Consider the following 267582-nt stretch of genomic DNA (forward strand, 5'->3'; position numbering starts at 1 on the left):
GATCAAAATGGGCAACTTTACATAACGGCAGTAAAGCATCCTAAAACCACAAATGTTTAGAATCCGAGAAACATTTCTCACAGTGGAGGTTCATGAAACTGGACGTTTCATCATGTGTTTAAACACTGAAACAGTAGTTTGGGAATACAGAGGACATGGGGATGTGTGTTCAAGGCCAGCTGCACACAAAATGAGCATTGGCCTGTTTTGGTCCTGATTTTGCCCCTTTCCGAATAAGGATGTTTATGAGGCAATTTTATGTCATTTCGTAATGACCTAAAAGAGTATCTTACAAGGTGCGGTAGGACTGGATTAGTCCCGCTAATATGGTCTGTCGCAGGTCGGCCCGACGATCTTCGATCCAAAATCTTCACGTGGGTGGACAAAGATGATTATTTGCAAATCATTTGATACTCTGAACGCAATTTAGCCAATCAAAGGTGCGCCCTGAATGACCAACAAGGAAGCGGTGGTAAAAGAAACAAAGTATGTTCAACCTGATGTTGTCGTTTGATATAAAACTGGGTTCCTGAGACACAAGTGTATTCCAAATCAATTCCTCTCGAGCCGACATCGCCATGTGACAAAGCTACTGCCTCAGGTCCTCTTCGGAAACACTCGGCAACAATCGCGCATACCAGGAAGTGTCTGCTTGGCTTCGTGTTTGTGAGATCACGTGTAATGATGCGGGCGATTTGCCCCTGAGGACTGGATTACAGACTGGTGTTGGTGCAGAATCAGCAGTGTGTGTGTGTGGTGGTCTTTGGTGAGATTATAGAAGCAGGCGACACACAATACTACTAAAATTTTTTAATGCTTGATTTTCTGTCTTCATGTGTGGAGTCTGTCACAGATAAAAAAAAAAATCTAAGATTTAAAAAAATCCTTATGTGTGTACCAGGCCAAATTAATGGCAATATGTATCCATGTAATGGTGGTTTGGAGCCCACTCCACCACAATGTCTTCACTGGCTTGGAAGCAGAGTATGCTGACTGCTGAGGTATAAACCCAAGCCACCATCTCCGCGGCCAGCACTCTCTTTTCTCCACCAAATGTGCAAGTGTCCATTGCTCATGTTTAGCCAAGTTGCTTTTACTTCACATGTCACATTCAAGGCTCCAAATATTAGTTTTATTTGTGGAGCAGTTTTGCGAATCACTACAGAGTGAGTCGCATTAGCGCAACTTTTTGCACCTTCACCGGCCCGTGAAGTTTTTCTACTAAATGTTTCTTCAGCTTCCTCGTGTGACCCTGGCGACTTCCTGTATGGCAATTCTTGCTATCATTTCGAGGGGATCAGAAAATCTTGGCAGGCAGCCGAGGATCACTGCAAGACATGGGGAGGTCACCTGGCCAGCGTCCACTCCAAGGAAGAGGGCAAATGGATGTATAGTGAGTACCGAGATGAACTGATGCCAGCCAGCCAGCAACGATCCCGCAATGCGTCCCAACATCTGTCTTCTTGTACCAAAGCTCTTTTTCTCCTTCTCAAGTGCACACACGAATCACGGGATTTCTGCCTTGGGTGGGAGTCGACAAGATGCAAAAGCCGTTTGTGTTCACTGACAAAACCGCTGTAGTAAGTAAAACACTCACGGCAGTCTAAATGAGTTTTTATTTGGCAAGAATTTCACTTCAAAAGTTAAAACGGAGACCGTTTTACTCAATATTTTATTCATTTGTCAGATAAAGTCATGCTTTTATGAAATTTGTTACAAGAAATGAAATGTGTTTTTCATAGGAATAATATATCTGTAACATGACAAGAACAAAGTTTGAATCTTGGGACAATAATATTGCAATTCACTTTAAAAAGGAGCGCAAAATGTTAACAAAAAGGTCTTCACTTTCCAGGGAAAAAAGTTGTATATTTGACAAATGTAAAAATAAGAATACTAATCATTGTTTAAAAGTTTCACTTTGAGTAGATACCCTAAAAATATTTTTTCATTAATTCATTTTTAAAGCCGTCAGGTGTGGTGCACCGTACACATATTCTGCCGTATATGCCAGCAGCAGGTAGAGCAACATCAACAACCTAGTCACTCTCACACACGCACACTGACAAAACTCCAGTAAGTAAAAAGTTCAGATGTTGCAAGAATGACTATGGAAAACGGAGAACAAAAGTGTAATTTTCTTCATCATGCAAATAACAACAACTAGCAAAAAAAAAGATGTCTTTTGAAGCAATAATAGAGCAGTAACATGACGAGGATGAAGCCGGATGTGGCAGTTCACTAAAAAAAAAGGGGATTTCTCGTAATCTTTTTTTATGAGAAAAAGCTTCATTTTACAGGCAAAAGTTGTACATTTGCAAGAAAATGTCAAAATAAAGAAACTGGTTTAAAAGTTTACATTGGAGAATAAACTTTTCATTATTCTGGAACAAGTTGAAATGAAAAAGACTGACAATGTCAACTTGTGTGCATGAAAATTCAAATGCAATGAATCATTGAGGAGATTCCGGAGAAAATGCGGTGGGTAGCCGACCTGACCGAGCACCAACACGCAACACGCTAACTGCACGTCACCAATGTCACCCGCAGGACGAACTCTTGTGGCAGTCAGGCCATCCCCGCAGCTCAAGCGACCACGCCTATCTGACATCCTCGGGACAGATCAATGGAAAATACGATGATCACCTTTTGCCATTCACCTGTAAAAAAGGTCTGCATGTCACTAGTGCTCACTGTGCACTTGATCTCTCCACGTGCTCTCTCATTTGATCCCCCTTGAATCCCTGCAGCCAAGCGTCAGGTGTGGCCGCCTCCTCAGCATCGGCCAGGTGGGCGTCACAAACTGCGGGCAACATGTCTGTCGTGCATGCATGACTTTGCTCTGCCGTCAAGTGACCGACACCTTGCTTGCAGGCTGGAGTGAAAAATGTGGCTGGCTGTGGTTGGACAACCCCGCCAACGACTTCTGCTACCTGATCAAAGTCACCTCCCCGAAAAACTGGAAGAATGCACGAGATGACTGCATCCAACTTGGATCTGACTTGCTCAGCATCACTGATCTTATTGAACAGGCCTTCATAGTTGGTAGGCCCGATTTCTCCTTCTCTGTGTATTAGGCACATGCTAGTTCACACATGCTAGCTCGCCACCCAGGAAAGATATTTCAGAAAGGCCAAATTATGTTGGCCACATGACATTAGCACACCCATCGGTGCTAAAGCGGCTTTTGTGACAACACAGCCAGACATTGGTTGGACCCATTAATATTAACAGAGTTATATCATCAATGTCAGGGAAGGGATGTCACTTGTCACCACACTCCTTACAGTCACGGTTTTAAATCAAAACCAAAACTCTTACCAAACATCCACTGAACACCATACAAGTAAACAACAAAACAAAGAAACACAAACACAAAACATGCATCTCATGCCATTCATATCCCCCAAAAATAACACAACAAGTACTGCAAAGCATTCTGGGAGTCTCGCAGCCTCAGCCAATCAGATGGCTGGTTCAAGAGATGTCGTGAGTACTGTGCTTGGTTTATTTTTTTGGAGTTTCTTGTTTGCAATAACATGAATGATAAGACAGACTACGACATTGTGGACACTGATCAAAATTGGTTTCATGAAATTAGAATATTGTGAGTAATAAATATGCAAAAAACCACAGAAATCACCAAGGGGGCAAATACTTTTTCACAGCACACGAAGTAAATGGGGCTATGACATTGACGGTCAAGCTTGTTTTTGTAAGATGTTTTCAACTTTAATCCAAAGGTTACAGCAAGGCTCTGCCAACCAGTCTCTCCCTCTGGTTGGGTGCCAATGCATCCATCGCAGAGGATGGCGGCAAGTGGGCTGATGGATCCGCATTCAGTTATATTCACTTAAACGGAGGTTCGTCTCAAACCTCGCTGTTTGTTTTTTAGTGTTGAAAAATGGAGTACGTATGATCTGTTGTCCCGTCGAAGGTAACCCTAATGACAACTCTGGTGGACGCTGTCTTACCTTTCTCCCTGGCAACGGCTTCTGGAAATTTGACATGTGCGAGATGGAAAGAGGCTACATCTGCAAGAGAAGAGGTATGACATGATGCTCCACTTGATCACGGGGCGTCTTGACATCCATATTTGGTCTTGCAGGAATGACAGCAAAACCTCTAATGCCTCATGACGGTAAGTCTCCTCTCTTCTCATGTGTGAGTTGAAAAGATGGAAGAACCAAATGACCGATATGCTCGTGCTCTGGCAGGCTTTGTGAAGCAGGATATATGCATGAATACAGTCAAGAGCATCAAGTGTCCTACGGAGAGCGTCATCCGCATCCAGTCAGCTTTCTATGGATGGAGGAGAGGCGACATCTGTCCATCTTATAAAGGATCACATGGTAAGACGCGAGCCGCAAACCCTCAAGTCACGTCTTGGAGTCTTGCTTAATTGCCATGGCCATCGGTGACAACGACACATAAACTTTGACAGCCCCGTGTATGTCTCTTGCAGAGAGATGTACGGTGGAAGGCGCCCTCTCTCACTACAGGAATGCATGCATCAACCGTCATGAGTGCCTCATTCACCGTATGGAAAAGGACACTTGCCCTGCTGTCTCCAAATACCTCCAGATGGTTTATAGCTGTGAACAAAAAGGTGAGTTTTTGTCGTCTTGGAATGTAATGTTGCTCAATTGCAAGAGAATCACATAATGATTCTCTGAAACATCGTGAGAAGTCTCAATAAAGAGCGGAAAGTCCTTTGAACACAATTTTTTGGATGACCCAAGAGTGTCTTCAAAGTCTGGGCTACAAGAACAAGAAAGTGAGCTTCACAGAGTTGAAATTGTCAGCCTCCTCCTCACAAAGCAGCTCCACCCCTGACGAATCGAGCCTGAACTGGTCAAGTTGCTGGATACCAACTGGAAACCGTATGTAGAAAATTCACAGCTACCTGGCTCTGCACGTTGGTAGTATAGTGTCTTGAACATTGAGTGTTCCCTTTCAGCAATTGGCAGCTGGATCCAGTTGGACCTCGGTGAGATGAGAAAGGTGACGGGGATAGTGATACAGTCATGTCCTAGCTCTGACTATCGGTACTCGATTAAACTTGAGATGCAGCATAGTGTGGACGAATTGTCCTGGACTAAACACCCTGAGAAAGTGAGTGGGCGGCCGCTCAACTGGACTTTAACCTCATCATCCAGGTGGTTACAAATGCAAACATGGTAATGTGTTATTTACAGCTTTTAACTTGGGGGACTCAGCTGCTGGGAATGCCTCTCTCTGCTCGATACATCCGCATCATGCAGCTGGACTATCTGAACTTTGGTCTGCGCTTTCACGTCTTAGGATGCACGCCTGACAGTGAGCAAGACATTCTGCTACAGTGGCTGAAAAAAAAAATGTACGAAAAAATGCCCTTACTTTCACCTTGTATGCGACAGATGTGATCAGCTGTGGTGACAGGCCCGCCAGCATCAGGTTCAATGGTGATCCCAAGACGTGAGTCACACTCAATAGTAGGTTTCCCATCATCAACTCATAACAGCTGTGTCCTCTGTAGGGTCTACTGTCCAGCAGGTTGCGCCGAATCTGTTTACCACATCTTGGGAACCTTGGTGTATGAAGCGGTACGTGATGACATGACTTGCCAGTTGAATTCTTGTCTTTGACTACGACTTTCTATGGGCGCAGGACTCCAACATCTGCGCAGCTGCGCTGCATGCGGGCGTCATTCAGAACGAGATTGGAGGGGAGTGTACTTTGCTAATAGCTCCGCCACAGAAAGTCTTTGCAAGCTCTACCAGAAACAGAATCACTTCCGCACAGTGAGTGGCAAGTTTTCACTACAAAGTCCCGTTAAGGAGCCGAGCTGATGATCACTATTAATACCCACAGATATGACGGCAAATCAGCTTTTGCTTACACCTTTGCAGATGGAGGTGAGTTTTTCAACCATTTCTTCATGCTATTAATTTGGATGACATGGGATCTCATTGGCAGAGCTGAAATGTTTGGCATCTGACTGGGAGGAGTTTGCGGGGTCTTGCTACAAAACATTTGAAGGCAAAAGGACGTGGGTTGGGGCTCAACGTACATGCAGGAGGTTTGGAGCTGAACTCGTGTCCATCCTCTCCAAGCCTGAGCAGGACTGGTTGAAAAAAGCCTTGTACTTTGGTGCGTATCCCAACGCGTAAACGTTCTGTAGAACGACTAGACTGACACTTGAGCGATGTTACCATCTATCCTTTGCAGACACCAGCGACATGTGGACTGGACTAAATGACCAGGCAGTTCCAGGCTTGTTTTTGTGGTCGGACGGCCAACGTGTGACATTCACCTTCTGGGACTCTGGAGAACCCAACAACCATGTCAACTTGAATGAGAACTGCGTGGTGGCAGTGAGCCAGGTATGTTCCAAAATGAGCATTGGTCAACAGATGCACAATCTGAAGTCCCATTTGTGTTTCAGACTGGAAGATGGAAGCAGATGTCCTGCACACAGCTCAATAGCTTCATGTGTAAAATGCCCACAGCTTATTATGCACTTGCAAGTGAAGTGAAGCCGCAGGTGGAGCAGAAGTGTCCGTTTGGTAACATCACATCCTCAGGCTTGCGCGACATATCAGAAAGGACGGTGAGTCCAATGCAAATTGCTTTGGCAGTTCTTAATTCTATCAGGGATGTGTGAATATGGATATGATTGTGTGTTTGTTCGGAAGGATGGGTTCATAGTCCAACTAAGAGAAGGTCTCCATGTGAACAGCACCATCACAATCAGAGGACAAGGCAAACCGATGGTGGAGAGGTAAGAGACGGACACAGACACACACACACACACACCCGCACACCCCCGCCCATCACACAGACACACACAAAGAAGACAAATACTATGATAACGCTATAACCAGACAGCCAGAACAATCTAGTTACGATCAATTTGGTGCCCTGAAAACCCTGACGACATATGTGTGCATTTGTGTTCCAGCCTCCAGGTGAGCCTGCTGAATGATGACAACACGCAAATCGCATTGCAGCTGAAGTTGATCCTCAAAACCAACACGGTTATGCTGATCTCCAAACTTTCAAATGAATGGGGCGTCAAGCAGCAAAGGCAGCTGCGCAAAAAAATCTTTCCCATAAGACCTGGAATTGATTTCAAGGTGACGTCATTTCACACACAAGCACACGCACGTGTGTGCGCACACTCACATGTACTTCCATTGCAATGATAGAGCTTTAGTAGTCCGCTTAAGTGTTTATCAAAAACGATAGGTTTTATAAAAATCCATGTTTACTGAAATCCATGTTTACAAACAGTTGCAAGTGTATTGGTGGAAATTCTATACCCGTCCTCCGTCCGCGACCTGGGCATCATTACGTCATTATGTTTTCATACTTATTCCAAAAAATAAGCGCTCTCCATTACTATGTCTTTGTCTTTTTTAAAGTGCTTCTGTCCTTACCATTCAGCATGTGTCCAATTAGTTTGTGGCTCCTTTTAAACTCTTCAAATGGCTCTTTAGTTCACTGACATGTATATGTCCATCCCCACTTGCGTACAGTGACGCAGCATAACCGGCTGAAAGCCTTAATGTAGGAAACTAAACGTCGCCTAATGTGCAAAAACTGCAAACATAGTCACCAAAATTTATATTTACATTTCAAGTTATACTCACGCCAACTTAAACTGTAGAATTATCACAAAAATATGGTTTTGGGGCGTTTTCCAATGTTGTTGTCACTTTGAGAGGAATGTGTCGTCCATGCTGCTGGCCTTCTACCACTCCTCTATTGAGAGCCTGCTGACTTACTGAGTCTCTACCTGGTACAGCGGCTGCACTGAGGCAGAGTGAGGCTCCAGAGGACAGTAAAGACAGCGCAGAGGATTATTGGCTGCCCTCTCCCCTCCCTGTCAGACATTTACACCACCCGGAACCTCAGCAGAGCTCACAAGATATTTAAAAACAATATTCACGCAAGCTCACGCCTGTTTGACCTGTTGCCCTCTGGTAGGCGCTACAGGTTCATCAAAACAAAGACTAACAGACTGAAAAACAGTTTCTTTCCGAGAGCCATCTCCATGCTGAACTCTCACACACACACCTACCCTTACCCTTCTTGGTGGGTTGACTCTGGCACCTATGGACCGGCGCACTGAGATAGTTCACGTTTGGTCTTAAGTAGCATATTGGCAGATTGCATATGCAAGATGGGCTGGGTGTGCTTCTGTCTGTGAGATGGGTGTCCGTGGGTACTTCACCCGGTTCAGGACGATTATAGGGATGTTTTAATCTTCCATCCCTGCTTAGTCCGTCCTTTTTTTTAAAAAGAAAAAAAATGTCCTCAAAAAATGGGGACCGTTGCATCCCTGGGAGGGAATGCCTATCTCTGTATTAAATGCAATGTCGTTGAATATTCGAATAAGTCAGCGCATCATTGTGAACAGTGTCCTGCTGTCGTTCAGATTGTCATCCAGTGTGGCGAGGACAGTTTCCACGTACTCATCGACGACATCCATGCGATGGACTACACGTACCAAACGCATGACCTGCGACGCATCACGCAGCTGGAAGTGGTTGGTGAAGTGTCGCTGAAGGAGGTCAAGCTGGAGTTGGCGGCGGCTTGAGCAAAATGGCAATGGCCACTTCCTGCGGTCCGGACGGAATCACGGGAAGCTCCAATCACGCCTGCCATGCACCTTTTGTTATTGGCGAGAAATTTCAGTTTGATTTCACACGCAACAATAGTACATGCTTAAGAGGACATTTAAAACATTTAAAAACAAAGTATAAAATAAACCGTGTGTAGTGTAGTGCTATGTAATTTAAATAAGCAAAAAAAAAAGTCTTGAATCTGAATATCCTGAAAAAGCATTTACAAACAAAACAATGTCATTCAGGAGCAAAGCAGAGGAAACAGAAGAATACAATCACATTTAAAACCCATTAATACATTTGAACGATTTAGAAGTAAAGGTTTTGAAAAAGATTAAAAGGAAAAAAAAAGATTTAATCGGGGCTGACTTGACTGCTGTTGGCAGTGTGTTCCAATGTAATTAACGTGATTTTCAAATACGGAATCCCATCAGGTATCAAGACATTCAAATTTCCAGGCTTGGTTGATCAGAAAACAATCAAATTCATTTTGCTTCAACAGTTGTTGCTTCAAACACTTTTAAGCTTAATATTCCAAAAAGCAGCCCATCTCTTGCTTTATTGTTCTTTTTGTACTTGTTTATTGGCCGAAGAATTATTTTTGTGCAACCTGTAAAATCAGCAGTGTTTTTGTTTGTCTTGTTGCTCTGAATCGTAAAGAATCATGTCTTGAATTAAATGCCGCCACTTTAGCCAGATCGCCCTGGGAAAAGAGACCTCAGTCTCAATGGCTTTTTATTTTATTCCCCTTAAATTGAGATTTGGCTCGATTGTCCGATGATAATTTGAAACTTTTGGCTGCACAGTATATGACTTATTCCTTATCTCTTTTGATCATGGTGTAGCCTACAGTATTTTTCCTTATGTATTCCAATGTTTTGATGTTCAATAAACTTGCAAAGACAAATCCTTGGCTGAATGAGATTCCCTTGGCAACATAGCGGCAAAAGAGGCATGGTGGGAGAAGTCCATGTCGAGTACCGTGATGACTGACATTAAATAAGCATAATATTGAGCATTAAAGGTTGGTAAGAATTGAACACAAATTTATAAGATGAAATGCAAATGCTCGCTTTCCCAAGGATGTCAAAATCGTATTGTTTATAAGATTGTCTTAAAAGACAAAAAGCAGGTTTCAAAAGCGGTCAGGGCCATGAATCAATAAATATGACCAAAAATCTTGGTGTGCAGGGGAAGCCAAGGTCTCCTGAGGAGGTTCTTTCAACATGGCGTACAGTGCGCCAGAGTGTTGGGCAACACTCTGGTTACTTTGGCTTTTTCTTATTTCGGTGTTTGGCGCTTTATTCACAAACTCTTCTTGTGCATGATTGCCAGTCTTTTTTGGACTTAAAGTGTGGGTTCGAGCATGGGTGGGAGAAGACGTTGCCTGCTGACGTCCCAGCAGACCTCTTAGTGTTGGATGCTCGCATCACTGCGGCAAGCCAGCTAATGAATTGAAAAAGGGAGCCAAAGCACGCTTCGTCCACTGCTCGTTCCCAAACACACAGATTTTGGCCGTCTCTCTCTCTAATATATATATATATATATATATATATATATATATATATATACATACATACAGTGGAACCTCGGTTCTCGACCATAATCCGTTCCAGAACCCTGTTCGAAAAGCGATTTGTTCGAACACCGAAACCATTCCTTTGCTGCTTGCACTGACTTTCTTTGGAGGCATGATTAGGGGCTAAAACACTTCGTACACCTATATAAAACGCGAGAGCAAAACGCAGCACATCCGCACGCGACAACAGTTGGTCATAAAGAGAGCGATCTACACCCGTACGGCGCACAGCATCCCACCTCACGCGTCATACCGGCGTTCGAACTCCGATGTTTGTTCGAACTGCGAAGCAAGAATTTCTCTATTTTTTTGTTCGGACTCCGATTTGTTCGAACTCAGAGTCGTTCGAGAACTGAGGTTCCACTGTATATATATATATATATAGGGCTGTCAAAATTAAAGCATTAACTGAGGTGATTCATTCAGTAAAATATTTTAACTCTTTTAGATTTACTTAAAAAATAATTTGCATACTTTGCAAATATTGTGCCATATTAGCTGTCTTTAACACGTCTCAGAACAAAACACTGTTTAAGTTACCACTGGGCTTTGCAAACCAACACTGCTGGAGTGTGGCGCTTGTCGGCAGTTTTGAGAAAAGTTTTGAAAAAAATAAATGCCTGTTAAGATGTCTCCATTCAGATCGTATTCAAGAATCAAAAAAAGCTATTCGAACAGTCTTTGAATTAAATATACTTCATATTTGGTAATTTTGCATCAATTCCAAGATATTATTCAAGTAAATATCTGTTATCAGCTTCGCAAACAAATAATAGTTGGAAAATTTGATTAATCAGGGAATCTTTTGTGATTAATACAAAAAATGAATCACTTGACAGCACTAATATATATATATATATATATATATATACACACATTCATACATACACACACACACACCATAACTACCCCACACCCACAAGGTGGCTAAAGAAACCATAGCCACTTTTTGAACACATTATGCCATTTTCTCCACAGCGGTAGCAATGTGTGGATGTCGCGATGTGTGACATTGCCTCAAAGACATCTTGTTCCCAATGTGCAGTGGCGATTCATAATGGTGTTTTTAGTGTCCCTCTCTCCTTTTTGCAGAGCTTGCTTCTCTCCTTCCTCTGCAATGTCTGTATAAGTAGGACAAGGACATAGAGAGACAAAGTAGTGATTATTAGCATCCTCCACAGAACCTACAGACAGTCACATAAAGGCACATACATAGTTGTCAACAGAAGGTGAGTCTAAGGACCATGTAGGGATCGGGCAAAGAGACCTAATTGAAGCTCTGAGTGTGGAATGTTTATGTCCTAAAAAAAAAGGAAAAAAAAGAATAAAAATAAAGCCATTATGTTTCCAGGAAACAATAATTTTAATGTTTTAATGTACAGTAATCCCTCATTTACCAAAGTTAAGAACCCCCCGTGTAAGGTGGAAAAACCGCGACATAGAGGTTTACGTTTTTTTACTAATATTATTACTATTTTCTCTTTCATTTTTATTTTGGGGTATTTACGCCATTGTGACCACCCCCTTAACATGATTCCCAACATAAAAACTTACACAATAAATTTAACTTTAAAAATGCAAAAGAAGAATGAATACCAAGTTGAAGGCTGAGAGGAATGAGAACTGCAAGACCGGCCATGGGCAATTACGACAGATCGTTGGCTAATAACTTTGTTATCGTTTTAATTTTTAGTCTAAAATTGTCTGACCTTATCTAGAATACAGCGGCACATTTTAGTCAAAGGTACAATCCTGGTTGATTAATGCACTGCTTTGTTGCATTTTTCTTTGTTGTCATCTGCTTCTCTCTTCCCTCCTCTTTTAAAACCACGACGAAGAAGCGCTGTTGTCGCAGGCAAACTGTCATGGTCTGTCTTTGTTGTTTTAGGTTTGAGACTTTAGTTTCATGCTTTTCATTGTGTTCTCGTTAAACATATTGTGTATACCTGTGCTTGTTGTCCCACCCTCCTAGTGGTAGCCAATCAGCTCCCTCCAACCCTTTGAGTCTTGTCCAGGTGTTCCCAATTTTCTCATCAATTTGTTCGTATTTACTTCCCTGGTTCCTTTTCCTTGTCCATCCATTATCTGCGCCGCTTCTCCTCACAAGGGTCACAGGCATGCTGGAGCGTATCCCAGCTGTTTTTGGGCTGTAGGCGGGTTTACACCCTGAACTGGTTGTCAGCCAATTGCAGGGCACACAAAGACGAACAACCATTCGCACTCACACCTAGGGACAATTTAGAGTGTCCCCTTAACCTACCATGCATCTTTTTGGTACATAAGAGGAAACCAGAAAACCCAGAGAAAACCCATGCAGGAACAAGGAGAACATGCAAGCTCCATACAGGAAGGCCAGAATTGAACACTGGAGAGTAATCTCTATCGGAAATGTAACAGAAGAAGTAGCGGCAGCAGCATTAGTGCGCCAACTGTTTTTTTTTTTTCCTTCTAAAATTTTTTTTTATCTGATTCAAGCTCTCTCCCTCATTCTTGCCTTGAATTTTCTGCTCCACAGTTTGACCGCACGCTGACCCAGAAAAACTTTGCAACAACTGTGAAGCATTGGCTTCGTTTCGCTCATGAGCGTAAAGGACGCATCTCATGTCAATCTTAGTGTACCCTGATATTGTTCTGTATTGGATGTATTGGTGTTACGTTCAAAGACCAAAATGTTTACAGCGATGTGGAGTGTTATTCTTACAGTCGTTCAAATTAGATTTTGTTGATTTAAATCATATGGTCAATGGTTGACAAATGAAAACATTTCAGATTACTGAAATGCGACTAAAACTAAATAACTTATTTGAAACACTGACTGTAATTAAATAAACGTACGGCCAAATCAACAGACAAAATAGAGATGCTGGGGTTTGCTAAAAGTATTTTGAGCTCTTCTAATACATTTTTGAATATTAAACATGTTTTGTGTTGTAGGTTTTTCATATATTTGGGGAAGTAAAGGAAATAATTTTGAACAAGCTAATAAAATGTAACTTTTTGTAGTGGACTAACCGAATATTTTTCCGACCGTGTTTTAAAATGTTTTCAATTAATGTGAAATTTACAAAGAAATTCCAATGTATATGATGGTTGGATCAATGTTGTTTCATTGATTCAATAAAAAAAGTAAAATAAAATAAAATAAAACGTGCATGTAAATTGTAGTTTGGATGATGGTTGAATCAATGTTGATTATGTGTCATACGTGGTTGAAAAGCAAACGTTGACTCAACATTTTATCAACTTTGCGCTTTTTGGATCATTTCTACTTTAGATCTCAACATGTTTCAAGATTGATTCACCTATATTTTTCAATTTTGGTTGGCACACTATAACCATGCCATTGGAATAATTGAAATTCACACGTGGCAAGAGCTGTACTCATTCTGTATGTAAACTGTATAAGTGGTAGGTGCCTTACTATTTTGATTTAATTTTTTTTTATTAAGACTGTGTGCCTTTTGTATTATGTTCCATATTTAACCCTTCATAGTACAAATCAAGTTAGAAAAATCAGACTTCTGTCAGGGATTTCTGAGGATTGAAAAAGCTTTCAGCTCCAATGCAGAATAGCCAGCCAAATGAATAAATGTATGTTAATGAAGCAACATTTGACTGATGGATCTCATTCAACAGTTTAACCACCGAGGGAGTACAGTCATCTGCTTTTCCCCAGGGGCCTGAGTTAACCATTGCTGTCAGTGGAAGACAGCTGTTACACATGAATCACATCCAACAGCTACACTGTGATGTTGTATGCATGTGCATGTGTGTGTGTTATTAAGAGTGATGCTGTCACATCAATTAGTGCTTCCGCTTCCAGTCAAGGATCATCCAAAACAAATGTCTAACCCTGAAATTAACTTGCTTTTGTGAACATCAATGACTTCAGAAACTTCGAGCTTTCCATTCACCCCAATTTCATCCCTTCTGTTTTCTCCTTCCTTGCAACCTTCTTGCAACATTTAAATCGCTCCACACCTCATTTCATTCGATTGCCCTGACTCTTTACATTCCACCTTGCACATGCACACTTTCTCTATCAATGTCACACATAATTAATGCCTTCAGCTTTAGCCAGACAGGCTCATTAAATTGAACTGCAGGATCAACCGTTTTTTTGACAATCTGTCTGGAAGCGAAACAGAAGAATTTGCTTCATTTATCAAATTGCTAGTTGGTTTCTCAGGTCTGAATATACTAAATTAGATGGTCGATGTGGTCTGTTGAAAAGAACAAAAACAAAAGGTTTGGCCCATGGTCCTCACTAGTGCAGTCCAACTTTGAAATTTCGCCAATGCAAGACAACGGGGGATTGTCGTGAAGCTCGGTATTCAACACTGACGCTTCCAAAACGGCCTATAACCACCATGACGTGGAACATTTAAAAAAACAAAACAAAAAAAGCAACACCGTCAGGCCTTGTCCATGAGGCATTTATCCGAAATAGACACCCTCTCATACCGCAACGATGACGGCTGCAAACGGTGGCGGATGAGACTTAAAACTTTAGTGGGGCTCGTGTGTGCATTCATGCTCTTTCTATGCATCAGCCTGTGTATGTGGAGGAGCGGCTTGCACAGATTTTTTTTATTTTTGTGGAGATGAACATATGTCTTTGCTCATCTGAGCTCACGTTTGTGTAGAACACATATTTGCACTGATTGAAGTGGACGAGAGTAGTAATGTGCATTTGCATTTTGGTGGCGATCGGTTGCCATTTCAGACAACAGCTGCATCAAGTGTCCCTTTCATGATGAAATTTCAAGATATTGACGGCCTAAACGCAAAATCTCCCATTTGAAAATGTATGGATTATCTTGCATACAGAATGAATATGAGGCAATCATCCCTGTTCGCACCATCTAAAATGAAATCCAAAAAACATTGCAAATAGAAAGTTTTGCCCAGCAATATGCAAAAAGATTATTTCAATTTCAAATGGGATAAACATACAGAATGTATGTCACTAATGGTGAAGTGGTACAGCCTGACTTGTGTGCGGACAGCCACTCGGTGACGGTGTCTATGTCTACCCTGTGATTGGCTGGTCACCTGTTCAGTGTGTGGCGCGCCTTTCGCCCGTAGTCTGCTGGGAAAGGCTCCAGCACCCTCCCGCGACCCTGTACAGGATCAGCAGTGTGAATGAGGACATGACATAAATATACAGAATATTAAAATTCTTCTACTATCATTTCTATGCCGCGGGTTGATCTTTGAGGCACCACCAAATTGAACACACCAATTTCATCTATGGAACGAAAGCATTTTTTTTTTCAAACCCTAACCTGGTGCAACATTAATTTCTGGACACATCACGGTCATATGCTGGTATTTCAACAATAATATGGGTTGTCGTTGCTTATGATTCATTGCCTTTTTTTCTTTCCAAGAAAAACTCAATTGACACAGCACATGTGCACATACGAAGACACAAACAGGTTTCATTTCTCATGAACGTTGGTTCTTCTTGTATATACCATTGTGTTACTGTCCATCTCTATGAGTCATGTTCAAGGTAATTGTTGCCTACAAGGCAAAACCGTGTCGAAAGACATCTAATTCATCATTCTATAACCAATCAAGCATGCACTATTGTTATAGATGGCCTATGAGCCTATTACATCTGTGTATTTGCGACTCATTTGACGACTGAAGTTCCATTGTGTTGCCATGTTTCTCGTTGCTCATAATGCACAATGTCCTGATGATTGATGGGAAACCTGCTGTGGCACACATTACCCAGGGGAAGAGAAGTTTCCACTGCATACAGTTCAAACAGTGATGTGTCACAAGAGAGCCATTTGATGTCTGTGTGCATGGGTGTAAAAAAAAATAATAATAAAAAAAAAGAAAAAGAAAAGGCCTTGGTCTCACTCAAGATAGATGGAACCCACACGACCACAGAAAGGAAGTATGGAAAAACTCAGGGAAGAATACAACTTTTCAATCAATATTTGCACTACTCTCTTCTTTCTTTCTCTCTCTCTTATACAAAAATAGATTATACAAACTGACAGAGAGAGAAAGGTCACCCAGTCAACACCGAATTCACAAGACGTAATGACAAAGCAGACTCACACCTGAGCAGGTCAGAATCTAGAGATCACACTGTCACAATGGGTAATAATCATTGAGAGACATCCAAGATGCTGCATTCATGTGCAACATCAAGCTGAAGCAGAGTGACTTCAGAAAGTCAAACATGTCCCCAAAGAGATGACGGGTTAGCATGGAAATGTTAATAATGCAGCATTCAGCATAATGAATAGTTGAGTAGTTTGTCAACCCTGAGGCTCTTGATCACCAAGGATCATAGGCATTGCAACATCACGGACGGTGATTCTGTGGCACATCATATTCTGTACGCTAATGGAATGAGTATAGCATGGACTGAATGAACTGTCGCGTGCATGGATGTGTCAATCATGGTCTTAATGTGATTGTGACTGATGTGTTTTTAGTTCACAGAAAGAACATACTGGGATAGCCTCTTACCCGGACTGTGCATGTTTGTGTTGTTTTGTCAAATATAGATCATGTCAAAAGTAAAATGTCCAAAATCATCGGGATCCTGTACAAAACCAGTGGTGTACTGAACAAGAAGTCTTTCTACACATTATAATGTTCATTATTATTACCACACCTGACTTATTGTGTGGAAATACCTGTAAAACAAAGACTTTACCAGTTTTCAAACTACAAAAAAGCAATCTGAATTATTAATTAATCAAAATATACTGAACCAACAAATCCATTTTTTTAATCAAATTAAACACCATGGAATTTTATGATCTGGTTGAGTTTAAAATTGTGTAAATTATGTACAAAGTACATAATAAAATGCTCTGCCACAATACTCAGAAGCTGTTCGGGATGAGAGAAAGTTGCTATAACTCAGTGCTTCTCAAATATTTCCTGTCACGTCCCCCCCTACCAAGAAGAAAACAATGCGCCACCCCCCCACCACCACCAATATTTTTTACATTTCGTACTAATGTACATGTTCTTTGTATATTGATGTTAGATTGCCAATAAAATATCCCTTAAACAAAGCTAAATTGATAAAAAAAAATATCATTTTGAGAACGACTATTGTGAGGACCTTGAAAATCAGTACTGTTGTGAGAATAATGATGAGATGATAAATATTTACTATATGTTTTTGTTGTTGTTTTTTTTAACTTTATTAACATGAACAAACCAACAGTTATTAATACGTAAATAATATAGAAAAGACAAAAATAGCCAGTTTTAATATATTTACTATAGGTGTATTTCCGTAAGAAATGTTATTTTGTGGAACAACTTTGAAATTGACCTGAAAAGATGTAACGCTTGTTGTGTTCAAAAACATTTCATTTCTGTAATCTGTTCAATAAAAAAAAATAATTATTCCCCCCCCCCCATCCATCGGAGGATCCCTCCTCTTCTCTGCTGGAAGCAACCTCCGTGTAGTTGCACGGTGAACAAAAGCAAACGATACACATGGTGCTACCTGACATTGCGTGTGCAATCTAAATTTAACATAATTGTACGATTATCAGCTAAACTAAACACTACAATTTGAAGTATTTAATATACAATGCTTCACAAAGACAATGTGCCTTATGCATAAAAAATGTTTTAAAATCCAGTGCAGCTAATGATCCGCAAGTTACGATATTTTCCAAAAGAGGAAAAGGGAGGCATTAGATCTGAATTCAAAGATAAATGTAATCCTGCTCTGCGAAGGATAGAAGAAAGACATTTCTAAACACTAATCTGATTTATACGTCATGCATGTCCAAATGACCATATACTGTAGATTGTGGACTTTGTATTACTATAACCATAACGACTGCTTTTGATGGACAATAAATTGTATCCATATTCTTGCCATGTGCTGGTACCTTAAAAGGCAAAACACACACCGAGACATTTCTCATTAAAATATCTGTTGACAGACTATTGATGTTTCACATCTTCCCTGGCAGAACACACAGGAGGTTGGGTCATTATCTGACCAGCCTTCAGCATCACACGGCTGTAAAACATGACAGCTATGGAGTCTGAATGGCACCTCCAAATCGATTTAGTGTCTCATGAAAAGAGGCCCACTGTCAACGATAGAGCCCATGAATTGGAGAGTAAAATGAAATCAAGGAACAAGTGAGAAAAATGACGACAACAAATAGGTCTCACCATGCAGAAGGAGGGCCGAGGCAAAGAGAAAGGCACTGTATGAAACTTGGGTGAATACTTAATCAGAGGTAATAGAAAAACTTTGATAATTTCTATATTATATCATCAGTGTCGGATGGAAAGCTCCAAATTTTGTTGAGTTCCTACTTTTTCACAACTCAATACCTCAATACCGTTGGTGAGTCCCCACGAGTCTGTATCTCCGAATGCCACTTAAGCAATCCCTCTCAGTCCGCCGTGTTCAACTGTGTGAATCGAGCGCCAGGATGGCCGAGTGGTCTAAGGCGCCGCGTTCCGGACGCAGTCTCCCCAGGAGGCCTGGGTTCGAATCTCGTGGCTGCCAGGATGGCCGAGTGGTCTAAGGCGCCGCGTTCAGGACCCAGTCTCCCCAGGAGGCCTGGGTTCGAATCTCGAATTTCCCTATTGTGGGACTAATAAAGGCATTATTATTTTTCGCTCTCCACAAAACCAGGGGTGCTCAAGTGTGGTCCTCAAGAGCCCCTATCGAACCTGTTTTATTAGTCTCCTCTTCCAACACACCTGATTTAAATGATCAGGATCGTTGAGCCTAAATGTCCATCTTTGATAGGTACTTTACGCAGCTGCCCCAAGAAGTTAAATGAAACAGCATTACCAGTGTACATTTTTTTATTTAATTTAAAAAAAATTCATCCTTCAACTTTGAGAGCCCTGTATACAGTGTGTGTGTGTCTGAATATATATATATATATATATATATATATATATATATATATATATATACACAAGTGATTAATTTTTGGAACTAATTAATCCCCCAAAATTGCATGATTAATCGCGATTAATCACATTTCTCAACTACAATTTTTGCGAAGCTTGTAACTGATATTTGCTTGAATAATATCTTGGACTTGATGCAAAACATTTCAAATAGCTTTATTTTTTTTATTCTTGTATACGATCTAAATGGAGACATTTTTACAGGCATTTCTCAAAAGCGCCACACTCCAGCAGTGTTGGTTTGCAAGGTGCTATGTTCTGAGAAAGATGTACAGCTAATGTGGCGCAATATTCGCAAAGTATGCAAATTATTTCCAAACTGAGTTAATTGGTTTTAAATATTTTACTGAGTTAAAAATTTTTTGATTCGTCACCTGAGTTAACGCTTTAATTTTGACAGCCCATCCAACTAAAATCAAGTGTAAGGCTGTTTTTTTTGTTCTCCACTTCAATGTCGCGTAAATGTGTCCATATCTCAAGGCTTCTCTTTATCCCTGGCCCCGTGCAAAGAATGACCATTCACGTTTCACTTCTATGCATGTTAATTTGCCATGACCGGCAACTCACCACCTATTGACCTAGCCCTACTGGTGTTATTCTGCTAGAACTTGGTCAAGAGAGCGGTCATCGACTCCAAGAAATCATGTTTTAATTTTCATCTCGTCTTTGCTCATGAACTAAAATGTCCAAAGATTTTCTTTATTTAATGAACTACATTTTCGTCTCATCTACATGAGTCTGCAAAAATGCATTTTGATTTAGTCCCAGTTATTGTTTATTAATGGAAGTTATAGTCTTGTCTACGGTGGTTTCTGTATGGTGAAAAATGTTCATTAACGTAATTTTTTTCTAGTTTTTGTAAACAAAATTAACACGAGCTCCAGCTTCTGACACCAAGCGTGCAGAGGTAGGAGGTGTGTCGCTTTTTTGTCTTTCAATGTCAGCTCTTCCTATAATTTTGAAGCAGAATTCACCAAGTGGTGTATTGTTTACACACTGTTGGGAACTGTGTTTAAACTGTTGTGAGACATGTTTGTTTTACCCTACTGATGATGTGTTGGGTTAGGGTTAGACATTTGCTGAATTTTCTTGGCTTCTGTGGGGTTATGACTGAACGCCACCCGTCTAAATACGGTGATACCATAGCACCGCGACCCTCTGGGTGGCCAACGTGCCGGGCTGTGCCCGGACAAATTGCGCACTCTCTCCGAAACCCTCCACCGCACGTTTGAGGAGAGCCTGGTGCTTAATGAACACCAATTACCAAGGCGGGTTTCCAAGCCGGGGACAAGGTGCCTCCCTCGTGCTGGAGGCAGCAGGACCCCAGGTAATAAATCAACAACTGGTAGCACAGACAAACATGTGTAAAAGCGCACAAGGCACCTCCCTCTGGGTTGAGGTCAAGGCGTGCTGGCCTTAGACTAGTTTCTAAGTGCACCTCCGTGCAATCGCCAGCACCTGAGTCACTGTGAGCCTTCAACTCATTGGAAGTTCAACTCCGTCCACACAATGCTTGCAATGACTGTGTGTGTGTGCTTCTGTGTGTACGCGTGTGGCTTGCAAACGGATGTGCATGTGATCAAGTGATAAAGTGAGGATACATGAGGTTAATTCTGTACAGCCGGATTGTCAGGTTACCGGGGTTAGACAATAAATTAACTGTAATTAACTTAAGGCTTGACACTCTGTCATTTGTTATCTCCCTACAAACACAAACCCTCATAGAGACACGCAAGCACAAGCTGAGTGCATTTCTAAAACAATACATATACATAAAATCTCTTCATAGAAAGAAATGATGTATGTGCACCACACCGTGACCTGCATTCACCGATTTTCAAGACAAGGAAGAATGGATGTATTGTAGGTCAAGCAGAAGTGAAATAAATGTGTTTTAGCAGTGGAGATGGTTATTTGGTTCTTGTTTGGATCTAGAAGTCAGAAAAAATCTGTGCCAAAAAGGGAAGATTTTATTAGACCCTCACCTACCATGGTCTGTGTCCCTATACATTTGACCATTTGATACCTAATTAAGGAAATACAATTTGTGCTTGTGTGATGTTGTCCTTTCATTCTGAGGAATATTAGCCTACCAATATGTGCGATCAAGATTATGAATAAAATTCATATTTTAACCCACCTTGAAAACGGAAAGTGCAGTGTTTTTAGTGGTAAATGACTAACTTGGCTGCACCTCACGCCCTAAACCAGAAGTTATCAATTCCTGTTCCTCGAGGGCCGACGTCCTGCATGTTTTCCAACTCTCCATGCTGCAACACACCCGATTCAAATGATCAGAAAATCAGCAAGGCCTGCAGAAGCCAGATAACGATCCTGATTATTGTTATAGTTGGAAAACACGAGGAACACGATTGAGGACCCCTGCCCTAAACTGCACATTGGGGGCCACAAATATATTTTCTGACATTCTTCATTATGGATGATGGGAAATGATCACCTGGAATCAAATGGGACTGGGAGTAACATTAGGGTTCTACCGGAATCCTTCCAATTTTTAAATGTTGGTGCTAAATTTCGACTAAATGTGCAATTTTATACATGTGCTGGTATGAATTTGTGATGTGCGATGAGATCTGATGGCTAAACTGCGGCAGTTTGTGGATTCTCAATTCTAAAGTATTTTGTACTTTGGTTTGAATAAACAATTGAAATTATTAATCTTCACTTTCTGTAAAGAGGATGAGACCTGGTTATGGAAGATACAGAATGATGATTGAGAAAGGACTTACAATGGACATCTGCCAACTCTATGCGTGGTCAACGGATTTATGGTGTCGGTTTGTCTTAAATTGCGCCTCTTATTTTTTTTACGCACTGGTCTAATACACTATCAGATTTCGCCACCCAAGTGGGGTCGAAGATCAGATTGAATATCGGATACCGCTTGTGATCACAAAGTACAACGACAGCATTAAATTATCTGTTCGATGATTCAAGCGCTTATCCACTACTCACAGTCTGTGCGTGAGGATACTTGAGGTTAATTCTGTAAAGCCGAATTCCCACATTGCAGAGGGTAGATAAGGTAATAAGAGTTTGCAAAAAAAACACACAATGTGACTTTAATACTCCACCCATGAAGTGTTGATTTGTTTAAACATCAGGTTATGTTGTCCAGCATTCCATCTTTGTGAATACATGATCAAGGTCTCTTTTTCTAAATTCATGACTTAATTTTTGCAAAAGCTCAGTTTATGGAGAAATAGATAGACATTTGTGAAAACAAAACAAAACATTTTTAATGACACATTTGTTGAGGCGTTAACTTTGGACAAAAATGTAAAACAATACTGCTAGGTGTTACATGTGCTTTGATTATTTTTAAAGTACCCGTTAGAGGTTGCCTCTTAATGTCAGCTGGGACAAGCTATTGCTCAACCGTGGCAAAATCAGGTCAAGCACTGTTGAAAATGGATAAGAGGAAATACCAATAATTATAAAAGCAATTGTAAAAATAAACTTTAATGTCATGTGGAATGCAAACATACACTACACGAGCAGAACATACATACAAGTTATGAATTATTGACCTCAGAACAAAAGGTAGACTTCTTGCATTTCATTTGGCGACACTTGACATGTTCTTACCTTTACCTTCAGTCAGATTAGGTAAAAGATTTGACCTTTAATGCTCTTAATTACTCCAGGGCATGGGAAAGTGCAGCCACCCATCATGCCTCATGTCTGGTATCCTGTGTGTGTGTGTGTGTGTGTGTGTTTGAGTGTTTCCCTTCAATCCCACAGCTCCTTAAGAGGTCAACTCTGACTAAACCGCCCTGTCTAAGGATTTGAAAGATACTCATCTTAAGCGCGTGCGTCTGTGTGTGCAAAGGTGGTAATTTTAGATTGCGTGTTCTTAAGACCACAGCACACTGTCAAGTAGGGTTTGTTTTAGGATTTATGATTAGTCGACTGTCGGTCACTGGTTTTGCTTCAATTCACCTTTTAATCACAGGTGGATGGAACAGACAATCAAAAGCACAGCACAAGAAATAGAGTTTCGTGTTTTAAGCCTTAGTGCCGTCAGCCGGCCGATACTTCACCTCATATCTATTAGAGGATGACATTTTTTTATCCCACAGGATTCCTTTGGGATGTAAATCAACCTTACCTCAAATCACTAGATTGGGACGGTAAAGGATTAAAAGTCCGAGGGAGCAGATGGGAGCGGGAGTCCAAGACAAAGAGGGCAAGCCCGGTGGCATGGGCGGTCATGAGGGGTCCGTGTCTGCCCTGGATAGGAACATTTTCAGAGAGAGCTAAGACGGTAGGGAGGGAGGGAGGGGGGTTACTCCACAGAGTCATTCTTCGAACATGATTGTCTGCGGAAATCGGGAGGTCCTTTGTTGCTAATTTAGCATGGACATTTGAAATTTTTCAATAAAAACAGAGCAACAATAAGCTGTGACGACGGCATGAATGAGAGTGAGCAAGAAATACACTTTTTTTGTAGAATAATTATTTTAAGACCCCCCAACATCCCATCACCACGATCCCTCCCAACCACCACGAACACACACACACGAATGCTGTTTTTCAATAAATACGCATTACCTTAGCTTGCAAACATCATTTCTTTGAATTCATGGAAAACACAAAAACAACAAACATAACTCCAATAATCACTGCAGTGGTCACTTTTACAGTTAAAAATACTGCGAGAGGGGCACTTCACACATCACCAGACGATGTTTGTGTTGACTGTTTAATGCTGTATTGGTTGACAGTTAAACAGTTACAAGCAATTCAGTGCGCTCACAAGATACTCGAGTAAAGGAAGCGGGCTGTTTTGTATGCCTGTCGGTCTTTGAGACCGACAGGCATACAAAACAGAATGCTATTGTTGTCCCACAGTGTTTTTATTTCACCACACACATAGTGTGCACACATGTGCTTAAAATAACAAACTTACAAAAACTGGCTTGTTTGCAGGCATAGCAGTGACTTAGTAAGTACGTTCCGTTCTCTACCCTGATTGGCTGTCACCGATGCGACGGGGCCAAAAGTTCACTTCATCCTACCCAGGTATAATAGATGAAGGAGCAGAATATTTTATGCTTCAAACGAGCTGCTGCTTATGTAACCGCACCAACCGCATTGACTATATGAACGCACCGCCGGGAATGCTGGACATGGCTTCGATCTGTAGGTAGCATAACTGAATGAATATGTTGTTGTTGTTGTTGTTTTTTTATGTAGCTGACCTTCAAAATGGGTACAGAGCGGGAGTCAGTGTGAATAGGAGTAGGAAGGAATGTTAATCGTTTTCACAGCATTATTATTATTATATTTATTTATTTTTTTCCGATGATACTCTCTTAAGGCAGGTGATCAGATCCTGGCCAAAGTGGAGGCATTCGTGTCCTGTACAAGTGGTACCGCCAGAACCTGTCATTCTCCAGTCATTCTGCAAATGTACTCATGTGGGTGTGTTGATTTTGGGTGTTGATACAAATCATTACTGGGAGAAAAATGGCTTTCTTTTCAAGCCCATTAGTCACCACTTGTATGTGGTACACTCATAATTATTGAACAATCTGTCTAATTTTTAAATTCCTAGGTTTTGTACCTTCTCCACGACAGTTAAACTATCAAACCTATTTTGTTGCTTGCTCTAAATTTTAACCGCATCTTTGTTTGTCCAAAGGTTGCCGTCTCAACCTCATGGAGTATCATACTGTATGTAGAATATAATGCTATCATTTTTAGCAAGCTGATTTAATGATGCTGATGATGAAAAAAAATAATCTAAATATTGTGCATCTATCCATTATTTGAAACGCTTGTCCTCACGAGGGAGCCTGTCCCAGCTGACTCCAGGCAGTAGGCGGCGTACACCCTGAATTGGTCGCCAGCCAATCGCAGAGCACACAGAGACAAACAACCACTCATGCTCACACTCACATTGTAGACACAATTTAGAGCGTCCAATCAACCTGCAATGCTTGTTTTTGGAATGTGGGCGGAAAACGGAGTACATGGAGGACCAGATTTGACAATTTTTTTGAAACATAAAATCAAGAGGTTTTGCATGTATTTCACTTGAGGAGCCAATTCAATCCTGCGTGAAGGAGTTTGGTCATGAGAAAAGTCTGCACAACGGATACACAGGACGACTTCAAAATGGTTGTGCTTGGGCAAACATGTTTTCCTTTGTTTTGTCTTGTTGGTGAAACTGGCTGCAGTTTGGTCCTTGTTCTTTCCTCAAAGGATTTTTTCCCCCGCTCACATGATAGACAATAGAGAAATTGCTTCCAAGGAAGGTTCCCACCAAGGACACTTCAATGCTGCAAATTGAAAATGTTATTTTCCCCGGCCCTTGTAAATCTTGGGCCCTTCGAATCATCATCAACTTGACAGCGACCATGCGTTGAGCAATCAGTACAGCTGAACATTTGCTGTTTAAAGTCCCTGAGAAAATCGCTTTTAATTGAAATGAATGTTCCTCTGGTAGTTTGACAAAGTGCAGGCTCAGATAGGCATGTTTCATTCCCGCCTGATTCAGCCTGCAATTAGCCAGTGCGCAGCGTCCTTTCTGAGTCAGTGGGGCTCCTCCATCCTCAGAATTTAGTCATGATACCTTAATCTCCAATGGAAGAGCTAATTACATCCAGTGCTCAAAATGACTTGTGGAGGTCATTACGCTCCTCTTTTGTCCAAAGTATGTCTGCCATGTTTTAGGTATAGAAATTCTAAGTATCACCATTATGACATATGGCAAGTACCAAATGTTACCTTTTTTGATGGTCAGTGTCCTCAGTTCCATCCCGTTTTTTTTTTTTTTTTTTTTCCCCGGAACTAGTCTACTTCTTACACAAGTCATAGGTCCCATTTTTCCTGATAGCGTTCTCAGGCTACACTAGTAACAAAAAGGTACAATGTTCAAATGAAGTAAATGTAATTTATATTGTATGCTTATGCATTGATGTTTGTATCGGGCATTGTCGGCACATACCGACTGCTACGTCATCACCATAACACATGCAGACAGGTCAGTACAGAGTGTTTATGTGTGGACGCAACATATCCATTCTGGTCACTTGCAAATGACATACAGGCAGTTGAGCTTTTCAGATTCAATGCCATTAACTTTAGATTTACCCAAAATGTTGTGTTCTTTATAAATCTTTTTTTTTTATGCATTCTGATGTTAAAACTGTCGCTTGTCCAATTGATTAGATAAGCTGGTCACACAAATGAAAATGTGTCTGGTCTCTTTCATTTAAAAAAAACAAACAATTGCAATCAGGCAATAGTTGCACCAGTATCTTATAATCATGATAGAGCATTTCCCAACCAGCATTTGCCTGGTAATCATGTTTCACTAATAAAAAAAAAATCCCCCATGAGGCTCATCAAACAGAACCTGCAGCTAACATCACCAGCAGCTGCCACAAGCTGCAGGCTAGTCGACCCAGTGGAAGATTAGGGGCTCCATGAATAATGAAACAGCAACATCTATTAATTTCACTTGCAACACTGTCATGACACTTGTCTTGTAACTGCTTCTTCATATGGCTTTTTTTTTTTTCTTACGAATAATTTAAAGTACAAAAAAATGCACCATGTTTTCAAGTGTTCATGAGAGTACATGTGAAGATTAGAGGTGAGCACTCCATCAGTACTCATAGAAGGTCCCGTAATTCGTTACTGATGGACGCCTGTTTTGCTGACTAAGGACGATCTAAGCACTAGATCTGACACGATGTCCAAATCCTCAATTCAATTTGATTTTCAAATTTTAGAGTAATGATTCAATTCTTGATTTTATTTTTGTGACTTATTTATTTTTATAAAGCATAGAGGCCCATATATATATATATATATATATATATATATATATATATATTTTATGCATTTTCCATCATTCTTGTTTAATTCACTGCACTAATGGCCAAGATGTCATTCACAGTCACGGTGTCTCATCAAAACTAAAATTATGACAAAACAGCAAATTGAATAGCATAAAATAATAAAATATGAAAATAAGGACTAAAGAAATGTAATTGACACAAAACATGTAATTTAAATACAATTATTTACATCCTAAGTGCGGCAAAGCATCTTGGTCGGGAACGTGATTAGACTTGTTGTCTCCTGGGGCATATTCTTATATGAGCTTGGATCGGGGACGTATTGTTGAGATGGCTCCATATTTGCACTTTGTCCCTTTGCTCAAATGAAACTTGACTTAAGATGCTTATTTTGGCTCTCGATTGCTTCTCGTATCGCTTGGTTAGGGACTATGAAAGGGAGGATCCCAAACACACAACATCCAACAGCGTGCAATATGGTTGGGCGGTATTAAAATTTTGACACCTTTTCACCGTTTCCTTGTTACACCGGTGTGAAACCGTAACACCATCACTCATGTGAGACTACTATTGTAGCTTTTGTAGTAACCACCGTGAATTTGTATAGTGACGTAATTTAGTAAATGTGAAATTAAGTGCACTTTTATAGTGCTTTATCAACACCATATATTGTCGAAAGCGCTTCGCCAAGCAGCAAATTAAATTGTCAAAACATACCGATGAACTAATGGCAACACAGCAACTTACTTTAAACTCCAGGATGCCTCGCCAGACACCGTCCAACCATCCATTCATCCATTTTCTGAACCGCTCATTACTTATCTGTGACCGGCAATTCTCCTTCTAACGTTACTTTGCTCTGCTTGTTCAGTTGCTGAAGCGAGGAATTCATGGCCAGTCGTTAATCAGCTATTTTACTATGATTACAGTAGGTTGGCCGAGAATGTATTATTTCAACATGATGTAGAGGCTGGCATGATACGGTTCAACTGGATTCCACATTATCTGGCTCCTGATTCCAGCTGTGGCTATTAAGGGAATGTCAGTCAAGTAATTTTGTGTTCCTGCCTGGAGATTTGTCACAAGCTATAAACACGTGAAACAAAACAAGTTGTTTACAACTTCCAACTGGCTGTAATAAATTATGAATAAATTAAGTAAAATGATCGTAATATTATTATTATTATTATTATTATTAATGTTTCAAGCACCTTCCAGGTCAGCGCTTTATGCCACTAGCTGGCACAATTTTACCGGCACAGAATTTGTATTTTCAGGTCTCGTGCGATTCACGGCATAATGCTACGTGGCGAGTTTTCAGTCATGACAAAATAACCACTCAATCATCCTTCTTTGCTCTCAACTCGTTGAATTCTTTAGCAATTTTTTGGCAGATTGATTTGTCATAAACATCAGCCATGCAGCCATGATACAAGCTACATGTGTCATTTTACGACGCATCATTTCAACACGGCAACCACTCGGAGTGACGGCTCTATCCATCAATATCTGTATTGGGTAATACCATTCTATTCAAAGGTCTACTCTAATATTTAACTCTCGCTATTATCTACACCGCTTATGCACAGAAATTAATTTATTTTATATGATAAGAAAAGACAATTCTGCGCCTGACTTTGATTAAAACTCCGTATTGTGTGGGAGTAATTGGCAAAGAGAAGGATTGAGGCGTTCAGGCGAACTGTGCCTCATTTACCTTAACGATTACAGCCATGCATAGTAAATAAAAAGGGAGGGAGTGGAAGAAGGATTGGGGAATAAAGATACGCACATCGTTCTACTTTGGTCTCGTTATGAATAGATACCCCCCCTTTTTCCTTGAAATAATTAAATTATTAGTGTATGAGGAGTAGTAATAGATGATGAGATGGGGAGAGAAACAATTACAGCAGAGAAGAGCAGGCTGAGAGAGAAAGGAGGAAGTCTTGTGCGGTGACCTCAGGTGGTGTATTGCGGATGACACACTTAATGGACCCTCATTTTCTGCGCACTGTTCACCTCGCTGCACCTGTCTGGACCTTAACACCTCTCTTTCTATCTGCACTATCGCCCTCATTCTCTAGGTACTATAGTAATTATGTATGCTTGAAGGAGACTGATCAGTCTGCCCAGCCACTGTGTTATTGTTAATAAAACAGGCTTTGGAAACTATCGCGCTCTCTCTTTTCCTCCCCTCTTGCCAGCGCTGCTCTTAATATACTGCCATTACAGCGAAACAATCTAAATGGAAAGGGGGGATTGAGCGCAGGTAATTTAGACCGTGATCAATGCAGATTTAAAGCAATCAGAGCAAGAGCTCCGTAATTGGTGGATGTTTACAAACGTTTCCAACTGGTGGAACAGAGAGGAAGCAGTTGAGAACAATGATATCTGATGTTTATAGGGCAGTAGGCGGGGTATACCCTGAACTGGTGGCCAGCCAATCGGTCCCTGCACCTCAGCGCTGAGAGGCCATCGTGCTGACCTGTCGGCCACCTTGCCACCCCACTTGATCCATCCATGATCTGTTCCGATTCTCCTCACAAGGGTCGCGGGCATGCTGGAGCCTATCCCAACTGTCTGTGGGCAAGAGGCGGGCGACACCCTGAACTGGTTGCCAGCCAATTAGAGGATACACAAAAACAATTAAACATACGCACTCACAAACACACCTAGGGACAATTCAGGGTGTCCAGTCAACCTATTTGTTTTTGAAATGTGGGAGGAAACTGGAGGACCCAGAGGAAAAAGGCACAGGGACAACATGTATATTCTACACAGGAATCTCTGCTCTGTGAGGCCATCGTGCGAATCCGTCGACCACCGTGCCGGCCTTGTCCGCTTTAATCTGTGAAAAAAAAAAACATGCTTCTGGCTTTGCAGTTAGCAAACATAGCTCCATATACTTTCCAATATTCCCTCCCTACTGTCAGTTCCTTTTTTCACCATTTTTATTGTTTGTATGTGCGCACCACATCCAGTCTCTCTAATTAGGAGGGCAGCGTCTTCCTATTGGTCAATGCCATGGAGCCAATCAAAAGGCGACGTAGGACAAATGTCAAACGATGCGGCAAGACGTACAAAATTTCTGACATGCCAGACATTTGTCAGGAAGTGTCCCAGATGCCAAACAAGTATACGGGCGACGATGCGTCAGGACAAATCATAATCGGCTACGAGACACTACGTTTGTCTGCGACACGACACATATGCTGGCCTAAAATCGGCCCCACGCATTGTGACATCACTAGTAGAGGCATCAAATTCAAGGAGTCGCCACCGCCACCGTTACACAAATTGCAAACTCACATGAAAATAGCATTATAAAAACTATAGGGTTACACGGCACAATGAACATTTGTGAATTACACTACGTATCATGTCGTAATATGACCACTAAATTGGCACAGGACGAAGTCACAGGTGACTTTCGTGCACGATGAAGCGGTGGCGTGAAATGGCTCTCTCATTGTGAACATGCATCTTAAACAAAGAGATTTATTTCATTTTTAGTTATAAACGACAGAGGTAGAAGGTGCAAAATAACGTTCACATAACCTAAATTAATGAAAAATTAATTTGAGTAATTTTTCCAAGACTGTTAACTGAACCGTTCGGGGGGGAGCTCATCGATACTGCAGTTTTTTTTTTTATTTAAACGATTCTCTAATAATTAAATAAACCAATAAACCACAAATGAACACTCTTGAGTTCAGTTGCAGCATGTTTAATTGTCTTGATAAATATGTAGCAAAAACTGCGATGATAAATCAAGTCAATATCTGCACTTACAGCACTGTAGCACTATTGCAAACAAAAAATTGCACCGGGTTTGATAAATACACTAACAAAGTAGACAATGTCCACACTGACATGTACAAACTGAAAAATAATCAATCCGGCGGCATTCCTGCCTGATAATTCAACATTGATGGAATTGGATAACGACGCTGCTTTGTGCATACAGGCATTTGGTTTTAAACCGTAGATACCAGAACTACGTCAACAGAAACCATACGTACATTTTAGCAATAATATTTTCCTTTATATTTAAACGCAATTGTTAATTAACCATGCAAACAACTAAGAATCAATTTTAACAGCATGGACCTATTTTTTAGATCGTTTCAACCCATGACTTTATTTACATTTTAAAAAGCCTTAAAGTCAACACAGGAGGACTGCGTTAACAAAAATGTCAGATGTTCAGACGTAGAATTTTCTCATAGAGACAAACTTGTGTAGTTTGTATTGTGTTGAGCAATAACACATTGGAGCAAATTTAGGCAGTCGGCAGGATCTCTTGGGTACACTTTATGAAAACCTACTTCGGTTAGTCACATGCACACTTTCTCACAGACACACAAGATTGATTAGGATATTGGACATAATGCACACTTGATCCGATTCATTAATTACTTCCCCTTTCTCCACTTCAGCCTTGCCCCCCGAGTAATGTATGACAGAGACGTGGATGCTGGGGTTGAAATGTCACCTTCATTAAACTGATACATAATCAATATGTGGAAACTGATAAAGTCCCACAGTGGCTAATCATGCTGCAGAGGTCAGAGCGGGTGAGAATGTACCGCAGGATTTGTTACTGTATCTCGCTTAACATGGGTTTTGCAGTAACAAAATTTGACGAAACCCCCAAAATAACCCGAAAAATGTAATTATTGCCTGCTAAGTGCGTGTGTGTGTATACACACAGTATGTCTGCATCAAGTGACACCAATCAATTTCATATAATGTACTTCTGCACATGCACTCCTATGCAATTGCTTTTCACCAGGACTACTCCTGCTTTTGATACTTTGGATGTTTTGTTCATCCTTTTATCTGATTATAACATTTTCATAAAAATAAAGGGAAAGGGGGTGGAGGAGAACATGCTTCTTTTGAGGCAGAGGGTCAGCTCTCCACCACCCTCAGCTCCCCCCTTGTGAAGATTTGGTAAAATTTCAGTTTTATTAAACATTATTTGCGGCAAAAACGGTCTCCCTAAATTTGGAGGAGGCCTTATGGTAAAATCCAATTTATATTCTCACTTGTTGTCTTTTGTCCTTTACATATGAAAAGTACAATAAATACACTCTGCATGTAATTATGTCCCTTACCTCATGTCTTTGAGTGATATTTTATGATGTCAAAAGGTCTGGGGCGTAAGGTTAATTTCAGCATTTATCCACAGTGTGCAAACTGCTGGATAAGTGTGTAACGGCAAAATGCATTATGGCCACATATTGTAATAATATAATTAAGACACATTCAACATAGTTGACTGTATGATGAAGAGAATAGGAATGCAGAAAAAGTGTTCATTATGATATTGCGTAATAAGCAAGAATTATGCAGCTGATCAAGTATTCTTTCAGGAATTTGGCTCCATAATGTGTGAGGGTGGCTCTAAAAAGAGTTTTTTTTTTAAGTGTAGTACTATAACCCAAAAGTGACATTCAAAAGACTGCCTTTTTCATGTTCATGTGATCAAGCATCATTTTACATCATCATTGTTTTACTTATAAAATAACATTGGAATAAGTGATACATCACTCTACATATACTTTACGTGTTTATGTGATGGGCCATTAAATATTGTGTTCTTCTAAAATACTCTACTTGGGCTTAATTCATGTCATAGTCGGTGGTACATTACACATTACATTGCCCGTTTCTCTCTCATGCTAACACGAGGCGCTGATGCATGCTTTTATTTCCTGTTGTTTAGATGATTATAATGTCCTGCTCGCTGGTCCTCCGAAAAGAGTATTACCGGTTGACAATGACTTCAGATTTCAACCGCATGGGTGCTGACAAGGACCAGAGGGCGGGCACATATTACACCAGTTTTAAAATTGCTGCAATGGCTGTCTCTCTGTGTGTTTCAGGATTGATTTTAAGGTGCTTATATTAGTTTTTAAGTGCCATATCGGTCTTAGGGCATCTTATTTATCCGACCTGCTTTTATTATATCAACCCTTGCACACTCTGAGGTCCTCTGGCACCGGCCTTTTTATTATTCCGAGGGTGAGGATCAGAAGACATAGGGAGGCTGCAATTCAGCCATTGGTGTCCAAAGCTTTGGAATAGCCTGCCAGACGACATCAGGTCTGGAGAGACTGTAGATATTTTTAAGAGGAGGCTCAAGACACACCTTTTTGGATTTTAAATGATTTCTTTTAATTTAGGACTGTTGTTTTGTCAACTAATATTGTCTTTTAATTCTTTGCTTCTTTCTTTTGTCTTTTTTGCATCATTGTGGGAGGCCTCCGCGCTGGGAGGTATGGCTGGCCTTCTCACGAGGAGCGTCATCCTGGAGGCTACTTAGGACCGGGGGCCTCCGGACCATGTGTTGGGTCTACCCCGGTTTCTGTGATGGGGGCATTTCTTGTGGCCATTGGCTGTCATTCCTGGATAACCTTCCTTGGGTTTTTTTTCCCTCATATGGTTTGTGAGTTGGTGCCTCTAAGGACAACCAAATCTCCTAACCTTTATGCCATCTCTAATCTCATTGCACACTTGAGTACAATGACAATAAAGGGATTTCTGATTCCGATTCTGATCTTTCCTTCACCTTTGTTGTTTGTTGTGATGCCGTAAGGTTAAGGAGAGATGGAAATATTCCTCCTTCCCAGCATAGGAAAGGAGGTACTATTTCAAGTGAATACGACTCCACTTTTGCTAACTGAAATCATCGCGGGGCGGCAAGTATTCCTGATGTATGCCGTTAGGGTGAAACCACTGTTTTACAATTATAGAATAGCGTGTCTGGATCCATTTGCACTTGTATGTTTACAATCAGGTCGTCGCGTGTAGTCAATGAGAATAATTTATTTAATTTTACGTCGACGAGGAGGTCCACTGCTCCCCAAATTTCCGATGGGATAAATGGATAATTTTGCTAATTCTGGTTCACCCGTCTCAAGTGTTTTTGATGTGCCAGACACCACCACATTTGACACAAAAAGGATTATTGATGACATCCTCCTGCACAATGGAATGGAAATGAAGTTTTACACTGGCACAATCCAGTGAGGTTGGCAAGGGATTTATCTCAACATCTGGCCAAAAGCCCAGTGTTCTGCAATGGAGTTGGAGCTATTGATGGATCATGATTTTAATTGCAAATCTTATTTTCCTTTGCAAATGCAGGCAATTTGTGAGTTTTTTGTGTATCTCTGGTTCATACCCACCACAAGAGTTTTTTTTATTGTTGGGTCAATGGGTGCTGGGTATGTATGCCTTCAAGCTCCAATCACCCTCCTTTTTAGGGAACCTGTTCAGGGGCAACAGGAGCCCATCATGCCAAAGGCAAAATCAAATATCGAGAGGGCCTTTGGAATTATGAAGTGTGTGAAGATGTGCTCTAAAGCCCTGGAGGTCAGCCACCTTTTCAGCCCGAAGGTCATCCGTGCTCCACATCTATATAACTGCTGGGGATGTCCTTGATCCAGATGGGGATGAAGATCCTGAGCCTGAGTTGCCATCGCTTTTGCAGACTCTTGAGCTAAGAGGGGAACTTGGAGGTCAGTGTGTGAGAGCAAGAGACAGACTGGCAGTTTACACATCTGCTTGAACAGAATACACTCCACACCTGCAGGATCATTGCTATTTTACAATGAAAGTGTTGGTAATGTTTATACACTCTGTCTAGTAGGTTCATTTAAGACACAGGTGTCAAACTCAAGGCCCGGGGGCCAGATCTGGCCCGCAACCTCATTTTATGTGGCCCGCAAAGGGCAAATCATGTGCGTCAACTTCCTGTTTCTAGCACATTTTCTTCACTTTTAACAACATTGAGATATCCGATATTGCCAATTTAAGAATTGTTGAACAAACAAATGACTGACTGGCTTTGTTGTGTGCATGTGATAACGTAAGGTGCTCGTACGTTGATATGGGTTCACAGTCATAATGGCCCTCTGAGGGAAAGCAGAACTATGATGTGGCTCGTCCACAAAAATGAGTTTGACACCCCTGATTTAAGAGGTGATATTATTTAAAACAAAAATAAGGTACACAAGATATACGTAATCTCACCATGACGCCCACCAAATTGTATATATGACTTATCGTTTTCCATTTGAATCTTACAGCCTTTAGGAAACGCGAGGTGCACATAGAAGATTTAGTTTTGATTGATTAAATTATTTATAATATTGATTAAATTCCTAAATTGTCTACCACTGATGCGTGCCACCACCAAGACCATCGAGGCCATCATTTCCAGATTGCATATTGCACATACACAGCAAGTGACACCCTGCCCAATGAGAACTTTTATTTATGTATACAGTGAAACCCCGCTACTTCGCGGTTCACCTTTCGCGGGTTCAGTGCTTCGCGGGTCTAAAAAATATTCGGGGGCATTGTAGTTTCGCCGAGCGGCACAAGGGGGCGCTGAAGCGGTTAGACGGCCGGCGTGCGCCGAAGAGGAGAGTGGACGAAGAAGAGAGTAGACGAAGAAGAGCAGGTTCCCCCGGACACGATTGGTGGCGACGTTTTGCGCGGTTCGGACCGTATCAGAGCTCCGGCCGGCGTGCATGGCAGTTAAGCCCGGGCACGGGCGGTGCCAAGCGGCCCCTAAGTTTAACCGAATGGAAGCTCCCGAGGAGGAGGGCATGCTCGCGTCACAGTAAGCCGAAGAGGAGCACCTTCCGCCCGGGCACCGGCGGAGCGCGAGGCTGTCAGTTATGAATGAATAAATAAATAAATGAAGAATGCCACCTTTCATTTCACAGTCATGATCCGTGCCTGTCATGATCCGTGCCTGTCATGCCGCGTGTGTTTTTGTTTTTTCAGCTGTGTGGGCGTTCCTCCAGCGATCGTCTCGTCAGCTGCTGCGAGACGCGCTGATTACACTGACTATATTGTGATTATAATAAATATCTTTGTATCACCACCTTTTTTCCCGTGTCTGCGTTTGGAGAGTCCTGTTCAAGATCATAACATTCACAGGGCACACCGGACGGCGTACCAGCAGGTAAAAGTCGAAGTAATTAAATAAATACAAAAAGAAGTAATTGAATAAATACAAAAATAATGGCTGGGGAATAAAAAAATAAGTTTTAATAATAATTTTTTTTTGTTATAACATGAATTTCACTCTCTCTCTCTCTACCAGTATATATATATATATATATATATATATGTATATATATATATATATATATATATATACATATATATATATATTATTTTTTTTTAAGCATTTTTGAAGGTGTGCCGCTACTTCGCACCTATATATATTTATATATATATATATATATATATATATATAGGTGCGAAGTATATATATACACGGTGTTTTTTTTTGTCTTTTTTTTTTTTTTTTTTTTTTGAAGGTGCGACGCTACTTCGCGGATTTTCAGTTTTCGCGGGTGGTCTCGGTCCCCACTAACCGCGATAACCGGGGGTTCACTGTACTGAAGAACAGGCATCACCAAATGGACCCATGGCCAATCTATGATGAATTTTTTTCAGGGCGCATTCGCAAACGTTGATGCTGCAATTCTATTAAATACGGAAAAGGCGTCACTGATTTGAGCCAATCAAATCTTTTGTTTACGATCCATTGCTAATTGCGCAGCAGACCGGAAGAGAGTGCTGCTGACAGTATGCCTTGCTAAAATGTTAGCGAGGTCGATGCGTCTTGTTTTAAATGAATGGACGGAGAAATTTAGTTTTGTTCTGGCTGCAGCCGATTCAAAACCAGTGTGCATCATATGCTCCGAAACCGTCGCAACATTGCGAAGCGCCACAACGAATCAAAGCACCGCCCTTTTGTGCACAGTTATCCGCTGACGTTTGAGGTGAGCGCAGGCAAAAACATCGAACTTCGAGTGCAGTACAACAGATTTGTACATTTTCGTTTACATCCCAGCGGCATGCAAACGAATATTCAGTAAAAGTATCATGGATTTTGGGGAAACATAAAAAAACGTTCAAGTGATGGGGAAGTTGTGAAGGAGTGCTTAAATGTGGTTGCACAAACATTATTTAAAGGAAAACACAAAGCCCAGATGTGTGAAATAATCTACCAAATCCCAATGGCCCTGACTCTGTTCCAACCCAGATTTAAGTCACTGGCAGGGCAGTCACAAATTCATTTTTCTCATTAAGAGAAGTTGAAAAAATATTCAAAAGAAAAGGTGGTGTCAAAGCTCATTTTGAATTCGTTTTTCATGAGGACAGCCATTTTTATTGATTGTGGACTGAACATGTTGACCTGGTTTACTTGGATAATTAGGCTTTCCGTTTTTTTTAGGCTGATAACTTTGATTTAAAAAAAAAAAAAAGGTAAAAGATGTTAACTCAATGCTTAGCACTTGATATATTTCTACAGGAGATATTTCACTGTTTTATTCTGGAAGTGGCAAACTTAAGTTCCTGGAGCCACATTTTCTTGAATGTGAAATACACGCCTTATATTTGTTTGACTGGCAAAGGTGTTTAATGGGAACATTGCTAAATATTTAATATATAAGTGCGCTCTGTTGAAAATGACTAAATATTGAAACTATATAAAAATGTGAACATAGGCTAAACATTTCGGGAAGTTGGACTTTGGTTCGGACCTTTTAATTGGAAGAAATTTTCGTCGTGGACCTCTGTGACTTTTAATTGAATACCTCTGCCGTAGAACAATGTCGGGGGCGAAGAGACTCAGTGATGCATAACAAAAATCTGTCATGTGCTTTTACAGAAATCCAATATCATTGAACATAATTGAATCAAGATGAGGGGAGAAATGTTTAAAATAATGTCTCGATTAAATGCACTCATATTTTTATTTATTTTTATTTTTTTAATAGCTCTGAAAATAAATCTAAAACACGCTCATTCTGAGTAATGAGAGCCGCATCTCAGGCTTCTTCTTTGGCTGCTTAGCTTTTTAGAAAAGCCAACATGCCTCCCCTCCTCCATCCTCTTCCCATCCCTATTTTTTTATGGTGGTGGCACCTGACATTCATCAGGAGCATCCTCCTGCAAGGATGAGCCCATAGCATTGTGAGACCCATCCTGTGTAGAGCAACCTGGATCTTCCTCTGGCTCCAAGGACCCAATTAGTATAGGGGTTTTTATGGCTGGACTCTCCCATAACAGCATACCAAGACCATGATGCAGCTGTTGCTTCTCCCCCATCAGTCGGGTCCCAGTTGGGGGAATTTCTTAATTCCTGAATAACGTACCAAAAGCTAGCATAGCAAACTGCGCAAGAACGAGCACCAAGAGTGTGTATCTTATATTTAGTTTTCAGGTGATCCCTTTTTTATTTAATGTCTGGTGTGGTGCAACCTGGCCCTCCAGCCCAGCTTCTTTCACCATCATTTTGTGGATCAGCATATGCATGAGTAAATGGCAGAGCGGTGTATCAAAATTCAATATCAGTATTTTACAAGGCTGCCTCAACAACTAATGATCACTTGGTTCAAAGATACATGAGTATGAACAGTATGTACTAAAAGTTCAAATTTGAAGCCGCATATGCCGAACAATAAGTTGGGTTTGTCCAGATGTGACTCACTCCCCGGCGTCCTTCGGCTACTGAACACATCTTTCAACGGCACTCTTGCCTTTATGATGGCGTGGGTGTCCTCATCTGAAACTGTAATTAAGTGAGGAGAGCATGAACACTGCGGTATTCATATGTACCTACAGCACAAAGCGGAGTATTCAATGCATTAGCATTCATACTGTCATGCAAGATTGTATTCAAATAATTTGAGCCTAGAATAGCTTGTTGACTTGATATTAGGCAAAGTACATGTCCATGTTAGACAGCTAAAACTCCTATTGTCAGATAGCTTATCGTTGTCTATCTTGATAATGTCTCGGTTGAACAATCATCACAAGTTGATATTTCATGAAATTAGGGTAACTTGCTGAAGTTTCGCCACATTGTTACCATGACTCGTAAGCTAGGCTAAATAAATTTATCGGGAGCCGGTCACTTAATGCTGCCGTTAGGAATTCTTGGTAATATGCTTAGGTAAGGCCTGCACGGTGGCCCGACTGGTTGGTTAGCACGATGGCCTCACAATGCGGAGGTCGTGGGTTCGATTTCGGCTCCGACCTTCCTGTGTGGAGTTTGCATGTTCTCCCACTGCCTCCGGGTACTCCGGTTTCCTCCCACATTCAAGAAGCCCATGATACAGTTTAGTTGATATAGAGAGGTGGACGTGTCAGTAATTTTTGCTGGTCCGTCATTTGTCATTCCCCACCGGTCGGGCCACCCGTTCGTCATTCTCAATCTTGCATTATTTCAGTTGGTCATTCCGTTATCGTTATTCTAACTGTGCTTCCGCCATTGCTAAATTACAGTTCATCACCACTATTTTAAGACCAACAGCCAGTCTGTTATCATCATCCCGTCACTCTGTCATTGTTATTTTAACCATGTCTCCGTCATTTGCTGAATTTTAGTTTGTCACCAATGTTTTAGGAACTACTTTTTATTCTTCTGCGGCATCGCATTGGTGACAAGAACGTACTACTCACAATATCACACACAGGCACAGCACCATCAGACACAACCAAGAAAATAAACAGACACACACCCACACAGCCTGGTGAAATACAAACAATACGAGACAATGTCATTACAGTCTGTGGGACAGAAAGATATACAACACATGCAGTTTTCTTTCGTGGCCAGGATGACTTACAAAAGGAGGACTATTGGAGAATTGGAATTGAGATTGAGTTAGCAGCCAACACAACCACAGGTTACCAGATTGACTAGTGATGTTCAAGCTTTTTGTTTTTTTCTGTCGAAGGACTTGAGCCCGGTGTATTTACCCAGGTGAACAAACACAAGCGACACATAGGGCGCGTTTTTTTCCATAACGCATGAGCCAAATTGGAGTCCGTCACTGGTGGACTGAAAAGGGATGTCGGTGCCGACCCAATTAGTGACGATTCAGGTGACGGACAAAAACCCGCTTCTGTCTGCGTTCAGTTCGTCAGTGTTTTCAAAGTTCCCGTCATGCCAGCAAAACTGGATTCCAACAGTGACTGAATGATGGGCCTTCCGTCAGTACCCCTATATATTCGGTTCTATTTAAATTAAAATAAATCTTTTTTTAAACTTTTGAACTCTCTATTGTGACACTATGGAGCATTTTCGCGTTGTCTGTAAAGTTTGTCAGTGGCCTGTTGCATTAAATACGGCCATGAAAGACTGTGGGTCTCATTTCCTTTCATAAAGGTTGGTGAGAAGTAACTTTTGCGAAAGATAGCTTGTTACCAGGCACTATTCCTAAGCATTTTTAGAATACGAAGGACCTATCGTCCAAGTACTTTCGGATCACTTTGCTCATCTTGCTCGGATAGGATCGGAAAGGAAAGTTTGTCGCCAAAAACGAGCACCGAAAGAGGTCTTTGGCTTGGCTATCATTACCTGCTAACAAGAGGATGGTACTTCTCTACATTCGTTAGAAATTGTTGCATATCAAATAATTGCTCACTCATCTGTACCTTGTAGAATTCAGTCCCATTGTTATCCATAATGTTTTATAGGATATTGCATTATCTCTCTTGCTTTTGGTAATCATATTCTGCTTGTGCTTGTGTCCTTGCATAAAGCGGCCGTGTTTGTACCAATACATGCAACAATGACTCATTTGTTTCAAATGTCGCAGGGTACCCTAAGGTTAATACATGTCATATTTGGTCTAATTTATTTATCGAATTAAGATTTTTTTTTTTTTTTTTGGCGAGGGGAAGCGAGTTTTTTACTTATCTAAAATGCACCATAAATAGCTTGAAATGTCTGAGGCTGCTTAAGGGCAACACAATTTAGATCATCTTCCACCTGCCTAAATTCCAATTGCAAAAAAACATCTTAAATGAATAATTAATCAATTATTTCTCTAAATAATTGATGTGTATTATGCATTCATTATCTGTATATATATATTGCATTATATGTGAAACCTTAATGGTTTAACATAATTATAAAATCCAGTTCAAATATAACTGGATGAAGCCCCAATGCTGGATGTCCCTTAAATTTATCCCCGCTTTACGTTCACAATAAAAGAGTATGATTCACAGTTAATAATATTAAAAAGAACTGCATGTAAGGGGAGAACTCTGCAGTAGGACACAAAACCACTACGAAAAATACAGCCAACGGACCCACAGTGCCAACCAACCACACTTTGCACCGTGAATAAATAATCCAAGAAATACACACTACTTGCACATCTAATAAATAGGTAAGAAGTTAAATACATGACAAAATTGTTAAGCTAAAAGTATTTCAAAACAAACGCACAACAACCATAATCAGTGAATCACACTGGAAAAAAGTAAATTGTAAATTGGCACCAGTAATAGCGGTACATGAACACAGAGTTATGCTTGGAGTCTCAATAATCAGCATCAAAGGGTTCTCTGCTGGTGCAGACTATGGTCTTGTGGTGTGACTCATCAAGCTTAACTGGGACTTTCAGACCTCCATCGGTCTCAACAGGGTGCCACAGGGCAAAAACAAACGTGTGTTTGAGAATTCTCAATTGTTTTTAACAGGGATAGGCTGCCTTCTTTCTGCTACCTGTGGTGGCCGCTCGGTCCTAGTGCCCCACAAGTTATATATTTTTTTTCATTAATGGAGTAATCTAATTATTTTTAATCCATTAAATGTTTGCCTTTCGTTGAAACACAGTTATTGTTATTGTACGTTGAATGTATAAACACACGCCACAAGCCTACACAAAAAGGGCTTATCTCATGTCTCTTAAAGCGACACTTGATTGAGCTCAACATTGGCACTCAAATTTCCTCATTGTGGGACTAGTAAAGGACATCTTTATCTTTATCTATAATAGGTCTGTGCGTAAAAATTATATCCGTACTAACACGCCTGTGTACAAATCATTACCGTTTTTAGCTCTTGGAGATAAGAGTGGCCATCAATCAAGCAAAAATGACACGTTTCTTTATTTGTTTTCTGCCTTTCCTGTCATGATCTATTTTGGGTTTGGTTTAGAATTTAATTTCACGTGTTCCACGTGTTCCTTTGTATGTTCGTCTCATTATCTTCTTGTTTCCATCTGTGCTTGTTGTCCCACTCCATAGTCTTAGAAATCACCACTATTGCCCTTCGTCCAAGCCACATCCAATTCCTTTTTCTAATGTTTGCTTGGTTACTTTGATCTGTGTTTGTTTTGAACTTTAGTATTTTTATCCTTGTTCCTTGTCTGCCTTTTAGTGTTCTTTTGGAAAAGAAACACTCCTCCACCACAAGAACCTGACACCATCTTTTATCAAAAACTTCTCATCCTCCGGCCACCTTCCAAAAAATGGGCATGTGTCCGGATGCCCATCCCTGGAATTTACTAGTCACGGACAGCACAAAACTGCTGAAAAAGGACTAACATTAAGTGCAAGAAATAAGTTTGTATTTTTTAAAACTACAGTCGATCCCTGCATTTTCAAAGTTTGGCACCCCCAGATTTGCATATTTGCACATCTGAGCCCTATTCCCTTTTTTTTTCGTTTCAATATTTTTTGAATGGATTATTCCTTTTTTTTTACAGTTAATTTTCCCACTGCAGTAAAGATCCCATGGAATCCTCAGGATGCCCCACCACTCAAGTCCATGCTGACTTCAGTGCAAGAGACTCCACAGCAATACATTTTTTAAATTTGTTTTTATATTTACTTCATGTTACGACCGGCTCTGCTAGGGAAGGAGAGAAGTAACATAGACCATGTTGAAAAATGGTTTGGAGAGAGTTTACAATTTATTTTTAGTGAAGAAAAGAGGTAGGTTGTGAACAAAGGAGCTTAACCAAAAGGTATTAACCGACTTCACAAAAGTGTACAAGTAAACGCTAACAAGTGCACCCAAAATTTACAAAAGTCCATACAAGAGGCACAAAATAGCGCAAGCGAGGCGTACTGAACTCTTAAGTCCCAGCCGCCCTGAGCAGCAGAACCGAGGTCCTTTTATTGGTCCCAGCTGCACAGGTGGAGCTCGTTGATTGGGACGTCCATGAGTAACGAGCAGGAAAGCAGTCCACCAACGGGGAACGAGCGGGAAAGCAGTCCACCAGTGAAGAACGAGCAGAAAACCAGGCCAACGATGAGGTACAAGTCCATTGACTTTACTACGAAAGGGTGGAAGAGTTAACACAAGACAAAGGGCGTGGCCTTGTAGGTGGGCCTTAGCCAAGGGCTGTAACACTTCATATTTAATAAATTATCCATATGTTGTAGAAAATAATATTGGCTTTTTCGACATTGAAACTCCCTCGTTACCATGGTCAGTTTGCCGACTGCAAAAAACACAAACAAAAAAAACAACACTCAATTCAGTAAACTTGACATTTTTTTTATAGTCCTTTTTTGTGTTTTGTATGTCTTCTCCGTGTACATAACGCATCCTTGGGTTCCATGAAAAGGTGCTACATACTGTGAATCCAAATTCTTCTTCTTATTATTATGATTGTTATTATTAAATTTCAATATTCTGTCATCTGTATTAATCTACAGAATTGGGCTTCTGCCATCAAGACAAAAGTAGATGTAGAGTATTTGGAGAGCTTTTTTGGACTACAATATAGAGAACTACCTCGGTGAGGCTATTAGATGCAGACGATGTTGTGTTCTACATCATTCCTCTGATTCCCAAATGCCAACATGCTGTATTTAATCACACTCAATTCTACCCTGGCTTTCCATATGGTGGTTGCTGCCAGGAGGATGGACAGGCAAGATACTTGGGGTCTGTTGTTTCCATGACAACTACAGTTTATCGTGCCAGAGCCCATGATCGCTATGTGCTGGTCCCCTACTTATTTATTTCAACATTTTTCCACCATGCACACCAAACATTAAAACCGTTCCTTTAATAAAAATGTCCGGTATGACATCTTTTACAGTAGACAGCCACACTTATTGAATCAGTTGAGGATTAAAGACTACTTGGAACATTTGATATACTTTATAAAACCATACTCCGATCAGAAGCAATGTTCATGTGCACAATTATGGTATGAAATAGCTAACATACCATACCATTTTCAGACAATAAGACAATTTTGAGTACCCTAAGTTACAACGGTCAAAAAAATGAATCATACCGAAGAAAATAAATACAAGACACTCCAGAGTATAGATCGCATTTTTGGGGGAGGTCTTTTTTTTTTAATCCCGAAAATGCTGAAAACATATTTCACTGGAACATCACTGAGAAAAGGTTGAGAACCACTGAGCTATATAATTTCCATCTTCAGCCATGGAGGTTAATAAAATTTGAAAATCTGTGAAAAGAAAATAGAGAATTTCATCGACTCTGATGTAGAAACGCAAAAGATAAGGACAGTTCTAAATTAAAAGAACATTGTGTGCAGTGCTTCTTTGGGCTGCTGCATGTTCCTACATACTCTGACTCTCTGGAAAAAAAAAATGCGACTGGTATAATAAGAACTTTTCTTAATGTGACGGTGTGTAGAATGTTTACATGCGATCAAAGTTCATTAATTTACAAAATATATTATTGTCGATAATGTGCAAACAAGTATGTTCTGTCAGATAGAGAAAAAGTCAGAAAGTAACCTGGGTTGGAGAAATAACTGAATCTTTGATGCAATACAATCTTAATGCTAGCCATTTGAAATCACCTGATGCACTTTAACAACATATTAAAATAGCGTAATAAAGACGGAACAAAATCGTGGAGTTCAGAAATGTATAGCACCAGTGCCGTACATGAACACAGTGCAGTAGTTCAAGTACAGACATAACACTGCTAATTTTTAAACAATAAAACAACGACAAAAATATGTAATATTCAGAGATGAGCACTTTAGCCTATTTTGGGGGTCACCCGGGAACCTTCGTTATTCATAAGAATAACCCCCTCTCCATCCTCGTTATTTAAAATGCTGCCATTCTTGCATTTCACCCATAAATAATAAAAAAAAAAAAAAACGTTAAAGTGTCAACCAAGATAGACTTTACCGCCGTCAGTCACAAGACTGACTAGTGGTGACTGTTTTTTTTTTTTTTTTTTTTTTTTTTAACTGAGGACAAAGTAAAGTCACTCGCTCCTGCCCAGGTCATTTAATCAATTCAAAATTTAAAAAAAAAGGAAAATAAAAAAGAAAAGAAAAATGATCTTCATTGTAGATGTCCAAAGAGGTTATGTCTCCCGTGCAATCTTTTATGAAACGATTCAAATGGCCAGGGGCGCTGCCAGGGATTTTGGGCCCCATGAAAAGAAATCTTACTCCCCCCCCACCCCCAGCTTTTTTTTTACATGTCTCGCTACGTTACACAATACCACACTCTAAAATTGTGTCACATTGTGTGTCAATTACATTTCTTCAGTCCTTGCTTTAGTTGTTTCATAATTTGCTAGTATGCTAGTCAGTTTGCTGTCATGTGATAATTTTTTATTTTGATGTGTGTTTGGTTGTGATCGTATGTGACGTTTTGACAGATGACTTACGTACACGGCATTGTGTGAGAGTAAGTGACTGTAAACTCGTTGCTGCTCACAAAAATTGAAGCACAACTGTCCCTCACCACCTCGTGAGCATCACAATTTTAAAAAGATTATTTTTAGAAGTCCTTGTCTCAAGCATCTTGGTGGCTGGTTTGTCCATCTCTGGTAAATACAGCTTTATGAGGCAAAAAACAGGTCCAGGGATCCAGTTCTAGAGACTGCATTCAAACTAAAGGTGCCTACGCATTGCACCTGAATTCTTTACTTTGACACTTTGTGCTGTTTTCCATAAAATTGTCATCCAGCTGTCTGTATCTGATCTATTTCGCAAATAAAAATGTTAGGTACCACATTAAAATTATAATGCTTGATTTTCTGATTACAGAGATTTTTTTTTTTTAACGACCAGCCTCTTCCCGGCTTTCTTGCTGTCTCTGCCTACTATAATCCGTCTCCATCTCATCCCTTATTGCCCACTTATTCCCCCTCATTTAATTCTGATTAAATTGTGTTCAATGATCCCTTTCGTCTTTTAATCCAGCCCAGCCTTATTTTTTTGTCTCTTCTCCCTCTATATTTGGTGAGCCGTTCACTTTGTTTAATCCCATCGACTCACAGTTCACCATTACTTCTTACTGTCACAGCTCCACTCTGGAAACTTTTTTTATGCCACATTTTGTGGGTTCAGCATTATTATGTTCAGAATCAGAATAAGAATGTCATTTTACTCAGTGTACAACGAGATTGGAGAGCTCCCCTCTCCAGTGCAAATATAATAAATAATTAAATAAGATAACAATTCAATCAATTAATGGTTAAATAATAAATACATATAATATAAAATAAAATAAATTCAAGTAAAAAAAAACTACATTATGTTGCAGTTTCACAAGGAAAAGGTAGTTGTGTGCAAGAGTTCAACATGGAGATTGCTCTCTGGAAGAAACTGTTTTTCAGTTTGTTAGTCTGTGTTTTGATGCATCTATAGCACCTGTGGAGCGAGCTCGGTAAGTATTGTCCTCTTCAGAGTTCTGCTGAGGTGCCGGATGGTGTAGTCGTCCGACAGGCAGGGGGGAGGGCAGCCAATAATCCTCTGCGCTGTTTTGACTGTTCTCTGGAGCCTCACTCTGTCTGCCTCAGTGCAGCTGCCGTACCAGGTAGAGACACAGTAAGCCAGCAGGCTCTCGATGAACGAGCGGTAGAAGGCCAGCAGCAGCTTGCTGTCCAGGTTGAATTTCCTGAGGACCCTCAGGAAGTGGCGTTACAGTCTTGTTCCTCCTGAAGTCGATGATGATCTCTTTGGTTTTTGCAGTGTTCAGCTGTAGTTTGTTGTCCTCACACCGAGCCGTTAGTCTCTAGACGTCCTTCCTGTAAACTGTCTCATCTCCTTTTGAGATCAGACCGACTACTGTCGTATCGTCAGCAAATTTGACAATGGTGTTGTTTCCGTGGGCCGGGTTGCAGTCTTACGTATAGAGAGCATACAGAAAAGGGCTCAGCACGCATCCCTGAGAGGAACCGGTGCTCAGCGTACGGGTGGAGGATGTTTCGGGGCCGGGTGTCACAGCCTGGGGTCTGTTGGTCACAAAATACTTAATCAGCAGTGTGTGAGGGCGGGGAGGCAGAGAATGTCCAATTTGGTGATGAGGATGTCTGGGATGATCGTGTTGAATGCCGAGCTGTCGTCCACAAAGAGCATCCTGGCATAGCTCTCTTGTTGTTCCAGGTGGCCCAGCACAACATGCAGAGCAGTGTCGATGGCGTCCTCATGAATCTGTTAGCTCGGTATGCAAACTGGTAGGGGTCCAGTGTGGGAGGAAGACAGCCTATGATGTGCTGGAGAACCAGTCTCCCAAAGCACTTTATGATGACTGGTGTGAAAGCAGCGGGACGGTAGTCATTCAGGTGGGATGTGGGTGACTTTTTGGGGTCAGGAATGATGGTGGAAGTTTTCAAGCAGGAGGAGATGACTGCTTGAACCAGGGAGAGGTTGAAGATCCTGCAAAAAACATGTGACAACTGGTGGGCACACGCTTTGAGGACTTTGCCTGGTCCCAGCCTGCTGACGTTCTGTGTCTCTACCTGGTACGGTGGCTGCACTGAGGCAGACAGAATGAGGTTCTAGAGCACAGTCAAAACAGCGCAGAGGATTATTGGCTGCCCTCTCCCCTTCCCTGTCGGACATCTACTCCACCCGGTGCCTCAGCAGAGCTCTCAATATCATTAAAGACAATACTCCCCCGAGCTCACACCTGTTCTACCTGTTGCCCTCTGGCAGGTGCTACAGGTTCATCAAAACAAAGACGAACAGACTGAAAAACAGTGCTTGATGTTTGAATACTCATGACAAAGAGTGTTTTCACCCCTCGTTGGGCACTTAATATGCTGGTGGAACTTTGGGAGTACAGTCTTTTGCATGATTTGAATATACAGTACATAGGTAAAGAGTCAACCTTGCAAAATGTTGTTAAAAAACATGTAAACAGACAAGAGCAAAGTATTCCAGATACGCTAGAAATGTCTGAATAAAAAGCAATGTATTTTTAAATCAAACTAATTTGGTAAAAAGTAGAATTAAATCTAATATTAAAACTATGAGCAACAAAGCACTGACTCCAATACCAGTGGAGCTTTAAGAGCACAGTACTAAAAAAAAAAATGTATTTCTTCCCCTGATTTTCATTCAAATTGGTTCTATGGGCTGTGCATGCTGCAAATCAGAATGACAGAATACAAATTTGAGGTCTTTGGATAGGTGGACGACCAGAATTTATTCCACTTGTATTTTCCACATTTACCTGTTCAGTTTTCAGTCTACTATTCTTCAACTTGTCTTCAGCATGAGATTATGTTCTTAGTCACTTCACTTAGACAAAATGCATTTGTGAATTTGCTGTGAACGCAGTTGTAAGTAGCTTGGATTAATGCGTCTACTAAATGAAGAAATGTCGCTGGTGTGCTTGTTAAAGTATCCGGAGCCTCATAAATGCAGGTGTGCTTTGTCAGATATAGAAAAGACGATATAGTGCCCCAGTTGAGACAACAAACCCACAAGAGGCCTCAGTGAATACCAACATCCAAAGAGCAACCAAACCAACAGGCAATCTGTGCTTATAGGTAGAGTTTTCTTTCATTGGGTATTTTCATAGATTATACGGCATTTGTGCTGTTGTGTGAGTGAAATGAAATCAACGTAAGCATCTCCACTCATTCCCTTTAAATTCAACACAGGAGAGACATGTACTTTTAAAGACTGTGGAACAAGAAATAGACTCGCAGAAAATCAACGCGTGCAAAGTATGTTTATGAGGAAATGCAAGCAGACGTCCATAGGTGGATGATCTGAAGTTGGCCGAGGCAATCACAGATCACCGCTTTTAGGTGCCTTCCACTTTGTTGGTTGGTGTCCGTGTGTAACACCGATCCCTGCACCCCACTCACTGCATAGCTGCGCCGCGGCAGAGCGGATTGTTTTAAAAAATATAATGATCTTAATAATGCATTAAATGAATTTAATTTCTCCATGGAATCAGAGGGTCTGATGCATGGTCATATTTATGAATGAAACACGATGATGCACCACACATATCAAATGCAGCTGAGCCTGGGAGCTCCATGCACTTTTTGTTAGACTTTTAAAATGAAGTTATCTATTTCCCAAGATATAAAAAAGCTGTTAAAAATCACTGAAGTTGTTGACTAAACATAAATGTGTGCTTGTGTGACACCATATATATATATAGATATATATATAATTCATATCAACTTAGGGGACCATCATTTTTGTCAATAATAATAGTAATGCAATGCCTGTTTTTCATTGGTGTCCATTCAGTATTTATTTTTTTAATTCAGTATTACTTTTCAATGTATATTAATGATCATTTTAGTTTTTTTATTATTTTAACAGAGGAGCAATATTTTTTTCACTTCTCATCAGGAACATAACCTCAGTGTTTTGGTGGTTTTGTACTTCATATGGCTCTGTCCTTTTGATTTTTCAAACCTTTCATCTTCTTTTACTTTGTTAATTTAGTTTTGTTCCCCTTCTTCTGATTCTTGTTTGTGTTGTTATTTTGGTTGTGCTCCAAGCCTGCATTGACCTTTGTAAAGATATAATCCGCTAAATCGCTCATCATGTTATGAGTTTTATTTATTTATTTTTTTTATTTACTGCACAGTGCCTCCGGGCATTTCAAAGTTGCCATGATCCTCCCACTGTTTTCGTCCTTCCCTTTCAAGCTGCATCTTTTCCCTGCCTCCACTTGCTGCCACCTCACACAATTGCAACGTGAGTCAAGCGTATTGAGACAAAGAGTTATAACACAAGCAGGAACTTAAAATGAAGAAACTATCGATATTGTCAGCCAGTTGAAGCTATAACAGCTTCTAATCTAAAACTTTCCAATTTATTTGTTTATGGTGTGTGTATTAATGGGTGTTTCTTTGTGAATACTCGTCCTTTTATGAAGAAGAGCATGTGAGGTCGGAGGGCGCTGATGCTGGCTCAGAGGGCTTTCAGAAGTTACTCACGGGTCTTGCATATAGCCTTTTGGCATGCTTCCAGTTTAACCTCAGCTTGGTGAGGAGTCATTTTAGGCTTGCATGAACATAGAGTAATGAACCGGCAATACAACAATATATTTTGTTTGATTATCATCGCAAAGTGAGACTTTTTGCATAATCAAGCAAAATGTTATGTTATGATCTGTTTTCATGAATATTTGCAACATCATTCATCATGTTAAAGTGGATATATTATAGTATATGAACTTTTTTAATGTTTGTATACAAATTGCTGGGTCTCTGGAGTTCTTTCCCACCCTTCAAGTGTGAAATTAAACTACTGAGTGTCTATAAATCTTTAGTGCTGTTCTGCCCTTAACAATATTATTAGGATGATAAATACGCCTACAGTTTCTTAGCCCATGACATGATCAGCTAGGCTGTCTAATGTTCCACAGCCGAAGAACCACTTTGATGAGAATGCTGAAGCGCTCTCATTTTAAAACTAAAAGGCAAGCAGAGCTGCAGTATTTGCAAGGCCCGGAGTGAGTGAACTGGACTTTCTGGTGATTTCCCAGTGGGCCGCGATTCTGTTTTGAAATCAACAAATATGGTGCATCCACGATACTTGAATTCCCCCAAAAAATCACCTCATCGAAATACACACCATGTTACATCATCTATAGCACTGACAGCACATATTTTGTGTGTTACTAAGTGCCAATCATTTCATACCAAAGTAACAATCATTTAACGACTAGAAGCAACAACAAGAGCAACAAATATATATATATATATATATATATCGTTAGAGTAATAGTAAGATATTTTAGATTGATACAGGGGTAAAATTGTATAAGTTCTTTCAAATGTTGCCAAATGAGTGGTTTTCCGTCAGTGTAATCGTCACTAACTGGGTCAAGTTCAAATGGATGCCCGTTTTGCTGACGATTGACGAAAACACGCTCCCCCTTGTCGCGTGTCTGATCGCAAGATTGAATGCAAGCGGGCTTGCTTCCATTGACGAAACATGGAAACGTTTTGCGCTTCCTGTACAGTACATGGCGGTATGTAAGTTAGGCAGAAACGCGCTATACCCATCACAGCCCATTTACCATTACATGAAACAGACCCCAACAACAAGCATTTAGAGACAGGAGTCGGAGAACAAGCCACTTGGTGTTGACTTTACCCTTGGCCACAATGCCGAGCAGGATTATGGTTAATTTAAGACATTTTAAGCTTTTGGGAATTTTAGGAAATAAACAAAAAAGCTAAAAACTAAACAAATACCTTTGATAAGCATTTTTCAAATTAAATTCCTATAGGGACTTTTATTTCTTTCCTTTGCTTATAAATTTGACATTTTGTAAATGTACATTTTCGAAGAAATTTTAGTAAACTACTTGTATTCTTGTTCCTTTGCGGATGCATTTAGATGTTCGGTTGTAATTCCTTTCAGGGGCGGTGTTTTTGGCTGTGTGAAGCACATTGATAGAATTTGTGTATAAACTGTGCTGTATAAATAGTTACTTTTCCTTGTATTGACCATATTTTCAGTTATGGTTTCTAAAGCCTTGGAATACAATGAATTGATTAAATGCAATGGGATTTTTTTGTCACATTTTAAATCTTGTGACTATGATACAAGTGAAAAAGAAAGTGTGTTCATTTGACTTTGTTAACATGTCCGTGCACAGTTAATTTTTGGAAGCTTGCTGAAATGAGTCCATAATCAGTCATTTGAAAGCCATGAATTGCAAAAAGGAAAAAAAATCGTTTTGGTCTACAACTTACCAATATCGAATTGAAAAAACATATTTAACATAACATTGAGGGAGGCGATGGCGTTTTAAAATCCGCGGCGACAATGATTTTTAGATGAAGATACTGCTTTTTCTCCCCAACAGCCTTGCTTGGGGTCATTCACTGACAAACTCAGGAAGAAATATATCCCAAATGACGCAAACACCTATTTGAGGTCTGCAGCCGGGCGGCTTTGAGTCTTGTACTATGCTCGGAAAAGCTTTAGATGTCAAGAAGGTGCATTGGGTTGCCTCTGTGAACCAGCAGTGTGCAGTAATTTGCCAGAGCAATGTGACACAAAAATCCCATTTTACGCTCCTCAGTGACTAACAGGATGCAAGGCGCTCTCTTGCTTTCTCTGTGTGCCTTGTCTTTGCTTCATGCCCTCCTCTATCATTTACTCTGCAAGACAATTTGCTTGGAATTGCATTGCAACCATTTCCCCCTCAATTATATGTTTTTATATGCCTTAGAAAAGATGTCATGTTTCTACTTTGCATACCACCTTTGGAGTCTTGTAGCTTTGTTCTTCAGTCTGCCTTGCTATTTAACGTGGACTCTTTGTCGGAATGAGCTTCTTCCCCTGTGCTCAGCCTTCACTGTCCTCTCTTCACCTCACACCCACCTCCATTTATTGAGTCACAGAGGCAGCTGTCTGGGAGAAATGTATAACCACACTGCCACACACACGCAAAAAAAAATCATCAATATTTCGACTTCCTTTTTGAATCAGAGAAATTTAACTTAGAAAGACGGGTTTGAGTTGAAACATTTTGTCTTCATCTCTCCTCAGAAATAGATTTACCCTGCAAAGCTGAGGTGAGTGATGTCGTTCTGGTGGGCGTGTATGCATGTGTATTTCCTGCCCCTCCTCGCTGTCTTGTGCTCACCTGCTTCCAATTGCGCCTTCCTCACCTGTGCCTTGTTAGCCTCGATTACCTCATGCACTTAACCTCAGGTCTCATGACCAGTTTATTGTTCCTTGTTGTCATGTCCTAGCGTTCCGTGATCTAGAAATCAGAAATCCCTTTATTGTCATTGTACTCAAGAGTGCAACGAGATTAGAGAGCTCCCCTCTCCAGTGCAATACAACAATAATTCAGATAAATATATAAATTAGATAAATAAGAGAATAGTTAGTGCAATGGAAAATAATACTAAATAGGGTATATAAAAACACATCACGTCGCTGTTCTGCAAGGTAAGGGTGGTCGTGTGTGTGTGTGTGAGAGTTTAGAATGGAGATGGCTCTTGGAAAGAAACTGTTTCTCAGTCTATTGGTCCTCGATCTGATGCACCTGTAGCGCCTGCCAGAGGGCATCAGGTCGAACAGGTGTGGGTTTGGGTGGGTATTGTCTTTGACGATGTTGAGAGCCCTTCTGAGGCACCGGGCGCTGTAGATGTCCGACAGTGAGGGGAGAGGGCAGCCAATAATCCTTTGCGCTGTTTTGACCGTCCTCTGGAGCCTCACTCCGTCCGCCTCAGTGCAGCCGCTGTACCAGGTGGAGACATAGTACGTCAGCAGGCTCTCGATGGACGAGTGGTAGAAGGCCAGCAGCAGCCTCCTGTCCAGGTTGAATTTCCTGAGGACTCTCAGGAAGTGCAGACGCTGGTGGACCTTCTTTACCTACCTACCTTACTAGCAATTGACTGCTCCTCAGTGCACTTTAAAAATATATATATTTTGCTTCTGTCATGACCTGTGTCGGTCATGTCAGGTTTTTGTTATCATTTGTCACCTTCCATGCCATGTCCTTGTTTTGTTTGTTTGGTCAGCTGAGAGGGGTGTTTTCTTCAGCGCTCGTTCCCCACCAGCCACACACCGGTTCCCCATTAGCCTTCACACCTGACTCCCATTTGCTCCCCTAATGAACCCGCTAATTAAACACTCCGTGCCGGCGACTCAGTGTCGGTGCATTGCTCCATTTCGGACTGTCACGGCCGCTCCCTGATCTCGTTCTTGCTCTCGTTCACGGTCATAGTAATTTGTCACTGTCCCTGTTTCCCCGTCAAGTTTAGTTCTGTTAGTCACGTTTTGTTCATCGTCATTGTGTTGGCCCTTCTTTATGTTTGTTCCCCCTAGTTCATTGTTTGATTTAATAAATTCCCTTTAAATTACCCTTTTCCCTGCTTCCTTGCATTTTGGGTCCTTCCCCACCTCGCCGACCGGCGAAACCTGACAGCTTCTAAGTCTACCATATTTGTGTGGACGCACGCACACACACACACGCACACGACTGTATGCATACTTGCATCGGACAAGGGCAGTTTATCCTAGGGGTGACTGACTCACATGACTACTTAAGGCCACATATGTAAACAACTACAATGCAATTTCTAAATTGAGTATTTAGCTAAATTGTGCGAGAGGACCATCAGTTATCACATTTTCCACTTGTGCGTTGCCATTTCAACTTGTATGTTTTTTAAAGACAATGTCCAAATCTTATTCTTGATGCAATTGTTTCACATCTTCGATTAGTATAGTCACCTCTCATTCCTCTACCCTTCTGGCTTAATCTATAAAACCAAATCCCCTCCCTTTCTTCTTCCCATTGCTTTTGCCACCTTTCTTTTAGTCTCCTTTTCACAATTGCCTTCATCTCCATTCCACAGCAACCCCACTGCCATGTCAACTTGAATGCGTTTGCTAGCCTTCTTTCTCTCCTTGCCTGCCTGCTCGTTTCCTTTTATTCAAATATGTGCTAGTAACGATAAAAATATCACTGTAATTCCCATTGTTTTATTTCCATTCATAATTCCGGTCAGCTGTCTGAATGATTATGTTTTAAGCTGATTAGTGATTAACTTGTCAAATTCTTGTGTTGGAGGGGGACCCAAATGCAGGGAAGTGAGGCAGGGAGTGGTTTAAAAAAAACAAAAAACGGGTAATTAAACAAGAGATAGAGCTGATCGCTGATTGGCTACTACTAGGGAGTGGAATGACAAGCACAGGTAGACACAAGAAGATAATGAGACTACCTTGGAAAACACATGGAAAACAATAAACTAAATTCTAAACCAAGTACAACAGACAGATCATGACAGAACGGATCTCATTGGTCTGATTTCATGTATCCACTGTATTGCTAAGACGATTGCAACCATTCCCCTGTGGAAAGCAAAACACACCATGTTGTGGGTTTTGGTCTGCTGGTAATGTTTTTCTCTCTACCAAGTCTGCCTTGCGGAATTGGTGGGCTGAGTCCCCTAGCCGCGCCTGCCGAAAATTAGCCAGCTGCAACTTGTGGTAATCAGCCTTTGCTGGTATTATAGAACACATAATAGGTGTGGCTTCTAATGCGGCTTCTCACTTTTCAAAGAGTGCGTCGGATTCAAACTAAAAGTGTAGGTATGAAATCCAAAAGCAGCGCATGAAAATAATCTGACCTATCAAATCGAGCGAAATTACACGCACCTGTAGCAACAACCTCAGCAACCACCACCAGCATGCGGCCCCTAAAGGATACGTGCTTTCTTGCACAAAGCAAAGCAACGGTGGCATACAGTGTGTGCGCATCCAAACAAAAATGCAGTTATTCAGAGGTAATGTTTGCCTTCATTTTCAGTCAAACGCATACACACAAATCACACACACTCGATTTAAAGTGACACAAAGTCAAGCGCATATGAAAGTCATTCTGCAAGACAATTGAATCCATCATTTTGCTGAGCAGTCATATTTTGTTGGCGGAATCATCAAAGACACTAAAGAGGGCTCGTCTTGCTGCGTTTTTGTGGACAGATAACGGTTGTCAATACATTTTTTTTTATCACACAAAATGGGGCCTTTAATTACAAAAAAGTGCATGGCTATGAACCACGGCACCAACATAAAAAGCCCGTCTAGGTAAATAAATCTTATATGCATTCCTGATGTATGTAGAATTACAAAGTGCTGCAACTAACGTTTAGCGGCAAGTCATTCCAAAGAGTTTATGTTGTCACTTGATCATGTCTTGGTGTGCAACCGTGGTACACGCAGTTTCTCTCGATCACATTGATGTTGAATTAAGTCATTCAATATAAACCAGCTCAACTCCAATTATCTATTGCTTATGTTCTGGTGTTTGGACGCTCTGTGGCTGTAAAGAAGGTGTCCACTTTACTGTCAATTGATCACACAGTTTAATCATTCTCAAATCCAAGTAAACCGTTGGGGTCCATTTATGCATTTGGCCAAAAGCAGTCTTTTTAAACACATGCACATCTGTTACATTTGAACCTTATTGACACACATTGATAATTAACTTGAGCAACGCTGTTAGATTACTCTGACCTTTATTCTTGCTTTGGCCATGTGTTTTCCTATCTGCACTCTTGGCTGGTTATGCAACACATGCGCGGTACTCCTTTCCACTGATAAGAATATAATAAATATAGCAAGTGTTGGATCATTGCTTGTTTGTTTTTTTGTTTGTTTTCCCGCCGAAATGCAGTTGTACACACAGTTGTTTCGACTTGACGGACACGCTTGCAATCAAGCATTCCCTGGACAGTCATTCAGTCAATGAACGTTGCAAGATGTCTGCGGACAGCCAAAGCCTCTTGCATTGACGCGACCAGGTGCGAAGATTTTTGGCCATTCGACCTTGTCCCAGCGGCAGAAAAACTTTGATTTGCTAAACACACACGTATACACACTATGGACACAATCGGGAACATTTGTAAGAATATTTTGAAATTAGGATTGCTCGATTCATTTCCAATATTAGGGGTGACAACTGGTGGGTCAGGGCATTCGATAAAGGTGTCAACTGCCACCCTGTAAAAGTGCGTGCGGCTTAGAGATTTCACACACAAACTCAACTCCACACATTCCATACACAAACCATCTCCATTATTGAGTTACGCGTCATTTTTCATACTCTGTCTTATGCGTATTGTCATCATCCCTCATGTATTCTTTATATTTTTCACTGGTGACTAATGGTGCCAAGCTGTGACACTTTATTTCTCTTTCTCTGTTTCTTTCTCAAGAGACGTCTGTGAATTGGTGCTATAAAAATAAAATACACTTGACTGAAAGCCTTTGTTGAATAACAACAAAGGCTTTCAGATTGGTTTTTGTGAGAATCTGATTTTTCATTTTGCTGGGTTTTTGCTCACAGCCCAGCTCTGTGCAGCCAAGTTGAAATTTGCCAGAGCACATCAAATTAAGAAGAATCGCTCTGGGTCCCATTTTCGTATTCAGAACCATGATAGACTCCTTCCATCCCGCAGATTTTTTCGGAGTGCATACAAGCACAAGTGGCTGATATACGCCAGTGTTTCCCAATACGTGAGCACATTGCAGGAGGTACGTGGAAGCATGCATGTCAATCTATTAACAAGATCAATCACCGGTGACACAGCTGTGACAGCAAGTGGCAAAATGCCAAAAATTAAAAAGAGGTGGATTTTGCCACTTAATTCATATTCTAACAACCCAATACAGTATCAATCAGAAGACCATGTTGAGAAGAGGGGTCTCAATGATCATATTGTAAAAAAAAATAAATAAATAAATACTTATCTTTCACTTTAATGATTTATTTTTTCCCCATTGTTCTCAATTTTAGCATCAATAAATATTTTGAATGTGTATGTTTCATTTAGCTCAGTTCAGAGGTTCTCAGTTGAAATCCGGGACTTCGGTACTCTAGTTTCCTCCCATCTTCCAAAAACATGCATAGCAGGTTAATTGAAGACTCTAAATTATTCTTGGGTATGACTGGTTGTATGTCCATGTGCCCTGCCATTGGGCGGTAACCAGTTGAGGGTTCACCCCAACACTCACCCAAAGTGAGTTGTGATAGGCTGCAGAACATCAGAGTGAGGCGAACAGAACAGAGAATGAATGGATTGATGGAAGGTGGCTTTAACCAGATCTGGATTGTGTGATTTAAGTGGTACTTTAATCTTCTTAAGCAGCGCATATGATAGAAATTCTGACATGTAAAAGTTTGAGTTTGAGGGGATGGGGTTGGTTTGTTTGCTGGATTCCATTACTCAATATTGCATAAATTGCCTGTGCATATGGAGGATAATCCTTGACAGTCCTTTTTGTGTCAGGAGTCCATTTTGGCATTTTGTTTGAATTGCTTCCAGGACCACCCCCCAAAAAATAAAATACACCAGAAAATACAATAAAGGCCATTGTTTGCCATCCACTAGCACATTACCAGTATGTAGAAAAACATGTTCGCTACAATGGCAGATTACAATTTTTCAAACTGTTTTGATGAGAAGTACAGTATTTGGTTGAGAGAGGGCTGGGTTTGAAGAGATTTTTTACTCATTGCGACTGAAACAATTCCAATTGAAGATGTTTGCGCAAATGTTGACATGTTACTTGTTCCGATCTACAGCAGTGTGATTAATAAAGGTCAGTCATCTGTTTTCTGAAACTGTGCCATGATTAGTCGTAATCTGAGCCCTGAGCAACTGCAATGTCATTTTCAGTCGACAGAGGTGACAAAAATGTGTGGATTTTACTGCTTAACTCATATTCCAACAACCCAATATTCATCAGAAGGCCATTTTTAGACTAATGAAGGTGCATACATTTTATTTTTTAGGGTGTACTTCCCTTTTTGGAGCAATCTCAAAATTGGAAATTTAAACCAAAACATTACATTTAACATTGCAATGATATGATATGATATGAAATACATGTCTGCCACTGTCTGTGTAGTACATACTAAAATTACATCCCAATTACAAGATCTTTCCAGTATAGAAAATCTGGTGCAACTTCGGCATTCAATTCGTTTTCGACACAAAATGTCAGTGTTCATGACTTGAAGTTTGGCTTCCTTAACAAGTCTGCTGATGCAAAAGCAGCAAATTCAAAGCGCGCTTGATGTGTCTTTAATGGTGTTCCTTTTAAAGCTGCTCTTTGCAACATCAAATGTGTTCTGCAATAAATTCATTGTCTGCACATGTTCTGATCTCTTTGCACATTTCCCTTCTTCCAATTGTGTGCTATCAGTGCATCATGTCTCTTTCTTTCTCTTCTGTCATGATCTGACTGACAAGCGTGATGGTGTTTGTCTCTCCTTTCCCTGACCTTCAACTCGCAGTAATGCATGCACAAACATAAATGTCTTGCACAAGACAGGACTGATCATGGTTTTTATCTTTGTAGAGAATTACAGTGACATCCAGAAAAAAATACAGTGACAAAATGTTCAATATTATTATTATCAGTGTCAATCCATTCTGGGAAGATGAAATAAAGTAAATAGAAAAATCAGTTGCAGGATAAAAGTGTTGCCATCATTCATCCATTCTCTCTACTCAGCCTGGTCGAGCCTGAACTGGCCCCGAGTCAGTAGCAGGGCATCAACAGTCCAACAACCGTTCACACTCACATTCACACCTTTTTGCACAATTTAGAGCAGGTGTTCACAAATATGCTAGCCCGTGGACGACATGAGTGTAGACTCAGGGCTTGTTCTAATAGTAGTTCAGCAGTGTTGGGACATGATAATTTTCTTGAACTCATGCGATCATTTGAAAATGTAAATGCAAGCAAAGATTTTTAGGAAATTTTTTTCATATTGATATTTAACTGTTTCAAGGAATGTGCAGTCACAGCATACGCATGTGACGATTTTAAATAAATTAATTCATATTCAGGTTGACATAAGATTCTTTCCCATTTTACTTCTCTGGTCTGTCTAATCCGGGGTGATTATTTATATTTTTTAAATATTCAAAATAAGACCCCGGGGGGTTGAAAAAAAAAAAAAAAAAAGAAGCTGAATTTAGGAAATTTTATTTTCAAATGTAATATTCAACCTTTGATAAGAGGTCAACACAACCCTGAAAAGTTAACCCTGGTCAATATAATGATTAAATAAACACTTATTCAAACGTAATGTACCAAGTATTTTGACAATGTTTGCAATGAATATCTCTTCACATCAAGCAACGTGATGTTATTAGAACATCCCTGACAAGAAACAAACCTGTTGCTAAGCCCAATCATACAAGAAATATAGAAATCGGCATGTGGAGAAATAAATCTATCCAAGAGATTTCAACCACTTGGAATATCGAAAATATTGACAAACTCGGGATGAGACAAAATTGGGGCCCCAAGAAGAAATTAATTTACTAGCTCCTAGGCGGGCATTTTTCATGCCCCGAAAAATAATTCCCAACAGGGGTGGAGGGACTATAGGGTGCTGACAGATATTTTTGGACAAAAAGTGGAATGCTGGTCGGTCGTCCACGCATGACATGCTGCGCATGTGAAACACAGACATGGTTTACAGCCAGTGTGAGAAGCGCAAGACAAGGCAGTTTTGAGAGAAAAACAAAGGGACAATACATAAATAAATGAATTGTTGACTATTAAAATTGATCGTCGAAGCCGTCGTGATTCGTCGACTAATCATGGAAGCCCAAATTGATGTTACATTCCCTTCAAAAACTCCACAAATCTGTCGGGGTCCTTGTACTTAAGTCTTTGCGGTGTACACAATCAAGGTGTTGGCCACACGAGAAGTATGCATGTCACTGTGATAAGGACAATTTCGAGGCGCCACACCACGGCAACATTGATAAATTGCTGTCCACCAAAAGTGACAAAGCCAGATGAAAAAATCCTTCGTGAGATTATTTTTGGTGTCATCCATATGTATAGTATAAGCAGTCAGCAGAATTGCTTAGTGTTTTTATTTCCAATCTTCTCACAAGGTCAGAAAGACAAAAAAGGTCACTTCAAATTTTTGTGTGATCTTTTTAAAGTGACAGGTATTTGAAAACAAACTGCAACATTCAGAAATGCATTTGATTGAAGGGATGTTTGTCACTCTCCAAATCACTCTTCCTTCCTCAGACTGCTTGATTTCATTTCCATTCGGTCCATCTCTGCTACGTACTAAACATCCTCTCCTCTCGTTTGACTTTTGATCAATTATTTCTTGCAGCTTTCCTGTCCTTAACTGCACCATTATCCTTACTTAGCTCCAAACCTTTCTGTCTAAAATCCCTCCTCCCTCGGAGCGCATAGTAGATAAAGCACGAGAGGAAAAATGAGACAAGTCAAGAGGTCTGCGATCCTTTTTATGGTATTAGGAAGAATGATAAAAAGGCAACTTCCCCCAAGTTATTAAACTCCATCAGGCATGCTAGTCAGGAAAGCGTACGCACATTTTAAATTGAAATAAACTTTGAGTCGAAAGATGTCAATACATACTTTTATATTGAGACCCATTCGTTTTACAACGAAGGAAATAAAGTGCTTTGGAGAACAGCACATTGCCTCATTGGGTCGCACTGTTGCCTCAGGCATCTGAATTTGAAAATGGTCTTGCGCTTTTTTCCCCCCATTGCTTGTTTGGTGGTGTTTTTATATTCCCTCCAGATACAGATTAGGTTGACTCGAAACTTGCCGATGTATGAATGGTTGTGTGCTTGCTGTTGAACCTCCAAAGTCTAGCACGCTAGGGGCATTTTTGTTAAGCTGGTTGACCTCTGATTGTTTTGAATTCTGAAACAGGATGACTAGTCCGCAGGTTCTAGAGCGTTCTCTATTCGGGCACCAATGCTTTGGAATGCACTTCCCTCAGATATTAGAGGCGCCACCTCAGTAGAAATGTTCAAAACACTATTAAAGACGCATTTATACTCTTGTGCATTTAGCTGAAATATTTGTTGGCCTGTTTACTGCCGCTTTTTTTTCTTTTGTTTTCTTTTCTGCCCCCTTTTCCCCCGGCTGGGGGATTAGGTGACGGTGACCCACTAGGAAGTTTAAGGCATTGACCAACTGGGCATGCACCTGTTCCAGTGATGTCGTCTTCCTGCAGCGCGACATTTGATCAATTTATTTATATACTTTAGCATCTAATTTAATTATTTGTTGGCCTGTTTACTGCCGCTTCTTCTCTTTTCTGCCCCCTCCTTCCTGCTTGGGAATTAGGTGATGGGGACATGCTTTGAAGATTACGGCACTGACGAACCGGGAAGGGACCTGCTCTGCCGAAGTCGTCTTCATGCAGCGCCTTTTCTGATTTCCTTATATTTCAGCACTTCATTGAACTACTTGTTGGCCTGTTTGCTATTTCTGTTCTTTCTTTTCTGTTCCCAATTCCCCGAATTAGGTGATGGCGATTCACTTGGAAGTGGCTGTACTGAATTTACACCAACTGACCGGTACAAGATCGAAGGCTCATCTTCGGATATGCTGCCATGGATATTACGGCCCTGGATGAGGACCCACTCCACTGAAGTCATCTTCCTGCAGCACTTCATTCAATTGACTCTTATATTATCTCATCTATTATTGCATAGCATCATTGTATGTGCCAAATGTTGCCCAGTTGGCATCCATTGCAGCCTGGTCATCCTGGAAGGGGGATTCCCCCATCTGTGGTCCCTTCTCAAGGTTTCTCACTTTTCCCCTAATGAGGTTTTGTGAGTTTTTCCTTGCCCTCCTGGGGGTTAAGATCGGGGATGTCGATTGTGGCTATGTAAAGCCCTTTGAGACTGTCTGTGATTAAGGGCTATACAAATAAAATTGACTTGACTTGACTTGACTAGATAGAATATGTGAAAAAAATTCTTTCAGTCAAAACGGTCACCATCACAAAACTTTGGGAGCACCCAGTCCGATGTTGTGAGTGGTGACGTTTACATGCCGTCATTATTCGGGTTACGGTCAGAATTCCGGTTTCTGAACCCTGTTTACATGTGTGAGCAGAGAGTTACTCCCACATACATGCTAATCAATTGCAATCTCCTCATCAAAAGTGCGGTTTTGTGCTGTGTCTGAGTTTCACCATGGTTATCTCTGTTTATTTCAAGTGGGTTGCGCACCAGTATTTCCTGTACTGAAAAGCAAGGTTCCTTGTGCATAGAGCATGTGCAGAACACACACAAACCAAAGTTTCTTTTATTGGTGTGTTTGTTTATACGACCAATTATTTGGGTTTGAAAAGGAGTATCAGGGGTCTTATTTGGGTTTTTGAAAACCTGAATATGTGTATCTACAAGTTTTTAAGAGTGCTTACATATCCTTATGCAAATGAATTATTGCTAATATTCGGATTTTGAAAAGGTTATTGACTGCATGTAAACGTAGTCAGTGATTTCTGTCATCATTTCTGATTTACCTATCTGATTCAGTCAAATTTGCTTCAACCGTTATTTAGGTGATGTTATTTATGTATGCATGGACTATCAATGTAAACAAAAACATATAAAGTACTTTATGGACAATATGCGTTATAAAGACTAAAAAAAAAACACTAAAAAAAAACTCACTATTTGTTGTCACTTTGGTTTCATTCTTGCTATCGCTTATAAATGAAGTATGAAATTATAAAAAGACCAAATTGAAAATGTGGTCTAAATTTACTTTTTAAAAGCAGCTAAATGTGTGCAGCCAGGAAAAATACAACATGTTGCAGGTATGTAGGAATGGCGTACGCTGTGATTGGCCTGGGGTGTAAATTGCCTCCGGCCCAATGTCAACTGAGATGCAACATTTCTGTGATCCTGAAGAGGCTAAGCAGTAAAATATGGATTAAGGCTGTGGAAAAAAGTGGACCGAGTCAGTTGCATGGCCTACAAAAATTGGTGGACACAAAAATGCATGCTTCCAAACTAGTAATAACTAATTTTACAACCATAATTGCAATCCCCAGAACCAATATTATATGTTTTCACACAAAACATTCTGCAGCCAGCCAAACGCGCATTGCGCTCTTCCAGCAACAGAAGTAATCATCCATGTATTATTCCCAGGGTTTTGGCCAGCAAAATTGTCAAAATCAAAGTTTTATGTCATTATTGCAAAGCAGAGCTAGAGTCGCTTGGACCCGGCCAGCCAGCACTAATACGATACTAAAAGGTCGGATGTTTTGTCTGTTTTAATGTAACATATTCTACCATCTATAGTTAGAATGCAACCTATGGTGTTAGGTGACAGTACGATTGACGCAAATTCTACTCACCCATTTATAGGACCACCAGTTCTCAGACTGTCAGTCATTGTCCCTTTCCTGTATTAGTCTTATTTGGTGTTGAGCATTGAAATCTGGAGAAGCTGGTAAAGATGGGGGCACGGGGGGCGAGGGGGTCAACTGGTCAGTGTTGACCTACAGCCAACCCATAAAAGTTCTGAGCAGAATTGGTGAAAAACTGCAACCTTGGTGGATTCCAATCCTCTCCAGAGGCGAATCCAACTCACTGCTTGCAATGCAGGCTAACTTTTGACACTAGCCTCAAAGAGACTCTTTAGTGGTCTGGAATCCTAAACTGCTATTATAAGTTTTATTCACATAGTAATTTGATAGACTTGGATTTCTTGTGTTCAGACATTTTGTGTGTGCGTGTGTGTGCGCGTGGGGGGGTGCGTGTGTGTGTGTGTAAGGGGAATTTTTTTTGCTTGGCAACAATCTAGCCTTTGGCAGAGCAGTCACCACGTCATGGTGCGAGACGAAGCCCACGTGCATGATCAAACACAAGCTCACGAAACTGAAGAACAACAGAATGTTCAAGATATGCTCCGATGACAGTTTTATTCACGGCTGTTTCCTTGTTCCTCACCCTGACCCGCTTTTGGACAAATCCACTCATGACACTGACATTCATAGTGAGCAGTGAAAATGATGTTAGCATATTTAAAATAGTAACATATTACATAGTACACATCGTTGTATTTGTATCCTTCACTTGCACTCATGTATTTTACGCACCCTCAACTCTTGATGTTTTTTGTTTTAAAACCAAGAAAATGTGCATTATACTCAAGAAATGATGGTAATCAGGGGCAAAAGGAGAACGATTTTAAACAGGCCATGTCATTTCCCAGGCTTACACTCTAAAGAGTGTATATTTTACTCGATAAACAGAAGACCCAAGGGGTTAACACAAAATATGAAAGTTGCTATGAAAATATAAAAAAAAAATTACAAATCAAATGGAAAACAAAAAAAAACAAGAGTTTGGTGATTTCATTGGGTCACGAGTTTGCTGCAGTTATTGCAGTTTATGTATTTGCAATTAAATATGAAGTCGTGTTTATTAATTGTTAAGTCAACTAATAGTTTTGCCGGCCAAAAAAACTGTGGTGTTTGGGTACCAACGATCCTCTTCTAATTATCTATCACATCTAAATAAATACAGTGAAATAAAATGATGTCAAACCTAACTGCTTTCAGAGATTTCAAGGACTGCACATCTGTCCAGAACAAAATTCTGTGTAATATTTATGTGCCACCCCAAGCATTCTGTCTACTTGGTTATTTAAGAGGAACTCTCCTTTGACAGCCCGTATATTCATATTAATGTGTCAAAGGCAAGCAGCTGTGAAATTGGTGCTGATAAAAAAATTTTTAAAAAAAAACACCCATATGGGCTCTCGTCTTATTGGGTATGGCTTACTGTTCAGCCATCCATTTGATCCTTTTTATCTTAAGCAGCCTGACATCATGTCAGAGGTTATTCTTATCGTATATTGATGGCTTTCAATTAAAGTACCTTGCGACACTGGTCTTCCATTAGATGCTGGTGTTCCCAAGGCAGAGAATGCTCTCCGCAATACAAGGTTGGAAAGGATTCTTTCTGAGTTATCGCTGAAGTAACATCTGCACGTCAAGGCCCAGTAACCGGTTAACTCAAAAAAGGACAATTCCACCTTCTTTTCATCCATTTGTATTTGGCTCTGCATTTTCTCTTTCATTCCCTCTTACGCAGTCACACAGGCACAGGCGCACACACGTTCACACCAGACTGAGGCAATTAACAGTTGAGATCAGAAACAGTAGCAACTGGTTTGGTTTTGGTTTGAGCTTTGGGGCCTCCCCTCAAGCACCTGACAGCCACTAACGCTGAACAAGCAGGAAGTGAGATTAAGGTGCAGTCATGCACATGCATACTCGCACACATACGTTGTAGGTGCCAAACTGAAATAACTTGTTTTTTTTTCTATAGAAGAAATTGTTTATGTCATTAAAATGAATACTTTATTTATGCAGTCATTTTGAACAAGACTTAATTTGAAACCAAGACAAACAAGCATTATTTTAAAGGACTGTGTGTCATTCCACAACAATACAACTATCAAGGAATTCCTGTCCATGATGATTGAGAGGGAATTTACAATGTCTGATGGCATTCGCATTTGTCAACTTTTCAAATGCTTCAAAAGCAAAAGAACAACAAATTATCAGATACATTTCGTTGTGGCTAACAGGGATGGGCATCTGATAAGCCAGAACTACATGGTGGTGGCCACTGTGGAGCTTTGTGTGGATTTGGATGTTACTGTTTCCCCCACCATCATTTCCAGCCATTTCTATCATGGGTATTTTGATGCCGTCGGAATAAACAGCCCAGTAGAAAGACCCCTGATATACTTTTTATGTTCCATTTAATGTTACTAATGATTTAATGTGCATAGTTTATAACAGGCCAGTTATAAACTTTTGAGATCCACAACAATTCTCTTTTATCCAAAGATAGCTGGGATAGGCTCCAGCACCCCCCGCGACCCTAGTGAGGAGAAGCGGTACAGATGATGGATGGATGGATGTGTTATGGACATATCAGGGGGTGGCACGGTGGTCGACTGGTTCGCACGATGGCCTCACAGTACAGAGGTCATGGGTTCGATTCCGGCTCCGGCCTTCCTGTGTGGAGTTTGCATGTTCTCCCCGTATGTGCGTGGGTTTCCTCCGGGTACTCCGGTTTCCTCCCACATTCCAAAAACATGCATGGCAGGTTGATTAAACACTCTAAATTGCCCCTGGGTATGAGTGTGAGCTCGGATGGTTGTTCGTCTGGGTGGGCCCAGTTCAGAGTGTACCCAGCACCCCCCGACGCCCTTGTGAGGACAAGCGGTACAGATGATGGATGGATGTATATATCAGGCATGTGATGTACATTGAACAACTACTGAAACAAAACAATTACTGGGAAAATACTCAGATTCTGATTTGGACGAAACGTCCCCATCTTTGTAGGTTGCCATTTTCCCGTCCTCAGAGTAAATTCTGAATCACTTGAGGACATTACTTGGGAGAATTATCGTCTTCTGTCCCCTTTGTTGGTACGAGGAAATATTAACTTTTGGCTGTTTGGGCTGCTCTTCTCTTGACTGGGAAATATCTATGATGAAACAAGGTTAAATCGGTTATTCTGACATTAAAATACTAATAATAGTGGTAACAATAATAATACTTAACCCCTCTCCATAGTAATTATCAATAATAACTGTAATATTGGTCAGTAGCATGACTATTCAGTCTATTAAAATACAAATCATAAAGCTTTAATTGAATATGTCATGATTTGTAATTTAAAAGAAACACATTTAAAAAAAAGAAAAAACATTCTCCGTATGCCACCACCAATTCCATTAGGGCCACACTTCACCTGTGAGTCCAGAAACTGGTTGAACACCTGCTTTTGCCAAGTCCTGTCTCACTTCTTTGACCAGTGTTGGTGCTGACTGTCTCTAGTCTACTGCTGCCTGATGTTCTTCTTCCTCATCACTGATGCTGGCTGTGCATCATTGCCATGATGCTCTGTCTGTACCGCTCCTCCATCTTCCTCCGCCTCTTCACTAAGCCTCTGTTGCGTTCGTGCCTTTCTCTCCCCCTGCGCTAATTTTCTTCTTAAAATAAGAAGAAATGCTTGTCGACTTTCTCTTCATTGTCATTGAAAATTGAAAAATCATACACTGAAAAAAATGGGGAGTGATATTTACTTAAAATCCTAGTAAAGGTTTTTCATTCAGAAATTTTAAGTATATTTTACAAGAAGATTTTTGTTGTACATTTTTACAAGCTCATTAAATTCAAAAAGTGACTCCAAGGTGGAACACTCTTTATGAATTTGTACTCACATTTCATACACAACGGAGCTCAATGCGGTAGAGTAGTGGTGTCAAACTCCAGACCTGGAGGGCCGTTTTCCTGCATGTTTTTCATGCAAGCAGGATACCAATCAGGCTTCTTCAGAGCTTGCTGATGAGCTGATCATTTGAATCGGCTGGGTCGCAACCGGGAGAGATTGAAAGCATGCAGGAAAGCGGCCCTCCAGGACTGGATCTTGACACCCATGCGATAGAGGATCGAACCCATTACCTCAAGGTTGGGAGACGACCAATCTACACCAGAGTCATGACACTGCTGTGGCTCGTTAGTATATTATTGGTGTCAGGTACAAACCTCGGAATCCGACCTCCAAAGCATTTTCCGGCCTCCTTTTGGAGATACCAGCAATATACTCACCCCCAAGTCGCAGAGCTATAGCTCAGGTGTCGCGCAGCCGTCTCCAAATCTGAAGGTTGTCGGTTCAGTCCTCAATCACACTGAGTAACCGCGTGTATGAAATGAATGATGTGAAAAAGTAAAAGGTAACTTCCCTTGAGTGGCTTTTCTTTAATCCAATAAACTCAAAAACTCTTCCTGTAAAATTTACTTAGAAAACTAGATTTTTTCCAAGTAACTATCCCTCCCCATTTTTTTACAGTGCAGACAAGCAGCAGCTAAAGTTATCAATGTAACTCGGTTACACAACTTTGATCAAATATTATGCAATTCTCAAACTCAGACATAATTCCAAACACAGCAAAAAAAATCCAAAAAATAACTTCAAAACTTAAAAAGATCCAGATCTTCCCTCGCCTTGGATCACCTCAGCCCACTGTATAGAAGCGGGGTACGCAATTCCAGTCCTCCAAGGTCGATATGGATGTCTCCCTGCTGCAACACACCTGATTCAAATGATCAGGATCGTTATCCTGCTTCTGCAGACCTTGCTGAATCAGGTATGTTGCAGCAGGAAACATATAAAACATGCAGAATACCTGCCGTCTGGGACTGCACACCCTAGGCATAGACGGGCAATTTGCAGGCTAGGTACATCGAAGCCTTCGAATGCTCCTCATCTAAACTCCGCAGACCACATAAACTGTGTCTGAATAGAACATGGGGTACTTATTTATAAGCTCGACCAACTCACCAAGATGTCGCAGAGAATTTTTCAAAGTACCCCTCAAAATTTCATCAGAACCTACAGAAAACTCGTGTTTCTCCCGCACAAAAGACACGCCACCAGGGAAAGTGACAGTAGGCCAAGCTGACCTCGCCGTTGAAGTGCTTGCAACTTAATGACTACGTGGCTGCTAATAATCATTTTCAACTTCTTCAGTCAGGATTTCGAGCCGACAACTCTACTCAGACGGCCCTTGCTGAAGTGACTAATAATCTTCTTCTAGCTATGGACTCCAACACCTCATCAATACTACTCATAATCGATCTTAGTGCTGATTTTGACACCGTCGATCATAACATACTATTAAACTTGAAACATGTGTTGGTATTTCCGGCTCAGCACTTCCTTGGTTTCATTTTGGGGTCTAGTGCATTTTAGAATTCATTTTATTGATATTTGTCTTCAAGACATTAAATGTCCTCGTCCCAGCGTACATCTCTGAGCTCCCCTACGCACCTTCTTGGTGCCTCAGGTCTGCAGACCAAACGCTACTAGATTGGCAAAGGACTAAGCAGAACCTCAGAGGTGATCGAGCATTTTCTGTTGTCGGTCCATCCGTCTGCAATGACCTTCCATTAAATGTTGAGCAAGTCCATATGTAAAACCCGTTTGAAGATCCGTTTTTTTTCCCTGAGCTTCCAACGCAACTTGAGAGTGTTTACTGTTCTGCTGTTTTTTGGTGTCTACTGTTTATGTGTTTGTATTAGTAATTTGTATTTTTACTTACTCCTGAACTGTTTTTGTTCTTGAATTATTGCTGCTTTGTGTTTGTTACCGTTATGAAATGCTGTTGTCTTAGTGCCCCCCCCCCCCCCAAAAAAAAAGGGAAGACGAGTTCTTATCTGTCTCCTGAGTGGCTGCATGTGGATCCATCTGTGGGACGCAAAAAAGTCAAGGTGCAATTGTTAGATAACGGGAACCAACAACAGCCTGTTAAACTTGGCAAATTGAAAGTCTCTGTGCTCAACACTTGTGCATTTGATGCTGTCTTTCAGAGTTTTTCTTTTTCTGACAGATTTGAAAAGGCTGTTTGCAGCAACAACTGTGACAACCAATTCCTCCACTTGGTAAAAAACATTGCTACTTGGGGTATGACACAACATGTGTATTCAAAGAGGGCAGAAATGCTGAGGGAAATCTTTAAGCCTCTCCATGATGCCCAATGCTACATCTCTACAGTGATTCAGAGAGCCACGAGAAATCTTCCAAGTGTTTACTTGGGAAAAAACAATGTTCCTCACATTACCGAAGTCGAAGCATACAAGTAACAAGGAAAGTTCCACCCGTGTGTACCAACATTGCTGTCCTGTACACCTGTGTTTGTGGAATGATACCGACCTTGATACTAGTTGGGCAGAAGTTGCCTTGCTTGAATTTCCCTCCAGTCTGGTACTTAGAGAGGAATCATAGCATTTCAAAGAGGCTTGACCTAGGATTCTTATGGACATTAAAGCGCTTTGTTACAGCTTCAGCTATTGTGAAATGCGCTATCGAAATAAAGTTGGATTGTTTTATGTGGCATACTGCAGGAGGGCTGCATTTGTCCGGGAGACGGACAATGACCGGGAAGGTCGAGTGAAAGCAGCAGCAGATAACACAAAGGTCTTCCCACATGTTTTGTTCTATACAAAGAAGTGCTTGTTTAATTGTTTCAATGCATATAGTTTGATGTTTTTTTTTTGTTTTGTTTTTTGGTGACAAAGTCATTGTTTCAACCTAAGTTTCTTCTGCAGACTGTCATCAATTTAGCAAACATTGTATTAATTCAGTGGTTCTCAAATGGGTGTATGCGTACACCCTGGGTTTATGTGAAGGTACTTCAGTGGGTGGAAGAGATTTTTAAACTATATTTTTAAAAGTAGCATCCAATACGAAAAAGGGTTTGGACACAGCAGTTGCCTCTCGGCCGCCAACAACGGCAAAGATCCTCAGTGAAGCACAAGCTCAAGTCTCTCACAATAATGTCTCACAAATGCAAATACATTCCGCTCAGTACACCAATGCAATAATCAGTGTTGATAGTTGTTACTGTCTTCTTTTTAATCATTAAATACATGTTTATTTTATTTTTAAGCAGATTGCACTTTTTTTTTTTAAATGAAGTTAATGATTTCTTTTTAAGAGAATTTCTGCAAGATGTTCACAAAGTAGGGCATTTTATGTTGCTAATTATTTTTATATACACAAATCTTGTTTGATTATGATGATTATTCATTTTGTTTCATGTTTTTATTTCCAAATAGTTCAAGAGGTAGCACTAGAAGTTCAAAAGTATAATAAATCAGACATTGATGACTCAGTTTTAAGTTTTCTTTCTTTTTTTTTTTTTTTCCTTCCAGAATGTCTGCACTTGTTAGGCCAGTGTTATTTTGCAGGGACAAAAATATTTCACAGAGGGTAGATCATTGAAAACAAGATGAGAACCACTGCATTCATTAAATGTTCAGTCGCTGACGATTGGATGTTTCAGCATGCGGCTAGCCTCACGTCATCTATAATTTAAGAAATAATCACATGGGCTTAACGAATACTGAGAAAATGAATGAATGAGCATGAGAACAATATATTCAAAGAAATAAGCAGATATAGGCATTTTGTCCCTGGATGGGCGCCCATTTTTGGAGCGAAGGACGCAGGACGAGAATTATTATTATTATTTTTTAAAAGGATGGATGGAGGTGGATCGTTTCCCACTCAGTGATGGTGTCGGTGCGTGCCCTGCGACTGGCTGGCGACCCGTGTGCCTTTTGCCCATGGTCAGCTGGGATAGGCTCCAGCACCCTTGCGACCCTGTTCAGGATAAGCAGTGTGGATGATGACATGACACATATAAAAGCGTTTCTGGCATGCATTTCACACGAAGTAGAAGCTACAGTATGTTCTTTCAGGGCTCTCACTAAACTTGTGGACAATCCCAAAAAAATAGCGGTCCACCTTAGGTCATGTGTATTTGCCCTCAGGGCGAAAAATCAGCTGACTACCCAGTACGCCCTGTTTTATTTATGTTTGGGTAGCGAGGCTCGTTAACCTTCTCAGGTCCCTGCCGAGTCGGCAGTGCTGACTTTCATGTGAGTATATCCAACTGTCGCTAATTTGTCATTTCCTTCAGGTTGATGAAACGGTTGAGAGAATTGAAGGTAAATCGCTTTCCATTGGCCACCAAGAACCGCCTTTCCATGACAGCAAGGCAAAATTAAATTGTGGCCAGAGTGCAGGAGAAGTTAAGGGGTGGGTCAGGGAGAAAGGACTATTTAGTTGTTGGAAACAAAGTCATACGGCAAAATGTGAAGGTGGAGCAGATAAAGGGTGGCAAGATGGAGAGTTTGATGCTGGCTCCTTTTACCGTTGTGCGAATGGAAGGAAATTCTGGGACCCTGGCAGGTGAGGTAATGGCGTGAAGCGCTTTGAGTACCAAAGGTATAAAAGTGCTATACAAGTGACAGCCCAAAAGGCTGTTGACATTGTGAATATTGACCAGCTCATTGCCTTCAACGTGCCATGGCCCAGGATTCCTCAGAAACCCCCCCAGGCATCTCCATCTCCCCCTGCTATTTCTGACTCCTTACAATTCCCCCACTCTGTTCCTGGCTCTTCTCCACCTCCACTTTTTCCTGAAGAGAAAACTACATCCCCATTAGTTTACCCTGTACAGAGACCCACAATAGCTAAATCCTCCCTTCCCTTCCAGAACTGTAAGAAAAAAACCTTGTTTTATTACATTGATTCCGGACTTTCTCCAAATGTGACTTACTTTCCTTTCAGTGACACATGACAAATTTAAAGGCAAGATCTTTGTTAAAATTTTGTGGAACAGAATTGGCCCAACAAAGTTATTTAGATATGTCTTTTTAGCAAAAGGTGGTCCAAAGACTGTCGTAAGAAATGCTGTTAGTAATTTGAATATGAATACCAAATATTTCTAATTCAGATAATTTCTGTGTGTTCTTTGAACTATAAATGATCCCAAAAGTTCAGACAACAATTGTCTATTTAAAAAAAAAAACAACTAAATATAAATATATATACATACAAACCAGAACACAAGCAAACGAGTGCCCTGTGAGCCAGACGGCAAAAAAAGGCAGGGACCTGGGCAGTCCAATCCCCGGCTACAGAAACTAGCTCTTGCGACATTGGATGTCACCTCGCTGGCAGGGAAGGAGCTCAAGCTGCTGTGTGAGGCAGAGGAGTTCCAACTAGATATAGTCAGGCTCATCTCCACATACAGCTTGGGCTCTGGTACTCGTCCTCTCATGGGGGGTTGAACAAGGTGAGAGGAGCTGAGCAGGTGTGCCATACTTACCTGGCTTGGTGCCTATACGTTGGGCTGTACAATGGACGAGAGGGTAGCCTTCTTCCGCCTTAGGGTGGGGGGCAAAGGTCTTGACTGTATTCTGTGCATATGCACCAAACAGCAGTTCTGCATACCCACCCTTTTTGAAGTCCTTGGGGGGGTGTGCTGGAAAGCGATCCCCCTGGGGACTCCATCCTTCTGCTGGGGGACTTCAATGCTCACGTGGGCAATGATAGTGAGATTTGAAAGGGTGCGATTCAATTGCAAAATGCAAAAACATAATTTTAATTCTTTTTTTTATTTATTATTCTACGATGACCGATAAAGTTACTTGTCAAGTGTGTGATCGTGTTTATTGGTCAAGCACGTTTAGTGAAATAATTCAATCATTTTTTTCACGCTAGTTGTTCGCACTATTTCTTTAGAGTATTGTTTGCGCGTGAGTCGTTAGGATTTTAATGGCACGCAATTCAGGTGCAGGCATTATGTATTTTGCAAAGCAAAAGCTGATCATTAGCAGGTATCTGACATGACTCCAAATAAAATCTAAATCGGCCATAGTTATAATAATATTCACCATTCATTAAATTTAACGTACAATTGGTCATTTGTATCAGTTCAACTGAATATCTTTGTATGAAGGTAGTGAAGCTGTATATACACAAGTACTGTCAAGTGATATTTTTTTAACTAATTAATCACAAAAAATTCCATGATTAATCATATTTTTCAACAACTAATTTTTGCAAAGCTTATAACAGATATTTACTTGAATAATATTTTGGAATTGATGCAAATGTTAGGGCACAGCGACCACTGGAAAGTAGTAGCGGGACTCTTCAAACGCAGACACAGAAAGATATAATTTAACAAAGGTATTTATTATTACAAATGAAAAACAAAGTTGCTTATATAGCTATATCAATTATCAAATGTAACACCGACAAAGACCAAACGAAAACCGCTGGTGGACGAACTCACACCAGGAAAAGAAAACTGACGACGGAACAAAAAGCGCTTGCAAAAGGCAAGGAGTACAGCGAACATAAATTGCTTACCGCAGAAGGGCAAGAGAAACGAATTAGAGCGAACGAGAACAAAAACGAGCAGAGCCTTAGCTGAGAACGGGGACACACAAAAATACAAAATGCAAAAAGCAGGGCGATGAGTCTATACAATTCAATACTTGGGATCATGAACGTGAGCGATGCAGGAGAATATTCAGACGCTGAGTCGTCAGCGTAGGAGGCTTATGTAGTGGCATAATCAATGGGTTGACGAGAGTCAGGTGTGTGGCTGGTGGGCGCGTCTCTCCAACCATGACGACATAAACCAGGAACGGGTGCTGGAGGGAACGCCCCCACTCAGCTGAGAAAACAAAACAAATAACATGGCATGACAGAACGGATCATGACAGCAAAATCACCAAATAGGAAGTATTTTTAATTCAAAGACTGTTCTAATAGCTTTCTTGGGTTCTTGAATACGATCTAAATGGAGACATCTTTACAGCCATTTATTTTCAAAACATTTCTCAAAACTGCCCACAAGCGCCACACTCCAGCAGTGTTGGTTTGCAAGGCCCAGGGGTAACTTGAACACGGTGTTTTGTTCTGAGACCTGCAAAGGATGCACAGCTAATATGGCCCAATATTTGCAAAGCATGCAAATTATTTTTGAAGTAAATCAAACTGAGTTAAATTTTTGGGGATTAATCATCTGAGTTAACGCTTTAATTTTGATAGCCCTAATACACACATATATATATATATATATATATATATATATATATATATATATTCTATAATTTCAATTTCATCTAATTTTGTTCAACTAAACCCTGCACTAGTTTGCTGGCACCATTCCACAGACACAAAAAGGTACACTGAAGGGCGTCTGTGCATTCGCATGCTAAATTGGTATCAAGCGGGCGGATGGTAGGAGGCGTGTGTTATTAACTTAAATCACAGGATTGGCTGATAAAGCAGATTGAAGGTGACAGCCATCGGCCGTATGTAAAGGGTTTTTGTACCGCCAATGTAATGAAGGCTTTAAACACGTTTCTGTAACCGTTGATTTCAAGGCAGGAGGACATATGAGCTAACGTACGTCAGGACTGCATGAAGTGGATTAAAGCCTCACATACGGTATGAACCCATTTCCCTTGGTGAGTCCATGCTAAAATCACACCACGGATATCCTGTATAATAATGCTATGGATACAGAACAGCATTAACAACATGATATTGAATTCAAAATATTTCTGTGAGAAAGTCAAGAGCACTTCAACTATTGCCTTGAGCTTACTTTACATATAGACAGAATATGAACCCATTGGCACATGGCTTTTATTACATGTAGAAAATATGCCCATCCACTCTTGCCCGTGGCCCTTTTAGACCCCGTATGAATAAATCTCCACATTGCTTATTCCTTTCCAGCATCTCGTCTTTGCATTTGGGACTCGGGTTCAAAGCATGTAATTGTACCTCTCCTTAGGGTTGTCCGCCTGATTAAAAAAAAATGTCACTACCCAAATTTACATAACATCAGTCACTCGCTCATCGGCTCCTTTCCAATTGAAGTGTCCTTGTGCAATGCTGCAGCTTTTATTTCAAAGCTGATGTCTCGACATAAATGCATTTTTTTTGTTTTTCTTGCTGCAGGCACGCATGCTTAAAATGAGTAGTCCAAATCAAAACTGTTGAAGAAGTAGACGGAACACTGACATTCCTCACACTTACTTTTGGTGGGAAATATTGAAGCCACACTGCTCTCTGAAAATAAGGTGTTTATATATGAAAAGAAAAAAAAAAAACTCTCCCCACCCTTATTTCTGCAAAGAAATGTTTACATACTGCTTTGTTTTAGGCAACCCTGATTTATTTCATTTGAACCTAATGAACATGATACATCAGACTCATATTTATGGACTACAACACTCTTGTCACTGGTTCTGCCACCACTTCCCCAAAAATAGCTAGCCACCAACATGACAAACATTAAAATAGTGTATCGTAGTATGCCAAAGTGATTGAAGAAGAGCTTTTATTCACAATACTGACTGAGATTATTGTACGGAATGCAAGACGTTGTAACAGGATGCAACTTGCATCCCACTCCAGCCGTGTTTTCCTCGACTATAAAACAGTTGTACTGAAATAATAATTCAACGAAGCCAGTGGCATGCACACATAGGCTGAAAATGATACAAGGGCAATCTAGAACATTTGCAAAAATAGGGAAACTGAGGAAACACTAAATTTGATTCAAATATTTAAGCAATCACCCACTAGAAACAGTGAGCTCTTTTTTTTGCTGCCACATTTTCCCTTTGTTTTTAGAAAATTTCTTTCGCGTTAGGTTCAATGAAGTGTGATTAGAAGATTTATGTGTCCCGCAGTTGGCTGTTGAGTTGACTGCTGTAGGCTGTCACTCAGCTCTCACCCACACTCAGGTGGGATAGGCACCAGTTCACCTCTGACCCCAATGAGGAGAAGCGGTATTGGTAAAGGATGAATGGCCGTTTTATTACTTGAACCGCATACATCTGCCGGATTTCAAGTGTGTTTTGGGCACTTTAATGTTTTTTTTTTTTTTCCGCTGCAAGATAAGAGAACCACCCTTCCTCATATACCACACATACCAAAAAGATGGGAGATTATTGTCACATGTACCAAACAGCCAGCACAGAAATTCCTGCAACTCCTTCAATGTGGGCCTCTTAGTAGCCTCCTTAGCCAGTTTTATTTTTCTTTCATCAATTTTCATGAAACAAACCGTTCACGATATATCTGTTGTGACCTTTTTTTTTTCTTCGCTTGATGATGACGTTCTGTTATAGTTAATGCCTTGAAAATTCCTTTGTACCCTTCTCATGCCTGACACCTTTGAACAATGAAATCGATCTGATGCTGTAAAAGCTGTCTGCGCGTTGACCTGCCCCAAATACTTCTGTGCACATGCCTGCTTTTGACTGACAACTATTTAATGCACATCCAATGTATGCAAAAGCCCAGAATAATTGATTCTACAGATGTTCCCTGCCTTGTAGTATGGAGAGGTTTGATATAAAATACGTCAGCGCAGATTGAAATGAAAGGAAATGAGGATGGGATATCACGCTACTCCGAGGGGAATTGCTGTCCTCCCCAAAGCCTATGAAACTGGATGCAATCAAGTCAACCTGACATGGAAGTATATGTTGAGAACGTTGAGGCAGAGGAAAGTGGAGAACATGTTGAGGGTATGCTGCTCATGGTACCTATATTGCAATCGCCCCATAGTTATGTCAAGCTACTTATGGTACTCTTCGATCGGGGTGCCAACTGTCACATGGTACACAGAAGGGTAGAGCTAGACAGGAGACACTGCCGTTGGTGTCCACAATTTCTGTGAGCCTCTAGGAAGGGCTACACGTAAGCAAGTTAAGATAGTCATGATTCGATTGCCTCAGTGCACATTTGCAAATGTAAGCATATTGCAGCCACTTGTCTGTGATTGCAGCTCCAATCAGTGGCCACAGTTAAAAAGTCCAAGTCAAAATAGCAACCGCAAGAATTGATTCCTAGGATGACAATAAAGAAAACCAAGTCATTGACAGCCATGTACAGTTATTAGTTAGAAAGCTTTTATTTTGAAGTTGGTATAGGGGCACGTATTAGCAACCGTCGAGGTGGCCATCTTGACTTTGCTAGCTCTCAAGAAACAGCGGCTATGATGGCAGACAGCATCTCATCCTGTGTGGCTGGCATCCACGGTGACCGTGAATATGGAGTGCAAAGGTGGTTCCATGCTCCGTCAAAGAGTATTTTGAAAATGCCATCATTTCTTTCCTCTGTTGTTGTTGTTGGGCTGGCGCCTGGGCGGAACCAGGTTTTGAGATGATGCATGCCAAGTTATCCATCCATCCATCTTCTGTACCGCTTCTCCTCACTAGGGCCGCGGGGGGTGCTGGAGTCTATCTCAGCTGTCTTCGGGCTGTAGACGGGGGGCACCTTGAACTGGTTGCCAGCCAATTGCAGGGCACACAGAGACGAACAACCATCTGCACTCACACTCATACCTAGGGACAATTTAGAGTGTTCAAACGACCTGCCATGCATTTCTTGGAGTGTGGGAGGGAGGAAACCCACGCAGGCACGGGGAGAACATGCAAACTCCACACGGGAAGACCGGAGCCAAGATCGAACCCACGACCGTTGCTGTCATGCCAAGGTAATTGGATGAAAACTGCAGGACAAGGGTGCACATGTGTGACCCATGAAACACATGTGCAAAAGTGGGCCAAAATTAGAGATTAAAAAAAAAAAAAAAATCATAGCTCACTTCCTGTTCATTTTAGCCTATTAATGCAATGATCTGTTTGAATTTCTCAGTGTGCTATAGGTATTACAGTTAGGGGGATCCCATTAAGTGCAGACACAGATAAGGGGTGACAAAAACAAGATGAATTTATAATACCACATACAAAGTAAAAAAAAAAACACTTTGAAAATGCAACAGATGTTAAAAAACGCTCATGCAAATGTATCTTGTGAAAAGGATACAAGGAGAAACAAAACTACTCAATGTACTTACAAAAACGTGACAAGGCAAGACGAGATCAAAACAAAGGTGCAAAGAAAACTAGGCGTAAGTTCAAGGAGTCTAGAGCATCGTTGGGCTATGGAAGAGAGCAAGTAAATAGTCTAACGCCAGGTCATGGCATCAGCTGCCTCTTAAAGGCAGCTAAATTACAAACTCCCACAGGTGTGTTGCCAATGGAACCACCCACAATGATCAGGCAGCTGCCCAAACAAAACAAAAAACCCAAAGCCTGAGAGCAAAGACATGACAACACATGCCTCCCAATCATCATAGTCCTAGATCAAACGTACCGGGATTGGATTTTGTTTTTTCACTGTAGGTAGCTCTGCAGAGCTATTTTATGTTAATTGTTCATAACGACTTAAACATGTTCGCCAGTCTCGATGAGTGTGCAAAGTTTGGGGTGTTTTCTAGCACGTTTTAGGCCGTGGAAAATGTGATTCTTTTGCACAATAATGAATTAAAAAAATAATAAGAAGAAATTCCGACAAAAACAATCGCTGGTTGGGCACTAAAAAGCCCATTACGTCGTTCATTATACTCCACAACACCATGCCCAGAAAAATGTGAACATTTGTGTGTGTCAAGGACTCTTTTAAGGATCAAACTATTAAAAAAAAAAAAAAAAAAGATTCTCTCAATTCATGATTTTTACCTATTGGCCGGAAACGTACCACAAATGGGGGATCGCTGTAAAACGTCTTTTGAGCATTACTTGAAGTGTGAAATAATTCCAGACAAAGTTGTTAAGCATTTTCTACTGTGGCTGAGAAAGGTTCTACCAATTATGAACTCTGCAACACAACGCCACTGAACGTCGGCACGACTGCAAAAGCCATAACACAGGAGCACTGAACACAGTGCGATTGCAAAAGCCGCAACAAACGTGAGGATGCAAAATAATTGTAATAAAAATAAAGTTGCTTTATTGTTGGACCCTGTGTCACTGTAGCAATGTCAGAAATTATTTATGCTGTTTTTCAAATTATTTATTTGTGATGTTCCGGTGGTTTGTGCCCGTATATGACGGGTTCATCGTGCACGAGAGGACAGCTGTCACTTGCGAGCCATGTGTTAGATCTTGCTGATGTTGAGTTAATGTTAAGATAAAACAAGGCTGAGGCGCTAAATTGCGGTTTTGATAAGCGACGTTGGAAAAATAAACTGAAGTAAAACTGTTACTTATTACATTGTGCTTTTCAAAGTATTGTAGCGTCTTCAAAAAGACACGACATCAGACTATCATTTAGTCATCTTCTTTTTTTGTTGTTACAACTCAGCTACTCCGAGCAACCCTTCCGACATCATTACACACGGATCTCCCTTTCTCTCCCGTCCCAACCAATTCGTTACAGGATTTTTAATATGTGGACGTCGGGATTAACATTGCAATTGTTAAGGTTTAACATCGCTATTCCAGTTTTGCGGCTTTTCCCATCCCGCGGGAGTTTTGGTGCAATCGCACTGTTGCTCAATGTTGTTGTGTTGTGGCTTTTGCAGTCGTTCCGAGGTTGAGTGTTGTTTTGTTGCGGACTTTGTAAGTGTTGTGACCTTTCTCGGCAATTGTAAACCAAAAAGATGAAAAAAATGTCAAAACATAATCGGAGTTGAGATAAACCAAAATGTCTTCAAACAAGAAGTTTTAGGCAATGTTACATCAGCATATAATTATGCTAAAACCCTAAAATAACCCCCAAATGTCACTGCTATTATATTATATTCTGCTTTTTCACCAAATTATTTGCTGACCTTTAACCCTGTCTTTGCTCTTCCTTCTTCCCCACTACTGCTCTCATCGCCCTCATTCCACCACCTTTCCACTGCACTTCTCTCTTCCTCTCTTACTTGCCTTGTCAGTGCTTCCTGCCTGCAGAGTGTGTGAATGCCAGATGATCAGCTCCTGCATTCGCTTGCATTCTTTCAATGGATAACTGCTTTTTTCTCTCTCGCTCACTCTCTCTCTGTCTGGACTTTTCCTGGATACTTTTTTTTTTTTAATCGGTGGGGTGTTATTCCTTTTTTAGATACAGCCGGCTGCAGGCATTTTTTTTAAACTCCTCTTGGTATTGTGAGGGCTGCCTGCTAATTAACACAAAACTGCTATTAGCAACTAGGCTAAACGTAAAATGCCTCCTGTGTCCATTGATGATTTCCACATACTCCTTGTGAAGGTCACAGTGCTTGAGACACAACAGCACCGCCTCCAAGTGTTTGTGGAGGTGAGTGGGAATCGGGAAATGGGACCACGCTACTAATGTCACCAAACAGTGGACACAAGCATGCTAACAACCAGCTTACTCCAGCCACCATCCCACCTTGGAATTGGAATCTATATCTTTGCTGCTGTAACACTTCAAATTTCCCCATTGTGGGACTAATAAAGGACATCTTTATCTTTATCTTTAATTTGTTGGGAACAAAACCAAAGATGAGGCGTTTTTGCCCAACAGCCGGACATGACTGTCAATGGAAAATAAATTCTGTTGGCTCATTGGGATTTAACCTGATAAAAAAAAAATGCAAAAATGTTTACTTTGTTTAAATGGAGTCCATGTACATTGTTGTAGAAATTTTTGAAAACTAAATTTTTTTCTCTGCTTTTGTTCTGAATGTCGCTGTGTGTGCATGTACATGCTTGTCCTTGCTCGTGTGAAGCTATTCAAGTTGCCTTGTGTATAAAATGAGCTATACAAGTGAAGCTGCATTAGTTCCTTGTGATTCAAGGTGTCACATTGTACTGACCAAAAGAGCAAGGCCATTAAAATTTCTACATCTTTTCTTTAGTCCTCTCCATTTCACTTTAGAAGCACAAATGGTCACAGTCACTCCTCTCCCGCATTTTCTCATTCAGCTCACATCCTTCCTTACTTCCTCTTTGACCTTTCTTCAGATTGTTCCCAACCAGCAGAGCTGACCCGTCTTTTGTTTTGTTCTTTACTGCTAGTTCACATTTTCCTTGACACTTCTTCTCAGGCGTTGCTTGTTTGATGTCTTCAATCATTTTCATATCACCACAGTGACACTTCAGTAAGACATTACAATTACACCACCATTTCATTCACCAAAATCATAGGTAGTTTAACAATACTGCCAACAGAAATGTAAACAAGAAAAGAATAGATACACTCCCGAATCAATCCTATGGACTTTTTGTTTTTTCTAAATGACCAAAACCCAAATAAATAACATAAAAGCAATCATCGAGCGCTGCATACAGGGTATCTATCCACCCATCAATGCCTCTATTGATCCCTTTTCTGTACTGCTTCTAATTATTTTAAAGTAATTTTCATATAACTCAAATAAGGACACCTGTCTGCCTTAGTGTCCTCTGAAGGTGAAAAACAAATGTCATTATTGGGCTGTCTTCAACTGTCTACATCATCTTTCTTCTATTCGAGCATTCGGAAGCTATGGTCAGAGCTCATGCTAGGGTTCCAGCAGTGAGGATGACCAAGGTGCAGATAAAGACGAACAACAGATTATGATGCCCAGATATTGTGTTAATATTGTTATTGCTTGGGGGATATGTCCATAATCAGAGAGGATCAGTGGAATTTTAGTGCACAGTACGGGGTGGCACGAAACAGGATCTGAAGCAAGGTTGCGAGGGAATGAACAGGAGGTGGACAGAAAGGCTGGGAAGTGAACGTAGAACAGGCAGGGCAGACTAATTATTTCCAAAAATAAACTCAAATTTACTAATTGCCTGGAAGTAATGGGTGATCCAACTTCACTCCTCTGGTCTGTAATCCTCCCAGTCAATTAAGTACTGAAGGCTTCAACCTCTGCAACGCACATCCAGAGGTCTATTACTAATGTTGGTGTGATGTCCATCGATCAAGGAGGAGGGGGTGGCAGTGGATTTCGCTTGAGAAACATGGAAAAGGCATAAAGGAAGGTGACGAGCTTGAGATGTACTGCAAAGGGGTTCAATTTCATAGGGTCCTAAGAAATGGCCTGCCACTTTCCTTGAGCTGACCTTCAGGGGAAGGCTCGTGGTAATAATATACAACTTTTAGCCAGCAGTGAAGGTGAGTGCACAGATGCAGTGCCAGTTGACTTGTACTGAGGCATGTTGATCTGGATAGATGGAGCAGCCCGCTCACTCAACAGAGATTGATATCAGTTGATTACACAAGGAACACTGAACATGGGACAAACAGTACTGTACCTAAGGAGGCACGTTGTGGTACGTGGTAAGCATACTCAAGTCAGGCACTCTGGTTCTTCTACAAGACTAGGTCAATTTGAAGAATGTCGTCCAAGTCTCTCTTTCTCTGGCTAGGCTTCGTGAACGAAGATTTCATGAAAGAGGTTTCCCACGTTGACTGCAGGCATGCTCGTGGCTGACGAGGCCAATGTGAGATAGGCAGGTGTGGCTTCGTGGTTTTTCCTCCTGTGGCGTTTATCCCTCAGGTTGTTCTTGCGGGAATCTACGAAGGAGGAGGCAGCCTGATGGATGATGTGGCGCCAGGTGTCGCGGTCAGCAGCAAGAGGAGACCACTGGCAATGTTGAGGGACTTCTTCAGCGAGTTTTTGTAACGCATCTTTGGTGCCCTTTTGGCCAGTGGAAAAGCTCGCCATACAGGACTATCTTGTGTAGGCGATGGTCATCCATTCTGGAGACATGTTCTGCCCAGCGTAGGTGTGACTTCAGCAGCATGGCCTAAATACTGGTGATCTCTGCTTGTTCAAGGACCTCGACATTTGTGACGTAGTCGCTTCAGTGAATGTTGAGGATAATTCTGAGACAGGGCTGATGGAAATGCTCTAGGAGTTGCAGGTGGTGACGGTACGTTACCCGTGACTCAGAGCCGTACAGTAGGGTAGTGAGTACAACGGCTCTGTACTTGCTGATCTTAGTGCCCTTCTTCAGATGCCTATTTTTCCAGACTCTGTTGTCCAGTGTGCCAAAGGCGCTGTTTGACTTGGCCAGCCTGTTGTCCAAGTAAATGAAGACTAATCTGCAAATCATGTCCCCCAGGATGTCAATAACATGAGCCAGGAAAACAGCAGGACCATTTGTCAGTCAATGACACGGCCAGATACGCATGATGTGTTTTATAGACCGTGGTGATCTACACTCCTTTATGTCCTGAAAAAAAAAAGTATTTTCAACTGGTCAATCAAGTAGTCTGTGTAGAGGCAAAAACAAGATGGCATGTGAGAGGTCTTGGAATTCAACCTTTGGCTACTGGGAAGCTCTGAAGCAGATTGCAAGCAGTTTTGTTGACAAAGATTGCTGCAAATAGTTATCTTACGCAATGTCCTGTCAATGTTGGTATTGTGGGTTGTTTGCCATGATGCGGAACACGAGGTGAATTTTGAAATGGTCAAAAACTTCAGTTCCTTCTTGATGATTGGCAGAGTTGTAGCAGTAGCACTTTGATTGCGCTGTCTTATGTTGTCAGATGAGCATGATGCTGGTTTGGAATTTCCAGCAAAGTGTTTGCCGGGGGATGTTTGATTTTGGAATGGGTTTGAGGCTTTGACAAAAATAACTTTCCTGTCCCAACATCTTCTGAAGAATTTGATTATGCTGCAATCGCTGCAGGGCTCAAAAAGAGGGCGCCACCAGTAAATTCCCTCGCAAGAGCCTACAAAGGCTACAAAATGTCCAAAATGGCGCTGCCCAGGTCCTGATGAGAGCGCGTAAATTTGAGCACATCACACCCTTCCTTCACTTGTTTCACCTCCGTATCCAAACCAAAATCTTCCTTCACCCTAATCACTGTCTGCATGGTGTAGTCACCACCTACCTCACTCATCTCTTCCACCCACATACCTCAGCAAGATCCCGGTCGGCCAATTGCACCGTCTGCGCGAACTCGGCTCAAGACCATGGACGACAGGACCGCTGCTTCATGTCCGTGGAATGCCCGCCCTGACTACCCCACAGACGGTGGATGCTTTTAACAAAGGACTTTCCTTTTTAACAAAGCTTCTCCTGGCTGATTTTAGGCGATTTCTATTAATTACCCCCCACCCCCCCCCGTTCTCTCATCTGTTGTTTGATTGAATTACTTTTCAATGCTGCCTACACCTTGAGATTTATGGCAATGTACATTCATGAGACCTGATTTGTTGTGAAAATTTGTTATTCTATATCTTTAAACATTTAACTCGTTATAATGCAACGTCAAAGAGTCGCACTTAAGAACCATTTAAAAGTAGCACCTTTGTTTATTTTCGAGTTGGAGTCCGGGAACCTTTCATGTTTTGCTCCCACTTATCTCGAATTGAAGTCTTTTGATGATTGCATACTGTGTCTCGCATCTTATTTTCTTTTTATTCTCACCGCCTTTTGGTCCTCTATACTCCCACCTCTCTTTGTACTCATTCCCCACTGTCGTTTTGCACATACCATCTCCACGTGAAACAAGCTTATATCGACTTAAACATGCGCACAAAATGCATGCATACTGTTTCACAATGACACTTTCATGCGCGTATTGGCGTACACTTTTCATGTTATCAACACACGCACACACACACGCACTGAAATATCATATTGCACTCGCGTCCACAGACTACCATTTATCCTGCTACCTTCAGAGTTCAAGGAGAGGCGTAACCGCACTAATCTGCCACACTCTGTCTCCCTCATTCATTACCGACACTATAATCCAGCACACCTCCGATGTGATCAGCTTCCAATTAGAAACCCATCAGACCCCGGGTGCGTTTAATTGCCTACTCTCCGGCACACTTCCAAAGCACTGCCTTCCTCCCTCCTCACTCTTTGCGCTGAGCAGTAGGATGCAACACAGCATAGAGTTTATCCATCAAATGTTTGCACCAACGTTCAATACAGAATTCCTTGTAAACGAGCTAATTGAGTGAGGAAGCGTTGTACTGCAGCGTAATTAACTCTGTCAGTCAAAATGTTTTAAAGATGTAATGAGTCACCTAATTTTCCTTAAAATTATAAGGACATAAAAATGATATGAACATAATTTCTGCACAATGTATTGTCTATATAAAATGGGCTACTTTCCAACACAAAAGATATTTGCTTTTGGCTGTGAAATTCTAATTATCATGTTGCACTGGCGACATTGACATGGACAGGAATATATTAATATGAACATGAGAATAAAATAAATGAGTAAAACTATCATGCAACATAAAGGTTTTTTTTTTTGTTCGGGGTTATGTGTTTGAAATTCAGTCTATCTATGTGTCTACTTATATGATACCATCCATCCATCATCTGTACCGCTTGTCCTCACTAGGGTCGCGGGGGTGATGGAGCCTATCCCAGCTATCTTTGGGCAGTAGGCAGGGGACACCCTGAACTGGTTGCCAGCCAATCGCAGGGCACACAGAGACGAACAACCATCCGTACTCACACTCATACCTAGGGGCAATTTACTGTGTTCAATCGGCCTGCCATGCATGTTTTTGGAATGTGGGAGGAAACCGGAGTACCCGGAGGAAACCCACGCAGGTACGGGGAGAACATGCAAACTCCACACAGGATTGCCGGAGCCGGGATTGAACCCACGCCCGATGCTGTCTCTCACTGTGAGGGCATCGTGCTAACCAGTCGGCCACCGTGCCACTATATGATACTAATTATGTGTTAAACCTGCAGAATAAAATTGCTGAATTTGACCTTACAAAAACTGACTGTAAGAAAATACTGCATACATTTCCATAGTGCAGATTTGCCCGGTTGAACAGATTAAAGGCTAAAAATACTTGGCTCTGGTTCATTTTAAGGTGATTATTTGTCTCCTTTCCAATAGAATGTCTCTGTTTTTTGTCAGATCGTTGAGGAAGGACAGATCTGTTATCATGGGCTTTACTTTTTATTGTTTTTTGTTCACTTTCTGTGGTCTAAGCCTGGGACTGTTTTTGTGAACATTTTCTTTCCCACCAACTTGGTTTGGTTTCTTTTCCCGTTAATTCCAAACGAAACAAAACATGTCCCAACAAAGCAACTGACGTGCTCTTCCTTTCTTTTATTTGCGAGTGGCAGGACCAGCAATGTGACAGGGAAAAAAGTTTAATTTATTGATTTAGTGAAATAATGCTAAGAAACTAGCAGAGGTGCAAAGCTGACTGTGTAGAACACACGTGTCAAACTCAAGGCCCGAGGGCCAGATCTGGCCCGCAACCTCATTTTATGTGGCCCGCAAAGGGCAAATCATCTGCATCAACTTCCTGTTTCTAGCATATTTTCTTCACTTTTAACAACACTGAGATATGAGATATTGCCATTTATTTGTTACCAATACTCCCCTTTTAAAATAAATTGAAAAATTGTTGAACAATTACTTACTAGCTTCTGATTTCAAAACTGGCTTTCCAATCAATTTATATGGGTTCACAGTCATACCGGCCCTCTGAGGGAAACCACAACTACGATGTGGCCCGTCCACAAAAATGAGTTTGACACCCCTGGTGTAGAAGGATGGTGGATTGGCAACTGCACAAAAAAAAGGTGTATTGCAAGAAATACAAAACCTAAGATCCCAGGTTAGCTCAGTATGTCCCAAAGCTTAAGAATATAAAAATAAAACAAAAGAAGAAAAGATAGGGGAGATACTTAATCATGGTTAGAATGTATAAAAAGTGAAGCAAGGTGTGTATAATAGAAACCTTGAAATAAGGGCATTCTCTGACAAATCTGTCAGTGCGCAGTCTCCCATCAAAGTATCTTTTTTCTTCCGAAATCTGGAGGCTGTCATGTGCGGAGAAGGATTTAAACCCAGCAGCAGACATAGCACGAAGCTGAAAAGTAAAAGTCTTTATAGACAAAAAAAAATCGAAGTAAAAACAGAGCAGGGCTGGATTCAGAAAAGATGGAAGAAAGCTGACATCCTCACTCGACGTTCTCACGTGTCACTGCATAACTTGAGCCTAAATACAGTTAATAGACCAGGCCTATACGACATGATAACGGCGCAAAGCATCAAAGGACCATAGCAACTGCCCAGTCGCCCCGGTGTAGTGCCATCCTTGGCTGCATCCATCACTAGAGATGATCAGTTTTACTTCTGCAAAATCCCAGATTGTGAATTAGGACCACCCATAAACTTAACGCCTCTTTGGTAGTTGCGCACAAATTTCCAATTTACACATGGTGGGTTGACCGGAATTCCGGAGGGGAGAATCAAACAAGCCGGGCGCATAAAAAATGACATTAGTTAAAAGGCAAGCCTATTGTTATACTTCTCTCTTGCAATTTGTGATACTCATGCAACTTTCAGTAATTTGGGTATGTCAAATTAAAAATATATATGATAGAGGAATTTTTTTTTTTTTTTTTACCCCGTTGACAGTTTATTCAATGTGTGCACCATCATCTAAGGACAATACTCACCCGCGCTCACACCTCTTTGACCTGTTGCCCTCTGGTAGGCGCTACAGGTGCATCAACACAAAGACTAACTGACTGAAAAACAGTTGCTTCCGAAGAGCCATCTCCATGCTGAAATCTCGCACTACCTTTGCCTGCTTTTTTAAATTTTATTTCATATTTATCATTTAATTATTTAATCAAATTAATTGTTATATTTGCACTGGAGCGGGGAGCTCTTCAATCTCGCTGTACAGTGAGTACAATGACATTAAAGGACATTCTGATTGTGATCTCAACATGTTGAACCCATAAATGTTAGTATGGCTCCGAAAGGGCCCAAAGAGTGAAGTAAAGATGATGACAGGTTAATCTTGGTCGTGAAAAGCAGCCAGCTAATCGTGACATTAGAGCTTCTGATTCACTTATTTCTAGCGATGTCAACAATAATTGCCGAGAACAAAAATGACCGGACTGCTGGGCAATTGACCAAATCAAGTTTTAATTAATGCAATTAAATATTTATCAATTATAATTGATTTATTAATTAATGAACTTAATAATCTGCTGTTACCCATCACCTAATTTACCAATTTTTTTTCCACTGGGTATCTCAACTGACTGAACCGGGGGCTTGACGTGCTGGTATTATGCTAATCGCACTCAGTATAAGTCATCAGCTATGACAGAATCATTTGAATATGACCTCCCAATGACAGCAGTATATTTTTTCAAAAATAAAAACATTGTTTTTGTTAAAATGCACCGTTCCAAATCATACTATACCGCAGTGTTTCAAGATATATAGGTTGTAAAAAAACTGCAAATAATAATTTGCAGCAGAAGGAGGTTGTGGTTGCTGAAATCAAAAGCTTGCAAGAGACAAGACCCTTTAGATGACAGCAATGACACTTCAGAAAAAACAAGTAATTACCAAGAATAAACGGGTAGTTAATTAAAATAAAAAACGAGCCCCAACCTATATAATGTCAAACAAATGTCTCAGCCATAGTTTGGAAGGTGTCAGAAATCATTTGGCTTGATAACAGTATGTAATATGTTTGGAAATTTCATAGCTGCAGTAAAGTTCACACAATTACCCTATTATACTTGCAAAATAATGGGGCTTTAATTGCTGGGCATGTAAGTGGTTGTGCATGTGTGCATGTGCTTGCTTCAAGACACAATCACATCTGCCTCTATGGTTTTGCATGCATCAACACAGCTGCTCTCATTAGCAATCCAAACACAGATTACAGCGTACATGCGGCCACACACGCGTCGAGTGAATCCAAAGTGACCAGCATTTCTCTCAGGCAGCAAAACGGGTGAGAGTGATTAGCCAAAAGCGATGCGAGAGGAACATTCATTTTTCCAGGTAGTGGTCGTGTCATTTGATTTACAGATACGCGGTGCCTGGTTTCGACACATTTAGCAGACACGCCTACAGAGTTTGCGATCAGAGAATTTTGAAGGCTCATTCTATATACTTGAAAATTTATCTTTCTAATCATTCAAATTTGGCAAGGTTGTTCCCTGTGGCGAGCACACACACAAGAACACACTTATATAGTCTGTTTTTATCGAGTAGCTGTGAAATTGTTATACAAAAGTCAATGATTGTTTGTGCCCACACAACACCCCCCCCCTCATCTAAATCATAGAGTCATGGTAATGTGCTAATGTGTGGAAAATGTATGACTCACACGTCGTTCCACTTACAAAGGCATCCGTCAGGCGACTTACATTTCATTTAAAGACCTCAGGAAATTATTCTGGGGGAAATGATTTTGCATATATCATCTTTATTGACTTTCAAAAATACATTTGAGAATCTAGCTTATCCAAAGCTATGCCTTCACAAATATCTGTGATTGCAGGTGAGGCAGCACAGGGAATGAAACAAAACGAAATCATATTTTCTTCCTCAATGATAATATATGTAGATCATCTCCAAGGTTGAGCTCCGGTCTTTTGGGTAAAGCTTTCATCTGTGTCTTATAAAGATAACAGTAGTTCCTGAGGGGCAAAACAAGCTCCACACTGGATCTGTGCCGGCCTAATGACAGTGTGTATTACTGTTATGCAGCTCTTGCGTTATCCAAAGGGAGAAGTAGATGTTCACTTGGCAGCTTTTATATGCAGCAGTTGCTATGCAGCAATGCACAGCTAGACATCTGGAAAATAGATGCTCACGTCCACCCGCTCTGCTTTGCTGTATGTAGATTGAAGACTCGTGGGAGAAAGAAATGACCATTCCAATTTTTATAGATGGCTTTAGGCAAAAGATCTCATAAAACTCATACGTGAGGCTATACAAAATATGTCCCCATAGTCCTGCATGGAAACTGTGCCACAATTACCTTAAAAAGCAAGTGAAAATACATTTATAGGGAGACTAAATAATGCAAGAATAAATATATGGAACCAAACCTGTTGCTATGGGTGAGCCATCATACCAACCACCAAGATGTTTGTGCCCCCATGTGGCATGAATCTCTAAAAATAAAGCCCCTATCCCACTAAGGGCTGAATGTTTGTGAGTGTTGGCGAAGTCAGTAAAATGCGTGTTCACGTCAGGATTTGTTCAAGGTCAACGAGCCCTGATGCAACATTCGCCACCTTTGCAAACGTTCGACACTCAGTGGGCTAGGAGCTTTAAGAATTTTATTTTTTTTTAACTTCATTTAGTGTAGTAGTCATATTTGTGTTAAGCAATACCAGGGATGAATTCGCCCTCATTAAGTCATTAAAAATCTAAAGCAATGGTTTTATTTTGTTGTTTTATCACAAATATAATTTGAAGCAGCCTATCACAGTTCTCTTATTTATCTAATTTATATATTTATCTGAATTATTGTTGTATTGCACTGGAGAGGGGAGCTCTCTAATCTCGTTGCACACTTGAGTACAATGACAATAAAGCGATTTCTGATTCTGATTCTGATAGCCTAACTGAAAATAATGTTTGGTGCACAGTTTTTGCGTGGCATTATGTAATGGGGTGACATGTCAATAAAATATTTATGTATTTACAAATGAGTACAACTGAACAAATGCGCTGCAGGAGAAGGGCACAATCAGTACCACAAGTGAGGAGGGTCATCGATGTACGATTCAGGACTCAAGTCGAGGTCTTGCATAGATTTTTTGGTAATGCTTGCCAACGGTTGTCACACGGGACGCCATTCAAGACTATTGACTGTGTGAATAGAGAACAGTTGTTACGGGACTATCAAAAATATGGTGCAAAGTAAGTCCTGGCTAGAAGCCAATAATAATTTGGCTCCCCCATGCATTTCATATGGCTCCCTTAGGACTGAGGACAGGTGACTGGTCTCTGTGGAAAAGGCCAATTAGGTTCAATCGAAAGAAAAAGACAAAGTTTACTAAGCATCAGCCCCAAGATCTTGTCTTTTGTGCAAAACAGCCCAGAGACCCAGGTTCATTTTTTTGCATTCTGATTGCTCAACAGAGATGGGCAATTTACCCTAATTTGTTGGTCCGTCCCTCCATGCGAGACTTGGACCCCCTTCCGTCGTCGTGCCTCCATCCTTCATAAAATAATCATTTTGCATCCCAGGCTGTGCTGCATGTTTTTAAAGCGCATCCATCCTTGCATTTCACCAGTGCGACGCCCCACATCCCCATAAAAACGTCAGTGCATGACGAGAGGCTAACGGCAAAGGTTTCATAATTAACTTTAAATTAACAGCATTTAAAGCTCTACCACATCCACTTACTGCGATTTATGAGCTACAAAACACACCTGATAAAAAGCTACAATAGCTCAATTTAGCCATAAAACGGATTTGTACATATATTAGTCGCTTCGGCCGAATAGCCGTAGGTTTCCACGTTATTAAATGGGATATTATCTATATTCTGCGATTGGCTGGCAACCAGTTCAGGGTGTCCCCCGCATACTGCCCAAAGACAGCTGGGATAGGCTCCAGCACCCCCTCCCCCCCTGCGACCCTTGTGAGGAGAAGCGGTACAGATCATGGATGGATGGATATTATCTTTATTATAAACAACGGAAGACGCTTTTTGCCCACCAAACAAACAATTGCTGAACGCAGTTACAGTGTACTGAAACTTTTCTCAGACTCTTTTTGAGACTCTTCTGCCCCGAGTCAACTGTGTATTGTGTGATTTTTATCTAAAAAAACAAAACAACAAAACTTTAAATTAAATGGCAATCTCAAAACCCTGCTATTGACCTATAATTGTAATGAGCAAATTCCCGTCATTCGTTGCAATCTAGAACAGACAGGCAGAGCGTGTACACGCGCAGTGAATGATCTAGAAGGTCATACTTTGAGAGAGAGACCATTTAGAAGTTTGAAAGCCGTGTGACTTCAGGTGTAAAGATGACTCTACTCGACCACCAACCTAAGAGATCAATATTCAGCTCTCTGATAGAGTTGAGTTGACCTTTACTGAGAAAAGGGAGAAGTCTGATGGATGAGATGGCACTCAAAGGGTAATATAGGTAGACCGTAAGAGAGACAATTCCAAACTAGATACTGCTTGGCTGCCAGACACAATTGTTTATTGATGTGAAGGCTTTATTTGATAGAGGCAGTTATGGTAAAGAATTTTGAAGAATTCATCGGGTGTTACATAGAAGATTTGTCCATGATCGGTCAAGGAAAATCACAAATCCATTTCGCAGACTGTATTTGATCAAAATGTAAAATATGGCTCAGGCAATGAGAAATGTGCATATTATTAGGCACTGTTACAATAAAATAATGAGCACTGAAATAGGAAAGAGAGTTCTTGTCAGAAAAAGAAATAAATTATCCACTGCTGCTGCAATGAAAGAAAAGTTGAAGTCTATTATTACCTGCGAGCACACGTATGCGAGATAGTTCGAATATTTTCACAGGCATAACAACCATCGTTCAAAGTCCTACAATCTGCAAAAATGGGAAATGTCAGTTTAAGAAAACATAATTGCAGTCTGTACTAAATAGCAAAACACAGAAATAAATAAACAGTTGTCATTGACTTACCATGGTAGTGACACACTGCTTTATCATGACTTGTAAACATAAATGGAACAGTCAGTACGGTCAGGTTCAACCACAAGAATAAAAAGCAAGAAGTAAAGAAGTTCAAATAGATTGACTTTTAATCATGATGTGACTCCCAATATTTAAAGTTCTGTTGTGAGACAGTCTCTGTCATACAGACAGTCCCTTTTGAATGACATTATATTCTTAAAAACTGTCATGTTCAGTGACTAAAATTTGTTTTTTCCAGTTCCTGGTCCTGGTGGATGGGCGGAGCCTCCAGTGCACACCTGCTGGTCCTTCCAATCAGCAGGGTATATAGGTGCTGGAAAAGTGGAAGTTAGTCGCTGGAATATTGTTGCTGTTAGTCTGGTTCTGCTTGGTAATCATGTGCTTCTGTTGTTCGCCACATTATTTATTCCCACGCGAGTAAATAATGTGGCGAACTGGTCTTCCTGTCTTTGTTGCTTTTGTTTGTCTTACCTTATATTGTTAGGATTTCTTTTTGTTTGGTTTCTACTCACCTGTCTTTCTCCCACTGGGGCTGAGTTCCTTTGTTAGTCATTCACTGCGCTTCCGTTAGATTAATTTCCGTTAGTCTTTTTGTCTCTTATGCCGGCGTCTAACTTCCACTGCGCTCCGCCCATTCACTTACGTTAGTTTTGTTTCCGCGTCAGCCTTTTGCTGATGTTGTTATTGTTTTGATTAATTTGCCTTTATTTCTTGTTCACGTTCTCGTGCTCCCTTGGATGAATAAAATACAGGATTTTGGGGTTCGTAATTCTGTGCACACGATCGTGACAAAAACAATTATACTTCCCGAATGTCATTTGATGCATTAATGACTACTGCCAGAATATTGGCTGGCTATTATGAAATAGCTTTCCCCATCTTATTGGCTACAACCATCTGCTTGGGTAATGCGCCCGAACAATTTTTTTTTTCTAAAAACAAACATCCTCAGTCCACCTATAATGTATCCTATTATACAGCTGACCACAATTCAAGCACCAGTTGAATCTCTGCATCCTCCAAAGATTCTTTGTAAACTGTGTTCTTCCCACACTGTTTAAATCAAGAGTGGAACCCACATATCAACACACCTGAGACATACCTGCTTTGTACAAGCTACAACGCCAACACAGACAAGTGCAGAAAGGATTGCTCAGGGAGCAACTCGAAAGCGAAAACGTATCACATCCCTGGAAACTTTCCGCCAGAGGGAGAACAAAGCTGCACTTATTTGAGACAGGCATCACTGAACTACAGCCAACAGTTGCAGCCAAGCGAGGAGCATTGCTCGACTTCAAAAGGGTGCCTTCAAAAAAGACACAGATGCCCAGTGGATCGCACATGAGTAAGCCAGCGGCAGTTGGCTGAAGCTTTGTCAGAACTTGTAGAGTTCCAAAGAGTAATGTCCACTGTAAAGATTTCCATGCTGTGTTCGGAGGAGAAAAGCTCACGCATACCTAACAATTTTACTCTTCATGGAGAAACTGGTACGTAATCCAGCAGTTGCGTAGAGTAACACAAGGAAAATAAGCTAAAAATAACAGGTTGCAGACTAAATTTACAAGGTACCATTTGAGAACCTTACATACGTCAAGACAAAATGTAGCCATTATTGATACCGAATAGAGATGTATACCAAGAGGCTGTCAACTGTTGTTATCGTGAAGTGCTGACTCATCTTCGACTCCCGTGTTGTCAACCACTGCATTCCACAAAATGTGCAGTGTTTGATTGTGATTGTAACCAACACATGCATACTATAGTTTCTTTATTGTGTATCTGTCATGAGAAGTTATTTTCCATTTTATGCCCCCCCCCCAAAAAGATTTTATCACTGCCATGTTTAGACTTTTATATTGTATGTATGTGGCAATAACATTTGGTTGATCTTGAGTGAACTTGAACGCAACCAAAAATAGCTGGGTATATACAATGAAAAATTCAGGCTGATTTTGCATAATACAAAGACTGTATTATGTGGAAATACGACTGGCCCAACCATCTATCTAAAAATATGGTAATCAGCAACAATTATTTTGCACAGTTCAACAGCAATACACATTTTCAACATTTGCTTAAAGGGATACTTGCCTGCGCTTAACATTGGCACACATTAGGTTTGCATGTAAAAATGGGATGAGTACTAAAATTCCACCCCCCTAAAATACCCTGTAGTGATTTATTTATTTATTTTTATTATTTTTTTTTTTATTATTTTATAATAAGATTTACGACAAATCGGCATGCCCCCTTTTGGAGCTCGGCTTGTTATGTTTTTCCGGTCTCAGCTGTCTACATAACAGCAGGGAGGCAAGTAAGATGATATTGCTCAAATTGTCAGTTCTATTGTCTAAAACGGCGACCGATCGACACCCAAAATTACTACTCTTGCCCACTCCAACCCGTAAAAGTACAAAATCGTTCTGCACAATAGTTTGAATTTATTGACCTAAGCTCATGTGATCAGCTCCACACAATCCAAAATACTGTGCCTATCTCTTCTCCACTTACACGGGCTGAAGTGGACAAGAGCAAGAATGAGCACACGTACCACGACCTGTTATATTTTTGACATTTAACTATGCTAAAGTTGTGTCAAGACTCAGAAGGCAAACAGCGTGTGGTGGGAGGCAGCAAGAGCCTGCAGGCGGCCATCTTTATTCCCTTTTTTGGATGATTGGTGTACGCGTCGCCCGGAGAGGCCTTGGTGAAAAAAATATGAAGTCAAGCAAACCGCATACAACAATTTATTGAAAATATTTTTTGGGGGTAGGACTTTCCCTGTAATACGTGCGTGAACATCGTCTATGCGAGCTAATATAAACAAAACAGCATTAACCTTTATATACAGTGTTAGCATGTCTCATAGTGGGGCCAGGTAGGTCCATACAGGTTCCAGTGTGTAGACAATCAACTTATGCAGTGGTCGTTTGAACTTCTCTGAAATATTGGTCTTTGCCCAGCTTTAGAAATAAAGACTAATACAAAACTTTTACCGTCACAAAACTTTTATAATGTGTGAATTCCAAGTATCACTGTATGTATTTAGAAAAGTTTCCTGTTGAGATGATGTTCATGGACACCATTTTACCGTACCAATGCCCTTTTAAAAGGTCAGATACTTTTACACAAGAATAGCACAGACAATTGGAGGGCAACAAATACTAAGGATGTCATTGAGCAAAATGGCACATCCATACATCCTGACGGTAGAAAAGAGCAAGGCCAAAATATACAAACAAACACAATACAACCTTAAAAATGTTGTATGAACAAAAGTATGCTTCGACATGTAATCTAGGATGATATTTCTTCCAAGTAAGTAGTAGAAAAAAGTTCAGAATATGCCTTTCAAAAACAAATAACAGAACACACACACACACATATCTATCCATCTATCTATATATATATAGGTATATATATATACATATATATATACCTATATATATATATATATACACGTGTATATATATATATCCGTATATATATATATAAGTATATATATATATATAGGCATATATATATATATATAGGTATATTTACATATATATATGTATATATATATATATATATATAGGTGTGTATATATATATATATGTATATGTGTGTATGTTTTTTTTACTGGGAAAAAAAGTACATTTCTTGTCTACAGCCCTTCATTTGTTGGATATGGGCAAATGCCTCCGTGAGCATTAGAAATATATTAAAAAACTAAATTAGCCTTGAAAATGCACCAAATGTGTAGCTTCCAACTACTGGAAGCAGGATGTTATTACAACACAATAAATAACTTTTTGTCATGGTCTGTGTTTGTTGTTTAGTATTTAGTTTCATGTTTTTTCCTTGTGTTTGATGTATCTCTTGTTAAACCTGATTGTGTCCACCTGTGCTTGTCGTTGCACTCCCTAGTGTGAACCAATCATCTCCCACCAACCCTTTGTTTCTTGTCCAGGTGTTCCTCGTTGTATTAAGTTCCTTTTGCTTTCAGTTCTTGTCGGTCCATTGTAGTTGTCCATGCAGGTATTGGTTTCCCAAGTTAAGACAAGTCCTTCTTTTTTTAAATCCCTGTTATTTTGTTCTTTTGTATTTTTGATTTTCCCAGGCGCTTGTTTGCTGTTTTATCTTCAATTAAATACCATTTAAGTTACCCCAGCCTGGCTTCCCTGGGTTTGGGTGCTCCTCCACCAAAACCTGACACTTTTAGGGCAAACTGTTGGGTTTCTTCTCTGCAATTATCAAGCTACTCATCCAAGCACACTCACATAAAAAGGAATGAAAAGTTTGTATTTAACTGGAAGAGCTCACAAGAGAGTGCTAATTTTGCTTAATGACTGAAAGTTGCAGTATTCATTTTAGTGTAATCAGTAGCATATAGCAGCAAGAAGAAACAGCAGATGAAATCCCTCAGGGTCCAGACATACAGCAGAAGACAATCAGTTATGAACGATGGAAACGCTTGGTTGAGTCACCAGGATCATCCTGATGAATTGATTGGTGGAGAGGAGGTGCACTGCATGATGTTGTCTATAAAATCTATCATGTGATTGGTGTTATGCATTGTTTGGAAACACTGATATTTAGAATACACCATAAAGCACTGAGTGTCTCAAAAAAAACCCCACAAATGTTGATGATTGGGTGATTTGTGAAGTGAAAAACAAGTGACTCAGCTTGAATAGATAAAAACTGAAAGGATGATATGCTTGAGTAAACTTTGAAAGAAGCATTATCATTTTGGTAAGAGTGGGAGGAATTGTAATTTTCATTCAGTATTACTGGGAAAAAAACTCCCATGGTGCATAGTGCAGGAAGAGGACCCTGGAACTGAATTTGGTATAACTTACAAGGCAGATCAAGAAGTGTTAGACGCAATGGAAGAGCTGCCCGTAATGGAAGAGCTGGACTCTGAACCAACTTTGGCGGAGCTCAGCAAAGCAATCAATGCTCTGGCTTGTGGCAGAGCATCTGGTGACGACATCATTCCACCCAGCACTCTTGCAACCACTTCATGAACTCTTATGTCTCTGCTGGAAAGAAGGTAAGGTACCTCAGGATAAGCGCAACGCAAAAATTATCACCCTCTACAAAAAAAAGGGTGACTGTAATAAGTGCAGGGGAATCTCTCTGCTGAGCACCGTGGGTGAGATCTTTGTGCGCGTTATCCTCACTTGACTGCAAGTCATCGTCGAACACATTTAGCCAGAGACGCAGTGTGTCTTCAGTGGCGAGAGGTCGCCAATGGACATGATTTTCACCGTACGTCTGCTCCAGGAGAAATGCCAAGAACAGCAGATGTACTTCTACATTGCGTTTATTGACCTGACGAAGGCTTTTGACCTTGTCAGCAGGAAGGGCCTTTTTCAGCCACTAAAGAAGATCGGCTGTCCCCCCAAGCAGCTCAGCATCATTACCCCCTTCCCCTACGACATGAAAGGCACCATCAACTTTGACGGCAAAGCCTCGGGACCCTTCCCCTTGCGCAAAGGCGTCAAGCAAGGCTGTGTCCTGGCACCGACTTTGTTCGATATATTTTTTTCCCTAATGCTGAAGATGGCATTCAAACAGTCCACAGAAGGGCTCCACTTGCACACCAGAAGTGATGGGAAGCTGTTCAATCTGGCACGGCTGAGAGCTAAGACCGACTCCTCGTAAGGAAATGCTGTTTGCAGATGAAGCAGTTCTGAACTCGCATACAGAGGAATACCTTCAGCGGCTGATAAATGCAGGGAATTCGGGCTGACGGAGTCGTTCAGTGAGGCTGAAAGTACAAACCCCCTTTAATTATACACACCGGCATTTCATAGCCGTGACTTGAGCCATATGGCATAAAATATACTAAAGTAATACAGTCACTCTTCAGGAATAATTACAAAAGTATGAAACTTTGAGTAGACTGTATTACTAAGAGAGAAGAAGATTTATGGAACCAAAAAACAAAGCAGTGACCAGAATATAGGAGCGATGGAAGGAAATGGGAGTGTGTGGTGTCAAAGAAAGGAGTTCAAGGCCATGCGATGCAGTCCACGTGGGACCATTTCTCCTCTTACCCATTAAACATTTATCTCCACTCTCAGATTCCTGCTGCGCAAGCATCGATGTGGACATCCTGAAAGTGATTGAAAAAGTGTAAAGGGCTGATGACAGGGAGGGCAGAAAGCATTTTGACTACTTGCATATATCTCGTCTATGATTTTTGGTGTCTAGGATACAAGTTCAAAAATAAAACAGTGAATTCTCTTATAAAAGGTCATCAGGCTGCCCTCACCAAAATGCATTTAGCACGCCACCTTTTCAATTGCCTCGACTAACAAAATCTCGTTGTAACTGTGTGCAGGACTTCCTAACCAACCGACTGCAGACTGTCAGGATCCATGTAGTTTTCTCCTCCAACATCACCATCTTCACTGGTTCTCTTCAGTGCTGAGAGCTTAGCCACGACCCAGCTGTAGAAGGATGCATCACCCCTGCGGATGACATCTCGGTGGTGCACACCTTGAGAGCTGGTGCAGTGAGGACCAAGGACATGAATGTTGATTTCATGAGGAAAAACATTGTCCTTCCAACTGAAACTGCTGTGGAACTGGCCTCAAGTTTCAAGTACCTGGGCATCCACCTCCACGTCGACCTCACCTGGAACAGCAACACCTCCACTTTGGTAAGAAACGCATGCCAGTACGTTTACTACCTGAGGAAACTAAGAAACAATTGTGTGAGAGGCTTGGTCCTAACACACTTGTACTGATGTGTGATGTGTGCTGTGATCTTCACAGAACAAGTCAGCTCTACAAAGGGTGGGGAGACTGCACAAAATGTTGTCAGGAGTTCCCTTATTCCACTACGGCTGCACATAACACATCACTGGTTTTACAACATCCTGTTTCAAGTGACTACATTTTTTTGTTTCAATTTACCACTGATACACAATTCACTTTAACAATGGACGACTATTCTTGCCGGTGTACTACGCTTGCTTGGAATTTTGCTCTTTTATTATTCATTGCTAACTGCTCCCAGGCCCTGAGTAAACATGTATCCGTAAATATGCCAATCTGTCGTTGTCCGTCTGGGATTATTTCATGCTGATCCAGTGCTTCATCGCCAGTCCCTCACTCTGTCATCCATATTTCAACTACGCTTCTGTCTAAATTACAGTTCATCACCCTTGTTTAAGGACAGTCAGTGGAAATTTCAACCGCAGTGGTGGGCGCGTCAGTTAATTCCATCAGTCCGTCAGTCATCAGACAGTGAAGTGACAGCCAATCAGCGTTGACAAGTTTTAAAAAAACAGACAAACACTCAGATGGTGAACTCAAAACAATATGATCATGTGATTGCTGTCTAAGGGACCAAAAAGTATACAACTCAGACAGCTTGGGTTACTGAGTGGGACACCGTATAACATGAACCCGGTTGGAGAAGGGAAACCATGATTTAGCGGCCAACACAAGCAAGGTTACCGGATTGCCGAGTCATATTAAGACTTTTTTCTTTCTGTCTGAGGACAAGGAGTCCCTCCTCCACTCCGCTCAAAACATCTCTTGTGTGGTCACACCCACGAACAAACCCGCACGAGTCATGGAGCAATTTTCCATCAGTCGTGAACAAAATGGGAGTCTTGATGGACTTTCTGTCTGTACTACTGACGGACTGCCTTCCTCTGGGGTTAGTGACGATTTAGGTGACAGATAAAAAACCGATTAGTCTGTCAGTGTTTCAAAGTTTCCATCAGCAAAATGGGAGTCAATCGGTGACGGAGTGAGGGATATGCCAACCTCTGCAAATAACAAAACTTTGGGAGAATTGTGTCATAAAAGTACATGAATGCAACCATTTTTTGGGGGTGTGAGGAATTGAGTTATTTAGCAAACGTGTGATTACATCCCAAAATAAAAAGCATCACTGATGATTAAAGAAAAGGTGCAGCATTTGAAAAGTTATACTCACGGGCGCAACTACCTTTTGCTTGGTGATATTAAACGTAAACATAACATAGTTTTTCACCGTTATGCTAATGACATCCAATTATATATGTTGCTGGAAATAACAAACCTGTGTAGTTGCAGTAATTTTGAGACGTGCCTTCCTGAGATTAAACGATGGATATCTTAGAATTTTTTTGCTTCTCATTTTCCCTCTGATGATTTTTTTTTTTTAATTTCCTTGCCCTCCAGGGGGTTAAGATCAGTGGATGTCATTAATATTTGTGAACTGTGGGCAAGTGAAGCCCTTTGAGACATTCCTGTGATTCAGGGTTATATAAATGAATTTGACTTGACTTGACTTTCTGAAGGGTGTGCAAAAACATAACAGACGACATTTGATTCCTTCCCTTTTTTTTATGTTTATATGAGTCTTGCCAGAAAGATGAGTCTACATCGAGTAATTGTCTCTGTCCCCTTGCCTGTGAGAGGCAACGATGAGAGGTTGAGCAGATAATTCTCGCTTAACCGTTGGCTGGCTAGCTTGTGTCATGAGCAGGGACTGCAGTTTGTGGATAATTGTCCCCCTCTTTCTCGGGCTGACCTGACCTGTTGAAGTTGGATGGCCTTCACCTTAACTGTGAAGGAGCCATCACTTGATAGAAACACAGTCTACTGTTTGTATGGAATCTGTAAGATAAAAGCAAACTAACACTATGCTAGACTCTTCGAACACACATCACACATCATACTGCTGCATTACCTACTGACATGTTTTCTCCTGAGGTGGTGCTACGCAAGATGTTTAAAGCGACGCTTGACTGGGTTTAACACCGCAACTTATAAAAATGACATCGGTATGAAACTTTAAACATCAAAAAGACTCAGTTGTGATTCAAGGGCTTTTTTTAAGGATGATTGGCATGTTATTTTTTCCTGACCGGTTGCCTTCAAAATTCAAATGCACATTACTACTGTGGTTGGTCCAATTGATTTCAAGACAAATGATTTCAATGCTTAAATGCGCGTGACTCGGCAGCCCCATTAAGACTAAAAAGTCATCCGAAGAGGCTTACTCCATGATTTACAGAGGAACCCTGCGCAAACAATCAAGTCGGAAGCTTGAGCGCAAATGGTGTGCGACATAACTGGAGGTCTCCCATCATGCATGGTAAAATAGCTTGCTGATAAACAAAGAAGCACTTATCTAATGATTTCTCCAATGAATTGGTCTTAATGAAAACAAGCCTAAATATGTATTTCATTCTGTGGCAATGGGTTGTGTTATGTTGTTGCAACAGCAGCCAACCTCCAATAACTCCCCTCATCCAGCTCACAATTTCATGCAAATTTTTACTCCGAAGATTCAGAGCTGATTAGGGACAAGATTAAGAACATCGCTCCTATAACCCCGAAGAATCCCACGATTACCCATAGGGCATTATGGCTAGCTATAGCCCGACAACCCCGTTTCATTTTAAAAACGGTATCTTTTGAAAGCTTTACAAAACAGACAACTTGCGTGCTGAACGCATTTCCTGGCAAACTTAAAGAATTGTGTGCGATCTTAGCATCCTCTATCTTGGATATTATTAATTTATAAGTCTCCTCGGGCACTGTGCCAGCAGCTTTTAATACTATTTATAGTTTGGATGGGGTGCTGCTGACCTCGACTCAGGACGTCGTGATTCGGTGGGGAAAACACTTTTAAGACCTCCTCAAGTCCACTGACACGCCTTCCATTGAGGAAGCAGAGCCTGAAGACTCCAAGGTGGATTCATCTATCTCTGTGCTTGAAGTAACCGAGGTTGTTTAGGTGTTATTCCGACCCAACTTAACCGACCAAACTTTGAGCCGGAGGGTCTCAGTAATTATAGGCCGGTTTCAAATGTACCGTTTATTGTGAAAATTCTTGAAAAAGTGTTAGCGCAACAGCTTAATGGCTACATGGCCGCTAATAATCGATTTGAAATTCCTCAGTCAGAATTCAGAGCTGTCTACTCTTACTGAGATGGCCCTTGCTAACATGACTAATGATCTTCTTCTAGCTATGTACTCCGACAACTCATCAATACTACCGTGACTCGATCTCAGCGCTGCTTTTGACAGCCTTGATCATATCATACTATTAGAATGCCTTGAGACGTGTGTTTGTATTTGTACCTTCTGTTAGGGTTGATGAAATACTGCACGAGTAGGACCCAAAAGTGAGGTGGAGAGAGTTGAGATCTGGTTTAATAGTTTAACACTGTACACGAGCTGTGTCCAAGTGAGAATCCAGTCAGGCAGGGAGTTGGTAGAGTTCCAGGTGGCCGGAAATCCATCGAGGAGTTGAGGGGTAACTTTCTGGAGACCGGCTGCAAGAGGGAAAACAAACATCAAGACAAGGGAACTAGATACTCAAAAAGACTTAATATCGAGGACTGTAATGTCTGCCGAAGTACCACTGTGAAAGCGGTAAATCATCTGGCACCTGCATCCTGGTCTGACTAGCTCTTCAACAGTGTTGATTGAAGATATGAGCTTGAAAAATGGATGTCTTTCAATGTTTTACTTCTTATCGCCCCTAAAATCGACATGTTGATCATTGGCCTGGCTCGTCATCTGCACTAGTTCAGGACACGAGTCTTGAAAAATGTACAATGTTGCAAAGTGATTCAACTAAATAATCTCGTTATATTTGGCTCAACTCTTCCTTTTCAAATGCAAGAATATTACGAGAATCTGAATTTATTTTTAGTTTCACCTCTGCAAAATTGGTAAAATCTGTCAGTTTTATCTGCTGGTGAAGCAGAAATCATAATCCATGTGTTTCTTTTGTCTCGACTCGATTATTGTAAGTCTGCAATTGGTACAAAATGGGGCAGCGAGACTGACGAGGACAAGAAAGTTCGATCATATTACCCCGATGCTAGCCAATTTGAATTGGTCCCTGGTCCATTTAAGATGCTCGTTAAGGTAACGGGCTAGGTATCGATGACAGGATTGGAAGTTGCTGTCTAGATTCTACAGCAACTGTCCTGTATAAGAGTGGAGGCTGACCACCAATAGGGGGGGCTAGCATGGAGATTTCTGGATTGATCATTTGGGCCAGGACCCATTTCACCCAAGGCGTTTTCCTGCAGCGCCCCATCTTCATCTTTTTGAATGGACTTTCATTAAATTTCAACTAACATTGAAAAGCATCATATTATGCGTTAAATGTTGCTCACTCAGAATCTATTGCAGCGTGATCTTCCTGGAAGGGGGATACCCCACATGCAAGGTTAATTATTTTTCCACACATTTTTATATTTATTTTAAGTTTTTCCTTGCCGTCCTGAGGGTTAAGATCAGGGGATCTCGTTAATTTTAGTCAACTGTGGACATGTGAAGCCCTCTGAGACTTTCTCGTGATTAAGGGCTATGTAAATAAATTTGCCTTGACTGCAAGATATAAAGTTCATGGGTGCAGAAGGATTATCCAGTAGGGGAAAAAAAAACTTGGGCATGTGTGCAGCCATTTTTCTTGTCACTGACCTCCAAAATGGGAGCAGTAAGGGAGTGGGAGTCGTTTTCACAGGGGGAAAGACAGAGTGTTATTTATTTATTTATTTTTACTATGGTCTGGGAATGGAATAAAATCGGATTTATTCCGTGGGAGTGGGATTTGACGGGAGTGAAAATCGATTCCCGTGTCGCAATGTGACGTGAATGTTCCCTGAGTGTTTCCAAAGAGGAGGTGGGAGCGTTGAAAAATGGCTAAGTGGTCAAGAAAATTCATTTTGGCAACTGGGAAACACTTTTAATTCAAAACAAAAATAAATCAAATAGGACATGTGTTTTATTTACTGCGACATCCTTGTTCATCAGTGCTTCTTTGATTGGCTACATTCCGTTCAATTCACAGTGTAAAATGACTTTCCCCATACGCACTTTAATATTTTGATCGTGAAAGTTCAATATTTAAGATTGCTGACCCAAACTCGTTTCGGATCCTTTTATTGGGATAAAACCACTATTTGTATACCTGAGACCAAAACATTATTTTATAGGACGATCTTATGAAACATAAAATAGCCTGGCATTTGATGTCCTTGGTCGGGAAGGGGCTAATCTGGACCAAAACAACAAATAACAGTTTCTGTGTTCCTGGCCTTAATTAACACTTTTGTTTCTTTCTGGCAATTAGTTTGTTGTGATGTTGCGGAGGCCTTATCAGCCTGAACCTTATTTAAAAATAATAATATTTTTTTTTTTTCGATAGATAGATTGGACTGAATATATTAGTAATTCCAACCATTGTTTCTGTTGGCACTGAAAGAATAAAAGGTGTGCCGGGTAATCTTATCTGTCAGAGTGAAAATGGAGTACACACTAACAGCACAATAAAATAAAATAACAGAATCATTATGTAATTGAAGCTGTCTCTAACCACAATACCACACACAATCCTTTGTGCATGTGTGTAATTCCCGATGTAAACACACCTTTTGAGCGACAGCGGAAAACACTCCTAAACATACCAATAGCTTTGTTTGGTCACACTGAAGCATGAACAAGATGGGTGATTGTGGCCTGGCTTGTCTTGTGAGGTACTATGTGAATAAGAGGCTTGCAGAGAATGCTTATCTGTTTGGCAATACAAATATGAACAAACACACACACATCCACACACTTAGAATGCTTATCTGAGTTGAGGTAGATAACGTTGCAAGGCGCAAAGGCAGGAGCAAATCTTAGCATGAATGGAACATCTATCATGCTTTGGGGGCCAGAAATCACAGATGTACAGTTCCCTAGGTTACAGAGCAGATGCTATGGCTTGAAGCATACAAAGCATTCGGTAGTAACAGCACGGTGCGTCTGGCGGCATGCATGAACAATAGAAGACATATGGCAGAGCTCACTGGTAAAGGGAACATTATTGTGGGGAAGGGGGCTGGGAGGTTCAGGGGGAACATAACTACAGGAGAGTATGCATTAAAATACGGAAATTCAAGGTGCATTTTACAGGGGAAATGTGTGAGTAAATTTTAATTGCAGCATTTGTGTTGTGCATCACACGACATAGGACCATAGCAGCTGACAACTTTGAGTATCACAACCAAAAACACAGTCAGAACCAGCCACAACAAAAAGGTTGTATGACGAGTGAGTTTTTGAATATCTAGTTTAGTATCTACATTGACCTTTTGAATGGTCCTTCATACTACTTATTGCTCCCGTAACACAAACCAGAGTCATTTGAAGACCAATACAAGGTAGATGAATGACGAGCATCTATGCTTTAAAAAAAAACATGCAGGTAGTTAGGATAATTAGCTTCCTGTTATGTGCAGATGTGTGAGAAGGAATGTATATTCACTGAACTCATCGATGCATGCAACTCAGGATCCAACATCTAACTAAATGAAGACTGAGAATTTTGCTGATGAATATTTTGATGGATATTGTAAGCTTTGTGGAAGAATGTCGTTTTAAACTGCTCTCCTCAGTTACAAGCTAAAATTGCCCCAAAAAATGTATCACAGGGAACACTTCTTGGGTTTACATGAAGAATATATTTACTTGGATGCAGATTTCAATAAATAAAAATACTGTACAGCATAGATGATTTTACTGAGAGGCAAGGGGGTGGGTGACATCTGCCACCCTCACCCAACATTTTGCCACCACAATTAATCTAAAAATGCTATATTAAAGATTTTATTAGAAGCCATGTCGCCGTAGTGTGTGTAAATCTTTTAATAACCAGTTTAGAATTTACAGCTAAAGATTTTCACAGTCACAGACTTAAAAAATTACCCAATATAAATCTGATGGGTTATTTTTATTATTAATATTATTTTGAAGGCAAAAGGAAGTTTTAGAGTTTTCCATGAGTCTCTGGCTGCTCTCGTCATCTTGATGGTTTAGTGCAAGATGGTAATCTCCGATGTTTGACAAAAAATTACTGAATGTAGTTTTCCCCATCTCTAAAAACACTCTTGGCGGAATTTTATCACTGCTCTCCATTACAAATCCTTCACCTGCCTCTCCCACTATCCTCCTAGCATGGCTGCAGAAACAAATGCACAAAGAGACCAATCACGTCACGTCACAATCTCCAACCCTTTTTTTTAAGAGGGGGTGCTGGTGGAGGTAGAGTGGCAGTAAATTAAAAAATTTAGTCAACATTTATGATAAAATTTAGAATTTAGTTTTGCCAACAGGGGTGAGAAGTGGGGTAGCAAGGAATTTTGTAAAGGGTGGCAGCACCCTCTAAAACCGCCCATGATGATAATTATCATTTTATCTAAATAGGAGATTGTTTTGAATTCGGACCGAATCAGAAGCATGACAAAACATACACAAACACACACACACACGAATACACGCACGCACACGTGCACCCGCACACACACATGCCCAAGAACATTCCAGCAAAAATGTAGATAGTGTCATATAACACAAAAATGTGGAATGAAGCCATACTAACAAAGGTGGTGAGGAGAATTTCAGCACCATTGGACAGTTACACCATAACGGAGCAGCAGGAAAACAAATAGGATTAGCCCGATTGTTGGAGTATCTTAAAACTTTTCAAACAGTCCTATCATTTATTTTTAGATCTCTATCCTTCTTTTCAAAAGTAGTAGTGGTACAGGTCTGACATGCAGACACAGAGGGCTCTACATTCTTGCTAAGCACAATATATTGATTGTGTAGTGCAGACTAACTGTGCAAAGTGGCGGGCTACACAAAGTTTCACAGATGAATGCAACTTGGTGCCTTCAAAAAGAGGCAGTTTCTATCGTTGTGGCTGTGAAAACAGTTAACTTGCGTCACAATTAATGGAAGTAGGCTGGTTTGCGTCTTTCCAGATCGTTGAACAGCAGCCAACCACAGAAGCAAAATGCATTCAGGAAATAAAGTATATCAGAGCAACAAACTGAGGTCATCACGTCGAGCCAGCCACATTTAAACTGAAGAGACTTCAAGAAATGAAAACAAAATCTAATGGTGATCTACAACAATAGAAAGACAAAAATATGTCAGTTCTGTTAGCACTTTAAAGTTCCCCCTTCTTACATCTCGTGTGTATGAAGCATCTCCAAATAAGCCATGAGCTTCATTAGCTCCACAGTTCTGACAGCTATGCTCAATTCGCCTTTGTTCTGGAAGGCACCATTTCCTATCATATTAAAGTATACACACATGCTATTCTTGTAACTTGAACTTAGAACCAGCAAACTTTGCTTGTTCTATCATGAGAGAGATCGTTTAAATTCCTCCAGAATAAAACAAAGTTTATTTTTGCGTTATTTAGGTGAATATGAGGAGTAAACATTTTTACAAATGGTATACAATGGTTTGCGAGTGGCTGGCATCCAGTCGAGTGTGTATATTGCCATGTGTTATCCTCATTTTAGATATTGAAAGCTATTTGTTGGCACTAAAAAAAAAGAAAAAAAGTATTTTCTTCTTCTAAATGTTCTCGTGCTACTCTGACAACTCTGGTATGCACCGGCCTTTCAGACGATCAGATTATTTGAAAGACACAAAATCAGTCAGTGCAGTTTGTCTCAGTATAGTATCTCAATATTTCACATTGACTGTGCTAAATTCATCTACTCACATACACATGGGGAATTAGCCTGCCGGGAGATATCTTGGACAATAGTTAATTTCAAGATATTAAATCTAGTTTTAATTGAAGAAATACATCTTTGATTTTAATTTACAGATTAGGGCTGTGCGTGTTTAAATGCAAGTGTCTACGGATATTAGGTTATCTGTAAATCCTTTGAGCGAATTGATAAATTAAAGAAATTCTTCATTATAACATTGACACTTATGTAATAGGTTTGGATGTATAAATGACATCAGTACGAAAATGCCCCCCCCCCCTAAAAGACTCTCTAGTGATTTAAGTTTGTTTTTTTTTTTTTGTGATGAGATTTACGACAATTTGGCACGCCCCCGTTTGGAGCTCGGCTAGTTATTTTTTTCCGGTTTTACCGTCTACGTCACATCAGGGAGGCAAGCGAGGTAATATTGCTCGATGGTTAATCCTTTTGATATGTTGAAGTGGTCATAGGTAGGGATGTCCACATGAATTTTGGTGCCAATTGATCACCGTTTTTGAACGTTATAAGCAATGAAAGTACAGTGATTTCCAATGGAGAGTTAGTAATCAGTCCCTTTATTGACTTGCCGAAACATGGAGAGAGTGGAGGGGGGCGTGGCCGTATTCCTCGTTAAAGGTCGGCGTTTTTCAAGTCTTCACTTATTTCCTAATTTCTCCAAAATGAATAGATAAAAAAGAAAAAGATGAATAATTTCAGTTTCCTAAAACATTTATAAACTGAGCATGTTTGTGAAAAATGGGCCATCTTGGATCTTGGACGTAGTCACTACTCTATATAATACCATTCTACAAAAATCTTATAAACCCTTAGCTCTTGATGTGATATGGACTTGGAAAATATTAGTTCGGTGCTTTTGAAATGTCCTGTTTCCTCTTGGAATTGAGGCACATTTTAACCACTTTCCACTCCGATTTCCGTTCACACAACAGCTAAGCATGTTGTTAATTTTTGAAACTATTGAAAAACGGCACATTAAAAAAAAAAGTATCTTCACATCTACACGTGTTTCTCCCGTTTCGTTTATTTTTTTCGCCAGTGACATGCAAGTAGTTTTGACATAAAACGGAAAGGTGAGTATAGATTTGCCCTCAATTCACAATGCAAAACAGCAAAAAAAAAAAAACGTGCAAATTAAAGTAAAACTCTAACGTTTTTAAAATGCTTTTGATGGTTTTATTTTTAGATTTTGTTTGTATGTATATGTTGAGGCCTGGCACACTTGGGCTGCGGCCAAATGGTCACTGAAAAAAATCTTGCTTGTCAGTCGCTGAAGCCAGGAAGAGCCTCTTAGAAGCTGCAAATGGAGGCGTATGCAGCTCTATTTTATCCAATATAAAAAGGAATGTTTATTTACTTTGTGTTGGATTATTTACAAATAATGACTGCAATTCCTACATTTTAATTGACAATCGTATATTTTGTTGGGATGTTGTGCTCTTTGAAGGCAAATCCGGAAAAACTCCATCCAAAATATCTGAACATAACTGTCACATCGTTTTAAGTGAGCCAAAAGGGATTGTCAAACGCTAATAAAATGAACAAAATCACATCTCCCGATGAAATGAATTGCCAGGTTGGGAGACTGCACTGGAAAGGGACAAAGTATTTTATGTTTGACAATGAAAAAAAAAATCATTGAGCATGTTTTTCTAACTCTGCGCTTAGCGGCCCTAACTGTGCTGTGGAACGTACCCAACCAAACCCAAGTTGTTCCCATGTCGGCTGTTTGCAACCTGTCAGTCGACAAAGTCATCCTACAACAGCATTTTGAAATAACATGTTGTTATACTGTAGCAGACAATTTGAGTTATTTGAATCGGTTTCAGAATATGAGCCACAAGGTGTTCTTGTAAAGGAGCATGTAGAAAAAGCGGAACTAGCAGCTGGACGGAAAATTAATGTTCTGAATGTATCAATGACATACAATTAAACATGAAAAGGGATTCTCTGTGTTGAAATTCTATGTAGTACGGGATGCAAGTTAAAAAGGTTTAAGGCAGTTATTACCCAATACAATCAGATTTTATTGCTGCACTGCAGAGAAGAAATGTTCATAAATCAACGTTCATAAAGAAAAAAAGAAAAAGATTCAACTGTTAGCAGATGAGTGGTTTTTTTTTGTACTTCTTTGAACGTGCCAGACTACATTAAAAAGCCATTTAGATGACGGTTAATTTCTTGGCTCTGACAACAGAATAAGCCTCGGGAATTTATTTGCCTTGACAGCAGAATAGGTCTTGGTAGGGTGCTTTATGTCCAGTCTGTCCAACTGTTCTCAGAGCAAATGAATAATGTCACCAATCGCGACTGGAATGAACTGTGTGTGGTTAACTGTTGCATGAGCAGTGTCCACAACCAGAGGAGCTATGGATTGCTCACAGGTTTATTATACTTAGACATCATCTGGCCATCATGAGAATACCGTGCATTTCAATAACGTCTATTTTTCCTGATATGTCCCATGTAAAGTACTTTTATGGCCAACAGTTTACACTTAAAGTGAAAATCTATCCAATTACTGTCACTCTGAAAGAATCAAGTATATGGCTACCATCAAGTAAATACTGAATCACCGGTGGGCAACAATGCTATCAACCTCATTGAGATATACTGCATTGCCAGACATTTACGCTCTAAGACATTCAACATTGCAATTATTGCGGCCGTAAAGTCCCTCCAAATCTTAATACAGTGAAATTTCAAGATTGGTTTAATCTTGCAAAGGAGGTACAGTTTTTCAGGGGGCGGGGTCTGAATAATGTGATTAAACTCAAAAGGTTAGTAGTTTTCATTTGTTCACATTTATGAGCTCTCGGCGAACAAACGTATCGTGATTACTCTACTAACCCATCCGCCATCCTGTCTCATCACCGACTTGAGCGGCTGCTAAGACCAAATGAATAAACGTGCGCTGCAACAGCCTCAAGGTCAGATTTTGCTGGTTTCATGTCATGATGAACTGTTCCTTCATGCAGGATAACAAGTGTAACATATTGCTTCATTTCCCTGTACACTCTACATACAATAAAAGCAACTTATCAAATGAAATGTATTCCAATGTGAGCCATTGGACCAATTACTATTATTTGACTATTCAATCATTTTTACTTGACTCTTTTTCACCTCAGGGACTGGAGTTGGTGACCCCTGTCTTATCATGTTCAGGGTTGCAAGGAGCTTGAACCAAGCCTAGTTTTGACAGTGATCACTACCAAATATGCTCAGTTAAGACTGCTGTTGCCCCCCTAATCATCATAGAGCCAAACATCGCTCTCTGTGAACATGCTTGACAACAAAGTAATCCATGGCAAACCTCAATGCAGTGAAGGATGTTTTTGGGTATCCCTCTAGCTCCTTTATCCTCATATGCATGGACCCTAGAACTGTTGCACATTTAGTCTTATCAGTGCACTGCAGGGACCACATATCTCCAAATTGGTCTTTTATGTTGCACTCTTAACAATATAACCATGGGGTGTCAGTTGCGTAAACACACTTCATCAACAACCAGTTTCCACCTAACCTGCCTGCAAGTATGCTGATACTCATGTCAAAAAAGGAGCGATGGTAAAATACATTCCGATATATCAAATAACATTGTTTTCCGTTATGTAGAAATAGGAATGATTGAATGACAGTATACAAACAACACAGAAGCAGAATCCAATGCTAAAATGTCTTCTCACACTTTGTAATTAGTACAGTTATAGAGTTCACTGGCAGGGGCAATATTTGCAATAACTTCCATGAAAAGCTTTTAGACATTGACAAGTTAAATATTTGTATTATATACTATTATTAAATATTAATTTCTTAAAAAGATAAAATTGCCGTTGAGTATAAGTTCCAGCTTCTGCAAACAATGTGAGCGATCCATTGTATGACTTAATGGATTGATAAATATTCACTATTTTTTCCTAATCCACCATACATCTGATTTCTTTTCTTTTTTTTTAATGATTTGCAATATTACCTATCTCAATCAGTTCGCAGGGCTTTCTATAAAACCTATGTCTAGACTGGTAAAAGTATAACATTTTAATTGAAGATTCTGTGTTTTGCAGCCCCGCCTCGTGTGTGTGATGTTGATTGATGATGCTTCTTTTTCCTTTTATTTTTTTTAAATCCGTATCACTCAAATTCAATTAGTTTCTCTTCGTTTTCGTTTTGAATCTCCCGTCAAATGTTTTATTTTGAAGAGGAAACGACAGGAAATGGAGTTTCCTGAATGCCGTTACTTGACTGCGTTTACCCAATGCGCTGTGTGGATTAACTGTGCAAGAGAAGCAATCACAGCGGAGCGAGGATCAGCCGAGTTCTGTTATTCAATTGTCTCTGGCCGCCGGGAAATCCCTGACCCGAACTTCATTGTAACCTTTGCACAAAACATATTTTTTTTTCCAAATTATTTGATTGTTTTTTCCCCTTCCGCGGACTACAGTGGCGACACGTTGTGCTGACTTGACAGAGATTCACAGCTACGATGAGAGCGAAAAGGAGAGAGCATCTTGCGACTGGAAAGTGAATTAAAATGCCTTGTTGAAAAGGTTGCACTTTTGACTTCCTTCGGCGCAGGACGTATTATTTTATTTTCTTAACTACACCTGATCTGGCTTTGGAATACGTCTCGCTTGGGATATTGGACTCTTGTAGAGGAATTCTTCGTGGGTCACCTGCGCGAGGTTAGCGACCAGAGGGGGGGGGGAGCACTGGTGGGACGGAGCGGAAGAGGCAACAAGGGTGGTAAAAAGGGAGGAGAGGGGCAACGGCTCAAGTGGCTCCGTGTCAAGTTCTCACGAATGGGATTCTTTACTTACCTTACGAATGGAGGGATGAAACGCGGAGAAAAAAACGGAGAGAGAGAGCAAATGAGACGAAGGCGAGAAGAAGGACGCCGTCGACCGCTGTGTGAATGCAGAATGGACGCACCCCTCTGGAAGACTGAATTCTAAACCTAGACGGGATTTACATCCACCTCGAGGGATATTCATAAATTGCCCCTTGCACAAACACGAATGGCTCTTATTATTTCGTTTGGAACCTATTTTGTGGAGTTACAACCGTGACTGAATTGTAACGATGGCATTTGAAGTGATAACTGAGCCCTGACGCTTGGCCATCGAAGGAAGCCAACAAAGGTTGCACGTAAAGGAAAGGAGGTAAACTTTGTTTTTCATTGATCATCTCAATGTGCCATTTTAGTCTTATGCATCCGTACAAAAATGCCATCCTCCCTCAGCATTCGTTTGAGTTCACGGTTTCAGTGATGGAATGGTGTGTTTGTGTTGAACAAGAGTTGTTGTGTGTCACCATGGGACGATGTGCTGGGTGCGGTGCATGTGTTACTCTGGAAGATGAGTACATACCAAGGTCACAGGATGAGTCCTGTGCAAGTTATACAGGTGCAGAGCGCGTGTGCGCGCGCGCCTCAGCGTGTGCGTGCGTGCGTGTGCGTACGCGTAATCCTTGGCCGGATGACAGTGCGCTCAGGCTAAATTCCACCAGCTACCCGGGGTGAGCAAACTACACGCGCGTGTCAGAGTACCGTGTGTGACTCAAATGCATACGCATGACACTTGGAGTCAGTATCTGAATAGGCAATTATTGCGAAAATAAAGCAAAACCAGCACCTTATGCTGTGCGTCACATTTTTGCACCTGCCTCCAACCAGAGAGGGGCGGGGAAAAAATCTGTTTGTGCCGTATTTGAGTGTCGGAGTACACGGTATGAGCAGTGTGGAAAAAGAAAAGGCTCGCGTTAGAAAGGTTCACCTTATATTGGTAGAAAAAGATGAACACGTACAAACAGCACAGACACCAAAATACAGTATGTGCATAAAATGTTAATGTTTCAAGTGAATCATTCCTATTCGACCGGATTGTGCGTGTATATTTGTCTCTCTAAAAGATTATAAACCCATATATATATATATATATATATATATATATATATATATATATATATATATATATATATATATATATATATATATATAGAGGTATTCAATTAAAAGTCACAGAGGTCCACGATGTAAATTTCTTAATTTCTTCTAATTCAAAGGTCCGAACCAAAGTCCAACTTCCCTTAATGTCTAGCCTATGCTCACATTTTTACGTAGTTTCAATATTTAGTCATTTTCAACAGAGCGCACTTATATACTAAATATTTAGCAATGTTCCCATTAAACACCTTTGCCAGTCAAACAAATATAAGGCGTGTATTTCACATTCAAGAAAATGTGGCTCCAGGAACTTCAGGGTGCCACTTCCAGCAAAAACAGTAAAATATCTCCTGCAGAAATATAACAACTGCTAAGCATTGAGTTAACATCTTTTACGTTTTTTTTTCTTAAATCAAAGAGTTATCGGCCTAAAAAAAACGGAAGGCCGAATTATCCAAGTAAAACAGGTCAACATGTTCAGTCCACAATCAATAAAAATGGCTGTCCTCATGAAAAACGAATTCAAAATGAGCTTTGACACCACTTTTTCTTTTGAATATTTTTTTAACTTCTCTTAATGAGAAAAATGAGTTTGTGACTGCCCTGCCAGTGACTTAAATCTGGGTTACAACGGAGTCAGGGCCATTGGGATTTGGTAGATTATTTCACACATCTGGGCTTTGTGTTTTCCTTTAAATAATGTTTGTGCAACCACATTTAAGCACTCCTTCACAACTTCCCCATCACTTGAACGTTTTTTTTATGTTTCCCCAAAATCCATGATACTTTTACTGAATATTCGTTTGCATGCCGCTGGGATGTAAACGAAAATGTACAAATCTGTTATACTGCACTCGAAGTTCGATGTTTTTGCCTGCGCTCACCTCAAACGTCAGCGGATAACTGTGCACAAAAGGGCGGTGCTTTGTTTCGTTGTGGCGCTTCGCAATGTTGCGACGGTTTCGGAGCATATGATGCACACTGGTTTTGAATCGGCTGCAGCCAGAACAAAACTAAATTTCTCCGTCCATTCATTTAAAACAAGACGCATCGACCTCGCTAACTTTTTAGCAAGGCATACTGTCAGCAGCACTCTCTTCCGGTCTGCTGCGCAATTGGCAATGGATCGTAAACAAAAGATTTGATTGGCTCAAATCAGTGACGCCTTTTCCGTATTTACTAGAATTGCATCGTCAACGTTTGCGAATGCGCTCTGAAAAAAAATTCATCATAGATTGGCCATGGGTCCGGTCCGAATCATCTGTCGGTCCGGATCCATTTGTTGATGCCTGATCTATATTCTCTCCAACAGTCTTGGGACTCAATCAGATGTCTTTTTTTTTTTTTTTTTGCAAAAGTAAGATGAGCCTATATGTTATTTTTGGTCATCAGTGGTTTTCACCTTGAAACGCTGCCTTCAATGTCATTTTTGCCCAGTCTCTACCTTATTGTTAACTTATTAACAGTGATGATAGGGTGAGGGAGGTGAGGCCTGCAGTTCCTTAGATGTTGTCCTGGGTGGAGGGATTGTGTCAAGCTGTTGTGAAATGCGCTACACAAATTCAGCTGTTTTGTATTGTATTGTATAAATACTTTATCTACAAACCAAATTTTTTTTTCCTTAAAGGTAGAGTTTTCATTGTCAAAATAAAACCAGAAAACACTTTTTTGTTGTGTATTTTAAAATTTCCTCACTGACCTGACGGTAGAAAGTTATTAAAATGATCGTCCTTCGCTTGCCCCATTGTAAGCTTCTATTTTATTGTTTTGTTAACTATGTCATTCTTGTACACATGAACATACGTGCTCAATGTGAAAACAAATAACAGTCACACATTGAAAGTAGCCACATTACATATAATATAGTTATCTATTTAAAGTGTATCTGTGGTGGTCAGAATGAAAAATATCTGTTTTATCAGGAAAAATGCATCCAAATGCGTTTTTGTTTACACTGGATGGTTGTATTAAGGCAAGCTTATAATCGCAGAAGCTATTTGTCAAGACATGACAGCTAACATGCTAAGCCATACTTGTCTGCAAGAAGCGGCGCCGCGACGTAGCGGCATTAAGAGCCGTCTTGGCCTGGCTGTCTCTGGTTCAATGCAACATTTCCTTAGCCAGAGTCTAACGAATTTGAGTCAGCCTCGCCATTTTCCAGAGCTGGGCATGCCATCAATACCGATGGAAGGTCCATTAATCATATCTGAGGGACGCCAGTTTTGCTGACTCTGTGTCAAACAAGGCCAATACACAGCTCATAATCAGCCACCGCTTGCGAAGGCAGAAGCCTCTCTATGACGCGGGTCAGGTTGCATCCTTTCAGTTTAAGTTCATAAATAAATATCTGAGCCTGGATGCCACCTTTATGGAGAAAAAGAAAAAAAATAGACGACTTTACATCCTTAGTGAACTGGAGTATCACAATAACAACTGGCGGATCCAAGGTCAACAACTTGACACCACATCCGCTCCCACCATGGCGGCCAGCATTAAAATGAACCAAAAGGATTATTTTGGCAAATGGTAGTCGAGCCACAAAAATGGGAACGCCGGCCCTCTATCAAACTTTACAATATTGTTTGCTTTTAAATGAAATGTCATTTTATCTACCAAATCTGCCCCATTTTAATTGCTATCCAGATATTATTTGATATACTCTAATCGTACTCGTTTGTCCTAGTCCAAATAACGTGTACTGATTGATCAATAAATATATGCACATGAACCACTCATAATGGTGCTGATGGTCCATTGGATAAGAGATCATTCTGCAAATGTTCACCGGCACTAGAAAGAGAATGTGGCTGAGCATGTGAAGAAGTGGTGATTTTCACTCCATTTTCATTGATTTAAGTGTCCTATTTACATGTAACAAGATGAGTTTGCTTTTGCATCAGCATCACGTGGACTGCAGTTTTTACTGAACAATGAAATACAGGAATGAAGAAAGCTTTGGCCAATTTCAAGGCTGTTGGTTGAATCAACTATACCACTGTTTGGCTGTTGCCTCAGTAACGGGTGCTTATCTGTCTGTCTGGCTTCAAAAATGGCAAGAGTAGGAATTGGGGAGGTTTTCCAGATCTGTCTTGACCTTATTTGCAGTGAAATGCCGCCTATTTGCAGATCACTCTTCACAAATACACCTTTTCATGTTTTTTTTTGTGGAACATCTCATAGTCTAGTTGCTGAGAAACTCACCTATTTGCTGTTTTGCTGCTTTCTCTGTAATGACGACCTAATATGCCCCAAGACCGCCCCAACGCCCGAATAAGAAAATCAAACGCATGTTAAAGGAAGTCATACCTCGGAACAGAGATTTTTGTGTCAGGGAGAAGCAAAGTTTAGCCATGGTTGTTAGCAGAAGCTACAGAGAGTATTTTTGAAGTTGTAAAATGAGTTTATGTTTTATACTATCAATATAATGGTGGTCAATTACTCTGGATTGGATTTGGATTTTTGGAGCAGACCTCAGTCACGTTGTTTATTGTACAGCATGCACTTTTTGTCTATAATATACCTCCTCCCTACCTCTGGAAAGACCAACACATGTTGCTTGTTATCAGGCCGAGAGTACAAGGAAGTAGAGGCTGTTAGACTGTTCTTTATAGGGGAAGGGGGATTTTTATTACAGCGTCTTTCGTCTTGCCCTCTGTTTATCTCAGCTTTCAGCAGCAGCTTTCCTTCACTCTCTCTTTAACTATCTGACAGAGGGTTGCGGGATCCTGCAGAGTGGATGGTGGAGCTCTAATTCAATTTATTCCGCGGCAGAGAGACAGAGAGCTGAATAAACAGAATCAGAGAGAAGAGAGAGTAAAGATGCGAGCAAGAAAGATGGTAACCATGGATGTTTGCTAAAATTTGCAAAGGGGGGGGCAATCTTTGGGGAGCTTGACTGTCATTGTGACATTGGAATTGATTTTGTGAATCCAATTAAAGTACACAATGCCTTCAACATTCAACTCAATTGGTTCCAGGAGGCAGTTCCGTATTTTCTTTTTCCAGTTTGTGTGTGAGTTCTGAATTATTGTTCTTGAGGGTTTTTGTTTTTCCAACATAATAAACGGCAAGTATATTTCTTTATTCATTCACAATACAGTACAGCGTAAAGATGGTCATGCATTAATTTGAAAAAAACCCCGACATATTGATGCGATCATTGTTACAATTCATATTTTTTTTCACAGAGTACATGTACATCAATTCTTAACGGATATTTTCCCTTAATCTGTTGTTAAACCACAGTGCCTTTAAATAGATTGCCTCTCTCTGCTCAGGCAGGATTATTCTAGATGGTGCCTGTTGTTAAATTCACACTTAAATACACTTAACATCCAAAATATAGCGTTTTCTTGGCATATTTTGTAGCAAATCAGTATCTAAAATTGTGAAAAAATTGGATTGTGCCTGTTGTCTTTTTAAAGTTTCGTTAATTTCTTTCACAAATCCATCAAGAGTTGAAAAGGCTCGGCCACATCCTGAGAGGGAAGTCAAGCCCAATAATTTCATGAATTTGTTCTTTGCAGGCCCATTTGTAGAAACATGGCATTCCGGTTAATATTGCGTTTGCGGAATACTAATTAAGCAAGAAAATCAACCCGTTTTTTTTTTTAAACATCTCATCGGACTGCCATTTTGACACTTCTGTTGACTGCAAATCACAGTGGACATTAACCAATCATAGTTCTGCTTCAAAAAACAATCAAGTCGGGATCGCTTGTTACCTGAGCCCTGAGCAACTGTGATGTCATTTCCAGTCGACAGAAGTGACAAAATGGCCGGCCCCTGAGATGGCTAAAAACGAGTTGCTGCCTAATTAGCACGTATTCCACAAATGCAATATTAATCACAATGCCATTTATAGACTAGTGAAAATTTTATAGCAAGTAAGTTTTTGGGGTTGACTTCCCTTTTAATGTCTCAATCAGATTAACATTTAGGAAAGTGTCTAACAAGGTGGGTAGGAGGGATGGCAATAGGTGTTACCGGTCTACTGTACAGATAGTGTGGCCTCGGCAGCACAACAGCTACATGTAAGAAATACTAATAATAGTAGCTTATTTTTTTCTGTAGTTCTTTACTCACTTTATTTTTGAAATGACACTATTCCTACACCCAGGACTGGTTGTCTGCCAATTGTGCCCGCAATCCCACCTAGGAACAATTTAGCGAGTCCAATCAACCTAGCTTGCATGTTTTTGGAATGTGGGTGAAAACCCACGCTGGCACACGGAGAACATGTAAACGCCACACTGACGGATTCAAACCCACCACTTGTGTCAGGAGGACGTGCTAACCAGTCTATAGGCCTTTTTAATTTTAAATGGACAAGGTTTTAATTCCACTAACATTCCAGGTTCGGATTTATCTTTAAATACACTCTAATTCGCATCGGACATTTCACAAGTTATTCAATGTACCTTATGATATATATCAAATTATTCAGTATCTGCAGTGCTCTGCAAAGGTTTTGGGCTACCTTTATATTTTTCATTTTAGCAGTGACATAACATTGTGTTTTAATAAATTAAAAGCCACATCCGATTTTCATGAAGCTTACTCTTTGGTGGACGGCAAAGCGTGCGGTGTCAATGCAGGACATGCATCCTTGATATTTTATTTTTGGGGCCATCCACAAACGTGGGATGCGGCAACATTTTGCCTGCACTAGTTAAGATCTCTACCCGTAGTTTGTGTTGCACTATATTTTTTAAAGGTCCAAATTATTTTTTTTTAGTTATTGACAGACCCACTAAATGACTGTATTTAACTGATACGCATCATACACAATGAAGGAATCAATGTTTTGATGTATTTCTTCCTTGTAAATTATGACATAAAAATCTGTGTACAACATTGTAAATGGTTAGGGTACATGATGATGAAAACAGTCAAAGAGTCTGTTTTAATCGGCAGGATAAATAGAGTACGTGCGAGGCCATATGATTTCGACGGGACATTTCGGAGTGGTGTGATTCGCTTCTTTTAAAATCCAAATGGATTTTCCAACTCAAACTGGTTTTCCACCCTTAAGTTTGTCAGTGGAATTGTTTTGGTGTGTGTCTGTGTAACATCAGTAGAACGTGGAACTTTTCTGTCCCACTTTGTCCTAAACACATTCACTCAAGTGTTTATTTTCCATTTGGCAACTTCCTGCACAGATTTGTGCCATTTTTACCAAAGTGCAATTATAAAATCAAGTCTTCAAGCTGCATTTTGAGCTGACAATGTTCAAACTCCCTAAATTCAAGGTGGTCGTTTTCAAGCTTTACAAGGTCTTTCTGTCAACTCAAGCACTTTTATCTTGATGCTATAAAAACTGTGATTCATGCTCGAGGCTTCAGACGGAGCACTATCTTCTACTCGAGGGCTGAAGTGAGTAATGCCCTCACTCTTGGGCTAATTCCCTCATTTCCCTTCACTGCAGAAATGCGGAGACACAGATTCCGGTTGTGGATCCGCTTGAACACACACACACCTACACTTAGAATACAGCAACGATCGTGATCATCAGCGGCTTCATGCAAACATGATCGACTTGCTGTCTGGATGTGCCGGTGGTGAACATACCACGCTCTGACTGAATCTTGATGGGAGTCCTGAGACGTCTCCAATATCATAAGAAAAAATATTTGGTTTTTTTGGACACTGCCCTTGACAGTGGCCAACGAGGCGTGCAGTTTTGAATGTCGTTCTGGAGTGTTTTACGACCTCCTGGAAGAGTCTTCGTTTCACTCGCGGAGCAATTTTTGTTGGCTGACCACTCCTGGGAAGGTTCACCACTGAGTTTTCTCAAGTTTATGAATAAAAGCTTTGACTTGAGCTTTGGTTTAACTGGAGTTCCAACGCCTTGGAAATGTCTGCCCAACTTGTATTTTTATTTTGTAATCTTTTCATTTATCTTTTTTTTTTTTTTTTTTTTTAAATACGGCCGGTTGGTTTCCAATTCCCCCTTATTAGAAACAACATTTTGAAACTACGTTTTAAATTTACTTGAGTAGTCTTTGTGATACAATAATTGGCTTGATGATCTGATTGATAGTCCATCCATCCATTATCTATACCGTTTCTCCTCACTAGGGTCACGGGGCGCGCTGGAGCCGATCCCAGCTATTTTCAGGCAGTAGGCGGGGGACACCCTGAACTGGTTGCCAGCCAATTGCAGGGCACACAGAGACAAACAACCATCCGCGCTCACACTCATACCTAGGGGCAATTTAGAGTGTTCAATCAGCCTGCCATGCATGTTTTTGAAATGTGGGAGGAAACCGGAGTACCCGGAGTACCTAACCCATGCAGGCACGGGGAGAACATGCAAACTCCACACAGGAAGGCCGGAGCCGAGATTGAACCCACCACAGATGCTGTCTCTCGCTGTGAGGCCATCGTGCTAACCAGTCGGCCACCTGATTGATAGTGTGATTAATAAATATGCAAAAATTAATAGTCGCCAGGAAGTCGGCAAATAGATTTTCATGGTACTGTACATACAGTATAGTATACCTTTACTGTCTGGCTTCAAGCTAACGTATTAGGGAATTAATAATTTCCACAACATGAGAGAAAATTTCCTAAAATTACAAATTGTCATTACAATAGTCAGGTTTGTGGTTGTTGACTCATTTGAAATCCAGTTGGGCGTTCTCCGAAGGCAACATCGGTCAACAACTAAAAGTTTTACAGCAACAATCACGGCTTGTTTTTGTTGACATGAGTATAAACCCTGCAAATGAAGGTACTTCATGATATGAAGGCCAACCAATAAAGATTTTTTGGGAGGCAGATGCTGTCTCTGTAAACTTGTTACAATTGATTGTCTAATTAATTTAAAAAATATGAAGAAAACATGAATTAATAAAATGAAGGATATTTGACCGTTTTATAGTACTCAGTTATTTAATATTTGTTTAACTACATAATTGAGAAAATTGTCTGGACGATTAATCGGTCGAGTCCTTGTAAATAATTTCAATTAATCATTGCCATGTTATTTACAATTTTTATACAAGTAACTGCAGCTGTAAAATGTACGCACTAATCCGCATGAGTTTCTTATTGTTCACGTAACAAAATAGAGGTGTGTCTCAGTATCTCGAGATACCTTGACAGTACAAAACCCGTTGTAGACTTCACGTCATCTCTCGTGAATTATCAAAATGAATGAACTTAAATACAACGGCACTGTATACCATCTATTAAAGGAGCGCCAAGAGTTCCTTGAAATGCTCTTTCTGAGTCCATTAAAAGAGTTCTTTTACATATTGTGGCTTTGATGATGAAAGGCCAGTGTGTTAACGGGGATGAATTGGCGTGAGGTGTATAGGTTGAGTCAGGAGTCTTCCTGTAAATATAACTGTTAATGTCATTCTAAGACACTAATTACAAGGACACGGAGGTCATCAGTGTTGATGTTTTTCCAGCAGACTGCACACTGAGAAGATTAAATGTTACGTTTAATTAAGAGGCCTGGATTCAGAAATCAGTGGTGGTCTATGCCAAAGGTAGCTCCATTTAGCCTAGCTTGTTAGCACATACCATCTGTTCACACAGATTGAGCCGACAAAGCAACTGCAAGCTATGCTATATGACTTTGTTTGCTGCTATGCTGACAGTATTCTTTAAAAGATCTTCATTTTATACAAATTCCATGCTTAACAAAACAGTATATTATAATGTCTTGGTTTGGTATTAACAATCTCTGTTAAGATGTTTCGAAGCCTTATTTTAGTTGCATTTTACGGTTCTTAGACATCAATGATTTTGAAATCACAGCCTTCTCGTTGGCTAACAGTAATTAAAGAGTAGTTAATCCTAGCACGCTGCGTTTCTGTTTTCTTGCTGTTTGGACTGTAAACCAACGTTTTTTTTTAGAGCTTTACATTGCACATATCGTCATAGTTGCAGGCCGTTTTCATTTAAAAGACGAAAGTCCTGCCGAATGGAGTATCACATAAATGGAACTTTCTTTGAAAATATGTTTTCTGGGACAGCGTCCTAAATGCATATTTTGTTCTTGTGGTTTTTGCGCAGTGGGACTGGAGAGCGTTCCAACTACCAGAGACGTGTGTTTAAACATGCAGTCGCGCCAAAACTAATGGAAATGTTGTGAATCCGTTCCAGCCTCCCACCCAACTAAGAGAAATGGCACTCAATAATATTGTACTGTATAAAACCGTAGTGCAATGAAATAGTCAAAAAGACCCTAAAGAATTAAACAGTCCATGCATCATGATTTAATTCGACAATCCAATTAATTGTGCTGGTCCTTTTAGTGGGCCTGCCTTGGCCACCGGGATGCCGCATGATACAGGATTGTAGGTTCAAATGAAAATAGTACTTTCACTATTACTACACTTGATGCTCTAAAATTTGTATTCTTTGTTGATGATAAAGAATACATGCCAGTGTGAATTTTTATTTTATCTAGCTACAAATGTTGTGCGTCCATTTGTCAATCATGAAATTCAGCAGACTTTCCTAAAGCCAAGCTAAAAAGTTGTTTTCAATATACAAGATGTGATTCTCATTGTTTTGGTCACATATCAAGTTTGTGCTCACAAGTCAAAACTAAAATAAATAAATAAATAAATAAATAAAATAAAACCTCCAAATTACGACTCCTTCATTGAATAACTTGCAAGTCGCTCACTCCTATCTCATGCTGTACTATCTTATAGCTCAGGCGTGGGCAAACTATGGCCCAGGTGCCACATGTTAAACGTTTTAATCCGGCCTGCCGAACTTGAAAAAAATTAAATGAATAAACATTGTTAATGTTTTATTTTCTAGATACTGTGGTTTTTCAAATACATATATATTGCCGTCATGCTTTTATTCACTTTCATTTAAAATTGAATGTATTTTTTTTCTCCCATGAGGTGAGATTACCAAAACACTCCTGGTTTGGGCCCTCTGTCAAATTTTAGAACCCATTGTGGCATGCCAATCAAAAAGTTTGCCCACCCCTCTCATAGCTAATAAATTCTGAAAATACTGAGATACCGAAGTATGATAAGCGAAGGAATAATACTTTGGGTTTAAATGTCATCCATTTCTTTCAACCAGAAATGCAGAAGAATTAAAAGCATTTTATTCTTAAAAATATGTCAAAATAAACATGAATGAATACATAAAATACTAAAATAATAAATACAGATGATGCTTGTAATGAACTAATTGGAATAAAGATGGCTTTACTGACTTTAAAATTTGATTTACAGTGCACTAGTCTTAAGCGATATAACTTCATTAGAATCCCTGATGATTTGATAAGTGTTTTTTGAGCGTGGCAAATTGTTTTAAAGCTGGGTAACCAGTTATGAACACCTTTCCTTCTCCAGCAGACAAATGGAGTAGTTTTAACTGCAAGCTCATAAATGTCCCCCTGCAACTTTGTTCTGCTTTTCATTGTATTCAGAAAATGGGTTTAGTTGGGGCTGTTTGAAAATGTTATTGCAGAGAAAATGTGTGGTCAAACCTTCACTAATCGAAATATGTTACTCATGGAATGTAAATATTTCCACCCCAAAAATTATTCATTCAGAATAGCCAAAGCGGGCACTTTTGGGTAAAAGTTCAAATGGATCCAAAAAAAAAAAAACTGAGTTCATTTTTTTTCTTTTGTTTTAATTCAATAGAAAAGGCAACTGGATTTGTGTGTGTGTGTGTTTGGTTCCTTTGGCAGTTTGTCTACATTAATGAGCAGCCAATTTGACACACTGGATGGCTTGATTGCTGCTACCCTGCTGACTCACACCTCCATATGAAACACACTTGAAATTCTGAACGCTCACACCATAATATGAGCAATCTTTCAGATAAGAATATTTTCTTTGAATCATTCAAATACACCTGACAAAATTTTGTTTTGAGCTGGCATATAGTATGAATCTGCTAGCAATGTCTTTTGCTTGTACTATTTCCTCCCTAAAATGATGAACAGGTTCTGCTCACAGTTTTTTCGCTAGTTTTAGTAACAGAAACAATAATATCTGCAATTGAATTTTTCTGAATTGTTACGACATAGTGTGACTAATTTTGACCATTTGGGAACGACACTGAGTTTCGCTGCCTATGACTTGGAAGTGATGCTAGGCAAAGAGCGCTACTTTTAGCCTTTCAACCACTGGGAAAGCACTACCATGTTAAAGACAAAATAAGCAGTGGTGTCGTGCAAATCCAGATTAGCATCAACTAAAAGTGTCATTAGGATTAATTTCTGATAACTGGCACAAACTTGAATATTTGGTGAAGTTGCGATGTGGGGTCGAGGTGTATATTTGTGTTTGCTGCATGCGCCACATTCACAGATCTTCACACGGTCACGTTTTCTTTCCCTCTCTGGGTTCCACTGTAAATAGTAGTCACTTGCCTTGTTCAATCCCCAAACTCAGTCCCTCATTTTTATGGTAACAAAAGCTCATCTTTACGAGACAGGACAAACCCCCAGAAAAAGTTCCATGAGGGCTAGTGAAATCTGTTCTTCTGGTATCTATTGTTTATGTGTGTTAATTTGTGTTCTCATTTCCTGGTAATTTATATGACACCATATGAAAACGGCTTTGTTACTGCTCCAGCTGTTGTGAAATGCGCTATATAAATAAAGTTTTTGTACTGTAGAGCATTGTATAAAATTGTTTGGATATTCTCATGGTGCGACTAAGACACCTGGGGCCATTAAGGGAAAAAAAAAAAATCACCAATCTTGATTTTTCTTTTAACCTTTCCGTTTTCACAAGATCACCCAGCAGACCAACTGTTTATTTAATCACAAACTTTTGCTTGACATTAAAATAACAGAATAGTGCGTGAAGAAACAGCACGTATTGTTGTATTCCTGGTTGTGCGAGTGAGATTACACGCGGAGCTGTACTTACTCTTTAAAGTCAAACCTTACGCCAGCTTAATCTTTTTAGCGATTTAATCTTCTAACCTTACTGCTTTGATGCACTGCAGGATTTAGAGTTTAGAATTAAGTTTTGTGTACAAAAACAATTCAAGATGCAAGGGAATCTCTTGCATTGATCAACTCATTTAATGTCAAGAGTAAACATCTTTCTGAATCTTAGTCATGCAAGGTAGGCATTGTTTTTATACTTGTCAACGTTTTAAATTCCCCTTTTCAATTTGTATCATTGGCTCCTGATTGCTGTGTCCTGTAAAACATTTGACACCAATATCCTCAAAAGTGTAGTTCGATTATTTTTGTTTCCAAAAAAATGTTGTACTATCGTTCTCGATGGTGATCTCAGATAATAAAAAGAGCAACACTGTATTTTTGTTGCGCCATAAAGTGAGGCAGCATTACAAATTTAAAAACAGCCCATGGGCTTTATATTGATGGCTCTTTGCCAGGTGGTGGGTTTACTGTGTGCAGGTATATTGTACCGTGCAGTGAGTCACAGCCTGTGACCCATTTGAGCTTTGCTGCTCACATGACCCCATTATGACTGCGCAGTAAAACAAATCTAATGTTCCTGCAGCTGTTTTCTTCTTCCATCTATGTGTATGCATGTGATCTCAGGTGACGCCAAGCTAACAGACAAAAGGCAAGTCGGCCTTAACCCTGCGTCAGAACACAAGTACAACTCTGTCATTGTGTGTGTGGCCATAATGGATGTGTCGTATGTAGCACAAAAGCGCTCGCAAAACCACACACAGTACGCGTTGAGTGTGTAAGCTTGTTAGCAAGGCTTTGGCTCAGAGGAAGTATCTGATTGTGCTGAGAATATCGAGGCAGCACTTTGCTTTTTGTGTAGGAGGGTAGTGGTGTGTTCAGGGAGGCAGTGTCCAAACGGTGGTAGGAGCAGCTGTGAACAGAAAAGAAAAAGGCTTAATAAAGGATTGGCTTTCAAATTGTTTTATGATAGTCATTTTCTTATTGCTTGTAAGGGGAGGTCATTGCTGAAAGTTTCTTTAATATTGCTGAATGTGACCTGCTAAAATGTTTGTCTTTTTTTGGAATCTGGATCTTGACATCATTTTTGTTATGGTTCTGGGTTAACTTGCTGACTTTGTAGGACCCAAATGCAGGGAAGCAAGAAGTCTCCCTGTTCTCTCAAAAACTAGTCAATGACAACAAAACAAATGTCTCAAAAAGGCTTGGAGGAGGACCGAAATGCACGATGGACTTGATTTACAATACAATATAATACAACTGTATTTATATAGGACGTTTCACAACAGCTGGAGCTGTAACAAAGCACTTTCCACATGGTATAATATAAATAAATTAAATGACAACAAAAAGACAAACACGGTACTTGGATAAACAAAAATTCTCAAGTACAAAACAACCGGAATCAAAGTAACAAAACAAACATTCGGAACACTGCATAGACTGAAAGAAGGCAGGGCACTAAATGCACACTTGCAAAGACAAGTGACAGAGGGAGCCGATTGGAAGACAAGGGACCGACATGACAAGCACAGGTGCACAAACTAACGAGACACACAAAAGAACAAGGAAAATTTAAAAGTAAATACGAAGCCAAAAGAGAACATGACTGTACCCCCCTCTTTAAAGGATGGATCCCAGATGTCCTAAACCAAAAAAAGTGGGTGGAAGGGGGCCAGAGAGGTGGGATTAGCCAATCGGGGCTAATCCGGTGGCCGACAGGAGGTGATGGCGGCCACAGGACTTGGCTGCTGGAGAAAAGTCAGGTGGCCGCGGCAGCACTCACACTGTTGGAAGAGGGACCTCAGATGGGCGCAGGTGCGGAGGAGCCAGCCCAGGAACTGATGACGGCCGCAGCTGCCGAGAAGCCGGCACAGGAACTGGGTAGGATGTGTTCCACCGGAACTCAGACTTGCGACGGCGGAAGCATTCGTGGCGCCGGGACCAGAACTGGTGACGGCCACAGCTTCCAATGAGCCGAAACAGGGACTGGTGATAGTCGTGGTTGTCGAGAAGCTGGCGCGGGGGCCTGAGCCTCATTAGCCTGCCACTAGAGAGGTTGGGGAGAGCTAGTGACAATAGGTGTGGAGAGTATCAGGAATGAGGACTAGAAAATGTGGGTGGAACGGGACGAGGTACAGAAATAGACAGTGGACGAGGTCAGAAAGCGACGAAGCGGCTCGGAAGGAACTACTTGGGGTGTGAAAAGCAGGTGGCAGAACCTTTACTCTGGCGCAGTTGTTGGCCACCCCACGGAAGTCCCGGATAGATGGCCAACCAAGTGCCCAAATAATGGTCCAATGTGAAGGATTTTGGGGTGGACTCAAAGTACTAAAATGTGACAAAAACTGACTAGGGAGAAAGACTGGGAAAATCACAATCAATGTCAAACTCAAAAGAGAGTAAACAAAATCTTGATCGTCCTCGAAATCAGAATTAACAGAGACGTTGGGAGGTAACATGGTAGGGTATTGTGAAACACTCCAACTACGCGAAAAGGGTGAAAAGTACATGGAGAGAAAAACAGAAATCACGTGAAGGGTTTGGCGGTGGTCGGCAGGCTGAGGGGGGTTGCAGGCAGACCGGCGACGTCGAGCACGTTATTGTGTGCTTCCCGCTGGCAGAGGGATCTGATTGGAAGACAAGGGATCGGGATGACTAGTAAAGGTGTTCACAATAAACATAACGAGACACACAATGAAACAAGAAAAACCCAAAACTATATACAAAACTAAATTCAACCAAAACAGAACAAAATGAAAACAAGACAGAGCGCGTTAAAAACAGTACACAGCTGTTCCAATTTACAAAGAAATTTGCGTTCTTAGCAAGAATGTTATCACGTACGTTCTTGGGAAGAGTGTCCTTGGCGAGTTCACAAGACCGTACTTTGCGTTCTCCATATTGAGAACCTTCAACTCTGTTCTAACAAGTGTACCAGTAACGATAGGACATTGTTGATTAGTAATATTTTCATCAACTAAAAATGTCTTTATTTCTCGACATGTTGATTAGCATGCAAACCTTGTGGGTGGCAAATTCATTCAGCTTGCTGCATCAGGGCTGAAACGGACAGCTTCTTTGGGCCTAAACCTTGTGTTGTTGCTGCCGAGACGAGCTGCCACCGATGGAATTAATGACTGTCTGTTGCTATGACAACAGCGGTTACTCGATCATTTATGTTATTTTCACTGTCATGTTGGTAAATAATAACTCCTATTCAAATGTTATTTATAGTATTTATTCATCAATATATTCAGCGGTGCATTTTTTTGTGATGCAGCTTCAATATGTGAGTGTATGATCCAAAGATGTGTGAGAAGAACTTGTCCTGACACTGAATCCATTGAATTGTCAGTTTGATGCTGCATGAAAATGTTACCTTGGCTATTATTTAAAAAAAAAAAAACTCAAAGAATGTGTGATAGTGTTTGTGCATCCATGTGTGTGTATATGTTATCATTGTTGGGCCATCTGGGCTGGCAAGCTAATATGCATATTTGGCGTTAACCATGATGAATATTCATTACAAAGGTCTAAACTCGGATGAATATTCATTTTGCCTTTAGGACAAAGACTGATGGAGAGGCTACTATTATAATCAGCAGAACAGAGATTTGCTGAACCTTTGGTGTGTCGGATGAGAACACTTGATGATGACTGTGAGACCTGTGGTATGCTCTGTGATCCCCAAAGCGACTGTTTATGGAGTACTACATCGCTACTAGATTTCAATGTATTGTATTTCAGAATGATCACTTCATACAATTGTCATTCATATGACAACTGTGTAATTTACGGATATGATTAACATGAACAAAATAATAATCATCATATTTTACGATATATATATATATATATATATATATATATATATATATATATATATATATATATATACACAATTGACAGTGACAATGTTGATTCATAGAATTGGCTATCATTTGACACATCAGTAACAATGACTAAATCGTGTTTTTGGCCTGGTCACTGTTAATAATTAGATGCAAATGCAATCTTGAGATAATTGCCGTACACTGTGCAATAAACTAAAGTCACTGATCTGTGCCACATTTATCATGTTATTTTATACTTCATTGGCTATTCAGCAAAAATCTAATATCAGTTACATCTGTGTTGACTTCAATATAAATTTTACAAACACAATCAAGCATAAGAGTGATTTATTTATGATTACTCAATACAGTATTGCCCTATGTCTTAAAATGATCAGACCAACTTGAATCACAACCCATAGTGCAACTTCAATTGATAATGTATTTTCAAATGAAATGGATAACAATAGGGAATGTGGATCGTTGCTAAATGAAGTCAGTCAATTGATTAAAATTAAAACCCAAATATAACCTGAATTTGCCCTTAATTAACCTGAATATGTGTGCATGACACACTGCGCAAGCGCAACCGTTCGGTATATTGGGTCTTTGTAGTGCAGGAAGTGCTTGCATGTACGTTGTTTGGGACGCAACCCACTGGAACTACACAAGTAGTGGAAAACAAAACATGGCGTAAACTAGAGTAAGTATGACACCACACTTTTGGAGCAAGGAGAAAGAAAGGAAGGAAGCGGAAGAACAAGCGGAGATGACATATAATTGTGTCATGACATCCATGCGGTGCCGTTTCAATCAGGTAATGTAACCCGTTCTGCACAAGCCATTTAAACGGGTTATTCCGAATGACTCCCAAATCAAAATCTTGACCTTAACCTGAATATTAACTGCACGTAAATAGAGTCAGTGACCATCTTCCAGTTTTCACTGTTCATAATGATAACTGTAAAAAACAATTAAGGAATGATACTCGTACACAGAAGAGTTCACACACCGGAAGCCATTGAATTATTCAGTAGTCGCGAGAGAAACACTGGGGTATACAGAAAATGACACTGATAAACTATATGATTTATATGACGATGTGTTTTTAAGGTTATTTAGACAATACTGTCTCCAATACACAATATGGCTGAAAGCAAAAGATAATTAGGGATTACAGTGGACTCCTATTTAGAGGAATGTAACAGCCGTGGAATCACCAATTCACAGATTTTTTTTTTTCCAATATTTTTCATGATTTGGGTGAGCCAATGGCCAGTTTTGGAGGAAAGCACGTATGGGTCGTATATAAATCACTCACAAAATCGTGACTGGGCAGGCAACTGGTTTTTGACTTACATGTCACCTCATAATGTGTAGACTTTTCAAATGAGCGCTTTACCCTCTTTTGCTGGTCCGTCCGCGGTCCACGACCTGAGCACCCTTCCGTCATCGTCCATCCTTATTCAAAAAATATGGATTTTAAGATACATTAGCTGCTTTGGACGAATAGCCAGAGGTCTCCACGTTATTAACATCTACATTATAAATGCTGGGAGACACTTTCAACTCACCAAACAATCGCCAAACGCAGCTGTAGTTGGAGAGCGTACTGGAACTTTTCTCAGACTCTTGTTGTCACACGAGGCAAATTCACAGATGAGCTCGGACCACGCTCGCACTGTAGAGATGGCTATATTTATAGCACGTCATCCCCTTGCTCAAATTAAAAGTAACTTAAGATGCTTATTTTGGCTCTCAATTGCTTCTTCACAAAGCCGCATGTATCGCTTCCGTGTTTTTGAGTCTCGCTTGCTCTCTCTTGATGTTTCTCTCACTCGCCTGCAATTGAACTCTCAGTTAAAGGGCCAGGACACGCAATGGCATTTCAAGATTTTATTCTGTTCCGAATGCAAACATTTTAATTCTATACACGCTGCACAAGACCTGGTTAGGGACGATTAAATGGACAGATGAAAAACTCACTTTTGCCCCTTGCCTAGGCGTTCCTTTTTAAAAACTTCTCATCCTCCGTCACAAAAATCTGCATACGTTTGAAATGCTCATGCCAGAAAAAGAGTATCCTCCATACAGACCTCCATAGCTGGCCATTACGTTACCTCAAAAAGGTTCAATTAAAAGCTCAATTTTTTTTATTTAATTTAGATATTTTTCTCTACAAAATAAACAAGAAGCGTGTCGAGACAAGTAATGGCTGCTTTCTTGCATCCACAATCTCACTTACTTTTAACCTGAGGTGGTGAGTGATATTATTAATAATTAGTTTCTATTTATGTCTATGTCAGCAAAAACAATCAGTGGAACTAAAAAGTTTGAGCATTTTTGTCTTTAAATAAAAACCCATATTTTATGTTGTGCATTGTTGGAGTAGCAGTGCAAAGTAAATATTTTTAATACATTTATATTCCAGTCCAGGTGCCTGTTGGCTATTGTGAAATTCAGGAAAATGCTGCCATTTTCCCGTATTGCTGGGCCGGCTGATCTCCCCCGTCCCACCTCCCTCACCCTCAACCACCACCCCTCTCCCCAGGCGATTAACTTTTGTACTGTAATGTCCACCATGCCCTTTGAGGGGTACAATTATGAGTGATTAATAGACTCTACGCGTGCAGCCATCCTCCCCTGCAAGTCAGTTAGTGCCTCCAATTATTTGGTCAAATAATGGCATGTAAAGAGTCAAAATGATACACATCTATTTACGAATGTGTCACCAATTATTAGATTTTTTTTACCAAGAAGTCTAGAAATTAGGGTCTGAAATGTATGGGATTTTGAAATTTTAAAAGTGTAGTAACCCTATTAAGCCAAGGTACACGCACACATACATTCACCTTCTTTATTTTCTCTTTACTTTGGACAGCCGGCACATTTCACGTTGTATTTCAGAGTTATTGCGTGACCAATCTTTGTGTACACGTGTGAACAATTTGAAAACTGAACACTGGAATGACTTCACTGCCATTCAACCCCACGTACACTGCACTCAAATGCACACACCATCCCAAGTGCTTAAGAAGAAAACACTTGGGAGGAGAACAAAGAGCCTCCTTGAAGAGCAGACATGAATAATTCACTTCGTCAGATAGGAGTAGAGAGAGGAAATGAGACATGGAGACAGAAAGGAGAGAGAGAGAGAGATGTGATGTAGTGTTGGTGATGCAAAGTAAGAGGCAGACAGATGGACAGACAAGGATAGTTAGTCAGTTACATCAGATTGTCTTGGCAGTTAAATTTGACTGAAGCATTTAGAATCTCTTGTGATTAACAAATGTTCAATGCTCTTACACTTTAAACATACATACACATGTAAATATATATATATATATACAAAATATGGTGAATTTTTATTATTTTAATAAATGGCATGAGACAGTTTAGTGGCCCTGAAGAGATTCTGTTCATGAAGTACACATTTGTGTCATCCTTTTAACAACAATCAGTCATTGTTTGACAGCTTGACATTTTATTTTTGTGCTTAACTTCATCTGTGTTAGATGATCAATATGTAGTTAGTAAGTTGGTGACAAATTTGAATGCATCTCGGTGATATTTCATCTTTCATTCATCTTTGAGTGAACCAAATTGTTGGACAGTTGCAACTCTGTAGCAGGTTGAATGCCTTTTTGTCCGTGCTCTGGTATTCGAGAGCCCCGATTTCAACCTCATCCAAAAACTTTGGGATGAACTAGAGCAGAGATTGTGCATGACATTGCACGTTGTCTTTTGGATTGAATAGACAAAAAAAAAATAATGAATAACCATCTTTTCCCCCCTACAGTCATTCCTGAATAGTGGGAGCCGTTTTAGCTCCAAAGCGGAGACAAAAGTAATTTTTTAATTTTTTGCATTTTTAGTTTATTCCCTCGTGGCAATTTTGTGTCAAAAAATCGTGCAAAAATTATCTTAGATTTCAGTTGCAGAAATAAGATGCTGAAGGAAAGAAAGGAAACACTGGCGTGATTGTTTCCTGAGCAAAGACAATACATCAATATTCAAGAGCCAGGAAAAAGGAAAACATGACGAAAGAAAAAGTAAAAAAAAAAAAAAAAAAAATCCCCTGTTGCCTTGAAAGACCCTGTTTAACATTCGGTTGGTTTATCTTTTCTCTCTTTCCCTTGTCATGAACTCCACAGCGAGTAGGAAATCGTTTGGGAGGGAGATCTCTTTAAAACATAATTTGCATATAAAATTATTCTTTATGGTGTAATACAACTATTATGAGCAAATGACATTGTCTCACATTTCCATAGCTGCCCAAAAGTAAATTGGCAAGCTCTAAAACTTTGGTTGAGGTAAAGCACGAGACTAAAGCATATTTAGCCAGATAATTACATATCTAATGGCAACAATTAACACAAAAATAAAATAAGCAAAACACTTTCTGTCAATAAATGTATTGCATACAGAATTGGGAAGAAGTGGGAACATTTTTAACTATTGTTTTCATATTATTTAAAAGCAAACAAACAAAAAAAGTCCTACTGCTCTCATTTGGCTTTGTAAAAGTGACTTTCTGGTTTTCGTAGTCCATGAAAGCGGACACATTTTCTTTGTTTCAAGCAAAACACGGCATTTGGGTATATCAGCTTGGACTGTAAAGAGATGGCCATTTCATATAACATATGAATATGAATTTTAATCAATTACTAACCATTCAGTCATTCTCAATCCTTTGAAACTCACCAAAACCTCAACACGTAAGACAAAGATGTATTTTTTAATAACCAGGATAAGTGAACTAAGGAATATAAAAACTTGAATTGCCACCCTGCAAGAATTCCCTTCCAGGAAAATATATTTCCCTGTTTTCTAAATTCTGTCAAGAAGACTACCATGGTACGGTTCTTGCAGTGTATGATATCGATATACCTGTTTCGTAATATATCTGCTTGCCTCGTGCGTGTATGTTATTTGGGAGGGCGTGACTTTACTTTCCTTCAAACCGACAAAAGGAGGAGCAATTATTTAGCGTCCAGTGAGAGTCCAGAACAGTTGGCATCTCTGTTATCAGTCCAAGTCACTGCTTCTGACTTTAATGAGGCACATGTTTTTATCCATCAACATTATCATCAGGGCTGTGAGTCACACTAATGTTTTCCCACAAGTGGGGGGAAAAAGTGAGTAATAGCAGCCGCTATGATTACACTTTTTACCTTATGACACACCCAAGTCTCTATTCTCTGTACCATTATAGTGTGTTAATATGCGCATGGCTTTTGAGCAAAAAGAAATATGGTTGACAATAATAATAATTAGAGATGTAATTTTTTGGGTCAGTTTGAGTTACTGAACTTTGAGTATCTGCTGATACCGAGTCTCGATTGGTTAACTCGCCAATGCATAAAAAAAAGAGAATGCATCCAAATTGTCTTAACACTCTCGACCATGTGTACTCGAACATCAAGCACGCATACAGGGTCCTCCCACTCGCCCCCCTCGGCCAGTCAGACCACCTGTCCTTGCAGCTCGCACCTGCGTACACCCCTCTCAGACGCAGATTCAGGCCCACCACAAAGACTGTGAAAACCTGGCGTAATGACGCCATGAATGAATTACAGGACTACTTTCAAGACACCAACTGGGACCTCTTTGATCATCAGGACCTTGATGTCTACACGCACTGTGTACTGGACTACATCAAGTTCTGCATGGAAACTGTGTCCCTACACAGGACCATACGGACCTTCCCAAATGCGAAGCCCTGGATGTCCAGCAGGGTCCGCTCTCTCCTCAAGGCCCGTGACGCTGCCTTCAGGTCGGGCGACAAAGCCCAGTACAGGGTGGCTCGTGCTGACCTGAGCAGAGGCATCAAGCTAGCCAAGGCAATCTACAAGGGGAGGCTGGAGGCCCACCTTGCCAGCAACAGACCACGGGAGGTGTGGCAGGGTCTACGGAGCATCACCAACTTCCGTGGCAGCAGCACGACCTCTGTAGACCCGAGTGCATCGCTGGCAGAGGAGCTGAACTGCTTCTTCGCTCGCTTTGACTCGCCCCAACCGTCACACCCCTGCACCTCATGCTCCAACTCCCCCCCACTCACCGTAGAGGAACACGATGTGAGGCGCGCGCTCCTGGCTGTTAACCCCAGCAAAGCTACTGGACCCGACGGAATATCGGGCAAGGTCCTCAGAGCATGTGCCCACCGCTGAGCACCGGTTCCCCTCAAGGATGCGTGCTGAGCCCTCTCCTATACGCCCTCTACACCTACGACTGCAGCCCAGCCCACGGCAACAACACCATCGTCAAGTTTGCTGACGACACGACAGTGGTCGGTCTGATCTCGGAAGGTGACGAGACAGCCTAGAAAGAGGAGGTAAAGAGGCTGACGGCTTGGTGCGAGGACAACAGACTGCAACTCAACACTGCAAAAACAAAGGAGATCGTCGTCGACTTCAGGAGGAACAAGACGGTGCCACCCCCCCTCTGCATCGAAGGCGTGTGTGTGGAGCGGGTCCACACGTTCAAGTTCCTGGGAGTACAGATCTCCGATGACCTTTCTTGGACTCACAACACCACAGCAGTGGTAAAGAAGGTCCACCAGCGTCTGCACTTCCTGAGAGTCCTCAGGAAATTCAAGCTGGGCAGGAAGCTGCTGCTGGCCTTCTACCACTCGTCCATCGAGAGCCTGTTGACGTACTGTGTCTCCACCTGGTACAGCGGCTGCACTGAGGCGGACAGAGTGAGGCTCCAGAGGACAGTCAAAACAGCGCAAAGGATTATTGGCTGCCCTCTCCCCTCACTGTCGGACATCTACACCGCCTGGTGCCTCAGCAGGGCTCTCAACATCGTCAAAGACAATACCCACCCAAACTCCCACCTGTTCGACCTGATGCCCTCTGGCAGGCGCTACAGATGCATCAAATCGAGGACCAATAGACTGAGAAACAGTTTCTTTCCGAGAGCCATCTCTATTCTGAACTCTCACACACACACGAGACCACCCATACCTTGCAGAACAGCATCGTGATGTGTTTTTATATACCCTTCAGTATTATTTTCCATTGCACTCTCTTATTTATCTAATTTATATATTTGTCTGTATTATTGTTGTATTGCACTGGAGAGGGGAGCTCTCTAATCTCGTTGCACTCTTGAGTTCAATGACAATAAAGAGATTTCTAATTTCTAAAATTTCTAATATTAAATGGCTTTCAGTTTAGTCCTGCAGCAGTTCAAATCCAGCTAACAAGTAAAACCTATTGACAGCAAGTGGTGCACCACAAAATAGAGATGCAAACAGGTTACATTTAAATATCCCATCTTAAAAGTGAACAAAATAAAATCTAAAAAAAAAAAAGTATCAGAACTGTCATTTTGTGCCTTATCAAAATAAAGAGGTAAGCCTTGACCATTTTGTCATAAATAAAAACAAATAAAATCACATTTCAGGGTAATGTGGAATATATAAGCACTCATATAATTAGAGTAATATATGTCATTTTGATTTATAGGTACATTTCTGAGGACTCATGGTCACCTTGCAAAGTATACGTCTACACCCAGATAAAAATGCAGAGTAAGAAATTTAAGAGTGGAAAAGTAAGATGCATTGATCAGGATTCAATTATGTATGCCAGGTTAAACAGTTTTTGGGTGAGATTTGTAGGTGGTAGTAATGAAGTGGAACAACAGATATCTCAGCTCCACACAAAACACTTAATTTACAGACATTACAAGTCACTATTATCATCGGTCCCCAAATTAAAATGTTTGCATACGGCAGACTTTATTACTGTGCCGAGATACCAACTTCAAGTGTATGTGATTCTCAACCAGTGTGCCGTGGGAGATCATCACGTGTGGGGAAATTATCCACTAGCGGTTATTCTGACAAGAAATATATATTTTCGAATAAAAAATATATTTTGTTAATTTAATTATGCCAACCACGGCGTAAGAGGCAAAACAATCAACTGTTCTTCCACTAGAAGACAAAAGGTGTGTAATGAGCCAATGTTGCCACTTTTTGTAAATCGTTTTGCTAAGTGGTGTGCCGTGAGATTCTTCCTGATAAGACAGCTGGGATAGGCAGCAGCGCACCCGCGACCGCTGTGAGGATAAGCCGCTTGGATGATGGATGGATGGTGAATTATGTGCCTTGGCTCAATAAAGGTTGAGAAACACTGCACCGGAGCAAGCCCACAAAAAGGGACTTTGCTTGAATATTACCAAGCTGCTATGAATTGTGTGGAATTTAATTAGCCTCCTTTGTGTCTGTGTAACAATGAAAATCAATTGAGTTGTAACTTTTGGGTAATTAAGGTTTTCTTACTGTGATGCATAGAAAGGATGTCATCGGGCTGTGCTTCTTTTTGGGTGCTGCAAAAAAAAAAAAACACAAAAAAAAAAAAACACGCTTGATGGATATATTGGAAATAGGCAGAGGTGGGCATGCCCATTGGTTATTGATTATTCCAGGCCGACTTTGTCTGTCGTCGTCAGTGAGAGGCAATTTCCGCCGAGAACGTACTTAAAGTCACATGCATACATGCCCCAAAAAATAAAAACGACAGACACACTCGCACACACCGCATGGTGATTGGTGAAATAAAAACAATGTGGGACAGACGGATTCACATGTCCAACTGATAATTCCTGCATGCCACATTCACAATTGCCTCCACAAAGGCCTACAGTTTGATTATTTGGTGTGTTGACTTTGCCCTCACATTACACACATTTGGCGCCCATAAACCTGCGGGAAAGGCATAGACAGCATGTGAATAAACAGGACAATCACAAAAGATGATGCGCGCAGCATTCTATCTGCGGCGACAATTTTTGTCATGTCCCCGGCATGTGTTTTGATGAAAGTGGAAATGCTGCTTTTGTGATGTGAAACTGCTTATTTCTCTCCCTGGGCATTCATTAAATTTGTTACTAGGAGTAAAAACATATTATACTTTGTGATCCTATAATATAATGTCTTTATACAGTAATAAACTTAATACTTATTTTAATACATACTATATGCTTTCTAATAATAATTACATAATGTCATGATTAGTGCATTTTTACATTCAACTGCAGCATGCCATACTCCTGCCACGAGAGCAATCAATGTGCATTTTGAGATTCTGTTTCGTACATCAGGGCTGAGTTTATATGAGGTAAATGTGGGCAGATGACAAATGAAATCAAATTAAACCAGGTGGACAGTACTTGAAGTCTTGACTATTTTTGTGTTTTGGACATAGTCGCTTTGCAACTCTTGACGACTTCCTCCTTCCCTTGAAAGCATTGGATTATCTTTTAAAAGCATACTGTTATACTTGTCCTGTCAAAGCCAGGGGAATTTACCAAACCACTCAGATTTGATTTGATGATTTGTGTCCAGATTAAATGGTTGTTTAGCCGTGTCACTGAGCTGCTTTTTTTTCCGACATGGGAGCGGGGGGAATTCAAAGTTTAATTGACAAGCAATTTGGTATTATTCACATTATTTGCACAAGAACTTTTGCGCCTCATCACAAGGGCTTTTAACGTGGGTTCCCGCTGAAGCGATTTTGACAGACAAATTGGCCCTTCTCCAGAGTGGCAAATATTGGAAATATTTACCTCGCTGCACCCCGCTAGACCTTGTCATTGGAGATGTGGCAAATGGGAGTGTGCACCCTGCATTTGTCCAATAATGTTGACCACAAATTGTTTCACTTTACAATACATCGTCCATGGAGTTCTGTCACAGGGCAGTGAAAGACATGCTATTGTGGCATACTGCTCCATCGTCTGCTATATCGCATAAATATTGGTGTCTGTGTTGGAGCAGTGTGACAGCCATAAAGCTTCTCAAACTGGCGCTGAACTGCTGTTGGGGACAGAAAAACTTCTTGCCAGGCAGCAATTTTGCAACGCTGCTCCAATGCCAATTAGCCAGCCATAGGCAAGGGAATGATACGCTTAAAAAAAGCTGCCATGCCTAAGCTGTCAAATGCTGATTGCCTCACGCCTGGCCAATTGGTACCTGAAACATGGGAAGGAAAAAAAAAATAAGTGTATCGTAACTTGTATATATGGAAAACAAGAGACATATTTAACTTACTCATAAACGGACACACAAACACACAAACACTATAAATATATATAAACTGTCACTTGTACATCTATACACAATTTGATCTGGCTTTGATTGTCTTGTACCTCCTTCCTTAAAGCAGCAGTTGAACTATGTGATCTGCTGGTTTGATAAGGCATTCAGGATTTTACTGGCATTTCTAATGCGGCGAGACCTACACAGCTCCTCAAAGAAGAGGAGGGCTGAGTCAATTATTTTTTTTTCTGCTGTGTTGAGGATGATGACGTCTGGAACTGTCTTCTCCTGTGCCGCGCAGCTGCTCAACCACACTGAAGTGCAGTATGTGAGTCAGGATGCTTTCCACAGAGCACCTATAGAATTCTTGTCAAGGGCCTTGTATTTTTATGGGCCTGCTTAATTGGTATGGTGGTTGGTTCTCCACTTTACATGCAGACCCAGAAATGGGAAGTTGTGCACCTTCTAATCACAATTGTCAACATATTTGACCTTGAGTCAACGATCATTTCTTTGTTTGGTGGTTTTGTGGACTAGGTTATATTTTCCCACCTCATCCCTACAAGCGCACTCATCAAACTCAGTCATGTTCCCAAACACCGTTGTGTCCTTGGTAAACTTTGTGATGGAGTTGCTTGGATGGGTGGGTCAGGGTGGACGTGTCAGGTGTATAGAGAGTGTACGGTAACGGGACTCAGCCAATGACTTTGTGTGCCGGTATTGAGGCTGAGAAACGGTGAGGTCCTACTTTGACTCTCTCTGGGTGGTCGTTGAGGAAAGTCCTTGACCCAAAAAGTGAAGTGCAAGACAGAGGTTGCTTAATTTATACCGGTTTATTTAGGTTAATCATATTAGTTGATGAAAATATGCTTTGTATTGTTTACGAAGTACCAGACCACAAAAGAGTCGATCAAGCAAAACAGCAGCTGCTGAAGACAGAAACATATTGAGAGCGGTAAAGAGTTGTAAAAACCAACTGCTCGTGATCAACAATAAGCAACAATCTCCAGAGTACAGGAGTCAGTAACATGAACGCAAATACAGATGCTATAGTCGAACATGCGAAAACCATTATTTGCAAGAACAATAGAAAGGCTTTTCCACTGAGTAGCGGAGATGAACCTCCCAAACATGTATGGACTGGTAAGGCAGAGCGTAACTTTAAGCAAAGCGGTGGAAGCTTCAAGAAAGAAAGGATTGGCTCATGATCGCTCATATACAATCCCATGTGTCACATTTTCTGGAGCTGGCTCACAAATCTTCGTTGATGAAGGAGGCCGGTAGCACCAAAATGCAGTCAGAGGTTTTCAAAGGCAGATGATAGGGAAGTCCGTCGCCATACAGAAAGATAATAGCCCAAATAATTCCATGAAGAAATAATTATTATGTACACTTTAATTTACATACAAGTTCTTATATGGCTAAAACCTCAATGTCCAAACAAGAGTCCAGAAGTTTTGTTGTTGTTGTTTTGTTCTTGGTCTTTCTCTTGTAAGCAATTGATCCAATTTCTGCCTCTCAAACAGGAAACTGACAGAGCATTTCGAGACATTTAAATGGCTCTGGTTGTAATTGTATTTTTGAGTTTATTCACCGTATGCTACATTGTAATACTGTCATTTGGCACAATGCAATAGCCCAAATTTTTGACAGCGCCTCCTCCCCACCCGCTCCCACCTCCACTATAAAACAAAATGCCAAACTTAAGCTTTCACCAGTTCCGCGAAAGTAAATGGATAACGTCCCAGTGCCTCTTGTCCACTTATGTAACAATCTGCAGTTCTGGCAGCCAGCATTGCACTCATCTGTGCTCCCCGATGAACCAGGGGCCTAATGGATCCCACATAACAGGCTCACAACATCCTTTAACACTAACATTGGGCTGAAAAAGCACCAGCGGGAGCAACATTAAGCTCTTTCTGCATGAGAGAATCTGTGCATGGTGGCATATCACATACATACTCTACCTTTCCAAGGTCACATTAAAACGTGAGCGCTTTCAATTCAATTTGAGGAAGGAGAGTTCATCTTTTAGTTAGTTTTGACTCACAATTTTTCCTGGGCATGCCAACGTTGGTCGTCAAGCTCATGTCTCGCCCAAAGTCAGCTGGGAGCGATTCCAGCACACCTACAGCCCGAGTTAGGAGAAGCTGAACACTGAATAGATGTATGGATAATACAGTCCATAATAGTCGTTTTGCATTAAACAACCAAACTATTGAGAAATTAATACAATTGATTATTATTTTCATCACTTACTAGAAAAAGATTTTAGGGTGTCGGTGGACTCTGAAGCCTTTGATGGCATTTGGGAATGAGGTAAAAAGGTAAAAGGACAACAAAAACTAAATGTTTTCATCAATAGAAGTCTCTGGTACTTTGAAAACAAATAAACAAATACAGTGGAACCTCGGTTTTCGAACGACTCACAGTTCGAACAAATCGGAGTCCGAACAAAAAATTCAAGAAATTCTTGCTTCGTAGTTCGAACAAAAATTGGAGTTCGAACGCCGGTACGTACGCGAGGGTGGGATGCTGAGCGGCGTACGGGTGTGGATCGCTCTCTTTGTGACCAACTGTTGTCGCGTGCGGACGTGCTGCGTTTTGCTCTCGCGTTTTAAATAGGTGTACGAAGTGTTTTAGCCCCTAATCATGCCTCCAAAGAAAGTCAGTGCAAGCAGCAAAGGAATGATTTCGGTGTTCGAACAAATCGCTTTTCGAACAGGGTTCTGGAACGGATTATGGTCGAGAACCGAGGTTCCACTGTACATGAAAATTTTCTCATCGTGTCTTATTAAAATATTGAGCCGAGGAACAAAAACATTTGATTTTGCTGCATCACCACTTTTTTTCCTGTCATACATTTTAAATCAGTGGAGATAAAAATAAACGTAATGCATTGGGAACAGGTGTGTGAGTTACAGGGTCATTACCACCATAATCATGCTTTAATGGCGCAGTGGACGTGATGAGAACGAAAACACCCATCTCTCTCGCTCTTGAACTGCATAATTACACCTCGCTTTAGCGCTCCTTATGACATTGCAGCGATAAATCAGTAGGAAGTAGAATATTTACGAACCGAGTATTTTCATAAGAGATGAGTAGAAATCATTAGTTTTTATTTTGATCATTGTGTAGATGTTTGTTTTTTACCATGTCATCCATGACTGCATGCGAGCTGTTGCCAGAGGAAAATGGTTGTGACATGTGACATGCTTAGTGTGCAACAGCGTGACAATGGTGGGAGTGGAATACAAACACACACACACACACACCCGCATGCGTGCACACACAGATACAGATGCATGCTGAACAACCTGTCAGCATTGCATTAGGCGCTTTTAGCAGTTCTCAGCAAATTCTCTTACCCTGAGACCGAAAAGATGCACACGATGCACTTGGGAATCTTCTATGATCTGACAAAAACTTTTCTAAACCTGCTTTTTAGAATTTGGGACAAGTATGTGGACAGCACTTCTCGGCAATAAATATTTCATCAATATTTCATCTGCAGTAAGTCATCGAGCGACTCATGCAGCTGTAAAGGAATAGGACAGCAATCATAAAATATGCTGGATTCAGGAAACTGGGGAAAATTAACTATATATATATATATACATATATATATATATATACACGTGTATATATATATATATATATATATATACATATATATGTATATATATATGTATATATATATATGTATATATATATATATATATATCAAACTGCCTTTATAAACCTTTTCAACTGGCATCTTCCTCAAATTGCATTTTAAAATTACCAAGGTCACAGATCACTCTCAAGGCCAAGTCGAGCCCGTATTATCATTTTGTGTGGCCCACTAAAGCATTTAACGTGTTTCTACTTTCTTGCAATTCGGATTTGTTCATATCTTTTTGCAAAAAAAAAAATCTACCTGAACAGATTTTTTCTTCACTTCTATAGGTTTTATAAGCATTTATTTTTTAACAAATTACTTTTCAAATAATAAATAAATTGGAAAAATGCTGCATACCAAATTATTAGCTTGCCATTATTTATTATTTTTTTTCTTACAATATACAGTACATAAAAACAATCAAATGCAGATGCAGCTGTGTAATGTATTGATATAATATTTGATTAGACACTTACAGTAGCTTGTTTCATAATCATATCGGCCCTCTGATGAACACAATTATACCCATATGCTAAAATTTGTTTAACACCCCTCATGTTCCCATAAAATAAGTTCTTTAGCCAGCATACTTGTTGAAACCTAAACAGCATATTTGCTCATTGTAGCTCTTCTACTTTTTTATTAATTCATTCGAGCCCATTATTAACAATAATAATGATAATATGCATTGTGCAAGAATATATGCTTCTCGAGTGTTAATATAATCCCACACAATCATTGCAGTTGCATTTGATTCATTGGAGAGCATGCATTATAAATTATAAGAGAAATGGTAGTAATGTGTCTAAAAGTGAAAGTTTCCCAAAATGCTGGCGTTATCTTATGCAGTCTGATCACTGAAAGATGCATTGCTCAAATAGGGGGGAGTACTCAATCGCATTTCCATCACGTTCATTAATGAATGGGGCGCTGCACTTTGTTTGTGCTGCTCAACATAATGACTGTGCTTAAACATCCCCGAAAAAGTGTGCATTTATTGCGACCAAAAAGACGTACCTTGCAAGGCTCATATTCGCAATGCAAATATGCTGTGAATAGAATTTGAAAAAAAAAAAGAGCGGTTTTGTGCACGAGAAGAAAGTCCTTCGGTGGGTGACTCAACAACCCCCTGCCAGTGACCAAGTGCCCGCAGGCACCACCACAATGTCTCCCGCTGTTCTGTGTGGTCAAACACTTCCATCTTCAAGATATCTGTTCAGATTTTTTTTTCTTCTGTCCATCACAATACTTCCAAATGTGGCATTTGTTTTGCTAGACTCCATAAAACTCCAGCGCTTTAGGCTTGCCTCTTCATTTTCCTCGACTTTTTATCGATACCACAGGAGAACCAAATTTCACATAGCAGAGTTTAAACGAGAGCTTAAGTATGATCGAAAATCATCTTTTCCATTGGCTCCTGTCCTTCTAATGGAGTGTTTGGCTGCAATGGGTCTTTACGATGTGTAAATAGTTTTTCCAACAACATTTCCCAAGTAGTTTTATTGCTGCAGGCACTTTCAGGTGATTTGTCAATGTAGTACTTAAGAGTTTGATGTGCTGCACTCAACATACAGTTGCTAAGTCACTGAACAAAGGCAGCTTTACCCTCACTTGAAATAAAACAGGTCTTAAAATGGTGCAATGTTGTAAATACTACATAGTGTGAAATTTAAAACTATTTTGAATGGCTGAGACATATTACAGAATGACATTGTGGGGCCTGTTTTTGTAGACAGCCTCATGTTGGCTGTCGACAAAAACAAAAAAAATGACGCATCGTCATTGCCGTGCTGGGGCAAGTCTAGGTTGCTTAGTTTGCAAATTTGGCAGACCGCGTTAAGCTTCGCTTAGCATTATGGATGGATGTCATTGTATTTCAATAATAAATATGACAACCGTGAGTGTTAATCCCTTTGAATCGTTGTAGAAATCAATCAAGAATTATGATCTTTAATTAAATTTTTAAGTTCTTAGTGTGCTACTAAATTTTTCAACTTGTGAGCACACCTGCTGCTCCTTGGGAAAATGCTAAGCGCAGTGCCCTGTTCTCATCTCTTAAAACGTATGTTATAGAACTGTTACAACAATATGATGGCGATACAGTGAGGAATTGTCATCTACCTGGTTGCATGTATGTTTTCCTTTTTTTTTTTTAATTGTGTGTACTTTCTATATATTAGTAGAACAAGTCTATATACACAGTAAAAAAAAATGGGGAGCGATATCAACTCAAAGAAAACACAATATTTGAACAATGTTTGATTGAGTGGTATTAACTCACAGTATTGATGCTTTACAAATATTTACCAAACATTTTGTTGGCCTGAGCCTCTAATTATTCAGCGTATATTGATTATTTCTCTCAATGCTTACTGAGTAACCTCATATAAGGGAGCATGACTGCTTTGCACTACCCGTTTATGGACTGAATTTATACATAATGAACATGGATGCAAACACACACACACACACACACGCACACGCCACATAACCCAGCCATTCCAGTGCATGCAGTCGTTTTATTCACGTGACGGAAATATGAACAAGGTGAAATCACAAATGCCATTGACCTGTTTGCCTGCTCTGAACAACATATGTGACTCTGCACAGTATAACGTGTTCAATCAAAAAGTTCTGATGTGTCAGCTGAATCTCGTGCGACCTATTTAGCCGAACCGTGTGGGCTCTGTGTGTGTTGTTTCAATTGAGTATTAACATACTAGTGGGCTTTAGATACTGATTGTGTGCAAAGCAATTAATATCGTCCCTCTAATCTGGCATCATCTTTCATCCAAGGCACCTTTAAGCCTGCGTCGCCACGGCCTTTCACAAAGAGCAGTGGCCATAGCATATTCGCTGGCGCAGTGATTCCATTGCGCTTTCGGAGATCATCAAATGTTGAAAGCGATCATCTCGGAAATGATACACTGTTTTCGTTAAATATACATACTATAAATAACGTATCTTTCTTCAACCGTTTATGCCAGTGACGGATGGTGACGGTTTCAATGATTGCCCTCCAAATACCGGTGCTGTAAGGACACAATTTTGTAAAATTTTTCTATGGTGGTGTGTTGTGAGAGTTTTTTTTTTTTCTGATGTAAAATATGTACCTTGGTTCGATAAAGGTTGGTAAACACAGCTGGAGAGATTATGCTTTAATCCTTTAGCAAATGTTGCATAATGTTGTTTTACTTATGTATTACATAGACCCTACATCCACCATCTGTTTATCGGGATACGACCCTCCTCAAGTCTATCTCTCGCTGTTGCTTCTTCCTGAGGGAACATTTACAGGGTTTAGTCCTCTTACAATGGGTTTCATCAAATGAGGAATCTTGTGGCGCTTACTAAGTTAAATGTGTTACGTTGTCGCACAGTCAATGTGTGTGGCACTATTTTCTCGTAGCAACCGGTGGTTTGGCGGTACAAATATGACGTTGGCTTGGACTGTGGTTATGCGGAATTTACATTTTTGGTCTTGTGCGTTTTCTCCAACTACAGTACTCCAGCTTCTTGCCACAGTCAAACAACATACAGAAAGAGAACGCATAAAACTTCCATTACCTGCCAGGAATTGTTGCTCTTAGGTGTCACTGCTAATGAGAAGTGCCATTCAAAATATTTGAATGGAAATATGCAATAATGCACTAAATTGTTATATAATTTTCCTACCTTTTTGTTACATTCATTTGAAAGATCAATAATAATAATAATAAAAACACTACTACTAATAATAATAATTCAATATTGCCACTCAAAATAGATGTGCAAAGTTTTGGACTGATTTACATTGTGGCAAGCGACATATCATTATCATGAAGTCAATGAGATATGAACATTCAAGATATCAACATCAAAGTTAAGATGACATCACTCACATGAGCCTTAAAACACTATCCAGGCTGGCATAGTTCATATCGTTGGGAGTCCACACATCACATCGTCATGTAATGCATCGTTGCATAAACATCCGGCATGTGCGATGGCGAGTGGTTAACTGTTTCTTTTCGAACATGGACAAATTGGTACAGAACAACAACAGGGGTCTTCAATCCTGTCCTGCCCGTTTTCCGTCTCTCCCTGGTGCAACACACCTGAACGATCATTATTTAGCTTTTGCCGACCTTGCTGATTATAGAGAGAGATGGAAAACCTGCAGGACATCGGCCCTCGAGGAACAGGGTTGACGACCCCTGTGCTACACTTCTGTTGTTGTAGCGTTAAAAGGTAACACTTTATTTGAATGTGACTTCATAAGACTGTCATAATCATGACATGACACCAGTCATGAACATGAATGATTCCTTATGACAGATGTCATTGTCATTCGGTAAATGATGTCACTTGATGCAAAGTTGACATTGTTTAAGTTGACGAAGACGATGACAACTTTGTATTAAACGTCACTTAATGACTTCTGTCATAAATCCATGTTCATGACATGATAATTACAGTCTTATGACAGTCTAATGAACTCACATTCAAATAAAGTGTTACCCGTGAATTTAATTATTTTGAAATTATTGCTGACTTTGTGAATGTTGATGGCAGTCAGTAAGTTCTGAAATATAAATAAATAAAAATATACTTTCCACAGCCTTTTGGATTGGTATTTTGTTTTATTTTTTAAAAATAAATGCTTAATAATATTGTCATCAGATTGTTATCACGATATCTGGTATAAATATGGAGATGTGAAATTTTGGCCATATCGCACAGCCCTAATTGTGGTTGATCTGTTTTTTCTAATTTAGGACTCTTCAGCAGGCAGCTTGCATTATATTGGGTAAGGCTGTGTTGCTGCCAGACAGCGATAATTATATTGTTAACGGTCCTTCTGTCAAACACCTGGAGAAAGGATACAGGTCATAGCTTTTACCTTGCTCCCCTTTGATGCTATTACATTCCATCCACCTCTTGGATGCTCTCGTGGGCATTGTTTCGATTTAATGGTGGACTCTATAGGCTTTGGGGATCATTTACATCTGTCCTGTGCACCACTAACATAAATGGGCCCTATTTTCATTTCCCATTTTCATAGACGGGCACAGTTAGAAATGGTCCATTCCGCCGTTGTGGGACAGAGAACAGCCACCTGCAGCTCGTGTTCAACATGGCTGAAGCACAACAGACTTGTTGGAGTCCATCCAAGAGATCAGCGCATGCAAAGTATTTTTATATGGAACTGCACGGGATCGCCAGTTGTGCCTTCATCCCTGATTATACGCCTGTGCATGACCGTCGCCACACCCACACGCACAAACACCAGTTGTGCCGAAGTCAGGGGCACGGTGGTCGAGTGGTTAGCACGTTGGCCTCACAGTGTAGAGGTCGTGGAATCGATTCCGGCTCCGGCCTTCCTGTATGGAGTTTGCGTGTTTTCCCCGTGCCTGCGTGGGTTTCTTCCGGGTACTCCGGTTTCCTCCCAAATTCCGAAAACATGCATGGCAGGTTGATTGGGCACTCTAAATTGTCCCTACGTGTAGTTGTGCGTCTTTGTGTGCCCTGCGATTAGCTGGCAATCAATTTACGGTGTACCCCGTTTACTTCCCTAAGATAGCTAGGATAAGCTCCAGCACCCTCCGCGACCTTTCTGAGGAGATGCGTTACAGATGATGGATGTCTTTAAACAAATGTGACAAAAATGATTGAATAGTTATTCCAAGAATAAAATATACTTGAACTTGGGGTGCTCCGATCAGGGTTATATGCTGCCAAATCAGGCACTGATAATTGGAATCGGCTCAGTGGCAACGCAGTGCATTGGTTGCCCACTCATTTACACAGTTCATGAACAAATATTTCAAAAAGCATTGTCTGAACCAGACAAACATGTTTTGAGGCAGGGAGAGCACCAAGCAATCCCTTCTAGTGTTGAAATGCACTGGCCCATTTCCTCCTTCTTCCTAGTCAGAAGGATATAAACAGTGTGAGCGTAAAACTGTACGGACTGGTTGACAGTTCTATGAAACAATATGAAGCAAAATTGAGGCTTTGTTACGTTAATTGTCTGGCTAGAAGTCAAGTACACTTAAAAGCAAGCAAATGATCATCCTTCATACGGTAAGAAGCAGCCAATATGGGCAAATTAGAAGGAGGGCTTATGTTGGTATATGTGGCGGACGTGTGCCAGTGGTAAATCCACCACCTGGGACCCATCTTGGCTCGTCATTGTGCTTGCATGGCATGCACTGATCACTAACGTGCATGTGTGGCAGTGCCGAGAAAGACGTCTCCCTAGACGCACATGGAATTCGGTTAATTGGTCATTCTCAAATTGCTATACTCAGCCCGTGTGATTACATGATCTTGCTGAACGCTCAGATTTTCACGCATATTCATTTGAGGGGTTATTGGCACTGTGATTGATAGAGTTAACAAAATAAATGATAAAAATAATAATAAACAATAAAAATAACTATATAAGTCAAACTAAAATTGTAAACATGTTTTTGTTAATGAAGTAAAAAATGAAAACTAACTGAAACTAAAGTTCTAAAAGTTTAGAAAACTAACTAAAAGTAACTATAATCATCACAAAAATGTCCTTCGTTTTTGTCTTTCACGTGAGCTTTCAGCGTAGATTTTATTCCTGTACGTCCGTAGAGAAGAAGGAAAGTCAAACACGCAATTGAGAATTGTCGTTTACTGTATTTTATTAGACAAGACTTAGTGACTTCTTTTTAAAAATGTTATCATGCACTCAAAAAATACACCATATATTACCAAAAAAAAAAAAAAAAAAAAACTTGTAAAAATGTAATTCAATCAATTACAATGAAGCATTTTTGAAAAAGCAAAAAAATGCTAAAAAAATACATAAATAACAAACCTGCTGTAAGAACTAACGGAAATTAACTGAATTAAAAAAACTAAAATCAAACAATATGAAAAAAAACTCATTAGAATGACAAATCCCAAACTCTTCTAACCCTGGTGCATAGCCACTTTCACCACAAACCGGTAACCTGTGTCCCATCCCCACAGCGTGTAGCAAGTCAGACTAATTACCATATATTGTTGATAAAATTCAATAATTATGAAACAGAATCTGCAATTTATTTTAAATTTATTTAACATTGAAAAGTTTAACCGGTGTAAAATATGTCTCAATAGAGTAAGGAGAGCTTTTCTTGTGAAAACATCTGTTAACCTCCTTGGGAATAAAAAAAAAAGCCCCACGTATGTGCCTAAGACTGTTATTCAGCGTTCTGTTATTCCTTGTCATTTTCGAGGTAGTGCAACCGCTTAGTGAACCTGAGAAGTGCATTCATCTTGACATATCACCAAAATGCAGCGGAATGGATTTAACTGTCTGGAACAAATAACAGTATTATGTTGACTGGATTACCTTCACACATGTTTGGGCCACCTGTTTCATGAAATCAAAGTTGGCATTAATCTCAAATGTGAGTTAGCACAAAATATAAATAAATGAATTAGCATTTTACCACAAGAGAATGTGTACTCAGCAAGAAGTGTCACTGGAAACTCGAAAGAGATTTCAATCGTTGTCGCTGTGTGACATAACTTCTCAAGCCACTTGATCAAAGCGTCGTTGTGATTACCATTAATGTTCGGTTAGCATTTAATTAGGCTCCAGAAATTAAGGTTGCATCAATGCAAGACGAAAGCGTGCGTGACCTTTTGCAATCTGCTCGTATCCTCGAAAAAAAAAAAGGACCTTTGTAATTGTTGTGAAAATAGTGACGGGTATCATTAAGATACCACACAAATGATGTTGTCATTTTTACAAAAGCATAAGTGTGACTCACAAATCTTTGGAAAATTGACATGAGCAATTACCTCTGTGAATAAGTGGCACACCAAATTGTGTCTTCTCCTGAACTCCAAGAAAACCGTCTTTATGCTATTCTCAAAGTAGCCCAAAGTGTTGTCAAGCAAAAATATATTTCTGAAAGATGAGGAGCTCCAGCTTGTGCATGAATTCAAATATCTTGGTGTCACCCTTGACTCAAATTTAACATTTAAAAATACATGTTGAAAATTTATGTAAAACTGTACATTTGAATCTGAAAAATCTTCGACACGTAAGATCATTACTCCCACACTAACGTTTCGTCGTCTGATTTTTTTCTCACATTGAATATTGTATCACCAACTGGTTGCTGGCCAGCTTGGGTACACGAAAACCAATATAATCTCTCTTCAAAAATCTGTTAAAATATTGGATATGAATTTTCCACCCATCAGTGTCCTTTTCTCCAGACACTTCATATTTTAGGAATTGATCATTTTTAAAATTTTACTCTGGCTTGCTCTGTATTAAAGATCTAGAAAAAGCAAGAATATATTTTAGATTTTCAAAGTGTCGCCTGTTACGACTTTGTGTGCTGATTCCGCATCGCGCTGCCCCCTCACGAGTGAGTATCCAATCACAAAACACGTTCATCGCCTTCAGCGCAAGGCCAGCGAGAAGACTCACTGTAACCAACTTGTGATCTAAATGGCTATCGCCAAATTTTGAGCACGGAAAATGACACACATTCAACTACTGGCATCACAAAACTTAGATGGATTAACGTCCTTTCGACTTCATTGAATGCATGTATTGCAACACGCATTGTACTCCGGGAACCACAGAGTGGCTCTAGTTTTATCCAAATTATACCGAAAAATTCACAGTTTTCACACATTTTAGCATGACAGTATTTTCTTTTAAACTCATGGTTTTCACAGTAAATCATGAACATTTCCTTTTACTGTTCAACTTTGCTGACGGAGACAACTCTTCAGAAAATCATTTTCTACCAACAGCTTTAATGGGGTGTCACCTTGCAAGAAAAAAAAAAAAAAGAGAGGATAAATATTAACACCAATCGGTCGCCGGAGGTTGACTTTAAATCACAACAGTTCAATGTCCTGGGTTGCATTGCAACCTCCTGGAAGAGTCGTCGCTTTGCTCTTAGGGTTATATTTTTGGGGGGCTGGCCAGATTCATCACGTTTTCTTCAGTTGTGGATAATGTGACTTTTTTTCTGTTTTGTTCCTGAATTCATTTTGATAGTGGCATTTTCTTGCAGCTTTTTGAGATCGTTTGGCTGACAATTGAACTTTGTCAGATAGGTTCTATTTAAATGATTTCTTGATTGGTCTGGAGGTAATTGGCCTTGGGTGAGGTCAGTGAAAATGAACTCAGCTTTTTCACACAGAGCCAGGTTGCTATCACTAGATTTTTCTTTCTTGCAAATAATAAATCAAGTCACCACCATCAACAACTTCATTTTATAACAAGAATGCTAATAATACATTTTATTTGAAGCACCTCTCAGAAATCCAAGGACAATGAAAGAAAAAATAGTGCTTAAAATTACACGCAGATAAATGGAGTGAAATTAACAACCGTGCATACAGATCAATACCCATGCAATGTACGGTATAGTGCATGGCAGTAGAAGTGCAGCTTCCGGAAAGTGGTTAAGCATGAATAAATGCGTTTGGAGTCTGGTTTTGAAAGAGGAATAGTGTCCGCTCAAAACACCGCTTCACTTGGTGCTCAGACGAGCAACATGAATAGACGAGGATGATCGGAAGGAATGGCGATATGTAGAAGGTCAGACAGATAAGGTTGACCAAGGTTGTAAGTTGCCATGAATGTCTGTTAAAGAATTTTGTATTGGCTTTGTGAAAGTGGGAGTCAATGGAATTGCTGTGAGATGGGGGTGTTACTGGGGTGTTTTGGTAATCAGATGGGCGGCGGAGTTTTGAACCAGCTGGAGGTTTCACAATGATTCGGATTATTTGAGTTTTCTTGATATTTTCATTATCATCCTATTGTCATCTTAAACATTAATGCGAGGAAATTATGCAAAAAAAAAAATAGGAATTTGAAAAGCCGAGTCTGGTCTAGATGTTTGAGTCAAGTCAGAAATCAGAAATCCCTTTATTGTCATTGTACTCAAGTGTGCAACGAGATTAGAGAGCTCCCCTCTCCAGTGCAATACAACAATAATTTAGTTAAATATATAAATTAGATAAATAAGAGAATAGTTAGTGCAATGGAAAATAATACTGAATAGGGTATATAAAAACACATCACGTTGCTGTTCTGCAAGGTAGGGGTGGTCGTGTGTGTGTGTGAGAGTTTAGAATGGAGATGGCTCTCGGAAAGAAACTTTCTCAGTCTATTGGTCCTCGATCTGATGCACCTGTAGCGCCTGCCAGAGGGCAACAGGTCGAACAGGTGTGAGTTTGGGTGGGTATTGTCTTTGACGATGTTGAGAGCCCTTCTGAGGCACCGGGCGGTGTAGATGTCCGACAGTGAGGGGAGAGGGCAGCCAATAATCCTTTGCGGGTCTGTTGGTCAGAAAGTCCTTAATCCAGATGCGTGTGAGGGCGGGGAGGCCGAGAACGTCCAGTTTGGCGACGAGGATGTCCGGGATGATTGTGTTGAATGCCGAGCTGTAGTCCACAAAGGGCATCCTTGCATAGTCTCTCTGAGTCTTGAATTTCACATCGTTAGAATTTCTAATTGGACAACACATTTTGAACTTCCATGTTCATAAGCATGTAATGTACATTTGTGCATCATTTGAAGCACATTGCGCATCTGGCAATCGTTTCAGTTGAACATTATGAACGAGTTCAGATGCTTCCATCAAAATTATCTTGAGGCTTAGTTTCTTTTGTATCCCATTCGCTTTGCACAATTTGTTTTGATTGACAATTTGTTTTTTTTAGACCACTACTCCTTATTTGTTTAAGAGACCATCGAGCATCATAAAGTACATGTCAGAGCAGGACAGTCCGTCCCGGAGGCGGAAAGGTCCGGCCCAGCCGGATGCCCGTTCCTGGAGTGGCGGGGCTTAGGGTGACAAATTTTTAAAAAGTGTTCGATTAACAAAGGCCGGAGGTTTATTTTAGTCCGTCCCACAAATCGGCCCTCGTGCTTGTGATGAACCTACTCGCGAAATGGTCAAAGAACAAAAATTGGCTCAGAATGAGCCAAAAGCCAAAAGCGCCACTACCGGTGGGGGTGATGTCGTTTTGTATGAATAAGTAGGGTTGAGGCAGGAACCGTACCGAGATAGTGGCCAGAGGGCGGGGAACTGACTGGCAAAAAAGGGTCAAGTGCCCAGCTTTGGTACATGTGTATAAATTACATGGGAGACTTTCTTGCTCCTTTAAGTTCTCAAGATCCTCGATTGCAGCCTTGCCCTCTTTCGATGTGGTCTGTCACAAATGTTAAAGCCTTTTTTTTTTTTTTTCAGGGCTTCTCTGTGTTCCACTTGCAAGCTGTTAAAAGGTCTGCGTTCATAAAATATACAGCTACTCAACTCTGCCTTTCGCATCTCAATTACCATCATACAGTTAACAGAAGAGACAGCTCAGCAGCATGGAGCAATTTTTCTCATCAGTACAATTTGACATGGCCTCAGGGGGCTGTGTCCAATAACTGGACAAAACCACTTTACCTTTGAGCCATGCTGGGCGAGTATAGAGGGTATCCGAATTGACTTTTTCCATCCACAGCTTGTAACTGTCATAAATGATGAATGAAGTTAATCTTCTCAAGAGTGCCAAATGCTTCACACTTGCGTTGCTTTGCTGTGAGTGATAGCAAGGCGACGTCCTTTTAGCTTCAAGCTGGAATTCAAAGTGTGTTTGACAAAATAAAATGTGTTTGGAAGAGAAGCCTCTTGGATAATCTATTTTAATTTTCAAATGGATGTTATTTAAGGTGGCAAAAATAACTCGACAATACTCTATATGCTCATCAATCGACTGACTTTTCTCCTCACATGACTGCATTGTCATTGCTAAGTGCCATTTTCTTTTTTTAACCATAGGCCGATATAATTTTTCCAGCAGATTATGTGATAATGAAGCTATTCCTCCAAAGCTTTACACCTGCTGTTCTCCGGTTCACTCGCTGATAAAAGATGCCTCATCTCTGTCCTTTTGTGCCAACACCAGCAGTTGACAGTAACACCATCTGACACATTGTTTGCATATTTGAGTGGATCAGCATCTTGGCACATTGTCATTTCATGTAAGCTGTACGCTTAACTCTGCAGCATGCAACATGTGGACATTTATGGTCAAAATGAAATCAGAGCATGAGCAAAACTGCACACTTCGAACAATATTTGTCAATGTTATAAAAGCTAAGAGGCAGACATTGTGAATGGGAGGGAGAGCCCATCAAAACAGACGTCTCAGAGCTTGTCGAAGAGATTGGCGAATCACTTGTATTGATCATCAATCTGCTCACAGTCTTGTGTTGAGATTTCTTCGATTTGGGTAGGTTTTTTTTAGGCGAGCACCAACACCACATTTTTTTCTCCAGACACGCTTATTTACAGCTGCCTTGTTTCGAGTACTCGGCGTAGCGATACTTCATCATGTCATTTCGCCTTGTAATTGTGATTCAAATGTTTTGTTTTCATCAAATATTGTACAGAATTACAGCACACTTGATGGATGTAACGCATGCTCTGAAATTTAACACATTTTGGAGTAACAACTTGTCATTACTGACAGTTTCATCTCCAGCTGTATGTTTTTCTAACACTCTTGGCGCATTTATCACTTCATTAGAATCAAATAGAATAGAACTTCATTGTCACTGGCACCCTATTAATGAAAATATATATTCCGTATTTTACGGACGACTAGTCGCTACGGTGTAGAAATTGAACCAAAGAACAAATAGTCATCTAAAATACTTTAACTAAATGAAAAATAAACAAGAACAGAAAAGGTGTCCAGTGTGAATGTTTTTGGGACGCCGCTGTCCGTGTTCTGATAGCGAGGCAGTTGCGTTGCATGAAGCGGAAGACGACCCAGAAGCTCTTCCATATTCATCGCCTTGGCAACTACCTGAACATGAAGACATATCGTAAGCCTTAAGCCTTTCCCTCTTATGCCTCTCCCGCAGCACGTTTGTTCAAGTAGCCACTAGAGTACTCACTCCGCCAGCTGTGGCCCTCTAGCACTAAGAGTAGCCGCCGCTTTTTGCCGATCCCCAAAAAGTTTCGCATTCACTCCAAACTTTCTTTCTGCTGCCCGATAACAGTTTTCAGTTTCAAATTTCACTACTTGCAGCGTTGTTGTCTGCAGAATAGGACTCTCTTGAGGGGCATTTCCGTGTTGTTCTCAGTTGTCTTTGTAAGGACTAGGAGATATTGGTGCATAAGTCTAGAGAGCTCTCTCGTGACTGGCTGTGAGTTTTTTTTTTTTTTTTCCATGTATAAGTCGCTCTCGAGAGGCGGCACGGTGAGCGACTGGTTAGCACATCCGCCTCACTGTACAGAGGTGCAGTGTCATGACCCGTGTCGGGCATGTCTGTGTTTTTTGTTATTGTTTTCGTCAACTCCCTGCCATGTGCACGTTGTTTATGTTTTTCAGCTGAGTAGGGGCGTTTCCCCTCACCACTCCGTCTCCACCAGCCACGCACCTGTTCCCTGTCAACCATCACGCACCTGATTCCCATCTGCTCCCCCTAATTACCGGACTATTTATCCACCCCTGGCCGACAGCTCAGCGTCGGAACACTTGTCCTGCTACGCCCTGTTACGGACTTTCACGACCACCCTCCTGCTCGCTCATGCCCATGCTCATGCCCACGATCCCTAGTGTTTGTCACGGTCCTCGTTATTTGTCATTTTTGTTCTGTTTAGTCACGTTTAGTTTGTCTTTGTTATTTTGCACCCTGCCACGTTTGTTTGTCCACGCCACGTTGTTTGTCCTCGTCTGATTAATTTAATAAATTCCCTTTAGTTTACCCTTTGCCCTGCTTCCTCGCATTCTGGGTCCACCTCCTCCTCGCCGACCGGCGAGCACACCTGACATGCAGGGTTCGATTCTGGCTCTGGCCCTCCTGTGTGGAGTTTGCATGATCACCACATGCCTGCGGGAGTTTTCTCCAGGTAGTCCGGTTTCCTCCCACATTCCAAAAAAAATGATAGTGTAATTGCAATTGGCTGGCAACCAGTTCAGGGTGTAGCCCACCTACTGCCTGAAGGCAGCTGGGATAGGACGATACTTATTTAGAGAACATACAATTATTCTCATTTAGGCGAATCGCAATTCAGTGGATCCTTGATTTAACGTACTATAGGGAGGAGGGGTTGTCCGTTAAAGTCGATTGCCAGGTAAATTGAGGTTTTTTTTCAAGGCCTAAAAACAACCAATAAAGAACAAATGTATTTTTTGTATTTTCTTTTCATGGCCTAAAAATGCCCACTAATGTACAAATAATTGTAAATACACTAATAAGAAAGTTTGACATGTTTAAAAGTTAAACTTATGGAACTTGTGTCACTGGTGCTTGGTGATAACAGCACGCAGCTGGTTGCTTCCAAGAACTGCAAGGTTAGCACTCTTGCTTTTTTTCATCTCCCTGATACGATCGAGAAGGGCTTGATGAGTAAAAAAAAAAAAAGCATACTGTAGCACAACCACTTTAGTAACATGATCTGTAATTGTGGACTTGTTGAGCATTGTATTGGGTATGTTTGGTTTTTATTTCATGCTCTCTTTCCCCCATATTGCTTGTCTCCTCGTTTGTTTTTTTTGTCTTACCTGTTTTCTTTTATTTAAGGTCAGTTCATTGTTTTTATTGCTTCTGTTCGATGTCCCTATAAGTAGTCATGTGCGTTCATGGTGAGTTAAGTATGCCTGTTTATTTATTCATTTTTACCTTTTTCGGAGTCAGGGGACGTTTTTAAAATGTTGTTTTTTGATTATTTAAAAGTGCCTTGTTTTCCTTTGTTCCATTTTTTTTATTTAATACATTTTAGAGTACACCTGCTTTCCTGTAATGTTGGTCCTCTTGATAGGAGTTACACACAAACCCCATACCGTAATATAGCAAAGGATAGTATCATACAGTATAGGCCTGGGCTATTATGTAAAAAAAATAATAATCATAGTTATAATGAGTGATATGGAAACTGCTATTAAGAAAATGATTAACTGATTTCAAAACGTAGTATTTATACAATGACTAAAACTCAACGGTTGAAAACAATCGTCAGAGCCTCATGCCCATTCATCCCTGCACACTGAACACTTTATTCTTGAGCACTCGATTCTTTTTGTCAAGTACAAAATGACCCAGTAAATATGTGGAATTCAAGATAAAATAAAGAGCGAGGCTAAGTCAAATGTCCATTTTTTTTTTGTGCCAGTCGAGTACTGTGGTTGAGTGAGGTTTAGTCTGATGGGTCAGGAGTCATTTTTTTTTTCCCTGCCACACAAATGTAGCCTGTATCGCATTTTCATTTATATGGTGTCTTAGACTGACTACAAGAGGTACTGTGCAACTACAGAACACAGTGATTAGAAAAATTGCGTCTTGAGAATCTAAAATTATTTGTAGAGATTATGAGTTACAAAAATAAAACTGTGACAGAACAACGAAAGTGAGTTTCGTGGACCCTCAATTTAACTGAAATGATTTGACTAATGAGGGGAGGGATCGTTAGTAAGAGCCGATTGTCCTTTAAAATGAAGTATTTTTTTTCAAGGCCTAAACACCCACTACTCTGCAAAATGATTATAACTAAATTCCTAGAAACTCACCTCGCTTATGATTGGCTGGCAAGATAATAACGTGCAGCTGGTCACTCGAAGTGCTTTATTTTTTTCACCGCTGTTCGGATTGGCTTCCAAAGATAAGGGCTTGACAAAAACAACTGGATATTGTACAACATTAGCATGTCACAAATATGGATGCAAGAGCTTGCTCCGTAAAACATCCATAGCTATGAATATGACACGGTCCCCTCATCTGTGAGCATGCTTTAGTCGACTGTGTATTTGTGACGATAGCAGCACAACCCCGGAGCTACGTGTAGCGGTCGCCGACAGCACCACAAAGCCCTTTACTGGTGCTGGGGCCAATTGCGGCCATTTCTGAAGCGAACAGACTTGGACAGCTACTGTAAGAAGGGGTGTTCGGAGTGATTTGGAGACTATATTCCGCACCTTAAATCCAGAGTCCATTGGTTCTGGGTCTTTTTCCACTTTACTTTATGACCCCATCGCTTAATTCTCTTTACTCAATGTACCGCGCTGGAGTGCATTACCTGCTTGTTCCCAGCGTCCTCCGCCATGGCTTGGATCCTGGCTCCGTGGGAGTTAAACTGCCTTGGAAATTCACCGTCTATTTTTGCAGTCAGCTAACAGTGTTATTGCTTTTCCTTAAAATAGTGGCATATGGCTGAATTGGCTCCTAGTCCACCTGCTTGAAATGTATGTCAGGGTGGTAAAGTGTTATCAGTGTCGTGGGATCAAAATATACAGTACAGATGTTGCAATGTCAGCACCAATACAGATTCTGGTAGTTTTTCTTGGGTTTCTTGATCCTCCCAAAAAAAAAAAAAAAAAAACACACATCCTTAAAGATGGACGATGCAGACAGACAAAATATTTGTATTTGCTAAAACGGTTATTATGAGCTAAAAGTAGTATATTATGAAAATTGTCTTCGACAAAACTTTAACCTTTGGAACTTACTCCTCTAATTATTTTTTAAATAATCATTTTATAACACTAGCCCATCAGAAAGTGACAGGGCTGTTAATCATTTTCTCACATGCAGAGCTGCTCACTGAGACATACGCAGACTCTCTCAAAGGTCATTATAGGTTCTTAGCTGGATTATTAACTGGTACACAACAAAATTTAAAAAACAAAATTGGACAGCTCTTTACTTCAACTAAAGGGTAAACATATCTTACAGTATTGACTGAGACACGAATGGCCGCATCCACCCGCACCGCACCACTGTTCTCACCGGATCGTCACCTCTCTTATTTTTTTTTTCAATTTGTTTGTGCATTCCAAAAAAAATACAAAATCCAACGGGTAACATTTTATATTTGGCAATACTCCATTATGAATTAGTCATGCTGGCAATATAACAGAGATGTGAGGGGGCAGAGGCTGGGAGTAAAGTGAAGCGCCATTGAAATATTGCTGGCATTTTGAAAATGCAAAAAATGGAGATTAAGATAATTTAGCTCTCTGGATGTTGTTTACCAGCATTATGCTCTTGTGCAATAAGCACTGTAAAGGTCTTGAGAATATTTCAGTGCGTCTTTTCCGCTGGCTGTCGCTACTCTGAGTCAACCCAAAAACTTTTTTTTACAAGAAAATGTTCCATGCAGGCAACATGGCATTCTGATTAATATTGCGTTTGTGGAATATGAGTTAAGCAGTAAAATCCCAGCCTTTTGTCACTTCTGCCAACTGAAAATGACATCACAGGCCAATCATGACTCCAATTCAGAAAACAGGTGAGCCGTGATTGGTCCCTGAGCTCTGAGCAACACTGGTATAATTTTCAGTCAACAGAAGTGCCAAAATGGCCGCCCACTGAGCTGGCTAAAAATGGTTGAACTTTGCTGCTTAACTCAGACTTAGACTAGTGAAGGTCTTTAGAACATTTTATTGCAAATAATTTTTGGGGGATGACTTCCCGTTTAAGTGAAGCATAGTTGCCAGCGATGGGATTGTAGCGAAAGCATCACTTGCACTACACAAAATGAAGAAATCTTGCTTCTCTTCATCAATGTCATACGTAGTCAAACCTAAAATATTGAACACAATGATTTCCAGCTACCTGCCATCCTCAAATTTCTCCGGCAATTTATTTTCCATAGGAAACCTTCTACCATCCATCCATTTTGTATTTTGTTTGTCCTTATTAAGGTCGCCTGTCGCAGCTGACTTCAGACAAGGGTGCTGGTACACCTTGGACTAGTCGCTTGTCGATAACATTATGGACAAACAAACATTCATACTCACACTCACATCTCTGGAGAATTTAGAGTCTCCAATTACCTTACATATGTTTTGTTGCTGGAGTACCAGTAAAAAAAACAACGCAAATGAAAACTCAGCACCACTAAAGTGAATCCTATTTTTCAGTTTCCTTTAAGTGCGTTTCAATTTGGAGTTTACACTGTACTCAGCTTCTCATCCAGGACTTTTATTGAAACATTAGGGTGGGAAAAAAAAAAGGATTGACGACACTCTTGAGTTTAAACGCATGCTTTTGCTATCCGAAGATCACGGTTTGGCACTTTCTCCAGTCAAGCACACTTAAACAGGCAGGCCTGTGAGGATTCTCCAACACACCTCTCATCTTGTATCGTATTATTGTATCAGTATTATGAGCTTAAGGGCACACTGAGAGATCAGCGTTTATTCCTTTTCCAGCAGGCTGGACTGTGATAAAAGCTGAGGGTCACGGTTTAAATTCCTTCTGCGGACATATGGAAATTGCAACTAGTTGTTGTTAAGGTTCCCTCAAGCAAGGCACAGAAACTATTTTGGATAATTACATTAGTGCAACACGGTCTTTCACTATCCTTTTGTAGCACTTTCTTTGCCTGCTGTGCAATCACATATACATTTGCTAGGCCAGGTGTGCTGAGGGATGTGGCAGTAAGGTAGGAGTGAAGAGCAGAATGATTCAAAGATAGTGGAAGGATGGAAATAATGACAGATCCGTCATACCATTCAACATCATGCATGTGAGAAATTTTGGGAACGTGTGCGTATATCCATTCATTATCTAGTTTGCTGATCCGCTCTAGGATACGCTGGAGCCTATCCCAGCTGACTTTTGGCGAGAGGCGGAGTACGCCCTCAACTGGTCGCCAGCCAATCACAGGGCACATGTAAACAAACAACCATCCACACTCACATTCAAATCTACGGACAATTTAGTGCAGGAATAAGACACTGGCAGCAAGCGAGTCGCATGAAAAAAAAAGACTAATCAAACGTTATCTCTAAAAAATAAATAAATAAATAATTCAAATATTTTATTGGTTGACAATTATAGTTTTTTTTTAATTATTATTCAGATACATCTTGTTCATCTTTCTACCCCTGCGCCATTATAGTGACAGGCAAAAAATTGAAACGCTCATTCTTTGGCTGTCAAAAGGTAGAGTCAACCTGTGTATCGCCGTGTTGCCATTGATCAAATGGAATAAGTATCAATTTAATATTATATTCAATTTAACAACACCAGATTTCACACTTTGTAAGTACAGTTGTGATTAAATTTGAAACAAGATCTTTATTTCAGTAGTCATACCTTTTCTGATATTTTTGTTTGGTGGTTAAACTGTCATGTTTTTCTAAAGTAAAAGGTTGGAAAAAACTAATCGAATCATTTCTCTCCTTGATAAAAGCTCGTCATTAACTACGTCTCATTAGGTACAAATCCTTTTACAAATTTAGAAATTGTCAATGAGTTGTAATCTTACCAACGCCAAATCTTGTGGGCATTTACCAGACGAAATTGATGCTGTTGCATGCACCAGAGATCTTGTGTTGGAGAGATACAGACACGGTACGCTGGTCTTGCTGTCTTCGGGATTAAGCAAGTAACTCGAAACGGGCATCGGATGCCTTACCTTACATTCATGACAGGCGTTGCGGATGTTTGCATTAAGAAACAAGTAAAAAGAAAAAGAGCTGACGCAACCATACTAGATCTATCTATCTATCTGGAGATTTTGCTTTATGGTTCGGATCATTGTCTTGTTGGAAGGTAAACCTCCATCCACCTTGCTGATCCCAGCATTTATCCAAAAGGGCTCCATCTCTCTTCCCATCAACTCCAACCATTTTCTCTTTTCCTTCTGATGCAAAGCATCCCCAGATCATGATACCACCGTGTAAGACCTTGGGGATAGTGTGTTCAGGGTTTGCATTTCACTCTTTCATAACGGCCACATTTGTGCAGTGTGCGACTAATATTTGTCCCATGGACAGATTCCCCCACCTCAGCTGTGAATCATTGCAGTTCGTCCAGAGTGATCATGGGCCTCTTGGCTGCATCTCTGATTGGTCAACTCCTTGTTTGCTGTAACTTTATTGGGACTGCCTTGTCTCGGTAGGTTAGCAGTGGTTACCGACTCTTTTCATTTCAATATGATTGTTTGATCTTTGTATATAGAATCCCGCTTTAAACTTCTCCACAAAAGTATCTCGGACCTGCCTCATATGTTCCTTGGTCTTCATGATGCTATTTGCACTTTAAACAGACCTCAGAGATTATCACAGAGCAGGTACATTTGCACTGAGATTAATTACGCACAGTTGGAGCCCATTTATCAGTGTCAGTCATTTAGGCCAACATTGGATCATTCACAAATCATCGGAGAGTTTTCTGGAGTGAGTTGGCTTCACTGATGCTCAAGGGGTCGAATAATATTGCACGCCCCTCTTTTCAGATTTTTTATTGTAAAAAGTTGAACATATATGAGAAATCATTTTAAATCTTTATGTTTGAAGCCTGAAATGTGACTAAAGGTCAAAAGGTTCAAGGGGGCCGAATACTTTCGCAAGCCACTGTCCAGGACATATTCAGCCTGCTGCTCTGTTTGTGCCGAATATAAAGGGAATGAGAGGATTTGACTGTGTTCCATCCCACCTTGGCGCTCAACAGTGCAAACGCACCTTCTACCTGTCTGTGTCTTGGTTTCCGCTGGGCACAAAAATAGGGCCCAGAGAGTTTCAGCAATGCTGCTTAACCAAACTATATTTCCACGTTTTACATTTTATTTCCCCAATGTACCCAATTAGGTGGCTAGTGAGATGATACGGTATGCGTAGCAAATATTTTGACGCGCATACTAAGTGCTCAATATTATGTTGTGCTCCGGAACTGTAGTGGTGTGTATGACTGCATGAGAGGCTTTTCATTAGTGTCGGTGTGTTTGAATGAGAGTGTTTCAGTGGGGTGTGAGAGCATTTTCACTTGTGCGTGTGAAAGTGCTTTAGTAGTGTGAATGAGAGAATTTTCAAAAGTCTGCATGGGAGCATTCAGTAGTGCTCGTGTGAGTAACGATCATTGACGCAATCGTAACAAATCGCCTAATCTTGGCAGCCCTAATAGACAGGAAATGTAAATGTGAGTGAGAATAGTTGCTTGTCTTTAGGTGCCTTGTGATGAAGTGATGATTAGCCCTCTTGCCCAAAGCTGGGATAGGCTTCAGTTCCCATGTGATCCTGAATAGGACAAGCGATAGAAAATGGATGTTGAATGTGAGTGTTCATGACCATATGTGTTTTTCAGGGAAAATCTTGAGTATGTGAAGAATAACTGAGATGTAAATTACAGAAAATAAACAAAATTTTCAATATATAGACAATATAATTCATCTAGTTAGGAAGGGAATTCAAATATTTAGTTCTTCCCAACTTCTGTCTTTAATCGTTATTTATCGAGGGAAGGCAATTGAGAAAAATGCTCTCATTTGCAATGTTGATTTGCCTGCAGGCAGCAGAGTAAAATAAAGCAAAAATAAAAGCATACGCACATTCATATACAACAAAGTATACAACCTGGTGTACATATTTCCATGCTAATGCCAATATTTCCACACAAATTGCAATCAAGACCGTTTGTCAACATTTCCTTTTCACCTCCTTTAACGTTTCATTGTTGCTTGATTTGAGTGTGGCTACAGCTGGTGTTTACTGTGCTTCACACAGAGATGCCATTATGCTTTATGTACAGTACATGTGTTCATTCAGCAGGCGCAGGACTTATTTGCAATTCAGTTTTATAGCTGCTCAATGCTGGAACTTCCCAGTGGTGAACCATGGTGTGCTTTCCTTTCCTGAAAATCCCTCATGTTTATGCAAAAGTGGATGTAAAAGGCATCGACAACAGACTGCACCTCCGTTTCTCAGTTTGGTATCTTGCGTGCAGTCGTGTGCTATGATAGTAAACATAATAATGTGTGTGGGAACCGGCTTTGTGCTCTATTATAACAAAGTTGATGAGGATGTGTGCGTTCTTATGTGATGAATTCATTTCTTTGGCTTCACCAAAAAAAAAACAAAAAAAAAGATAACAGTGAAATCTTGTGGTGCTTTCAATTGTGATGACATGTAGAGCAACCAGGATCAGTCGACTGGTTCCGACTAAACCAATAATCACAATCAATGATGTTGTTTATTCATGTATTCATTTGTTGACGCCTTGTTTTTCTCTCAAAACTTGCCCGTACCTGCTGTTAAGGCTGGCTTTAAACCTTGTCTGTGACGCACATGCTCAGTAGTAGTAGCAATCCAGGTCAACCGTGAGGTAAATAGAAGCACTTTGGCGAATGCAGCGTCATGGCTAACCGGGGATAGCAACAGAGCCCGAAAGAGAAAGTTCCACCCAAAATTCTCAGCATTGGTGGCGAAGGCCTGATTCCATTTCTGACATACTGAACTTTTTCTCAAGTAATTTGAGTAACTTGGTTAAAAAACAAAACGTTTGAGGTATTTTTTTCTCCTTTAAATACCCTGCTCATTTACATGTATACGCTAAGGATGAAGAAGTCAAACTAACAACATGACTGTAACATCAACGCGGTAAGAAGGCTAACTTCCAAATAAACTGTACCTGACCAAACATTATATGGACATCAATGCCTCGGCGCACTTTAATTTTGGAGTTGTTCCTGGCAGTGTGTCTTGGCTCTCCTAGGCTGTGCTTGGAGTATTTCTTGCCATCTCAAACTGTTCCTACCGACGGCAACAACACAGTGTTGTCCTAAAATAATGTTCAAACGCTAATTAAAGACGCTAAAAGGCAACTTAATTACACTGACGTCGTATTGCATGGCCCCTGCTGCGAGCATTTAGTGCTAGCCTTGGTAGATTCGCAAGCATCAAGGCAGACAGGCCAAAATCTATCGCTAAAAATCAAAAGGGAGAGATTGATCTAAATTCTTACTCATGTTTCTAAAGAGGAAACTTTAAATTAAAGCATAAAATCTTGAATATCTAAAAACAAAGAGTTGGTTGTTCATTATTAAGTGAAAATGTGTTGTTTTCGTCCTCTGTATCTTCACCCATGGAAAAAAAACTATATTTTCATCCAAACACCCGATTATTCAATTCAAATTTTCAGTGTCCGAATACCAAAATATCCAATAGCTGTGTCTCCAGACATAGGGATAGTCGTGTCAGGAAATTAACTTCATATTTGATGTGACGTTATGACACAATGACATCTTTGGTTATTTTAACATTTTGCAGTGTCAACTTTGGATTACGGAAGCATTAGTCAGTGTTTATTATCAACCAAAACACAACTACTGTATGGCCTCTCTCTCTCTCACTCGCTATTGCTCATTCCCACACTCGCTAACAGATTGATGCGTTCAAGAAGTCGAAAGTAGCAGCATGAAAAGTAACAGAACATGACATGTTTGCCACAACCCTTCAGCGGCGCCTCATATTTAAGCATACATTACCAAGTACGTCACAATATTCAATGTTACAATGATAAAAAAATATGTTCCTACTAATCTTCATGGATATTTTTTTTCAGGTTGATACCTCATTTTATATTTGTAGATCAATTTAAATAACACATACTAATGAAGCAAGTTTTTCATTTTGTATTCATAGATAGGTTCATAGTATACAATTATGCGACTGTGCATAGTGTGTTGTTTTTGGTTCCATTTTAAAATCCACTAAACAATGACAGCTAAAAATGTTAAGGCCACTGTGTCGCCTTCAATTTAACCTGCACCATCGTTTATATTTACGTCAGGAATGCTGGTACGAACTGCAAAGTTTCATCAAAGTTGAATGTACTTATCATCTTAGTTTATTTTGAATTATTAATGTACGCATACCTTAAAAATGTCAAGCTGTATACTAAAGATGGTTATCTAAGCGCAGCTGCTTGCTAGTGCGATATGCTGCGTTTTACAAGTGATCCCGTTAATCGACTGATCACGACCAATGTTGGGGATTATGATAAGCATTTGTTGGCAGCATTAATCACAAGCATAAAAAAATTACGAAATACAGAACAGTAACGGCTATTCTTACAGATGGAATAAAAGTTTTTGCGTTTTCCTATATTGATCTTTCCGAGTCAAATCTTGCCAAAATGACTTCTCCACCCTCAATTACCATCATAATAAACTTCACTAAAAAGTGCTGATAAGATTTTACAGTAGGCTAATTGTACCATTCATGGTCATTTTAAAAAAAAATAAAGTACATGAATTCATAACGAACATTTATAATGGGCATTCGTAATGTTTTTCTGTCTCAGAGGATAAATGATGCTCTATACAAATGCACAACAACATAAAACAATTCTCTAATTGGGCCCGCAGTGGAAGTATGAACGTCAGCAGCAAATAAGTCAAATACATAGTTTAGTATAGCAATTATACTACATGGGCCCCATTCCGGCACATTCTCCCCATATTTGACACATAGTGCACATTCTATGTCGTTTCTTGCCATTACGAGTCAGTGTTAAAAAAAAAAAAAAAAAAGAAGTGTTGCCGTTGGTCAATATCAGTGTGAAAGAAAGAGAGGAGAAAACGGGACAGATCCCATTTTGCATTTCCTTGGTGACTTATTTTGTGGTCTTTGGTATTTCACTGAGAGATGACAGCTGTCGTTTATTTGTCAGCTTGTTTTCAGGCACGCTTAAAGGTCTTTGAAGATCGTAAAAATCTGAGATTTTTAAATGAGCAGTTTGCGTTGAAAAAAAAGATATTCCCCAAATAGAAGTGCAATTATCTTGTCAAAGCATCAGCTCAAATGTTTTCACAGTCTCAAACATCAGCTGAAAAAAGGGGGAAGGAGAAGTTAGAAGAAAAAGGACGGACAAAGCAAGGGTGAAAGTGGGTTCTCGTCCGTCCCTTTAATTACCGCTTGCAATGAATTCAAATATTTGCACTCGGAACAAAATGAAATTTTGTAATGTACTCTCTCTCTCTCTCGCTCTCTGACTCTCTCTCGCGCACACGCTCGCGCATGCAGAGAGAAGGACGACGCACGGCTGTGTGAAGAAGCAAATGAGAGCTAAAATCAGCGTTTAATTTGAAGAAAGGGCTAATGTTCAATAAATACAGCCATCTCTGTAGTGCGACCACGGTCCAAGCTCATCTGTGAATTTGCCTCGTGTGACAACAAGCGTCTGATCAAGGTACATGCTCTCCCAGCATGCTCTGTAGCACTACGGGTGTAAATAGCATTTAAAATGCATGGTATTTGTCAGTTATCGAAGTATATTAGTCTACTATTCAGTTTGCTGTTGTGTAATAATTTACATTTTGCCGTGACAATGTGACCGTGGATGACCTGTTGACAATTGGCGTGCACACACCTCATCATTATATGAATGATAGACTCTATAAGCATATTCCGTTGCTTGCAATAATAAGAGTGGAACTGTCCCTCACTGCCTCGTGAGTCAATATAGATAATACCGCATTTAATAATGTGGAGAACCACAGCTATTGGTCCGAATCAACCAAGGTAAGTACAAATCTTTTTCTATGGCTACATGAAGTTATTGTGGCTTTTAACCAAGTGTTTTGTAACCAAGCAAATTATACGGTCGTTTTTTTTTGGGGGGGGGGTTTGCGCGCGTTTGCTGGCTGGGGGATGGAGGGTTAAGGACGGAAGCACTTTAAAAGATGGGTGATTATTTTTATGAATCAGGATAAAACTGTAAGGATGGGGGCACAGGTTGCGGACAGAGGATGATGAACGGACCGGCAACATATGATTTAGATGCAACTACAAAGCAGGCAGGCAAAGGCACGCCGCAGCAAATGTGGCAATCAACAAAGTGAGATGGTCAACCTCACCTCATGCCACATGAACACAGAAAACCACCATGGCGATCACAAACAAAGCCATCGCAGCCACAGTAGAGCAGAAAAACAAACCTCAGTGATGGAAAATAAATGAAGTAAGAACAACTTTGAAATGCAGGCAAATGCGGAACCCAGTGGCATGCAAGCCAACGCGCGAGAAGGTTCTGAGAGGGTGTCTTCTGGGCGGCACGTGCTCTTATACGCGCCCTGGGTAACCCAGCGGTCACGTCACCAATGATATTTGTTCGTATTTATTCTCAACCTGCACAACCACAACCCCTTGACCAGATGAGCGTATGTTCTGTATGCAGTCCCTCCTGTGGATTTTCCGGAGTCTTTACCCAATGCTCCTTTTGGATGTCTGAGCAACTTGTTATCTTTCAGCTCTAAAAACTGTCCACCTTTAAATGAAATATATTCAAGCATCTGATTACTTCTGACATTTAACTCCCACCCAAATCGTACAAGAGAGGGCTGGAGCTTACCTCCAAAACTTAGAGTTCATACAATACTCTGCAGTCTTATACAATATTTAATATCCCGACAGGCATGATGTCAGTTTGTGTTTTTAAAGTTGTTGGTGAAGGTCACTTGATGTGGCTGACAATTGTATATCATGGGCAAAGATGATGCGATCTGTGATCTTGAGGTTGCCAGAATGGACAATGTTGAAAAAATGTGACGACACAATATGTCTATGTTGTCTTTTTCCCAAAACAAGACAAGGACAACTTTTATGTCTATTTATATACTCAATTTGGACTCAATTGTACAGTCATACAATGGTGGGGTGCTTTTTTTTTTTTTTTGTCCATAAACTATTTAAAACACACATGAACAGATAAACATGCATTCCCCTGGCTACTGAACTGTTTTAATAATTCAAAAGACTTATTTACTGCCTGGATGGCAGTGGTTTCAATCTATGGACTCAGCCAACCATCATGCGCACTCATGAACATACGGTGCATGCAGTATTCTTTGCTGTGCTTTGCATTTCGTCAGTGAAAGTAGCTTCGGAGTTGTTTTGTGACTACACGTTTTGTGTGTGTGCGTGCGTGTGTCTGAGTGGCGGTGCGGTCGGTGGTATAGTGCATGTACATGACATACTGTGGATACAGTATATCAAGTGTTATATGGCATAAAACAAAACAAATGAGTCATTGCTTTGATTTAACCAAGAAACCAATAAAAAAACTTTTGATAGAATTGTATCCCACGGGTGAGTTATATTGGAATATACAAAGGTACCCTAAAGTAGAGGAAACCATAATTTCTTCATGACCCTGAATATGATGGGCAGTATATAAAATTGATTAAAGGATTGATGGATATATTAAATTCATATTTTTAAGGAATAAAATACTGAATATCAGTGGCACAAAATTACCGAATAGGGCGTTATTTGAGTTGAGTTGACTGAAGGCAGCAAAATGTACAGGCAAGCTGCAAGCAAAGGTGCTATGTGCTTTCACACTTTTCAAATGTGTTCAAACCATGATGGATGATATCACAGTGACATTTTTAGCTGGTACATACACCCTCCCTTTGACAGCAACACTATGTGCAGAAGCTGTGTACATTGCCCATGCTGAGAGCACACTAAATAATAAACCAGCTGTAACTTATGAAGCAGAATTCCGGTATCAAGACAATTTGGACTAGCGTGCAGTGAGGTGCGAAATAAGATGCCTGATGTTACATCAGAAGATTGTTTTCTGTTGATGTAATGATGTCTTGTTTCATGTGAGTGTCCTCCAAAGAAGCAAAAAAAAAATCACTTACTTTGGAATTTCAAAATGAATGCATTAAATCAAGAAGCATTTAAAAAAAATCATATAATTAAATATTTTAACTCAGTTGTGTTTATATTTTGTTTTTATTTACTTCAAAAAATAATCTGCATCTCTTGCAAAGCTAAATTCCAACAGTGTACCATATTAGCTGTATATCTTTAGCACATCATCTCAGAACAAAACACCCTGCTTAAATTACCACTGGGCCTTGTAAACCAACACTGCTGGAGTGTGGCACTGGTGGGCAGAACTAAATGTACTCTACATGTTTGAAGAATTTTTTCCAACCAAAATTCCTGTAAAGATGACACCATTTAGATCATATTCAAGGATCAAAGAAAGCTATTAGAAATGTCTTTGATTTAAAATACATTTCATATTTGGTAATTTTACATTAATTACAAGATATTATTCGAGCAAATATTGTCAAAAGCTTCACAAAAAAATAGTAGTAGAAAGAAATGTAGGTTTACAGTTCATCCTCAACGCTGCTACTAGCAGCTAGCAAACTAGCAACTATTTGGGTGTTCGCCTGCGAGCTAACTGCTCCCCGGTGTCAACTAGCTGATGTTTGCCTGAATGCAAAGCAGCTTCATTTATACGGTACATTTAATACACAAGTTAAATCAATGTGCTTTACACGATTGAAGGCAATTACTGAAAGCAAATTTAAGCGATTAGCTGCCACTTGATTGTTTCCCATGGAGGGGCTCACAGTTTTGTTACTTGCTCTTGTGAATTGTAGAGGGTTGAACTTGATTACAATTTTGAGTTAGAGTCTGCATTATACCGTACGTTCAGTATCTTTCACCTTTCCACTGCCTGCGCTGGCTCCACTAGTATAGAAGTAGTCTTTGTTTCAACTGTGTCCTCTGTGCTTTGAAGGAGCAAAGCTGAAGTAGGAGAGGCGATATATAGGGACCAAACGAGGCACAGAGAGGACAAACAGTGAGAGGAAATCCAAGAGGGAAAATGGGATGAAGAAAAGCAGAGGCTCGAGCTGTCCGGGGAACTGAAAGGTCAAATGGTGGAGGGAAAGACGGAAGGAGGGTTGTCGTCAGATCAATGGCCTACAGTGTTCCAGTTCTTGACATTCAGTATCTGCTCCATGTTTTTGTGTGGGTGGGCCAGGTTTCAAGACATTTGCTCGACACAGTAGCTCCTCGTTAGTTTTCAGTTTGAATCCAACCAAGCTATGAAGCGGCTGACAACACTCGAACACCTTTCGATACACTGTTGACATCTAAATTGCCTTTTTTTTCCCTCTCTACTTTCTAGTGAAGAAAAGCAGAAGATTTTTATTCGACCAGTAACCTCATCCGTGACAATCTACTGGAACATGTGAATTCTGGAGCGGTTAATCGACTTTTACATCTGTCAAGGTAATGATGTTTTTTTGTTTTTCTGTAACTGCTGCTGACTAAGAAATGAGTCAGTACTGTCAGGCAACTTTGTCATGTTTGAAGAAAAGGAACGCAAACGTTTGCTCATGTCGTCAAAGCTGCTGCAGCTGAGAAGGTACTTTCATGAATGACTGTCACCACTCTCTTTGCTGATTCATGCCGACGAAGCGTTCTGGTTGGTTTGTGGTTTTTCCACCTTCAGGTACTTCGTAAGAAGTTTAGGCCTTTACCCTAACACCTTCACGAAACTACATTCAAAAAAAGCTTCTGATCCTCATGACCAGCACACTACGAAGAAGTACTTGGTGGTCCCTTCCCCACCTGCATATTTGCCAGTGTAATTTTTATACAAAAGTGAAAAACAAACATGTATCGCACACACCGATATGCAACCATTAAGAGGGCTATTATTTTTTTAAAAAGTATTACAGTATCTTGGGTTTTATGCAGAATGGAGGAACGCTTGCATGTTCTCAATTACCATGGAAATGAGAACGAGGCAATTTGGCAGTTCTACCTCAGTGGTGATACTCTTGTAACAGAGGTGGCCCAATTTGGATTTCACACTGAATCTCGGATATTTAATCAATTTTGCCTATGGAAATGAAGCTGGCCCATTCTTGCAAGTTCACTAAAAAAAAAAAAGACTCTATGGTTAGCTTGTGTTTCATTTTATTTCCTAAACAATGTGTTGAACATGTACCCACATGTAATTTCTCACATGTTAATTAAAATCCATAAACTCCTATATCTTCTGTCTTTTCCAAGATGGAATAAATTAGTGTTGTATGCTGATGAATTGCTGCCTTTTCTTTTCCAATTTCTACTTATCTTTACTTCCCTTCAGCCAGTTGTTCGAACGAAACTCAATACATCCCTCAGGGATAATCTTGGCATTTGAACTCAACTTAAAAGAAGCGGTATAAAATCCTGTCCGTCTGTAACAACTGCCATACACTTCCAGATGAATATGTTCAGATAGAATTTTTGCCAGGTGGTAGGTTTTCAAAGCACGTAATGCTCTTTTTACCATACATGCCCCGATCCCTGTAATTTCCAAAAGTACCAGTCCTATATGGCACATTGTTAGGAAGAGCCTTGAGCAGATGACATACAACACAGCACGTCTGCACACACACACACACTACAATCCTTCTCACACTACAACTGTTAGTGCTGCCATTGTGGTGAAAGGTTCGGTTGCACAACTTATATTTTATTGCCAGTTGCTTTCTGGTTTGTACAGGCATGTATTGTGTTACTGCCTAACCTACGTGACCAGTGGACCAAAATGGCCATTAAATGTCAAATAGAGTGTTTCCATCATTTTTTTTTTTTTTTGCTGGAATTGTAGTCTATTTTTGCCTTAACACAGTAGAGTTTACACGTTTGTGTTTTCCAACAGCAAGAGCAACTCTGTGTTTACAGAACAGTGCAAGCTCAACAAGAGACGTACAAGACAAAGTAATAATCGTTTTATTATATCATTTACTGTTAGTCTTGGGGCCAATTAAGAAAAGAGTGTAAACACGTATTGCAATTTTACATTTTGTTATGACAAAATTCAGTGTGTTTGATTTGTATTTAATTATTTTTATTTATTATAACTTACTTGGGTACAAGTGCATAATCAGGATGAGGTTTCACAACATACACAACACAAATGGGTCAAGAAGTGTTAGTACTGACTAGTGACTGTGCAAACGTACAGCTCATCTGGAAAGTATTCACGCCGTTTGGCTTTTTCCGAATTTTGTTAGGTGACACATATATGACACAATATGCTGTCACATGCTTGGCACACCATTTTTTGGGTCAGTTTTGCAACATCTCTCAAGCTCCATCAGGTTGAAATGGGGAACTTCGATGCACAGCCATTTTCAGACGTCACCTGAGATGTTCGTTCGGATTCCAGTATGGGCTCTTGGTTGGGTCACTCAAGAGTGGCCCTGAAGCCAACTCATTCGTTGTCTTTTGAACATTAAACCTTTGCCCCAGTCTGACGTACTGACCACTCGAGAGCAGGTTTTTTTTCATCCATGATTTCGCTTGTCTGTACATCGCTATATTCTTTGTTCCCTCAATCCTGACTAATATCCCAGTTCGTTCCTCTGGAAAACATTCCCCACTTCATGATTCTGCCACCGTGCTTCACTGTAGCGATGCTGATAAGTGGTGCATCGTTTTCCTTCCAAACATGACGACTGGCTTCACACCAAAGACTTCGAGCTTTGTCTCATTAGACCAGAGAATTCTCTCTCTCGTTGACTGAGAGTCTTTCAGGTGCCATTTGGCAAACTCCAAGCGGACTGCCTTATAACAAAGAGTGGCTTCCGTCTGGCTACTCTACTTTACAGGCTTGATTGAAGTGCTGCAGACATGGTTGTCTTTCCGCCATGTCCCCCCCCTCTCCACAGAGGACTGCTGAAGTTCTAACAGAGTGTCATTGGGTACTTGGTCACCTCCCAGACGAAGGCCAATGTCCCACATTGCTCAGTACAGACGGGCGATTACCTCTCGGAAGAATGCTGGGGGTTTGGAACTTCTTCCATTTCTGGACGATGGAGGCCACTGCGCTCATCGGAACCTACAAAACAGCTAAAGTTTTTCTATACACTTTTGACAATTTCCTTTGACTTCATGGTTTGAGCTTCGACAGGTGTGTGCATTTCCAAATCATGTCCAATCAACTGAATTTACCTCAGGTTGACTTTCGGGACTTCTTGCAGATGATCTATAGAAACATGACGGATTTGAATTGTTGGTAAAGGCTGGGAATATTCATGTACAGTAGTGTGATTTCTTACTTTGTTATTGATGATGAATAATAATTGTGATTAATAAATTTGCAGGAAGCACATCATTATGGAGTGTTGTGTGTGGATTTTTGATGGGAAAAAGAAACGTATTCCATTTTGGAATGAGGCTGAAACAAAATGTGGAAAAGGTGAAGCACTGTGAATACTTTCCGGATGCATTGTGTGTGCGTAAGACGCTTTGGTTCAATTGGTTCATCCTTTCCTGCCTGCCAGTCAAAGCGTCTTGTGATCGAGCTGACAACAGAGCTGAAATTGGAAGACATCGCTTGTTTACCCGTCTTGCTTGTTTTTAGATAATCGTCTTGCTTCAGGGGAACTGCAAGAGAGATTCTGACACAAATAAGGAGAGATCAAAAAGCAGACAGTGTTTTATCTGTTTAATGAAAATAAAGAGTGCCACACTTTTTCGAGTTTTGAGTTCACTCGGAGGCTGACAGTTGATGAGGGGACTCAACCTGTAAAGCTTCAACGAAAAATGGATCTTTATAATTGCATTGCGGCGGCTGCTTTACAGGCTGATGATGGGAACACAGATACACACTTGCCGCTGTTGATTGTTCAAACAGCTTACATTAAAAGACCTGATTAAAGACCAGACATCCCCAGCCATTAGTGGCCCAATCATGTCAAGTGGCAGAGAATTCATGATCGAATTATTGTGCGCAAAATAAGCTGCAGTAACTTCATTTTCTCTGTCTAAGGCATAATTTGTAGCGTATTGTTTTTCTCTTCTTTATTTTTTTAAATTCCCCTCTTCCTATTGCGATGCGAAGTTGCGTATGGTACTGTAAAGATACAACGGCTCTTCCTTCAATTAGTGGAGTGGACAGCATCTCCAGCTGCTGTGTGGGAGATTGGAATTCGATTTCCTAGCTGGGACAAGTTTTTCGATAATTAAAGTTTGTGGTGACAGTCCATCAGGACAATGATGGGGACTGGAGATTTGCAATTGGGAGCGCCAATTCATATACAAATAGAGAAATCGGACGGCTTTTTGTTCACTGTGAATGTGGAGAAAAACACCAATCGCAAGTTATGCATGAAAACTGAATATCCAGGAATAAATGCTAAATTGAGTATACTTGAATAGCATAATGCAAAAAATTATTGTCCAAAGGCGAATGAATACAGTAAACGCCGCCATACTCTTAAGAATGGCCAACATTGTCTGAAAGGGTTAGGTCTGGTTCATAATTAGAGACCAACTGGGTTCCAATCCTGGGTAAATGGGGAGCTTGGAGACAGGGAAGGCATCTCTCCATAAAATGGAAACCCAGTGATGGAGAAATAAATGATTTAATCATAATTATTGTAAAAATAAATAAATAATAATAATTATAAAAGAAACATGTCAATGTTTACGGAAAGTTAATAAGTTCATCAAGGGGAAGAAACAGCAGTAAGATTCAGCACCACCATCATTATAATTCGGGAATATGTTGTTGTGTTCAGTTAACAAAATCATACTACCACCTACTGGGATGGCAGATTGAAGTGGGAAATTGAGTTCAAAGTCAAACATCCTTTTTATATCCTCCTTACTTTGATGAACTGTATTCTGGACGGATGGATGAAAAAACAAAGATTAAGAAATGGTGGTATTCCTGTGTTATTGCAAATAAATGGATGGCTGGTGGTCAGCGAAAACATGATTTGCAAGTAATAATGTGTTTGACCTTTCCATCACCCTCTCGAAACAAATTCCACTAAAAGCTGAATATGTCGTTATGTTGTCCCCCCCCCACCACATCACTTTGGCAAAAACATGTTTTTCTTTGGTTTGCATCTGTTATTGCTTCTGCAAAAGTGACATTCCTTTTTGCTTATCTCCCATTGTGCATGTGACCAATTTTCTCATCGCCAGATGGATGTCATATTTCCTCTGTTGACCTCCCCTTTACCTCTCACTTGCTTGAGTTGACGTGCAAATGTGTTTTTGTCTGCACAAACAGTTTCCCATACAGTTAGCGCTGTCTGAATCTCTCGGGGCACTTTGGCTGTTGAGACCAGCAGAAGGCTAGGCAGGCTTGGGTCACTAAGCTAACGTTTTCCCACTTCTTTGCCTCTGGTGCAGTGGGACCATCGGTAAGATGAAGGACAAGGCAAAGATGAGGACAAATGTGAGATGCGTACATTTCAATATGAATTAATGTCATTCATGTACATATGGTATGGCTATGGGTAAACTTCTGTGATCAAAAGGAGTTTTTTCTCAATGGATGATTGGGCTGCTTGGTCACTCATGACTGAATGAGGAAAAAAAAAAGTTCAAATGAATATTTGTAAAATGTATGTGAAATAGCTTATTTTGATTTGAGAAAGCGAGAGAGAAAACAATAACGTTGACAGGCGTCTCAGAAACTGTGAATCCATTTGACCATCTGTCCTTAACTTGGCTTTTTTTCCCTCAAAATGATCCAATAAAATGATTTCAACAAGAAACACAGAGGCAACAAGCTTTAATCGTAAAAAATAATCAAGAGCCATGAGTATCATCAACCCATCGCAGTGGTCACCGGGTTTTGTCAGAGGACCGTGATGTTTGTGAGTGTACGTCGTTTCTGGATTTGCATACAACACACAGGCAGTGTAATTGCAGAAAAAGGAATTGTTGATGAACTTCCTCAAGAGAAATGTGTTTTGCTGTCAATGATGGGGGATTAGAAATGCAATGGGAGGAATTTGCACAGCTCCTGGTGCTGCATACAGCTTTTACAAGTGAGCAGACATGCATATAATTCCATATCACTGTTGTTTCTGGTAGATGCTATTCCTTTTTCTGATACAGTGCTGTAATTTCTTCCCATTGCTCCGATTTAACAAAGAATGGCCCGAGGGATGCTATTGTCTTTTTATGTGGGGAGTTCATGTCTAACTCGCCATTGCGCACTGTCTTATCATTCCTGACTAAAAAGTTCTTGACTATCTCGCTGTGTTGTTTTTCACACCCGGGGCATTGGCGGCAAATGAAGTGTATGAAACGGGATGTGAGGGGAGCCATACTTGTTTGCTTTACACCGAAAGCCCCACAGTATGGATACAAATCATGTAAGAATGACAGAAATGGAAAGGACAGTGAGGTTGGAATATTGTTTTTTTTTTTTCTTTTCATGTCTTGCATTCATAACCATTAATGGCATTTTGCAACCAGTCCGGCTATTTCACCACCAAGACATGTAATGAAATAGTTGTACTGACGCTGTAACAAATATGTATATAAGAAACACTTATATGTGTGCATACAATGCTGCGAAAAAGTATTTGCCTCCTTGTTGATTTCTATTTTTACATATTTATCATTCACAATTTAAATATCACACTGCGACAAGCTAAGGATATATAGGATGCAGTTTCTAAATGATGATTTTATATACCAAGGGGGGAAAAAAACAATACAAACCTATTTGTCCCTACATGAAAAAGTAATTGCCCCCTCTACATAGTAGCGAGTTCAGCCACCTTTGGCAGCAACAACTGAAATCAAACGTTTGCAATAATTAGCGATGAGTTGTGGAAGGATTTTGGACCACTCTTCTGTAGAATAGTTTGCCATATTTGCGGGTTTTCTAGCGTGAACTACCCGTCGAATATCACAACACAGCATCTCAATTGGATTTAAATCTGGACTTTAAAATGTTAATTTTGTTCATTTTGATACTATCTGGGGTGGACTTGTTGGTTGTTTGGGATCGTTGCCCTGCTGCATGATCCGAGAGCGCTTATATTTGAGGGCGCAAACTGATGTCCGGATGTTCCCCTTCAGGATTTTCTGGTAAACAACAGAATTAATGTACCACAATAAGCCCCAGACCATCACACAACCACCACCATGATGAAACTGGCTGAACACCCTCCAAAAAGTTACATTTTTGACTCAACAGTCCACAGAATAGTTCTCTAAAAGTCTTGAGGATCATCCAGATGCTTTTTCGCGAATGTGAGACGAAGCTTTGTGTCCTTTTGTGACAGTATTTTTTTCTTGTTAAGATTTTGTAGCCAACTTCACTTTGTCTAAAAGATTTGATTTAAGTCATGTCTTGATTCAACAAAGGTAGTGGATGGGTGTTGCCTGCGAAATTGAACTCAGCTTTCTCAAAACTGCGGTGAATCACAGTTGCTAGGTGATTTAATGAAGGAGGCCAATTATTCACATCGGGCCAGATAGGATCGTATTGTTTTTATTCCCCCTTGGTAAATAAAATGATCATGTCGATACTACATTTTATATATTCTTGTGTTGTTTCAGTGTGATATTAAAATTGGTTTGAAGAAATGAAACCTTTATGCTTGATAAATATGCAACAAACACAGAAATGAGTAAGGAAGAAAATACTCTATCACAGCACTATCTATATATATCTATATCTATATATATATATATATATATATATACATGGCCGCGGGACCAGACCTTGGACCTGCAAGGCGGAAGACGAGGGAAAGATTGATTTCAATGGCGTATGATGGAAAAAATCTGTCTCGTGAGAGGCAACCTATATATTGTGTAGGGCTACATTTTAGGAGCGTCATTTTCTTGACTGCATCCATCTCCATTGCGGGTCCTCGCGGGGGAAAAGAAAAAGAGCCCAGATATCTGACTTGTCCTGTTTTCTGAACGCCAGAGATTTGAAGAGACTATCGGGAAAAGAAATTATTCGTTTTGAGTATTTATTTGAACATTTCCCATCTTGAATATAAATACAAACACGTATTTGAGTACATAGAGTTAATTAAGGGTTTATTCCTTCGTAATTCACATTAAATGGGCGACTAAATTTCATCACCATCTATCCATATTTTTATACTGTTTATCCTCATTAGGGTCATAGCTTTGCTGGAACCTATCCAAGTCGACTTTGTCCGAAAGGCAGGGTGCATCTTGGACTGGATCCTAGCCAATGGCAGACTTGTGTGACGGTTAATATGAAATAATGAGATGGTTACACCCTCTCATTTGTCATTTTGTTGTTTTAACTGCTGCCCGACGACAGCTGGGATAGGCTCTAACACGCACGCAAGCCTCGTGAGGGTAAACGGTTTGGAAAATGGATGGATGTTATTTTTGTTTAGTCTGCTTATGTTATGTTTGTTTTAATTTCCAATACTGTTAAACATTTCGTGTGTTGGACCATTTCTACAGTATAGGAACTTTTCAAAGGGTGACCGGTGTTGCAGCGCAGCTTGTACAGTCCCCTCCCAATGTTTCTGTTGAAGAATATTGAAAACATTCAGGTGTCAGATGGAAAATTTACATCAAGATGTTTTAAATCACTCAGCATAGAGAACCTTTTTAGCGAAGCCCCCCCCCCACACTTTTCAATGAGCATTGGAACGGACATTATGAAATCATTTAATATTTGGTGGCCTAATCCTTACTTGATCCTGCCAGACTGCTGCATTCTTCCTTTCAAGTGCTTTTCCAGGCCTTTATTGCAGCCTCTTTCAATTCTTGTTTGTTTCTGGAGGGTTCTCCATTAAGTCTCCTCTTCAGGAGGTAAAATGCATCTATTGGGTTAAGGATGAAAGGTCCTTAAGTCTGTCACCAACAGACTCCGGTTTTCGCTGGCCAACTGGCGGTAATGGTGTTGTGTGAATGAAGCATTCAGATGCATGGAAAATTAGAGAGAACATTGCAAGTGAGCCCGTACCTGAAACAGCCATGACATTATCGCTACCGGGCTTCACAAAAGCAGATCATTTCTTTCTCAGTGCTTCGGCCATTTCATCACTTTGGTCGAGGTTAATCTTGGTGTTGTCAGTCCATAAAACTTTCTTCTGAAACTTTTGTGGCTCATCTCTGTACTTAATTACAAACTCCAATCTGGCCTTCCGATTCTTTTTGCTGATGAAGCAGGTTGTGTCGTGGCTTGGGTTTGCATGGCTGGTTCTGGAAGGGGCTCACTTGTTCGTTAATATAGCATTAGTATGCTCAAAATTACTGGGTATATTTAATTAATTGAGTTTGTTCCTGTCATTTGCTGTCCACGTATATCGCTGTGTTTACCAGTTAGTCACTAACTGCCTTTATGAGCTATCCATCTGTTCTTGAGCAGGTATTGTGCTACAAGCATTTGAGAACTATACAAACAGCTGCATGCCACTGCTGAAAAAGCAGTTTCAAGCCAAGTCACTGTCGAAGCAGCACGCTAAATAGCACAAAGGCAGTAAAGCTGAGTGATGCAGTGTAGTATGTGACTGCATTTATAACCTGATGCGATATTATTTTGTATCCTTGTTCTCGAGTCATAGGCCATGTTTCTGAGACTTGAAGGCATTGTTTTTGTTTCTTGTGAGATGATTAGAATTGAGATAAGACATTACAGCCCGTTATTTGTTGGCCATATCTATCAGCGACTCTGATGTCCATCATCACTGATGTTATTTGACATTGGATTCATTCTTTTATGCTTTTTAAACATTTCCCAATGCGCTTTTCAATTTCACAACTTTTATATCCTGAAATGCCCCCCATTTTATTTTTAATACTAACATTTGTCAGGCAGCTTCTAGCCGGTATATTTCCTGGCCCAAAGCAAACTGCCTCTTTTACAACATGCCTTGCACTGCACGCTCATCTCTCCTCTCGGGTATCTCTTTTCCTCCCTGATGCTATCGTTTTTCATTGTCTCTCAGCCTATGATCAGTTACCAATCACTGGCCTTCTATTTCTTGCTGCCTCATCTCTTATTGAGCAGCTTGTTCCAACATTATAGGGTTTCATCAGTCCATCTCTATTTTCACTTTCAGCGCTTGAGTTTCACTGTCTTTATACCTTTCCGTCTCTTATAGAGTATGCCTCTCAACGGATTAACAGCATTCCTGGAATGAGGAAAAAGAAAATTGAATGCCACGATGCAGCCACATATGAAAATAGGGCGGTGGCAATTGTTCAAATACTTTCTGTCTAGGCCACCATTAGCACCTAACATGCTAAGTAGGTTCTTCCTTTTAGACTTGAGCGAGACAGAATCCCCGTGGTTCCAAAAAAGATTGCTGCTTTCCTCTCTCCATGTCTTGGTGGGAGTCACGCCAGCGACCAATCACAATGTGTCCATTGAAAGTCATGCGTCGTTAATAATGTGAAAACAACAGGACCAATCGGCCCCAAAATGTATGCGGACATCTCTACTTGGGCAAATGAGCCACCTATGTGCAGCTCAGGTGCAGTTTCAGTCATGTCTGACGCTTTTTACGTTGCTCTCTAGAGGTTTCGTCATGATCCTAATTGCTCATAGGTAACATTGAAATCTATAAGTGTTAGCTTGACTTATTTTTTCCACAAAGTCCACCTCTGTCTTTGAGGTACTTCCTTCAATGCCTATTTGAAAATTAGGTGCTCAGATGATTGGTTGGCCTTGCTGGAAGTCGGATGCTCTGAATATTGCTAAATACAGTCAACGGATATGACCACGCCCCCTCTCCTCCCTCCATTTCTTGGGGAGAGTCACGCCAGGGATCGATTACAATTTTTCCTTTCAGTCACTATAAATCTGTCACTAATAATGTCAAAATAACAGTAACAATCGACCCCAAAATATATGTGGACATCTCTACTTTGGCCCACTGAAAACGTCACAAAACAATTTGCGTTTCCATGCCTTGTCTGTTTTCTTTAGTAAACCACCAAGAGTGCACCAAGCATTAGCTTGACTTACTTTTTATCACTAAGGCCACTCGGGGCTATGCTTACGCCACTAGAAATAATAAATTAATTACAAAGTAATATGATAAAGTTAAGCTCAACAAACGTTAAGTTATGTTACGTATACCTACCCAGGGCAGATGTTCACACCAGAACAGATTTGGATGCACCCTTTTGTTGTAGCAGTACTGTACTTTCAAATGTGGGTCCTAATCGACACAACCTACAGACACTGCAATGACTATATCTACTTGCCGTCTGCTACTGCGGTTGACAGTAATTCCAATGCCATAAAGTGAAAGGGCGGTTTGCAACCGTAAACGTGAATGCGGCATAACCTTTGCCTTTCCATTTTTAACTCCCTGTCATCACTTCTTTCAATTGGAACCACTCGTGCTCCAGCGCATGCTCGAGGGGGGCACGCATTGGAGCGCCACTGTGTGTGTTTGTGTGTGTGTTGAGAGGAGAGGAGGTGACGGTATCGGAACAGAGGGTTGCCTAATCAGTGTTGTAGTCCAATTATTGATCTTTTCATTAAATATAAACAAACAGCTGTTAAATACCTAATATACGCACTCAAAATAATTTCCCTCCCATCGCTTTGGCGCAGTGAAAAAAAAAGTATTGTCTTTAGCCTTTAAAATTTCCTTATTAGATGATTTGGTATTGGATTGTATTTTGTAAGTATTTAGGTTTCTGGCTTGACTTTCATCCATTCATTCTCTGATCTGCTTATTCCCTCTTGGGGCAGTAAGCACGGTGTGAGGCCATTGTGCTAACCAGTCATCCACTGTGCGGCCCATCACACGACATTTGAAACAAATTCTCTTTACCACATTCTGCAAAACATCTTCAGGTAAAAATGTCAGTCATCCCCATTATTGATTACGCAGGCAATCTACACGCCTGCCTCATTTTGCTCTACGTTTTTTTGACACTGTCAGCTGTACTCTCTGCTAAATTGGCCCTCAAGCCACTCTTGGAGACAATTTTTTTGTCCATTTATAAAACTCTAATTGGCAAAACTCCTCTTTGTTTACAGTCATTGTTAAATGTCCATCACACTGCTCGCTGTCTACTCTCCAGCAGCTTAATCAGTCTCATAATCCCAAAAGTTAGATAGGTTGTTTTGTTCTTATCACTTTTATGAACCTGTTTCTTATCCAGCCTCTTGGCCAGGTTGCTGCATTTACTGGTCCAGCTGATTTATGAACATTCAAACAGCAAGTGCACGGTAGGAGTTTGCATGGTCTCCGTGTGCTAGTGTGGGATTTTCCTCAGGATGGATGACTCATTATGGGCAGAGTATGATTGGAATTAAATTTTAGGGTCACACTTTTTAATCCAACCGTAAATGCAGAAACCTGTGATAATATAATTTAATTGAGCAACTTTTAGTCAATAGCCATTAGTCTTGTCATAAATATAATTTCAAGATACATGATTGCAAGCGACATCTGATTTAACATTGTAGTGTTTTGCGTCATATGTGATCCTCTTTGCATGGTGTGACAATTAACTTTTGGTCAACACAGATGAGGCATTCTCCAGGGATTAGGAAGTGATCGCACAACTCGGCATGCAGGTATTTTGGGGCGAAAGCCAATACACATGCATGCGCACTAACCGTGCACACGTAGCACTTGATGCACACAAACACAAACTACATTTAGCCTGCTATTTGTGTGGTCTCACACACACACACACACACACACACGCACACACACCCCCGCCAAGTGCTAATCTGTGTTTAACCTATATACTCAGGTGATTAGCCTGTGGCTGTTGTGGCTGTCACACATCAAAAGCAACAAACCCCAAGCATGGCACTTTGATTCTGCCATTTACGTGGATGTTATGTAATGCAGTTGAATTATTTTCAGGACTTTTACAGGGAAGAAATAATGTCATTTTACAGCTTCAAGCACAATTTGTATTCCTATTTTTTCGTCTTAAAACAGCAAAGACACATGAGGGACATGCTGGTTACAAACACAGGTCCACATCCACCCAAAATGACAATTAATAAGACTTCTTAATGCTGCCATAATCACGCTGTAAAGCTTTAATGATGTTTTGTGGAATGTTCTAATATTTTTTATATGATCATATTAAATAATTAGTTTTGGGTAATCGTGAAACATTTAAAGGGACAGTTTTTTTTTTAGTTTGTTTGTTTTTTAAGACACCACAGCGTCTGAGGAAGAACAACGTATACGATATGAACGATAATGTGTCAATCATTCGTCATGCACTTGTACAGGCTTCGATCCTTGGGCTTCAGGACCTTTGTGAAATTATTGGATGTCCATTGTCATGTTGCTACAATGACCCATACTGGGAATGAGGTCCTCTAAGGTTGAGCATAACTGTGCAAATGTTTGTTGGTCAAACTTCACTCCTCAGAATGCTCAAAAAGATTGCACGGCGCTATGTTAACAGGCCCGGCTTTTAACTCAGGAGTCAGTGCACTCAACTTTTCAACCCAGGTACGATGGTCACGCGGGTTCCTCAGTGAGGATCGTGCCGGATGATCCCCCGCAACACACGCACTTGCCCGCCCCCCTCCCGGATTGAAAGCTAAGTGTGCCAACTGCTAAGCTAAAACCCCAAGCTGCCAGCAAGCACCCTCTCTTTGAGGCATCAAGGGAGTGAGGCTCACATGCTCACCTCTCTTGCACATAGAAGATCCATTTCACAGGTGGAGGGGGCACAGGCAGCTGAGAAAACTCAGAAACGACATGGAATTAGCAACATTTCGATTCAACACTCAAGTTTATCCCTGTCAAACTGTACATTTCCCAAAAATTAAACTCCAAACTGATGCATTTTGGGTTTTTTTGTAACTCTCCATCATGAATAAGTCATGCTATCCCCGTAGTATCAGTCGCTAACATTGATTTATTTATTTTTTTTAACAGCACACAGTCCAACCCCCCCCCTTTAAATGTGTGTCAATATTATGTGGAGTGATTATGGACATATTTTTTCTAATGCGAATGCCTGCTCAAGTTTGAAATTAAACAACCAAGTAAATACTTTGTCTGTTAGTAAGCCGTTCTGAATTTCCGTCCAATTTCTTTTTTATATTAGGGTTGAACCCCTTTCAAAAACAACTGTGTATTAAGAAGAGGCATTCCGCTTGATGGCCATCATTACTTTGGCTTTTGTTAAAGCAGGACTTAAAAAAACAAAACAAAAAAAAACAAGCAATGCAAAAAAAATAAAAAATCAGCGCCTGCACAGGAAATACAACCTGGACAGCAAGCTGCAGCTGGCCTTCTACCACTCGTCCATCGAGAGCCTGCTGACTTACTGAGTCTCCACCTGGTACAGCAGCTGTACTGAGGCAGACAGAGTGAGGCTCCAGAGTACAGTCAAAACAGCACAGAGGATTTTTGGCTGCCCTCTCCCCTGCCTGTCGGACATCTACACCACTCGGTGCCTCAGCAGAGCTCAGAAAATCATCAAGGACAATACTCACCCGAACTGCCACCACTTTGACTTGTTGCCCTCTGGCAGGCGCTACAGGTGCATCAAAACATAGACTAACAGACTGAAAAACAGATTCTTCCCGGGAGCCATCTCCATGCTGAACTCTCACACACACGCCTACCCTTAACTTGCACAACTGCAACATAATGTGTTTTTTTTTTTCATTTAATTTCATATTTATTTTTTATTCAGTTATTTAATCTTTAATTAATTCAAGTGATATATTTAATTACATTATTTGTTATATTGCACTGAAGAGGGGAGCTCTCCAATCTTGTTGTACACTGAGTACAATTGACAATAAAGGGCATTCTTCTTCTGATTTTTGTCGTTTGTTAAAACTTTGTGAGTCCTGATAGGAGTGCATTATTAAAATGATCTTTTGATCAGGCCCCATCTTATTCCTCTAATTAGTTTTTTTTGTTTTGTTTTATTATTTTAAAACACGTCGTGATCACCCAGCATCCTTGCTTTTCCTTGTCTGGATTATTTATCTCCTGTGAACAACAAACGTTAAAAAGAAGGAATTGGACTGCTCTCAAGACAAACCAGAAGCAGCAACAAAAAGATGTCATCATGAATAAGTGGTGCTTGCTTTGTAGCAGTCGTGGCCAAGAATGGCTTGTTTACGTGCACGTGCTTCCCATCCCGTGCACGCTCACGTTAGGCCTTTGGGGGCACGAGAGGGGAAGGGGGCAGAGAAGTGAGGCTACATGCGATCTTTCGATCAGTTTGAAAAAAAAAACAGAGTGCCCCTTTCAGCTGGTGTGTGATCGATTCGCTCTCAATACACTGCTGACAATTGCGCTGTGATTGTTTGTCGATCAATACAGTGTTGTTCACCTTTTGCCGTAAGTAGGCTGGCATTGAACTACAGGCCCAGCCATGACCTTGAACAGGATAAGTCATAGAAAAGAGGACTGGATTCGTCTTGGCCTACTTTTTCTGACTGCACATTCCACCAAATTTGACATGCGTAATGTTATTCTACATTATTCAAACTCGACCACACGCAAAAATCTGCTTTCCCCGTGGCACACCTTTTGCATGCCACGGTTTACCAGTCGGCTTCTGTTGGTCTTCCGGCTTCTCTTATTCTCTGTATCTCATTTCTTATTGAGTTTTTTTGCAATAAATATTACAAGGTTTAAACAAGTTTTTTGAGCCAGCTGACATCTCCCCGGGCTGGCTGTGGACCAACACTCGCCATCATCTGTTTCAAAAGATGACTGCGGCTGAAGTACACCCTGCAGCTGAGCTCATAGGGGAGACTAAGAAAGCTCTTTATTTATACATTGATAACAACAGGGTGGAATACACAAAAAAGCAAGTGCATTGGTGGAAGCGCTCTTGGGCCCTCAAAAGGTTCATCTATATTTCAACGTAGTTGTGTCCTCTGTTGCTCTATGTTTGTCATAACACAGGTTTTCAGTTAAATAACGCAAACTGTTATGCAAGCGGTTCTCTAATGGATCCAAACGGCAAAGTGCACCACAGGTGTTTGATCCATGAATCGACCGTCACATTTCCTGCTTCAATTACATTTGGTGTTTAAACAATCCTCGTCGTCATTCTTTTTTATTTGTTGACCAAAGGTGATGCTTAACAATTTGACCGGCAGTCATTGTGAGGCTTTAGACAACAAATTAGCGCATCATAGAGTCATCAAATGCTTGATTTGTTTATCTCTGACGTAACATTGAAATGGATGTACCGTTTACGCCTGCGTCATTTCTTGCTAATTAAAATATTATCTCCTAATTATCCTTTTTTTTTCTACTTTTCTTACCTACACTGTAATTGTTTAACCCAATTTATTATTTTTACCGGACAGTTGTAACAATTGAAATCCGTTTTGTTCATCTTTTTCACCAAGCATACAAGAGGTTTAGTTTTATTCCCCCAAATTGCACGTTGTGCAAAAAAGAACTCTTACTTCTACTAATAAAAATATAATGAATGTTATGTGATAAATAATTTATTTTAAACCACACTCTTCTGGTATCTCATAGTGGGCACATGTTGCCCATTTTGAACTAGCACATAAGAACGTACGACAAGGCCGTGCAATTAATTTTGCAAAGGTGCCCCATGACAAACTGAAAAACTTGCCGAGGGCTAGGCCAACATGCTAACCTCAAATTTGTCTCTATTAGTTTTTATGACTTTAAAATTCAATAAATTTGTTCATGTAGATATGGTATTTAGTTATTATTACAAGATACATTTTAAACTAAATTATAAGTGGTCATGGTGGGGACTGGTTAGCACATCCGCCTCGCAGTTCAAAGGTCCAGGGTTCGATTCCGACTCTGGCCTTCCTGTGTGGAGTTTGCATGTTCTCCCCGTGGCTATGTCGGTGCTCCGTTTTCCTCCCACATTCCAAAGACATGCATTGTTTGTCTTTGTGTGCCCTGCGATTGGCTGTGATGTACCTCGCCTACTGCCCGAAAACATCTGGGATTGACTCAAGCACGGCCACAACACTCTTGAGAATAAGCGTCTTGGAAAATGGACGGATGCATAAGTGGTCATTAAAATTGCATCTTTACACAAAGGAAAACATTAATTTTGTGCTCCAACTGACAACTCATATCAGCTGTTCCAAGTTAGGAGTTCTAAATATATTGAAGAGAACGAAGTATCACACTATTGACGGTGATGCATAATGGTACAGTGATGTCTTATAATACAGTATATTGTAAGAGCAATGTACTTCCAATGTGTTTTCTTGCAACACTGAAATTTTTTTGTCTTTGCTACGTCCACTGTATGGTGGATAAATTATAATGACAACAGGTAAAAAATACTGAGGTAAAAATAAGCTCCGTTTGTCTGAAGAAATGAAGAAAATCAACTAACATAAAGAAGACTCTATAATGACAACAGTAATCAGGAACCATAACTGGATGAATGTAGTTACTTGTGAAAATATGAAAAACATAACTTCAGCGTGTGCTCTGATATTGAGAAACAACCACTCATCCGACAGCGGCATTGCAAAACAACTGCCACGTTGCCACAAAAATCAAATTATTTTCAGTCTAATGGCCTTGGAGAAGAAAGCAAAGGCTGTCTGGTTACTTCTACTCCAAGAAAGATTATAATGTTAGAGGATCTGAGTGGCAAACATTGGGGGTGAGGAAATACACCTGAAACTTCCTCCTGCTGTAAATGTATTGTCCAAATATTTTTTTTCAATTGTCTGTCAGTTTAATTGTTGCGAAGAAGAAAGATAGCAATCCCTTTCCTGAACACACACGCTCTCACGGCTGTCAGAGGCACCCGTGCGGTACAGTAGAAAATGAGATTGTGGATAGACATGAGAAGCAGAGATTAATGCTCCCACGCTTTCTATTGCTTCTTCAAACAGAATATTTCCCGACGGTATACTCAAGGCATGTGTAAGGAAAGTGTAATTACAATATAATGTCATAATATGTTTACCCACGACTTGCATGGGCCAATTCAATGTACTATTCTGCAGCAAGACAAAGAAAGTCTGTGTGTGTGTTTGCAGAGATGTGCATATGTGCACTGGGCTTTGTGCGTGCATTCTTATGTAAGCATGTGGCCTCCTCATGCCTCGAGGATGATGATGGAAACTGTTTGTCATACTCCCACCACTTCATGGCCTTCTCCTCCTCTCTTTCCACCATTCAACTGTGAAAATCCCCGTTGCGTTGGCATAGCGGGACATTTCCAAGGCAATGGTACTGTGCAAGGCAAATGAATTACATATGTCAAAAACTGGTAGATGTTCTTTATTATGCTCCTCAAGTATTGTAACAACCTTCAAGATGTTCTACTCACAACACTCATGGAATCTTCAAAGACTGACTGACTATTGTAGAAGTGTGATCCTTTTCATACATGCGAACCTATCAAGAAATATATTTACTCAAACTAAGCACAAACCAAACAGCCCAAGAAATTTGATGTTGTGAAATGTCATCCATTGCTATTGTTGAGAAATGAAAAAAAAAATTATGTAAGATCACATCTTACTATTTGTGGTGGAAACAGTGGTATGGGCAAAATGTATCAGTGGCAACTGGTTGTTGGAAACTACTTTTTCGCTACTGTTGAGATGCCGCTGAGCAAGGCACTGTCACCTCCCAATGAGTTGACTTTGCCATTGAGTGATTATAATGAGGGGCCAAAATGAACTTTTTTGCTGACCAATCAAAATTTCCACTCATGATTACCTCTGATCGTTTCTCACACTGCCTGATTAAAATAGCCAGCTGTACATTAGTCATGCCATAGCTATCAGGGCGTGGCACGGTGGCGGACGGCATGTCGGTCTCACAGTACACAGAAGTGGAGGGTTTGATTCCGGCTCTGGCCTTCCTGTGTGTCTAGTTTGCATGTTCTTCCCGTGCCATGTACGCTGGTTTCCTCCCATATTCCAAAAACATGCATGTTAAGTTAGTTGAAGATTGCAAATTGTGCCTTGGTGTGATTGTCAGGTCAGTATGAATGTTTGTTGGTCCATTTGTGCCCTGCGATTGCCTGGCAATCCAGTCCTGGGTGTACCCCACCGACTGTCAGAAGACAACTCGGATGGGCTCAGCACCTCCCGCGACACTTGTGAGGAGAAGCGGTACAGATAACGGATAGAGATATGTAAGGGACTGATATATATATATATATATATATATATATATATATATATATATATATATATATATATATATATATATATATATATATTAGTGCTGTCAAGTGATTATTTTTTTTAACTAATTAATCACAAAAAATTCCATGATTAATTGCGATTAATCACATTTTCCAACTATTATTTTTTACTTGAATAATATCTTGGAATTGAGGCAAAATCACCCAATATGAAGTATATTAAATTTGAAGACTGTTCTAATAGCTTTCTTTGAATCTTGAATACGATCGAAATGGAGACATCTTTACAGCCATTTTTCTTCTAAACATTTCTCACAACTGCCTACAAGCGCAACACTCCAGCAGTGTTGGTTTGCAAGGCCCAGGGTAACTCTGTGTTTTGTTCTGAGACTTGCTAAAGATGTACAGCTAAGTTGGCACAATATTTGCAAAGTATGTAAATTATTTTTTAAGTAAATCAAACTGAGTTAAAATATTTAACTGAGTTAACGTTTTCATTTTGACAACCCTAATATATTTATCTCTCTCTCGCTCTCTCTCTATATATAAATATATAAATATATATATATATATAGAGAGAGAGAGAGGGAGAGAGATACCTTTTTTTGCTTTTGGAACAAATCAAAAGTTCTTTACGCTCACCGGAGGCTACAATTGATTAGACAGCTGTCATATCATGGGACCTCACGGTGTAATGTGCAGAGCAGATTTGTGTAGTCGCAGCAATGCTCATAGCCACCCACCGTTTTCTGGAACTTAAAAGTATCCCTCATAGAAAATTGACTAATTTTTCTGGCAGATGAAGAGCTAGTGTTTTTGTGTTCCTCTATCCTCCCCCTATCGAGCAGCTAACCGGATATTAGCCTGCAGATTACTGGCATGATTGGAAATGCCTCATGAGGCTGTTGCACTAAGCCTGTTGACGCTAGAAATGTTTGCTTTTTACTTTCGTATGATGAAACTACATTTCGGAGTCTGTACTACTGAGTTTAACCCTACTTTTATCATAGTAATGTTTTACACAAGTATTTGTCAATCTAGTTCAGTACAGATTGTGAGTGCCTATTTTGATTGTGAGTCATTTGTTTTTCTCACTTTCTAGATGTGTTGTTTGGCTTCTTGCGTTTAAGACATGCAGGAGAACCCCCTAGAATCGAGTCATGCTAAAATGTCAAAATTATCAGCAAGTGAGAGGCAGGATTTTCATTGGACAGCAACAAATTCAATCCTAACCATTTTCCATTATTTGTCGTGGGGAGCTGGACCGAATCCCAGCCCACTGGCGCAGTGACAAATATTTTGATGTAATGTTAATAACAGGAAATGGGCGTAACGTCAGATCTAAAAATCTAATCACTCCATGCACATACTGTATCGTGAAATTGCGTTTTGTTTTTCTTGTTTTAAGCTGGCCCACAACAGCCCTCACTTTTACCCCTGCGACATCATGCACGTCCACACATTCATAATCCAGTTTGGCTCCCCTTTGCCTTCACAGCTGCAAAGACAGCGACATTTTTCCAAATAATCAGCGTAACACATTGCGCAGAGACACCATTCATCACAAGGTCTTCTTCATCAGTTACATTGTCACATGTGCTTCGAACACGAGCAATTACAATATTTTGCGTTGAATGTCTTGAGCGCATCATTATCAAACAAGTGGCCAGACTGTTGAGTAATTAAAAAAAATGTTTCAATGGAATGATATAGCAACCACGTTGAAGGTCAGATATTACGCCGCTCCACCACTTAAAGTATCACATTGCGGCCATTATTCAGTGCCGAGTACAATTCCAAGCATTTATCTTGCTTCCTGTTTATATTGGGTCGATTTTCTCTTCCATTTAAACAAAATGTTTACTTTTATGTGTGTTTAAAGATGGATCAAAAATCTATATTTGGGCAGTCCTTGTATGTTGACATGCAGTATCCGTCTACTTCAACTTGCATTTGACTGCTAGAGGCCAAGTATATCCATACACTCTCATTCCATAGCTTTCCGATAGAGATCATCTCAGAGAATTTCAGTTTATGCAGCAGTAAAAAAAAATTAAAAACTGAAAGAAAAAAAAAATCATCATAATGAATCTAAAAAATATTGAATATTCTATTATCATAAAGTGATGGTCACTGATGCTTAGTTGCGTATGACGATGTTTAGTAATCTTGATATGCCCCGGGGACAGATTGGTGACCAGTGCTGGACGTAATTTGCATTTCACCCAAAGTCACCTGGGCTAGGCTCCAGCTCCCGGTCACCCCGACGAGGATAAGCAGTTGAAGGAAACAGATGCCTGATTTCTTTTTATAAAAAGTATAAAGTTTAATATTCTGTGGTAATCTACTAATCAAAGTGTGATGCTTTGAAACTGTTGCTTCTCATGATAGTATGCACTGAAATAAAGAGCGCTTGTTGATTTGAACATTGACAAAGTTGTTGTTTAATAACCATGCATTCAATGTCCTGTTGGTCTGATTTGATTTCAAAAGATGATTGCGTGTTGACACCGGTGGCTGATTTTGTGTTTGTGTGTTTAGTTTGCCCGTACAAGCTCAGTAATTAAATAACGCGTAATTGTGATGCATTTAGGCAGCTCCTGACCCCTGTTGTTCAAATGGGTAAAGTCATTAGCTTAACCAGAAGGTATACTCTTGCAGACACAGGAAAATAAAGCCAGTGAGTGGGAACAGAAGAACAGGAAGGAAGGGTGTTGGCTCAACAGAGCTCAGCAAAACAAAACTGTTGCCTCAAGAACACACATAGCCCAATTCATTCCTATTCACAATATTTCATTTGGAAAAGCTTCTCTCCCTTACATCGGACTCCTGACACATGTCAAGATGCTAATTGTTTCGGACTAAGAAAATGAGTACAAAACATATGACCACGTATGAAGCCCGCTCTGCACAATCAGCAGCGATCAATCTGCCACCTCCGTTGGCGGTGTTGGCATGACATTTCCAGGTTTATATTTCAACATGGACAAATTTGGTTCATTAGCACATTTTGTTTCCGGAAATCTTTGCCAGTAGACAAAATAATCATGCCAGTGAAAATCTGCAAAACACACATGGCACTCCGCTACTTTTGGAGAACACTTTGACATCTAAAGTGTTTTCCGACCCTGACATCTCTCGATGCTCTTACGCACGGCATACTTGGCACGGCATACTATGTTCGCTAAGCTTTTGGATCAAACTTGATGTTGGCAAAGTTGAAATGCAATTAACTTCATTTAAGTTCATCCTTAACATGATTTTACTTCACGACATTCATCGTCTTCTCCTTCTTGCCACCTCAGCCACACTCTTACTCAGCTGAAATATTTCAATCGTATTCCAAAATATCTTGTTTTATTGTTCCATACATTTTTACAGTACGGTATGTTTCACACCACTTAAATATGTAACAGTTTGAGTAGGGTTTAATATTTCCTAGTTACTGAAACTACAGAAAACTTACATAACGTTAGTGCAATTATATTCCTTTTGTAATGTAACCAGTTAAGAGGAATTTTCCTACGGGGACCAATAAATCTAAATCTAAATCTAATCAACCAACCTGTCTCCTCAAATTTTGTTTCACTGAGCGTCAACCTTAATTAATGGCCGTGTGATTTGAATTGCTGAACGAAAATGATCAAAGATGCCTAAAATCAAATAGAACGCTTGTAAATGTACACTTGTGTGCAAAAGTCAAATCGAAGTGAATTTCTTTCTTCTTGTAATAGTATGATGCTCATCTTGCAGAATTTTTTTTTTAAAAAATAATTCATGACACAGTATTTATGCTTGTTTCGGTTTATGAATTGAGAGGGATGTGTGATATCTTTACCAGGGTCAAATTAGTACAGAATGATAACACGCACTCACACAAACACAAAAAACAACCGTTGTAGCATACAAGTATTACATTTAAAGCACAGTTGCAGTACATATTAAATGTCATTATTTTTAATTTATTGTTGACTTTGTTGTCAGTCAGTAAGTTCTAATAAAAAAAAAAAAAGTTTCCGCATCTTTAAGGAAATATATATATTTTTTTCTTAGTCATCAAAAATGCTTAGTCATCCCTGAACCAATAGTAATATTGTTATTAAGATATCAGGCGAAAATATCAAGACATGAAATTTTGGCCATATTGCACAGCCAACGTTCAATATGTTGAACATTTGAATTCAAACAATCAACGTTTTCTTGTGTTTTGTTTGACCATGCAAAACTGGATCAACATAAGTGTGGAAAAGCTGCGGGGGAGCGTGTAAATTCTACAGAAATCTCCAGTTACGGGTTTAAAGAGAGCTTCAAAAGATTTGGATTGCACGGGTACTTCCAAACGGCCGTGTCTAGCTGCCAAGTCTCTCTGTTATCCCGTTGCGATTTCTGCCCCCTCTCCCCAATGAGATTTAAATGCAGACTAAGATCAGTTTCAGTATATGGAGCATGTGGAGAATCCATTTGTGCTGCCATCAGTCGACAAGCCAGGAGTAAAAGTGGCTTGATGATGGACCCCCAGAGAACGGGGGCTGTCACTGTGAAAGGGTTTCAAGGAAGTGAATAAGGCTGCCTGCTACATATGTGAACCACAATCATATTTTACGCACGACTACAAACATCCCATACAATTTCTTCCATATACATAATCCCTTTGGCTAATTCACAATTCCGTTTGATCCGAGCAAACGCATGTCGCCACTTGCTCAAGTCAGTTAAGTCTATTTTGTGTGATGTGTGTGACAGAGTGAAACTGAGCTCTTCCCAGGAGCCATTTGTTTTAATGCTAAAGAGTCGACGCGGCCTCTGCTCGGTATTATAGTTTGTGGATCACAAGTTAGCAGAAATGTGTCACTTTCTTCACCTGATTTCCTCTTCATCAAATTCTTCCCTCTTACATTCATATTCACACCTCGGTGCTCGTTTTAATTAGGGGGCTGTCTGATCTCTCTTTTTCCTCTCGCTGCTAATACTCCCTAGTTTACTTTCCATTTCTCTTTCTCGCTTACGCCTCAAAGCCGTTGCTTGGTGTAATTAATGAGCTCATATCTTTTTTCATGTCGTAAGGGTCATGAGCCTGCTCTCATTTTCTGTGTAGTGCAAGTGCATGCGAGTTAGAAGGCACTCCATTTAAACACATTTTTTTTTCTCTTTCAAGTAGAAATTGAACTAAAAGAAATCATGTAACAATTCTGCTGATTTTTGCTCATATTACAGGTGTCTGTCTCTTTTCAAGCACGTATTCAAAAACTCAGTTGCTGTTCTGTTGTGAGATTTCTTTTTGACACATCGCCTGAAATTCAGAAGGTCAACCTCTGTGCAAATCGAGCTTAACATTTATTTTTGTGTAATTCTAGACCAGGCGATGATTTGTGGACTTTAATTATTTTTATCAAAAGGATACATGAACAACTTGAATAAATGAATACCTATTTTTTTTTTTTTTAAATGTCCATACTAAAAGAGAGTTCAACAGAGGATGTGGCTTTGCTGTCGGATTCAGATTCGATTGAATGCCTAGTTGAGGCTTTATTCTGACGTGTAAGCATGTGTGGCTGTGCCTTTGCACTGTGATCCCTTTAATCCTCGTTCTGCCATGTCCTTCAAACCCCGATCAAGGTTGTCATTAATGAGCAGGTTTGTGAGCTCCACTCCACTCTCTCTCTCTCTCTCTATATATATATATATCAAAATTTTTTCACTTCGAGACAACAGTAACGCCCCTGAGTCAATCAGGATTCACTCAAAAAAAAGCCCTGTAAAAAAATCCACGAAGCCGCGCTAGGTGAAGCGCGATATAGTGAGGGATTACTGTACAAGAATATGTTTGTGTAAGCAGTCATAATGCTGCGAGACTTGAAACTGCATAAAGTATCTTTCTGCTGACCAGAACTTATCATTTTTTTGTTTGACAGCAGCTAAGTGGCCAAAGTCTTAAACTACACACCTTCAATGATTATTTGATTAGCCATAATTCATAAATTCCTCTCTCTCTCTCTCTGTGTCTCTTTTATTCTTCAGGTGTCCAGTTGAGACGGGCAGGGACCATGGAGAGGCTGTTGCTGTATGTGATGCTGGCAGTTGCCATGGCAGTTCGCGCACAGATCTGCCCAAAGCGCTGCGTTTGTCAGATCCTGTCACCCAACCTGGCAACACTCTGTGCCAAGAAAGGTCTACTATTTGTTCCGCCAAACATCGACAGGCACACAGTAGAACTGAGGCTGGCTGACAACTTTGTCACAAGGTAAAGGTCACAGGACTCCTATTTTTTTTTTATCCTGATTGATTACTGTAGATACTGACAGCCAGCTGACTTCTTTGCCTAGCACAAAAAGGTGTCCGTAAGATTTGCTGGCAGCATTGCATGAAGGATAAGAACATTCAGAGGGACATCAAACCATCATCCAAATTTGTCACTTGCAAAACTATTGCATTTTATTTGAAGGCATCCGGAAGAAACACTGTTAAGGGGAAAGTACGCTTTTTTTTGTTTATATAGAATTCAAAGCACAAAAGCACAGAAAAGTTACTTTATACTGTTGCACTGTGTGAGACAAATGGTGCTCACCCCAGATACTGATTTGTGTTCTCAACCCTAAAACGCTACCAGTACAGGAAAACCTCCAATTTTAGAGTGGGCTTTTAATGTGGGCAGACCACAGAGCGCCTGTCCAAAATTCACGCTGCACAGTAGTGTTGCACAATATAATGAGAATATATCACCAGCCTGATAATGACGCATGCAGGTAAATTAACGCTTTTGTGGAATATTATGCTTTTGTCTTACTTTTACAGATCCTTAAATGTGCATTGCACATCTATCTGTCTTCCTCCCACATTCCAAAAAAATGCATGTTCGGTTAATGGGAGACTCTAAAATTTAGAGTCTAAATTGACCCTAGGTGTGAGTATGAGTGCGGGTGGTTGCTCATCTTTGTGTGCCCTGCGATTGTCTGGCAACTAGTTCAGGGTGTAACCCGCCTACAATTAAAGATAGCAGAGTGAGGCTCCAGCATGCCCACATCCCTTGAGAGGAAAAGCGGCTCAGATAAAGGATATATATGTATAATATATATATATATATATAGTAGTTTTGCAGTTATTACTAATTAATTACATTGAGTCTAATAATTCTGATTATTTTGTCGCATTATAAAATGAATTTCTTTCAGTAGATAATAAAAATTTTTTAAAAAATGGACATGGTAAATATCGCATTATCAAATTTGCAATATTCAACACCAATATTGCACGTGTTCCCAATATTGTGCAGCCCTACTGTATAATTTGCATGTTGATATGCTAGACCTTTGATCTGGATGGATTATGGGGCGGCATTACTCAGCGGTAGAGCCGTCGTCTCCCGATACCGATCCAGAGGTTGTGGGTTCCATCCACGTCCCTTATTGACCATATCGAAGTATCTTTGAGCAAGATACTGAACTCCCAGTTGCTGCACCATTTGTAGGTGATTGTGACTCAGTGCGAAGCTTTGAGTTCCTGAATGGGTGGAAAAGTGCAATATTAGTGAAAGACCGTTCATGTTTACCATTAGCTTGGCAAAAGAAAAGTGCTCACTGATGGCAATTTGTGATCAATATTTGAGATACATCAGTGTTTTGTGTACATACAGTAAAAAAAAAAAACATAAAATTGGGAGCAAAAACAAAAGTTTTTCATTTATAGTTAACTGAAAACCGTCCACCTGTTTTCAAAATATAAAGAACCAAGTTAAATGTGTAGTATGTTGGCAAAGCATCCAAATCCATCTCATATTCAGTTTTTTATTTTGATCCGTATTTCATTTTTGTGTTTACCTGAAATAATATTTTAATTCACTGTCACAGTAGAGTGGAGACAGACAGACATTAACAGAGTTTATTAGAGCAGGTGAAACGATTAATCAGACTAGAGAAATATGGAAATGATTGAATAATAAAACTCATTAGCCTCAAAGCAAGGGCGGAAAACATCAAATCACAATCAACCACATTCAATTCCTTGGGGGAAACAACAACACTATTAAAAGATCCTGTTGTCCGTGACGTTTCCGTCAACTAAATTAGTAGACATCAACTAAGGTTACACGCGCTAAGTCACACAAGCCAAAATAGAAATAAATTATTTGATATATTCATTATTGCTGTTGATTTGTCATTTCTTGTTTGTGTGCATTCTGGTTGTGCATGCAAGTTGTTAAAGGGATTCACTAACAGTAAACAAACTGGATCCTGTGTAATGTACCAATAGACATTCAAAAATAAAAAAATGTACATCTGCAGTATAAATGCGGCCAAATCTATGCTGCTTTCGTGGAAAGGGCATCATCGTCTCAGGATCTGCTTTAACTCTGTCCAAGCATATTTTCTGCCAAAAGCAAAGTGCATATAATGCAAAGTGCTTACGCCAGTGTAAAGCTACGGATTTTTATATATCACAGAAGAGCAGTGTTATTTTGTCATGACGAAGTAGTTTAATCCAAACTTGTATAGATTTTGCAATGCCGTTCTCACTCATACATACGGAATGAAAAATAAACAGTAAAGGAACACAAAAAAAGATCTTGATTGTGGAAGTCCACAAATAGCCTGTTGACAAGAAGTCTTTTTTTAATAATCGTCTATTGATTCACTTCTAAATCTTACTTGTTTGAAGTTTATTTTTCCATTTTGCCATGTCTGGCCAGAAATAATGATTTCATTAACGCTGCCCATTTCGTTCTCAGTGTGAAGAGGAAAGACTTTGCAAACATGACACGACTTGTGGACTTAACGTTATCCAGAAATACCATCTCCTACATCACACCTCATGCCTTTACTGATCTTGAGAACCTCCGAGCCCTGCATCTCAACAGGTAAAACGTAGTCGCACGCCAATTGAATTGTTATTTGGAAGCTACAGGCCGGAAAGTTGCTAACGGTTAATTATATTGCAGTAATCGGCTGACAAGGATAGCCAATGATACATTCAGTGGGATGTTGAAACTCCACCACCTGATTCTGAACAACAACCAGCTGGTTCTGATCCACCAGGGAGCATTTAATGACCTGCTGGCACTGGAAGAACTGGATCTCAGTTATAATAATTTAGATTCCATTCCTTGGGAGGCCATTCAGGTTAGAAGTCCAATTTCAGTTTGAAGACTTTTGTTTCAATATGTAAAATGGGAAAAATTGCTATTTGGAATTTTAAAATTACACAAGCTTCTATGCCGTTATACCTGGATGATTTCATATTTTTGGGTAGTTGTAGTAAGTAATCTAAATGAATTTTCAAATGTATCCCAAAATATTTGTATCATTTATATGTGTCCCTCCAACAGAAAATGACAAGCCTCCATACTCTAAGTTTGGACCACAACATGTTGGACTTTATTCCAGAGGGAACATTTTCATTGCTCCAGAAACTCAACCGGCTTGACGTCACCTCAAATAAACTTCAAAAGCTCCCACCGGACCCTCTCTTTCAGCGAGCCCAGGTTGGTTAATTGATGCCTTGTGCATCACTAGCATGGATCACCTCAAATATGTTTCTTCATGTTCAACAGAATTTCACAGAACACTGATCCATTTAATTTGAATCTAATTCCATTCTGAAACTTCATTGTAGGTTTTGGCCACATCTGGGATCATGAGCTCCTCAACCTTTGCACTGTCATTTGGTGGAAACCCACTGCATTGTAACTGTGAGCTACTTTGGCTGCGAAGACTCAACCGAGAGGATGACTTGGAGACATGTGCCTCGCCTCAGCACCTTTCTGGACGATACTTTTGGTCCATTCCTGAGGAAGAGTTCCTGTGCGAACCCCCGCTCATCACTCGATACTCACATGACATGAGGGTTCTCGAAGGACAGAGAGTGTCGCTCAGGTATCTAACCCTTACTGTCCTATAGATGACTCAATATCAGGGTTGTCTAAACGTTCAAAGGATGCAAGGACCACTTTGACATTCTTCACCTCCCATTATTTATTTAAAATGCTAAAAGAAATTCATCAGTGTAGACAAAGAGATGAAAAGCAATTATAAAATGTTTCTTACATTAAAGCAAAAAGAACTGAAACATTGAACAGTGGTTGAACATATTCTTCCAAAAGAGGGACAAATTAAGTTTACCTGTGACAATTATAGTGCATGACAGGTTCATCCAGATATTTCACCCAAAAGTATTTTTAACTTTATGTCAGTTGTGAAGATTGGTCTTTTCCAAGTAATGTGAAAACACAATAAAGCTAAGAGGAAAACTAAGAAGTTGTTATATATTATTGTGCGTGTATACATCTATATATATATATATATATATATAAGGACTGGGCAACGATTATTTTTATTTTTTTAATCGCGATCAATCGGATGAGGTCTTTGTGATTAATCACGATTAATCGCACTGTTATTGACAAAACCCCCAAAATTCTGAAGTAGTTTATAGCAAACTTTTATTTTAAATGCATTATCATATAAATGAGAGTGCCATAAAATTTTTTGGGCTTACACCTTTGGTACCTGCCAGAATTTGTAGCCCCTTGTCACTTTACTATTTACTCAAAGCAATCTCAGGAATATGCAGAGATAGTCGTTTGATGGTGGTTGGGGTTCATCGTTCTGTGATGTGGGGGGGGGGGGGGGTACAATCTTTTTCCCCGAGTTAGTTTACAAAGGAAAAGAGGATCTTACTCATATTTGCTACAGTTCCTAAAAATAATCTCAGGAATACACAGTAAATCACTCGATGGTTAAGGTTCACCTATGAAGATAACTACTGTTTTATATATATACAGACTAGGGCATTTTCTTTAATGACTGATGCCATCTCCTCTCTTCAATAGATGTAAGGCCAGAGGCGACCCAGAGCCAGCAATACATTGGATATCTCCTGATGGCAAACTAGTTTCAAACTCCTCGAGAACATTGGTGAACACTAATGGAAGTCTGGACATCCTCATCAGTACAGTAAAGGACACAGGCTCTTTCACCTGCATCTCCTCCAACCCAGCGGGGGAAGCTCACCAAACTGTAGACTTGGTTATCATTAAACTCCCGCACATCACCAATAACACCAACAACATCCAGGAGCCTGACCCAGGATCATCTGACATTTCCACATCCACCCGTAGTGGAAACAACGGAAGCAATGTGACCGGCGATGTCAAGGGTGGGGTGGAAAAGAGAGTGGTGACCGCTGACGCCACATCATCAACCGCACTGATCAAGTTTAACTTCCAACGGAATATTCCAGGTATCCGGATGTTCCAGATCCAGTACAATGGGAGCCAAGATGATTCACTTGTGTATCGGTAAGTCTGACAGAATCATGACATGCCCATTCAATTTAACACATTGATGTTAGACCAATTCTACAATGGCAACTATATAATACTTCATGATATGGGGAAGGTTGAGAATGGCATGCCGGAGTTGTATAGACCACATTACATTGGAATACAGGAAGAAAGGATGATATTGGATCTGGTTTGGAATATGACGGTAGAAGAACTGACAACTCTGCTGGATGAGGTTTACAAGGATAATTATAACTACTGTATGACAATTCAGAATGAAAAGGGGGTAACCACAAGAATTGGAAGCAAAGAAATTGATTGCAAAGATAAACGTAATAATTGCAATTACCAGGATAGGTAGTTACTGGAAATAAAGGGGCAAGTTGCGTGCTCAGAACAAATTTTACTTGCTCTCCATTGTCAAAATAGCCAAGCAAATAGTATATGAAAACCATTTGACTTGTCAAAAATCTGAATTGTACAGTTCACACTGCATGAAAAAAAATGTGATACGTCGCATAAGGACAAAAAAAATCGGATCTGAGCGACAGTGTGAACAAAGCGATAGACAATGACGTGTAAACCCAAATGACCTCAATTTGCACAAACCGAGATAGCCTTTGCCAGGGAAGCTGCTCTCATGTGACACATATTGTTTTCTCAGGATCGCAGATTTTCAATCAAGCTTGATGGCAATGATTAGGATTTGAGCAAAATGTTTACTCTTGTGAAATGCTAAGATGCAATTATTGTCCACAAAGAATATTTGTCTGACTTTCACATCGATGCTAATCCTAACAAAAACTTCATTTGTGCACATCGTCACCATGAAAAAGGAGCGCCTTGAGATTGAATGTTTGGGTCATGCTGATATCAGTGACAATGTCAATGTTATTTATATGTTAAGTAGTTTTTTTTTTATGTGCATAACAATATCTGTGTATATGTTTGTATTCTTCAACTACTAAGGCAAATATTTCTGTGAGGAAAATTTAAATATCACGCTTGAAGTGATTACTCCGAAGCATAAAATGACTGATTTAACTATGTTTTTGACGTTTCATTCGCCTATGTTGCAACCTCTTATCAGATGTCAAAACTAATTTAAAACATTCTTTTACTTTCATTCTTTTATGATCACTTGTAGTTTTTTTTTTTTTTGTAATCGGGTTTGCGATATATGCGAGTTGGAAATGAGTATGATGCGCCTTTTCAAGCTATTGTCATTTGTCAGAAATAATTGCTATTGAACAGTCTTCAATATCCATCCATTCGTTATCTGTATCGCTTCTCCTCACAAGGTTTGCGGGGGATGCTGGAGCCTATCCCAGCTGTCCTCGGGCAGTAGGCGGGGTACACTCGGAACTGGTTTCCAACCAATCGCAGGGCACACAAAGACGAACAAACATCCACGCTCAGACTCATACCTAGGGGCAATTTAGAGTGTTCAGTCGACCTGCCATGCATGTTTTTGGAATGTGGGAGGAAACCGGAGTACCCGGAGGAAACCCACGCAGGCACGGGGAGAACATGCAAACTCCACACAGGAAGGCCGGAGCCGGAATCAAACTCACGACCTCCGCTCTGTGAGGCCATCGTGTTAACCAGTCGTCCACCGTGCCACCCAGTCTTCCACTATCAATATGTAAATAAGCTTTGCTCCGATAGAGTCTCTGCTGTCTGTAATTTGATATGGAAAACATTTTTCCTCTTATTGGTATCTGCTGATATATGGGTGTCTTGTGGCCGTCTCTCTTCATTATGTTGGATGTGTTGGAATCCAGCAAGCCTGAATTGTGCTGTGCGGTACATTTTGTGAAGGATGCCAACCTAAGCTTTCACAAGTGCGACCAAATACATTTCCGTGTTTTAAGTGAGAGTGCACACATAAAAACACTTTAGCGGCTATGATGCTATTGATAAAAACAATGCTATTTGTGACTTATATGTGCCCAAAACAAGATAAAAAAACTGCTGTGAATAAAACCCACCTTCCAGGGAAGCATTATATTTCGAGCCCCATTGCCCGTTATACTCCCCATGCAGTACTGAGTCACATTTTTTGATGGTCTTGGATAGATGAAATGTAGGTGTTGGGTATGTAATATCCTCATAACCATGTTAATGAGCCCAGAATGTGATCTCTGTCACCGTTTAAGTGACATTGTGCAGACAGAAACACTTTTTCCCACATTAGCCTAATTTGTAGTTGTGTGTTGTATAGATTAACTCCGTTTCGTTGTATTTCATGTTATCCTTTATTGCTATTTTTCATCTGATTGGCCGTGTAATTAATGCTGGCTTGCTGTTCACTGCAGTCGCTATCCATGATTGAAAGTCACATAATGGCGGCGTGAGATGCGTTCAAGGCCTCCTTGTAAATCGAAAGTGTATGTGTTCTTTTGTTTTCCGACACTGGATAAGTGATTAATGTGGAGCTCTTTTTTTTTTCTTCCCACCATTTAAACATTCGTTCAGCCATCAACTGAACTGCTTATCCTCACGAGGGTCGTGTGCAGCCGATCCCAGCGAGGTTCACCTTGGTTTGGTTGCCAGCCAATCGCAGACCATTTGAACAACATTTGATTTAAATACAACACATTTTTTTTTGGTCACAATTTCAAGATATAATGGGATTATCAAAAATCCATACTCGGTAATCGGTGAGTACTTAATCTCTGAAAATAAAAAAGTGCTATTGGTGTATCGCGAGCAGCGGCAGGCGATGCATTTCAGACAAGGGTCTTCGCACATGACACCACCTGATAACAAATCTCCTTGGATGGGGAAAATGTTATCACGAACGACTCCCATCCACCACCGCGATGGTTGACTTTTTAATCGTGTCTGTCATTTTCCTCAATCTCTTCTTGCTCAGTTGCTAGCTTCACATTAAGAAGGGGAATCCACTTTGAGTAACTATGAATCAATCGGAGGATGGAAAAGAATATTGAGAACAGCTTGCATCTTCTTTGTGCCTCTGGTTTTTTTTGGAATCTGAACTCATATTGCTTTCTTGTTTCTAGGCATTTCTTTTATCCCTGTTTGGCCTTAGCCAGCATTCCAAGATTCTATTGCTCTGGCATCATAGAAGTTGAAATGTGATTGGACAAAAGAAATAAATAACCCACAAAACACCCAACTAGAATCTGCATTGCCAAGACACGCTCTGAAGCAAAGACAAAAGACTGTTGGGAATTAATTAATACAATTTCATATGAGTTCTAAATGTAGGTCAGTGCTTTTGATTGTGATTAGGCCAGCAGAGAAGGCTTTCAGGGCCTTAAGTGCACGCCACTGATCCCAAGTATCCACTTTACGCAGTGAAGGAAAAAGGCCTTGAGTTAGAGTGTTAACTTTGCTTCAGCTGTGCATGACCATTGTTATGGCAAACCATATTTCTACCATGTTAGGGTTGCCTCCTGTACAATGCATGGCACCATTGGATCCTCTGGAAAAAAAAAGCCCCGATTCAAAACTGAGTAAACTGACTTGAAATTGGCTTTAAAATGGACATGTTCCATGAACGGTTGTCTTTTGCAACTCCCTGTAACCCGTCTAAACATGATACACTGCAGTCATTTGCGTATTGCTGTTATTTTACTCAATTATACTCTCCGCTTTCTTCAGAAAACAGATTGATTTCTTTGAACGCACTGCTCGGCAGAGCAAAGAGTCAAGGGCATTGATTTTGCCTTTTCATTAAACACAGAGCAGAGAAGGAAAGAATGGGAAGGAGGGCATAAGGTGAAAAGAGAGGTGAAAATGCAAGGAAGAAAGATGAAGAGATAGGAAGGATTGTGTAGAAAGGAAATAGAGTAGTAGTAGAGTAGCTAGCATATATATATATATATATATATATATATACATACAATTCTGATTGATTAATTCCAAAATAACCAAAACAGCTAAAGAATGAAAGCATTTTAATCATAGTGTACATTTCAAACAATGTAAAACCTTTGTCGGGCTGCGAAGTCCCTGTACACCAATTACACTGACACACACGTTAGTTCTTGGCCGTAGCCTACACTACACCCTACCGTCCTCACTGACGTGTACACATACTGTAATTTAACTACACTTAGTGTTTGAAAGCTCCGGTTGTAAGCATGCAAAAATTCGTTTCAATGCGTATTACACCATCAACTTGCATGACTGTTAGGTTGGGTTTGCGTCATCACAATAACTCTACTTTTTATCCTGCACATCTTAAAATAGATGAACATATTTGTCAAAGTATTTTTTATTGTACCATCAGTTTTCTTATTTGAACTCTTTTTGTTCAAGGAATATATGTGACCTAAATGTGACAACGTATTCTTGTATTGGCACCTCCTTCCCATTCTGGTGACCTTGTATACAGGCAATATATTCCGTATCTGTAATGTAATGCTCAGAATTCTTGAGTCTGTATCGATCGCAACAGGAAAACCTCATTCAACATACTCCAGTGGGGGGTCATATTCAGGCTGTTTACCGATACCGTTTTCCTGCTTTATTATTGGATTTCTCTTCCGCAAGCAGATCAAGGTAGTTTCTATTCCTGCTGAACAAAAGTTGAATTTGTCCATGTGTGTGTGTTTTATATATATATATATGTACCATACACATACACGTGTGTTCAATTCCCAATCAGTGACGATGTGAATGTGAGTTTGGAAGGTTTTCTGTCTCTATCTGTCGTGTGATTGCCAGGCAAGCAGTCCAGGGTGTGATCTGTCTTTTGCTAAAAATCAGCTGATAGACGGCAGCACCTCATGAGCCGAACAGGATACGGAATGTGGGTGGGTGAATGGATACTTTACACGGTTGCAAATAAATGTTTTACACAAGATGGTAAAATGCTTAACATGGCCTAGAGGTACTTGAATTTACAAAAGCATGTATTCATTTAATTTTTACGTGAAAGTTGGTTCAAAATGAATGAGTTACTTTTATTTTGGAATGCGCTGCATTCTGTGTTTTCACAGCAAAATCAACCCAAAGCCCAATATACCACGGGGCAACACTCCGTTTCTTTCCCTTTGTAGAGTCAGTAGAGCGGAGAGTGTATTTTGTCTTCTCTTTGATTTATTTGCCCCATTTCGGACTTGAATGGCATAGCCTTTACCCAAGCTTTTGCTGTTAACCTCCTGTTGCAGAGCCATGTCATGTAAAGGCTAACATTGATTAAATAATGCAATTATTTTAAGACTAATACCTGCTTGGGGAAGCAGAAAGGCTTACGCCGCACTGATTTTACCAAACGATTTAAAGCTTTATCAATTACTGTGGTAAAACTAACTGCACATATCTGTCGCCATGATGATACCGCTCTGGCTTTCCTGTGTTTAGTTTGCATGTTCTCCCTGTGCCTGCGTGGATTTTCTCCGGGTACTCTGGTTTCCTCCCAGATTCCAGAAAAATTCTAAATGGCTCCTCGTTGTGTATGTGAGTGCGGATGGTTGTTCGTCTATGTGTACCCTGCGATTGGCTGGCAACCAGTCCGGGGTGTACATCACCTACTGCCTGAAGACAGCTGGGATAGACTCGAGCACTTCCGCGACCCTTGTGAGGAGAATTACATTGCAATTGGAATTTTTTTAACAATCCAAAATTACAGAAAATGCTGGAAAGCGCTTCAACGTCAAAAGTAAATGATTCAAATTTTTCATGAAAAGTAACAACAAAGTAATCCCAAATTGCCTGTAATTTTGTCAGTTCAAACTCAGTAACAATAAAAACATCACATTTTTCATATAAACCGCTTGTATAGGACGAAAGCGCCCCAAACATCACATTACTACAGCTCTATGATTAAAATGTCAAAAAGGTTGTGAATATTAAATGATTTTTTTTGTTTGTTTTGTTTTGTTTTTACATCATACAATGACACAGAAAGAGATGTGAAGATACAGTAGGTATGTATGCAAATAGCATAAACGCCATTGAAATGATGAAGGATGAAAAAGGCAAGTGTTGTGAGCCAAGTGATGATAGATTGCACACAAAATGAGCCTTGCACAGGAGGATCTTATCGGCCAATCGGCTCCAATGGAGAGGAGTTGAATACAGTGGGTTTGCAAATGTATTCATAACCGAGAGCAACGCTCAATTTCTCGGCACAGAACAAAGACAAAGTGTGTTTCACCTGTTTGCATGAAAAGAAATCGCACAAACAAAACAATCCATGAATCTTTTTGTTCATAACTTTAGATGGATGACATAAGTCTGTATTTCATTGTTGCAAAAGTATTCACACCAGTGCCCCAAAGTTGTCATTTTGAGTCAAAAATGATTGCACTCCAAAACGTGTTGCATCACAATGACACAAACCAGCGTTTAGTCTCCTGAGACGCGTGGAGGGTTGATTGCGCCCTGTAAATTGTAGGCAATAATCACCTGTCCACAGTCATCCCATTTTTGTCAGCAGACGACAGTCACAAAGTCCAAGAAGCTATCAGAAGACCTCAAAAAGAAAGTTTGAGAGAAATATAGACATGGTTCATATATGTGCCAACAGGTACTGTTGAAGCACTGCCATGGTACCACTGTCAACTATGGCTGCCACAAATGATTATTTTGGTAGTTGACTAATCACCAACAGTGGTCAAGATTAATCGACTAATCGGATCATATGTAAATTCTGGCATGTCGTGCTTCAAGTGTTTTTTTTCTAGTACATTGCCTTGCCAATGCATGTTAAACCCATCTCATTTTCAACATTCTCACGTCTAACAAATAAAAATGTAACCATGGTGAAAACAAAAACAACATGCACAACAGTGGCCATTTGTGTAGTACACCTTGTTAAAAAAAAAATAAAAGCTTCAAAACACCAAAGAAAAAGAAATTCATGCAGTTCTCATGAGGTGAGGCCTCAACCACTATTTTTGGCATCAGCCCTGATGGTTTTATGCAAGATATCACCACTTCAAATGTTTGGTTACATTTGAATGAATTCAAGTTCAAGGCCATCCTCTGTCAACATTCCAGCATTTAATTAATGGGATCACCAATCATCAAAAGTCTTAATAATCTGAGTGACAAGCGATGCCGTAATCATTGCTCAAACAATTTTATTTAAAAGACTGCAGCCAAGACAAATGGCTCACATATTACGGGTACACGTTTTGAAGTAGAAGGGCGGTACAGCACTTAAACAACAAGAATGAAAAGGTATGAAAGAACATTAATCACTAAATAGTTGCTGCAGTCGTGGCTGAGGTCCAAGGATTAAGGGCCTTGATAACTGAAGATAAAATACGCTGCAAGGAGCAGTCTTAACAAGTCAGGTAGAATGTATGAATGAGCATCATAAAGGATAGAAATTCAAGTAAATACCCAAAGCACATATTGTAATTACATCTCAGCCCTTCCAATTGTCCAGTAAGCTTTTTCGGATAAACACAGCATGAGGTGTATGGATGTTCTTAACAGATATTGTGTCCCTACTGCCACCCCGCTTTCCCCTGCAGAGGTATTTAATCTTAATCAATCACTCCTGCAGTGTAATACCCAGCTCAGCTAAAAGCATAAATACAATATAAAAAAATAGAATTCCAGCACTGCTGTAGTTTTCCGAACATACCTGGGTTCTTATTATATTATAATATATATATCGCAAATCGAATCGCAATAGCAATTTTGGTCTGAAAAAAAAAAAAAAAAAATTCCCAAAATCGTGCAAACCTAAAACAAACTACCTTAGGTATGAAAACTGTTCGAGAAAAATTGTTTGTTTTTTGTCTTTGTCTCCGTGCACACAAATGCAGTATTCTTAAACACCAAAACATGATAATTACTTGTAATTCCACAAAGACATCAAGGCAGTTAACTCACATTTAATGATCAGATTCACATCAAATTTCCAGAAAAGTAAGCAACCCAACCCAAAATTAAATAAAAAGTCAGTAGGAAATGGTTATAAGAAATATTCGTGATCAAAATCAATATGCAAAGAACTGGCTTGACAAAAACACAATGCAGTGGAGGGAATTAAACCAGAGCATTAAAAAGTGATGCGGATGACTCAGCTTAACTGGAAGAATGAAGCTGATCTTAGCATCTTGAGAACCACGTGCAGTATTGGGCTGAAACATCATCCCTTCAACTTTTGTTACACAGCCCTTTGTTGCACTCTTTTGTTCTTGTTTGGATAGAGATAAACAGCAAGGTGAACCATTTTTAGAGTTCCACCCTTTGGCACTGTAAGTCAAAAGATGTGACAGCGAGACTCTCTGCTCTGCCTTATATATATATATATATATATATATATATATATATATATATATATATATATATATATATATATATATATATAGATATATATATAGATATATATATATATAGATAGATATATATAGATATATCGATAATTATTATCAGTATTATTTTTTTATGAAATTATATTCCAGTCACTTTCAATGTCATACTCAGCAATTAACTGAGCTATTAAACTGCTGTCAGCATTGGACCATCACACTTTAAGTGGATTTGGCAGATCATATTAATCACCCTCATCACTCATTTCAAAGTACACCAAATTTGAACGTGATATTGAAATACCGTATTATAAAACATTGCCAATCAAGCAGAAATCCTGAAGATGAGCTAAGGGCAATGACGGTGCGCAATCATGTAAGCACAAACTAATCAGTGCACCATTGTCCATCACGGTTACAGGGCCAGTCGAGCTGTGTTACATTATGGCTCTATGAAATGAATGGAAAAGTTACTCAACCTTGTCTAATGGTTAATAGTTGTGATTACTGTTGCATATCGGACACTGGCTCCTTTCTGGAGCCAATTGTTCCTTGTACAACCAGGTGCCAAAGGAGTCCATTAAGCCATTATTTACAGATTCCAGGTCGAGACATGGTGGGAAGGAAATTCTCCCTATAGCAGCATGTTTTGAAACAAACACATTTTAGCTTGTCACCCTGAACTGCTTGCCAACCAATCACAGGACACACAGAGCTGAAGAACCACACAATTTAGTGTGTTCAATCAACCTGCCTTGCATGTTTTTTGGAATGAGGGAGAAGTACCCGGAGAAATCCCACACAGGCACAGGGAGAACATGCAAACGTCACACAGGAAGGCCGGAATCAATCCCACAACCTCTGCACTGTGAGGCCATCGTGCTAACTATTCACCCACCGTGCCGCCACCTCGAGTCATGTTTGCAAAATTAATTCCAAGTTGCTTCAAAACCTCAACTTGGTTAGGTTATCCCACTTTGGTCAGCCAGTACCACGGTTGTCTCAGAGATCTCGGATGAAAAATGTACGCTGTCTACCAGTCTAAGGCTATGAAATATTCACAATTAGCGGCTGAGTGCTGGGGGGCATCATTTACCCTGTGCACGTAGACTGTGAGAACACAACACATCACGCTCAGGAAGTTGATGGGAAGTGTTCCTCTCGGCAACCAAAAACCTTGTCTTTAGTGCAGTTTTGGCTTTTTCTGCTGCTGAGTCTTTTTTTGTTGCTCTAGTCTTACATTTTATCCATGGCACCACTCTCCACTCCTCTAGCCACTCTCTTATTAAATGCATAAATGAACACAGTTTGGGGTGTTGGGGGGGAGGGGGCTAATCTCGCAACAGGCCGCACTGCAGTGCGCAGTACCCACGCCCACACTTGGTGGATTTTTGCTCTGTAAGAAATTTATCTTGGGAAAGGAACTCCCAACATTTTTCTCTCGATTTCTCTTCAGTCCAGTCTATGAATTGCATCACGGGCACCCATTCAGTAAATAGTAGTAGTTTCGTGAGCTACCAGTAGCTCTAATGGCCAGGGATGGGTACCGATGACAGTATTCTTTTGGGTCAGTACAAGCAAGCACCGATTCACGTGAAATCAAACTGTGCCATGTTTCAGTTCCGGAATAAGTCTACGTTACGACTGACAGGAGTAGAAGAGCTGTCCATTTTCGATGGTGCACTTGAACGCACTCACACCACCCACGCTGGATAGCACACACACTAAAAATACATTTGGAAGCAAGCGAGACCAAATGTAGTTTATGAAGTATATTGTCGTGATGGTGAAGCCTCGCACTTTCTAGGATCCTGGTAGATGGACTTCTCTGTGTTGGCGCCCGGCGGTGACTGGTGATGTCCCCGGGTCCCGCAACGGGTTGGGGGTTTGAGGGAGGTGCTTGTGGTAAAAAGGTATAGAGCAGGGGTCCTCAACCCTGTTCCTCGAGGGCCGGTATCCTGCAGGTTTTCCACCTCTCCCTGCTGCAACACAGCAGATTCAAATGATCAGATAATCAGCAAGGTCTGCAGAAGCTTGATAACGATCGCTCAGGTGTGTTGCACCAGGGAGAGGTGGAAAACGGGCAGGACACCGGCCCTCGAGGAACAGGATTGAAGACCCCTGGCATAGAGTATTACGTACGGCGTCAGGAACATTCAAATGATGAATTTGATCCCAACAATTAATTGATTTTAGTTCTTCTTCACGTCCTTTTCCAACTGGCATATTTTGGTCCAAGCTTCGTTCGAGCCCATTGTGAGGTGTGCGGTGGTCCTTATCGGATGATAACTCCATCCATCCATTCATTATATACCGCATATCAGTAGTCGGGTCGTGGAGGCAACAGCTTCAGCGCCAATACAATTATTTATCTTTATTCCTTGTGCTGTTCATTTTTAACAACTTTGCTTCTCATTTTGTATTTTGTTATACTTATTAATTGTTTGTATTTGTACGTCATTAATTGTAAAATGTTATACCTTTATTTTTACTCCATTCTCTGGCTTATTTGTTTTAAATTAATGATGCGGATGGGATAATGGATGGATGATTTGTTATTAGTTATATTATTTTTATTGAAAAATAATTGTTGTACTGGATTTTCCGTTGCACCTGAAGCCTGTTGTCTGTTTGGGGTAAAAAAAAAAAAAGAAGATATACAAGCCGCACCAGGCTATAAGCCGCATTTTTTATGTTGAAAAAAATATGTGGTTTACTGCATGTATCGATGATTTTGTACTGTGAGTGCACATAAAGGCACAAAAACCGATTATTAAAACATGGTAACAAATTTGCTAATCAAAACAGAACAGACCCAGGAGAGAAAAAACAGTCGAGATTTATTTGGCGTATTTATGGAACTATAGAGCGCCCCTACCGGTGAATGAAAAATCCACGGAAAAGCCGCACCGTTGTATTAGCCGCATGGTTCAAAATCTAAGAAAAAAGTAGTGTCTTATAATCCGGATAATATAGTATATATTTTTATATTCCATTGTTAAATAAATAACATTGAACACAAACAACGGAACAAAAGTACCTAAAGTCGGGACTTTTGAGTACTAGTATTCATTCCCACATATGGAGAATCAGAACCAAACCGGTTCAAATATGAAAGTTACCCATCCCTCCTGATGATAATGATGCAATCGCTGCCAGTGATTGATAAAGTTGCCTGTGAACGGGTAAATCAAGTCGAATCCCACCTGTCATCTGTTGGGAAATTTGTCACTTGATTGGCAGCCAGTCATATTCCTGTTGCATGCCTCACCGAGTACATTAAGCATATGGGTTTCATGCAAGGTGCACTAATAAATATTGTACATAAAAATAATCCGAAATATATGTTTAAATAAATACATAAAGAAACAAACAAACACCAAAAAAAGTATGTAGATCATTTGGTCATTTTGTAAGTTGCTCACATGCGGAAAAAGTGTGGGCAGACCTGCACTTCATCATGTGTTCTTTGTGAATATTTACGAGAGAGCGAAACTTATGTCAACAACCATGTGTGGGTTTATAAGGCCAGTAAACCCAATTCGGGTATACAGCTCAGAATGATGAAACATGATTGTTATTGTGACTAATTCTGAAATTGCTACTATTGTAGTCAAGTCATGTTCAAACCCTTCAATTCAAATTTGACTAGTATTGCGAGAACTCTGTGTGAAAATATAATCGTCTGACTTTTGATTAAGAAACAGTACATGAATGAAAACAAATGGTGAGTGGGGCAGAGGGGTGTTTAACAAAGCCCACCTGGTTTGCGCTCAAGATGCTTGTTCCACCTCTGACTAAAAGCCATGCGGGTGCTTGTTAGCCATTAATTCCGTCATTGGGGGCATTATGCATGGTGAAACAGAGATAAGACGCATGGCTCAGAGGTGTTTTCCATCTCCCTGTGAGACTTAAATCTATTAGTGTGGCATTGCGCCATCTGGTAGGAAATACACGTTAGCTTTGAGATTAACAGCAACGTTGTAGTAATTAACTACTATAAATTGCTATATTCAAATTGATGTGTAATCTTATTCGTTGTATTTGGCTCGGTTGTAATGGAATTATGCCTGCCTGTATTCAATACCGGAAACATTCCTTTTCTACTGCTAAACCTATTCCAGGTCACGGGGGCTAAAGCCTATCCTAGCCCACTTTGGACCAATGACCAATCTGTAAAACAAAGACATCTACAAACATTGACACGTTCCTGCAGTTAAGTCATTAGTAGGGCAGCACCCAGCAGGACAGCAGCTTCTCAAGATCCCAGCATTAAGCCCCTTTACCATGACTTTGAAGCCGATTTTAGTGGCATCTCAACGCCAATAACACATGTGAGGATTTCCACAGGCGAACTAAACCTGCTGGACTGTGTGTGCACACGAACGTACGTGGTGCATACAAAGCACGACCGTCGTGAATAACCCAAAAAAAAGTTGCGTAGTATGAGAAGGCCATAAATGAATTTCATGACCAACGTAGATCAATTAAAAACAGATGTTTGTAAATGTATCTCAACATTGTGCAATATAGAATGACTGCAGTGGTTGTTAATGTGCAGCACTTTCATAGAAACTCTGAGACACAGCAGCATGTTTTATGCGAAAACTTACTTGGAGATGAAAAAGAGTCCGCTGGGACCTACTTTGAGTAGCACCTTGAACGTGTTTAGGTCGCCAATGGTATGTACATGCTTGGATGCCCGGTCAGATTTGCCACAGTGCCCACATTTCAAGGTTGCTCCACCCAACAGGGCTACCTGATACGAGGGTGCTTAAGTGACTGCTTTGACTTGGCCGGAGAATGTGAGCAGGCAGAAAAAATACTATAACCTATGCTTACTCCTGACTCGTATTCCATCCTAATTTGTGTCCCTGATTAATTTTGGTGACATTTACCCTGAAATTAGAGTATTATTTGACGTTTTATTATTATTGTGCCAGCCACCAAGACACCAAACAATCAGGATGACCCAGGACTGAAAACAATAACAACAATAATTTATGTCAAACAGTCGTGTCTTCTTTTGCAAGCTTCCGATCGAAAATGTACTATTGTGAAAACATCAACAACAAAAATCCATTAAATCTTTTCTTCATCTGACCAATGGAGCATATCAGGATTATGTCATTCAAGATTGTTAACAATGCACTCTCTTGGATTACCAACAAGTGTACAATATGAAAGTAAATGAAATTCACTTTTCACATCATTCAAGACACACATTTCACATAATCTGTTAGATCAACATAAATAAGAAAAAAACAAATAGTTCAGGGGTAAACTTTCTTTAATCTGCATATAAATTCTCAGTTTGGGTATTCACGGAACACCTTGAAACCAGATTGCTTCAAACTTGGTTTTAACAGAATTAATAGTAGAACGCAAGTAATTCCTCTAAATAAATTTGATATAAAACATATTGGCTAGAGCTTTTTTTCGTAAGATATAGTTTTACACTTGTAAAGCTAAATACTGCATGGTCATCTTGCCCATTACATTAGAAAAATCACAAATTTTTAATAAAAAAAAAAAAAAAACAACAACCTCTGTTCTATTCCTTTGTGAGCTGCTGCAAAACAAATTGATTTGCAGTTGCATAAAACTACTAATGAGCTACCCCAAAGCAAATCATTTTACATAGAAAATTGCAGAAATAATCAGACAATGTGTCACATAGAGTCTGCCTGGGCTCTCTAGAGTAAAAGCTACAGCTGAGTAAATCACAACTTCTGCCCCTTATCCACTCATCGCAGCCCAGAGCCCCTTGTCTCCATCGCTTGAATCATGGTCATGAATGCTTGAAGAACCATGCATGACTGTGGCCTGAAGGCGGTGTCCAATAATTAATCATATGAAATGGTCCGAAACAAAGCAATCTGGTATCATAGTTCACCAATCCGCGCTTGGATGAAGGCATTCGTCTTGAGACAAAAAGCTGAGAGTGACTAATGGAGATTACACTGCCCTCCTGGCTTTGTCCAGGCTGGAGTGAGGGAAGCTTAAGTGATAAACGCACATAAATGCACGCGCACACACCAAGCCCTACATAAGAGGGTCTGGACTTGTATCAGTGATGAATGTTGAGGGGAGAAAAAAAAAAAAAAGACCACCCAGCGGGAAAGGTTCGATGCTAAGAGATGCGGACATTCTCGTAATGGAGCTCCCTCACATTTCCACACATATTTATTGGAGATTTATATATACGTCGTGGACTAATGCATTTTCATTGAGCAGCATGAACTCTTGTTCATAGCCTGCATGTAATGAAAGTGTAATGAAACCACAATACACACTAACATGTTTCACGCACAGGCACCCCAGGCTGAGGGCTTGGCAGAGCGGAGTAGATAGATTAGTGTAATAGCCTCGGCCAAGGCAATCATCTGCCCACTGCAGAGCGTCAAACGTTGGCAGAAGCATTCAGATCAGGCACAAAGAAATTTGTCACAAAGACCGAGTCCACTTGGATGAAGTTGTCATTCTGTCAGTTTCAACAATTAAGGGTTAATTGTATATCAAACAAAAAAATACTGATTTGCATGAGAATATGTTTTATGAAGTCAGGGTGAATGTCGCAAGGCAGTCAGTAGAGCGCAAACCATTACTAGGTTGGAACATTTAAAAAGTGAAATCAAAGATTAGCACCGCTTTTGTCATTCAAATGGCTTGATGGAGGCGAGAACAGTTAAAAAAATACACACAAATGTGGTCCAGGGCTTTTGTTGATCGTACAAGTTTTTTTCTTGGGTGCACCCAAAATCTTCCACTGCATCACATTTGTAATCGTAATTTTGCAGGTTCACTCTCTTCTTGAAAAAAATTCCTTTTTATTTGGTTTTATCGTTGTAGCTATTTTTGCATTACAAAATGCTAGTTCTGAGTTGTGTATCACTCAAACTATAAAGTAACAATGACGTTTGTTCTGCTTGATTGACGGGAATCTTATCTGCGACAGCCTATTACAACTGCACAGAAGGTTTGAAGCATGTGGTGTGTGTGTGAAAGTGTACGGTACATTCAAGATATTACTCTCAGAATTCCCAATATAGTTTTCTCTGCACTGCAGATGTTTGCCTTTGCCCTTGAATGCAAAGCTAATCCCAGCCAATCACAAACCTCATTTTATAACCATGAAAGTGGCACGATGGCTGAAGCCGCCAATGACGAACAAAGGCGGGAGAAATAAGTGAGACACACAGGGGGAATTTAGATATAGGGCGGAAGTTACGGAGAAAATTAAAAGTCACCCGCCATTATTTCGTGTTACTTGGGATTTAAAAAAAGAGGGGTTGTGCAGGGCTTTCTCACTTAGCAAAGCCAGCTCAACATTGTTACGCTGCTTTAAAGCTACGAAGCTATGAATGTTTCAAATCATTAAGTAAAATGAGGAATTAATATTGTTGACCTTAAAGGTATCAGAAAAACTATTATCATAACATAATATAGTATATATTTTCATGCTTGTACAGTATATCAACTTGTGTTTGGCTGTCGGCAACAATCTGATCTTGTCCTGCGCTCCCACTGACTGACATTGAGCTTTCAACACTCCGGCGTACTTTGTGTGTGCTCATGCCATAAACCGTCTCTTAATTAGTGAGTAAATAGAGATGAACGTGAATAAGCCAGTGTGAGAAAGACCCAACAGCACATTTACAAAGAAAAGCCAATGCCACAGCAATTATATGACAATTAATACAAGCTGCGTGAACGTGAGCTCGTAAGAAGCTACGACAATCATCGCTGTCATTAATGAGATGAAACCATCAAGTGAAGCACAGAGGAGAGCAGCCTTGGTCAGCTCAGTGTTCAGATGGTCCTTTTTAGTATTCATGGGCTCACAACCATGGTCGCAGTGAGCCACATACACACACTCACACACTCCATGTGGTGTTATTCCACAGAGGACACTCTAAAGACCTTGCGTACATTCCCCACACCCTTATACTAACCACTAAACCTTAACATGCCATTTAACCTTCACTTAACGCTAAACCAGATATTTAACCTGACCATTGCAAGCCTTTTGCTCTCCTCAGTGCACAAAAGGCCAAGAACTGTGAACTGGCCCTCACTGGTTCTAATGAGGAATTTCATTAGCATTTTAATGAGGAAAATCCGGGAAAGCTGACAAGCCATTTTAAAGAAACTGAAGGACGAATGGGCAAATTCCCACATTAACAAGTGTCCAATAATCAACAGAAATTGCTGGCAAAGTATCCAATACAGTATGTGAACGGATTACTCAAAAAAAGGTGAAAGCGTTCTCTCACGATTTGCTTTGAAACATAACGATTTACAACAGTTCATGTACAGGAAGAAAACGCATCAGGAGAGAAAGATGGCTGATGACTTATGAGTTGCAATGTGCGCATAGTGTTCTTCTGGGTATCGCGTCTGATTTTTATTGTCTTTTTCAGAAAATATCAAGCTTTTCACCATTGTTAACCAGGAGATACATGGCTAGGAGCTACGCCGCAAGATAGAAAATCTTGTTTGAAATGAATAAGGCCACCTTTTCCAATATTTATAATATCGCATGATCACATCCATAAAGTTGGTGATGTGAGCTTCCAGTGATAATGAAAGAGAAGCTGTTTTCACAAGGCAAAACAACAGTAAACTCTTGACACGTTGCGCTTGGCTTTTTGCGGTGTCAATGTTTTGTGGATTTTTCCAACATATTTATCATAAAGAAAAAAAATACAGCCATATTGTGGAAAGACGTATTTCTTTGAAGAGATGAATTGACTTGGAGGCTTTGTACATACATGGCCCATGATTGAGTCCCGGGGGGCAAGATCGACCAATGGGAGCACAAGTGGATTAATCCCATGAGTTGATTGGCTGCGTGTCATTCCAGCCTCACCCAGCAAGCACAACTCGCTCGGCACAAGGACGACAAAACATCGGCAAATAAAATGTCAAAGAGTTTATTCAAGTTTGTTTTTAAACAGCATTCCATAACTAGAATCCCGTGTTGCATTTTACCCAAATGTCCTTGTTATTGTGCAACATGAAGGATAAACCATGATTACTTCTGCGACAGTGGTTCTTGTTCATCATTCAACCTCTTCATGAAATGACTGACAAAAACGACTTTTTAAGCGTGAACAAACACGGGTGGTCGACGCACAGTAAAAAGACCGTGTTGCTCCTCCGAACATCGTCTTGATTTCTTTTTCAACCAAACAACACTTTCTGCTTCGTGCATAACAGTAAATAAAGAATTGCGCCCTCTACCGTTGACACATTTCAATCCCAAAAAATCTAAATAATTACAAAAAACAAGAAATGTATAATTTCTTCTCACAAACATACAAATGGCAAAAAACAAATATTTGCAGTTATTATCCATAAAAATAGAAACATTTGTGAAATGGCGCTAACACTCATGATTGTAGTTCAGATAAGCCAATTTGAGGATAAAAATTAAAACTTTAACGTAGTTATTGACATACGTTTGAAAAGGTTGGGAGCCATGCAGGGGGTCGCAACGGTATAATAGAAGCATAAATCCAATAAAAATGTAAAATAATCATAAAAAGTCAATCTCGACTTTGCGGTTTTTCCCTTTTAGCAGGGATTTCCGGAGCCAATTAACTGTGAAAAACAAGAGACGACTATATATGCAATATAAATATTCATTGTGATGTGGAGCGGTCCTGGATGAGAAGTACCCATGACCCCAAGTTTGATTCCCACGACCGTACTTAGTATCCTGAATGGGAAAACAAAGCAAAGTACTTGACAACTATTGCGATCGTCTGTGCCCCTGCCATATTGTTTTCCGGAGATGTTCGTACCACTAAATGTCAATTGAAATGTGATTCTTTTGATTTTGTTGTTCCACAGAATGATCCCTCCATCAAGCAAGAGCTTCCTGGTCAACAACCTAGCGGCAGGAAGCCAATACGATTTGTGTGTGCTCGCCATCTACGACGACGTCATCACCTCCCTGACAGCCACCCGGGTGGTCGGATGTGTGCAGTTCACTACAGAGTCAGAGTATATGAGGTGCCATTTTATGCAGTCCCAGTTCCTCGGCGGGACTATGATCATCATCATCGGAGGGATTATAGTGGCTTCTGTGCTCGTTTTCATCATCATCTTGATGATAAGGTACAAGGTGGGTCTGCCTATCCGTCTAGAATTAGAAACGATTCACATTCATTCTGATCGTCTCGCTGCCCTTATCTCCGTAATTTTCAGCTGATCACTATTGGTGGAAATTATCTGATTGAAGTTTCTTCATTTTTCTTTAATTTTTAATTTAAATAGATTGGGAACAATGCAGAGTGCCTTCTCTGTACAATGTCTGTCGTTGGGAAGTATTTTGATTTGGAACGCAACGACAGTGCACTAGCGACTTTTGACGTCTGTAAATTTTAGTACTAAACTTGTTGGTCTGCATTCAATCTAACCTGAAATGGGATGTGACCGCTTTAGAGGAGTTAAGTGCTTGAGTTCTACTTCTATTGTTGTGTATATCGTACACTTTTTTTTCATGCAGATTTCTGAAACACTGAATGCGAATGAACTGGAAATGAATGCGCAAAGCATGACTCACCGACAGCTGAGGGTGCCTTCAAATCGTTGAAATGTTCATTTTTCCTGAGACTTGTGAATGGATTTTAAATGTATCCATCAGCGGATGTAGCGTGTGGTCAGCCAGCCGAGACAAGTGGACCCCGCCGACGATTCGTGACCTCAATTTCACTTTGAAGTTGTTGTTTTATTTATATGTTATTCTATGAAATAAAGCCTATCAAATGAATTTATTCAGAATACTGTCCCATCGAGGGTTAACTCTTGTTGTCTTTCAAAAAAACTCCAATTTGTCTTTTAATACTACATTTGAATCTCTCCTCCCATTTGCTACTGCGATGAAAATCACAGCGCAGTCGTTGACACACAGCATCCCTTTGATCCACTCAATGAAATCTTTTTTTTTTTTTTTTCTCCAGTCTCTCTGCTGCCATACACGGCGGTTGACAAGCCCTGTTCAAGATCATTGAAATTATAAGTTCCGGTCAGGGCATGACTGGTCTGGCTGTTGAGCTGAGCTTTCACGTCGATGTATAAATGTATGCCAGTGATGGCGTACTGCAAAGTTTTGCTCTTTAAAAAAAAAAATAATAATTCGATGGGAGAATCTGCAGGGCCAAAAAGTGAAAATGTATCACTTTTCCCTTTTATACATGTGAGATTACGGTCCTTAATGTACTCAGGGCAATTTTTAATGTATGCTTTTTAAAAAAAAATTATTTGGTCTATTTAACAAAGGATATTAAAATGTAATTTGCAGAGGTGAGCATTCATCAGTGTGGGAGTCCATCTGTGAGCTCTCGTCAGTATTTGCGGTTCAAGTACAACCTTGAACAAATATCCAATGAATACACGACATCAAAATAATCTTTTTGTCCTGAGTTATTTTCTCAGGGACGTAATAAATGTTGAGGAAGAGTTGGCTGTAAGGACAAATGAAATCCTTTTGCAGTGTGTGCACAACTCTTATGCATTTTCTTTCCTATTCAATGAAAGGAAGAATTCTTAGCAGAGACTAATCACAACTGTTTAGTGTGACTATTTGGAAGAGATGTCAGGTGTGAATAATCAAGTGTCCCGTGAATGTATTTGTGAGGAAACATCCTGAACATTTTTCCATATTTTATGCCCGGCAGGTATGTAACCCAGGAGATGGTGTTAAAGGCATGTCAATGTCGATGACCAACGTTCACTCGCAGACAAACGGGCAGCAGTCTCAAAGGTGCAGCGTGACTGCCAGCACCTCCAAGCACGGCTCAATTGGATTAGAGGACCTGTCAGGAGGCTCAAAGACGAGGAGTGGAGCGGGGGGAGGGAAGGAAGCGACAACTCTTTCCTCCAACTCTTCCCTGCCCGATTGCTCCACAGACACATCTGTTCTCAGCCAGCACTGGACAACAGTTGGAACTGAAGAACAGGTGAAAGTGGGCGACGAGAGAGCTCGAGCCAGCCTCTCCTCACCTGCGGCCACCAGCTCCCTAAACAGGCCAAAGCGAAAGCCAGCCCCGAATAAACCAAGCCCGGCTTGCTCAAACACCTCAGCTGCCCTGGAAAATCTCTCTAGTGCGTCCCCTCGCTCTCCTTCTGCTTCTGCCTCTACCACCTCTTCCACTCTTCCACCTCTTTCCACTCCTCTAGATACCCTCAACACCAACCGCAACAATTCCACCTCACTTAACCAAGCGCAGCCTCTCATTGCCAGCCCGAGTCCACATCCCTCCATCCGCTATCGAGAAACACCCATTCTGCGCCGGGCTCCGCGCGCCCACGCCTCCTCCGCTGCCAAGTACCAGACTCTCCCTGTGGAGGAGGAAAGGAGGAGCAGGCCGAGGAGGAGGTATTCCCTCAGTGAAGGAGGCTCGAAGACTCTCTCGTACCATCGAGGGAGTAGTGCAGGAGCACCCAAATTAGGACGCATCGTGCGGGACAAAAGGAGCCAATCAATGAGTGGAATGGTTCTGGGAGACTCTGATAGAGGGCGCTGTGATTCAGACTGGATCTTGGAAAGCACGGTTTAAATTTAAACCAGACAACAAAATGCACATTATCTATTGCTGTTCTTTTGGGTTGTTATTTTTGGGTGTGCGTATGTCTGATGTGTGTCTGTGTGTGTGTGAAGGTTGCAACGTGAAACAGTGTGCATTGTCTCTTTTAGGGTGGGTATGTTTGTGTTCAGTTTTGTGTGTGAGCACGGACGGGGATGAGTGTATTTCTGGGTGACAAAAGGACCAGACGTCTTCTCTTTAAAACAGTTTTTTTTTTCACAGCGATTTGTTCTCTGAGTTTTTGTTCCCACTTTTGACACTTTCGGTATCTGTTTCAAAGTCTATCATTCAGCAAGTGGATATCTTGCCTTGTCTTGTTGCGTCCTCGACTCGTCCTGTTGGTTCCACTTTATAGCACAAAAAAAAAGTCGATGGGCTCACAACATAATTGTCACTTAATCTGCAAGTAACAGAAAGGGAATTCTCACTGGGGAAAAAATGAGAATCAAAAAACATCCAACTTCACTGTTTGTTCATTCGCGAGTCATACCTGACAGCAAGTGTGTGACCACTCCGTGGCAAGAGATAGCAGTCGGTGCCTTCTTTTGCACAAAGATACTCAAACTGGAAGTAGCTCTTGGACAAAGGAAGACAAACGTTTTCACACTACCTTTCTTACCCACTGACAATTAGGTGGTGTTTCTTGGCAAAGAGACTCTGACTATCTAATGGAGACTTTCTGGACCTCTTATGAAATTGATATTTTTTAAAGGGAAGAATATTAAAAAAAACAAAAGCTTTTCGCTGACATTGGTATACTTCAGTCACATGTTCCCAGAAAGCTCATGTACAGAAAAAGACAACATGTACTGTGTTGTTATGTTGTGCAAAATAAAAAAAAAAGAGTTGAATTGAAAACTGAAGTTGTCATGCTTGCAACAAAATAAGCCGATATGAATTAGGACACACTACTAACTAAAGCATGTGTAATGTGTTTGTGCTCTTCTGACGTTTAGGGCCAAAGAAAATTCATTCATCAAGATTGCAATTTTACTGAGATCCTAAGCTACAGGTGCTTTATTGCCTGTACACTCACTCCAACTCAGGGCTCACCAATAATTTTGGAACTGAACGCTACTTCTGGGGTACCTTTTAATGCAGGGGTTTAAAACTCGCTTTTGTTCTGTTTGTTGTTTCGGTTTCCCTCGGATGGCCAGTATGACGGCGGACTCATATACATATGTAATAATTTGGGTGTTTTTGTGTATTGTTGTTTGTCGTTTTGATTAGCATTCGTTAGTGTTGCTTTTTTTAGCTTTAGTTTGCTGCATGATTTGTGCTCACTCTGGACCTTGTCTGGGTTTCTTGGGAGTCCTCCACTGTAGACTTAACAGCAAAATGTCAATAGGGGGCTCGTGGTGTTCCATTATAGGTGGCAGTGAATGAGGGTGGCACTTCCATTTTTCCCTTCTCCTCCATGGGCTTGAGAGCACCTCCAGTGATTCATCCACTGGTTTCAGGTGCATAAGATCCCATTATATGAGAGTGCACGAAGACTAGGTTTCAGTTAGATAGATCTCTGGAGATATAGGGGCCGTGATATTATTGTCTTAAAGACCGAGTGTGAAGTAAATTCGGAAAATGACAAATTAATAACTATATATATAATAATTTGTGTCACAAGTAAAGTCATTACACCTAGTACAAATAATAAAGCATGAAAAAATATTCGTACACACTCCGCATACATACATCTCCACACACAATCTGTCACAATACATGCTACATACTGCACGTTTTTCAAAATGGATTGTAATCCCACCTATCTTTTTGCGAATGCTTTATCATAAGCAAAGCAGTTGAGAAAAGAGGATCTTGTACGCGCATGTGGCAAAGAACACTCGATACTGGCTTGAAATTCCCTCGTATTTGCCAGAACAAAATTGGTCTATTTTTTTGGGTTTTCGCCACTCAAGCAGATGCTTCCCAGAATGCGAACAATGCATCGCCACACAGCATCGAGGCATTTCACTGAATAACGCAACAACAACTCGTTCTGCGAATTACGTCATTCACGAAGAATACTGGCGATTGCTGGACAAAAGCATTTTAATTTTTAGGGCATTTCTATGGGTCTACCAATGAATCTAGAACGTTTACGTAAAAAAAAAAAAAACTAACGTGAGTATTCTTTAAATAGGTTTATTATTCAAAATACAGTTGGTTGGTCAAATTTGCTTTACACTTGGTCTTTAAGTGTACGAGTATCGATGTCTCTCAAGCTGTCTTTGCAGTTAATGCCACTGGAGGGAACCTCACCATATTGTTGCAATACACCAGAGGGATTTGTAAAGTGAAGCGCCAAATAGCAAAATAGCGGACAGTAAACTAGATGATGTAGCTCTGTTTGAATTTGTGAAAGTGTCAGAAATTTGACATGCCTTTACCATTACTATGAATGTATAAATACGAGTGGAAGTGGTTTCATAAGTAGTTAGTAGGAGTAGGATCAAGGATCAGTTACACACTTGTATCTGCAGTCTGAGGGACACGGCATTTAAATTGAGCAGCTCACATGCTTGCTATGGAGCTATTTGTCTTTTCCGTTAAACACTTGTGTCTCGACCGTTATGCAAAAAGTGTATTTCAGTGGGCCACCAACATTTGCTTCGTCAGTGGGTTCTCGTAAAATTTAAGTCGTTATTGTTTATGACTTTTACCATGTATGTTTGACGGTCCAACGCCATCAAAATCCACATTATTCCTGTTTCATACAAAGAATGATTCTGTAGCATGATTTAAGTCTGACATCAATGCAGTTTGTCATTTGCATGCAATAGCCTTTGAAAGTCAAAGGTGTGCAGAAACAATCAGATCTGAATTTGGAATCATTATGACGTAGAGAGATGGAGCCTATCCCAGCTGTCTTCGGACAGTAGGCGGGGTACATCCTGAACCGGTTGCCAGGCAATTACAGGCCACGCGAAGACGAAGAACCATCTGAGCCCACAAACACACTTAGGGGCAATTCAGAGTGTTGAATCAACCTACTATGCATGTTTTTGGAATGTGGGAGGAAACCGGAGTACCCGGAGGACATGCAAACTCCGCACAGGAATGGCTGAGCCAGAACCGAACCCTGCACCTCTTAACTGTGAGGTGGATGTGCTTTCCAGTCGCCCACCGTGTCGCCCGTGTCGTGGAGTCATGACTGATTATTCAAGTATTGGCCCACTTTGTGGTAGCGACATGGCTGCTCAACTCCGGAAAAATGGCTGAATGGTGACAACGGTCTTGCTCAAATTTGCATAAGCTGCCACCCTCAGTGGGGTTGAGGAATAAACTGCTTCAATTCATCAAAAAAGTTTTTTTTTTTTCAGCTCTGTTAGTGCACATTTGATGAAGAATGACTTTGTTGACGTAAGATTTCACTCATAGTACAAATAAATTTCCAACTTTCCCACTTTTAAGTGAAATAGCCACACGTACACAAACAATGGTCTTTTACCTCTGGCTCAGTTTCACCAATTACAGTTTAGGATTAAAATAAATAAATAAATAAAATAGTGCAGCATGCACTGAACCAGCCATGGAAAGTGGCTAAGCACTCCTCAGTCTGCTTTAGAAGGCTCACTGAAAAACCACAAGGTCGCAGCGGGTCACAATGGAGGAGAATAAAATTGATAATTTTTCCTCCCAGGAAACTGGGCGGCCATGTGGCTAGCCCTAATTCCACCAACTGCGCGCTGAATTTCAACATAATAAAGAGAAGAATCTGTTGAGGAGAACATTGAAGCGCAGACTACTTTCTGTTCCCAAATTGCCAGACGAGTTGGGGGTGAGGCAACGAATAATCATAGAAAGACAAATGCCTTCATAATGAGATTAAAATAAGGGATTACAGAATGAAGATTATTATGTGGATTACTTTGGATTATACAATATTAAATTTACTTGGTTTCAATTTGTACCAGATTTATGTTTGTTGCCATTTACTACATAATAGAAGCAAGCAAGCAAAACAATTCACAAGTACAAACTAGAAGCCATGGATGGTTTTTGTTTTTCTTTTCTGCATGCTGGTGAATTAACTATTATGAGAATAATAATTTCAAACCGTTTTCAGTGTTTCATCACGATCAACCTAATCAGAAAAGCTTCAGGGGGCAAATATCTCTTGCAAAAAAATAAATCAATATTATTCATACATCGCTCTTTTTCCTCCTCTATTAGTCGTCTGGCCTTGACTAGTGTTGGCATAGCAACGTTCCACTTCTTCTAAATTATAGTGCCGCGGCCAATCAAACACAAGCAGTGACCCTGGAGAGACGGCAATAACAAATCAGCTTCAGTGCGAGGGTGGATGAATGTGTCAGGGTGACTATTGTGTTGCACACACATATCACCGTCTCTTGTTGAGCAGAGGCCTTTGACTTGAGAAAGATGGATCTATTTCTTATTTGTCGGCAACGCTGAACATTCTTCCCCCCTCGGCTTCACCTGTTGCCAGACTTACCTTCTTGAAACTATTTGTCAACCTTTTTTTAGCATTTATCTTGCAACTATTTTTAATTTGCACCAGAATGATTATCCCCGGGCAGTTGTCTGACACAATGTGTGTGTTTGTGTTGATTCCGTATCCATGCATAAAAAAAAAGCTTATCTATGTCTGGTCAGTTTTTATTTTATTTAGTTTTATTATAGAAGCGGAACAGATAATGGAAAGCTGGATGATGTAGGCCGGGAAAGAAATGAGCTTCCACTCCTTGAATGACCAGCAGTCGCCACTGGTCAAGGCCACATAAAGTATTACACAAAAAGGGGTTCAAGTCGTCCAAAAAAGGTACATCTAATCCAATCTCCTTAATCTCTATTAATAACAGTTCAGAACATGAATGGTTCTTCACAATGTGAACGAGATTGGTGACCTGCCCCGCTCTCTCATCTCACTGGTACTTTGCATAATCCTCCGCATGTCTCGTTGAGCAATGTCTGATTTCTTGAGCACTACAATGTTCTCTCTGGATTCAGGAGATATCGGGGTGCCCCTGTGCTTAACAAAAAACATTCCTTCTCCTTTTTTTCTACAAATTGGCTCTTTTCATCACCAACATTTTTTCCGTTAAAGCAAGTTTTGAACAAGGCATAAACTGAATGACAGGATGTATTTTCCTTCCACTTGTTCGCACTTCAGAATTGTATTTTGCCACAAGCATTCGTGAGCCTGAGGTATGGTAGCGCATAAGTGATCAAAAACGCACGCACGCACACAAAACGACCAGGGTACCCCCACATCAAAAAAAAAAGGTGGAGGCTGCACTAACCTTAAACTTCGGTGCTAAGTAGGAGATTGCAGAATATGATCTTGCGTGGCCTGCAAATGGCCCCCAAGCCACAATTTTGAGACCACAGTGCTCTGACTGGAGTACATTTAATTCTACCCCTTCTGGACAAAGCTCTTGTTCCATCTGCTATGTTCAGAGGCGGAAGAAAACTTCAAATCTCAAGATGAAACAGATGTGTATTACAAATCTGCTCCAGACAGCTTTGTTTTTGGCTCTTCTTGGTGATTATTTGTTTGCTCTTTTCTTTTTCAGTTCCTTTCCTTGTTATTAGTTTTTCTCTGTCTAATCATCTTTTATTTCCGGAGACTACGTTGTAATTAGCAGTTCTTGCTTTCTTGCTGCATTCACTAATGCAACATAAGCAATAACACTTTTAACCAGATTTTATCGTTATGACAAATTCAAATATCGATTATGTATTTTAAAGTGATATTAATACGCTTGAAACGTGTGTCTAAATCTTCTTCTGTTAACTGCACGATGTTTAGGAGCCATAGGGTGTCAGTAATGAGTAACACAGCACCGCCCACTGCCTCGGTCTCTTTTGTAAAAAATGCCCTGAACTACGAGGTGCTGTGGAAATGCAATCCACCTGGGCCAAAGGAACTTTGTATTAGCAGGAATTTCTATTACCTGGAACTAAATGTTTGGGGGCTAGTTGCTGGAAAAGTGGCGAAAGAGTGCCTCCAACATGTGCCAAATTCTTTCGAAAACTGAAATTAAGAATGTTCCAAAGTACCAAGGTTATTTTAGTCAGCAAAAACTAACGGCATAACATTTTTGTTAACAAAATAAACGAAAATTCTTTTGAAAAATCGAAAGCTAACTGATACTACATTTCACGTTCATAAATCTAACTAAAACTCGCCATAATTATAGCTAAAAATGTCCGTCTTCGTCTTTGGCATTCGATCTAATACACTAGCAATCGGAGTTGATTTTTTTTTATGTATTTATTTCAATATTACGCCACCGTTATGAGAGAAGGTAGAACAGTTGTTTGGGAGTTGTGGTCCTCCAAATGTGTGTCACACAGAAGCGACGTAATTAAGTAGTCGCCAGTAAAAACAGAGCCAGCAAATGACGTCACTGCTAGGAGACCTGTTTGTGTGGCTTCGGCTCGAATGCTTTCCGTGGTTATTTCCATTTAACCCAGCCCGAAACTCAATGGTGGGTAAAAAGTGCTTTCCTTTTCTTGTGTTTCATATGTATAAAAAAAAAAAACACGCTGTACAACTGGGTAAAATACGTCTCCGGAAGAATTCTATCAAATCAACTTTAGAGAAGGCCAACTTGGCAAACAAGGCCTCCTAGCTTGATTTAATTTGGGTGCATGCATACATGCATCTAACTTCAGACACGGTATTATAAACTGTATCTATTGTAATTCAAAGTATGCAGACTGTTAAACTGTACCCTTTATTATTGAAATATTTTTACGTAATATGTTTGTTGAATCTTTACTGCATACTCGCATGAGTAAAACTCCTTTAAAAAAAAAAAGAAAAGAATAAATAAAGAGTGTTTTGGGGAAAAAAACTAAAACTACTAAACATCAATAACAAAGACAAAACAAAATAAAAAGTAACTCCAATTAAAATTTAAAAACTATAATAACCCTGCTAAGTACCCAGTACAATCAAATCTGTATTTATCAAATGTGGAGACGGTATTGTACACACACGCAAGAAAACCTCTAAGATGTCCAAAATCATGGTAAAGTGAGTGGAGGCAATCTCCAACCCCAACATTGAGGTGATTATCTGACAAATGGAAATAGATAAAAAGTACTTGGAACAATGAATGCAGGTGTAACCAACAAAACAACATTATATTGGAGAATTTAAAAAGAAAAAATGGTGTGTTCAAACTTAATGCTGCCACAAAAAAAAAAAATAATATATATATATATTATTATTTTTTTTAAATTAACTGGAGGACTACAAGCACGTTATATAAATACACAAATTGCAAGCTGGGGACAAGTCGGCTACAATGAAAGCAGATGTCGGGTTTAGGCATTTTAAATTGTGGCAGATTTGTGCTGCCTGAATAAAAGCGTGCACACATTAGTGCGACCAAATCTCAGTTGTTTGTTGTATTTTTTTACTTCCCTCTTTAAAGGATACAGACATTGAAGGTCACTTGTGGAGAAAATTTTTAAATCTATGACGTTGGTCTCTTTTTTAATATGACAAAATGTATTTGAACAGAGGTGTGCAGATTTTTTATATTCACTGTAAGACACACATGACTTGAGGATGTTGATCCAAAGGTGCGACTAATGGGGTAATAAAATTTCCACCTTGAGGTAACATCATAATACAAGGTGATAATTAAATATGTCCAACACTCTGTCCTGACTTACTATTTTTACTTACTCTAATGTATTAGTGATGGCACGGGGGTTCTCACCCACTGAATTAAACTGAAATAAATGTGCCTATGGGTTATTCATTAAATTAGATTATGGCCATTTTATAGAGACACCAAGCAGTCTGTGCATTGGTGCTTTGTTAAGATTCATTCATCCATCTGTTGGGCTAAAATGTCGATATTCGCATATACAATTGACAACGGAAAGTTTTTATTTTAGTATTTTAAAACGTATATAATAAATGTGCTCCTAGATTTTGTGATTTAAAGATAGATATTTGCTTATCAGATATCTTTAAATACAGAAAAGTCAAAGTGTGAAATTAATTTTGAAATTAATTGCGTAAATTAATGAACAGCAATATACGATGCAAGACTATTTGAACAAATACAGTTTGTTATTTTATATAAAAAAAAAAAAAATTAAAAAACAAGCATATTGTTGAAGTTATTCCTGCATCCATACTATTTTTTTTTGCATGGAAACAACACATTTTTGAGCAAAAAAAAAATATATATATACATATATATATAAAAATTCTAAATCGAGGGGGCGGGTATTATACATACGTTTACAGAAAAATCAATTGTCATGTACAGATGTTTGCTGATACCAACGGGTTGTGAAATATATTTTATATATATATATATATATACAATCTTTTATCTTTTTCTAAAAGTTGTCCTTCATCTACGGTTACAAGATGCACAGTAGCAATCCGGCTCAGCAACGTTGGTGGCAGTGACGATGAAAAGACATCATAACTTGCTCATCTCTCAAACGATTTTCATGAATCTTACGTTTGTCAATCCCAAAGTGTGTGCTATCAATATAGAACATGCATCTTTAATATTTTGTTTTTCAAAGTCAAAGTTATGATCTAATTGCCTGTGTACTCCTAACATCTTGGTTATTTGTGTACAATGTACAACAATTGTTTTGGTACGTAAAAGGCAGCAAGATTTGACCAATTTGCCAATGTTAGAACGGCTATAATCGGCTGATTAATCGGTCAGGCCCTCCTAACCACCAGTAGTTCAAATTTTTCCTCCGTCCGTAGAGGACGTTTGTAAACCTTTGTAAACGCACCGACTCCTCTACAACAAAATTAACTATTTTTTGTGTTCTAGAGATGACATTAAGAGCTTTCCACCCGTGCCAAATGGGAAGGGGTGGGGCTTTATTACCTTTATCTGGATCCTAAAAAAAATGGCTTCTTTCAGTACAAGGTCATTTTATGGAAAGAGGAAAAGGAAGTGTAGAACACTTTTTATTGCAAATTATTATTTGAAATGTTTTCCACAAATATTTTAAGAATGTAAACGTTGGAAACAATAACTGCATTTTTGCACAGAATTTAAGTGTTTAAAAAGTGTCTTCCGTGGTGGATATTTGTGGTCATTTCTTCCATTTTGTTCAGTTTTTTCAAATGACAAGAATGTGAGTCCTTCTCAGAAGCAGATTGCATTACAAATTGTTTCCCATCTTGCCTAAAGTAAGGCTGTGTGAGTGTGTCAAGAAAAAGAAAATTGTGCATCAACGAGGTTTTGTTTACTGGTCGATGCCCAGATACCTGATGAGCTGATCATTTCAATCAGGGTGTGTGGTTGCCGGGAGAGATTGAAAGCATGCAGGGAAGCAGCCCTCCAGGACTGGATTTGACACCAATACTCTCTAAGGTGTCCTCTTGCGCCAGGAAATTGACAGCGCGTATAGTTTTCCACTTTTTTGATCGGGCAGTTAGTAACTCATGGCTTTAGTATAAAATTGACTGCCAGTTTATGAGGAAAAAAACACTGAAGTTCCTTGACTTCAAACTGCTCCTTGGTGATGTTAATTATTAGAACCCAAGCAGGAATCGCAAATTACATTGTCACAACACTCCCACATGTCAAAAGTGGAAACCACAGCCAAATTAAGCTCTGAGACACTAAGGCTCCATCCATCTTCTAGAGATGGTGGACAAAATGCATCGATCAAGGTGTCACAGATTCGGCTGCAACAGTCAAACATAAGTGATTTGTGTTTCCAAGCAAGGCTGGTGAGGACGAAGCAAACGGACATAAATAAAAACAAACATGTCTTATCAGATGACGTGTTTTGCATACGTAAAAGTGGGTTTTAAGTAGTGTGTCTATGTAAGGAGGTTCACATTCCCACCAAATGCAAGAAATACATTGAAATTGAATCGGAACTCGCTCATTTCTTCATTATTTTGTCTATATTTGTGCATATTTTATTCTTGAGAAATTAAAATAATATAATATACATGTATTGCTTTACAATCAAATACCATTTGTGCATCTATTTTTCATTTTGTATTTGTTTACATTCTGGTGGAATCATTTATTACTGCCTGTTAGAACTCATGCACTGCCATTGACAAGTATAGACGCCATTGAGTCAATTCTTGTTACCTGGGCTGGCAGTGAATGAATTTTCAAAGAAGCTCTAAAGAAGCACCTGGCTGTGTGCTGCAGAGAAACAACTTGAATATTAGTGCAACGGTGTCGATCAGGTCATTTTGCTTACAAAAGATTTAAGGTCGCCGTCAGACTGTCTGAGGCCCATGTGACTTTGTTCTGGATTAGAGCCAAAGGGTAATTGACAGGCTCAGTAATCCAACAGGGGGGGGTCAACAATCCAAGATTTAACAGTCAATAATTGGTCTATCAGTCCAAAGTTTGAGCTGGCCGCTTTAATTTAAGTGGGGAAAAGGAAAAGAAAATCCACTGGTGACACACATAGAGATGGACTTTGGAAACATTATGCATGTGGGTGTGGGTGTGTGTATAGAGAACATTGAAACAGTATTAAATGTATTTAATTCAGACCTATGTTTAACAAAAGTGATTGAAAAAGCAATTACAAGGCGAATAAATAGCTTTACCTGCATTATTTCAAAGGGTTGAAGGGACTTGACCTCATCAACATCCATCCATCCATTATCCAAGCTTATCCTCACAAGGGTCGTGGGTGTGCTGGAGCATATCCCAGCTGTCTTTGGGCATAAGGTGGTGTACACCCTGGACTGGTTGCCAGCCAATCGCAAGGCACACATAGACGAACAAGCATCCACACTCACAATGAAAATATAGAGCGTACAATTAACCTACCATTCATGTTTTTGGAATGTGTGAGGAAACCGGAGTACCTGGAGAAAATCCACACAGGCACGTGGAGAACATTTCAATCTCCTCTCAAGGCCGTAGCCCAGATTCTAACCCTGTACCTCTGAACTATGAGGCAAACCGTGTCGCAACCTACACAACAATGTAATCTTAAATCTTTTTCTTGGTCTCCTACAGCAAAAATGGTGGCTGCTCTGTGACAGACAGCAGAGTAGTAATTAACCACAGATAGTGTTAAGGTACAATGTTGATGTGTGCCAGATATTTTCAAATGTAATCCCTCATTTATCGTGATGAAAAACCATGAAGGTTGACTTTTTTCATTTTTAATTGTTATTTTCAAGGAATTTACACCTTTATTACATAGTTGCGACCCCCCTGACATGGTTCCCAACATTCTAAATATTTCTAAATAAACAAGAAATTTAACTTTACAAATGTAAAATGAAGAATAAATACTGAGCTGCCGGCTGTGAGAGGAACGTGATCTACAAGCCCGGCGGTGGACGATTACGATGGAACGTTGGCAAACAACTACGTTAAAGTTTTAATTTTTATACCAAATTTGGCATAGCGTAACTCGAATCTTGTGGTCCATTTTATCTCAAATGACAATGCCGGTGGATTAATACAATTTTAAACCCACAAAGAAGAAGCACAGTCGCCGTATATAATCCTGGTTTACCGTTCGCTTTGCACAAGAAAATCAACAAGGATCTTTGTATAAAATGCAACGCAAGATTCTTGTTAAGGTAAGCTGTTTTAAGAACTTTTTAACTTTATCAAACATTTTATTTGACGATGTTTCATCATGTTTGTCTTGCTGCTCTAAAATGGGAGATTTAAGAGACCTAAATGCAAGGAAGCAGGGAGACGAGAATGGAATAAATTAAAGGGGTATTTAATTTAAAGAAACAAAAAGGCAAACAGAGCAAATCAAAAATACTGAAATTCAAAAAATTACGATTGAGAACCATGGCCTCAGATTTGGAGGTGCTAATTTTCATCCCAACTGCTTCACACTCAGCTGCAAACTCTCCAGTGAAGTTAAAGAAGCCAACAGTACCACATCTGCAAAATGCAGAGTCCACCAAACCCCTCAATACCTCGGCAGCACCTAGAAATTCTCTCCATAAAAGTTATGAACAGAATCTGTGACAAAGGCAGAGTCCAACCCTCACTCGAAATGAACCAGACTTACTGACTGGCGGACCAATGCGGATCAAACGCTGACATCAGTGGTAGGGGGACCGAACAGCCCGTATCAGGGGGCTCGTTACCTCATACTCCCAAAGTACCCCTTCGACGGACATGGTTGAATGCCTTCTCCAAGTCCTCAAATCACATGTAGACCGGTTGGGCAAACTCCCATGCACCCTCGAGGACCCTGCTGAGGATCGAAAGCTGGTCCACTGTTCCTCCCCAGCACACCCTCCAAGGATTCCAAAAAGGGCGGGAACTCTATATGCTGTATGGTGCATAGGCACAAACAACAGTCAGGACCCATCATCGCACCCTAAGACAGACGGAGGCTACCCTCTCGTCCACTGGGGTGAACCTCAATGAACAGGTGCCAAGCCTGGGAGAAAGTATGCCCTGCTCAGTGCCTCTCACCATGGGAAACTCCAGAGTGGAAGAGTGTCCAACCCCTCTTGAGAGAATTGGGACCAGAGCCCAAGCTGTTTGAGGTGATGAACTTGACTTTATCTACTTGGAAGTTCTCTGCGTCACACATCAGCTCGGGCTCCTTCCCTGCCAGAAAGTTGACATTCTATGCCCCCAGAGGTTAGTTTCTCGGACCGGCAATGCGCCTGCCTTTCCTTCCCACAGGTGGTCAGCCCATGGGAAGGGGACGTAGGTTTCCTTTTTGGGCTGAGCCGGCCACCAGACGCTTGAAGGGCATGTGAAAAAAACGGTGACTTGGTGGTTAGTACGTCTTCTTGTGTTAATTAAAGACAATAATTTGGTGCGAATGGGAGTATCCTTGGACATTTGTCAATATGTGCCCTGCGATTGGCAAGTCCAGGGTTTCTCTACCTCATGCCTCAGAACATTTTCAGCTATCTCCTTTCACAATTCTCTTTATCTTCTAATTCAAATCTTACCTGTGGACATAACTGCCAACTACATTAAACATAACACCAGGAACTTGCAGGTGAAGGTTTACTGTAGCTTGAAGATGAAAGAGGCGTTTAGTTAGCTAGGGTGTGTGTTGCAGCTCATTTCCTACTTCAGGCTGGTTGCTACCTTAGATTGTATTTGTGCTTGCACATTAAAGTCCAGAGTCCTGTTTTCGCTTACATTTTTAGAAAAGAATATTCAAGAAACACATTTTTCCTCATGACATTGTAGGGTGAAACTTGCAGCTGTCTACTGGTGTGGACTGAATGGGTGGCAACAATGGGGAAATGACAACATTTTGAGGGGAAAAAAGTTTCTGTGGACGAGTTCATTTTTCAAACGAATTTTATTCAAAATATTTTTTTATATGAACTGAAAAAGTTCATTAAAAACAATTGTGAACTGAACATAGTACTAGTTTGCATAAAAAATAAACTTACCCAACACGGTCTATAACTTTTCCTGCCACAGTCCGCATATCCTCTGATCTCGTTGCACACTTGAGTACAATGACAATAAAGGGATTTCTATTTCTATCCCAGAGGGACTGTTATTATTTATTTCAAATAAACTTTTAATCAGCTACTGCTGTGGCTTCTCTCAAACTACTGAATTTATTAATAGGAAGTATATTATTTATTCACAACGTGTCTTCTTATGTTTTAGCTTAATTTACTCCATAGAAAATAGCACTGCTAGAGTTGAAGGACCACACATAAAAGAAAACACTCCAATGATGGAAAGAAAGAACCGATTGAGGACAAGGAGTTAATACAAGTGATAGTATTCTGTTCTCTTCCAAAAAAGAATTTGACTTCATCTTCTGCGCCGTCTGCTCCCAGAAGGACATTAACAATCTGGCTGTTCATTTAGCGACTCCTCATTTCCTGACACTTACCAGCACCTGCTAGGAATCTTAACAAGGAGCAACGGCAGAAGTAAGAGAATGAGAGTGACAAAAGGACACCGGTGTGATAAAAGAACAATGTGCTGAATTCATTTCACGGTCTTAGAAAAACCTGATGTTAATTGAAATAATGCCAGGCTTGGGGAGTAATGAAAGATATGTATATTAGCGTTACGAATTCAGAATACCAAAAAAAAGAAATAAAAAATCATCAAGAGGATAAATTGTAATATAAATAAACACACAAATATTTGGTAAGAATCTTGTAAATTCACCATTGCTGAGGAAAGGCAAGCCGAGACAACTCACTAAAGTGCTCAGCTGGCAAATCGTGCTTAGTAAAGATTCCCAGTCGTGGAACCAAGAGTTTTATTGACAAGACAATTCACCTCACGGGTTTTTGATTTGTATTCACTAGAAAGCATTTCAAACCCACAATTTTGATTCGTACTCTCGAGAATTTGCAACTGCTTGAGACCTCGAACGATACAATAAAACAATCAATATTCGGACAAACCTCGCCGCACAGTGAGATACTGGCTTCTTCTTCACGTTTGTAAATGCACACTTGTGCCGTTTGTGAATGTTTTTTTTTCTTTTTTAGGAAACGAGGCCATATGGATGGTGTTTTTTCCAACGAGAGCGAGGGAAAGATTGGTTTTAAAAAAAAGCCTATGTGTAGACAAGGCCTAATTGTCTCAATCACTCCCTAAATTGTCTAAACACACTCAAACACCACACAGCACTGAGAAGTTCTATGTCGCCTGGAAGTCAGAAATAGAATAATGCTGGAATTTACTTACCAAGCAAATGCAAATTATTAGAATAAACCCTTAACTCAATGTATTCATGCGTGTTCGTTTTTATTTAAAATAAGGAAAATGTTCAAATAAATCCTCAACACTGATCCAATTTTTTCCGATAGTCTCTTCAATATTCTGGAGTTCAGGAAATAATACAAGTCTGATATCTGGTCTACTTTTCTCATCCCGAGAGGACCCACCACCAATATGAATGCAGTCAGACAAAATGGCGCTTACTAAAATGCAGTCCTCGCATATGTGATTTTCTCGAGACAGGTTTTTCCATCATAGGTCATGTCGGTTTAAATCGGCCTTCCTCTCTCGTTCCCATCTCACGGGTCCAAGTCCAAGGACAGGTCCCAAGGTTGATCCTCATCCGGTTCTACTTGGTTATCCCAAGGCTTGGCATCCTGCACTCTTGTCTGTGTGTGAATGTGTTCAGATCTCAAATTGTCGTGTCTTTAAAATGTGTTTTTCCCGATTGGACCCAGTGACCCCTGTTTGTCCATGTCTTGCGTCAAATTCGTTGCGTCTTTGGCTGCGCGTGCTTCATCGATTATTCTGTGTCTTTGGCAGAATATGTGCAGACTGACTATGTGAGTGTGTTGCAAATGTGGAGTGCAGGTTATGAACATTCTTCACGATTCAAGTGAGAATAATATCAAATCAGTAAACTCAATCACTTGTCATTACTGTACACGGTACATCTAGTTTTCATTTGATAAATGCCTTTTTGTTTAATAAATAATTAACACCTGCAGCAAATAGGAACCTGTTAATGATTGAAATTCTGTAATGCCACCAACATAATACAATCCTTCACTAACCGCGGCAACCTTATCAGAACTGGATACATGATAATGACCTGTGGTATTCAACATTTATGTCAGGCCTCATAACACATATAAAATACACATGCAAAACAAATTAATAAATAACTAGTTTTTGAAATCACGGGGCAGTGAAAAACTTTGCTTAAATATCAGTAGATTTATATTAAAAGGGGGGGGGGTGATAACAAAAACGTTTGCAATATCTCAACATTTTTAAAAGTAGTAACAATTTGCAATTTTGTTCTTGGAGCAAGAAACAAAGTTGGTATCGTAATTTGCATTCGCGAGCCACATTAAATGCGGAGGGTCGAATCTGGCCCTGGGCCTTGAGTTTAACACCTGTGATTTATGTTGGCTTGATTTGAGTGCGTACATGGGTCATTTAAATTCACAAAAAGGTTGTAAATCTGCTGGTCGACCTCTGACAAACTGTGTGTGACTCATCTGATCAAATCCTGTCAAGGTCAAATTATTCCTGAGCTTTTTGTTAACATTTGTTGCAATTGAGGTTAAAAATAAAACACAAGACGAAAACATTGAAATCAGAAGTTGCAGAATGCTTTCTCTTTAATAGTGCTTGACGAAAATACTACAACAGCCTTGTCGTTCAAGAGTAAGGTAACCAGAAACTACAAATAGTGTTTAAATATTTCTAAGGCTGACATTTTTGTTGTGTTGACATTTTTGGAACAGCGGGCTGCATATTATTTCTTATTCAGGATACACCTGAAAAGAGAAAAATGATTTAGGACGAACTATTACAGACATGAGTTAGACGATATAACGATTTTAAATTTGGACAGAATGACGCCGTATTGGTATTCATCACCTCACCCATCCTGGCCGGGATACTGCTCTTGGCAGTAATTGTTAACCTCTGACACTCATCACTTGGGAACTGCTGCTTTCCTTTTTGAGGCTGTACATTTGAGCAGGTGACCCTTTCAATCATACACTCATTGTCACGCAGCTGGCCCGCAGCCCTGAATTATGCAGACGGAAGTGACAGAGAAAGACAAAGTGAGGTGGAGGGAATGAGATGGGGCTGAACCTTCAAACCTGTATTTCACTCACTATGCCTGAAAACTGTGTTAAATAAGCATCAGACAGAGAGATGGTGTGAGTCATTCAGTAAAATCAGCCATGCATGATTCGTCTTACTTTCTAGAATACCACTCCAGATGCTCATGTATAGCTGTCCTGAGGGACAAAAATAACGGGGGGGGGGGTAATCAGTATCCTCCTATGAATTCTCCTGGACGCCCCACATCCGGGCGGCCACCTCTTTCAGCTCCTCCCCGAGGTCCTGTAGATACTATCGAGCCATGCACACCAAAAGCAGCATACATTCAAACAGCGTTTTGCCTCTTGCCATCAACTACCTAAACTTTTGACTGAAATACCAGAGTGGCACTTTGTAAATATTTGCCAATTTTTCACATCTCTATGGGACAATATTAACACATAGATCATTGTCGTTTCAGATTTCTGCTGACTACCAACAATCAATATTCCACAGCACTGACACTCCAAAACGCTCAAGGACGTTCTGCATTATTGCACAACCAAAGTTGCGTTACAAATACTCCTACTGGTCAGTTTAAATGGTGCAACGATGATCTGCATCATCTACACCAGGTGTGGGCAAAATGTGGCCCGGGGGCCACATGCGGCCCGTTAAACGTTTAATCTGGCCCGCCAAACTTGAAAAAAAAAAAGGTGAATAAACCTTGTTAATGTTTTATTTTCTAAATACTGAGGTTTTTCAAAGATGTATAATGTATATTGTTGTAATGTTTTAGTTCAATTTCATTTAAAATTAAATGCATTTTTATTTTCTCAGATGAGTTGAGGTTACCAAAACACTCCATCCGTCTGCTCCCCTCTGTCAAATTTTAGAACCCAAACTGAATAGTATTACAACTACCACACCACTGTTCACTTTACCTTTTGCACAGCTGTTACTGGGTGGAACTACTGCACCATGGTACACTTACAGTACCCAAAGAATTTCTATACTTATGTCATGTCTTAGTTTGTCACAGTTGCTTGTTAGAGCAATACTAGTGTAGCTCAAGTGGTCCTAAAGCAGCTCAGCAGTCGAAACATTGAGCTGCTAGCTGTTAGCACAAGATCATACTGTAATATTTTGTGGGAGTTTAGTCACGTAATCGCGATGACTGTGTACAACACCCCTCCTCCCCCCCGCTAGGCTCCATTATTCCCATATCCCATTATTTACATGTTTTTGTAGTCCTCTCTGTGACAAAATTCAATGATTTGCTGAGTCATCACTGCTATTTAACCCTGTGTAATGAAAATCTGACAATAGGAGCTGCCACACAAAAAAAAAATTACATTCTCATATACCCCCAATATCCTTAGGAGATGAATTGTGAGCGAGCAGGGAGCAAAGAGGAACAGGAACAACGATGATTAAGATGATTAACTGTTTTGAACTTTAACAGAAGATAAGCTGCTCTCGTGCGCGCTTCACATAACTATAAACCATCCTGTCCTGCTCCCTGCTGATTCTTTTTATGAAGGCATTCCTATAAAATTGTTTTACAAAAGTATAAGATGCATACATGACAGCTGGCTGGAGGCCAGTGTCACTCAAGTGACTCTGAAGTAAAGCCCTGTCACTTGCCGATTGACCCCTCATCCTCCAGTGTGACAGCAACGTGGGAATCGATACAAACACAATTCAGTTCAAGGTTCCCGATGCACTTGATGTAACAGCAATCATCTTCTATTTTTCTCCTTCAGGAATAGATGGCAAAGGTGCATTGCAATTAGTGATGCACGTTATAAAAAAATTTAACCAATAATCGTTAATTTTCTGCTTTGTATGGCCAATACCGATATCCAATAATTATTACTTTTTTTGCATACTACTATATCTGTTTTTGCATCTTAAAAGAATAAAACATTTCAATCCTGCTTCTCAATGGAGTGGGATCAGAGAATGATGTAAAAAAAAAAAAGTGGGCAGTAACAACATTTTTGCGTCTTTTGCTACTTTCTGAACTTCAGGTGGTGACGATGAGCAATCTCAAAAAGCTCTGATGCGTATAGTATCAATTCATAAAGTTGGTCCTGTTTTATAACTCCTGTAGCGTTTTAGATATATTACATCCATGCTTTATCCAAGCCGCTTATCCTCACGAGGGTTGCGGGGGTGCTGGAGCTCATTTAATAACAAATGCAATGAAATACTTCAAAAAGAGCTGAGGTGTATCTGCGCACGTATCCGGATGTGTGTGCATGCGCTTGTGACTGCCGATTCCCCGTCTGACGTTCGATGTGGGCAGGAATCTTTAAAAAAAAAAAAAAAAAAAAAGACGGACTAAACTCTGACAAGTCAAGTCGTGACAGGCCATAGATGGACGCCCATTTCGCTGATGACTGAAAGAAACCCGTCCCACTTGTCTCATGTGTTTGTTCATAGTGGGTTATCGTGTTGACCATATATGTGTGCGAGTGAGATCACTTTTTTCAATAAGATCTCTGCAGGGACAGTGATGGCTGGCTGTGATTGGCTAAAGAAACAGAACAAGGTGTCACTTCACTTTGCTCTGACAACGCCAAGCTCGGCTGCTCTGCTATTGTTTACGTTGCCTTCTGTCACCCTCGGCAGCTGATGTCGTGACAGTGGTGCTGCAACAGGGTTTTCTGATATTTAAATATCTATCTTCACTAATCGGAAAAATCCTCTCTTTCAACACATCACCATGATCCTGACCTGACCAGTCCACTTTACCATTTCAGCCAAACATGCGTAACATACCGGCGCTGCCGAACTTTGTTGCGTGGAAGAGAGAAAGAGGAGGTTGTTGGCATGATACAATATAATACAATTCAATGAAACTTTATTTACATTGCGCATTTCACAACAACTGCAGCTTTAACAAAGCACTTTACATACAGTATAACATAACATGGCAATAGCATAACAACGACAGTGAAAGCAGTAATCTGAAACACAAATTAATGATATTAACACATATACAATAGACACCAAAAACCAGTGTCAGTCTCATGTTTGGTCAAAAGTCAAACAAAAAAAAAATGTATCTTCAAACGAGTTTTAAAAATGGATAGAGAGGGGGCTTGCCTAACTTTCAACGGAAGGTTATTACAAATGAAAGGACCGACAACAGAAAAGGCTTGATCCCCTGTAAGGCTCCGGTTAGACCTGGGCACCTCCAGGAGCGTCTGGTCCAGAGACCTATGGTACCGGACAGGTGTGTCAGGGTGGAGGAGCTCAGAGAGGTTCGCTGTGGCAAGGCCGTTTTGTTGACTCTCCTGGCCCTGCACCTTGTGCCCCTCCCTTTGTGTGTGTGTGCACTTGCATTTTTGCGTCTGTCTGTGTGCGTGCGTGTAGTGGTGTGTGTGTATGTGTGTGTTGTGTCATCTTTCAGGGCTGGAGACAACGGTACAAGGACCAGGTGCAATCAATTTTCATCACCAGTACTTAATCTAGTCCCTGGTTCCACCTTATCCCCAGATCAACACTCTCAATTACGAGTTTACATTTTTTTTTGTGTATCCGCCAAGTGGTTTTTAAAGTCCTGATCCTGCCTTATTTCCTGCATCCTCAGATTGCTTGTACCCTGCTCCTTGCTTGTCATCCCAGTATCCTGCAACCAATTGAATTGCTTTCCTTGACTAGGGACTGCTCTCATTGAACTAACACCTGCTGCAGCCTTGGTTAAATATAATAATCACTTTCTCTGGTAATCCCTCTCCCTCCCGGCTATCGGGTCCTCCACACACCCGTCGCCCTAACAGAATTAAAGATTTGAAGTCAAATAGAAGTATCTTAAAATTAACTCTAAAATGCACTGGGAGCCAGTGAAGAGAGGCTGGAATTAGTGTTATGTGCTCCCTCTTACGAGCTCCAGTTAAGAGGCAAGCAGCAGCATTTTAGACCAACTGGAGACACTTGAGGTGGGGGGGGAATAAAGATGGCAACTATTAGTCCCACAATGGGGAAATTTGCAGTGTTACAGCAGCAAAGATATAGGTCCCACAGAGACGGCGGCATGGAAAATATTTGCAACAAACATTCGGAAAAACAAACAAACAAATATACACAGTATATACGTATTTACACAAATCCCCAAGTATAAACACACTTACATCCCTCAACATACACAAGTGTAAGGAAACACTCCTCTGGACTGTCCATATTACAGAGGGAAGTCTGTCCATGGTACAGGGAGTGTAAGAGACAGTTCTTCTTCCTGATGTGACAGGGGGGAAATTAATAAAAATTCTGCAATGATAAAATATTCTGCAATGATAAAAAAAAAAATAATAATTCTCTGGTCAAAATAAATACACCATTGAATAAAAGTACCGTAGTAGGGTGCGTTGCATCCTAGGACTGCACAATTGCACGACTGCCCACCCATTCATAGAGACGACCCAAAGTTCTTGTTAAACAGTCTGACAGCAGCAGGCAGGAAGAAGCGGCAAAATCTCTCCGTTGCACAGCGAGGGCTTTCTATGCTGTTGAGAAAGGAAGTGATTTATCTTAGTCAGCTCCCTAAGATGAGAGAAGCTGGATCCAACAACAAAACTGATTTGCCAGTCAAAATTAAGATCATTGTCAAATTTAAACCCAAGTTCCAGACTGTTGGTTTTAAATAAGATTCCAAGGGGTCCAGGTCAACAGGGTGGAATGAAGGAGGGCCACTGGGTCCAAACACCATAACATCAGTTTATTTTTTTTTGTTTAAATTTAAGAAATTCAGTGACATCCAGCAAATACAGTGAAAACAGCAAGTGCCGCAAAACAGAGCCCGGTGGAACACCATATAACAGACGGGCAGTGCAACCTGGCGAACACAAAAAGTCTGGCCAGCCAAAAAGCATCCTAACCACTCTAGAATAATAATACTAAGGCCGACCTGGTGCTGTAAACGAACCAGAAGAAGACTGTGGTCCATAGAACGCAGCAGTCAGATCAAACAAAACAAGACAGAAGGATATCATTAAAAATTCTGAACAGGGCTGACACCGTCCTACATATCATCCAGAAACCTGACTGGAAAATCTCCATGACATTATCTACAACCAAGAAAGACTAACTATGTGTATATCATTTTTTCCCAGGATTTTAGAAACCAAAGGCAGCCCTGAAATGGGTCTATAATTTGGCAGCATGCTTTTGAACCTCGATATATTCCAATAAATTTATTAATTTTTATTTAGTTAAGTTTTGAAAAGTTGCAGTAAAGAATTCCAACATATGGAAAACACAAAGCAACACAGGCTCACCATCATGGTGCATATGCATGGGTGCACACACACTCTCTAGAATGTCCAATTAGTATCACCATCTGCTTTGGTCTACCTTGACTACTGCTGCTGCCACCTGGTGGGTCCCAAAGAGAAAAAAAGGGGGTAAAAAATAATTCAAATTCCTTGAAATTGATTGAAAGGGATTATCCGGCTAAAATGGTCCATTTTTCAATAACAAGCACAATTTATGTATCATTTTTTCAGTAAAATCACATTAGCTTGTATTTTCTGGTTTACCAATTTGCTTTGTGGGAGTCATTATAAAATAATAGAGTTTAAAAAACGCCTCCTGGTAATGAGCATTGTGGCCACGTCCCCCTCGCCTTCCTCCATGCTTTGGTGGGAGTCACGGAAGCGAGCGATCACCATTTGTCCATTCAAAGTCATTGTGAATACGTCGCTCATAACGTCAAAAATAATGGGACCAAACCGCCCCAAACATGAGGACGTGTGTACTTGGGCCCTCTTAAACCTCTGAAAACATTAAAAAAAAAAAACAATTCACTTTTCCAGGGCTGACTTAAGAGAGAATGAGGGAATAAGCAGCTTACTTGCAGATCCTGTCATGTCTTATCAGTTTTCTTTAACAAGTCACCTAGATATGCAAACACAATGCAATGCCTTACAATTTCAGCCATAAGCATTAACTTGACTTACTTTTTTTCACCAAGGCCATTCCGAGCCGTGCCTACACCACTCATCCAAAAATGATACGTCCAATAAACTCCACTCGGCTGTGGAGTCGTCCTCCTTGCTGGAACTTTTGTGCTCTGACTTTTTAAAGTCTGTCCATCCATCCATTTCTATTATTTGCACTGCATATCCTCACTACAGTTGTGCGCAGAAGTGCTGGATATTTTCAAAGTCCAACTTTTCACCAAGGCATGACAACCGGTGTGGTTGTGAAGCTCTCTTTCCGACACTGACGCTCCCGAAGTGGCCTCGGGTAAAAACACATGCTGCTCCATGATGCGGAACTTTCAAGAAGACCACCTTCAAAGTTGGATGAGGTCTTTATCTGAAATTGATGCCCACTCACTCACATCACCAAGCTGGTGGCTGTAAGTGGTGTCGGAAATGAATGTACTCGACTGCTTGAGAGGCAACAGCCATCCACGACATGGAGCCAGAGGCTGGACAGTAAGAGGCTAATTTTGTTGTGCAAACGCCTTTTATTTTAGCAGCCAGAAACTAATTGTTGATCTTAGCCATGCCCTTATCCTACTATTAGCCGGGGAAGGGATTAAACATCCATGCACCCCTGCAGGCTGTTGCTGCCTGCCACCCCATGCCGGTTGCCTCCTGCGACTTGACAAAATTAGATAAATGCCAGAAATATAACTAGTCGGTGTTTGCGCATTCATGCACTTGTCCGCTTCAGCCTGTATAAGTGGAAAAGAGATTGGCACGGTATTTTTGATTTTGTGGAGGTGATCCCATGAGCTCACTTTTGCTTGCCGTTTTAGACAACAGAACTGAAAATTCGATCAATATTACTTTGCCTGCTTTCTTGCTGGGACATAGACAGCTGAGACGGAAAAATTAACAAGCCGAGCTCCAAAAGTTGCGGGGGCGCTGGAACCCATCCCAGCTGTCTTCGGCCAGTAAGCGGGGTACACCCGGACCTGGGTGCCAGCCAATCGCAGGGCACACAAAGATGAACACCTAGAGGCAATTCAGAGTGTCCAATCAGCCTACAATGTATGTTTTTGGAATGTAGGAGGAAATACCGGAGTATCCGAAGAAAACCCACGCAGGCATGTGGAGGACATGCAAACTCCACACAGGAAGGCCGGAGCCAGAATCGACCCCATGACCTCTGCACTGTGAGGCCATCGTGGTAAACAGTTGGCCATCGTGCCATTTTGTTGTATTTTGATTCTAAAACATTCCAGATGTAGTCTGTGGCATGTAAAGAATGCATGCTATGACAGTGGCTTGCATAAGTATTCGGCCCCCTATAACTTTTTCACCTTTTGCCACAGTTATGGCTACAAACAATAGAGACTTTACATTTTTTTGTGAAGAATCAGCACCAAGTGGGACTCAATCACAACTCATTTTATTCATTGTTGTAGAAATAGGAAACTGAAAAGTGGGGCATGTGCACTCTGCTCCTTTATCAGTGCAGCAAACATACTCCAGAAGCTCACCTAAAGATTTCTGAATGATCCGATGTCGACCTAAAAGGCTGATGGTGATAAGTAGTCCCACTGAGTGTTATCAATCTCAATATGAATGCACCTGCTCTGTGATAGTATCAGAGGTCTGTTTAAAGTGCAAATAGCATCATGAAGACCAAGGAACATAGGCAGTTCCGATATACTGTCGTAGACAAGTTTAAAGCAAGATTAGGATATCAAAGCATTTCACAAGATTTGAACATCTTGCCGAGCACTGTTCAAGCAATCATATTGAAATGGAAAAAATTTCGGACCACTGCAAACCAACCAAGACCTGGCGCTACCTCTAAGCTTTCAATAAAAATTCACATTTGAAGTTTGCCATAATCCACCTGGGAGAAACAACAATAAGGAATATGGTGCGCTGGTCTGACGAGACGCAAACTGAACATTTTGGGGTAAGTCCAAAATGTTATTTTTGGCTTCAAAGTAACACTCCACATCACCCTGAACATACCCCATTGTCAAAAACGATGGTCCGGGGCTGCTTTTCTTGAGCAGGGACAGGGAAGGTGGTTCAAACTGACGAGAAGATGGATGAAGGCAAGTACAGGGCCATTTTGGAAGAAAACCGGAGTCTGCAAATAACCTGGGACGGAGGTTTACCTTCCGACAAAACCATGGTCTTGTGGTGTTAGGTTTTAGAATGGCCATGTGTAAATCCAGAACCTAATCCATTTAAGAATATTTTAAGATCTGAAAACTGCAGTTCATAAACGTAATAAATCTAACCTACCTGAACTCGAGGTGTTTTGCAATGGAGAATGGGCAAAAATGTCTGGCACTCAATGTACAAAACTGATAGAGACATACCCCAAATGACTTGTAGCTGTAATCCCAGAAAAAAAGGGTACACATACTTTTAGACGCTCCACCTTTGAGTTTTTTATTTCTAGAAAAAAAAGTGAAGAAACCCTAAAAGAGAAGAAAAAAAGTGCAAGATATATGAATTTCGTTCAACCTCATGATTGTGTCCCACGTGCTGCTGCCAATTCTTAAAAGACATTGTTTGGTACGTTCTTGTGTATCGTGAAAGTATTAGGAGATGGGTTCAGTCTGGTAAAGTTTTTGTTAATTAATTTAATGTGCATTTTCATGCCATCAATTTTATCCCAAAGGTTAATTGTCAATTATAAATGAAATAAGATTAAAATGCAGTATCTCAATTGATTCAACCTCTCATAACAATGCACTGTGCTGATTCTTGACTTACACAAAAAGCCAACCCACTAAAAGTACACTCAACCCACCAGACACTCTGACACCCTGACAACCTGAAGTCTGAACGTGATGTCATGAGACATTGTGTGATCCCAGCAGACATGTTAGCTACTCTGGAGATTTGCCTCTGGTCCTCAGAGTCTGACTGACAGATAAGCTACTTTGTCAAGACTGACAGCCCACTGAGGGGGGGGTGGATTCAATGACTGATGGATAAGTCAATACTCGGGACTCCAGCCTGGTAGGATGCCAATTTTTGGGGCGGGGGCTGAGGGGTGACAAATTAAAAAAAAAGTGCTTGATTAAGCAAGGGCGGAGATGGATTTTAGTCTGGCCCTAGTGTGTGTGATGTGGTCGGTGGCGGCCAAAGGTTCATCTGAACCTACTCAGTGAAGTGGGCAAACGACAAAAATTGCCTCAGAATGTGTCAAAACCGCCACTACCAACTGTGTGTGCTGACTTGCATTGTGCATGTTCGTGGAGAAGAAGAAAAATGAAGAAGGAGAAGAAATACATGAAGGAGAAAAAGGGAAATCATACCATCATTATAAACTTATGCACTGGAATTTGGCATTGTCACGGGTAAGAAGAACGCTTCCATTCTAGGCTTAAAGGCAAATGTGACAAAGGTACACTTGATTGACAAAGAAGAAATTGTAGAGGAAAATATAGAGGATAACCATGATGACGTATTTCAAGGAAAAGGAAAACTCCAGATAATACATAAAATACAGCTAGGGAGCAACTACAAACCAGTAATCCACCCTGTTAGAGAGCAAGTGAGTAATCGAGAGAGATAGAGAAAGTTTAAATGCCACCAGCACAATCTAGACTTATACTGGCAAACATCTACATTGACCTTTTCGCCCTCATTATTCACTCTGTCTAACTACAGACACCCCACTGTCTGTCTCGCTCTGAAAACAGTTGAAAGGCTTCTGCTACACTGAACTGTTTTTGCCTCCACTTAACCTGGAGGAAAACACACTCTACCTGGAAGAGTAGGTGATTGTTCTCTGCACTATTCTTCTGTTCACAGGGACGGCACCAGAATTTTTTTTTTCTCTCCAGGGGCTAAAAGGGGGCTTGACTGATACATAGTGTGGGCTGAGCAAATCATTTCTAAATATATTTTCGAATATGGAATAAAATGCTGCAGGGGCTTAACTGGGCAACACAGATTCCCAAGGTGGCTAAAACAACCTCCCAGCGCCAGTGTAGCTGCCATTCATGTCTGTTCATTTCACTTGTTTAATTTTATTGAACTTTCTGTCCCCATTTAATTTAGTTATTTTTTTTACTCCTGCCGGCGCGTTTCCAATGCAGTACGCACAGTCGGGTGACCACTGCCGTGATTGAAGATTCCAAGGCAATTATTGTTCATTTCGCTGAGTTGGTTAAAATGAACTTTTGGCTGCCTCGCTCCTGCGTCAAAGACACACATAGTACATCACATACCCACATGAGGGATGATTATTGGGAGGGACGAAAATCCACTTCCACCCTTGCTTGGTCCATTCTTTTTTTAAAACCTTTCAAATTAAAAATGAACTGGCATGATACAATTATAAATGTCATCGTCAATTCTTGTCAGGTGATTTGGATTTCATTAAGAGGTGAATGCCCTTGTTGCACGTATAAGCAAGGAAGTCCAGACTACCCTCTCCCCACCACGTCCTCAAACTCTTCCGGAGGGATCCAAAGGCATTCCCAGGCCAGCCATGAGACATTGTCTCTGTAGCGTGTTCTGGCCTCGTGCCAGTAGGACATGCCACACCTTGCCAGGAAAGCGTCCAGGTGGCATTCTAATCACATGCCCCGAACCACCTCATCTGGCTCCTCTCCCCGCCACCTTACCATGGTGAGGGGGTTTGCATGTCTCAATGATCCTAGGAGCTTAGTTGTCTGGGGATTTAACAGATCCAAGGTGAGGGACCAGAGAAAGAACGGCTCACAGAGCCCTTTCGATGGGTAAAATTATTTTATAGGTTTTCTCTTGTCCATCCACGGGTTTCTTCGCCCCTTTCTGGAGCCAGGCCTGGAGGTGGGGCTCGTTGTCGAGCGCCTAGTGGCCGGGCTTGCGCCCGTGGGGCTCGGTTGGGCTCAGCCCTAAAAAGTAAGTGGGTCCACTTCCCTTGGTGGCAAAAGACAGGGACTTTGGCTGTCTGATCCCTGGCTACAGAAACTATTCTATATTAATAAATCTAGTTTAATTTGTGACTAAACTACAAGAAATATATTTCCATTAATATTTTGCAGTTTGTATTTATAGCGGTCTACTTAATATTTTGCCTCTGTTAACTTTGTCCCTTTTCTTGTAGTCTCCATTCTGTGCCACTGCCTCAGTATATCTGTCAGGGAACGCCACTGTCTCTCTGTAATTGGCTGTCATTGTCAAATCATGGTGGAACATGACAGTGGTTGTAAGTGAATTTCTGGGAAAATGTTCACAGCAGTTGTACCTGTCACAGTGGGTGCTCCTCATTAAGCAAAATACCGAGCATAGGCACTGTATCTACATATCCTATTCCAGTGGATGCAATATACTATAGATTTATTGCAATTCCATGTTCACGAGCAAAGAGAAATCCCAAGTCAAAACGTTTAACAGGTTTGAAGTATTCTGGCAATCATTTGTTTGGTTGGGTTACCATTGCTCATATTTCCAACAGTACATTTAAGGATGTGCAATAATAACTGTAGCAGTTTAACATATTTCCTAATTTGCCTCTAATGTGGATTATGGGAATACTTCTTGTTGTCTGGAAATCTCGGGAAGCACCTTTTATATAGATAGCCATCTTTAAATTCTGTTTATAAATTATGGAACCTCTACCGGTAGCCTCTCGTCATGCTTTGTTTTTTTTTTTTGTTTTTTTTTTTTAGGGGTGATGGATGCTGAACGATCATATTATGAATAAGGACAGAGGGAGAATGACCGAAGGTGGCCTACGTTGCTGACATAGGACCAAGGTCTAATGAAAAAATTGCAATTTATATGATAGTACTTGGATTATGTTACAGACTACTTTTTTTTTCTTTACAGGTATCTATTAACTGTATCGGAATATATTTTTTAAAGTAACCCTGCCAAACTGGGTGAACACACAAACACACACGGATCATTCACATTTTGTTCCAGAAATCACGGCACGCAATGTCGTTACGGCCTTAATACAGATTCTTTCGGATATTTCAAAATAAAAATCATGGTTCAACTTGCTCCAACAAGCTCAAATAGTCATTGGCTAATTGCCATACTGTACGTGTTTGACAACATGGCAATCGCACATTGTTGTACTCGGCATTCACTCACTGTTCATTTTCTTTCATTGAATTATCCCGCTACTGAGGGGATCAGTTTTCACTCTGCGTCATAAAATGCTTTAATTCAGCACATAGTGGGAGATTCGGCAGGAGGGCTTTCGCAGCTGCAGAGAGAGGAGTAGCTGAGCTTATGCCTCTAATCAATTGGGGAAGACAAGCTACTGAGCGTGTTATGTTAATTACGTGACACTGTATTATACATCTGGTACATTATATGTGTATTTCAAAATTCCACTACTGCCTGAATCGTAAACAATGTAGTTTTAGAGTATAGGTGCTTTAATGATTCCCTTATTATATTTATGCCTGTCATATACCACCACGGAATATTCTCCGACTCCACCACTGGAGCGTTCAGATATCTGAGCAGAGCGGACACCATATGACACGTTGCTAAAATGAGAAATGCCCTAACAGCTGTTGAATGTGTGCCAAGCAGTGAGTGGCTCTTGTATTATTGATCAGCTATAGTTAGAGAGGGAGATTCAGAGTGACAAGTCCAACTTTACCACAGACAGAGGACACGCACAGGTTGCACAATTCTAAATTATTAGTGTATCACTTCAGTTATACATATCTGTCTATCAGTATGAGATTGAAATTTTTCTTTGGATTTATTTTTGAACCATGTTCTCTGTGTGCATTAACCGTAGACTGCTTACCCTATTTTGCCCGTCCATCCTGCGTCCTTCACCCACAAACTGTGAACTCTCCCGTCCTTACACCTTCGTCCTCATTCAAAAAAATATTCACCCTTCGGTCGGCGTCTGTATTTGTCCTTTAAATGGGCTTCCGTCCTTGCATCCAACCCTCCGTCCCCCACCACCTCAAAAAAAAAAAAAAAAACGTCCATGCATGACGAGTGATTTTCATGATTCATAAACATTACTTAACAGTCATTATCGGGCTAATTTCCTGTTCACATCCACTTACCATAATTTCCGGACTACAAACCACACCTGATTACAAGCCACAATATCTAGATTCAGCCATAGAAACAGATTGTACTTATTTTAGGCGCTTCGGATGAATAACCGCAGGTCTGCTCGGTATTAAATTGGTTTTGATTGTTGATATTGTGTCGCTCATGAGGCAGTGTGTAATAATTGCACTTTTATCACTGTAAGCAGCAGAACAAGCTTACATTTATTTACATTCAATCAGTGATGAGGTGTCGGGATGACATTTCTCAACATGTTATCCACAATCACGGTGTCACAAGACAATTGAAATTATTACACAACAGCAAACTGAATAGCTTACTAGCACATAATGAAGCATTAAAATACATAAAGAAATGTAATTGCCACAAAGCATGCATTTTAAATGCTATTATTTACATCTTTAGTAGCGCAAAGCATGCTGGGAGTGTGACTCTTGTTGTCACACGAGGTAAATTCACACATGAGCTCAAACCGAGGTCGCACTGCAGAGATGGCTGTATTTATTGAACTTTTTCACTTTGCTCGAATTAAATGCAACATGGATGCTTATTTTGCCTCTCAATTGCTTCTTCACAAAGCCGCGTGTATCGCTTCTCTCTCGCTCGCTATCTCTCTGCCTCACTCTTTCTCCCTAACTCGCTCAATCGCTCGTTCTCTCTCGCTCAAGAGCCAGTATACGCAACAGCATTACAGGATTTTATTCTGCTCTACAAATATTTGGACAAAATCTCTGTAATTAAGCACATTTCAAGACTGTTGCTGAATGCTTTAGATCAGGCATGAGTAATCTACGTGCTGAATGGGACCACTTAAGAATAATAACAATAAATTTGTTTCTGAAGCGCCTTTCAGGACACTCAAAGTCACTGTACAGAGTAAAATACAAGAGTAAAAACACAAATAGGGCTAGAAACATCAACATGTAGAAACAAGCTGGATAAAATACAATAAAGTGGGCGAGGGACATATCTGGATTAGGGAGAGTAGTTTAGGCGGAACCGATGGGTTTTGAGTTTAGTTTAAAAAGAGGGGGGCGGGGTACAATAACGGGGGTCAGGTGGAAGAGAGTTCCAGATCTGGGTAGCAGAGTGGCTGAAGGCTCTGTCCCCGATGGTGCAGAGGCGGGCAAGGGGTACAAGTGAGGAGGACAGAGGATGGAGACTGGCGAGCGCGGAATGGAGTGGCAATAGGGACGAGGTCGGAAAGGTAGGGAGGTGCGAAGCTGTGAATAGATTTGAAAGTTTAAAGAAGAATTTTGAAGACGATTTGCTGATTGACTGGCAGCCAGTGGAGCTGCTGAAGGATGAGGGTGATGTGATGGGAAGAAGGTGATAATCCGGGCAGCAAAGTTTTGAACAAGCTGAAGTTTATGGAGGGCTTTCTGGCCAAAGAGAAGTGAATTGGTTTGCAGGAAAGCTGGATAACATCCACATAGCAGTGAAAATGAATGTTAAATTTGCAGAGGATATGGCCTTGGGGGAGGAAGTAAGTGATGAAGAGGAGGGGCCCCAGGACAGAGCCCTGAGGCACAACAATAGAGATGGGGGAGGAGACGGCTTAGAAGGATTTCAGCTGAATGAACTGTAAATGGCCTGGAGGTAAGAGTGGAACCAGTGAAGGGGGGTGTGGGTGACGCCAATAGAGGACAATCTTCTAAGGAGGATGGGGTGGGAAATGGTGTCAAAGGCCACCCTCAAATCAAGGAGGATTAGGATGAAAAATGAACTGGTATCAGCTGCAGTGAGAAGATCGTTGATGATTTTGATGAGAGCGGTGTTGGTGCCGTGCCGGGGACAGAAACCCAATTTAAAAAACTCGTAAAGGCAGTTGTGGGGGAGATGAGCATGGAGTTGAGAAAAAAACAATTTTTTTCAAGGATTTTGGAGATGAAAGGTAAGTTGGAGATCGGGCTGAGGTTGTCAGAGCCATGCTTTTTTTTCAGAATTGGAGTGACTGGTGCAGTTTTGAAGAGTGAGGTCATGATTCCGGTGATTAATGAAGAGTGGGTGGTTGTTAGGATGAGTGGAAGCAGAGAGGATAAGCAGGATTTGACCAGGGTTATGGGGTGAGGGTCCAGCTGACATGTGGAAGGCTTGGACTTGTGGATAAGGTCGAAGATTTCAGAGGCATCCGCAAGTTGAAAACAGGAAAAAGATTTAACAGGAGGGATTGAGGTGCAGGAGATGGTGGGTGGGGACCGAGGTGCTGGTGAATCTTGATTGTTGTTGAAAAATTACATTAGGGAGTTACAGGTTGTTGGTTGAGTAGAAGTATGGGGGTAGCGAGTGTGGAGACTGGAGGATTCTATTGAGCAATGAGAATAGTGATTTGGTACGTCCTTCAGTTACAAGGATGAGGCGGGAGTAATAAACAAATTTACGTTGTGCGATGGATTCCTTTAAGTAAGGATATAAGCTTTGTAATTATCTTTGTGAATAGAGAGTCCAGTTTTTCTGTACTTAGGACCATGCACTACCTAACCAGATGCAAGAGTCTGGTGGCCATCGGTATTTCGTCAGACTCCCAACTGGTCAGTTCATTCCAGTACCTGGGGCCTCATGTACAAAGACTTGAATGGCTTTCTTACTAAAAACCTGCCGCAAACCCAGAAAAAATCGCACGCATTTAAAAAAAAAACTCCAAAGGCATAAATCTCTGCGTATGCATGAAGGGAAGCACATTCCTTTTGTTCATCTCAATCAATATGGAAATGTTGGAGTATCAGACTGATCCCCCTCCACGCCCTTATATGAAAATGGAAATTTGTTTTAAAGTACCTGCCGGTAGCAATAATCACTGCATGATCAGATAATCAGATTATCATGGAATGTGTAACCGATGAAACAGAAGAACTACACAAAATGTGAGCTGTTAAGGGTGGTAAACAGTTGTGGCCCCCCAAAAATGTATCTTTGGCATGCTGTCATATCAAGTCAGCAACTTTTAAAAGCGCCCGTACATTTAGCCCCTGGGCGCTTCCAACCCAGAGATGTGGTGGCTGCGTGTGTGTTCGATCCCCAAGTTGGGTGGACGCCAAAATCTGAAAAATGCCCACTTGAAGACTGAAGACGTTCACGGTCATCTGGGGTGCAGCGAAGTGAAGCGGTGAAGAGAAACAGGTATCTCAGACAGGTGACACCGATCGTATGCGTCAATACCTACCTCTGTCACAGGCACCTGTGGAGAAGTCAAGATGGTTCGTAACAATGTTTTGAAAAATAACTATGGGGAGCTTTGCTGAGTCTGGGATGGCTCACATCATGTACTTGTGGAGCAACTTGCAGCCTCAGAGCATGTACATTGCTGGAAAGTTGCTTTCTGGCATCAAACAGTTTGGCAGAACCATACCTGGTTCTTGTCATGTTTGGTGGAAACAATAGCAGATAGCGGCTGGTCTCTAGATGTTGGTATTGTTGCCTAAGGTGTGTTTCTCACTGGGAGTGAAGGTGGAAGCCGTCTCAAAGCCTCTTGAGAATGCTCCCATTGCGTACAACTGCCAGCGCATCTTCCAGCGTTGCGGTAATGTGTTGTGCTGTCTTGCATTAACAGACGTTTGTAAATGCAGCAAAAATTCTTTCCTGCCGAAAACATCAGAGAGCCTTGCTCCACATTGGTCATAGTCCTGATTGACAGCTGGTGAGAGAGACAGTCACTCTTCTAAAGCATGTCCACTTAGGCGAGTCGGAAGTAGCGTAGCTATATCGAGCTTCTGTCCATTTGCTCAGGCTTTAAGAGCCAGCTCCAATCTCGTTTAAACATAGCAGACCTAAGTTTCACTTGGGTTACTCATTTCTTGCTCTGTTAAGTCAGCCATAGAAATGTTAATCGTTTTGTGATGTACATACATTTTGGATCCGATTGATCGCCGCTATCTTGACAATATTAGCAAATTATTTACAATGATTTTGAATGTCTCCCCCCAAGATATGGAGGGTGGGGAGATGTAGCTCATTCCCATTAATCTCATTTGTTTGTTATTGAGTTCTATAAAACAAATTGATAGAATTGAAACTGTAAGCTAATATATTCTTGATTAATAAAAATAAATATATTGAGCTTGTTAGTGAAAAATGGACCAACAGGGCTAGATGATCCCTTTAAATACATATTGCCATCCAACAGGGGAACAGTATCAGGAACAGGGCGTTACTAACACTAAAATGTTTTTTAATAGTGTGCCTGATCACTTTCAGAATAGGTCAGGCACTTTGTGTGTGTGTGTGTGTGTGGGGGGAGGGGTGTGCAGGTGTGTGTGTGTGTGCGTTATAAAGCTTCACAGCTGCTGTAATCTTGCCCGTTCATGATCGACAATCTGAAATAGGGCCTGATCTTCAGGTTTAACGCCGGAATCGTCATCTTATCGATGTCCTCATCAGTCATACCACAGCCTCGTTTGATATGACATGTCTTCTGAGGCTGCAGTATGGCCCCTCTTCCTTTCTCGAGATAGTCCTTCATCGATCTCATCACAGGGCAGGTGGGCTTGGGTTGAGGACATTGCTTTTGCTGATGCGTAATTCCCAAATGTTGAGCCCTCCTGGCTTTCACTGTTCAAGAAACTTTGAGTAAGTTGGGGAATTTTGTCGCTTTGAGCTGCTCATTCCCTTGGAGGCTGAGAAGATTGAGCAACGGGAAACCAGCTCCATCAAGATTAGGTTGCATTCTACTTCTTTGAATTTGTGAGATTTTCATCCAACATTCTGTAGAAAGAGGAGCCTTTGTAAAATTTCCATTCAGAAAGTGCCTCATTACTTCATAGGGAGTCAGGCCAGCGTATGTGCTGATCATTCTTTGATGGTCAACCTTGGTGTTTGCTGTGGTCACAAAGTTCTTATTTTCCCCAAGCAGCAAGTCACTCAGGATTCAGAAACTGTCATCCATCTGACCCCATCGGCCATGAGAAACTTGCCGCCAATATCTATTGGCAGTGGTGCATGGATGTTTATTTGAGCAAGCATCGCTGAGAACCTTTTTGACAGGTGGGACATTGAGCTCCCTGCACCTTTCACAATGTAGAAGAACAAAAAAAACCGAAAAAGTCCTTTTGACGAACTTTTTATCCGTCGTAGTCAACGTAGATTTTTTGACTCATACACGAGCCACATCTAATATAGGGGGTGCAGAAGTCTGCTGCAGAGAAAATAGGAAAAGAAAATGTATCTTCAATTTTTGATGTCCAAAGGGTTTGTGGTTCCCACGGACTATTTTCTGACCCGGTTCAAATGACTCATTGTTTGCCAACAATTATGGAATATGTCCCTCCTCATTTGCTGTAAAGTGATGCACCACAACTGTCTAAACACGTAATGTAGAAAACTAAACTTCACCTAATGTGCGAAAACTACTATCAATAGTCACCAATATTTATGTTGACATCTCTATGCTCACGTAAAAGTATTACGGATTTTAGGACTCTTCATAGGGGCGCTCACTCCAAAGCTTCTGACAGTGAGAGAAATGTGTCATCCATAGAATAGAAAATATTTTATATTCAATATTTTTAGAGGTTCATATAAGTCGAGACGTCTGCATACATTTGAAGACACGTGAATGCATTTTTTTTTTTTTTACATATTAAGCGACGTAAAAAAATTATTTATATATATATATATATATACACATCCATCCATCCATTTTCTGCCGCTCATCCGGGGTCGGGTCACGTAGGCAGCAGCTTCAGCAGGTGAACCCAGACTTCCCTCTCCCCAGCCACGTCTTCCAGCTCTTCCGGAGGGATCCCCAGGCGTTCCCAGGCCAGCCGGGAGACATAGTCTCTCCAGCGTGTCCTGGGTCGTCCTCTGGGCCTCCTGCCGGTGGGACATGCCCGGAACACTTCACCAGGGAGGCATCCTAATCAGATGCCCGAGCCACCTCAGCTGGCTCCTCTCAACGTGGAGGAGCAGCGGCTGGACACTGAGTCCCTCCCGGATGGCCGAGCTTCTCGCCCTATCTCTAAGGGAGAGCCCGGACACCCTGCGGAGGAAACTCATTTCGGCCGCTTGTATCCGAGATCTTGTTCTTTCTGTCACGACACACAGCTCGTGACCATAGGTGAGGGTAGGAACGTAGATCGACCGGTAAATCGAGAGCTTCGCCTTTTGGCTCAGTTCCCTCTTCACCACGACAGACTGATACAGCGTCCGCATCACAGCGGATGCTGCACCGATCCGCCTGTCGATCTCTCGCTCCATCCTCCCCTCACTTGTGAACAAGACCCCAAGATACTTAAACTCCTCCACTTGGGGCAGGATCTCTTCCCCGACCTGGAGAGGGCACTCCACCCTTTTCCGACTGAGAACCATTGCCTCAGATTTGGAGGTGCTGATTTTTCATCCCAACCGCTTCACACTCGGCTGCGAACCGCTCCAGAGTTGGAGATCACGGCTTGAAGAAGCTAACAGTACCGCATCATCTGCCAAAAGCAGAGATGTGATGTTGAGGCCACCAAGCCGGAAACCCTCACTGCCTCGACTGTGCCTAGAAATTCTGTCCATAAAGGTTATGAACAGAATTGGTGACCAAGGGCAGCCTTAGCGGAGTCCAATCCTCACTGGAAACAAATCCGCTGGCAATGCGGACCAAACTCTGACATCGGTGGTACAGGGACCGAGGGCTTGGTACCCCGGAATCCTCGAAGCACACTCCACAGAATTCCCAGAGGGACACGGTCGAACGCCTTCTCCCAGTCCACAGAACACATGTAGACTGGTCGGGCGAACTCCCATGCACATATATATACGCACACCCCCCCCCACACACATGTATGTGTATGTATATATATATATATATATATATTATATATATATAATATATATATATATCAATCCACTTGTGATGTGGTAGCAGCCCTTACACTGCACCTTGCAGTTGAAAGCATGAAAACTAAATCCCCTGGTTCAAAATAACTGTTAATATGAAGTTATTACATCATTATTGAAAAGTTTTTCAAAAGTGTGTCAATGTGCAAAATGAATCACTGACTCAGGAGAGTTTTTTTATGCTGTCAAGGTTTTAGGGAGTTATTTTTGTCACAAGTCAATTAAATCCTAATGTAAGTGTTATGAATTTTGCTGGAGTGCATCACATTATGCATACTTCAATCAACACAGAGGAACATCAGTTCTCAACCACGAATTGTCACAACAGTGATTCAGTCAAAGACAAAGGAGTTGCAATTCCAGAGAATGTGCCATTGCAGTCGTGACAAAAAAAAACGTTCACAGAATTGGTGGTGGTGAGTTTACCTTCTGAGCGCAATTGTTATTGTTACCCTACAGACTCCATTTACTTTGCCCCATGTATTCACATAGAACTGATGCTTGAATGGCAGCCTTTGCAACACCCACATGCAAGAATTTGTATTATGGGGCCATTATTGTAGCAAAACCATTTGTAAATGTTCCTGAAAATATAATGAAGAGACACAGCGCACAGACAATTTAATCTGTTTTTCCTTTTAAAATCCATCCATCCTATATCCGAAATGTTTCTCCTCACGAGGGTCGTGGGTGATGCTGGAGCCTATCCCAGCTATCTTCGGGCAGTAGGGGGGGGGGGGGGACGACACCCTAAACTGGTTGCCAGCAAGTCACAGGGGACAAAGAGACAAACAACCATCTGTGCTCATACTCATACCTAGGGGCAATTCAGAGTGTCAATCAACCCGCCATGCATGTTTTTGGAATGTGGTAGGAAACCGGAGGAAATCCACGCAGGCACGGGGAGAACATGCAAACTCCACACAGGAAGGCCGGAGCGGGATCGAACCCGCGACCCCTGCAAAGTACACAGCTAACCAGTCGTCCACCGTGCTGCCCCTCCTTTTAAAATATTGGTTAAAATATAGCTCCGTTGTGTGATGATGCAGCAGTAGTGGGTCCATTCGCGGTCTGACCAAATGGACCCACTATTCCCGCATTTCTCTTCAGTTTTTCCACACGAGATGGATACAGTCTTCTTGACATTTTGCGTACACACAATTGCACATTGCCTCACGGACCAATCATCGCAAAGTGTGATGGAGAGTCATTAATTGGTTTGCTATTAATGGAGCGCACGTTGCCTGAGAGGATGTGTCGGCAATGGCTTGCCAGATTGGGGTCCTTTGGTGAAGTCGGGGCCCTAAGCGGCCCCTAAATTGGTGTCACCAAAATAGAGGAAAAAGGACAAAATAGAATCTGAGGCTCAGATTGTTTTCAACCATATAAATTCCAATATATTTTTTGATTGTGGATTAAGTGAATTCACTCGGGATAAAACCTACGGCAACGATCCATCTTCTCTTCTCCCACAGAAAACCTTTCAGTCCTACAAAGTTTATGTGATTCCTCCTCATATTTCTTCCCCTCCGCTCATTGTAATGTTATCTCATTTTGCTTACTCATTCTCCATCTAACATCCCTTCTGGCCTCCCTCCTTGACTCTCAGTTTTCTATGCCTCCATCTACATCCTCACATACCAACACTCCCGCACCCTCTGCTGGCTGCTTTTCTGCCAGCTTGTTTGCTGGCTCCCTCCCTTCATCTCTCTCTGCATTGCAGTATCTGTGTCAGCCATCGGGAAGAATAGCTGTCTGCTTGTGTCTGTGTGTGTGTTTTGTCTGAGTGTGGGTGTGTGCTCGTTGCTGCAGTCCCTCCTCAGCAGCTGGACTAGAACTGTAATGCTTCTTCCTTTCAACTATTTTTCCCTTTCATCTCTCTGTTTGCAATTTCCAGCTATTTTTGTCTCATTCGTATTTCCTTTCGATCCCATTTCTGGAAACACCGTCATCATGTCTTTATTTACCCCAATATTTCACTAGTATTTCTTTCAGATCCCCCCCCCCACACACACACACACAAAAGCCATAATTTCAGACCACCTGACAATTTTCATCACGCATATAGAAATAAATCTGGAATCATAGAAGTCCCCCAAAATTCTTTAGTGTTGTATCACTTATATACATCTTTTAACACGAAAATAAAAATCAAAATTGACTACTAGACCTGAACATTCTGCCTCATTCTCACATTCTTCTGTTCACCCCCTACACAGTGATTAAGCGGCCCCCAGGAACACCAGAGTTTTCCAGCTGTGTTCAGTATCTGCCTTAAGGCAGACCAGCCATTTTTTCCCTTTCTTCCTTTGGCTGAAAAATGCTTTTCCAGGGGCAAAAAAAAAAAATCATCACCATAGCATCACAAATGAGTGGTGAACACTTAAAAGGAGTGTTGCCAAACTGCTTGCTTTCAAAGTACCGTAATTGTTATATTGGATTTAGATTGCATGGCTCACTGACAGGATACTGAGTGTATTAATAAACAAAAACACTCCAGAAATGCATACAATCAGATCCAAATTAGGCTTCAATCATATGTGGTACAAATTTGATTTGCATCGGACATACGATGCGCAAAAAAAAAAAAATTACAAATCTTAACCATGAAGAAAGAAAAGACAAATATAAACTCTATGTGTACATTTTATTGTCTTTCCACTAGCACTCAATGGAATGAATGATTTACCAAGTGAATGAAATGTAAGAGCGCAATATGACTTAAATGCATATTAATATTCTTTCACAAGTTTCTACTTCTGTCTACAATATATTCGGACGTGCATTTAAAAAACAAACACAAGAATTTAGTAAAAGTGAGCTGAGCAATGACATGACCAAGCTGAAAATTGGATAATGGCGACTTCAAAATGCTGTTATATACTTGCAATTTGTGACCTACAAGCTGACATTCAAGTTGACTGTAAACATACATGAACAACAAGCTGAAAAGAGCAATGTAAAACATTCAGGTGTGCAAGGAATTGTTTGACCTTTGTTTGGCAGATGACTTGAAGAGGCGGAGAAAGGCATTCTTGCTGAAACAAAGCAAATGTTATTCAAGTCACTTCATACAAGTGAATATAATCCCCATGGGGTTGGTTTGACGCACATGAACTACAGTCTTTTTTAAGTTAGGTGTTTTTAAATCGAGACAAATTCTATTTGAAAGCAAGTGTGGAAGAAACGATCGGGGGCTCTAATATTATTCGAGTAACCTTTCCAAGTAAGTTCCGTATTTTTTGTTCAGACTGAGACAATTAATTGTTTGTGAAATGTGCATTCTGAGTAAATGTGTTTTTTTTAATAATTCTTTGTTTTAATATAAGAAAGGGATACATACATGAATCAATACAGAAAAAAAAACTTGAACATTAAACAAACCGAATACTCAAAATATTCATTCATTTTCAACAGAGCTCCCCCTGTCCTCAAACTTGTTCCTCGAGGGCTGATGCCCTGCCGATTACCCATCCCTCCCTGCTGCAACACAAATTACTCAAATAGATTTTGATTTTGTCCCTAACCATTCGACCATCACAGCTGGGTAACACGCAAGGATTTCGAAATGCGGTTTATATTTAAGGTCAGTGTCAGGTTACGTTTTTCGGGTTTCGGTTAGGGGTTTGGTTAGGGTTTGAGGTAGGGTTAGGTTTAGGGTTAGGGTTTAGGGGTAGGGTTAGGGTTAAGGGAAGGTTTTGGCTAGGGCTATGGCTAGGCTTAGTAGTAGGGTTAGGGTTAGGGATAGCCATACCCCAATGTTATGCACGCGCACTACCGAGCCTCCATGATTTCCCCTAATGCCGCTCATTCAACCCCCAAGGGTGTCGCGTCCCCAAAGTCCTGATCCAGTCTTCTTCCACTCTTCGTCTGGTCGTCGTGTCCCACAAAGGTCCGATCAGTATAGTCATGCACCTAGCTGCCGACCAGTCGTGCGTCATGAAATGTTGTACGATGTGTGTGTCCGTCTTTTTGCCGTGTTTAACACAGTACCTATACTGGATCAGTCTTTGTCGCAAGGAGTTCCTAGTTTCACCCACATATTTCATAGGGCATTTATTGCAGTAAATCAAATATACACGAAGTTGTCTAAATGCTGTGCGAAAATTTTAAAATCGGAGTCCGAATGCGGCCAGATCCCCCAGATGTCATCCAAAAACCTGAAATAATGTAGCGGCTTGAGGGGAGCTGCGGCCAAGGCCGCTTCCTCCCAATATGCCATGAAAATGTTGGCATACGACGGGGCAAATTTCTTACCCATCGCTGTCCCACACGTTTATAAAAAGTATTCATTATTGAACTCAAAATCATTTCTCGTCAAATTGATGTCCAGCAGTTTAATGAGGTGCTCATCTGGTCTCTTGGGATTTGGATACCGTTTGAAAAATTCACGCACTGCCTTTAGTCCTGATTCAGTGTCGATATTCGTGTAAAGGCTGTCGACATCAATAGTGAACAACCAAGCTTCCTTTGGGATTTTCATGTCCCGAATCTTGTCCAAAAAGTCATAAGTGTCCTTAATAAAACTTGGATGTCTATTTGAAATGGGATTGAGGTGATGTTCAATGAATTCGGCCGTGTAATAGGTTTCACTGTCGCAATCCGACACAATTGGGCGACCAGGAGGAGTCAAGTAAGGTTCACTCCAGGACTCAGGGGGCTTGTGGACTTTGGGCAGAAGGTAGAAGAGTCTTGGTCTCGGGTCACTACTGCCTAGGAGGTATTTGCGTTGCTTGAAATTAATATATTTTTCTTGAAACATTTGGTCCACTATGTGTTTAACCATAGGGACGGTGCCCCAAAATAGGGGTGCAGTCAACTTTTTATAATATCTTTCATCCTTAAGTTGTCTCATGGCCTCCCGGACGTAGCGTGCTCTTTCCATGACCACCACCAGACTGCCCTTGTCTGCCGGTTTGATGACAATATTTTTGTTTTCTTTTAATTGGCGTATAGCAAGTTCTTCCTCGTGTGTCACGTTCATCGGGTTCTTTTTCTCCCAATGGAGTGTTTTTAATGCAGAATCATTCGAAATGATCATGTTTCTGACACACAGAGGAATGCTGCTCAATGTCGGCGTCCAATCAGATTTGTGTACAAAGGGCACTGGGTCCTGACGCCCCCTGGACTCAAATCTGGCCGCCAATTTAAGTCGTCTGTGAAATTCTTGTGCATCAAAGACCAATTGTTTCCGTTGGTCCTTGTGCACTTTGGGTGTTGGTACAAAAGTCAAACCCCTTCCAAGTAGTCGTTTTTGCGCCCGGGTCAGCGTGAAATTTTTGGCTAAATTCATTACATTACCCGTGATATCAATTGAACGTTGAGATGAGTTGACATGGTGGGCTCCTTTCTTCCCAACTTTGTCAATTTCCGGTGCTTTGGGAGATGGTTTATGCCCGAAAACATCATAAATTTGGGGCCGAAGGCCAAGCAATTGCCCTGTCCAAAGAGAGGAGTCTAATGGGCTGGTTGGTTTAAAAAGTGATGCTAGTGTGTCAACATGGCTTTCGCCGTTTGAAGTGTCCAATGCACATGGTCTGAACCAGTCTCGAATCTCCCCAACAGTGGGATGTGGAGCAAATTATCCTTAATATAGGAGTTGACTTCCCTCAAATTGTCTTGCTCCCTCTCAGGCAAGGCCCTTGAGAAGTTAATCATGGGCACCAGAATTTCGGCCAACGAAAATTTTTCCTTCGCCATTCTAATGGTTTGCTGAATTTGTTTGATTGACGTTGCTTGCGGTACCAGTGTTCTGTGATTGATGCCAGCTGAGATGATGAACTTCTCCACTCTGTCCGTATCCTTACATTTCTCCAAAATTGAAGTTATGTGACGGAAGGTGGCACCTGGGAAGCTGTCTATCTTCAAACCATGAATCCGATGAGATGGGAGTTTAGAGAGGTTAGAATCCCCTACAATCATCCATCTCTTGAATCCATTGATTTTCCAGACCGACAACTTCCTAACCACATTAAGATGTCTTACCACCTTATTGTGGGGCAGCTGTGGTGAGGTTAGGTTTAGGGTTAGGGTTAGGGTAGGGTTAGGTTTGGGGTTAGGTTAGGGTTAGTTTAGGGGCAAGGGTTGGGGTTAGGGTTCGAGGTTAGGGTTAGGTTTAGGGTTGGGTTAGGGTTAGGGTAGGGTTAGGGTTAGCGTGAGGGTTAGGGGTTAGGGTTGGGTTAGGGTTAGGTTGTGGTTAGGGTTAGGGTATGGTTAGGGTTGGGGTTAGGATTAGGGTTCGGGTGTGGGGTTAGGAGGTCTATAAAAACACCAATAGGGTAAGATTCGAACCAAGTTCGCCTGTACACCAAGCAATGTCATTAACCATTCGACTATCACAACTAGGTTACAAACAAGGGTTTAGGAATGTCATTTATATTTAATGTGAGTCTTAGGTTAGGTTTTAAGGGTCAGGGTGAGGGTCAGGGCTTTTGTTCGGAGGACTATAAAAACAGAAATAGTGTAAGATTCGAACCAGGGTTGACTGTTCACCAAGCTGTGTCATTAACCTTTTGACCACCACAGATGGGTTGCAAACGAAGGTTGAGGAACAGGGTTTATATATAATGTGAGTGTTAGGTTACATTTTCAAAGTTATGGTGAGGATCAGGAGTTGCACTTGGAGGTCTAAAAAAAACACCAATAGTGTAAGATTCGGACCAGGTTCACCTAATAAGAATAGGGCGAGGGGTAGGACTAGGGTTCGGAGTAGGGGTAGGGTTAGGGGTAGGGCAAGTACTCGGGTTAGGGTTAGGGAAAATTAAGGTTAGAGTTAGGTTTTGGTTAGGTTAGGGTTAGGGAAAATTAAGGTGAGGGTTATGGTTAGGGTTTAGGGGTTAGGGTTAGGGGTAGGGCAAGTACTCGGGTTAGGGTTAGGGAAAATTAGGGTTAGAGTTAGGTTTTGGTTAGGGTTAGGGAAAATTAAGGTTAGGGTTATGGTTAGGGGTTAGGGTTGTGTTAGGGTTAGTGGTTAAGGTTAGGGTTAGTGTAGGGTTAGGGTAGGTTTAGGGTTAGGGTTGGATTAGGGTTCGGGTTAGGGGTTAGGGTTCGGGTTAGGTGTAGGGTAGGGTTAGGGTTGGCAAAGGGTTAGGGTAGGGTTAGGGTTAGCGTTAGGGTTAGGGTTGGGTTAGGGTTGGGTTAGGGTTAGGGTAGCGTTAGGGTTAGGGTTGGCAAAGGGTTAGGGTTATGGTAGGGTTAGGGGTTAGGGTTAGGGGAAATTAGGGTTAGGGTTAGGGTTAAGGTTAGGGGTTAGGGTTAGGGTTGGGTTAGGGTTAGAGTTAGGGTAGGGTTAGGAGTTAGGGTTAGGGTTCGGGGTTAGGGTTGGGTTAGGGTAGGGTAGGGTTGGGTTAGGGTTAGTGTTCGGGTTAGGATTAGGGTTAGGGTTCGGTGTTAGGGTTAGGGTTGGGTTAGAGTTAGGGTTCGGGGTTAGGGTTAGGGTTGGGTTAGTGTTCGGGTTAGGGTAGGGTTAGGGTTAGGATTAGGGTTAGGGTTCGGTGTTAGGGTTAGGGTTGGGTTAGGGTTAGAGTTAGGGTTAGGGTTAGGGTTAGGGGTTGGGTTGGGGTTAGGGTTTGGTTTGGAGTCTACAAAAATAAGAAAAGGGTAGGATTTGAACCAAGGTCTCCTGCACACCAAGCTGTGTCATTAACCATTCGACCATGACAGCTGGGTAACATCCAGGACTTTAGCGAATGGATTTAAATTAGTGTTAGGGGTAGGTATAGGGTTAGGGGTTAGGGTTCGGGTTATGGGTTAGGGTTTAGGTTTAGGTTAGGGGTTAGGGTTAGGCTTAGGGTTAGGGTTAGGGGTTAGGGGTTGGGTTAGGGTTAGGGTTAGGGTTTGGTTTGGAGTCTACAAAAATAAGAAAAGGGTAGGATTTGAACCAGGG

General features: G+C 40.5%; 1 protein-coding gene and 1 pseudogene across 3 annotated transcripts; one reads left to right on the top strand and one right to left on the bottom strand.

The window, feature by feature from the left end:
• Positions 1-112714: 112714 nt before the first annotated feature.
• On the top strand, positions 112715-224325 carry lrfn5a (leucine rich repeat and fibronectin type III domain containing 5a). Of its 3 annotated transcripts, XM_088299948.1 has the most exons (11): positions 112715-113659; positions 168681-168846; positions 172597-172700; positions 197337-197559; positions 200041-200169; positions 200251-200431; positions 200638-200793; positions 200925-201184; positions 202141-202608; positions 220698-220971; positions 222527-224324. In XM_088299948.1, exons 4-11 carry the CDS (start codon positions 197363-197365, stop codon positions 223406-223408), a joined length of 2547 nt encoding a protein of 848 aa, XP_088156074.1. In that variant the 5' UTR covers positions 112715-113659; positions 168681-168846; positions 172597-172700; positions 197337-197362; the 3' UTR covers positions 223409-224324. The 3 variants fall into 3 exon arrangements, with proteins under 3 accessions (XP_088156074.1, XP_088156000.1, XP_088156162.1); XM_088299874.1 differs by lacking the exon at positions 168681-168846; XM_088300036.1 differs by lacking the exons at positions 112715-113659; positions 168681-168846; positions 172597-172700 and adding an exon at positions 184747-184767 and having other exon boundaries at positions 222527-224325.
• A 39441-nt stretch (positions 224326-263766) lies between these two features.
• Positions 263767-264681, bottom strand: LOC148343492 (uncharacterized; annotated as a pseudogene).
• Between the last annotated feature and the right edge of the window lie 2901 nt (positions 264682-267582).

The sequence above is a fragment of the Idiotropiscis lumnitzeri genome, chromosome 1, assembly GCF_059441095.1.
Source record: "Idiotropiscis lumnitzeri isolate Australia: NSW breed Sydney's pygmy pipehorse chromosome 1, RoL_Ilum_1.0, whole genome shotgun sequence".
In the NCBI taxonomy this organism is placed as follows: domain Eukaryota; kingdom Metazoa; phylum Chordata; class Actinopteri; order Syngnathiformes; family Syngnathidae; genus Idiotropiscis; species Idiotropiscis lumnitzeri.

Coding starts and splice junctions, on each gene's coding strand:
- lrfn5a (XM_088299948.1), top strand. CDS start 197,363: ATGGAGAGGCTGTTGCTGTATGTGATGCTGGCAGTTGCCATGGCAGTT. Junction 201,185..202,140: donor GGACAGAGAGTGTCGCTCAG/GTATCTAACCCT, acceptor TCTCTTCAATAG/ATGTAAGGCCAGAGGCGACC. Junction 202,609..220,697: donor GATGATTCACTTGTGTATCG/GTAAGTCTGACA, acceptor GTTGTTCCACAG/AATGATCCCTCCATCAAGCA.